This window comes from Haemorhous mexicanus, chromosome Z (genome assembly GCF_027477595.1).
Source record: "Haemorhous mexicanus isolate bHaeMex1 chromosome Z, bHaeMex1.pri, whole genome shotgun sequence".
In the NCBI taxonomy this organism is placed as follows: domain Eukaryota; kingdom Metazoa; phylum Chordata; class Aves; order Passeriformes; family Fringillidae; genus Haemorhous; species Haemorhous mexicanus.
Window position 1 is genome coordinate 32,453,486 of NC_082381.1, and position 288,358 is coordinate 32,741,843.

The following is a 288,358-nucleotide window of genomic DNA, read 5'->3' on the forward strand; positions in this document are numbered from 1 at the left end:
GTGATTCAAAGAAGGACTTAATTTTAACATGTTTATCTTCCAGCACTTCCCCATGAAGCTGTAGTAAATCTTGTGAGCTGGCATTCAATACAGAGACATTAATAAAGATTTTCTTTAAACTGGGTTAATAAATGTGACATGCTATTCTGAGCAGACTGAAGGAACATAAGTGATCCACAGGATACGTTTTAGTCATATTTAACAGAAAAATGACTGCATATATGTTTTCAAGTTAGGAGAAAATAACCACTCTTTCTTGTCACAACATCTCTGAACAAAGGATTTTCCAGATAAGAAAAGTAACTTTTATTGCCATCCTCATTTTACACATTACAAACAACATGCAAGGAAAATAGGTTTGGATTCCATAAAATTCTGCTCTACTTTTACTTCGAAAGGAGAATAAGATAGTTATAGGTGTGTGTTCAGCTACTTGGTTCCATGCCTAGATTTCTGCTTTACAAATAATCAATGGTGAACTTTGTTTACCAATATGTAAATCCTTATGAGAAGTATCTGTGGATTGAAAGGGACGACTTTCATGTTATACATATGGTATGTATGATTTTGAATCAAGGTCAAGAGCAAAATGGTGGAGAAGTGGGACAAGTAATTGGTGCAAAGGGTGATGCTGCCCCAGTGCTGACTTCCACTATATTTTTGAGCTATGTTTTGGAAATGAGCAACCTGAATTCAGAAGTATATTTTTTCAGAAGTATACTTTTTATTTTGTGAGACCTTGAGGTTTTTTAAAGGAATAACCTTTTTTTTAAAAAGTGGAAGAGTATAATGTCATTAATACGTCATATTATAATGTCATCATACCACCTCCAAAATTAGTTTGTTTTTTTTTCCCTTTAACTGAAAAGTTTTTCATCCTCTATGCCAATGAACTAGAACTCTACATTATGGAACATAAGCAGCCAGAGTGACTTTCTCATCATAACCATTAAAAATCTGTCTAAGAATTAAGAAAAGAACATAATATTCAGCTAAGTATGGAAGCATTTTGAAAAGAGATTACGATACTGTTCTTTTAGGATGAAAAGTATGAAAGATGAAAATCTGTCTTTAACAATTGAGTGGAATGCAAGTTAGTAGCATTGTACTTTATCTTAGCCCATTGTTTAATTTAACTTATGATTAATTTTGGAGATTTTGTTGAACATTTTAAATAGTATGTGTCCAACATTCAAGCCTCTGGCAATTGATTTAAGCTTTCTTCCACACAATTTCATTTGGCAAGAAAAAGACAGTTTTACTGTTTCACTGCCTCCCTAACTTGTATCTGGATAAGTGAACTATTTCCTTTAAGGACACATTCGAAAGAGAGATAGAAAATAAATTAAGGTTGTATTTTATCATTCACCAAATTAAAGTGTAAACATCTTTTTGCCTTGTAAATTATTTGCTTTTGGTTGGAAAGCTTCACAATGTTTAAAATTAATCAGAACATCCAGATCTTGTTTGACCTAAAAGGATTTATGGAACTTTTGCCTTTGATAAATAGCCCAAATTTCAAACAAAATACCTTAATCAGGCAACAGCAAATTATTTTAAAATTAATTTATCTGAAATACTAACTGGAGGAAACTGGGATGTAGTTTTACATCTATAATCTGTAAAGCGTTCCTTTGGTTTCTATTCTCATACAAGAATAACTACAAAGTTTTATGGTGCTAAAGAAGCACTTCCAAGTAGGCAAGCATCTGGGGCTGGTTTTTGTTTTTTTTTGTAAGAGAAAAGTGATCAAATTTATAAGTAATATTACTGCTGTGGCTGACTCTCATGCAAAATAATTTCTGTGATTCATGTACATTTTATGATTACTCATGATTTCCTACATAGTTTCCAAATCTTAGTGACTCCATACATAAAATAAATAGCATAAACAAAACAGCACAATAAAATCACTGCTTTGTGTGAGTGCAGTTCATTCTATTTGTAACACTTGGCTGAGATATAGGACATTTTTTTCCAGAAGGAAAAGTGCCATCTACTGAATCACCAAAACAAAACTTTGCAGCATCTTGATAGATTTTTGTGAGAGAGGTCCTTCCCAATTACTGCGAGCCTTACTCAACTTACAAACTTAATTGAGATCTCCGCTGCCACAGTGATATGATACCTCACTAATATGTATTGAATGTGTGGGGTTTTGGGTTCTTTTTTTCTTGAGTAAGTGTTCCTGGATTTCAAGTGTTAACGGAAAATCAGTGAACTGCACTTTGAATGTCGTAATATTTCTACTTTTTAAATAACTTTTGTCAGCAAGATTTCTAGGGAGACTTCTTGAGCATCTTCTCTTTCTCTTAAACACCCTAGAGAGGTCAGACTTCTGGTAAGGAATTACTCTTAGTTTGCCTGATTAGCCAGTTTGGTTTTGGTGAAGGTATAGACAGAAAGACTATGAAAACAATAAACTGACAGCACATTAATAAAGAACATTTTAAGCAGAGACAGAAGAAAACATCACCAAAATTACTATGAGATAACTTTGCTGTAGGAAAGGACTGATTAGTTAACTAAGACATGGTTTGGCAAGGTACAGAACATTTTTCAAAGACATTAAATTGCTTTAAAGACCAACAGGACAATAAACTTTATTCAGGACTTAGAAGTGCTGTCAGAGTTCTTCAGGGTTAAGCAGTAGACACTGGAATGAATATCAGCCACTGTATAATCCTGCACAGCTCTTAGAAGAATATCACTACAAAAGTGGAGGGATTGGGAAAGTGAACATGATTAATATCTTCAAAAGTCTGGAAGTCTCCAAAGATGGTCACAGGCTTACAGGAATTGGATAACTACAGGATTATGGGTAAAGTCTTGTCATGACTTAAAACTAACCGATGAGATAGAGCAAGAATCAATTCTCCCTTCTTAAAACCAAAATATTTAGCAGTGAGATGTGGCAACACTTTATACAGAGAAAATCTAGAAAATGCTCAAATTACAATGTCTGTAGCAAACCTGATAGCAATTTTGTGACAATAATTATTTGTCCAATAAGAAACTGCCCCTTATCTGTGTAAGCCATGTTGTGTATAGCCAGGTATACTGTCATACAGCAACCATAATTTCTGTCACAAAAAAAGCTTTTTTCTCTAATTATAAACTGGATGTGTGCTGGTTTCTGCATAGATAATTCCATTGATAGCTTTTCATAAATGCTTTATTTTTTTCTGTTCATACAATACCCCTGAGGAATAATATTCCTCAATAATAAAGCACATTAATTAAAACTTATTCAACATCTTGTGGGTTGCTTTCTTTCTACTAATTTAGTGGTGACTGCAGTTTGGAAATTCTGACTTAGCCAGCTTCAAAAATCATATGATGTTGTTGCTCATATAGAAACAGTTAAGTAAAAATAACCAGAGGGAATGCTTTTAAAAGTCAGTGTTGGAAGAGTTTTCACTTGGTGGGATTAAAAAGAAATCTCTCACTTAACTTGAGAAAAGTTGAGAGGAAAGAAAGGGCTTTTCTTGAACAGGACCTCCTTGAAATTTTTTGAAAGGTCTTTGAGACACTTGGGGAAAAAATTAAACTCCATGCCCACTAACATTCATAATTTCAGCCAAATATCACAAATTTTATAGTGGCAAAATGGGGAAAGATGATTACACTTTATCCTAGGCAGTAACAGGTGCTGTCAGGCCCTCTTTATTCATATCCCAGTCCCACAATCTTCCCAGAGACAAACTGTTTGTCACCAAGTGGGATTTTTACCACGTGCAGACACACTGCTCTGGGCAAGGTTGCTTTTCCTGTCCTGCTTTGGCTAGGTTAAGACATCTCAGGCTGCCAAAACTCTTAGAAACATTTACAACATCAAAGTCAGCTGCAGCCATGCAGGGTGATGTTCAAAGCAGGACTTGGCTGCATGCCCTCTTCTTGCTGTTCATAGCTAGTGGAAGACAGAAATACCTAAAACAACTCCTTTTAGCTTTTTTGCAGTAAAATGGAAAACCACCAGAGGTTAGTGATATCTTACAATCTCTTCATTTTGCTTCACAGATCGATCTTCTGAAGAGTGGTAGGGGAAGGATGTGTTCAAAAGCGGCACTGGCCGGCACTGGCCAGTACAGAGAAAGAGCCTCACAGAATATTCGTGAAAGATACTCTGGCACATGTGCCTCATTTATTTCTATATGGTGTGATACACAACCTTTACTTCCCAACTAGAACAGGGTCTACTGCTCATTGTGTTCCTGCAGCGCAGTTTATACAGGTGAGCCGGGACATATATGTGCTTTTTACCGATTTGGTGACATTTACACAACACTGACCTTCCATAGCTCATTCCTTTGTCCAGACGGAGCCATGTACACTCCAGACGCCCCAAACCAGACACTTAACAGTACAGGGGTGTGAGTGTCATCCCTCCAATAATGACTTTTATCGGCAGAAACAGGCACTGCTGTTGTCTTCTTCATTGAGCCAGCTACGAAAAGTGTTTCCTTTTGGGGGACTGTTTTGGCGGGTTTTGACCTTTTCCCCGTCAGACCTGGTCCGACCCGTCCCTCTCCCGCGGACAACAGCGGGGGGCTCCGGCGAGAGACAGCGCCGCGCACCCTCTGGGAGATACAGCACAGTGCTCTCGCCCCCACGGGCCTTCGGCAGCCGAGGAGTGAGGAAGAGCATCTCTTCCGAGGAAGCCGCCCGGCCTCCACTGTCCCTCAGCAGCGCGGGCGGCGGGCGCTCCTCCCCCGGCCGCCGCTGCCGCCCGGAGCCGGGGCCGGGCCGGGCCGGGCCGGGGCGGGCCGGGCGCGGGCGGTGGCGCGGGCGGGGCGAGGCGCAGGCGCGGCGCACGGCGGGCTGCAGCCGGCCCCCTGCGCCGCTCCGGGAGCCGATGGCAGCTGCACAGCGCGGCCGCCCGGCGGAGCGCGGCGCGGCTCGGCGCCCCCGGCGCGGGATGCGCGGGCGGGCAGGCGGCGGTGGCGGCAGCGGCTGCGGCAGCTTCGGGAGCTGGAGGGACGGGGCCGGGCGGCCGGCGGCCGCCACGCTCGCCTGACCTGCGTGCCCCGCTGGCCGCGCCGGGCTGCCCCGAAGGATGTCCGCCCAGTCCAAGGGGACCGCATCCTCCTCCTCCTCGCCGTCCGAGGGGCCGCCGGCAGCCTCCAAAGCCAAGGTGAAGGAGCAGATCAAGATCATAGTGGAGGATTTGGAATTAGTCCTGGGGGACCTGAAAGATGTCGCCAAGGAACTTAAGGAGGTGAGAACGAAGGGCTGCGCGGTCGGATCCCCCGTCTGCCTCGTATGGGGCAAGCGCCCCACCGCCCGCAGGCCGGGGTCCGTCTTCCCCCGGAGCTCTTCTGCCGCCCCCAGGCTCCTTTTACCGCTTCTTCACCGCGGGTCGAGCAACTGGTGTCCAGGCTGGGCACGGGGCAGCTCCCGGCCGTGCCGCGGGGCGGGCTGGGCATCGCTGCGCTGCCGGCGTCCCGGAACGGGCTGGAGCCCCACGTCCTGGGTGCCCCGGGACCGCCCGCGCTCCCCACGACTGTGAGGCGGCCTTACACGGGGACTTGCCACCTCAGGGCACCCCTCGGAGTTTTTATTTTTCCCGGGGGGAGCCTCTCCTGAGAAGTCTCTGCTGCACAAAGGTGTTCTGGGGAGCTGCGGGGCGCGCAGCACTGCCCGATTCCGGGCTGAGCCGCGCTGGCGTCCCGGCGCTGGGAGAGGAGTCAGAACGACCCCGCTGCCGCTCCAGCGAGTTTAAGTTTTGGGCTGCGCGGTGCAGCGCCGTGCTCGCCCCGAGCAGCAGCAGCAGCAGCAGCAGCAGCAGCCCCGCTCGCACCTGCCCGGCGCTGGGGGCTGAGCGGCCCCGGAGCCCGCGCACCCGCCGCCCTTGGCGCGGCTGCACCGGCGCGGCGAGCGCTGCTTCAGCCTCTGCAGCCTGCTTCACCGGGAGCTGAGCGCCCTGATTATCGGCTCTATCTGGCAAGATTGCCTTCGCGATCTCTCTTTTGCTGGTGGCGGGTGTCATCTCCTCTAGGTTAATCTGCAGGCAGAGTGCGATTACCGCGGGCGTGTTCATGAGCAGGGAAATGCAGTAGCTGAAGGAAAAGAATTTGGCTGTCCTTTTGGAGATTTCCTCTTTATCTTGATTTTGCTACACAACTGGTCGACAGATGGTTGGATTTTGCACCGAAATTCAAGTCCAGAATCTCTGTGTATTGCTTTATAATCCTATATTTGACATTTATAATAGGCTTCTTTTTTTGCCATCATATATTAGTTTTGTATTGTAACAACATTGTCAACAAGTTTCTTTCAACAGTCTTTTGCCATCTGAGGCAGTCTGAAATTCACCCAGTGCTTTGTATAATGTTGAAAGATGTATAAACACACGGCTCACTAATCACAGCTGTTAGGCTCTTTTTTCACCCACAATTCCAGGTTCCTTCTTTTTTTTTTTTAATATATCTATAATTTCTCTTTTTCTTAATGTCCTGCTGTCTCTGCTTTGTAATTGTTGAGGTATTTTGAAATGAAAATAAACAATATTTATAGAGCAGCTCTTTAAATGTTTCTAGAACCAATAGCGTAAACTGGCTTCTGTTGCTGCAGAAGCACATTTTCAGGACCTGGAAAGGATGTAATGTGTTCTGTCCCATGAATGTAAATCGTTCCCTGCACGTAATCAGTCCTAGCTTTCCTCTAGTGAGCAAACAGGATCGCTGTAAGTGCAGATCATATATCATCATTTACTGTTGCATGTTTTATCTAAGCAAACTTGTCCGTTCTGGTTGACTGCATCTGTAAAAGAGAACTGGATTTACCTCTGCTTGATAGGGAAACCTGTAGAGAAATAGAGCTGTAACTCTGTTAAGTACTGTGTACCTGTTGAAGGATGCAAGGATTGCCAACAGCATCTGTTTTGAGAAAATAAAAATATTTTTATAAAAAGGATAGTTAAATCTTGTTTCTGACTACATGTGAGGTTTTTAGTAATCCTTTTCACCAAATATGCCTTACAAAGATGGTAGCTCTGATACTCCAACAAATACAAGTTGCATACATATACATCTGCTGCATTGCAATATTATCATTGTATGTTTAATACACTTTTTGTGACATTTGTTATGGAAAGGCTGCAAAAGTTTGCCATCTGAGTACCTTTAGTTTGTCTGCCTTTAAAGGATGGGCTAAATCTGCACAAAAACTCTTGACATAACTTTAATGTATACTTTTTGTGTAAAAATGAGTTAATTGGTGATATTATAAGCTGATAACCAGTCTCTTTCACAGGTTGTTTGTAGGTGTTAGGAGGGAATGACAGACTCTTTGTTAAAGCTTACAGGAAGTTAGTCTATAGTCAGTTTTGGTGGATTACACATAGAAATATGACTGTGCTTCATTTAGGTTCCCTACTGTAAGACCAGTCAAAATGATGAAATAGAGGATGTAAGTTCACACTTTCCACTTTCCCTGCAAATACAGTATTTCTGGAAATGTTGTTGCTGCCTGTTTTTTTTTTTTTTTTCCCAGGGTGTTTGCTGCAGCCCAGCTGTTGAGCTGCAACCTTTTCTGTTGCTTCTTTTTTTTTTTTTTAAATGAGTAATATTGTATACTGGAAACATTATATCTTTTTTTTATTACTATTTAAAGAGTTTTCAATGCTGCTGCAGTGGTAGGACATGTAGGTTTTTTAGCCCTTTTTTTTGTGTAGTTCCAGTTATATTTATTTAGTTGTGGTATAGAAAACACCATGGTATTGTATTTTTTTTTGTGATTTACATAATTTTTAAAACACTTTCTTTTCTTTTCATGCCTACGTATTTGTTACCCTTAAATATAAATTACAATTATTCTCAATGGAGCACTTAAATTATTGTGATAGACTTCATGACTACCTTTCAGTCGTCTTTTTTAAGATTCATAGTCCAAGTACTGTCAAAATGAAATACCATTTTGTTGCTTCAAAAGGAACTGCTCTGTAGCAGTAAGTAGCATGGCTATACAGCACTTGTATGATTTACTACATTTAGCTTATTACACTTTACTTATATTAAAATATATTTGCATCTGAACCTTTTTCTGATTGGTTCTTTAACCTTTTTTTAATGTTTTTTAAAAGAGAAGATTGAGGGATGAGTAGAGGATGGCACGTCAAACCCAGGTGGGCAAACCATGAAGTTTATAAATATTCTCTAGAAGCATGTATCTAAATCATGCAGATTAAAACAAATACATTTTAAGAGTTACTGTGTCTCAGAAGTGAAACAGTCCTTTCTTCCCTTCTTCTCTCCCCCTTATTTATTGTTCTGGTCTAATTAGGCTAAGGTAACCACAGAAGATTAAGGATGAAACAGGAAGGTGACTGGGAGATATGGAAGGGTGGAGCAATGCTAAGTCCAGTGTGTGAGCTGGTGTATGGCTAGCATTTTCTAGAGTGCTGTTAATTTAGGAGAGGCTTGGATGGACCCTTTTGTCTCCTTGTGTGGGTGTGTAGCAACAACAGGATGTGGTTTTGCATTGAAAAATGGATTTGAGATGGTTTAAGTTGCTGTTATTTGATGAATATTCCAAAGAAAAATCAAAGGGGTGCCAGAGGATTGAGTAACACTTTCTGTTCCTTTACTCTAGACTATTTGAAAATTAAGTTGGTGGAGCCTTAAACTTTGGTTCTCTTCCAGAGGATTGAATAAAAGACCTTTTTCACTGGAGTTTGTATAGAAAGATTGTTGTTATTAAGTAAATTTTTGGAACTTATACTTATCTGTCTGGTACCTAAGTAATGTACTATTGGAAATCAAAAAATGTGTGCTAATTAAACTATTGTAAAATGCATGATGTAGCCCTCTGATTGGGCTACATCAGAAGGGATTGTAGGGGATGTACACGTACACCTGTGGACAGAAGGGCACAGAGATTTATATAACCTTATACTGATCATAAAACTTTTAAACCTTCCTTGCATTCACAATTTATGGTAATGTTACACATTTCTGTAGTCTTGTGTTTGTTTTCATGAAGGAAATACTTAACTAAATAATTTGATAAATACTTTTTATAATAATAAAAATTCATCTTGCAGAACAAATTCCTGGAAGTTATGTGTGAGACATTTGCATAGCTTTTAATTGGCTAACTATGCTCCAACCTTTTATCGAAAGGAAGCAGCTGTGTAACTATTGCCAGTGTTTAGAGTACTACAAAATGGAGGTGCAGGAGAAACAGAAGCCCTCACAGGCATTGCAAGTAAATCAGTGAATTTCCAGTCATTTGAATCTACCTCCTCTGCTTTAAATCCTCTGAAAACGTCTTGCTGACAGAATGAGTACATAATCTTCTGTCATCTAACTGATGTGTTTATTTTCTGTAAAGATATGATTATATATTTTGGGCATTACTTAATAAATAAATATTTTCTAAGTGATGAAGAGACTAGCAGATATCAACCCCCTCCCCCAAAACACCATGACAAAGTTCGTTATAGGATAAACAACCTGATTCCATAAGCAGGCCACTCATCACTCTCTTAAGTGAAGGGTAGTCATGTGTTCTGTGGTTTTAATTTCAGGATGAGGACTGGAGAAGTGTATTACTATTTGAACCGCCAGTTTTTTTCCATTCTGTTTCTGGTTTTGTGTTCTGGTCACTATCCAGATGGCAGAAGGTAGTTCAAGTTCTTGCCTGTTAAACCAGAAACTAGGAGGTGTCAGGTCCACCAACAGGACTGGAGCAGCAATACTCAATCATGTATGAGTATCTCTGATGTGCAGGCAGTGCAAGCACCAATATAAAAGTGTTCTGGGTTCACACTGCTGCATGAAGATGAGGCAGGGAGTTATTACAGCATAGGTATGGGAAATACTATATAGAAACCTAAGGATAGGTAGAAAAATAGCAAAACGTTTTAATCCTTTCCTTCTTCTGCTGATTCTTGCCTCTTTGGTCTCTGTTGAGGTGTCAAGGACCTGCCACTCTTTTTTTGCTAGGTAGTGGCAGTTGGAGCTTTTTGTGCATGTGCGTTCCTACCTTTAGAAATCCAATTAAATGCAGATGCCCTACTTATACCTGGATGAGGGATGCAGGCCCTCTTAACAGTGTTCCTCCTGGACTATTTTCTTCCATGCATACACTGGCTGCATATGCAGATCCTAGTCAGTAACGTGTGTGAGGGACTGAAGCTTTTTTGTAATGTTTTTTGCTCTGGCTGTGGTTGGGATCCAGCTCATGTACCAGGATCAAGGTGTTGCATGAGTAAAGTCAGTTGCCGTTCCAAAACTTGCTAATCTCTCCAGTAACAGATTGGTTTTTTCTGCTTTATTATTGCACTTATTCCTTTGTGCCTGATACAATCATGTACTGTACCTGGATGTTTGACTGCAGAGTATGATTCATTGTGTAAGAGAAGCACTGCACAACAACTTTATTGTGTTCTGCCCAGGGGTCCAAAGAGGGCTGTAAATAGATAACTGTATTGTATTTTTTTCTTTCCATTTATTTCTTGTGGTCTGTGAAGCATTTATACAGTTATAGACAATAAAATCTGCAATGAACTAAGATAAAACTCTTATGCTAGTAGTGTCAATTAAACTAATGGAGCTAAAAGGTAACTGTGAACCTTGAAAAACCCCATGTGTTGAGATGGTCAGAAACATTTATATGCTGGTGCATGACAGCATATAAATTGCTCCACATCTTGATTTGTAGCCATGTCTACCAAGAGTCAGTAATTGTATTGTGTAACCCCATGAAAATAATACCTATAGAGATTTGCTTATTAATATCAGAATACTTGACAGAGGGAAGCACACTGCTAATTTGTGCTACTTATTTTATGTTTAAACTCATGTTAGCTACTTCATTCTTTATATGTAATACTGAACTCTTGATAGCAATGTGTATTGTGCTGTCAGGAGCTAAATAGAGCATATATAAATTCAGTTTTCAAATAAAAACAGAACCACAGTGGAAATACGTATGTTTTTGTAAAATTTGAATTTCACACAGTCTGTGCACTGCTGACCATGATACAGGAAACAGAAATAGTGAGGCACAAACTTCAGTCTGTTGCAGTCAGATTTTTTCCATTGACTTTGAATGATGGAAATTAATTTTGGGTAGCATAATTTTTGTTTAAACTTCAAAATTTAAAGAATTTAGTTGCTGCTACACATGTGTATGAGTGCATTATGCCCCATCAATGACTTGGTTGAACAGCATCGTTGACGCTTTGAAGATTTTTGAAGTTTTCTTCTGGCAATGATACAATATTTCTGTTTGCATTACTCACCTTGGACAAAGTTCTGGAATACCCCTCCTACTTCCAGTAAAAAATTCTAGCCAAAATACTGCATATGTTGTACACATGTGTTGTGTACAACTAATTAGTACTGCTCTTGGGAGAACTGTGGGAGAGGTGCAGATGTTGTCCCTGAGTTTAGAGTGGTTTACCACAGTGCCTGTTTCACAATACCTTTGTGAATGAGCATGACTATTCTCTTCCAGTTTTCATTCCTTTTAGGGTTGCAAAATATTGATGGCTCATAGTCTTCTCTTAATGTTATACTTTTTCTTTGAAAGGCTGGTGAAAAAAACCTTAATGTTCAGTAACCTCGCAGGGTAGCTCATGTGTATCTTCTGAAAGTTTATGCCTTTTCTTTTTCCTGCTTTAGCAGAGGTTGCTGCTGTGAGGCAGAGAGACTAAAGGGGTCTAATTTGCAAATGGACTGCTTTCTTTCCCGCATAGCCTGTGTCTGACAGCCGTGCCGATTATCACTAACCTAGTTGACTATATGTAGACTGGGCTTTATTTTTCTTAGTAGTAGTTGGGCTTTTTGTTCGTTTGTTTGTTGTTTGTTTGGTTTTAATAGAAGCAGCAAATTGCAGTTAATATACATTGTTTTCTTGTTGTGTGAATGTGAGATAAAATACTACAGCCTATACATACCTCCTAATTACAGCTCCTGCCCATCTCTACACAAAATTGACTGGTCATTGCTGTGAACTGCAGTGCTTCAAAATGCCATTTATTACTGTACCCCGGGGAAGGAGAAAAGCAGACCCTGTGGAAAGGCTGAGAAAATCCTCTGGCAGATCTTGCACTACAGCTCCCCTCTGTCAGGTTGTGTGTGTTGGATGAGTGGCATGACAGGGCTTGGTGGCTGAGCCACTGCCATTCTGGTTTAGTTTGGAATTGTTGCAGTACAGCTGATGGGAGGCAGTGAGGAGCAATTGTCTCTGAACAGCAGTAGTACCATCAGTTGTTGGTTCTGCAAAAAAAACATGTATTGTGTTCCTGCCTCTTTAAAGGTTAACAAACCCATCCGTTGTTTCTTGCAGCATATGCCACATTGCATTATAAAGACTGAGAGCACTAATATTGAATCATTTCCAGATTTCATTGAAGATTATTTCTCAGTAATGTGAAAAATCCTTTAATTTTAAGACGCTTTTAATTTGTTCTCCTTACTTTTTTTGATAAATCCAGAGTCATTATTTCCTGTTGGACCCATGGTGGTATTATGTTCTTCTGTTTGTTTTGGTCTGTGACTTCAGTTCTTTGACTGAAGAGCTTCTGGGTAGGATCAGAGTAAGACATCCTTACTTGCAGCGCAATCATTTGCCTTGTAGGCAGGAGAAGAAGATAAGACTTAATACCCAGGAAAATAGTGCGAGAAGTTTATTATGTATTTATTAAGTTTATTAGGTGAAATGAGCTGCAGCAGGTTTCTAGACTTCAATGGGATATGAAAAACTTGATTTGAGCTTTTCATTCAGCTGCAAAACATGAGATAAGTGTACTGAAATTTTGGCATTTAGCAACATTTCATACTTTACTGGAAATGTCACTGTATTAAAGCAGGCAGCTTATCTGGCCTAAAAGATGTAGAATCTATAAACTTAACAAAGTGAAAGTATTAAGACTTGCTTGTCCATTTTAATTTCTTGGTTCATATCTATGTAACAGTGTCCTTTCTGTATAATATATATGTGAAAATATGAAGCATCAAGGTCAGTATGTTTTTTCTTTACAGCAATGTAATAAAACAAAGTGTAATTCTTTCTCTGTATGCTTTTTCATTGAGATTTTCAGCTAAATAAGTGACTGAAAGTTCAGTATTTATTGGACAAAGAGTTGAACAGATATTTTATTTCTTAATACAGAACTGCAGACTGGTTGAGATTCAAAAGGGCACCTAGAAATTGTCCAGATTGTCCATTCAAGAGTCAACTAGAGCAGGTTGCTTAGGGTATTGTTCTCGAATATCTTCAAAGATGGTGAATCCACAAGCTTTTTGGACTGCCTGTTTCAGTGCTGAATCACGCTTTTTTTTGGTCTGGTGTTTAGGCTGAATTTCCTGTAATTTCTAATTGTGCCCCTTGTTGTCTCCTTTACTCCTAATCAGGTATGTAGCCTATGCTTCAGCCCCTTCCAACCCCTTTGCTGGACTAGCTCAAGTGTGTTCAGATCTGTCTTGTGCTTGGGAGCCCAGACCTGCACTCAATATTTCAGATTTAGATTCAAAAAATCAGGTATATATATATTTTGTAAAAATGCTGAGCCACAAATATTTGCTTCCATCAATAAACATTTCTTCAGCTGAAATTTTAATATTAGCAGGAGAATATATAGTGAATTTTTTCATTAAGGTTGCAGTAATAAGTAGTTGTGTACTTCTCACTGCCTGTGAAGACAGATTTTATTAAATTTCAGACAGAATAATAAACAACAGATTTGCAGTGTAGCTCCTTATATGAATGCAACAAGTGCATACACCAAGGGCTCAGAGCTGGTGTTTGAGAATGCAGCCACTGGAACCTCTATGTCATGTTAGGCAGTGATGATTGGAAGGAAGGGCTGCAGCCCCTTCTGCTTTTATAGGAATTGCTACTGCTCTCATAACACCTCTACACTAAACTGTGATATATGCTTTTCCTCGCCTTCCAATGAAATTGTCCAGGCAAACTCAATGTAATGCAGTTAACTTTGTGAACAATTAAGATTAATTTTGCTTGTCTGCTTGATTTTCACTTTCATTTTCACTCTAGTAATCTCGTGGGAATCCTTCCATTCCTCTGAGGCTCTTTGTTTTCTTTTCCTAGCCCTTTTCCTCTTTCTCCCTCATAACAGGTTCAGATGTTAAGTGTAACTTTATTTACCTCACTGCTAGGAGCTGTCAGACGTCATCTGTGTTCTTAAACATTAGAGTGCTTGTCTCTCCACTCTTGAAAGTTGACACACAGAAGTCAATATCAGAGTTTCAAGATAGTCCTAAAATTTTCAGGTGACTCTGACATTTATCTTAGCATCTCAGTTGTCCTCCTCTTGAATTTTCTGCATGATACTAGGAGATTCTGATGTGTAGCCTCATTGTTAGTAGTTGGTTTTAGTTCAGTTTCTAATCTAATGTAGATAGAAAGTGAAAGCTGTTGTTTGGATTCAAGTTAGCTGGTTGTTATTACAGCAGGAAAAGCTATCCATGATAGATTAGGTTATCATTGTTTTCTAAAGTTTGCTTGATCTTTTCTCAAAATACTACATAACTGTTCTCTTAAATAAATGATTTTCAGTTACCAGCTAAACTGTACTTTATTCTCTGCCTGTTTTTTCTGACGATTGCAGAGATGCTTTGAATGAGGTAAGTTCATCAAAGCAGATGGCCTCTGCTAGTGCTAAGAAGTTTTATCTGTGATATCTAGGGAGGTACAGTCTAGACTTATTTGGCTTTCAATGCGTATAGGTAATTTTATGTCATGTTTTAAGGTTCAGTAAAACTATGGCATTTGGATAAAGAAATAACCTGTGTATGAACACAATGTTTAGATAGCTTATTAAGACTAGAAAACTATACAGTCTGGGGTGTTCCTGCTTAAGCAAAAGAAGGAGGATATTATGATTGTTGTTTTTTCTTGTTCCCTGTTGACAATTGATTTGCATGTGCTGTTTTTCAGTTGGTGATTATTTGATTCTGTCTGCTAAAGAAAAAACTGTAAAAAAAGAATGTTTGAATTGTAAGGACTTAAATAATATACAAACACTTATTTATTTTGTTTATATGCCTTAAATTTTAGCAGCAGAATTTTCTGTTTTCTGATGTGCTTCAGCTTTGATTTTGATAGAGCTGTGCCATCTTGTACTAGGTTGGCTGTTGTCCTTAAGCAGTGCCAGTCATTCCAGACATTTGATGTATATGTTTGTGTGTAAAGTTGGTGTCTTGGTTTCACATACCTACTTCTAGGAGAAATCAGAACCCCAGTATTTGTATAGACAGTAATGTGTATTAATTGCAATGATAAAATTCCCATTCTTTTGTTTAAGCCTGAAATTCATGTCATGCAAAATAATTGTAGTCTGAGATTGATTAAAGCTACGCATACATAGAAAGTTTGCATTTAATATCAGTTAACTTATGGAAATGCTGTTTAAAAAAAATCTGAAAATATCTTCTACATTTTAAAAGTCCTTACAGGTAGTTTTGAAACTTTCTGTTCAATAATGAATCTTTTCTGAGTGCTTATGGCAAGATTGCAAGTACGAGAGGTATGATCCTCATAGAGGAAAACAGACTGTATTTCAATGAATGACAGCTGGGTACTATTTCTAGGAGATGAGCACTTGGCAGGCGTCATGAATATCTACTTCAAGTTTCTAACGAATTAAAAAAAAAGATATCAGCTCTATCAAAGTCAGAGTTTATTCAGTGTACATCATCTTAGGAACAGAAGCTACTTTATGATAATTTCAACAGAATATTTAATTTACCTAGTTATTTTTCCCATAATCTGGTAGTCTTCTAGAAGTTTATATCTGGCTTAGAATAAAGATTGTTTCTGAATTTGTATGTTCAACAGATATTAGTCAATCAGGGCCATAAAACAGGCTACTAAGATAAAAATTTAATAAATAACCCTCTTGATTTATTCTTTCTTTGGGAAAATGTAAGTAAGCTTGATGTGATGCTTTGTATTATGGAGTCAAATGTAGTTAATAATAATCTGTAATGAAAGAAGGAAAATCTCGTAGGTCTTGTGAATAATTTGCTAAATGTGAAATGGGCTTTTGTTTAGATTTCACAGCTACTGACAGTGACATCTCATATTTTAGGAGTGATGCCCTGGTGTTGTGTGACAGCTTTTAAAATGGCTTTTGGTTTTTTTTATCACAATCTTTTGGAAGAGTGGCAAAGCCCAGAGGGATCTTGGAAAATTGTTGATGCTTAATTTTCTAAAAACCAAGTTTTCACTTAATAGCAGCTTTTTTTTTGTACAGGCAGAGTACTTCTGCCATGTTCATCTATTATTTCCCAGTTTAATTTACTAATCAAAAATGAGGCATCACTTTTGTCACTCCAAATTACAGATATGATATGTCTTCCTTATATGCATGATTTCTTGTACATAGTGAAACAAAGTTATCTGTTACATAAATGCTGATACATTGCAATTAAGTCTTGATCAAGTGGATTTTGTAATATTAAATGTCTATTTTGAACAGATTAAATTGTTTCCTTGCTTTTTGTATAGTAACTGTTGACATGCAACACTTCTATAGAATTCTTCCTTGAAGAATGTAGTATTAAACTGGTAGCCTGTGTGGCTATTTTGCTTTCTCCTGGTGTAGTGCTCTAGCAGGTGTATATGTCTTTAAGGTTTTATTCCAATGGAGGAGGTATTTTATGAGACTTCAGATGCTTCTTATTGCAGATTGATATTTAATGCAGACAGGAAGTTTGGTACTATGCTTTTGTGTCTGGAAACTGTTTAATCTAGGCCAATAATTCCATTGGAGAAATAAATAAATTATGACAAATAAATAACAATACCAAGATTGTTGCAGTTTGTTTTTGCTGATGTTGCCACTCAGCTGTGGTAGCTCTTGAATATTTCTTCATTTAGTTGTTCATGTATGTTGGTACCTTAGTAAAGAATTTGTTGGGGTTTTTTTTAAATTTCTTTGGTAGAGTCTTTCCATTTGATGAAAAAGAGCTTTTCTAGCTCTGTTTTGCTTGAGTTGTTCTTCACAGGAATGTGTACAATACTGTAGGTGAGATGTAATCAGAACTTTGCCAGAACTGTATTTCGCTTGATTCTGAAGTTTCATTTCTATTTGGTGAGAAATTGCCCTCTGGCAGCCATTTCATGATGAACCGTCTGCAAAGAGCTCTATGAATTTCTTGACTTCCAGTCTGTAGCACAAAGATATTTAGTTTCTCCTCATGGTTATGATAATGCATAAGGGGATTTTTATCCGACTTAAAAGTATCTGAGAGATTTAATTCATGCCTTGTGTATTGTCTGTTAGCTCTCCCGCATCAGCAAATTTACTGAGAGCATTTGCAACTTTTGTGACACGGTAATTAATAAAAATAGTGTGTGACATTAGCCAAAGGCTGGTTAAGGAGTTCCATTGCTGTTTCTTCATGACCCAAGTCTACTGCTTGTTGCATATCTAGAAAAAAAAATAACTATAAAGTGATCAGAAATCCATGGGGACTTCTCTTTTCAGGCAGGGTGTACTTAAATTGTAGAACATTTTGCTGCTATACAATATGAAGAAATATGAGTTTTTATCCATTGAAGATGAGAGCAGACAAAATTAAGGAGAGGGCATTCCCTAAAGCCATAGGAAAGCATCTCTGTTCTTCAGCATCTCCTTCTACCTAGACTTAGTAAAACCTTTGACACTGTCACCCACAGCATTTTCCTGGAGAAACCGGCTTATCCAGGAGTGCAGGGGGTGTACTAATTGAAGGGTAAAAAACTGGCTAGATGGCTGGGCCCAGGGAATGGTGGTGAATGGAATCACTGGAGGCCGCTCACCAGTGGAGTTCCTCAGGGCTTAGTGATGGGGCCAGTCCTGTTTAATGGCTTCTGTCAACATCTGCATTTTTTAAATGCAAGACCTCTTTATGTTTAAGGCTTTAAAATTGTTTATTTCCATCTGAATGTGTTAATCTACTGTTATTATATGCCAGGGTTTCTATGATTACTTTTTTTACAGGGTCTGAAATGGTTTGTGTTTGTATAATCTTTTATTGAAGTAGGATTTGAGAAGAATTTGTCTGCTTTCACCTCAGGAATACTTGTGTATTACCATTAGCAGTGGCAATGTTGAAGGTGTTAATGGACATATTTGGAGTTGGGAAATGCCAGTACCAGTGAATGGGTACTTTACTGGACAATGAAGTAGATTCCATGGACTAGGTTCAAAGATTTCTAATTACCACGAATTTTTATGAAACAATGATTATAGTCCTGTAGTGTTATTAAATTAATGTTCCAGCAATATATATTGGAGAAGTTGAGCTTACAAGGAGATGAGTGGAAAAAGGCAAGTAAAAAGTAAAGGAAACTGATGTTGGTCTTCAGCATCTGAGCAGTGTCTGTATGGTCTGACAAAGGAAATCTGAAATGTCAGGACTACAGCCTCAGAAAGATTTTCACTGAAGTTTATCCTCGCCATTTGTTATCCTTTCTATTCTTTTTTTTTTTCCTACTTCCTGTAAAAACTTTCTCTTCCTAATCATTAATTGCCAGTCTTTTTTTTTGTGAAGGAATATGCCCACTTTTATTCCACATTGGCAGTTGTCTGCTATTATTTATATTATTTTGGGATTCTTTTGTCAATATTTTGTTTTTTGGGTATTCAAACATCACCTTCTCTTGCATATTGCATCATTAGGAAAGCATATATTGTGGTTCTGAATTTTCTCTGTTTTTTCATACCATGATTATTTTCCAGAAGCATATTTCAAATTGCCTTTTTCTCTTTTCCCTCTCCTTTCTCTCTCCGTTTTAGAGTAAATGCAACTTACAAGACTTAAATTCTGTCCTTATTCTAAGATAAAGTAATGGTTCTAATTAACTAACATTAGGTGTCCTGGCCTGTTTTGTTTTGTGGCAACACCTTAATACTCTCATCAGGACAGTTAATTTTCACGAGGTTCCCTGTCTTCCTGGAGGGTTAGGTTTCATTTGGTCTGAGTAACACCCTGTTGGGACTAGAGTTTCCTGTTTAATGATTTTTCCCCATTTCCACTCTCTCCAGTCTTATGGCCTTTATTTCAGGCTCTGGGAAATGTTATATTAGCATACCCCATTAAAGGTAAGAGTAGTAGTAGTTGAATACAGCAATTTAAGTGGTGTTCTTCTGTGAGGGAGTGACATTAAGAATTTCTCTTTGCATGTTGGCACAAACCTACTCTATCTGTGAAGTAAAATAATGTCAGAAGGACCAAATTGCTTTATAACACTGTATGTTCATGTCAAAGAAGCTCTGTCCAGAATGGCTGGGTACATTTACAAATGCGCAAAATGCCATTCTGGAGAGTTTAATTGGTTTTATTAATTTATTTTTGCTTTGAAGACGAATGTAATGTTGTAGAAAGTGTAACACATCATTAGCTGGCAGATGCTTCCCGTTATAAGATACCACCTTCAGTTATTTTGTTAAGGTCGAATAGTTCAGACAGAATTTTTCAATGCTGAGTTCTGTATCATGCTGTTATTATCTTTTAAAAAGCCCCCTTTCTTTTAGACTAAGTAGCTGATCTACTTCAGAGCAATAAGCCTGGGAAAACGTCATGGTTTTGATCATGCTTGTCATCTTCATGCTTGAAAGCTTTCCCCCCACCCCCAGCCCCCTGCTGCTTCCTTTCTGTACTCTAGCAAAGAAGTCTAGCCTTTGCTAGAGTGTAGTTTTTTGATCACAGAAGCCTGTCTGACATGACCAGGGGATGTAAATGTTCCTTCTGAGCTGCTGTAACAAGATTCTTTTTTGTCTCTTCCTCTCCTGAGTAAGCCATGCTACTATGCTAGGCTAAGTCAGTGGAGAGATGCATACCTCCAAGGAAAGGAGAAGGTTGAGGATAAGCTGGGCTTAGGATATTGTGATGCACCTAAATTACATGTACAGTTTGCCTTTGCATAAGGAAATGTTGTCATAGAGAGGTGGAAAAATGACTGAAAATGAGATACCAATATGATAGTAAAGTTGTGACCAGAGGTGTGCATGTTAGATAGCTCTGGGATGAAGAGGAGTCTGACTGAAAGTTTTAGAGTTTTGAGTGGAATCCATGTACTAAAGTCCCTTTTTTTCAGAGTGCTGAATTAAAGGACTCCCAGTGTCCTGGATTTTCTTGGACCTTGATCTATGAGTGAGTGAAACCCTCTAGTAAAAGGTGCCTCAGTCTTTCAGATCCCTCATATCATGAATGTCAGTTCTCTTTTTTCATTCTGTGCCAGTGGTCTTATGGCAATCTATCAGTGTAGTATCAAATTATGGAGTTGGTCTTTTCCTCTATTTTGGTTTGCATTTTAAACTAGGAGATGGAACATAAACTTAGGTTATGTATTCTTTAAATGGTTTCTTAATTAGTTTTGATGGAGTTTTCAGTTGCGTTCCTATAGCTGTGTTATGTAAGACTGCCTTACTCAGTGTATTTTGTGATGATTTGTGCTTAGTAATTAGCAGTGTGATACTGTGCCACTATGATTATTTGGTGTGATAGCCCAGCCTTATACATAACGTGACATTCAGGGCTTTTCTGAACGAAGAATTAATTCTGTATTGGTGTTTTCTGTGATAAATGTCACTATGGTGCTGGAAATTCTCATAAATGTTTAATGAGTTTATTTTCATAATACATTTATGAGGTGAGGGGATTTTGTCTCCAGATATAGGACTGGAGGGTGGCAATTATGAATCAGTAAACACCTTTTTTTTCTGTGTATTAAGGACTTTATGGCTCTCCTTGCTTCAGCTGAAATAAGCTTATTTTTGACAAATCAGAAAATAAGAAACACACATCTGCAAGATAAGTACAATTTTGATGTCAGTTGTATCCTATGGTACCACCAAGCTGTGTGATAGAAGCAGGGGTAGGATCAGTGTATTTTTGAAATTTATTGAATTGGCTACTGGATCTTCTCCCACGACCTTTTAGGGATTTTTCAAAGTCTCTTTTGCTTTTGTATCTTCCAAAACAATAATTCAGAGGTCTCTTATGAAAAGATATTGCTTTAGTCTCAGGCCAGCTTGACTTTTGGTGTTTAGTCATGTTGGTCTTAGTTGAGAGTCCTAAGTCTGGACCACAAGTACATGTGTCAGGAGTTCCAGCTAAAATTCTAGGGGCAATTTTGTTTATCCAAATTTATGCCCTAATATTTAAGGTTTAGACTCCAGTGGACAGGAAACTAAAGGCATGCAAAATTTTACTAAGTGGTTCAGGAAAACTGAAACATACATAATGGAAACCAACATCTAAAACCAAGTCCCTGACTGAAACAAGGCTGCTGTAAAATGGCAATTTCTGAGATGGTTTGTGCAAAACAAATCCACAGGTAGCTGAAATTAGCTAACAGAATTGTGAAGAAGTGTAGTAGTTTGTCTATCTGTTAACTGTTTCCAGCTGAAGCACTGTTGAAATCAGTGTGCATCAGAGGAGACAGTACCACCAAAAAGGCGACTGTATTTTCGGGAGGAAATTTCACCTTTCTGTTTAAACAATCTGGTGTAATGGAAGGCGCCCTCCCTATGGCAGGGAGCGGTAGACTTATATGACCTTTAAAGCCCTTCCAACCCAAACCATTCTGAGAGTCTGTGATTGTCTTTTCATTATTCTGTATTCTCAGAACCTTCTTCAGAGAAGGATCTTGTAATGCTCATGTAATGTTCACTGGTCTCCAAGGCATCAGGTATAAGCAGGTAGCTATTTTAAAAGTATTTCAGAGTCTGAAGAGTCTGATCAGGCTATAGTAGTACATTCAATTATGGTTGAATAAAGTAACTGCAAATATTACTTTAAAATGATCTGAATTGCATAGTTTTACTAAATCAACATTTTGTCCTGCTGGTATATAATTTTTTCTTTTTAGCCTAAATTATATACGTCTCCTTGTTTAAATTTCACTTCTGTTTTGTCTTATTTATCAAAGATATTCTAAACTAATTTCATTAAAAATGTATCATGTTCTTAACAAAATGTGCTCTTGTTTTACCTTGCTAACTAGATCAATAATCACCTTCAATCATATATGACACTTAAAGAGAATATTTTATTCCTTCCTTATGGATGATCTTGGTCCCTTTCAGAAGAAAAGTTAAAGAAAAAAAAAAGTGCAATTTGCTCATGCTTCATTATAGCATGTACTGTGAAAACTGGTTACACTCTTTTATTGTAATTTTAATTAAGCAAAGCCATCAAGGAGCTAGGGGAGATGCTTTTTAAAATTTAAATTGAAATCCTTGTTAAAACTAAGCATATTGGAAAAAGGAAATACTTTCTATAGGTGAACTGTGTGACACACTCCAAGTTATTTCCATTGTACATTTGGTTTCCATGCAGCGTACTTTTCATGAAGTAAAAGAATACCAAAAATAAAAATACGAATACTTTCCATTTTTTATCTCTGGTAGTCCCTTATTTCTTTCACTGGATAATATCAGCTTTTTTTTATTTTTTTTTGGTAAAGGTGATGAAGCTTCTGGTGTAATACACCATGAGGAAAGACACTGTTTACCTCTTCCAAATTGGTTTCAGTCCTGAATTGTGTTGCAGCATAAACAAGAAGTCAGTGATGTATTATTCAGTTTCACATGTGTTGCAAGACTCTTCACAGCTTCAAAATAAGGGAAAAAGAAGGGTTTTTTTCCTAAGTTTTTGTTATATTTAGAGGTGACAAATTGCTAGCTTACAAAATTATGCCTAAGTCAGCAGTTGAAACTGAGAAACAGATTATATTGTTATTGTGTTGACTTTTATATAGCTTTTGTCTTTTTACGTTAGGGTTTTTAAGCAAAACAGAGTTTAGCACAGCTTTGATATGCGTGTACTGCTGGCTGTTCTTTGTATATACAAATGTACAAGTACACTGTCTTACCTGCTTGATTTCTTTTAAACATTTCTTTCAAACTGGCTCCTTGAGTAACCTTTCTGCGTAATCACTGTGACACTGTTCAAGGTTTGGCATGTTCAGAGCACATTTTTTAACTTTCTTGCTTGACTGTTGGTGTCCTTCCATTGCATGTGCATCTGTTCAGATGCTAGGAAGACCATCTTTGCACTTTCATTAGCTGAATGAGAATTAGTTTTAAATTCAGTGGGAAATAGGAATTGTTGTTACAGCAAACATACAAGACAAGCCCTGGCTCTGGCTCTAAACACGAACTTCAGTAAATTCTTCTCTTGAAAACTATTTTACTATCTAAATGTGATTTTAAATTTGAAACTAAGCTCTGAAGTTAATAATTTTTCCTTGGTTGACCTAGTTTTGTGTTTTATTACAAGTATGGTGCACCTGGAAATACCTCCTGAAAAAGGATTTTGTAAATTAAATGCTGTGTAACATTATAGCCTCAATGCAGCTCTGCATCTGTGCGCTTGGTTTCACTGTATTTCATGACCTCACCAGGGTGTTGTAAAAATAACTGCGGTGCAGATTGTTAAATGCCTATATATTATAGTAATAGGAGCCATGTAAGTGCCTAAGATAGATAGATAGACAGATAGCGTTAGTACATTAGAGGTTTCCTTGAGAACACGAACCAGATTAAGTGCCAGTGTTCTCCTATGTAGCAGTGTTAATTGCCAATTTTTGGCAGTTGCACAGGCACTAATTACTTCTTAATAGAACCAATGGAAGAAAATTTTCCACTAAGCTTTTATGGATAATTATTGCAATTTTTTTCCTTCCAGGAGCTTGAAACTTTGCTCTTACAGCATCCATCAGATCTGTCTTGCAGATAAATGGTAGCATTACAGCACATGCAAGATTGTGTTCTATAGCTTTATACCATTCTTGTCTCCTTTTAAATTATACCATTTAGAACCTTCTCCTCCCTATCAGAATAGTTTAAAACTCTTCAAACAGAAAGTTTGTTCAAATTACACATAAAGACATTGCTTTGTCTTGTTCAAATGCATAGTGTATTTACACAGTGTATTATGTAACAACTGCTTTTGTAGGGTCTTTCCACCGTAACCAGAGCTTTTGAAGCAAAGCTTCACAGCCATGAGGAATAAATCTAGAGGAGTGCTGGGATTTAATGTGCTGAATTTGCCTGTTTCCTTTCTATGGCTCATTCTCTTCGTATGTATTGATGTTGTATTCAAAATAAAAAAAAGAAATCATTGGATGAATGGTCTGAGAAATACAAGATACACTCAAGATGCCAAGCATTAAATCATGTCAAAGGTGAATGTGTGATTGCAGTTGGACTGAAACAGTATTGGTATTATCTTATGTCACCCTTCTGTCAATAGTCTGTCACAGTTCACTGTGATTTTGGTGTAGTACTCATGTTTCATAATTTCCAAAAACCAATATGTCATGCCTTTTCTGTGGTAAAGAGGCTAAAAACCAATATGTCATGCCTTTTCTGTGGTAAAGAGGCTAAACATTTGTGTTTTTTTGGCGTGGCTTCAGTATTCCTCATGGGTAAAGTATCCGTGTTGGGCCCAGTCCTGTTTAGTACCTTTATTAATGACCTGGATGAGGGGATTCAGCCACCATGACAGATTTGCAGATGACACCAAGCTGGGGGAAAGTGTTGATCTATTGCAGGGTAGGAGGGCTCTGCAGAGGGACCTGGACAGGCTGGGTCACTGGGCTGAGTCCAACAGCTTGAGCTTCAACAGGACCAAGTGCCGGCTGCAGTGCTGCAGGCTGGGGACGGAGCGGCTGGGCTGTGGCCAGGCAGAAGGAGACCCCTGGGCCCTGGTTATCGGCTGGCTGAGCATGAGCCAGCCGTGTGCCCAGGTGGCAGCAAGGCCAGCAGCATCCTGGCCTGTATCAGCAATAGTGTGGCCAGCAGGAGCAGGGAAGCCATTCTTCCCTTGTACTCAGCACTGGTGAGGCCCTACCTCGAGAGCTGTATCCAGTTTTGGGCCTCCTGATTCTGGAAGCACACTGAGGTGCTGGAGCTTGTCCAGAGAAGGGCAGTGGAGCTGGGGAAGGACCTGGAGCACAAGTCCAAGAAGGAGCAGGTGAGGGAAAAGATGTCTGAGTCCAAACCATGACCTAACACCACTTTGTCAACTTAGGCCGCTGAGTGCCACATCCAGGTTCTTCTTAAACACCTCCGAGGGTCAGTGACTTCACCACCTCCGTGGGCGGTCCTTTCAGTCACCCTTTCAGTGAAGTTCTTCCTAATGTCCAATGTAAATCTTTCCTGAGGCAGCTTAGGACTGTGTCTCCTTGTCCTGTAGCTGGTCGCCTGGGAGAAGACACCAACCCCCATCTGCCTACAGCTCTTTTCAGGCACTTGTAGAGAGTGATCAGCTCTCCCCCGAGTCTCCTTTTCTCCAGGCTAAACACCCCTCAGAGATCTTTTCCATCCTAGTTGATTTTCTGACCAGGTCTTCACCTTAGGAGGTTTCTTGAAGGGTGGCACCTTTAAATAGATTTAAATAAATACAAATTTAAAAGGATATTGATGTTTGTACTGGTCAAATTCTAGTACTTTATCAGAACACCACTAAGATAGAAGGTGTATATAAAAGCAAGAGTGTTTTGTTGATTTGTGGGCAAGTAGGGACAGGGTGTCCCAATCCATTTGCTCAGTGATGATTGATGTATTTGGCTCCCAAATACATCTCTGAAAAGTCTTACTGTTTGAACGATTACCAGAACTTAGACAATTTTTTTTTTCCTTTTTATTCTCACCATAATAATTTTCCAACCAGAAGGATCAGAGGAGAATTAGTGTTTATATGTGAAGTCTTAATCATAAGGATTTTGTTTTTAATGTTGTTATATGCAATAATTCCAACCTATACACCTTAAATTATAAATTACATCATGATATGAAATCATGATCGCATAGTAAGAAATCTATGTTTTAATTTCAAAAATAATTTTGATGTTAGCGAGGTTGAAGCAATGTTTGCTTAGAGACCCGTTAAAAAGATCTCTTAGTGTTTGTGTGTATATCAGGATGATGTGTTTGTAATGTAGTGTATACTCATTCTCTTTTCTAGTGCTAGTTGATTTGCATTAAATGTTCCCCACTGCTTCTTTATCCCTTTCTATATGCTTATAATTACAAAAAAAAAACCTCATCAAAACAAACAAAAACTATCACTTTCTTTTGTAATCACCTTTCAATCCCAAACCATCTTTTTTCACCGCCCTTACAACTTAATGAGTGAATATCACAAGCCTTGCTTACAGTACTTTATATGGCATTCATTTGCATATTTCAGGGGTTTTAAAACTGCAGCTGCTTATGGTTTTGATCAAGATGAAAAATGTTGTTTTCTTGAAACTTAATAAAATATATAAAAATGTAAGTTACAAAGTTTGTTTTGCTTTCTGAACTTCTTGTCAGAATACCAGTATTGTAATCAGTTTGTATTGAAGCATTTTTTAGTCTTTTATGTTAGTTATTTAGATGGAGTCAAATGAATAGGTGGGAAGGATCAGGAACAGCATGGAGAGAAATGGCTTCTAGGGAAAGGAGATGCTCTTAATGGTTGGAATGGATGGAGTGTAGCTGAAATACCTGTGTGAAGTTACCATTGGCTTTGGGTGTAACTAAGTTGACTGCTTCCCTCATCTCCTAGTGGTAGAAACAACTACATATGATTCAAAAATATGGCGTGAATATCCATATTGAATAACAATATTATGGCTTGAATAACCATATCTTGGAAAGATGTGTAAATCTAAAAAGTCCATTTTCCAAGATCAGCCAAACATAGACATGGAGCAGGAAAGCATAAACACCTATCAAAACAGACAGATACAAGAATTCATGTAAAACAGGTGACCAAGAATGATACTCCTTATAAATCACTACATCTTGTAGCAGCTTAATCCAAACTCTCATTAATATCTGCATGTTGGACTAAATGGCTACCACAGGGACCAATAATCGTATCATCCTCAGCAGCTGTGTTCCCATTACTTGTAATTCCTTAATAGAATGTTGCAGAATGCTGATACATGTAGAAGTTTATTCCTCAGAACAAAATCTTGTATGATCAGTGCCCGCAGCTGGATGTAGTCCAAGGCACTCCTTTCAGTTCCAGGCTCTCAAATCATGGAGCCTCATTAGAGCCATCCTTCTGTACAGTACCAGATCTGCTGATGCCACTGTTTTGCCACTTTTCCTGCAGTCTGTGTGTGGAACAGGGTTATATGAGGAAATTTGCTATATTTCTTGTGTAACACCTTAGATGTTTATTTGTCATTAATATACAACAGATTTTGTGATGTGTTTTTGGAAACTAGAAGGATTCCCTTCTAGTTTCAGAAACTTTGGGCGTGCAGAAGGGCTTTAATTCTGTACCAAAGCCATAACTGTTTCAGACATGAGTTTGTCATTAATTTGAAGCTAAATTCAAAGGCAGTTCATTTTTAGTTCCAAGGACGATATGAACCAGCTTATAGTTCTTAGAAGCAAGGATTTCTTACAGTAGTAAAATGCTGGAGTTTGTCACGCATGGAAATTTAAGCCTGTAGGTAGCATCAAAGTAAGGACAGGGGGTATGTTTCAATAAATGACATAGTTTTCTAAATCTGTGACTGATTTATTAGAACCCACCAGCATAGAAAAGTCTAAACTGCTGATGCCAAGTCTAAAGGAACCCTAACAGTAGTACTAGAATTGACTGTATTGCTGCTAATAGATACTACATTCTCCTTTTCTTTATAATTGTAAGTTTATGAAGTATAAATCTGCTGCATATTTTTTTTAATTATAATTTCAATGAATTTTGGGGGAAGAGAATAAAAAGTGTAAAATTTTTTTGTAGTTGGAAGTCTTCTTTGATGGTTCAAAATCTGTGTTTCTCTGGTTTTGATGTTAACTACAAATTTTGTGATGAGGCAGCCACTTGTGGGCTGTTCTTTAAAAGACCCTAATTAGATTTAGTCTTCCTAATTTTATCTCATTAAGTGCTAAATAGCTTGTCTCTAGTGACTGTTTAACAGTCTGGATGATTTAGATTGTATACTTAGTCTTTTTTGGCCCTTGCCTGAGATAAGAGAATTACAATGGCTGGAGAGGTTTCTGATTTTTTTAAATGACAGTTCAATTTTAAGGCAAGACTGAAATTACTTTATTGCAGGCCTTGTGAAATATTTTCCTTTTGAAAACACAATAATTTATTCTATAAAAGTTAATATGCTAAGAATTTATAATGCTATAAAAATATTTTCTGGGGATTTCTTACTTTATTCTTGCATTGTTCTGATGACAGTAAATCTACTTGACTGAGGAAGGATACAATCTTTGGGAGTTGACCTTGGGAGGCTGTTAGCTGCTCTGTCACTCTCCCTCTTCACCAGGACAGGTGAGAAAATAGGTGGAAAAGCTTGTGGATCAAGTTGGGAAGCAGAAGTCACTCAGCAATTAGCATCACAGACAAGATCAAAACAGACTTGGGGAAAATAATTTAATTTATTTCCAATTAAAAATGTAGAGTAGGATTGTCAGAAACAAAGGCAAAACCTAAACCATCTCTCCCTTCCCAAACTTAGCTTCACTCCCAGCTATTCTATGTCCTCCCCCCAAGTGGTGCGGGGGAATTGGTAATGGGGTTGTAGTCAATTCCTAATTTGGAGTTCCTTCTCCTGTTTCCTCATGCACTTTTCCTGCTCCTGCTTGGGTCCTCATCATGGGATGCAGACCTTCAGAAACAGACTGCTTCAGGAAGTGTCCCCCATGGGTCACAGATCCTGCCAGAAAACCTGCTCCTGTATGGGCTCCAGGATGCAGCTCTTGCTGAGACCCTTCTCTGGCATGGGGTTGCTGTGGGTTGAAGCTTCCTCCAGGGCTTATCTACCTGGGGTCCTCCTGCAGATGGATCTCTGCCATGGACCTCCATGGGCTGCAGGTTCCAGCTGCCTTACCATGGTCTTTGTCATGGGCAGTAGGAAATTCTCAGATCCAGCACATAGACCTCCTTTCAGCAGGACCCGTAGTGATAGGACAAGGGGTTATGGTTTTAAACTAAAGATGGTAAATTTTGACTAGGTATAAGGAAGGAGTTTTTCACATGAGGATAGTTAAACAATGGGACAGGTTTTTCAGAGAGGTGGTAGATGCCACGTCTCTGTAAACATTCATGGTCAGGTATGAAGAGGCTCTGAGCAATTTGTCCTAGCTGAAGATCTATCTGATCATTGCAGGGTGGTTGGACTAGCTGACCTTTAAAGGTGTCTTTTGACAATTGGTGGTCCTGTGATCTTGGCTGCTGAGCTCAGCTGTGCGATGGGGTGGGCCCCTTGGAGCTGGCTGGGGCAGCTGTGCTGGCAGTCTCTGCTCACAGGGGTCACCCACAGCTCACCTGCCCGCACCTGGGCAGCTGGCACAGCACAGAGGCTAAATCGGGTGTACAGCTGAATAGGGGGTACCTCTGATTGGTAGGACTTGCACCATATCTTGCCTTCAGTAAGGGCAAGTTCTATCAATCAGATACTGAAGGCAAGATAAGGTGCAAGTTCTTGTCAGAATTAGGAGACATGAAACTGTTCTAGACTGTAAGTTCCACTGGTGATTTTGGAATAGGTAAAGGCTGTACCCGTTTAATTTAAGGATTCCCTCTTTATGTGGGAAAAAAAAAGAAATCATGTCTTATCAATGACATGCATTATTTCAGTCACGACATTACAGTTGATATTGTTGATCTAATTCAAAACAATATGGAGGCTCTAAGATCTTTGCTTTTGCTGACTGATGGAAAGTCTGCTAGGTCAGTAGCTGAATAATGAAATTTGATGTATGTTCAGCCTGCTGGGCTAATACCTGGCAATTTTCTATTTGGAGTGATTCAAGATTTTTTTTCCCCTGTCTCCTTCAATGGCATTAGTGTTATAGCAGTCTTAGTAATTTTTCCGTAAATATTTTCTTTCCTGAAATTTAATACAATTATAATTTTGGTTTTTGATTAAACTGTTAACAAAGCTTTGACTTTTAATTCACAGTGAATTAGATATCTTCAGTGTTATTACAGTTTCATGTTATGGAGGACGTTTGGATTGAGGTTGCTGTAGGTGAGAAGCAGGTTTAGACAAATGCTTTGTTGCAGCTTCAGAGGGACATTGCAGGTTTCTCTGCAGAGGGAACTTGTACTTTGGAATGTGGCACTCAGCAATGAAGTGATGGCATTATGCGGGGAGCTAAGAGACTTTCCTAGGGCATGAAGCTCATTCTGACTTTCCTGAAATGTGATCTACTCTCCAGAGACAGAAGATTGTCATTATTAGTATAAAACTACTATTCTAATAGGTCTGATAATAATAAACTGTTAAAATCAGCAGCCTGAACAACATCAGATTCAGTCCTTTTAAGAAAAACACTGACACCTTACAGGAAAGAGAAGTAGTATTAAATTAGTTGGGTCACACTTCTTTCAAAAAAAAAAATTTTTTAAATTATTTTGTGACTGAAAGTGAATTTGCTTGATAATTGACTGATTTTAGAGTCCCCTAACATCAGCATGGTAAGGCAGAAGTATCTGGAGCAGTAGAGGTGAGGAGAATTTTCAGCTAGAAGCAAAGTCAAAAGAGTACAGTGTGTAAATTTCAGAAATAGACAAGAAATGGTAGTTATAAACCTTTATGTGTGACTCCTTGATTCCCTCACTTGAGAAGTATACACAAAGTATTTTATGTTGAACAAGTACACCATTTTTTTGTTCGTTGAATGTGTTTATCTTATGAGCAAGTGCATGCTACAGTATGTCATTCAGGGAAGCTGATCTGAAGCACTGAGTTATTCTGAGCCCTGGATGGGATGAGGAGAGAAAAACGAAATGGTCTGGACCTTTTAAAATTCTGAGATGGGAAATTTTTTGGTTCAGGAGGAAAAGGCAAAAGTGAAAACAGCAGCCAACAGCTGTGAACTGTGAACTGAATCTCGCCACCAGGCTTCTTCAGTTTTGTGTGTGTATTTACCCTGCTGCTTAGAACAAAATACTGAGGCTGGCGGGTGGAACAGACTAACACAGTTGGCTGATGAAGGGAAAGGATCCACAGGTTGCTTCCACAAGTACTCTGTGGTGCAAAATGATTTATATTTCCTGGTTATCTATCAGGACCATATTCACCAGATACTGTAGAAGAATGTCCTCACTGGTTTGCAGTGTGGTAATAAGACAAAAATCGATGGGTGAGTGCAGGAAAACAGTATTAATCAATATGATTAGTTCAGCTGTAGATTTTTGCATATTTTGTAGGAGGAGATAGAAGGAAGATGATGTTTTTCTGCAGATATATAAAGCCTTCCTCTGTGGGATAGCATTGAAGAAAGGTCATAAATTTTCATTTTAAAATTTAACTCTGAGGGATAATCATAGATATGCTACTATTGCTGTTCCTGCTGCAAGGCTGAGTGAGAGCTCACAGTGGAGGATGGGGAAGGGAAAACAAAGCAGGTAATGCTTGAAAATGTAATCCACTAGAGAGGAAATGCTTTCAAAAAGACTTTTTAGATTAGCCATCTTGCCTGCACTGTTGAGGATAGTTCTGGCTGAGGCAAGTTTATCTTCCTCAAGGCCTGGGAAAAGGATGTTGCAATAAGCTCTACAGTTGCTGTAAGATTTCTACAGTCAGATCAAAACAAGATTTTTTGTCCTGTAATGTTTATGAAAACTGTTCAGCAGGGTGTATGAGTAAGAGTGCCCAGCATAGTACACAGATGTTACAGATCATGGAAAAACTTGTACAGCTGCTTTCTCTCCATCAGGAATCACTCTGCTTTGAGGAATGGAAGCCTGTATTTCTTAGTGGCTGTCGAGCCTTTCTCTAAGAACAAGTGATTGCAGCCCAGCAAAAACTGATGCTAAAATGCTATTGATGGCTTACCTGCTCTCAATTAATTATTGCCTTCTCTAGTGAAGGCAGAAATTGTAGTGGACAGAAGACGTCATTTACTCTTTTTTTTTCCCCCCACTATTTACTCACCACAAAACAATAAACTGCTGAAGTTTTCTCTCTCAAACCTGGCCCAACTCTGTTTTTGCAAATAATGTCATCCCCAAACACTCCAGCTCCTATACTGTGTTTTTGCACTCTCAGATTCTTCAAGTTTACAAGCAATAACATGTTTTGTGATTTCTGTTTGTCTGGCTTTCCTAAAATCTCCAGCCCTCACTCTCAGTGTCAAGTGTCATTCCTGGCACCACTTTCATGGTAGGTGGATGCCAGGGATTTCAAGACCTCTAGTCATCAGTGCAGTAGTACCTTTGCTGCAAAGACCTAAGGGATATGAAGAGCTGGAAGTGCATACATTCAAATTCCCTCTTAAAAAAGAGGGAATTGGTGTGAATTTCAGAAGCTTTTTGAATTTTAATAGTTGGTTTGGTGGGTTTTATTTCAGCTCCTTATTCCAAGGTAAAGATATCCCGTATGTTAGGGCAAGTAGCACATTTTTTGCACTAATCTTACCAGTTTCTCTTCTGGTGTAGCACCACACCTCAGGTCTTTTGGTCATAGATCTCAGAAGCCCCCCTGCCTTGCCAGTAAATAATCCAAACAGGCTGTGAAGAGTTTCCCTAAGGAAGAGAGAGACTGAATGACTTCTGTCAGGATCATTTCAAGAGTTTTGAAGCATTGGTTTTTGGAGGAAGTTGTCACATAGGGCAAGAAAATATTCAGCTGTGATCATCACATATCATGGCAGTGAGTTCTGCATCATTTAAGGTTTCTAGAGGTGAAATTCGTGAGCCCCCTGAACTGTACAATTATGTGTCAGGTTGTATGCAGTATCTGTTTCAGGAAGACTGTTTTACAGATCCTAATTTTATAAAACTCTTAACAGCATACCGTTGATGTCCTGCCTGTATGAAGGCTGTTGTTTTTTTGATCTTTGTTCTCCAACTTTACAAATGTCTTGTATGTTAATCGTACATTTGATTTTTTTCCCATTTTTCAGCTAGTGGAAGAGATATATTAAAATGTGTGATGTACCGTACGTTTTCTAGGTTTGTGCGTATGCACAGATCTGTTTCTCAAATCTATTGCTTTTGCCTTATGCAGATCAGTTCTGAGACATCTCTTCTTTATCCAATGGCTTTGAAAAAAACAAAATAAAACCAAAAAGACAGCCTGAAATTTTGTTCTTGGACAAGCATTATTATAACATAAAATTAATTATGCTTAGCTCAAGTGAATAACCAGATGTATGTAGAGTTTAAACTGTCCATTAATGCTGTACCTTTTTTTTCTAGACCATGCAGGATGATTTTTCCTGTGAAATTCCTTTTAAATTCTTTATTGCTGTAAGTATGTCTTTGAGGGGGAAAGTGTTTTTCAGCATTTCAGTGTATTTGCTGCATGACTGATGCAGCCTGATATGACTTATCACAACATGACTTGTCATCAGAAAAAAGCTGAGAAAACAAAAATGAGTTCCTGGAAGCTAATGCTGAGAAAAGAAGTGCTAGGGGCAGAGCAAGAAAAATGCATGCTTTTAAAAATGGCTTCTCTTTTCATCATCTTGTTCTCTTTCCACATAAATAAAAAATGGATAGCTAATAGAAACTTGTCAAGTAGTAAACTTTTAGATCAGGTCTTGGATTTAGAGGCTGTTTTCTAGTTATCAGACAAAGGGAAAAATATAAAGGATATTTCTTTATTTCTTTTTCTTGCAGGTGGGAGAAGGGGTTAGGCATTAAATTCTTAATAAAAGAAGAAAGCTGATAATGAGCAAAATAACTGTGGAGGTTGTAGATTTTAAATATTGTTGCATTTTTAGTGATCACTTTTGGTAGTTGGAAGGTTGAAAACATTTATTTTTAGTAGCCTAATCTCTCAAGCTTGTTTTTTAGCATGCAATTTTTATTATGTTTTTTATAATTAATTTTGTAAGTTTCTGTTTTTACAGCTGTTGTTCTTCAGCTAAAGAACTTTGTGGAAGTCAAAAATAAAGCAAAAATCAGAATATTCTTTATGGTTAAATAGAAGTATTTAGTAAATTTCTACATATTTAAGAATTTGAATACACTGAGGAGCATATTCATTTTACTGGAGTTGTACTGCTAAGCTCTTGTATGGCAAGATAAGAAGACAGTGATTAAAGCATTCTTAACTGGTGTCTATAATGAATTGAATTCTGAATTTACTTTGGGTAGAGTGAGTTTATCTGAATGGTAGTTATACCAAAAACAAATTTGAAGCCTTCTTGAAGTTATTTCAAGTCCTTCAAGTGTTAAATGGGGGAAAATTTAGTGCAGCTACAACCTATCAGATCTGGTTTTGTATTTCAAAACATAGTCTGTGCCCAGGTCCCAAGTATTTAATATAATTTTTGCTGGATTTGTGCTGTTTATGTCACACACATAAGGTAGGATTCTAGTGCGAGGGACCACTAATGGGAAGTTGATGTGTAACAGCATAACTTCAGAATGAGTGCTACATTATTTTAGCCACCTGCTTTCTGTTCAGGATGGGAGAGAAAGCATGAGCAGAAGCAGGAGTCCAAGTCTACCAGAAAACTGCTGGAAAGGAGATCTAAATTGCGGTGTGAGCTCAGTAACCAACATTTATATGCTAGGTTGTATTTAGTGCATCATGCAGTTGAATGCATAAAATTTCTTTTCTTTCAGAGAGCCAGTGGGCACAGAGTACCAACTGGTGGTGGTGGGAGGGGGGGGGTTGGTCCAGTTGACTAATAGAGGTCCAGTCTCACTCATTATGTCATTTCATTAACTTTTGTTGTATTTGGATCCTGAGAAATGTGAATATTTGAAATGAAATTTTCTCAGTTTTGGAGGTTTTTTTGGGTGGTTTTAAAGATTCATGTGCTTGAACCTTATTAGAATCACTCTAAAGAGAGAAGCTAATTTTATTATGTATCATTCACCAGCATTTTCTAATTGTGTATTTTACTGTAAAGTCCTTAATCATATAATATTTCTTAGTTGCTATTCAAATACAAAGGAAGAACAGCGGGAAACTTAAGATGTAGTTTAGCTAAAGAGCCTGTGTTAGAAATATTTTTCAGTTCAGTTTCCTTTCTGTGCTGGAATTTATGTATGTTATTTTCTAGTTAAGGGAGTTTAATAAAATTGGCTTAATACTGTTTGATAATTCTTTCTGAATTAATTCAGAGTGACCTAATATCCTAAAGAGCATGTGAGTCATTGGGAAAAATTTAAAAGTTGCCTCTTTCAATGAATGTTCTTCTTGTTCTCTGATTATATCTTTTGTTAGTGAAATCTGCCAGCTGCCTAATAATTTTTAAGGAGTTCTAGTGTATCACTGGTTATTAATTGCCTTGAACCTTTCAATAGATTCAGAGCTATTAAGGATAAAATCCAGACTGATAGTACAGATGGGTCCTTATATAGTGCAAGTGCAGTATGTCAGCTCTAGAAATCTTACTGAACCATATAAATAAAACAGAATGAATTTGGGCTAATGTTTAGTCAGTGTTCTGTAAATGACACAGAAAAGGTACCTAACTCAAAATTAGGTATAAGTTGTTATTGAATTTGCATTGTGAAGATGGAACAAATTGTGCTCTGATGAAATGTGGGTTAATTTGTTCATTGAGACTCCCAGCATTTGTATTTCCAGCATTGTAGTAGAGATTTGTTGGGTTTTCTTTTGCAGCTGGGAGATGTTTTCTTTTGGCTGTGTTGCTGTTTTGTAGTTGGCAGCTCAGAAAGTTCAGGCAGCTACTTTTCCCTCTTATGAACATGTTCTTTTGTGAGCGCTCTGTGACTTCTCAGCATGGCTGTAGCCAGCTTAATTTGTTTCTGTGAAATAATCATCACCACCATGTCAAACCAGTGACTTTTGCAGACAAATATCACAAAGAACCCTAATAAAAACCAATAAACCTATAAAAATGTGTCACCTAGAAATATTTATTTTTTACAAGTATTTTAAAGTGTGATTGTTCTTTCTCAGATTTTGTCTCTGTGCAGAACATGTGTGTGGGAAATGCTTTTTTTCTCCCCAAGGTTTTCATCTAGCTTGAGGCAGGGATAGAAAAAGAAAGGGGATGTGGAAGAAAATGAATGAAATGCAAACACAGCTTTGAAAGCAGCTTTAGTGGTTTTACTTGTCCAAGTATTTTGACAGAGGTAAGCCTCCCTTTCCTTGTCTTGACTTTATATGTCTTACCATATGAGTGGTATCTTTCTTCAATTACCCTTCCTTCCATTTTCCTTGATATGGATAAGAAATGTTTGTTCAGGAAATGCTTTTCAGCTTGCTGGAGTGGTTTGACAATTTTTATGTTGTAATAAGTAGTGTTTGAAAGCTCAGTTTAGGAACCATCTGCAAATATATAATTTATTTTCAGATGTAGATAAATACTCATAGAAACTACCTGGCTTATTCATTTTAAAAGCTGTCTTAGGCTCATCACTTCCTTATTTCATCACTGCATATCAGTTGGGCAATTTGGAAAATGTAAGATCTCTTAGAAGTGCTTACAAATTATTAATTGTAACTTGTTCTTTTTTTTATTTTTTTTTTATTTTTTTTTTTTTTTTAATGTGAGTCCTGAGTAGCTGTGGTTTATGTGTCTGGTGAATCCAACCTCTGGTATGTTGAAGTGATTTAGTCCAGTCAGTTTCATGTTCCTGTAACAAGATATGGGAACCTACTGGTGATCATCAAGTTCCCTTTTCCTGGTAAAATGTCATTTTTTTATCCTGCACTAAATTTCACTTTAATACATTAAAAAGGGAAGTCTGAAAAGTTCTCTAGTTCTCTAGTATTCAAAAAAAGTCTGACTTACTGTGATAATTAAAAACATTTATCTTAAGGCAGTGATCCTTATGCAAATATCTTTAGCCCTCCAGAGCAAGATTTCCAAACTTGCAGCAAAAAAGGTGAATAATGAGGCCTAAAGAAACAGTGTTATTTGAGAGGAGGAGGAAAAGGAATCTGTTTGGAATATTTGGTGTAACCCACAAAGGCAAAATTACTGTCTTCCACAGAGCGCTGAATATGAATCCTGGCTGTTTTACTGCCCTCCTGGTGGGGCTTGCTGAGGTAGTCAGCCTTACAATGTGCTTCCTTTGCATCCCAAATGTGTTGTCTGAGCTTAACTGAGGAACTGATGAACATCAGCATGACCTGATGTTCACAGAAACAATACCAGGTTTCTTCCAGGAATTCAGTTGTTCCATCCATAGCATTGTCTACTATGAGAGACAATGATGTTGAGTCAGGATGGTGTTCCTCAGACTGTCCTCTGTCTCTTACCTGCCTGGCTTGGCAGTGCTCTTCCACAGCCCTAAATGCAATTTGTTCATCTGGAAAGGGTGTGATGACATACCCAATCTGCAGGGAGCTGCATAGGGGGTTTTCTGTGTGGAATTTCTGACTTGCGAGTCAGAAACAAGCAGGCAGACCTTGCTCAACATATTACCAGGCAGGTTTTTGGGTCTCCTGATTTACATTCATCATTCTCAATGCAACTGGAAGCATTGAAGTTTTGCATCTTCTTAGGGTAAGAGGTTTTGGCAAAAATACTCCAGATGTTACAAAATATGCACAAAGGTAGGTTCTGCTTAGCCTTCCATATGCTCCCTGGGCCAGCCAGAGCACTTTTGAGAGAGTTGCTCTCAGAACCAAAGCTGCTGTTCTTCACAAAGCTTGTGGCATTCCCAGTTTTCTGCTCAGCAACGAATGGTGTGCTGTGTTACTGTTCGTGGAGTGCTGTTTTGTGTGGTGTGGTTTGTTCGGGTTTTTTTCTGGTTCTTTCAGTAGTTGAAGTAGAATGATGTCATCTGGAATCTTTGTAATTCCTGATTTCTTAATTCATATGTTAAAGAAAATGTGCAAGCAGAAGGCAATTTTGTTTAGACATAAATTTATCATTCAGAACTATGTTTAGAGGCAGGTTAGCAGATAGAGCTGAAGGACTTCTGTCTGTGCAACCAATGTGTGTTTTACTATTCAGTCTCTTCACAGAGTACTGAAAATATTCAGTGCTTGATTTAGAAGGTTAGGGATTGAAAGGATAGAAGCCCTAATTAAAAAGGATTTACTTTCTGAACACAGTTTTTATATTTTCAGTCCTTCCATTCAGGGATGCTGGCTACCTTCAGTGTAATGTTAAGTAAAATGGATGAATCTTTCAGATGTTTGTTTTTCAAAGCTGCTAAGTGTGATTTCCCTTCCTCTCTTTTGATCTTTTATGATTTTAATATTTTTTAACATTAGTGGGTGTTTCTGAGATAGAAAGGTTGGTAGTAATTTTTTAGAATTATTTTTTCTTAGGATAATAAATATCTTAGGAGTGTTCTGGCCTCTTTGACCAAAGATGCTTAGGGAAAAAAAAGGTATTATAGTGCCTGAATACCTGGAGACTGGCTTTGTTCCAGGTTTGGTTTTTTTTAAAGGTTTTGGAAATACGACGTGACTTCCAGTAAGTTGCCTTTACATCATCATAATTTTAATCTTACTCAATAGAACTTGTTTTTTTTCTTAAAAATGGACAAGGTAAACTCGCTCTTACTTCAGAGAATCCGTTTTACCTTAATTAGACTTCAAATGGCATAAACTAGGGAAGTTAGGTAAAATAACCTTTAATTAGTTTCTTTCACTATTCTCTTTGTTGGCCATGAAAAATAAAAATACTTTTTTGCCTTAAACTTTTAAGTTTGCAGGGCTTCAGCTGTGCAGTGGATACCTAAGGTGTTCTAGTATGGGTCAATTTTATCTAAATTTCACAGATATTTAGAATACAGAACTTTTCTTCATCATTCTTTGCCTCTTTATTTTAAAATTGTATTCCAAAAGACTATGTCATTAAAAATGCTCCACAATTTCAATTTGATATCTTGTAAATGAAATAAATGAGGTGAAATTTGGTACATCCTAATTATTTGGCAGGGAGGACAGTAGGAGTGTGAAACCTGGTAGCTTAATAAATCATAATTTGTAACAATTTCAGTACTGGGTAATTAACATTTTGGTAGAGAAAAAATCTTCTGCAGATTAGTGAACTGTCAGCATATATGTTAATTCAAGTTTAAAGCCATGGTGATGTCCCTGCTTCAACAGGGAACTTGGAACAGATGAGCCACTGTGATTCTGTCCAACCTTACCAATCCTGTGATTTGCAAAATAATTTCAATTATGTTCAGGGTTTGTTTGACACTCATAATGGAGAGCAAATCTTACAGATAAATTCCAGTACTCACTATTTCTCTTCCTTTGCAGGTGTATTTGTGAGTTAATTTCATTACTATTTCTTACATTTTATGTCTTGGCATATTTTATTCTTTGAAAAATATCTGTAAACAAAAACAGTGTTTTTGTGAAAGGATGAATATCAAGCCTTTTTGGTAAAGTATACAGTCCAATTTGTTTTTCATAGGGCAAGACAGTGGGAAGCTTGGCAAAAAAGCATAACTTAATTTGCTTTCAAAGATGTGAATGCCTCTTGAAGTGAAAAGACCCACTCTGTTGCAGATCTAAAATTAGATTACATATTTTATACTCAGAGCTGACAAAACAGAATTGCTTCATGGTAAGTGCCATTTTACTGAGATGAAAATTATTTAAAAATTCTTTTTATGTGGGTTTTTGGTTAAATTTAAGCTCAGATTAAATACTTAAGACCTCACAGTCCTGTTCTCTGTTGGATGTCTATTTATTTTTTTATCTCAAAATAAAATAAAAATAAAGGCAAGTGAAGTTACTGGGAAACTTGATCCACATTCCAGTATGTGCAAATTGCTGGATTCTTGACACAGCCTTAACCCATGAGGATTTTCAAGCCCTTCAATGAATGAAAGAAATTACAGAGAGAGATCAGAGCTTTTCTACTCCTCGTCGAACCCCACGGAAAGTTTTTACTTATACTTTTATATGTAATTTCAATTCTTATATTTATACTAGACATACCTACATAACTTTCATACTTATATTTTTATTTTCACCTTGCCTTTATTTCAAGTTTCCTCAGGTGACACTAGAGACTCAGGAAAGCTTAGTCTGTTCGGACATGTTACCTGTGAGTAGGTGCCAGAGGAACGAGGTACAACCAAGGCCAGGCCAAGGCAGGTGTGGTTACAGGATGCTGCACTGCTTAGCACATCTTGTTTGCTTGCTTCTGAGCTTTCTGGGAGTTTTCCAGAGAAGATGTGGGGGGTCTGTTGGGTGGATCTCTTTGACACTGCAGCTTTAAGCAAAATATTGTGGTGTTTGGTGCAAGATAACCGTATCTTGCATTGTCTGTACTGCCGTGCAGCACAGTTTACTAAGACTGAAAGCAGTCCTCCTTCTAATCTAGATGAGAGTTTAAAAAATGATGCATCAGATGGATGTGCCCCTAATTCAGGCAAGGCTGTTCAGGTGTGATGCTTGGCCCAAGCCTGCTCTTCATGGCAAAAGAAAATGAAATACAAATATGCCGTGTAGACAATTCCACACCTGCTTGTACCGTCTTTCTAGAATCTCTTCCCCAATAATGTTTTCCCTGTTGATTCATCTTCCTGAAAATTAGTTTGTTGTTTCATAACAATTCACATTTTGGGCATTATTCCACTTAGCAATGGCAGAAGACAAAGAAATTAAAAATATACAGGTGTAGTATTTTGCAGCTTTATTGCTGCTTGTCTTCAGCAGATGCTGGTTTTGCTAGTGACTTTCTTGTTTATAGTCTGTTTTCTTTTAACCCTCACATCACTTGTCAAACACAGATTTAAACTAAGAGAGCTTATTTTCTTCAAGATGGTTCTCTTTATACCTTTTTTGATATGCTGAGGTAGATATCTAAATGGATTACTCATGCCACAGTTTGAGCATGAGAATGATTTAGGGACAGAAAGTGGGTCATGTCAGTCTTGCCTGAAAAATATAGTAAGGATTTAGATGACCTGCTTTACCCCATGGTTCAATTGTGATTTACTAAAACAATTCTTAAAATAGATAATACCTAATTTTAAATCTCCTCTAAATGATAACTTTGCCAAGGCAAGTACCAGTTTAGAGAACATTAATATGTCCCCTCCCAGTTCACTGATCAGCAAATCAGGTATCACATCTTGGAGAGACTTAATTAATTTAATGGTCTTCCATTATGCATATATATATATATATATATATATATATATATATATATATATATATATATAAAAAGGTGGGCTTAAGACTAAGGAGGTGGAAAAAAGAAGTTCCTGCCCACTAGAAATATGTGTGCATCTGGGACAGCTGTGGTGGCACAGTAGCACTACACAATCTAGCATGACAGATACTTACAGCTGTGGATTGCAGAGCAGGCATTCCTAATTTTCCCTCATAGTCCAGTTCCCAAATACTATCATTAATCACTTTTCTGTGTTTAATCTAAATACAGCAAAGTGTGAATTTCACTTATTACTTAAAAATAATCATAAACCTGTGAATTGTAATCATGAAGCCTTGGTGAACAGACTATAAAATATATGGAATATATGGTTAGTGCAATTACTCTGTATTAGTATAATAACTCCATATGTGTAGACATGGTATTGATTTATAAATGAATTAGTACAGTTCTGCAAGACTTTGTCTCAGAGATGTTGTATGAAGAGCAACCCAGTTAGATAGATGCTTGGCTTGTGTTAATCATTGACACATTTTAGGTTTGTATAAAATAATTACATAACTTTTATTCTGGTCAAATCACTATGTCATGTTACTTGACTAGAGGTGCACACTATGTGAGGCACTTAACAACAGTTAGCAAGAAGGACAGGATTTTCAAAATACTTGTTTTAGTTTGAGTGGAAGGGAGGATGTCACTGTCAGCTTGTCTGGGCTTTACCTGGGTACAAAAAAAAAAAGCATTTGAAACGCAAATGTTTTGAGAATTAAGTGTACACCAGTGCTAAATCCCTTACTTTTTCAGCTCCTCAGAATGTAATATAAACTCTATTTATATTTGAAAACAGAGAATTGTGACCTTTAGAAAAACCTGAGTTCAAGAAGTATAAAAAATTGTATTAAAAGTGTAAGGTTTGCTGCAAATACAGGAAGAAAGGCATCCACTTTGGAAGCTGATGTTTACATAAAACCTCAAAATGTTACACTGGTATTTCTATGATAATTAATTAACATCATGCCAGGGGTAATCATAATTCAAATGACTTTTATGTTTCGTTTCTAACTGCTGTATTTTGTTCTTTTTAATACTTGATGACTTTCATCTAGCCAACAGCCCTTCTGAAGATATTTTTGGTGCAGTACTTGATGAAAATAGATCACTCTTTTTTGTAGAATCCCCTTTAGATTTGTATGGGTTGTTTTCCTTTTCCACACCTCTACAAAGACTTTTCTATAAATTGTTTCCAGAACAAGTCAGTAGCATTGTAAGGTTTTTTTTTTTAAAGCATATTGTGACATACTAGATGTGATCTCAAGTGCTTGTAAGTAAAGCTGATTTGAGGCGACCCATAGCATAGAGTCAGGTCTTTCTTGACATTAGCACAATGTTGTCTTGCAAAATGGAGTGCTGTACACAGATTTCTTTCTGAAGCAGCAGAAACACTAGGTAATTATAAACATAACTTCTGTACTGTAGAAAAAACCCTTCAACCTAGACAAACTCTTCATGTAATCATAAAAAGCAGCTGCTGACATTTTCTTTTAACTTAAAACAATCAGATCATATTTTTAGAGGTGGCATGCTGTTTTTTAAAACTGGAATGGTCCTTTGATGTCACAGTGGTGTTTTTATTAAAAAGGTAAAACCAAAAAGGTCTAGACATTATGGTATCTGGGGGAAATCCATTGTCTATGAGGGAAGTAAGTAATTGGCATTGGTTCTTCCTCCTATTGCTCGTGCATGAGAAGATTTAAGTGCAGCTTCTTCCTCTTGCCATCACTGGAATAGAAATTACAAACACAGGACTACTTCATTGGGGAAGGAGGTTGGGGGTTTCTGGTGAAAGGAGCTGCTCACAGCAGAATCAGCCAGAGGGTTATACCAGAGTCCCTGAGGCTACATCCTGAGGATCCACAGTCTCTGGCACAGTGCCTGTGCCAACGCTTCTGTGTCCTCCTGGGGAAAGGTTTTCTAACAGTCAGTCCTAGCTTGTCATGTCCCAATTCTTGCAGTTGTCTATTTGGTCTATACTGTTAATGGAAAGTGTAGTCTGGAAACAATAATGAAATACAGCGTTTATATCTCAAGAACTGAGCTATTATTGATGGACCTAATAAATTTAAGATATTTAACAAATGTCTTTTTCTGTCTTGATATCCACTTCCAGGAATGCATGATCCTCTGATACTCATTAAATAATTGCAGTACTTTGAGGGTTACTGTTTCTTTCAATGAAAACATCACAGCTTGATCCAGCATTAACTACATCTAGCAACAGGAGCTGACAGTGCAAGTAGGATTCTTAAATGTGTTAAGAGGAGGTTTGAAACACTAAAGTTTCAAAGTGAAAGTGATATGTTAGAAATTACTCATTTGGAACACAGTATCCAATTTTAGGTTGCATTTCAAAGTGGAAAAAATCGAGTGACTAAGAGGATCAGCTAAGATAGAGAGCCATTAGAATGTCTAGTGTGCAGTGAAATTTGCTACATAAGAAAGTGGAGATTACAAAAAAAGTACTGATCAGGATTTGGGTGAAACATGCAAATTGTGAATGCTTATGAAAATGAATGGGTTCTTCTTCTTCTGTTATACAAAGAAGGGAAATTATTGTGGAATAAAATTACTTATCTGTATTTATGGTCTGCTAGACAGGTATTTTATTTTCAGTGCTTTATTTACTTAATTGATTTACTTATTTCGTTTTCCCATATATGACTGATTAGTTGCTGAATCCAAAAACAACTCTGTGTATCAGTTTCTATGATCCATGTCATAAATGGAGGACTGTGTTTTACTGTGAAAAGTGGAGGTGCTCCAAAGGCAGGATTTTTCTCTTCGTTTTAACATGCTTACAAACCTGTATGTGAGAGCAGAGTATCAGGTAAAATATGATCAAGTGTGGCATGTGCAATGCACTGTGGAACGGTACTGTTACAAACATTAGATCTTTTTTGTACACTTTAACAACACTGAAAGCACAACTACGGTTTTCGACCATCATGCCAGCATTGATCTACACCTCGCACATTCGCCACTTGCTAGACTTGTCAGGAAATCCACCTCTGGGTTCTTGCATGTTTTTAAAACCTGTGAAGCCTCTCTAGGTGCTGCCTGTCCTTGCTGCATCCTCTGGCTGTGCCCAAGGGCCTCTGTCTCCCACCTGCAGACTCTCAGCGGCCTCAAGGGTTGTGGGGTAACCTGTGGGCAGGTAGCTCAGGAGGGGCTGGCTGCCAGGTGCTGTCCTTGCAGCAAGGAGCAGACACAGGGGCCTCAGGGAGGGAGGGATCCTGCACAGCTTCCCAGCAGCCTGAGCCACCACTCATTTGTCCTTCATGGAGAATGTTTCCTTCAGGCAGTTCCCAGTCTCACCCGCCCCTCACCATCCTGCTGAAAAGAGTTCAGCAGGATGGTGACAATCCCTCACAGACCCTGAAGGGGTTTGGTGTCCCTGGAGCTGCCCCCCTCTTCAGGCTGAACCAGCCCTGGTCCTCCAGCCTCTCCTCACAGGGAAATGCTCCAGCCACAATCTTGTTGGTGTGCCTCCACTGAGCTGATTACTGTGATTTATCAATGTTTCCTACTGGTAAGAGGCCCCAGACTCCACTCAGTGCTCCAATGGGTATGAGTAGAAGCAAGGAAATCCTATTCTTTTTATACAAGATGTGGTTGCCTTTGCTTCATATCCAAGCCATTGGTGAGTAATGGTCTTTCCTGGAGATGCACTGAAGATACGTGGTTCAAATGTTCAAAGCGCTGGATTACAACAATAGATGTTGTACATAATTTATCACCACAGCATTGTCTGTATCTGTTAAGAAAAAAATATTACAGTGAAAAATCACATATCTTAAGCACAACACCTTTATTCAAGGTTGTTGTGTTCTTAAGAGCCTCTTAAGACTATTGGAGTTTTGTGAATATGTTGCTAGAAAGCAGATATTGTTAGAAAGCTTTCCCACAGCTTGAGTTACTGAAGGTATCAATAGAAAATAAAGAACTCAGGTTTGGTAGTCTTGCAGCTTTTTTCTGATTATCTTGGAACAGCAGCTGCAGCTCTTGAGGCAAACTTATGTAAATGTTGAGTCCTGACAAGCCAGTCTTCTCTACCAGGAGCTAAACTCTCATCTAGAGTAAACTGATTCTTTGTTAGTGAAAAGACAGTAGTTGTTTTGTAGTACAAAAAGGATGCCTTTTGATGAGATCTTGGATGTTGAGGACAACTTTTTTATCATGAGAGTAGTTATAGTTTATTTCCCTTTCTATAAAAAGAAAATATATTTTCTCTGGTGCTATGAAAATGTGATTGAAGTTGTTCACTTTTCTTTCTTACAGAATTTGTGCTAGACTTACACAAGCAAACAAACAAATTGCCAAAAAAATCCTCTCCAAACCTTAGAAATCTGTGGTTGTTATGGACTGGGGGCATATTTAGGCTGAAGTAAAAAAAAAAAAAAAAAAAAATCTCCATTTTAGTTCTCATTCTAGAAAATGACTGATAAATAGTGTAGAAATCAGTAATTTCCACAACTCTTGTACCAGTTTTCCTCATTGTGAATACTCAGTCTCTGCTTTCTGTAGCTGGAGGTTTTGTTAGTTTGTTTTCAATGCAGAAACCTGTGATTTCTGCATTGCATGCTCTGCTTTGTATTTGGTTATTCAGAAAGGTGCAGTATAAGAGAGTTACACTTACTAGTGTTAGACAGCTTTATAATAAAAAAGACTGGGAGGAGCACATGGAACTTGGAGCTGCTGTGGCACAGAGCTGATACAGAGCCAGACCTGACAATGGGCCAAACCCACACTTAAAAAGTTCTGTCTAGTGCCAAAAGTGGATGAATAAAGCATTTTGGTCAACTATGAGATTCATAAGAGCAAGCTAAGAAGTTGATATTTGATAGAATCATTAATGCTCAGAAAGACCTCCAAGGTCACTGAGCCTTTGACAGAACACCACCATGTCAACTAAGCCATAGCACTGAGTGCCATGTCCTCTCATTTCTCAAATACTCCCAAGGATATTGCCTGCACCACCTCCCTGGGCAGCCTGCTCCAGTGCCTGAAATGTCATTTCTTGACTTCAAAAGCTGTCAGTAAAAATACTAAGATAGCCTTTGATGTCTTTGTTGTTAAATTTACACTTTCTTGCTTGTTGTCGTATTTCTTCTGAATACTAAGTTCTGTGAATATCAAATGCTAATATATTCAAATTGTTGGGGTGTTTATTCTGATGGAAACTGTCTACCTTTTTTCTCTTTTTAGGTGGATAATAATACTACTTATAGGAGATTTTCAATGGTGGCAGTTTTGTAGAGTCATTAATTAAACAGACAAGAGAACCTTGGTGAAGTTGGATTCACTTTAAGTGGAAGACATGAAAAACTGAAATGCAGTGTTGTCGAGTTCTAGTATTTTCATTTTACTTCTCTTGAGAGGCTTTAGAATCATGACTAGATCACTAGCTTTGATTTAGTTTCCAGAGGTAAAACCGAAAATTTGAATAATTTAGCATGCAGAGAATCTATCTTGAATTTTGGCTGCCATAACCTCCCTCTCAAATGACCTCTTGTTACTTCTTTTATTGAGATCACCAGTGGAACATTTTTCAGAATTTTACTGTAATTTACTTTAAAGTCACACAAATATGTACTTTCTTACAATTTGGTATGCAACACAGTCACCTGTTTGATCTTGTGTTAGCATAGCCAGATATTGTGGAAAATGCAGTATTTAAATGTGGATTGATGTGTCTGGTATGAGACACATTGTCATTTCTTCAGAGGCAATGCACAACTGAGTTAGATTTTAATAAACTAGTTACAGTATTTCCATCTTCCACTGTTGTATTCAATTCCATTTCAATAAATCCATATTTTTAAACTTAACTATGAAGTTTAAACCAGGAAGTGAAGTACTTTCAATGTAGCAAAAGATACCTACATTCTTCTCTGTAAGCTGGAGAAGGCTGCTCATGACTAATTTTCAGGTAGCTCTCGTATTTGTGACTGCTGTAAGTAAAAACAAAACACTATATTGTATGTTTGAATTATTTAGTGTACATATTTATGACAGTAGCGTTCACATGGATCATTTATACTCAGTTTAGAGGGGGGCAGTGATTCATAAAATGTAATGCTAATATATGATACAGTATTAGCATTTATGAAAATGTTTCATTTACAGAATACAGCATAATAGGCATTTTGAAGGTCTGATGCTTTTCCTGTGCCAGTAATCCTGATTAAAGTAACATAAGTAGGAATTGACACAAGCTGGTGTAGTCCATAATGCCAGTAAGCCATGGTTTAAGGGTTCCTAAGATATTGTGCATGTTGGTCTGAAGGCACTGTTGAACCATCATGTTAATGGTCCACAGAAAGATTTAATTTTGCCTCTTTCTATTAAATATATCTTTTTTGTCCTTAGGGGGAAAAGTTTTACAGGGTGACTGAAAAAAATATTGTCAATAAGCAAAGACTGTATAAGTAACTAGAAAAACCCCACAGATAAATAATCTCTGGTGTATTTTGCAACCATAAAATAGAAGTATGTGGTTGATTAAGGCATGGATTTTTTTTTTTTTTTAAGAAATAAAGGCTTTGTATTGATTAATAGACTAACAGAAATAACTGGCAAACACCTATTAAGATTATCTCAAACTGTTGCAGTGCCTAATCATGACAAAATGAAGGGAAGACTGAGTGGAAATTAATTGAACTTCTTTTAGTATTTGTAACCCCTGTAGCTTTAGATGTTGAAACTATAGATGTTGATTTTCTTGGGCAGTTTTAAAGTAAAAGAAAAAATACTCAAAAATAAACCCAGATGGGTTGCTTAAAATTCAATTTATGGGCTTATCCTCACATACTTCAAGCAAAGTTTTGTGATTCTTATAAGACAAGAAACGTTGTGACTGAAATCTAGAAAACATCTGCCATGGGTGACAGAATCTGAGAATTATTTTGTTATAGCAGACACAAAGATTTAGAGGAGGTATAGTAGGAGGTGTAGAATAAACCTGTGTGATATATACTCACTAGTTATGGGAAAGTAGGAAGCTGGTATAAATGATGAGTTAGAGGTAGGATTTTGCTCTTCAGACTTCCTGGTAATGACAGCCATATCAGTTGCTGTAGCACATGTGGACAGAGGGTGGACAGATCTTTCCAGATTGAGGGAGAGCTGCTGAAAGTCAGTATAAATGATATATAAGACAAAAATGCTTGAAGGGAGCAATTCCTCTTGAGAGGCACCTGAAGGGAACAGAGGTGGTGAATGTTATTTTGGATTTATTGAGGACAAATCTACCAGTGGAGTGAACTCTGATTTGCTGAAGAAAGGGCAATTTTTTTTGAGAGATTACTAAAACTGTTGATGTCATTTAGGACTAATGATATAGATGTTTTAAAAACCCAGCCAAACAGAACTTCTGCATTTGTTTTTGCAAACGTGAATTCCTTGTTAAATATGTGAAGTTGTTGTTTTAGAATGGCTAAAGCATGAACTGCTCATAAAAGAAAAGATCAAAGTGAGAGTGAGAATGAGGAGTTTGGACTTGTTGGTGAATGAATGCAATGGACATTTAAAGAAATGTCTCCATGTTACGTCATTGCATCTTTAACTGATTATCATGAGTTTAGTATAGATTTTGTTTTAAATTGCTTCTTTCTCAAGGCAATTCTGGCTTATAGTACAAATACAGAAGGCATTACAGTGAAACCAATCATTTATTTAGTTCTACCAATCTATTACTCCTGTTCCTAAGAGCCTGCAAATCACAGGATAAGTTTTTTTGGGTTTTTTTTAAGAAATATTGTGGAAATAAAGACCAGCTTTATGCATTTTTCTGGTGGAATTAATTTGGAAGTTTTAAAAATCATACAGTAATATCACAACCAGGCCATATGCTTGCTGTGTTTTAAGAACTGTATTTCATTTCTGAGACAACTTACAGGAACTCAGCTGTTGGAACAAAGTGTTCATTGCAAAAAAAATGAGATTATTTCTTCTCAGCTATAGAGATAACTATGTGGAAGATTCAGTGTTTTTCAAAAAGAAATTTGTGCATTATATTTTACTGATGAGCTATGAATGTTGAATTGTGGTTAGCAGTCAAAATGTCTAGTATGATTCTTCAACTAGTTAGTAACTTAAAGGTAGATATATCTTTTAATCTTTACTGATATATGTGGTGATTTGATCTGCTTCATACCTTTTCAGAGCTGTTTCATTGCAAAAAAAATGAGATTATTTCTTCTCAGCTATAGAGATAACTATGTGGAAGATTCAGTGTTTTTCAAAAAGAAATTTGTGCATTATATTTTACTGATGAGCTATGAATGTTGAATTGTGGTTAGCAGTCAAAATGTCTAGTATGATTCTTCAACTAGTTAGTAACTTAAAGGTAGATATATCTTTTAATCTTTACTGATATATGTGGTGATTTGATCTGCTTCATACCTTTTCAGAGCTGTTTCAGATCACTCCTATGAAAAGTTCATGTTGAAATTATAGTAATTTGCCAGACATTTGTGGAACAATGATCACATTTTTCTAAGCAACCTAACTAGAAATTGAACAAGGGTTTGGTATCATGTGAAAAATCTCAATGTGAAACTAGAAAAGATTGTGTGGGAGAAATATGACAATGTGTGTAAGTTTCTGGGTTTTTTCTGCATGTAAATACTGCAGTTTTCTGTTAAATTTGATAAATAGAAATACCATTTATATTTAGCAGAACAAGGTGATAAATAAATAAATAAATAAATAAATAAATAAATATAAAACTATGGGAGTGCTCACTCACTTCAGGTCCCTTTTCCCATACAGCAGTGAAACATGGATAAATCCAATAAGTGAGTTTCTGGCCAAACCCAGGCCAGTGCTTCATCCCCAGCAGAAAATCAACTGACCTGCAGCTCCATCAGGTGGTCATAGGCAGCTGGTGTGGGTTTGGGAATGGGTAGACACAGTTCTGTGAACAGATGCCAAAACAGGACACCAACAAAGGGCAGGCAGAAATAGTCATTACATGGAGGAGGTGATACTAATGTAAATCATAAATTGGATCAGCAAAGTTAGAAATACATTTTGCTGCTTTCCATGGAGTTTTTGTTTTGTTTTGGTCGATTGGTTTGGTATGTTTCTTTCTTTCTTTTGTTTTTAGTGTCTTTCTTCTAGCATTCTGTTTAGTTTTTATTTTGTAAAGAGCTGTCACTTGCATCCAAAGCACTGTGGCCAGCAGGTCAGGGTATGTGATGCTGTCCAGCTCTGGGGTCTTCAGCACAAGAAGGACATGGATCTGTTAGAGCAAGTCCACCGGAGGCCACGAAGTTGTTCAGAGGGATGGAAAGCTTTCTTCCATGAGAATAGGGTGAAAGAATTGGGGTTGTTCAGCCTGGAGAAGAGAAGGTTTTAGAGTGGCGTAATTGTGGCATTCTCTTTCCTGAAGGAGCTACAAGAAAGATGGAGAGGAACCTCCTACAAGAGCATGTATTGACAGCACAAGGCACAAAGGGAGGTTTTACAATGAAAGAGAGTAGGTTTAAATTAGAACTTGGGAGGAAATTCTTTACTGTGGTGGTGAGGCACTGGAACAGGCTGCCCAGAGAAATTGTGGATGTCCCATTCCTGGAAGTGTTCAGGGCAATTTTGGATGGGGCTCTGAAGGATGTCCCTGTCCATGGCAGGTCGATTGAAACTAGGAGATCTTTTAGATCCCTTTCAGCTTGAACTACTCTGTGGCCTATATATGCTGGTAAATCAGACCTGTGCTGGAAATTCAGGCCATCTCCTTCATACTTGAAATTTTAGCTTTGCCACAAGGGAAACAAAAGTTTTTCCATCATTTTATTAATACTGTTTCCAAAGGTATCTCATGCTCTCCTACCTGCTTTCTCTGAGATTTAATGTTTCATTACAACCTTAGTTTTCCTTCTAATGCCTAGTCATTGAAATGGATAGAGTTCTCAAGAATTGAAAATTTGGAGAATAAATATTAAAGGAGAAGGAGAATGTCAGTGTGAATGTATTTGCTGACTCTTCCTAGTTCTAAAAGTGAAACACAACTAGGAAGAAAAATGAAGATAGTGCATGCGTGCATCTAGAGATGCCCAGATTAGTTATCCATACAAGTTATTTTTCCTGCTACACTGCTAATAGATATTGAAAGACCTGAAGGAAGCTTGGCAAGAAAGGGAAGTAAGCTGAAGAGAAAAACTTCTTACTTGAGTTGGGAGGGGTTTATCTTTATTTTTAGCAGAGGAGTGAAAAGTGCTGCCTGTTGTTGCCTCACTTGAACCTGATTGAGCAAACTGTCCCTTATCAGTAGCCCTCTAAACAGCTATGAATACCCTAGTGGGTTTTATTGAATAAAGTTTAAAGACGATAAATTTAAAAAGGTCTGTATTTTGCTAAAATTAACAGTGATCAGGAAGAGTCAAATTCTATTGCATTAAAGCTTGCAGGAAAAGCATAATTTAGGCTTCTGGTTTTTACAGATAGAAAATGCTTAATATTTGGAAGAATAAAGATGCTTATATTTGGTTTCTTACCTTTAAAAATGAATTATTTGTGTATATCAATGTCATGTAAAAGAAGGAGGAGCAAATTATTTGTGCACTGATTTGTATTTCTCTATGTCTGATGTCATGGTTTGCTTTTTATTGTTCTTTGGTGCTTTTGATTAACCTTTTGATTTACCTGATTCTGTTTAAAGACCACTTGTAGAGACTCATTTTCCCAAGGATGGAAAGGGAAAGATGGCTTCCCAAACTGTGATTTGAAAAGTTAGTTCAGTTAATATTTACAATTTATTTGATGCTGGCCATAAACTTCTCATTTTTTTCTTATGAAAATTGACTAATGTATTTTGTATTTGGTGGTATGTTTGTCTAAACACATATCACTGTTTGTGACTTATTAAAGTGAAAATTTAAAGTTTTTCACCTTTCATTGTGCCTCAATGTGTTTGGCCTCTGTGAACCTCTAAGTGTTGTAAGCAGGTCTTTGTAGATGTGCTGTGGATACAAAGCCACTGAGTAAAGAAACATCCACTAAAGATAATACCGATGTAAAGACTCATGTATCATGGATGCTCATTGAGGTCTTGAAACTATTTATTTGTGTTCCTCTGGCAGCTCCTGGAGTATAAGCCTTGATCTCAGCTTTTTCATGGTCTGTAGAAGAAGCAGCATTTGTATGTGTGGAAGGAGCCTCAGGACCTCTGGGGTCTGCACTGCTGCACAGAGTAGATAGGAAACTGCTGCATGAAACCACAGACCTGAATACCTGAGCTCCTTGTGTAACAATTCAGGAGATGCAGGTACATTTAAGTAGGGTTTGCAACAATCAACAGATGGGACAGGGCTGAACTCGTCAGGAGAAAATGCTTTTGGTGCTGTGTGGGTTTTAATCTTTTCTCCTGGACACAGGTAGGATGTCCAGCTCCTTCCTAGTGTGAGTTCTTTCTTTCACAAACAGCAGAGCTATCACTTATTATAGAAAATGTCAGGAAGTATATGGGAGGTGGTGTCTAAAAATAAAAGTGATAATTGCTTTCTGCTGGTGGGAGGATTTATTTTGGAACACAGCAAAAAGAGGAAAGAGTGGAAAGGCTGCAGCCAAGAGAAACTACAGCAGGCTTTAGCCTCCATTTTGGTGTTGTCTCTCAGTTATTGCAGATATTTTTGATGCTGATTGCTTATGTTTGTGCTTGGTGTAAAAATTCTTAGCACAGATACCTGATGAGCCTCTGATAAGATGCTTCTGCCATTGTTTGATTATATGAGCACTTTCCCTCTGCTGTGGATCTAGAAGCCATGTAGTACTGGTGGTTGGGGAAGCAGCAGGCTGTTGGATGCTGATCAACCTTAAGTGCAAAAATTCCAGATGGGATAGTTTCATTAGGAATATTGGGAGGGAGGAAGGTTGGTGGAAGATTGGTAGATTGGGAAATATGTGTCCCATTTTTGGTCTGCAGAATTACAGGAGAAATGGTTGAGACTAATCTGCAGTACTACAGTGCTACAAATAGCAAATAGACAACTCTTCAGCTATTTATCCAGTCTGCTGTATCTTTTATGCTTTAGTGCCTGAATCTTGAGAATTTTGGCTCAAGTGGACGCACGTAATAGTGAAATACATTTATGTATTGAGTGGCATGTCTGTTGATGTTTAAGGATCACTAAAATGGCAAAGCATTTATTTTTGTGTTGTTAAAGACAAAGTATCTGTTAATTCCTTCTTTTTCTTAATCCTTAGTTATAGTACCTTTAAGGTGATGCATGTCTGCATATTTATCAATATCAAGCTGTGTTTACCAAAACGAAATATGTTTAAGTTTGAGATACACTTGTTACAGCATGTACAGTGCATACACATGTGCACAAAATCTTAGAAGGCATAGCTCAAGTAGTAAGCAAAAATGTAGACTTTCTCATTTAAAAGAGAAATTATTTTTTGCTATACTGAACAGATTTTCTCAGATGCATTCTCTTGAAGGACTTAAATAAAATAGTTATCCAATTCTGAAATTAAAAGAGAAGGTAAGATCCTTTCCTCTTTTTATGCTCTAAGACTGGATCAAAATTATGTCTTCTATGAATTTCTGAAATTATATAGACTAAACAAAATTCTCAGTTGGTCTGGTTCAGTGTTCCATTGCCCTTACTGTTATAAAGGTTTCTTAATGGAGTCCTCTTAGCTGCACTTTAAGCAGATTACTTTTTCTCCACTTCTTGGATGTTTAGTGGCTTTATTCTCTCCAGTTTTCTTTACAGGTATGTTTGTCAGCAGCTTTGGAAAACTATTCTCAACTGTTCTGATCCCTTTTTCTATTTTTCAGTGTACTATGCTGGGTGTGTGCAAGACTGGTAGGAAAGAGAGCTGTAGAAGAGAGAAGTAAGCAGCAGAAAAGCATACAGAAGATAGTGAGGTAGAGATTATAGTTTTACTGGGCTTAGTGGCTGATCATTCAACATAAAGAATGGGTTTTTTGGATGACATTTTGATTTATACTGATAGGAAATTGTTTTATGGTGGTTTGGTAAAACAGACTAATGATTTTTGTTTGATTTATTGTGGTCAGGTGGCTGTATCTGAGAATTTCTTCCTTTTTGGAACAAATTTGTTCCCCTCTTGACAGTTTTAGTAAAGATAACAAGGAATTTAAGATTAAAGTGTGAATTGGCCTTTCTGTAAGGCAGAAGTGAAGTGCATAGGCAGTGAAATTTCTGGGGCATATCTTCTGGCTGTGTCGAACTCATATTGGGTAGAAATACAATATTGTTTCTGGATTTGTCAGTCATGCACCTTTCAGAGCTAATGAAATGCAAGAGGCTTTCTGAATGAGATCCTATTCTAATACTCATTACACTTTTGAACCTTTTTCTTCTGTGGCAGAAGTGCCATTTTTCTTTCCTAAGACGGAATACAAGATTTTTCTTCCTTGTTGCCATCCCAGACTACCGTTAGCTGTAGCTGTTCTTAAGTCTTTAACATAATATGTTAAAGATAATATACAGACAGCCACACCAGAAAGATCTATCTCAAGAGATTCTTCATTTTGATCCCTCTCAACCAGTAATTGCTTTATTTTTAACTGATGTTTGAAAAATTTTTCTTCGCAGATTTATGTGGCAGAATGTGAGAGCTGATGGCAGTCTATGAAAAGTTCATCTCACTTTATATCATTAAGTTTTCATATGTTTTACTCAATTTTCTTTAATTAAGAAAGGTCACAAACCGATAAGATACACAAGTGAGGAATAGTACACCACTGTAAACACAGTTATTGAGACAGCATGTACTTACTGACTGTATTGGAGTTTAAAAAATCATCTAGAAATTCAAAGTCATTATTTAAACATGATTTTAGTTTTTAAGTTTGATAGCAATATGTCTGTTTGGGGAAAGATCCTTGTTCCCTCTAGCTCCTTCAAAAGTTATATGGATTTATTTTTTAATGATATTAGTCTAACCTGGCTTTGAAAAGGCAGAATTCTGCTAATGTAATTGTGAAAGCTGTGTAGAGAGACATGCCAGGAAAGTGTTCTGTTTGTGAGATTCTGACATTATGGTGTACTTTTCCATCCATCCACTTCTTTTACTAGTAAAAAACTATGGTTGATGCAAATGGCAAAGTAAAATTGATGTCTGATCTACTGAAGCTCAGGTTCTCTCCTTTCCTATTCTGACTTGGGATGGACATGGAGAGAGGGCCTGCTCTGCTTCCTCCAGAATCAGTAAGCACTACACCAGCATCAAGAACAGAAAGTTAAGTTTCAAATGTCACTGGGATTTCTTGAATGCAGAACCCATGACGCAGAGCTGTTGCTGGTATATGTTAATTTTGGCATCAGATTCCTTCCTCATCTGCATGCAAAGGAGCTTGGACAGAGCACTGTCATTGTGCTGTGTGTGAGGCTACCTGGTGACAAAAATTCTTTGCTATGTCTGCTAAACTCTTGTCTCAACATGCTAGGAGTCAGGAGGTTTTTTATCACTGTGGGGCTATGCAGCTATGCAGCAGCTCATGGCACTCCCATGCTTGAAGGGAGCCTCCTGTGCCCTTCTCTTTCAACTTCAAGTCAGCCAAATCCATAGGTTTTATTTTAGTGTTTCGGTCATTGTAGCACATATGTGTCTTTTATTGTGACCTCTATAGATGTCCTGTTGTGATCCTGTACATCCTGTGACCCTCTCAGTAAGCTCTGCTACCCATGTACCCTGTTTCACATCGGGTGCTCCATCTCTTAGATCTCTGAACGTAGTCTAGAGTCTTATCAACAGTTTTTATTTTTTTCTTTTTCAGTGAATCTTCTAAAGCCTTCCACATATGGAAAATTTAAATCTGCACTTAATGAAGTCAGATAAGACAAAATGTTAATATTTCTCTTGGCTTGAATTTTGCCACAGAATTCAACAGTATGTTAGGTGTTTTACAGGAAGCAAGAATTTCCAATGATTAGCAAATAAATTGTTTTAGCACTTTAATCTGTCTGCCAGGATAGGGAAATCTTAGCAAAATACCACAGTATCCTAAGGAACTGTTTTACTTAGTATGACTTACCATGTACCAGAAATACTGAATATAAAGCAGAGAAAAATCTTTCATATAGCATGGCTATATGCAAAAACTTTTTCTTATTATTTAATACTGTGGTATCTTTAGGCATCCATCAAAGTTTGTTACACCTAAAAGCTGATTAGGCTTTAAGGTCACTGAGGTTGCTGTTCTTGTAAACATCTGCATATTTCCAGATGCATCTTTTTTATCATACTGTGGAAATAGAAATTAAATATATATATATACACACATATTTTCCATGGATAAGAACAACCCATATTCCTGCATAATTTTTCTAGGAGCTCTCACACTATATTTAGTCCTTTTTCTTTCTGTATCAAATGTAGTTTTTATTCTTTTGCTAAATATCCTGTCCATTTCAATGTATTATAATTTCTGAGGTAAATATTTTTTACAGAGAAGAGTGCTTATGAAGGTGGAGCTTCATTAGTTCAGGAACAGGTGACAAGAAGTTTATAGGCATTATTGAATCCAGGAAGCTGTTGTAGGTTTGAATTCATTGGCATTATTAGAGGCTCCTGGAAAGTTAGAGATACTGTGGAGGCACTTTCTTTTTTGTGGCCTCTTTCTGGTATAGTGGGGATCTGGGAGAGTTTTCAGTGTTCTTGGTAGTGGTTTGTTTGGATTTTTGTTTATTTTTTTGTTTTGGTTCGGGTTTTTTGTTTGTTTTTTATGTAAAAGTCTGCTTTGATGAATAATACATGATTAACTGCGGGTCCAAAGTCCTTTCTTCTGATTTAGGTGGTTCTTTCTCATCATGTGTTTGTCCAGCTGATCATATTCTTATGTAGAAGCAGGGCATTGTTGGCTTGCATCTTACCTATTTCAGTTCCCATGCTGGTGATTTAAATTCTGATCCTCTTCTACAAAACAACTAAATTGCCAGTGCCTGTGTGTCTAAAAAAAGAATAGTCTCCCTTTCTCTACCTTGTTACTTTAAATGCAGGATGGCAGCAGACCTAAGCAAACCTAAGCCACGTACCTGACCTGTCTGATTTGGTCAGTTTTTCTGGTGTGTTAATGACCCATTGGCAGGTGGTGGTTCGGTACTGTGTTCCAGGGAGTTTTGCTGAGGGTGTGGTGGGATGCATGTACAAGATGGATTGGAGTCTGTGAATACCTGCAGCAAGTTTTCCTTTGTCAGCAGGCTGTGGGAGTAATGGCAGGGTGCCAGGATCGTTGTCTCAGATTTCTGTGGTGTTCAGGGTTATCCCACACTTCAGCTTGTGGGGTGACAGGGCTGTCTGAGAATGATTTGTTAAGACACTAAACATGGCATTATTTCTGACATGGAGAAGCCTTCATATTTTAGCTTTGGGCTCCAGTGTCTGAAATTGGAAGCCTACTTCGAAAAATGGGGAGAGGTGCATTTGCATAACTCAGGTGCTCACAGCATCAATGTCACGAGGTATTTTTAACCTTGATGGCATTGTGCAGGAAAACGTTGTGCCTAAATTCTGTAGCACAATCTATTTGCAAGACATGTGACATGCAATAAATGTTATCTAGACTTTCTTTTTTTTTCCTGAGACATCCTATTCTCCTTTTTCCTTGGTTAATGAAAAGTTTATTGTTTTGTTCCTTAATTTGTCTAGTCTCAAGTAGGCACACAGGAGTGGAGGTGGGGGAGTAATAAAACTTACCTGTACCCTAAAATATACCTGTTGGACACCTGTTGTGTTTTGCAGACTGTCATTTTGAGGATGACACATGAGGAAAAGGCCACAAGTTATTGCATCTTTGTATCTTCCCTATCCATTATACTTGGTACCCTGTAACAGAAGCAAATTAGATTTGTTTTGACATGATTTGTTCCTGACCAGAATATCCAGTGTTGGCTATTACTCATCAGTCTGTTGCTTTGTCTGTGTTTACAAGTAGTCACTTTCACTGTTTCTTCCAGAATTTTTTTTAGGAATTGAGGAGTTTCCAGTACTTCCTTGGATTTACAGGGAATTTACGGGGAGAAATAGTAGTTTCTCCCCGTAAGTTTTAAAAGGTAGGTATTTTCACCCTTTTCCAGTTATCTCACATCTCAGATTTTGAAAATGGCTAACCTACCTCCTTCAGTGCTCTGTGATTCACTTTCTTTTTCTAGTAAGAACAGTTCTCCTTTCTTTCATGTTGCTTGGATTCCTATTTGTTCGCACTTCTTTGCTTCTACCAGCATGTCTGCAGTTGCAGCTTTACAGAAGGGTAACCAAAAAAAATACAACAAAGTGAAGCAGCCAACTATATGTTGTATATTATTTATTTCTAGTTAAGAATAAGATTAATGAGAAGCAGGGCATCGGAATCAGACTTTTCTCTGCAGAAATAAATTTTGCATCATGTATGGTTGTCTACCATTTTTGGCAGCAAGTGCTACTTAGTAAGCCAGCCATTATACTCTGTATTTCCTCACTTAATTCATGATGAGAATTTTTGTGAAGGTGAAATTTCTGGTGCCTTGTATCAAGGCTGTAAAAAAATCCCAAAAAACCCCCACTAAAACCTAAACCAGAATAAGAAATTACAGCCCTTACAGCTTAGAGAAATCATGGGTGCAACTGCTTGATTGCGTTTATATTCAGCCGCACGGGTCTGATGTTTCATGGTTAATCAATATTCTTACTAAGGATCCAGCTGGCTGTTAAAATACTTCGTATGCAACTGTTTCACCTGCAAGCTGAGAACATACTTGTAAAAGTAGACCTTTGGCTCTCCAGATGGAAAATACTCTTCTGTGCAGCTAGTGCCTTTGTGTCCAGATTGACACATAGCAATTCAGAAGTTATTTTAGCACAAAGTGCAACCTGGCACCAGCGTATTAAGCAACTTGATATCAAGAGTAAAAGCTCTCTGATAACTTCTGCTGTAGTGGTTTGCACAGGTTGTAACCTGTGGACTGTTAGACCACAATGCCTACAATTAAACTTAAAAGTTCCTCAACTCCCAGCCGGGTAGTTAAAAAGTCTGGCTCCAATTTTTCAGTTTCATGCCTTGGCTCTGTCTCATGTTTTGACTGTTGAAATAAAATGTCTTGATAGTCTTAGAAAAATGTATAAATTTATTTACAAGAAACTAGAAGAAACTGTAGTTTTTCTGAGATGGATTATAAAATTTTCACAATTTTAATTTCAGGAAAAGGTAAAATTACAAATTTCATTTGGCTCTGAAACCAAACATTGTTATTTACAGAACGATTTGTAATATAAAAAAAAAAAAAAAGCAAGCCTGCTTGTTACAAAAACAAAAACAAAAAAAAAAAAAGAGAAAAAGTACGTGATACATGTAGCTAGGCAGACAGTTCACTTTTGAACACTGATTTAATTTTTTTAATATATTCTCTGAACTTTTATTAGAGGCATAATTTAATACTGAATTTGTTATCAGTAGTGCAGTCAACTTGTCATGTTTTAAACAACTAATATTTGGGGGCAGGGGGTTTCTCTCCAAAATCATGGCAGTCCATGTAAGTGTCAAATGTGAGTGTTAAAATAATTTCAGATTAATGGTTTTTGAAAGCCCAGGTAACTGACAAGTTGTGTCTGTACTGATTGCTTTCAAATCTCAGTTCTTTTGCTGTAGGTTTCTTTGTTTTATCTTAAAATAAAATAACCATAACTGTAGGAAGGGATGAGGAGTAATAATTCTTAATACAAGTTTCCTTAAGAAATTATGGAAGACTGAATTAAACTCAGGGGTGTTTGAAGCAAATTGTACTGCTTTTGCTAGGCAAGAAATACTGCTCTTCTATTAAAAAAAAATAAATCTCACAAGCAGATTTTCCTTATAAAGTTATATATGTTCTCTGTGACCCTGTAGTTGCTCAGGTATGTACTATCTTTAAAGTGTTGTCTGTTTCTGTGTGTGAGTGGCACACACACTATTTTGTGAGTAGCTTAACCAGTCTTTTTCAACTAATATTTCTGTTATAATTGTTAAAATTCTGATTTATAAAATGCTATGTCCTGAAGTGAGTTTGGAAAGATGATTAAATTGCTTGTTGCAAACATACAAATTAAATAGTTGTTTCTGTTTTTTTGGTTTTTTTTTTTCCAAGAGGGTCTGTGATTTTATAAAATATCATAAAACATTACTGTTTATTAATAATAGATTTAGATGGTCATCCCAGGTACAGTATTCCTTCTTTTGCCTATTGACATGCTGGCTCATGTGAGAAGCATGTGTGTTAAGCAAATGACACAATGAGAGAGGAATCATGGTTAAAACATGTCTGGATCTAGAAAAGTGCATCTTTTGTCCTGAGTGCAGCAAAGGTTCCAGGGCAGTGAAGCGTTACACTTCCTTGCTTATTCTGTGACCTTGCTCTCCACATGGAGCTGATGCTCCTGGCTGTTGCAAGGCTGTGGTTTCTGATGTGCGGGGTCTCTGAGCATAAGGGGGAGATTAGGAGAGCTTACAAACTCCCAAAAGGTGAGAGGGGCAGCGGGATACAGGATAGTCTGGTAACATGTGTGGCTGCTGTATTGATACCAGCTGGTTACTGCTATTATGATACAGAAGAAAGAAGTTTAAGCTGGAAATGGCTGTTTGAAATAGTTGGAGACACACCAAACTTGAATTGATTTCTGATCTATCTGCAAGCAGTGGAAAACAGTGGGGCAAGACTTAAATTCTCTCCCACAGCTCCTATCTGCAGCCTCACCAATTTCACAGGACAGCAAATCTGCATGGCATGACCCCCCCAAAAAACCCCCAAACCAAAAATACATTGCCAAGTTGTTTTAAGTATGACATTGCCAGGTTTTAAATATGACCATCTTCTAAATTCTCCTGTTTTTATTCTAGTAAATGTCTGAAAAGCTCTGAGGCTTGCACTAGATTCTGCAAGCAGCATTGTCGTACCAAAGCAGAGAGCATATCAGGTGCAAAACCCACCCAAGTTTTATATAACCAATTTATTATCCATGGAGATGATTCGCAAAGGCTGAGCTTCGTGTTACTGTGGAGACCTTATTAGCAATTTTAAGCTGGATTTGGTATATCCATGTGAGCTGCCGTTGCAGCAGTAACTGCAAGAAAGAATACCCTGAGGGAGAGATGATGGGATTTTTCATTTTCCTTAATCTTAAGTGCAGTTTTGTCAAGCTTCTTAATGAATGTTTAGCTTCAGTTCTCCCTGATGCTGAGGAGGGGTGTATTTTTAGGCAGTGTTTATGTCCCCATGAATTCTGGAATTTCTCACAAACAGGTTGTTCTGCTTTTGGTGACAAGCTGCTGCTGCTGCTGCCTCACCTCTGCCTCTCTCTGTTGTGGCATGTGTTCCTGCACATTCCTGTGCTCCTGCAGCTCTGCTGATGAAGAATAATGCATATGGCACCATATTTTAGCCCCTGCCTGGTTTCATATACCTTATTTTGACACTGGCAGTGGTCGTATTGCTTATCATCACAGACATTATTTTTAGTTGCAGGAGCCTGCCCAAGAACCTCTCTGAATACGGCCTAAGATGTACATAGGGAAGAAGGTGACCTATTTTGACTCTCCAGGGATACTTGCTGCCTTTTCACTAGGACTATTTTTTGCTTCTTAAAGAGACAGTTGCCTTAGGCCGCCTTTAATATTATACTAAAGGTAATTAACGTACATAGGCAGGTATTATCTGTAAACTTTGTACATAGGCAGGTATTATCTGTAAACTCTTGATCACTTTTATTTAGAGACATGCACAGATGGTAATCAGTGTTCGAAATGTGCAGTCCCTGCCAGATTTGCATAGGGAGGGAGACAGCTCCTGCTTCACCTGTTAATTGTCCTTGTTTCCAAACAGCTTTGGATCCGGCTTTGGTGGGATATGTGTCCTCAGATAGTACCTTGGTATTACTGCTTCCTTGGTATTACTGCTTCCATAATCTGGTCTGTTGATGGCACTGAATTGTTGGTTTCTCAGGGGAGGGCTCATTTTGTATGGTTCTGTAGGCTTTGACTGGGTAGTAGCTATTCTGCATGAATCCCTCATTTGCTAGTGATTATTATATGTCTTATGGAGTAATAAAAGCAAAATAAAATCTTGCTATACCTTTTCTGGCAAGGGTGTGCTCTGCCATCTTGTAGACGTGTTTTGAGTATGCCAGATCGGGCTTTTTTTTTTTTGCATAATCTTTTCATTTTTAAAGGATCACACTTAGTTTTAGACAGTAACTGCAGAGTAGCTCCTAGCTGGCAAAGGGCCTCTTCCTTAGCTGTGCAGCTGGCAGGTGATTAGTGAAAACCTTTTACAAAATATAGCCTTAAACTTGGTGTTGACAAGCTACTGTTTAGTTTCGTGAGCTACAGCCTCAAAGTGAATTTTTGACAAGGCCCTCTTCCCCACACAATTCAACAGCTTGGGGAGAGTTTTAGCAAGATTATCTAAGAAGAGTAGTGTGTCTGCCTCAGCCCTTGCAATTTGGAAACCTGAATTCTGATTAAATTTTATGAGCTACCTTACCAGTGCCAGTTTTATTTAAAGCCTGACAAATTTACATCTTTCAGAAACACTTTTTCTCCAGCTAAGATTTTGGAACCAGATATCAAGAGACTGCCTGCACACAAAATCCGCACAAACAGTTGTTTTAGCAGTTAGGCAGTTCAAAATCAACAAAACTCAGGTTTTTTCAGTGCAGTGGGGGAAAAGAATTTCGAGGTCTGTAGCAGGTCAGCACAATTGACATACATTCTTGTTATCAAGATTGCTACAATTCTTACAGACGCCCTTCCTTCTGTCTGCCCTTTCCTTAGTGTTACGTTCAACCTCTGTCACCATGGGGTGGCTGGTCGCTACGGTGGTCAGCTGTAGTTTTGGGTGGGTGGTGTTGGTTTAAGCAAGCTGTCAGCGTGCACATAGCATGTGCCAGGACAGTCATAGTGCAGGTTTCTTTCTCCTCTTTGCCAAGGAGTCTCTGATGTTGCTGGGATCTCCTTCTACTTCCTTGAAATCTGAGGTGGGTGTGCACCATGCTTTACACCAGGCTGAATTTTACTGGTCTGTCAGAATTTGATAGATCCAATGGGTTTTCTATATGTTGGCCTTTGTTCCCTTTGCTGCCTCTAAGAAAAATGCTTTTTCTTGATCCCAGGTTTTCAATGACTTCAGGTGATGGCAAGAGGGTTGCTCATAGCTTCAGGATCTCTACTGCAATGCTGTACCCCACTGTTGTGGTACAGTGCTCTTAGTCCTTTTCACTTCATCCTGTTTCCCCACTTTTGAGGCTGCTGTTGCCACAGCATGCTGATTTTGGTTTTTTCCTTTCTCTTAAATGCAGATGACACCAATGTTACAGGGTCATAAGTGTTTACTTCTGTTCAGTCTAACTGCTTGTCACTACCAACTATTTAACTATAAAAATTACAGTTATGCCATGTGATTATTCAAAAGTAATTAAAAGAAAAAAACAAGTAGACATTAGGTATCAAGGCTTTTATAGCTAAACCAACAAAACCAAATCTCTGTGCAAGCCAAGACATACTCAGACAAAGCCTTACAAGTCCCAAGGCCTTTCAGAGTCATTAGGACATGTATTCCTAGCACTGGTGATACTGTAGTCACAAGGCTACAGAGTGACAATACGGAGCACATGCAATGCATATTTCATACGATGAGTAATTTGTTGTATAACAGTCTTAAAGAATTCTTAGCAGTCAGGAGCTCTTTTAAATAAGTATGAAAGCCAACTGTGAAGCAATTAAAGACCTGGTGGAGGTATGGTAATAAGAGAAGGGTTCAAAAACTCTGCCATTTTCCAGCTTGTGACACAACTTCAAAGGCAGAAGAGATATGCATCATCAAAGTTATGTTTTTATTAAACAGGAAGCATCACCCCCCACATTTTATGTAAAAAGAAGTAGATCTAAAAAGTGTTATTGATATTGGCTCTAAAGGAATGCACCAAAACAGGAGAACAGGAAACTGAACACAGAGAGGCTAGAAATACTTGAAGGTGGGATTGCAGAGCATGGGAAAAACGTCACTAGCTTTCAAGCTTGCTTTAGGGCAAGATTTGGGAAAAAAAAGCTTGTAGTTGTTATGCAAATAAAACCATACATAGGGTGATTGGTCCATGTCTGCTGGACCTGAGATTGCAGAAACCTAGTAGTCTTTAAGCTGCAGAAACATAGGTGATGATAGATGATGGTATTTCCATACTGATTTGTCATGCTGTTTCCAGTGTTAGAACCTCATGGGATTTCTTTGATTTTACTCTTTAGCTTGTCTGAAACTGAAAATTAATTCAAATGTGATCATTCTGGGCCCTGCTTTTTAGAGGACATGGATGCAGACCAGAAGTGTTCCATGCCTTGTTGAAAAGCTTGCTATGTGATCAGTGTTTCTAGAACTTTCAGAAGAGTGTCCTGCAATATGAGTCTTTTTTACTGTGTTCAAACAGAACAGAGAAAGCTGTGCAGTGTTAAACTAGCAGACTCTGTCCTACTCACATTAGGCCTACATCTTCTAATTCTAAGAAGCTCTATCTTTTTAATAACCTACAGGAACTGTAGGGTATTTAATACCTACAGGTATTGTTGATGGGTTTGTGTATATATCTTCATTCATGGTGATTTGCAGCATCTTGATCTTCCTCTTGTTTTTTGTAACTTGTTTTCTGCTGTAGTCTTTTCACAAGTTTCTTGAACCAAATTAAATTACTAGGTCTCTAGTGAAAGTAATCTTAAGTGTGTCCTCTATAATTGTAGGATGAATTTCTCTTTATATACTGAAATATATAGGTGCTTTTATAATTCTGTGAGAAAGAAGAACCGGAGGCCGTGGAATGAATAAATTAGAGGTGATACAGGAGTGAACAGGAAATTTCTTTAAAGTAGCTGGGAAATCTATGATTCTTACGCTGTTTGATAGGTATAAAATGGGAAAAACACCTTTATTTTAAGGATCCCTGAACTTTAAAGAACAGGAACAAAACCACTGCTCCACAGAATACCATTTCTCTTTTTTTGTATGCGTGTTTACTCTCAAATTTGCCACTTTCTCAAGCAATAGATTTGTTTTCATGATGCTGATTACAGACTTTAAGGATGTTGGGGTTTTTTCCTACTTGTCCTTCATTGCCAGGGTTTCTGCACCTGAGGTGAAACCTAAATCTTTCACCATCTGCAACATGCCGGAGTTGGGAACTATTTTACTCCTACTATTAATCTTTTTTGTTGTTGCTGAGGACAAGATTTTTCTTTCTGAAATGAATACAACCATTTAAAGATGGTGTCTGAGAGCAGGTAAGACATGTTAAAATTATTGTTCTCTGAAAGCTTTTGAATGAAACCTGCTTTCAGTAAAATAGGGCATATCTGGGCTGGGAGAAGCTTTGTAATTACGGGATAAGTTTGTGTTCAAATAAACCTGTATATTAAACTTGTATTTACAGTGCACCAATGGTTTTGCTAACAGATGCTGGAGGAAAGAGCTTATCACCAGGGGATGAAGGAAAAGTGAGCCATGTTTTTCTTCTTTACCTACAGATAAGAATCAGCTAACCAGACTGCTCAAGAGAAGTCACATTTTAGCCCAAGTGTAAATGGGGCAGATGTACTTTGACAAGACAGTTGGTACCACTTAAAAATAAAAATCACACCTGTCATATCTGAAAAAGCCTAACCCAGAACCCTGAATTTTGATGTGTCTGTTCTGTACTCTTTAGGTCAGCTGATGGCCTGTGAATTGACTCTTCATTGTCTCCCCAGAAAAATTAGACATTTGTACATGAGTTATGTAATTGTCCTCTTTTCCCCAAATATATGGATTCTTTTATGTGGGCACAGGACCTTGGGTGTGGATTTGAATATTTCAATACAGAAAACAAATTTTGGCAGTGAAATTCTGTAGTATGGTTCTCTGTAATTTTTCTTCTGGTGGAGGGAAGTCTAAAGTCTCTTGTTTCTCCCATACCAATGGGATGAATAGTTAAAGTCTTGCAGGTGATTCATCACGAACTTCTACAGACTGATCTCCTTTGTTATGAATTCTTAGTGCTTTTGAGACACCAGTTTTAAGTGTTTTTCTGTTTTGACTCATGGCTTTCTTCAGTAAAAACCAGGAAACAGAATGCTGCCTATTTTTTTAGTAGGGTTTATTTTATTTATAAATGTTTTCTTAAAATATTAATATGGGAACAATATTGGAGAATGTTTTCAAAAAAGGCAGAACAATAGTGAAACTAACATTTTATGTGTGATTAGATAAATTAGGTTTCTGAGATGCTGGCTATAAAGATGCAATTTATTTCACAGAAAGCAGACAGTAATAGCATTTAATGGTTCTTTTTCTTAGTTCAAGTGATAAAGAAATGTCTTGCTGTAAGACCAAATACTGCTTTGGAAGTTAAAGACTGATCACTGGCAGCCTTCCTCAGGAATTCCTGTGTTCTCTTCCTTTTTCTGTCATTGTTAATTTTACAAAGTTTAAGAAAAATATGACAGAACTTGGTTTTAAAACTTGGACACCAGATATTACATAAAAATGGCTATTTAAATGTGAGATCCGGGAATATGCATAGCAATTTCCCCAAAGATCTTTAAACATAATTAAAACTCAAGTAGCATTGGGTACTGGCTGTTCTGAGTGGTAGCCTTAACTGCGAGAGTTCTCCAGACTAGGGGTTGCTGGATTGAAATTTAGAGAATTCAGTGGAAGTATCAGAACCCTCAATATTACTGAAACAAATTTCAAGTCTCTCTTGCAGCTTTTAAATCTTTATGACACCAGTCTTTCTTTCTTGAGTATCTCAGTATTAATAAGTTGGGAATGGCAGAAAATGATGAGTCAGAAATGACAAATCCTGAATTTGCCAAGGCAGTCATAAACTTCCTGCCTGAAAATTGGTATCTACCAAGGGAAGTTATCAAAGGCTAAAATAGGGATAATATTTTAGCTGCCATTAAAAGCCAAAGAGTTTTGGAAGTCTAATAACCTGGAAAATTCTGCATTTCATGTTTTGGCTGAAAATGAAGTTTGTGCTTTTCAGGATGGCAGACACTGAAACAGAGAAGCATGTTGGCATGGGAGAACCTGACGTTTTATGGGAGACTCTGACAAATCACGGAATAGAGCATATTTCTTGTGGAAATTGTTAGGGAAAAAGTAGATCTTGGTTGAAATTTCAGAACTCTGAATCCTACCACACTGATAGTTATTTTTTACTGTGGTGTTTACTTGAGCTGTATATGCACAAATTCTTATTTTTAACACAGAAATTTTTGTTGCTGACCCGCTGCATTCTTTTTCATATTGAAATTACCCAATTGTGTGTATGTACCAGCATCCTGTGAAGCTGTATTAATAGAATCTGTCTGAGAACCATATGCTGTGTTTCAAACTGCCTTTTTTTTCCTTTCTTTTTTTTTTTCCTGGGTCTATAAGTGGCTAGAGACCTTACAAAATATGTCTGACAATCAGGAAAAATCTGACTATCTGGCTAAGTCTCAGGGAGCATTCTGAAGCGTATTTATTCAGAACTATTTATTTTTTGAGCCAGGAACCATAGTGTTTGGTGTTTCTTTAACATGTAAATATTAAATGTATAAAATGGAAAGATGCAGGCAGCAAAATGGGAGGCAGAAAAATGACTTTTTTTTTTTTTAATCACAAAATTGACAAATGGTAGGCCTGTCTGTGGCTTGCATGCATTCATATTTGAAATGTAAGGAAAAAACTTTTTCCACTGACATTTTTTTAATGTCAACACTGTCAATTGTTTAAAATTATAAATTATGAGCAATAAGTGTGTAAAAAATTCCCAAAGCTTTCTGAAACAGACAAATCAGGTTTCTTGAAATAAAAGATTTATTTCTATCCTTAAGTACTTTCCTTAAGTGCAAAAAGGACAGATGGCTATTGCCATGCAGTTAGAAATGCTTTGTCTATGACAGTGTAAAGCTGTCATTTGAAATTCCAGTAAGAAGTATCAACTTCTCAGGCAAGGAAGTTTTACTGTAAATTATAGAACATGAACCATTGTATCAGCAAGATTTTTTAAAAATAATACATTATTGATATAAATCATTAATAGTTTAGTTTTTGAAAATCTCAAGAACGCATTGAACCTAGAAACTATTGTAAAAAAATAAAACAAAGGAAAAAACAAACAAGCAAAACCCAAGAAACACTTTAGAAAAATGAAACATATTAAAAATAATTATAAAAACTGTGATCAGTGTACTGATGTGTCATTACAATCCAGGAATTTCTCTTTGTGAAATACTTCTGTGACTCTGCTGCCGTTAGCTTACTGCTTTGGGTTGTTCTATCTGTGCAGAGAAAATTAATACTTTGCTCTTGAGATTATTTTTTGTAGCATCACCTAAACTGCACCTGTCTGCTCAAAGCTACAGAGTTTTTTAGTTGTGCAGCATTCAAAGCATCCCAAATGCTGGCCAGACATGTTACAAACAATATCTAGTAAACCCATGAAAGCACTGAGCATCTGAAATGCTTTTTGCTTCATAATATGCCTAAAGGTCTTCTGTTCAGTCAGCAGCAGTCTCTGAGGTCTCTGCTTCCGAAAGCAATTTGAAGCCAAAGGAATTCTGCTCTTGCAATCACGTCTTTTGTACCTGAGGGAGGCTAAAGCTGACTGCCTCTGTAAATCACATTGGTTCTCCTGCACTTGGTGTTTGCTCTTGTTCTTCTTTTTTTTCCTTGACAAATGCTACTTTGATAAATTCAGTTTGGCAGGCTTGCTTGAGGAAGAGGCTTTGTATTTACCACTCCTTTATATACATGATTTATTTTTCTCAAAATCAACTGTTGGCATCATTCCCAGTCTCCTCTCTAACTCTATTAAATTACTTGTGGTAATATCCATCAATTTTAACTGCTTCTTAGAGTTAATGCTGGGTTCCAATCACAACCAGCTGTCTGAAAGGATTTTTCAAAAGGTGTTGAAACTAGAAATGGTCAGCAGTGCTGCAGTGTGTGTGTGTTGGAGCACATCTGGGCTGCCTGTGTCTGATTCTGGTGCCCCAATATGAGAAGGACATTGACAAACTGGGCAGAGCCCAGACTGCTTTCCAGGTGATTGCCTGGAGCATGAGGAGGGGTCTGGGAGAGCTGTGCTCCTTCATTCTGCAGAGGAGGCTAAAGGAGGTCACAGGCTGCCTAGTGAGCATTTTCTGTTACCTAATGGGAGATTTTGAAGAAAGTGGAACTGGACTCCTCCCAGACATGCATAACAAAAAGATCAGGGACAAGAGGCAAATTGCAAGGAGGGCAATTCCAATCAAGTGTAAGAAATTTCACAGCAAAGATGATGAGACAGCTTTCTGGGGGCCTAGAACGCAGGGCACACTTAGTGGATTTTTAAAAACTCACTCATTAGAGTAAAAAAAAAATCTCAATGATAGCTTTAATCAACCTCAAACTAGTAATTTTTCATTAACATTTAGGTCCCTTATAATTTATTTTAACTGTTAATTTTAATTGATCTGTGAGGAGCTTTAACAAAGGTATGTTGACAGCTTCTAGTTGCAGTACCTATTGTATATTTAGTGATTAAAGGTGCTTTTCCGTTCTGTGATTCATAGACCCTTTTCATTATTTTTCATGAACAAGTAGCCTTAGAGAGGCTTTTAAATTACACTGTAGAATCCATTTCCCTCTCCTTTTGTTTCGAGGAAAACGTTAGCAAGACTTTTTTAATAAAATGGTCCAGTAACTCTGGAAGAGATTATTTTTTATGGCTGTTTATTTTCACTTAGGGCTATTAAGATGTCCTTTAGAAACAAAAAGTACCATGAGAATCCAGTTGAACACTTTCAAGGAAAAAATTAAATCATACTCAAAGCAAGAGAGTATATCTGAAAATATTTTTTGTATTATCTAGTGGTAAGGATATGGCTCATGTGTTGAAAATTCATGAATATATTCCAGACATGCAGGAATTCCCATGCTGAGGAAAAATAGTGATAAGGAATTAAACTTCAGATTGAGTGAATGCAATTATGTGGAGGAATAGAAGAACAAGAACAGAGTTGAAGGAGATGTTCTAATCATTTTAAAATGCGAGCCTACAATTGTATTCCCAGACATTTTTTTTCTGTTTTAATTCTCAACACATATATGGTCTTTCAATTGACAGGACTAAGAGATAATTTATGGCCATCATATTAATGCTTCATTATGCTTAGAGGTTCCATTACATTCTTGTGTCAGACCACAAAAGACAAATTTGTACAATTAAACAACATGACATCAAGTCTCATCTCCAGTTGATGTGTACACTGTCTTGCCATTCAGCTGAATGAATCAGAACTAATGTCAGAAATGGTTGGTTTTTTTCTTAAGGTTGCTGGGTTTTTTTCTTTTTTTTCCCTTAATTCTTCAGGTGGAAAGAAATGTCAGAGTCAGATTTGTGTCCATGAAAGAATATAGACCCCTTCTTGTTTTCCTGGACCTCACTATGTCTTGGTTGTCTTTTGGGTTTTACACAGCAGTCTTAAATGAAACTAGGTTTTAGAAATAGTGTTAGGTCCAGGAAATGTATTAAGTTCAAGATTAAAAGCTTTCTAGGCAATATAAGCCTGCAAAAACAAAGAGCTTCCTCCAGTTTACCACAATAAGTCAGCCCTTTTGGTAGGTTGAAGAATGACTAGGTTTTTGAGTGCCTTTGGATGCTGAGTTCTTCAACATTTCAAAGATGCCTTTCAGGGCAACTTCAAACACCTTTTGAATCTAGAGGGTGGGGTAAGTACAGGAAGGAATAGGGCTCTTGTTACAGTCATCCTTCAATGAGTGCATCATCATCCACATTAGTAACCAATTTTATACAAATTTATCCAAAAACAAATGTTATCCAAATTTGATACTTTCTACATTGGTACATAACTGCTGTGCTGGTTAAGGCTTTGTCCCAGTGGCAGGCATCAGTGAATATCTACAGAAGTGACATTTACATACAGTTAGGTGAGAGTCATCCATTTTTGTTATGAAATTAAAAATCCTTCATATATGGTCTATTTTTGTAAAATGTTGTCAGTGTTTTCCTCTCACTTGTCCAGAAGTGAGAAGGTACTGCCCTAATACCATAATTGTTTCTGTAGCGAGGACTCAGTCATCCATGCCATAACCTCTCCAGCCTCTCTGCCGGTCACTCTGTCTCTTCTCACTGTCATATAAATGAAACCCAGGCTTGTCCCCTGCCAGCCTGACTGACCTCTCCTCTTGTGAGTATCAGGGCTGGTTAGGATCACGTGTGCAGTGGCACTGGATCTAGGTCTACCCTTCTACCCTTCTGCAATGTCCGTGAAGGAAGCATGTATGTGTAGTGCCATGGGACATCTTGCTTCTAGCAGGATTACAGTACACAAATAGAAACTTATACGGGGCCCCCAAATCTTTCCAGCCTTGCTTCTCAAATGGTTATTATTAATAATAATATTAAAACTATATTTAGAATGATGAAACATTTTACACAATTTTTAAACAGTATTTTCTTATGGCTGAAACACATAGAATCTCAGCATTTGCCAAGTTACCATTAAACAAGGCATCATCTCCTTCCAGGTTGAGGTGAACTCTTTACAAATCATTTTAAGATAAGCAAACCAAAACAAAAACTCACAGCAAGACCCACTGTCACCTACTGAGAGCCCAGCACTGTGCCTTGGGCTCTAGCTGTGGCTCATCGGTGCTGAGTGGAGGGGAATGATCATGATCAACTCCCAGGAGGCTACTGACTGTTTTTGCTGTAAAGGCACACTGCTTGGTCATGGTCAGCATGATGTCCAACAAGTCCTTCTCTGCAAACCTTCATTCCAGTCACTTGGCCACCTGATGCCAGAAGTCATGTGCTTCCCGCCCATTTCTGCATGGGACTCCTGCTTAGATAATTTTGTCTTTGCCTGCTCTGCCTTTGGTACCTCAGAGGCTGAGGTCTCTGAAGCCACAACACCTTGGAGGAGACGCAGTCCATCTCTTTCTTCTCACCTCTGATAGTGTCCAGATTGCTCAGTTCCTCGGTGGCATGAGTGGTCCACCAGCACACACATGCTGCAACTTCCCTGCTGTCTCCTAGGAGATTGGGACCCATGCTGGTATTTCTTGTGAGCTTGAAGAAATGTTAAAGATATGTATAAGACCCTGTACAGGAAATTTCAAGTGATCTCACATCCTCTTACACCTGATTTTTGACTGCATGTTGAGCTTTTTGGTTTTTTCATAAATTGTCATTGGGAATGCATCTTCATAAAATTTGGCAACTCTTTTGATTTCAGGGTGTTCTCCGTTTGTCAGTACATGAAATTTTTTAGATGCAGTGATTTTTAATTTTCTGACTTGAACTGAAATTTCACAGATGTCACCTACTGAATTTTAATCTTTTCCTGTGCAACTAGGAACACTTTTAGTCACAATGTTGGCTACTGTGCAGTTCAAGAATGTTTCTGAATTTCAACTTCTTTCTCAGGAGGGTAAGTAACTGGCAGCTGGATGAAAGGAAATGTCACTTATTCCACCATGGTACAGAAGTCCTGTAGCTATGAGCTGAGGGGAGATCTTCTATGGCTTGAAAATAAGCTTCCCCATTCATGTGTAATTAAACATCAGCAAATAGTAACCAAGCTGAATATACATTAGAGCCTCTTCTCCTGTGGCATATGGCTGAAATTAGGTTCTACTCTCTCTAAATCCATTTGCTAGGGTGGGCTTCAGGTATGAGGAAAAATTAAAGTTCTTTAATACTATTTGATGAGAAATTCATGCCTTTAATTCCAGAAGCTGGAATAGCTGATCTCTCAGTAAAGGTCAACAAATACACAAAGCCAAATAATTAATCATATCAAGGTTGATAATTGCTATCAGCTCCCATTTATAAAAATACTTGCTCACTAACATTTTTAAATTAGAAATGATTTCCAGTAAAGCGATTCATAGGGCATTTTATTTTCATGCATGAGAAATTAATTGGGTAATTTTACAATGGCATATAAAGATTGTTGATTCTAATATAAGCTGAGAAATCTTGGCTTTTGTAGCTCACTTGTATTGGTTAATATGTACAAAATTCCAACTACCTATTTTTGCACTCCTCCTAAGTCTGATAGTCCTTTATGTGAATATCCACATTTCTGAATGCACAGCCAGCTTCTGAGAAGATTCTGTACTCCTGAGAGACCCTTTAGCCTATTTTCCAGTCAGTATTATTTTGGAAACCTGAGTTCAAGTACATTCCTTTAAAAATATTGAACAAAAAAATTAAGAAATCTTGCCTTATACAACAGCATAAGGAAAGCAATGCTTTAGGCAAAGTAGGACAATAGGAAAAGACCAGCTCTTTCTTGGGAGCTTTGAGCCATGCAGTCATCACATTTGTTATCTTACAGTCAACATGATGTGAATAGAAGTCAGATGCTCATTAATTCAGTCAGTCCATCTAAGCAAAGCTTGTGCTGTTTGAACTCATCTCTTCCATCTGTTTGAATACTTTAGTACTCTTCATATTATTGAAAATGTCACGTTTTTCCAACAACAGACCATGATGGCCAACATATCAGCCTCAAGTGTATTCACTGCTGGTTTTCTTTCCATCAAACTATTGTGATATTTGCTTTCAGGCATCATTAGGGTATCAGTAATACTCATTATATGTTTCCCAAATGTGAAGGAAAGTACATGTTCAAGAAGCATAAAAATGCAAAATTTAAAAGTTTCTCCAAAATAAGAGTCAGAGGGACTGACTCTTCTAATTTATATTTAAAATCTGAATTATTGCCTTTAATTTGAATCATCTGTAGGGATAATTCCTGCATATTAGGGCCAAGGCACCCTGATCTTCCTTTCATGGAGATATTTCCCAGAAAATAGTGTTACTCAATTACAGCATTTAAAATAGAGATTTTTTTTTTTTTCTTAAAACCTGATAACCTGATCTTCAAAGTATTTAAGAATTCAGAACAAGTTAGGCAAGGAAAGGCATAGTACATAATTGGAAAAAGAATCTTTAGACTTACCAGATGAGAATCCAGGATAAAAGGAAATGGCAATCAAAATTGCTTTCTGCTTTTTCTCCTCACTAAAGGTAGATAAATAAAATTTCAGAAGTAACACAATTCTTTGCCTCTGCTGCATAAATGGAAGAAGTACAGAAATTGTGTTTATATAACTTGTTCTGTGGAAAGGGTAGCTTGAAGCTCACCAGCTGTAAGATGAAGTCTAGGAAATTATTGCCAGCTCAGCAAACACGTAGAAGAGATGTGAGACAGAAAATTAAATGTACTTGATGACTTATGAAATGTACTGACACTGACTTTATGTCTTCACATCATCAACTTATGACTCATCAAGTTTGTTTGTTGGTTTTTCTATTATTGTTTTATTGTTTCTATTTCCTCCTTTCCATTAAAAAAAAAAAAAAGAAAAGCAAGAAAATTGTATGTTTTGTGCTAGGAAGTCACGTATTCTAAAGGTAGGCAAAAATGCGTGAAAAATAAAAGCATATGTTAATGTTTATGTGTTAACCTGGAATATTTGTATTCCCTTAAGATGTGACTGAATTTACACGAGTGAATGCTACAGCTAAATGAAGCCAATATACTATAAGTAGTGTTTTTCTTAGCTGTGAATGCCTTTTCTTTCTTTTAAACAACATGTTTTCCTCAGTGTGCTGGTATTGCAGATGAACTGCAGTGACACATAGCCACATCACAATAAGCTGATTGTATCAATTTTAACATCTGAAATGTGTAGTCAAATGTTATTCCATTTATCCTGGTGGACATCTGTCTCTAGGCTGCATGTACTCAAGGGGTGTGGTGGTTAGGGGCTGCTGGACACACCACTTAAATCAGTAAGCATCCAGACATGTCTTACTTCTGGACAGTGCAATTATCTGCAGCTGTGTTCACTCTTATCTTTCCATTTGTCCTTCCTGTTTCACGTTTATTCACACAGGAGAACAGGACAACTCTCCCACTCTTAGAACAAGCTTGCACTTACATGTCCTTAATTGCCTCAGCTAAGCTGGTTTTTTCAGTAACTTGTGGTTCTGCCTTTTTGGGTGAAGAAGTCAGGGGATCGTGCACGGCTGGAAATCTAACATTTACCTTAAATCCTAGGACTTTGTGTATTTTCCCAGCTCCACTTCCCTGCAAGAAAAAAAGAGGAACTTACTGGAGGAGAACATATAATCCATTGAAAACATTCAAGTTATAGTTCAACTTTCTTAAGGGATTTCCTGAAATGAAGGAGTGTAGGAAATATAAAAGAATGGATGACTTTAGCTAAGACAAGAATTTTAGTGATGCTGTGTCTTGAAATTGCGTCTTGATAGTTTCATTTAATTCTTATGTTCTACATTATGAGAGCAAGTGATTAATCTTTTCCTTGGTAGTGGTGAATAGGAAAAAGATTAGTCACTCATACTAAGGTGTTGGTGAAAATCAGTTTGTGATTTGAATAAATCTTCCTTTCAGCTGCCACTTTTCCAAGCTGAAGAAACTTAATCTATCTGTCTAGGGTATTTTACTTTTCTTTTCTGTACAAAAGCCATTTTATTGCCATTTCAGTTGCCCTTCTAGCTACCTCTTCTAATTCCACTGTGTCATCTTTGGGATGACACACCAGAATTGAGGACACTGGTCCAAATGCAGCATATTTTGGCTATATTTACTGGCCTCCTGCCATCAGTGACTAAATTCTTGTTGGAGTTTAACTTTTTGTCTTGTTAGCTCATTTGGTTTGTAGATTTGATTACCCTGTGCTGGGACCCTTCCTGACTGAATTTCTAACATCTTCTTCTCACTGAGAGAGGAGCAAGAAAGGAAAGGAGAAAAAGAGTTAACATGCATTTCAGCTTGGTGCAGTCCTTCTGAAGTATTCAGAGAGTTTCATAATGTTACTCCCTGTCACGTGTGAGGTTATAGTTTATTTGGAAAGCAACAATTGTGGTTATGAGTCTATTCATCTCAAAGCAAAACAGGGCTGGGGGTGTTCCTCTGATTCTGATTTTTACATCTTACTGAAAGTAGAAGCAGCATGGTGCTTTTTATCACATAACAAATTTTAAAGTTTTAATTATCTTTTTCTATATCTGTTCCATGAAGATTCCGGGCATTGTTGAATATTTCTAGGGGGTAACATGAAAAAGAAAAGGAATTATGAGGAACGACACCCTGTTCAGCAAGTTTCTGCCAGGAAGACTTGCCACACCACACTAAGCAGTTTTGTGTGGAGGTCTGTCTTAATATAAACCTTAGCAATTTTCTAAGAAATTGGTGTTACAGGCTGTCATTTTAGCTGGAACGTGGCAATAGGGAACACCAAGAGAAAGTAAAAGATACGTGTGATTGTCTTTCTCATGGTGGACATTAATCTATCATTGTTTTCGAGCTGCAAAGGAATTTTCTTCTAGCTTCGTGGGATGGATGTTCAAAGGAAAATTTATGTATTGATACTCTTAGTATTTCTAGAGGTGAACTCATTGGATTTTCTTTTCATAAACTTTTATGAACAAATAGGTCATTTATAATCACAAGTATTAATGAATTAATAAATGTCTCTTTGGGAATTCAGCATACAGATGTAAGCATGGAATTGCAGTAATTTATGCTGTTACTTAAAAAGTAGTCATATAGAAGTCAACATGGAGCTCTGGCCTCAACTATGGAAATCAGGTTTATTAAGTCCTTTGTGATGATCCTGCATAAAATTTTACTGCTTAAGAACTTGGCAATGCTTTGTCAAGCTTATTTTTTACATGTCCCAAACTGCTGTGCTTTTACAAGCATTTCCCATGACTGACATCTCTGCATGCACTTTTATGATTTTCTGCGTGATAAGATGCATAGAGAGAAAGGAAAAAAAAAAGCTTTTTAATTTTGTCAGTTCTTCTCTAGAGCAGGAGACTGCCATTGCAATTTCCCTTTTTCCTGGGCTGGGTCTGTCAGCATTACTCTCATCGATTCCCAGGGCCTGATTCTTTCCACCTTACTCCCTCCCTTGCTATAAGAAATTGAAAGGCACAATGGGAATTTTTTTTTTTAAATGTATCTTGTGTTGTCTAATTAAGTTTATGATGGTATCTGCCTCAGTGTATGCATGGGGAAACCTTTGCAGGAGGTTCAGGTAGTGCACGAGAAAGCCTAGAAGTTTCCCCTGGAGCAGCTGCTGCTCCAGCCTCTTCACTGTTAACCTCACTGCCTTGTTCTCACCAAATCTGCAGGTTCTTTCCCTGGCTTATTAGCTGCCTGGGTCCTTAAAAATGAGAGCTGGGAATCAGACCTTGGGTGCCTTATATATGGAGTTTCTTAGATCTGTTTGGTGCTTTATTAATTTAAAAACTTATCAGAAGCTTTTACCTTCTAAAAACAATTTAGGTGATCTCAAGTGATCCAATATACTGCCACATTCAGACATTATATATGTATTACACTCTGAAAAGAATGTACAACTTTAAAAAAGGAGGTTTATTTTATTTTTCATTAGTGACAAAACTAATTTCCTATTAGTAGCATCAGCTAAATTTTTCCTTATAGTTCATTCTTTGTTAATTGCCATAGTTAGGCATTTTGTGGTTCTATAGACTATTATTTTGCATGTAATTGCATGAAATTAGCTGAATACTTGATGTGTTTATATATGAATCTGTGTCAATGTTCATAATGTATCATATATAATATGCATATAAATTGAAAAATAGTCCTGTTTTACAAAAAACTGCATTTGTCATACACAGGACAAATACAGTACAGATTAATGCCTTTGAGATGAGGCAGTATATTCAGTAAGGATTAAATACTCTAAATGGCTTTTTCCCACTTCTGTTAAATTTAAACGCAGTTAAAATTCCCAGCTTTCCACAATAAGCCTGGACATACATAGCCAGTCAACACTTTCTGAAATATGGGGTCTTTATTATGAAATTGGCTTTGAGCCTTGTGAATGCACCCTGATTCTCCTGTAAATTGCCTGGGCAATTATTTTCATTTTCAGTCGCCTCGCAAAGGCCATTTGACCAATGAAATGTATTAAAAAGTTAACTCGTGTTTGGTTATATCTTCTCAATGGAAATAGCAATGACTCTTCTGGGTACCCTTCAGTCTTTTTACATAAATCTTCTTTGGTATGTAAGAAGTGTTGCAGGGAAATAAACCCAGATCGTATTTCCTGCTATAGTACTAGGCCAGCATTTCTAGGAGTAGAAGCACAAAATTGTGTTGATAATTTTTCTCTCATGCTCTAAGAATAGCACCTAGTCAAACACTTACTTTGACAAATGTAATATTTTCACTGGTGTGTGAACTTGCATAATTCTATGGCTTCTGCTTGGGCAGTTACTCATCTCTTGAAGGTGAATAAAAATAGTTCAAGTAATGCAATACACAAAACCTTTCTCACAGCCCAGCCAACCTTCTACAGTCCTCTTTTTCAGCTGCAGAAAATCTCACTAAAATTTTGTTTACTAGCTTGCTTTCTGTAATGTAGTATCACTCCCAACACTCTGCAGTTCATTAAACTTGGCATAAAATTAAATAACAGTTTTACACAGCAGCAGAAAGAACTGCAAGCAGTTGCAAGCAAGATGTTTGGGGGTGTGGGAAGGTAAGGACTTGTTTCTGAAGTCCATTTAACCAGTAAAAGAAGATCTTGGGGATCTTACCACAAGTAGTGTTTGGTGTAAAAACAGACTAAGAGAAATTGGTAATGGTGTTAAATTCAGACTAAATAAAGCAAAATAATGGAAATGCATCTAATGTACTCTTCAGAACAGTAAGTAAAGTTATGCTGTATGTTAAAAGCAATAAACTGTGCTTTTTTGTCAAGTGTATATAGCTATCTTTTGATACCATGTCATTTTTAGGGCATTCAGAAAAATCAAAATAGAATACTTACCTTTCAGCACTGACTATATTTGTAGAATTTTTCTTATGCTGACAGTTCTTTCATTCAGTACAGACAAATTATTTTCTACAGTTTAAGATTCAGAAGTTAGTAAAAATTATTTCACAGAATCTTCTCTCAGAACCAATCCTGGTCAAAATCTATGGTATTGCGAGGGACAAAGAAGCTTTTTACTGACTGTTCTGTCCCCGAAACTGATAGACCAATGGTAAAAGGGAAACTTCATCCCTTACTAGTTGGTAGGGGATGCCAGATACATCTCCTAGGTATCTCAGGAGAACTAACAGAGAATGCTGGATTGTGTCCAGAGCTGTGAATTCCAGGGTTGGTGGGGAAAGTGTGTGAGCATTGCTGATTCAGCATGAGCCCTGGAGACTGGAGATTTTGCCTACTTACTTTTCAGTTCATGTGAATGGCTTTTGACATCTGAAGTAGCTCCAAAGCTACAGTAAAGTCTTCTGCCATCTTGATTGGCAAAGCCTTTTCTCTCTTCCCTTTGTCACGGGCCACTGGAGAAGGCTTTTCCACAGGCACAGCTGTGCACAAGTGCAGCACAAGGCAGCACAAGCTTCCTTTCTTTGGCATAATGCTGGCTGATCCCTGGCTTTGCTGTCAGAAGTTCTAGGCTTGGCCTCTAGGTCTACTGAATGTGGGTAGACCAGCAGAACTTCACAGCTGTTCTGAAACACAATGCCTGATGCTCAAATGTGGGCTGCAGGGCAGGCAGCACAGGGGGAGCACTTGGGCACATGCAAAGGTGATTGTGCTGCCTGGCAGCTATAAATATTGATGGTACAGGAGTGGTGAATAGGGTAAGGTGGAGGTTTTGCTCTGCCAGAGCTTCACAATATGTCTCACAGCCACTTTACATTCAGATGATGAACGGGTTTTTTTTTTCTCCCATTTCTAACAGTAATGGATTCCTAACATCCTCAGGAGAGTTTTTAAGTTAAATTAAAAGATTAGCATGCCTTTTAGAAGTTTTGCTCTTCAAAGTCTTCCTTCTATCATCTTGATAGTATTGTACTTCCAAAAGTGAGAAAGAGAAAATATGGATATATATGGATAACTGGCTGATTTTTGTAGTAGTGTTAATTTCATATGGCTGTAATCACTGTAGGGTAGTTTTCTCCCTTCAATCTCCCTATTTCAGCATTTTTAGATATCAGCCATCCAAGAGAAGCAGGTATGTTACACTTTCCCATGGAAAGAGACATTCTTGCTTGATCTCTTATGGTCTATTGGAAAAGCAGGTTTATTCAGTGATGCACTCACTACCTTGAAAGTTAAGACCTGTGCAGCTTTGAAGCATGGAACAATTTTCAGACAGCATGTTTGTTTCTTCTTAGAGTTGGTGCTACTACTGATTGCTAAGGTTTGAGGAATCTGAACAGTTCTTACATTTTAGTTGCTACATGGATGTGGCACATGCATGGTACTGCTGTGTATAAAAGCTACAGTGACTGCTTTAATGTTATCAGTGCAGTTACTGCAGACTTCTGAGTGATGCAATCTGGAGTATTGATGTCACAGCAACAATCGCAATTCGCAAATCCCCACGTTCAGATTTTAGGAACATGAACATAGTAGCTTGTGCTGATGACCAGAACAGCAGCTCAATGAAAAAAAACATTGATTTTCTTTTATTAGTGCATTTTGATAGTATGATTTTTATTCAGTAAAGCCATAGCTCCTTTAAAAGTTGTCTAGCATAAATGTCAGTTATGCTCTGAACTAACATGATTTTGCTCTTGCTTTTGGCTCAAATGTTAAATATTTTTTACCGAACCCGTAACTGCAGTAAAGTTGTTTGGCAAAAGATAACAGTGAAAGATTTGAAAAGCAAATAGGTGTCTGAAAATTCAGATACTGAAATTGTGAAAAACTGCGTTTAATTTTGATCACGTGTTTAATCAAAACACGGTGGAGGATTAAAAATAATGCGGTAGAAGTGGGCAGTGTAATGAATAGCTGCAATATTTGCATATAATAGGTTTCAAAATATTTGAGAAGGCAATGTGAGTCAACAAAAATAGAATTTAATTTGATTTTCATTGAATGGTGCTTCTTTGATCAAAACTTTTCATCACTCATGGATTAAAGACAGCTATGTCTTCATTTTCTGTGATGAAAGGAAATTATTTCTCTCTTGACGTTGGAGATCACAAGAATTAATTTTCACTTTTTTTTTTTTTTGGTAGAATTCACAAAATGAGAAGTTGGATTGTCTGGTTTTAGTAAAGAATTTTGATGAGCAAGTGTGATTTTTTCCTCTTTCAAAGTTTTCATTTTGAGAGAAGGAAGTAGATCTATATAAAGGAGTTGAACTAGTCAGAATGTTGGAAAGAAAGAAAACCTGAAATCCTTTTCCTTTTTCTCTATTTTCCTGCTCAGTAAAAATTTTGTATGTTTGAAAACCAGAGTGCTTTGTTCCAGCCATTAGCCAGGCTTACAAAGATATTATTACTGCTTGCTTCTTCTTGTAAGCAAACATCTTAATCAGGAAGTGAGATGCACTTCAGTGTCTAGACAAGCTTAGGGGTCTTTTTCAGTTAAACTCTAATGTCTAGTTTTCAGTAAAATCTCCTGTTTATTATGGATACAAAAAATAATTACAGACTCTTAAATATGTATTCTTTTGAAGATTAATTTCCACAGCCTGGAATTATTTATTTGTATGTTCATGAATTCTTGTGCTTAAACTCTGCCCTTCCAGAGAAGGATTAAAGATAACTCTATGGCTATTAATAGCAATTTAAAGAACTTTATTAATGAATTTGTCCGAAATTAGGATTCATTCTTTACTACAGTCCAGTGAAGAAAAATATAGATTCTTATGCTCTGCAGTTCCCTCTTTCACTCAATCAGTAAAAACTGTTAGCATGAATGCACATGGTCTGTGTGTCTGCAACACCTTGGCTCATGGATTCTCCTTTTTATTGCTTCATTTATATCATCAAGATGCATTCTTTATTCTCTTTCTTTTTTTGAGATAACAGTACCATCCTTTCAGATCATACTTACTGGTAGTAAGGAACCTAGTTTCATCTGCAGAATCAGAATCTGATGTCAGTGAATAGAAATAGGTTGATTTGATTAAGGAGAGAACTAAAACTTTATTTCATTATCTGCAATGTGGGTGTGCTTTCTTAAACAAATCACGCTATAGTTGTAATGCTTTAAAGATTTAATCTTTTAGATGTCAGGACTCTGTTCTGCCTGTTAACTCAGTTTATTCTAATGGGAAGCCTGTAATCTGCAACTAGATAATCTGAAAATAAGGGTGTTTTTTCCTTGCTAAGCTCCTGAAAGTCCTGAATATTTTCTGCTTCAGTAGAAATGATATCTTTACTATATGCCACAATCACTTTTCTGATTTCTTAATTATTACACACAAAAAAACCCAGACCAAAAATCCCCCCAAAACCCGCAACAAACCAGCCAACCAAAAAAAATCCACCCCAAAAAAGCAAAACAAATCCCCTCCCCCCACAAAACAAAAAAAAACGAAACAAAACAAAACAAAACAAAAAAAACAACCAAAAAAAACCCCAAAAAACCCCTGAACCAATACAACTAAATTCTCTGTCTTCTGGTCTCTGCTTATTTAATGCTACCATGACTACCTATGTGTGGTACCTTGCATCATTTTCATTCTATGATTTATATTTTTTTGTGTCAGAGATGCTGGAAATTTTGAATTCTTTAAGTACCTATGCATAAGGCAGCCCACACAATGCAATCTCATGAATAAACTGAGCAATTTTAATGCTTAATTTGCTTCATTACTTTTCTGGTGTGACTGCATATATGGATTCAACATACGGAGTTTTTTATAATATTTGATGTAATTTCTGCTTTGAAATGAATGCATGTTTGTGTAGGATATACTTGTTTTTGCTATTCATTGAGGCACCATAGTGGTGTTTATTTTTGTTCATTGTAAAAAATGCTCAATATAAGTTCAGATATTCCTCTGTGGGAAAAAGTACTATTTTCTGTAATGCATTAAACACAGCTGTTCCTGTGTGTACTACAGCTTTTATGCAGAGAAATATTTAATCTTTCAATTATTGTGCATATTTATTTTGGATTTCTTTAGAAAAAAAGGGATCCCGTTTTCTTCTTGAAGTTTGGGTTCTCAGACAAGTGGTTTATATCTTTTCTTAGGCAGATATGAGTAATGCTTGAATGTGAGTGAGATCTAAGACCCAAGCAGTGCAGGGTGTGCTGATCAGTGTCTATGAGAACATCACTTAGTGGTTGTAAATGGTTTGATGTGTTCAGAATTGCCATGGAGACTTTTAGTCTTATATAACCTAATACGTCATATACTTACACCCTGCTCTGGAAAACATGTAATTTCCGCAGTAGCTTATGGCAGGTGTTATCTAAAAAATAACTCCCCAATATGTTGCTAGATGTAGGGAGTTTTGAGTGTTTTGTTTTGTCGTTGGTTGTTTGGGGTTTTTTTTCCCCTGAATAAATGTTCCAATGCATATGTTGTGAGGAAATGTTAATGAAAAGGGTATTTGAACTTTAGAACATCTACTCTTGGTACTTGACTGTAAGTGTCTTGTTTATCCTGCTGTCGAGAGAACCTATTAGCCAACAAGATTAGCCAAAACCATTACACTCTGCAGTACTTTAACAGAATAATAGTAAAAAGTAGCACACATTTTGCAGGAAGGGTTGCATGAGAAGTGTAACCCTTGTTCCAGAGCATATAATGTAAATGGATGAAAAATAAATAGTAAAGAGAAAAATGGTGCCCCATAAATACTGAGCTCCTTTCCTGAGTTAACATAGCAGTTACATGAATAGCAGAGGTGGAAATTAGAAACCACTGGGCAGACTCCTATGTGCTGCTATCTCCTTTAGGATAACCTGTGTAGTATATGAATACGCAGCCACTACATTCAAAGCAACTGTGATTATATTTTTCTGTTAAAAAAAGAAAAGTATTATTTCTACTGCTGCAAGACCTCTGAATGGATAGGAGCATGTTGAAGGACTTAATGGCTTTGGTTTTGCAGTATGATCATGTTGTTTTTAAACTTCTTTATCTGGACAAGGGGGGAATATTTGAGCTTAAAAATACTCTAGGAGGTATCAACAAAACTACCTGCTGTAAGCATGGGGAGAAGAATCATTAGTAGATCCATGTTTTTGGTAATGGTTTTATCAGTGCAAAAAGCTACTATTGTAACTGTCAGGCTAAAAATGTAGGTTTGCCCTTGGATTTTACTAACCTAGAGGAAAGAAAAAACAAGATACAGTGGTCATCAGGTTACCTGGATATATTATAAATATCTGACAGCAGGTATAAAATAGAATATAATTGCGCATATAAGCATATAATGACACTTGGATAAAAATGTATGTAAAAGAGACAGATGAAGAAAATATGTACACTTAACAATGTCTGTGGTGTTTTGTAAAGCTGCTTTTGGTTTTATCTCGTAACATTTTCCTTAGTACTTCTGGTTAAGAAGGTAGTTGATGTATGTCACAGTCCATAGGTATTAAATACCAATATTTAGTAAGTTATGGTGCAACTAATGTTGTACCAATAAAGTATCAGCTGGCAGTAGTTCAAATGTACAAAATTATATCTCTAGAATATAAATCTAATTTATAGAGTCAGAGAATGGTTTGGGTTAGAAAAGACCCTAAAGGTCATCTAGTTCCAACTCCCTTACCACAGCAGGGACATGTCCCTCTACATGAGGTTGCTCGAAGCCACATCCAGCCTGTCCTTGAACATGACCAGAGATGGGGCATCCCCTTTTCAGGAGGGCAGCCTGTTCCAGGTTTCACTATCTTCACAGTGAAGAACTTCTTCTTAACATCTAATTTAAACCTGCTCTCTTTCAATCTGTACCTCTTTGCCCTTGTCATGCCACTGCAGTTCCTGATGAAGGGTCCCTCTCCAGCTTCCCTGCAGGCCCCTTCAGATCCTGCAAGGTTGCCGGGAGGTCTCCACACAAGCTTCCCTTCTCCAGGCTGAACAGCCCCAGCTGTCTCAGCCTGGCGTTGTAGGGGACGTGCTCCAGTCCCTTTGTCAACTTCATGTCCCTCCTCTGGACTTGCTCCTACAGTTCCATGTCCTCCTTACACTGGGGACACCAGAGCTGGACACAGCACTGCAGTGGGGTCTCAGCAGAGCAGAGCAGAGCAGAGGGGCAGAATCCCCTCCCTTGCCCTGCTAACCGTGCAGCCCAGGACACGTCTGGCTTTGTGGGCTGTGAGCACACACTGCTGGCTCATGTGGAGTTTTCCATCTGCCATTCCCGCCAAGTCCTGCCCCACAGGGCTGCTCCCAATCACTTCTCTGCCCAACCTGTGAGTGTGTCTGGGATTGCCATGACCCGGGTGTAGGACCTTGCACTTTGTTGAACTTGCTTTTCCCACAGTCCCACTTCTCAAGCCTGTCCAAGGTCCCTCTGGCTGGCATCCCTTGCCTTGGGCATGTCCTTGCCCCACACAGCGTGGTCATCAGGGAGCTTGCTGAGGGTGCTCTTGATGCCACTGTCCCTGTCACCAGCAAAGGTGTTTGAACAGTTTCAGCCCCAGATCCCACGCTGGGGATCACTGTGTGTGGACAAGGAGCTCTTTGCCAAAACTCTTTCCATGCAGCCATCCCAGGCAGCTGTTCATCCACCAAGTGGTCCATCCATCAAACCTATGTGTCTCCAATTTAGAGTCAAGGATATCCTGTGAAAGTGTCCAAAGCTTTTCATAAGTACAGGTAGGCGGTGTCAATTGCTCTGCCCTTATCCACCCGGAGCTCCATCACAGAAGGCAAGGTTTCCTGGCCCTTTCCAATCACTTCTTTGTTTTCCATGTGCCTTAGCATGGTTTCCAGGAGAACCTGCTTCATAAGCTTACCTGGCACAGAGCTAAGGCTGACAGCTCTGTATATCCCCAGGTCTCCCACTCTGCCTTTTTTAAAAATGGGGCTTATAGTTCTCTTTTTCCAGTCATCAAGAACTTCACCTGACGATCATTCAAGTATGATGGACAGGGGCATAGCAATTCGTCTACCACTTCCCTCAGAACTCACAGAATTTAATTTAATGTTAAATTTTCCCTATCCCTGAATTATCATCTTCAATATGTTACATCTAGCCCAAAAGAAATGTCTTAGCTCTGTATAAAGGGTTTTCTCTTTTAAAGGTGCCTAATGTCTCAGAACTTACAGCACTTAAGTAAATGTAGTTCTTTTGACTGAACCTAGTCAAAATATTTCTTATGCCTTTTGAAAATTAAGTGCAAGTCCACAGTATTTTTATTAATGTTCATTGGAAACTATAAAATATTTTCCAATATATACATTTCTTTAGACATTTTAGGACTGCTTAATTTTTCCAACACACATTATATTTTTCACACATTTTGCAGCACTTTCTTAAGTAAAAAAGATATGCTTTTTACCTTAGTATTCAGGTCCATTTTTTGGGCCTGAACCCCAAGTGTCTACATTCACAACTTACATTTGCTTTGCCAAAAGTGAAAATATAGGCTCTAGAATAATAGGTCTCAGTATTAAAATATGATTATGGCTTTATAGCTTACCTGTATAATTTTCTTTTCACTAATAGCTCAGAAAATGAAACAACTGTTTGTTCAATGCTATCTGAAAACATTTTAAACAGCAATGTACCTGATGAGATTTATGGTATCATTCAGTGTATACACCAGAAGTCTCATGTGCTTAACATCTCACCAACCATGTTCTTTTAATGGTGGAACTGCATTTTTCTTTGAATCAAAGCCAGCCAAGATGACCTCCATAGGATAGCAGCAGAAGGGGGCACTTGATCCGTCTTTCTAGTTTTCTTCTGTGCATCCTGCTAGCTGCACTGGAAAAATTCCCTTTTTACATCTTTACATCTAAGGACCACTTCAAAATACCAGGTACAAAACATTTCATTCCTGCTGCCACAAGTACTCCATTTATAAGAAAGGGACTGAGGTTTATAAGGACGAGATGTGAGGACTCTTCAAAGTGGATTGTTGGCATTCAAAGAAGTGCTTTAGTACTTGAGGCATTGTGTGATTGACCTGAGCAGAATTTCTGAAATACTGGGGAGAGGAGGGAGGAGAGAGGGAGGAAAGAAAGAAGGGAGGGAGAGTGAGGGGAAGAGGGAAAGGGAGCTGAAGGAAAAAGTATTCATATTTTGTAAACCCCAGAAGACATTGTGAAAGGAAGGTGAAGCAATTTAGACAGCTATTTTTTTCTTGAGGTTTGGATCAGATTTTCCATATATAGTCAAAATTACTATAGAAATAATTACTGAAATATATAAATTTAAAATAAATATTCAATATAAAAACATAATAAATATATTAGATAATGCATATTCCATATTTATATATATTCCATATTTATTATATAATATATTCCATATAATATATAATAAATATTCCATATTTTTAATAAGATGATAACTCAACTGAAAACGCTTTGCAGGAAAGCCAAAAAGCAAAACCAAGCTTCAAAGGCTAAGCATCAACAAGTCTTTTAAAGGAGTGAATCATTTTGACTTTATCTTTGGTTGGAAATTTGTGGTAGCTTTACTGAATCTTGACTGCAGTTTGTTACTTGCATGACTGAGACAGTTACTCCGCTACCCTGCTCACCACTGTGTTTTTGCAAATCTGTTTGGAAATGGTTTTCTACTCCCTGCACAATGTATTCTTCTACTGTAGTTTACTTCTGTAAGGCAATTACTGACTTACCTAGGAAAACAGAATTTCAGAATTTCACCTTCAGCCTTTCACTAATACCTCTGAAAGTCATGCCTCTCTTTTGCATTAAAACCAGCAAAACTAACTATATCCAAGGGAAACCTATGCCACAAATGCAGAAGCATCTGAGCTGAATACACAGGAGAGGGACTGGACCACCAGCAGTAAAAACACAATGTTGGGGTACTGAGTACAACACCATGCACCTTGTGGGATCCCCAAATTCTCTTTTAACAGTTCAGTATTGCTGGGAGTGCAAGTATGTTACAGGCATAAAAGGCCCTGCAGCTTTGTGGGATATGCAAAAGCAAAGAAAACTTTCTGTTTTCTTGTGTTGTTAGCTAGCTGATCTGCAACAAGAAGCAGAATTGGAGCAGCAGCTACTTGTGCCAAAAACATGAGCTAATGGTCTTATAAGGACAAAAATTTAATAGTCTTAGCTTGAAAGGACATCTGCAGTATTGTATTTTGGCACACTGAAATGATTATCTCCATCAAAAGTGCTGGAAATACCTGAGCTAGAGATTTCCTGGGGTTTGTTTTGGTTTGGTTTGGGTTTTTTTTGTTTGTTTGTTTGTTTTTTTTTGGGGGGGTTTTTTGTTATGTTTGGGTTTTTTGAAGGGTCAGTGTATATCATTGCAAACATTAGCTGTAAACTCTGCTTCTTTACCTTTGCTTCTCACGCATTCTCAATTTATGGTATTTATTAATTACTTTTTGGACTGGAAGGCAGATAGTTTCTTTGAACTTCAAAATCAGTGACTTTGATCAAATTCAGCTTTAACTGTAAAAAAACCTGACCGCCTATGTAAACATGTAACATTACATTGTTTGCTTTGGATTTTCTTAAACAGCTCTCTTGGCAAGGATCCTATTATGATAATTTGAATGTGCAATTATTAATCATTTAATTATTTATTTAAAAAATACTTAGCTACAGCTTGCTTACAGTGTCTGAAATACATTAGTCATGATCACTTGATGGGCTCAGTTTTAGATGTCTAATAAACAAACAAAAGTTTAATATATAGAACTAAAAATGAGATAAAACTATTTTTGTATATACTTCTCAGGTGCCCATGTAGCATTTTATTGAAAGGAATCTGAAAATATTGTATTTTTAAATATTAAGATAAAATATTATTTTAATTAAATTACTAAAATATGTTGTGATACACTGTGAACTGAGGTCATTTAACTTGGAGCAACAAATAATTAAAAGGCAACGATTAATTTTAAACCTTTATGGTTCACAGCAATTAGTTTCTCTGTTAACTCTGTTAATCAGAGTTTGCTGATTCATTAATTTTATTAATTAGTGGTGTAAGCTTACCATGGGCTATCTCCTGTGATGTGTTTTGCCCAGTACATCCATGTGGAAAAGGTCAGATTGAGTTCCAAGAAGCCTTCAATAGGGTCACTATTGCAAAATATTCTGTGCTCTCTCAGTCTTGGAAAAATGTTTGTAGTACTCTTACTTGCTGGTGTTAGGTGCAGCTCACCAGCAGGGTGAGGGGTAGGTGGGATCTTGTGCATTTAAGACCTCCCAGCAGAAAAAGTTGCAAACTTTCCAATAATCATCATCATTACCCATAGCATTGTTTTTATTGTTTTACCAGTAGCATTGTTTTTTTATCCAGGCAGGTAGTTCAAATAAATAGAACATCTTTCAAGCACAGGACTTATCAACAGAAGGAGTGTTGCAGGTATGTCTGAAAGAAAGTCTATTGCATTAGCAGGCTTTCAAATTTTTTGAGTGTAAAAAGCAGAGAATGCAGTCACTTCTCTCAGAACTCACAGAATTTAATATAATGTTAAATTTTCCTTATCCCTGAATTATCATCTTCAATATGTTACATCTAGCCCAAAAGAAATGTCTTAATTCCTACCAGGAAGATGCAACCTACCTAGCTCTGTATAAAGGGTTTTCTCTTTCACAGGTGCCTAATGTCTCAGAACTTACAGCACTTAAGTAAATGTAGTTCTTTTGACTGAACCTAGTCAAAATATTTCTTATGTCTTTTGAAACTTAAGTGCAAGTCCACAGTATTTTTATTAATGTTCATTGGAAGCTATAAAATATTTTCCAACACTTACCTTTCTTTATTTACTTTAAATATTGTATTTAATCCTCTAGTTCTGTTCATCTGAGTTTCAACTGTGTTTTAGTAAGTGTCCAACAGGAGTAAGTACTTCCAGGTTGATGTAAATGTCTTGCACATTTCATTTGGGCTTAAAAGTGACTTTGGAGCTGTAACCTAAATGGTGCTGAAATACTAAAATATGGAGGTCATTTAGACTCAATGTAGTATTTTACTAATAAAACCCTTTAAATCATAAAGTCCAAAGGCCTAACATGTGGTCTCAGAAAAGATATATTGGCTGTTCTTGGAGAAGGTTTTGGGTTTTTTTTGTTTGTTTTAGTACAAAAGTATGACAAAAATTTATTTCTGGAGCCTATTTTAGAGGGCCAGAGGAAAAGGAAGGATGCCAATTAATACTCTGCATAGTGTGATGGTTTATTTAAAATCAGAGAAATATACCCAGTTATTCAGACTAGCGTTAACAAAAGAATTGCAGTGGAATTGTTTCTTAGCTTCTCAGCACATTTATTTTGGGTATGCTAAATATTTAATTCAGAGCTATAATGTTACAAGGGGTTTTGTTTTTTTTTTGTTTGTTTGTTTTGTTTTGTTTTTTTTCTGTTTGTTTTTTGTTTTGGTTTGGTTTTTTTTAAGAATTGCTGTTATTAATGTATTTGAAAAGTGTACCTAGGAAAGTGTTTATGAAAATACGTGATTTTTCTAATCCTACTAAGGAACTTCTAGTCTTCACAGTTGCCATGGTTAGCATTAATTAACATACTTTTAGGAACTTCTACATTCTGTTTACTTTAATAGTTAAGAGCTTGGACAAATACTTAGCATTCATTTAAATTAATATGGTTTCTAATTAGCAAATGACTGTATTGTCATGAATGACTGTTTATGTCAAAGATTGTTATGTAGGGACTAAAATCTCCAAGATTTTGTACTATTGCATTTACAGCTAGTTTACAACATGTTTATTCAGAAAACATTAGCAATAATGGGAATGCACAGATTACCCATTCCTTGTTTTTTGTCAACATGCAGCCATTTTCAATTTTGTTACATATTTTGAAAAAGAAAAGGAGTAGTAAGCTGCAAGGAGTATTACTGAAACATGTAAACAAGGTTATAATATTAATTCTCCTAATTTTTCTACAGGGAAGACCTTTTATTTACATGCATATTTAAGCCTAGAATGCTGATTAGCAATTTGTCATTTAAATTTCCTTCCTTGTGCCAATGAATTTAAATGAATTGTATGCAGAATTATCTATCAGATGTATATCTGATATGCCCAGCTTCATCCTTTTTTTTTCTTGTCTAATAACATAAAGATAAAATTTGGATACTTTTTTCAAATAGTAAGGATGGATACATCTGCCATGTCAAATCTAAATTTTAAGAGTAAGAAAAAGAAAGGAGTATAATTGACATGAATCAATAACAGTAGAGGAAGAATTGCTTACTTCCCATTAAGTTCCAGTTTTCTTTGTGAGTCGTGAAATCAAATTTTCCTTATATTTTATAAGGTAGTCTTCATTCATTCATTTCTTTAGTACTTAAAAGCCTTTCTTTTTTTTATTTTTTCCTAGTTCTGAGTTTTTTTTCTGTGTTCAGGACAAGCTGTACCAGACCTACGTGCTGCTCTCACAATCTGCTTTTGAACAGATTCCAGGGTAGCACTGGCTTGACTCGGTTAGCCAGTTACCACTGCTGCCCATGGAGACATGCATTGTGCTTGTTTTTTCGAGTCCTTGGACTGGCTTGCTGTGCTTACACAGTGCTGAGCCTGAGCTGCAGTTTGTCCTTCAGCCTGGCTAACAAGCTACACATGAAGTCATTGCATTACTTCCCAGAGTTAAGATAAGTGTCATCATTCTGTGATGATCTAGATGTGACAAAACAGATTTAATCTGCTTTTTTTTTCATGAAATTATTTATTTTCCTACATTGCCAAATATAAGATGATGTGAGTATTTCATTTCACGCATTCCTAGTATTTCACTGGAAGTGTGAAATTCTGCTGCCGTTAAAAACGAATGAAACTGAATCGAAACTGACTTGTTCCAATTAATATTTTAGAAAGGTTATTTTTTGTTACAAATATTGGTTGAACTTGCTTTTCTCAGAAGGATTTTTTTGTTTGTTTTTTACTTTATTTTCTCAGGGTTTCTGTTTGTTTATCATAGTTTTATCAGGATTCTTCTGTGTGTGACAAGAATTGTAACTGTACTGTTCATCATGAATACATGCTGCATATCTGCCTCCATGTCTCTCTCTGTTCTTCCAAACAACATCCCTATGAGACTTCATCCAAAAGGAGAAGTGCCATGGCTATGTCAAATTCTTAAAGGGGAACATAAGGAGCAGCTTGCTGTAATTTCTTTTTTATTATTATTATTTCTCCATGGAAAAAAAAGGGTTTTAAAAAAAAAAATAGTTTGAATGTGGGCGTCCCAGTGTGCTTTCCCTGAACTGCTAATTCAGAATCATGATGCTGAGTTTTCATGGCCTCTTAAAATTCTCAGGAGCCCAACATAGTCATACATTTTCACTTACATGTTTATTTCCAGCCTAACTTGGTGTTCAGTCTACTTCAGAATGTAAGGGAACAGTTGAGTAATATCTGTCACTGAAAAATAGGCATTTTGAATTTCATTTATTTACAGAGGCTAAGATGGAATGTACTGCATCCAGCTCTGGGGTCCCCAGTACAGGATGGACATTGATCTGCTGGAACAAATCCAGAGGAGGGCCACTCAGGTCAGGGGGATGGAGCACCTCTCCTATGAGGAAAGGCTGTGAGAACTGAGATTGTTCAGCCTGGAGAAGGGAAGGCTGCGGGATGACCCCACTGCAGCCTGAAGAGAGGTGGAGAGAGGCTTTTTGCAAAGGCATGTAGTGATAATACAAGAGAAATGGCTTCGAACTGAAAGAGAGTAGGTTTAGATTAGACCTCAGGAAGAAATCCCTTTCTGCAAAGGTGGTGAGGCACTGGAACAGGCTTCCCAGGGAACCTGGGGGTGCCAGCTTCCTGGCAGTGTTCAAGGCCAGGTTGGATGGGACTTCTAGCAGTCAGATCTGGTGGAAGGTGTTCCTGCTTATGGGCAGGGGGTTGGAATTAAATGATCTTTGAGACCTTGTCCAGCCTAGGCTCTCTGTGGCTCTGTGTTAGTGTACTCTAAGGCATAAGACTAGTTTGCTGGAGTTACTAATGTATTCTTCACCCAAAACTCTGTGGTGGCAAAAGTGACTTGATATCTCTAACTTTGCTTAGGACAGGGTTGATCTCTTGGATACTCTAACACTTATGGGCTTCACCCCAGCCTTGCCCTTTCCTGCTGCTGCAGGGTGAGTGACGGAGCTGCTGAGATACTACTGTAAGAGAAAGCTGAACTAATCTGCATGAAAGTTTGCATTTACTCAAATACTGAATTAATCCCCAGTGCTTTGTTGCAGTGTTTTAGCATAGACAGACATTACTTATTAATACAGCTTCATATACAAAGATGCTGATGGATACATTGTAAAAACAAACAAGAAAACAACCCACAACCCAATTGCAAGACTGAGAGAGATTCTGTAGCTGTGGTTTCACAAAACAGCTACAGCTTGAGTATTATGCAAGTTCATTAAGCGCTTTGTCTATAAAAGCATCTGGGTTTTTTTTCTCAAGTAGAAAGAGGTGCAGGTGGCATTTCCATGTAATGAAGGTGGGTAATTGGAGGATACTTTGGCAGATGCCAAAAGCTGATGCAGGTTTAACCAGATACAAGCATGCTCACATGTTCACTGTAGATAAGTATGTCAAAATCTGCTTAATACAAAATAAGCTAGGAAGTTCTTGAGTTAGAAATTGTTTGAGAATGGAATAAGGTTCCACACAAATATTTCTGTGTGACTTTTCTAGTGTTCTTGCCTGAGCACCTGCTCAGGCAAGTAATTTTGTAATTTTTCACAATATTGTACTAAGTAGACCACTTGTCTCTCCTTATACAGCTTTTCTGTTGCTTTCTTTTGGCAATTTTTTAGCTTACACAACATTATAAACTTGTTAGGAGTCTAATTTTGGTTCTTTTTCTTCTTGACTTGGAAACTGTATTCTCTGGGGATCTGGAATACGGAAGGGGGCAGGTAGCAATGTAGAGGAGTTTGCTGTAAGAAAATACAAAAGATGTGACCATGGATTGAAGCTGAAATACAAGCACCTGTAAAAAGGTTATTATTCTGCTGTTATGCAGCTTAAACTGTAAAGAGAGATATTGATTCTCTCACTGGTAACAGGGACCTCTGTTTTATTCATTTTAGCTCTGGGATAATTTGGGATTTACAGGCATTTGGTAAGGAAGAAGCTTTGTTTGTGTCCTTAGATGTCACAGAACTAATCACAGAATATTCTGAGTTGGAAGGGACCCACAAGAATCACCAAAGCCAGCTCTTAAATGGATGGTCCATGCAGAGATCAAGCCTGGCATTATTAGCAGCATGATCTGACCAGCTGAGATAATCTCATGTTCCCCGTATATGTTGAACTCATTTTTGTCCACAAAGGTCTAATAACTGTACAGGAAATCATAAGCCTAAGTGATGGGAATGTAAATAGTTTGACAGCTTTTCTAGAAGATTCTGGTACTAACTGTAGCCAGTGAACAATTTCTTGTAGGATTAGGGATGCAATCATGAGATGTTAGAGCTGCTGATATAGCATATTCCCAGTCCTTTACTTCAAGGCAAGAGCAGATTCTTCATGGTAGAGCTGATTGCTCTTTTATTCTTAATTAGATATTTATTTTTGTGGCTTGTCAGGTAGCTAATTTTTTGCACTATTTGTCTGTGTCAAACTTTGCAAGTTTTTGGCATTTCTTTAAAAATAAAAAAAATAATACATTTTATTCTGTTTATTTTGTCCACCTAACTTTGTTCATTTCACCACAAATTTTTTATTTCAAAACAAGAACTAGTCTCATGACATGATTTGATTTTGGTTGACTTAAAATCAAATTTAGCATCTGTCCATAACTATTCATTTTCTAGTAAACTTCAGCAAACTTTTAAATCTTGTAGCTGCACATAGCTATGGTGTAGTGCAAAAGCGAAATATATGAATTATACCTATTCCATCTTAGAAGTAATATCACCTAAGTTGCATCCTGCTTATGCAGCTTTTTTGAGAACTACTAGCCTGTACAGAAGCAAGCAATAACAAAAAAAAAAATAAAAAAAAAAGGAAAAAGAAAGAAAGAAAGAAAGAAAGAAAGAAAGAAAGAAAGAAAGAAAGAAAGAAAGAAAGAAGGAAAGAAGGAAAGAAAGAAAGAAAGAAAGAAAGAAAGAAAGAAAGAAAGAAAGAAAGAAAGAAAGAAAGAAAGAAAGAAAGAAAGAAAGAAAGAAAGAAAGAAATCTAGTTTGCAAATCCATGGGAATCTTTGAAAAACATTTAAAAATGCAAATGGCTGAACATCTTAAGAAATATTATACCTTTTTACTTCTGTGAACTTTAAAAATCATGAATCTTTAAGTGTATATTAATTTCCTTCTTGAAAAGCAATTTGCTTTTTTATTTAAGTGTTGCAAAAAGAAGCTCAGCAATTGTATGTGGTGGATTGAGGGCATACAGTGGATTATATATTCACTGAGCATTGGTACCTTCCTTTAAATAGGAGGGAAAACAAACTTGAACTTGGCAAAGCACTTATTGTAAGGAGACAACAAAACTCTCCATAAATTTACTTTGGATGTGTATTAGATGATCACAGAAAAAAAAAGTGAAAAAAAGTGTTTGTGACTAATTGTAGAGACATTTTTCAGAGAAGTTTATTAATATAAGTAAGAAGTACAAGTATGTGTTACTTTCAGTGTCATGTTTTAGTCTTATGATTACAGAGTTAGATTCTTGGAATGAGATCCTGGCATCCTGTGAGAATTACAGAGTTTTGAGTGTTGGTCTAATCAAGTTAGGACATTTGCCCACAAAAGGCCTTCAACAGAGGAGCTAGAAACTAGACAAAACTTAAAAGTACAGCTCAAACAATGGAAATATTAGGTCAGCATAGGCTGCTTTTGATATTCACAAGACTTTTTCTTGGACTAGATTCTGAAGTTCTTTTAAACAGGAACTGCAATTTCCACTGAGGACATAAGTGGAAAAGCAATACATTATGCTAGCTCTGTATTTTTAAGCAAGTTTATATAAAAATTTGGTAATATTGAGGATTGGGTTAACTGTAAAATTTATTTTCATTGCAAATTATTTGCAGCTTCAGTGGGGATTTTGCAATTTTGGGGTTTTTTTGTTGTTAATTGGGATAGAATAGTATTTTTTTTCCTTTTTACCTGAATTTGACTTTACTGATTTATTCGCTATGCTCTGTTAAAAGTGCATGTTGCTAAAGGTGTAATCTTGTATTTTGGTAGAGAAATCCAACTCTGGGCACCTAATATTGTTAGAATAATTAGATAACTTAGATAAGATAAGAATAGACTGATGTCCTGGTTCATTCAGGGGTGTCACATTGGATTCTACAGAGCTTGAAGCCTCAGGATACTGCTGGCAGGGTAGAAGTGGGCATATCTGCAGAGCTCAAATCCAGTTCATGGCTAAGGGATTCCTTGGACTATAAAATTATGTATCCCCAATATTTGCACATGTGAATCAAGTTCTGATTTATTCAGAAATGAAAAAAAGGAAACATTTTAGCACAACCAGAGCACCTTAATATATATATATTTTTTTTTTTTAAATTAACATTCTCTCTCTTGCTTCCATAGAAGATACACTGTGAAACAAGGAATGTTTTTTTTTTTCTCAAAATGCTTTTTTCTTTTCAAATACAACAGTTTCACTGTATTAGTCACGGGTTCTCATGTTGCTTTTTCATCTTATTTGAATTTTACCTTCTGGGACAAAAAAGCAAGAGAAAGGAGCAGTACACAGACTCACAACTTGTGGTGGGAATGAATCTGGACAGATAAACTGTGTTGTTGTGTCAGAAGCATTTCATGCTGGATTTATGTTCTACAAACGGATAAGTGACAAAAAAAATTTTGATGTATACTACACATTTGCCCAGAAGGCATGAGATAAACTCTGTAGTCAATAACTTGAAGGGTACTTCATAACAGACTTACCTGTTACTCTTGAGTAATTTTTGCTCTGCAGTGCATAATTTTTCTGTTTCTTTGCCTGTCAAGGAATTTCTTTGGTTTATGTTGCATCAATCCATTTATCACTGTTGTAGTTTAATAAAAGATGATAGGATGCAGTAGAATGCAGTAGGATATTTAGATATCTATAGGCAGACCCTTATATTTACACAAATCCATACTTAGCTTGCAGAGGGATGTTTAAATTTCAGACTTACTGTCCAGAACTTGATTTTCTTTTCTTATTTCCTGTTTCCTTCTGAGAAGTTCTCTCTGTCTTATTTTGCTTATGTAATGGAAGGTGATAATAAGAGTTCTTTCACTTGTAAACTGTCAGTCTTGGAATGAATTTTGGTACAGATGGGATTTGTCTGCCTTTATTCTGAAATTTTCCAGACTTCTTATATATGCTGTGCCCTGGAGGGGATGTGTGGGTTCTGGCAGTTACTAGAATTCAACTGTACGTTTCAACTTCTAGAATAATTTTTTTAAATCCTTACTATTTCAGGGATTTGTGGTCTGTGTTTTAAGGGCACTTTTTTTTTTAATAGAAATTTAAATGCAACATGATACTGGAGTTAGAATATTGAATAAATTAGATTTTTGCAGTACTTTTTAGAGAAAAAGTATTGTAAAGTTTTTTCAAATATGCTTGAAAGCTCTCTGAGTGGTGCTTATTTGCATGTTTGCTGATTTTAGGAGAAGAAATGCACTAAACTGAATTGCTGCATATGAATTTTTATGAATTTTGTATTGCGCAACTCAGTAGCAGTGAAAGCTCGAGTGCTTTTTCCTTTTATGGAGGTTTTGCTTTTATTATTTACCTTTTACTACTGGGCACATAAGTGGGGTATTGATTTGACTGAATAAAGAGTCACTGCCTTCAGTAGTGGCTTTCACTTTTTTTGCAGTTATTGCATGGCTCATATGCCAAAAAATAGTCTTAGTTTGAAATCAGTAGTATCAGCACCAAATTATTGAAAGCAGGAAATAGAAATGAAAGTTTATGTGGCACAATGGCCACATCTGGTTTTATTTCAGATGTATTGGGTCGCCTTCTCCAGAATATCACAGATGTCCCAGAAGGACCCAAAGCAATGGCACAGGTTTTTACACATGCACCAAAGTTAGTTAGCAACTTTTTAGCTACTGATTACTTTATGTATGCCCTGGGAGGCTGTGAAGGACAGAGATCAGTTTTTAAATGTGTCCCAGTGCTACTTCCTGTGGTATCTGTTGTACTTATGTGTAGCTCATAACTACAGTTGTTCACCTGGGTACTGAGTTTTCAGGAAGGGCTTTTAATTGGCATATGAAAAACTTCTCAACCAAGTAAACACACTGATGGTTTCATGCCACATAGAAAAGGGAGATGTGAAGACTAGAAAAGATCTAACAATGGGGTATCTAAAAACAGCATTCTGGGAGGTAGAGGAAAACTTCAGATAAAGTGCATGAGTTATTAAACACTTGTGAGTGGAAACCAAGCAACATTTTCTCTTTCAGCAAGTGCTATTTCAGGATTGTTTTGGAGGATTTCAGATGTTATGGAAAATGCTCATAAAGGGAGATACGAAAGAGAGAATTTGTTTCTCAGAGCCTTTTTTATGTTAAATAATGTCAGAAAATTGTGTATCAAACTTATAATTCTACGTGTATAATATCACCTATACAGAGAATGAATATTTAAATCTAGAGTGTTTGAAAGGTCAGAGCTAAAAGATACCCTGCAGAACTTTTGGGTTCAGAAGCTGTCATGTAGAAGCTAAAGCTGAACAATTTTGTCTGCTCCTGCACTGGAAGGCAAAGCATAATACTGAAGAATTACACTTCACTCCCTATGATATTACCAAGTAAACCCTGGAGGGAAAGAAAGGGAATTTCATTCTAGACTGTTTCAAGTTATGTTTCTATTGTATTCAGGTGATGAGCTGGCAAACTAGCCATCCTTATCATTATTGTTGTCGTCATTTTTATTATGATTATTTTATTACGTTGACAAGAACAAAAAGAAGTAATGGTCAAAAAAAATTGGATGCTTCAGTTCCAGGGAAGAGAAGCTGGTAGTGGAGAATGGTTTTGTTTTTCTGTGCCTTCCCTGAGTTATGCTTTTCTCACTGTTTTCACTCTGGCTGTCGTGCAGGTGGTTGACCAGATTGACACACTGACATGTGATCTGCAGCTGGAGGATGAGATGACAGACAGTTCCAAAACAGACACGCTGAACAGCAGCTCCAGCAGCACAACAGCCTCCAGCCTGGAGAAGGTCAAGGTGCGGGGCAGCGCGCCCCTCATCAAGCCGCCCGCGCACCCCTCTGCCATCCTGACCGTGCTGCGGAAGCCCAACCCGCCGCCTCCTCCCCCTCGGCTGACGCCCGTCAGGTGTGATGAGCCTCCCCGGCTGCCTCCTTTGGCCAACCCAGTCAAGACCAACGGCACCCTGCTGCGGAACGGGGGCCTGCCCGCGGGGCCCGGCCGCATCCCGAATGGAGATGTGTGCTGCGTGCCCAGCAGCCCCCTGGAGAAGGCGGTGATGCCGCCGCTGGCGCACAGAGCCGAGAAGGAGCGCTGTGCCCAGGCGGGAGCGAGGGAGCGCGTCCGGTTCAGCGAGAAGGTGCAGTACCACGGCTACTGCCCCGACTGTGACGTTCGCTACAACATCAAAAACAGGGAGGTGCACTTGCACAGCGAGCCGGCCCGGGCTGCGGGAAAGCTGCCACACCAGTGCCCTCCTCTGCCACCTCCTCCACCTCCACTGCCTCCATTTCTTCTGGAAAATGGAGGGTTGGGGATAAGTCCCAGTAATAGCTTTCCTCCTCCAAGACCTGCAACTGTGCCTCCACAAACTGCGCCAAAACCCCAGAAGACCATCTTGAGGAAATCAACCACTACAACAGTGTGAAGTATGCCCCTTGTAATAACTCTTTGTTTTTTCCTATATATAAACATAAATAGGTAATGAGCACTTTCTACTTGAGCAATAAAAAGACCCAATGTATTACACCCTGTGTCCAGTGAAGTGGCATAAAAATCACATGGTAAGTACAAAGAGGAATACTTGTTGGTCTTATTTGTATTCACCAAAAATACCCTTATGGCAAAGGGTGCTGAAAAAATACTCATTCTTTAGCACCAATGTTGTAAACATCTGTAGCGGTTTCTTATTTGTAGCGTGGTTTAAAAGGCAAAGAAAAGACAGTTCAGAGTGAAAGTACTGCGTAGTGATATCTGATAGGTTTAAATCTGACACAAGGGAATAACCATTTATCTCCAGGGTTTTGGGACTTTTCAAGTGTCTTTTGATGAAGGCAAATGGAGTACCAGGTAACAGCCTTTGACTGAATTCTAGCAAATGATTTTTTTCTCTTCATGAGTGCTTGAGCAAACTCACTGTGTGTGGGGTGGTTGCAATAGGGGGTAATCACTGGACTCTCAGCAGGTCTTTGGGGGGGAAGTAACTAATTGCAATGTGTGTTGGTGTGGCTATGGAGTTGCATTTTGTTTCTCACTGTCTCAGTGCATCCCTACTGATGTGAAGTACTGAGTTTGAGATGAGCAGGGACGGTCCCATTAAGTTCCCCTTTTTTCTCCATCTGCAAAATGGTAGTGATATTTGATCTCACTGTGCAATGGCAGTAGGCTGAAAAAACAAAGCCCAGTCCTGTGTTTTTCACAAATCTTTTGTCTGGTGCAAATCTTCTTTTTTGAAGGCAAAGAAAATGTTGCTTAAGGCCTCCGGGGACATCCACTTAATTCATGTAAAGAGCTTTGAAGTTGAAAAGCTCTGTGCAATTATGGAGCATTAACAATGCAAAACAAGATATTTTACATGTTATCACATTTTGATGGTGAACCCAATTAATATTCTTACTAGTTGAAAAAAAGTCCTCAGTGTTTTTAATTATTTTGTGACAGAATATCCTTTTATTCTCACAAAGAGAATTGCAGGAACTTAGAAAAAAAAAAATCAGTCAATGAATAAATCTGATAATAATCTGTCACTTACAAAACTTGTACCAAAGTAATCTCAGTGGCCAAGAGCAAATGCTATATTTTTAAAAGTATGCTTATTTCAGCTGAAATATACATGGTACATTATGACAAAACAGGAAAAAAACAGACAAAACAGATTTTGAATTTTAATTTATATTTACATCTAGTAATAGGTATTAAACAGTTTTTATGGTTCCCTGTATCAGTATTCTATATTCTATTCTAGTATTTAAACCAAAGTAATAAGAATAATTGCAACAAAAATCCCATCAGATGACTACTGTTTGTAAACCTTGCAGTAAGCAAACTTTTTATTTTGTGCAAATACACATCCAGGGTCTAAATGCCTCCAGCCTCATGAAGTATTCCCAGCATAAAAGGCAAAGGAAGGAAATAATCCTAAATTCTTAATCATGCTTTCCCCTCATGCCTCCCATGTGTTTTTCATGATGCACTTTACATTTGGTATTGTTTGACTGTACTTACTCCCACGAGAGCTGCTGCCGAGTGCAGTGAGTCCAGGCGCTCGCAGCAGGAGACAGTAACTCATCCTGCATCTGTGCAAGATCTTTGCTGCCCAGATCAGGATTGTGGCAGGTGGATTCTGCTCACGTGCTGGAACTCCACAGCACCTCTCTTGCTCATACATTGAAAACTGCTTTCAAAATCACTGGAACAATGTGGGGACATATCCACATTGCATAGCTGCAGGTTTTTCTTTCAAAAACAAAATTACTGCTGTCCTTACTATATCAGTGCTATACAGATCCTACACCTGTTATGAGCTAGTTTAGTAGTTTTTTTCATTCTTAAATGAGCTACTGTTTACAAGAAAAAATGCAAATCAAATATAGCACGTAAAATACTAAAGGAAATAACACTGAGTAATTTTAGAGGGTTATGGTTTGTTGCATGTGTGTTACCTCTCTTGGCTTAGTTTTTTCAGTATGAACTCAACTCTGATAGCAGAGTGCTGCATTTCTCCTCTGGGCTTGTTAGAGTCTCATGAACATGTTAGCACCTCCAGACTGGATGCTGCACTCAGTGGATGTGGACTGATGTACATGTAAATTTCAGTTTTGTTACAGTTATCAGAAAGCTTAAACAGCATCCGTGTTTCAGCAGTTAATGTTCAGTTTTGGTACCCAACATCTTGCATCTCATACTTTGTCTTCTCCTTCAGAAGTGCTTTCTTATCTCTTTCTCTTTCTTATCATATCTTCATATGATGTGGCTGTGCCATGAAAAGATGCAGGTTTTCAAATGCAATGCTATCTTTGAACAGCAATGCAGCTTAAAAATGTGATGGAAAAGCATTGTTTTTCGGCAAAGTTTGACAACCCAGGCTTTCTTTAATACAACATGTTACAAGGTCTCTGTTAAATCATAGTACAAACACTGAATCAGTTATGCTTTAATGAGAATGTCTCTGGCCTGTGTCCTATTGTAAGGTATTTTTGTCAGAGTAATAATTTCACATTAATAACGTGTCAGAATAAAATTAAGGTTAAAACAGGCAAACTTGCAAAATGTGGGAAACAGTTAACTTTAAATTTTGCAGCACTGTTTGGAAACTGCTAATAGAAATGGTGTAGCAACAAATGCAGTAGTGTATTCAGCTAGCAGTATTTTTTACTTTTATATTAGGAACGTAAAGACTGTGAAGCATTTTTTGAACACCTACAAAACAGTATGCTTCACACTTTACTGAGGAAAACCCAATAAGCCTACCAGAACTGGACAGGAGTTGTCTGCATTTGTAATGTAAATGTAATATTCTCTGAGATTACATTTAGTGTTTTGCAAATATGTTTATACCTGAAAAAAATGGAAGTCCAGTAACAGTACTCAGAGCATTATTCAGTGTTTGCCATCCCATCAACCTGCTGTCTAACTTTAATTCCCCAAGGTATTTTAAAATCTCAGCTGTCCAGATCTAGAATTCCTAAATGCAGATAGGAGAAGGTTGATTCTATCAATTTAATGAAGGGGACAAGTTTAGGAAAATTAGTATAAAAAAATGAAAATTACCTAATTTGTAATAATGGCATTCATTAAAAAAGTTAACCCACTAATTCATTGCAAGAAAGGAAAACTAGGAGAGTAAAATCCAATACAATCCTTTTGAAGGACATAAGGTATGAATCGTCAAAAAGATAATGGATCTTTCTGCCACCTGGTAAAAGTGACTGTTCTTCATTCTCTCTTGTTGTCTGGAGTTGTTACACCTTTCATCACATTGTCAATTTTTTTAAAAACAAGAAAAAATCCCAAATCTCCAGTGATGGTTTTTTATTATTAAATCAATATCTTATTTAAAATGCAACATGAAATAAGTCACGTACACTACAGCTCTTGTTATTAGCTTTCTTCAGATAATTTGTTTATCGGTTTTGAAGCAGAGAGCAGTATGACTTCTTTAATTACCAGAGACATTTTTATGTGGATATTTGCTCAGATCTCTTCCTTTCCATGTTCTAATTATGGCTTTCCTTTCAGTAATGCTACTAACAGTAATCTAACATGTGGATGTAAAATCATAGTGTGGTTGCTTTGTCACTTGTCTGAAAGTAGGCATGAGTATTGGCATATATTTTTGCAGAGGCAGCATTGCTCACACCCTACTTGTATACGTGCTGTGAGCTGTGCTTTTTCAGGGGCAGTATGTGTGTGTTTAGAAGCAAAATACCTGTCCACTGCTCAAACTAGTAATAGTATTGAAGGCATAATGCTCACAGGTGCAGAAAGGTCTGGCAGTGACGTGTGCAGAAAGGCATGTAGTAGAAATGTATATGGTTAACCTTGCTAAGCACAATTGCTAGAATACTCAATCTGAAAAAATATTTGGCATCCGTTACATAAACATATGTTTTGTAGGCATATTTATGATCTATCCCATGCAATATTTACATGCTGCAGCCTAAAATTTCTGTATCTGTATTAGCAGAGACCACAACTGAAACAGCAGCAGTAGCACTGGTGTTACTGGGTCAGTGTCCTGTGGAGCAGTGCCTGCAAACTGCTCTACAGCTTCAGCTTTGGTAGCAGTTACATGTTGATGGTTATTAGTTGGCAAAAAGTAGCAGGGATTTTATCTCAATCACCTGTTTTGTGGTGGCTAATAGTCCAACAGAGCAAGTTTCTCCACCAGTCATAATTTGGAAAGGGATTGTAGTAATCCATCTTGGGATAGCTCTTGGGAGCACAACCAAGCTGACTTTCATTTCTGATCTTAAATGCTTTGACATGTCTCTAACTCATGCTGGTCAAAGAGCTCTCCTGTCAGCTGAGACTGGAGCTGCTGGGATGAATGGACCTAACCATGTATCCTGCTGCAGGAGCTTCCCGGGCTTGAGTCACCAGTGCAAGTCTGCTCCTGTTCTCTGAGCCTTCCCATTTTTTCATGTGTGGCAATGTTCTTGCTGCTACACGGTGGGAGAGTTTTGTTGAAGAATTACACCTGCACCGTGTCCATCAGCTGAGCTGTGTTGTTTCAGTGGTGAAGCATGGCTGTATTCAAGTTCCCTGGTCTTTTGTAATGTTGAATCTTTAGAAGTTTTGAAGGAAGGGTTTTCTTACTTTTGAGGTAGTCGTTCTTCTCTCAGGTTATACAAATAAGATGAGAATCATCATGCAATTATGATGAAGGTGGAATGGTTGAGGGATTGGGTTTGTTATTGAAGGGCTATGTATCTTTTGTTGCATGAAAATGGTTTTTATAGACAGCTGAGAAAAAAGCAGAACATAAATTGCATCTGCTAGCCAGCCAAGAGCAGTACTTTGAGAAACGAGTTAAACCAGAATCATTCTGCTGCCTTTCTTGGGAAAGATAAGGAAGGTCCAGGAATTGCTGTATCTTCTCCTCATGGCAAGTGGTTTTCTCTTTAATTCCTGAAATATTGGATGTGTATACTATGATTCTTTAAGGAATTCAGCACAATCTCATTGTTGTTTAAAAATTATATTCATGAAGAAAAAAAGTTTTCCAATATCACAGCTGTCTCTAGATGATGTTTGTCTGATATTTTGAATAGCTTCTCATGCAATCTTGCAAGCAATAATGGGTAAAACTACATAAGAAGGGAAAATAATAGACAAATTATGAAAAAAAAAAACTTTCAACAGATGTGTTTAAGTGTGTTCCTCAGTGGTGTTTACTTAATGATAACAACATCAATATGAGAGCTTGTTTTTCTTTGTGTAGGGTTCTTATCATTACTTGAAAATCTTGAATTATAAAATTAATATGATTATATTAAGTGGTAAGGAAAAAGCCAGTCAGTGACAGAAATTCTCATAGAAGTGTTTGTTTCTTTCCCGTTCAGCATTGATTTTCCTAAGTAAAAGTTGTGTGTGTTGGTCTCCTTCTTGGATAAATTAGCATGTGAAAACCAGAACATTATGATAGTGTCTTTTTGTATAAATCTCTAATGCCTACAGGATATTTCGGTTTTCCTTTTTTGCAAATACAGTGATGATTTGGATGATTTGATGATACAGTCATATACTGGAATTAAAAGGTTGTCTGTGTCCCTATATCCCTTCAAGTAGAGTTTAAAGCTCTCTCAACAAGTCCTGGTAACTCCTGAGCTAAGATCCTTTTTCCCTGTTTGTTGACAGTAGTCTTGGTGTTGTATAAACTGACCCGTGATCAAAACCCCTAAAATTCTGCTGGTCACACCAGTCTCTAAGCCAGGTATTACTCTTCATGATTTTCCTGTTTCTAACCCCTTGATTCCCTGCAAATGGAAGGACAGAGAGTACACAGCTGGTGATCCAGACCGCTTGACCAGTTGTCTCAAGGTCCTGAGGACCTGCTTGACTCTCTGAAGCCCTTGATGAGATTTCATTGCTGCCTACCTGAAAAGCCAATGGAGGCTGATAATCAGGGGGCTGTACCAAGCTGGCTTGTTTCTTGGTGATGTTTCTTACATGGGCCTCAGGGAGGCAACACACCTCCCTGTGGGTCAGCATATTGGGCCCTCCCTTCCTCTCAAAAGGGAGTCACCAGTGACTATGACCCTTCTTTTATTTAATTCAGGAAGTCATGATGAAGGTAGGCTTCCCTGCCTTAGGCAACCCGTTCATCTGAGAAGAACTTCAATCCCCATTCTCATTTCCCTGGTCCCTAGATTCCAGGGCCTCATATCAGTTGTATAAGGACAACTGTGAAGGTGGGGCAGGTTGGATGGGAATTCAGTACCAATCATCAGTCAGGAGAAGAGTGGAGTCAGCACCTTGAATTTTAGGAAAGCAACATTTCAGCTCTTTCAGAAATTAACCAATGGGCAAACGTAGGAAACTGGGACAAGGGAGCAGAACAGGACTCCATGGAGTACAGGAGCTCTCATTCCCCACATTTAAGAAATTGGAAAGCAGAGCAAGGGATCAGCATAGATTAATCAAAAGCTGCTGGTTAAGCAAAAAGGAAAGAAGGAAATGCATGGATAATGGAAGCAGAGACAGGTATCCTCAGAAGATTTTAAGGAGAGATTGCCTAGTTGTGTACATGTGAGGCCAGGAAGACCAAGGCATAGAGAGAGCTGAACTTGGCAAGGGATGCAAAGAATTATAAGGACAACATGTTAATCAGACAGAAAAGGAAGGTCAAAGAAAGTATACAGCCCCTGATGAACACAGACTGGCTAACAGGTAACAGCAGACAAGAAGGCTGAGGCATTAACCTTTTCCACTTCAGTCAATGGCTACCTCTCTTCCCACTTTCAAGTGGATGGAAGCTAAGTCCATCCCACTGTAAATGAGGATCAGGTCTATGAGCACCCAAAGAACCTGAATGTAGTAAGTCTGTGGGACTCAGTGAGATGCATCCCAGAGTACTGAGGGAATTGCCTGCTGTAGTTGCCAACCCACTCTCCATGACACTCAAAAAGTTGTGGCAGTAAGGGGAAGTCCCAGGTGACAGGAAAAAGGGAAACATTGAACCAACCCTTCTTAGAAAAGGGTAGAAAGGAGAAGCCTGGGAGCTACCAGCCTGTCAGTCTCACCTTGGTGCCTGGGAAGGTCATGGAACAGATCCTCCTAGAATGCACATGGAGGACAGGAACATGATTTCAGACAGTCAAGCACAGTGCAGAAACTACAACAGTGGGCAGGGGAAGGACTACAGACTTTATCTATCTGACTCCTCCAGGGCAGAGGAGTCAGATAGATAAAGTCTCCAAGATCCTTCTTTCTGAATTGGAGAGAAATGGATAGACTATTCAGTGGAGTAGGAATTATTTGGATGGTCACATCCAAATAAGAGGGAGCTTGTGAACATCTTGATGTACAGATGGAGATCAGTGGCAAGTGGTGCCTTCAGGGGTCTGTACTGGGACCCTTGTTATTGATCATCTTCATCAGTGACATAGATGAAGGGGTCAAGTGCACCCTCAGCAGGTTTGCAGATGACACAAAGCTGAGCAGTGCAGCGACCGTCCTGAAGGACAAGATGCCATCCAGAGGGACCTGTACAAGTTTGGGAAGTGAGTCAGTCCACGGGAAACTCATAAGGGTCAATAAAGCCAAGTGGAAAATGCTGCACCTGAGTTATGTCAACCACCAGTTTCCATGTAGGCTGCAGGATGAGCAGATCTAGATCTGCCCTGCTGAGGACTTACTGGGTACTGTGGGACCAGAGTTTGGACATGAGCTGGTGATGTGTGTACACAGCCCAGAAAGCCAATTGTATCCTGGTCACATCAAAAGTGCAACCTGCAGGTTAAGGGAAGTGATTCGCCTCCTCTGCACTGGTGGGACCCCAGCTGGAGTACTGCATCTGCCTCTGAGTCCTCAGAATGAAAAAACTCAGATCTATTGGGGCGGGTCCAGAGAAGGGCCTCAAACTGAGCAGAGTCTACAGAGCAGTCCCTATGAGGAAAGACTGATGAACTTTGCATTATTTAGCCTGGAGAAGAGGTAGAGAAGTCTAGACAGATGTTGAACCCAGGAAGAAGGGAGGAGTGGAAGGTGATTTAAGATTTTATTTTTATCTGTTATTTTCCTACTCTTATTTGAGTGGTAAGAGATTAATTTCTTCAAATCCAGTCTGTGGTTGCCTGTGATGGTAATTGGTGAGGGGTCTCTTCCTTTACCTGATTTTACTCTTGAGCCTTTTGTTATATTTTCTCTACCCTGTCCAGCTGAGGAGAGGGAGCAATAGAACATCTTTCATGGGCTTTCATCTAGCCAGGGTCAGCCCCCTCACAAGCAGTGTCTAAGAGTGCCAAGATCTAGTGAGCTGTTACTGGAAAATATATTTTCCTTATCATTGATCTTCAGAAAAAGTGCAAATTAGAAATTCAGAAAAGGAACATAATTTCATATTAAAACTTAAAAATTTCTGGATATTATTTGCTTTAACTTAAATGATTAAATGTTTAGAGGGGGCTTATTCATTAATTCAGTGGAAATAATGTTTCTGAAAGCAGAGGATCCATTAATATTGCAAAAAACCACCTAGGCATTGCTTCTGAGTTAATAAAATCTGACAAGAAATAAGATTAAAGTTCTTCACAGTGAGAAGAATTTTTTTGGAAAAGTTGTCAGTAATCCACAGTATGAAGTCTTTAAATTAATTCTGCATTTCTCTAAAAAGGAGACGCACTAAGTCCAAGGAAAATACTACAGTCAAAAGCAGGAAGGCAAAGTAATTTACTCTAATGCTCACTGTTAGCCATTAAAAGAACTGATACACCTTTCATTAAAAGACAGATGAAAAATATACTTTTCTGATGTAGCCAGCAGGTGCAGTTTTGTACTTGACAGAGAGGAGAGATGAAAAGAATCAGTTAAGCATGCCAGAAGCAATGAAAAAATTAAAATGTCAAACTTTATTTTTTATAGACAGGCACAACTCAGTACAAATTGTTCAGAGTGTTAATGAATTGCTTCTACTTATATGGTGACTTGAAAGGAATGTGTTGGATGGCTTTTATGAATATATATGTGAGTGCTTCTCTGCCATCCAGAATTACGATTTCAGAACAAACCGTCTTTATATATCTGTGTGGAAAATCTACAGCAGAACAGCATACTCTAGATCAACTGTAAAGACAAATCCTTTGGCAGCCAAAGTGCTTCTCAGCTGTGCAGGTATCAATCTCAGGGTCAGTCAGTAGATGCAGCCATAGACAAACACTCTTAAAATTCCAGTGCTGATGTAACTAAACATCCTAACCCACCTTTGCTGATCATTCCTGCATCCTATATGTATTATAAATATATATTTATAATATCTTCAAATACACACACACACCACATACACACACACACACACACACACACACCCACCCCTATATATTCCTCCTCCTATAATAAATCATCTACAACATTTTTGCAGTTGAGTGGCCCAGGCTGTCTGAAACAATGTTCATCCCCAAAATCGGTCAGTCAGTCAGACTGTGAAAGAGGAGAGTGGAAAAAGGATCAATGTTGTCACAGAGATGTAGGCTTCTCCTTGACCTGGCTTGTTTCTATAAAGTGTGAAAAGAATGCAGGAGAAATGTTTTCATGTATACACACCTAGAAATGTTTCAAATATGTTGGGCTTCACCAAAATAACTAAGTACAAAGTATAATCAAAATAAGATTTTGAGTTTTGTTATGATGTGATGTAATGAATCCTTCTAGTAAAATAGACCTTTTTATAAGAATTAAGGAAATCTAGCATCGTACTTCTGAGACATTTATAATATATTTCGGCACCAAGTTGTCATAATACCAGTAAAGTAAGAAATGTATAAGGAGGAGCTTCTGGTGGATGTTTATTTTCTAAAGCATAATCCTTGAAGATATGAATGAAACACAAATGGATTTTTTACAACAGGAAAAAAACACCACTCTCATTTGCATTAGTAAGATAGTAGTCGAGCTTTTTTTCTACTAAGGACTTTTTTTATTTCTGTGAGGTGTTTTTTTTTTTTTTTGTCCAAGCAAGTATGACATGGAAGTTGTGTATTCTTATTTTTCTTTTCTCTTTTCAGTCGCCCATTTTGTGTTCCTTCAAAAACAAAAACAAAACAAAACAAAAAAACCCCAAAAAGCTGAATCAAAACAGAAGCCCACAAAACCCAACCAAGCAACCAGAAAAAAAAGGAAAGAAGAGAAAGGAAAAAAAAGAAAATTCTTTGTGATATAAAACACAACATGTTTTAGCTGTTTTAAATTCATTATTAATGCTCACATTTTCGCCTTCTGAGAAACTCTGACAGTTTAAATAGTAGTTAGTGAAAAACTGACATACAAAAAAAATGACAATAACAATCAGCAGAACAATAAATTCAGTGGAATTTTATTAAACCTATATCAACAATTACTGAACAGGCTGAAAAAGAGACTCATCTGATAAAGATTCAGGGCTCTCATGAGTTCTGACAAAAAGAGTTCAAGGTTTACAAAAAGAACTTGTGACTCCTCCAACAGCCTATGTAGAATATCATATCTATGTACCTGCATTGACCTAGTGACTGATTCATAACAGTGGTTATGAGTGTCTGCAGGAAAGCTTGGGTAACCCAATGGCCAGATCTTTGTGGTGCATTTGTTTTCATAACCCAAAATTTTTCTTTCATAATAAATTCAGAATTGTTATTAATGTATTTAAAATAATTATGTAAGCTCAGTCATAATATGCTGCTGATAAAGTATATCACTCTGTGATAGATGTCTTTAACACTTCCAGTAATCACACCTATTGAAGAAATGAGGAAGTACAGCTATGATAATACATAATTTGTCATCTATGTATTTGGAATCTGTATATACAACTGAATATGATCCTGAGTACTTTAGAGACTGATGGGTTTTTTTTCCCTGTCATGGCCTGATTTTTAAGTACAAGAGTTGTATTTTGAGCTCCTGTCTAAATCACAGACTTCTTGTTGGACATTGCTTGGAGACCAGCTGTGCTATTTGAAAATAGTTTAAACTTGGAGTTTGCCAAGACTTGCAAAAGAGCTGTAAATACTGAAGTAGTCCTCATTTTATGATAGCAAAATACATTGTTCTAATTAGCAAAATCTTTTGTTACAATTTGTTGAGCAAATTATTATTTATTTGCATGAAAAGGTTATCATGTCTTTGTAGCCTGAAGAGATGAGAAAATAATTTTAAAAAAATAAGCAGTGTCTACATCTGAAAGCCAGCAGACAACACTGACTTTGTCTTGTTAGAGGTCTTAAAATACATCTATTCTGGTTTATTGTCATTAAGGTTTGAACTTGTCCCAGTGATATGCCGAGCAATTCGGCCAGTGTTCAGTGCAAAAGTACAGAAAATGGAGAACTTTGTTCCAAGTATTTTAAATCTTTGGTATAATCTGAGATTGATTCTGGTCACACTCAGACTTAAGAGTAAGTCTCCAAGTGGGAAACAGCATTTAAAGCCTGAATTATATTATTTAGGTAGAAGAAGAATTAAATAAGGAAAGTGTTGCAGAAGAACAGTAACTACATATAAACCTAAGGCTCAACATTTAAATTTTCTCATACTAATGTGTTTTTTACATACACTGCTTATTTTCATCCACTTCTTTTTTTGGTACTCAGCTCCAGCTGTAAGAAGACATGGTGTTCAGTCATTTCTTTTAAGGCTAGGGAGATAAGAAATAAGGTTGTAAATAAATCAAGCCTTTGATTTCTAGAAAGAGAATGGCCAGTGTAGCAAGCTTCACTGTTGATCTTGTCTGAATTCACAGACTGATGCAGGAAAACTATTAGAAAACCATTTGTATATACTAGTATGTTTTTAACAATTTTCTTTTGCTTTCACTCATTAACCATGCATACAGGACATTAATTATTTGTCTCTCAGACATGCAGTGAATCTTTCAAATTGTGTTTAAATGAATATTTCATGAGCTTTCAGCACCTGTGCTTTGTGGTGTGTTTTCAAGGAAAATTTGGTCAATGAGTGGAAGTTTAAATGTCGGAAACACAAAGCAGGGAGCTTTATCATAGTGCCATAAGATTCTAGGAAAAAAAGGTATGTATTATTAATTATTAAGAGCAGAAAGCTATGGTATTAGCTTTCTGTTTAACAGGGAATTGTCTGTTTGGTAAGACAAACTCTGCTTCATCGATGTTGCTTGGAAAAACTATGAACTGTACCATCAGTTCTTCACAAGGAAAAGGCTGAAGTGCTCAACAACTTTTTTTCCTCTTTCTTCACTGGCAGCCCCTCTTCCCACAAGTCTGGACTGGATGGCCTTTAGGTTGGGGATTGGGAGAACAAAGTCCCTCCCACTCTAGGTGAAGAACAGGTTCATGACCACCTGAACAACCCAAATATATATACATCTCTGAGACCCAATTAGATGCATTCCAGAGTACCGAGGGAATTGTCTGATGGTGTTCCCAAGCCACTCTTGATGATATTAAAAAATTCATAGCAGACAGGTGAAGTCCCAGGTTACAGGAGAAATGGTTGCTATAGCCATCACTAATGAGGGTATAAAGGAGGACCCTGGGAAGTACCAACCTGTCAGTGTTACCTCCATGCCTGGGAAGACCACTGGGGTGACGTTTATGGCAAGATGCCAGAAGTTGTCCCCATGTCAGATAAAGCCATTTTCTCAAAGATGGAAAGCTGTGCTTCCAGTCATGTTGGTGCACATCTGTGATAATGTATTATCCTTATTTCCCATTATTCCACACTGGCCTTTGACTGGCAGTCGGTCAAATTTTTCAAGTTGAGTCTGTGATGGTAATAGATGGAGTATCTCCCTGTCCTTACCTCTCTGTGCCATTAGCATTTTGTCATATTTTGTCCCTCCATCCAGTTGAGGACGAGAGCAATAGCTCTCTTGGTGGGCAGCTGAGTCCAACCTACCAAGTGACTCATGTTCACATGCCTGGCACTACCTTGGCGGAGTTGATCTGTTGCCCAGCACTGGCCCAGGTGAAAGTCACAGCAGCTGGAGTGCAATGCATGTTCAGCATTTCTTTCCACAGAGATTTGCTTAGGTACTTGTGTGACACCAAAGAAGGGCACTGTCATTAACATGAGCCTGGTGCCATCTTGATGGCTTGGTGCAGCATGGAAATTGGAAGGGGCTGGCCTACCTTGTCTACCTGGCTTTTCTTCTCATGGCCCAAGCCCTCAAATTTATCCACAGCATGAAGCTTGAAGGCAGTGGCCCATGCTGTGGTCTGTGTTCATAATGCATTACATGAAAAAAATCAAAGGAAAATTTTCTTCACATTTCAATTTCACGTTTATTTCATTCTGTGTTAAAAGAACAATTCCAATTTCTTTTATGATGAAAGGACTAAATAGAATCTTTCTAATCTTCCTCACTCTTTTTTTTTTTTTTTTTTTTTTTTTTTTTTTTTTTTTTTTTTTGACAACGGGCAATAAATTACAGCAGGAACCCAGAAGAATTAATTTCTGGGCAAGTTGAATCCACCTAAAGGCAGGCAGCAGTGAAGTGTAAAGAGATGATGAAGAGTGCAGGGGAAGGATGATTAGAAGACATTATTTTCCTGGAGGAACTGAAAGGGAGAGAAATCTAGTGCACATAGTGGGTGAACAAAACATGTGCCACAGGGGCATGGGATTTAGTGGTTCACTTTACTCCCTGGTTTCTTGGTATGGGTCCAATTTATTGTGGTAACTTGTTTATCACTTACCATCTGTTTCTTGTGATGCACAACAGTGAAAAGTTTGTTTGGCCTCTTTCCTTTGGAGAAGGGTTTTGGTCATTTCTCATTACTTATTAATGATTTTCCAAACCCAAGAGCTTAAAGTGACATGAGGTATTAAAACCCAGAAATTTTACATACTCACTTTTCATCATTTTTGCTTAATGTCAGAGAGCTTTTTGGGCTGTCCAAACTATACAGGCGCCACATTCATTTTGCATTAGAAGCTTTTCAACACAGTCAGTAGCAAGTATTTTGGTTTAGCTTTAAAATTTTAAACTTATTTTATTTCCCTCAGTTATTATAGCATGCCCATATTTGTATGGAAGCAAATACTAAAGTGTTGCTAACAAGAACAGTGGAAAAACTAGAAAAAAATGTTCCTCTGGTCAAGCTTTCAAAATATGAAACTTCTTTCTGGGCACATAATTTTAGAATGATGCTTTAATAATTTATTTAAAAAAGCCAAAGCCCCAACTTGAATGGAGAAGTTTGCTACTGTTTCAAACATGAAAAATTTAAAAACATTTATAAGCATTTCTCTGTGTGCATATCTGTACATAACAGTGCTGTACCAAACAACTGCAATGTTATGCTGTTATTTTTTGCCCTTTTTAAGACATAAAATTTTATTGGGCAATTATGATTTGAGTCCCTTTAATAGCTGTCAAAGGTTATTAAGCATCAGATGTTGGAACCTGGGGCATTGTTGGGAGTTACGTTTGTTAAGGGGCTGCTGATTGCAGCAAGTACTGTGGACAGCAATAGGAAGTTATTACCTACTCCCCTCTCTAAAGGCCCAAACCTTAATTTACGGCTCAGAAACAGCATTGCATGGCCAAATGCCATTGTCAAAGCCATGCCATGCCATTGCAGGGCTGAAAAGGGGAGAACTTTGGAGAAGATGGATAAACAGGATTAAGAGGCAGTTAAAGGAAGGACCACACTGAAATGGAAAGCAGAGGGTGAAGTAGAGGTGAAGAAAAAAGAATGAAAGAAGAATGCAAGAACAACAAGCTAACCCAGAAAATATTCTAACTTCATCATCACTGTCTGACATCCCATCTTAGATTGGGTTTAAATGTAATCTCTAAGTGATCTCTTCACAAAATTTCTTTCCTGAAAGGCACGTGACATGAAATGATAAAACATTTAACATTTGTTAGTTTTCTATTGAAAACACAAGGAATGGGCAGAGGACATTTCCTTTAGTTCTGTATCTTATTGTGTGTGCTATTTTTAAAATTTTTTTTTGAATTCTCATAATGGATGGAAGTCCTTTGACTAAATAGGAAGTTTTCTTTTGAACTTATATTACTAACATAACCACCAGAAAGCTAAGAGCGTATCTGGGATTTCAAATAGAAGAAGTGCAGCATGAAGTAGATAACATTTTATAAAAGGCATAGAAGTGGTCCTGGGAGTAAATGAAATTACAGAAGTACAGATGCATCTTATATAGAACATGACAGTTAAAAGGGAGTTGCATTGAAATATCATTTTAACTAGCTTAGACAGAAATTAACCCTCTGAACAGACAAGACTAAAATCATCCCTAGAGCCAGTGCCTAGGTTTTTGCATCAGGGGTGAATTGAGCCCCATGTACTGATGATAGGATATGGAGCTTGAAAAGGGCATGAACAAAGATGAATTGGAAACAGATGTCAGAAGGGATTTTTAGAATCATGCATTTGTGTAGTAGCTACTGGGCAAGGCGGTTGATGAAAAACACAAAGGGACAAGAAGAAGGAAAAGAGAGATTGGCATATCTTCCTGCTTCAGCTAAAACAATCTGTGCAGGTGACGTCTAATGTCCCTAGCATTTCTTCTTCTACTCACTACCACGTTAAGGTGTAAAATGGCAATATTGAAACAAGTGGAATCTGTCTCAATATTTTGCAGTGTATCAGTCGTATTATCAAACCATAGAATGGTTTGGGCTAGAAGGAACCTTTAAAGATCATCTATTCCAAGACCCTGCCATGAGCAGGGGTCAATTCGGCTACATCTGGTTGCTCAAATAGTTGTTCCATTTTTTCACTACCCTCATCATAAAAAGGCTTCCTTATATGTAGCCTGAATCTATGCTCTTTTTGTTTAAAACCAAAAATTTAAAAAATTACTTCTTACAGCTGCAGGCCTTATAAAAAGTCTGTCCTCATTTGTTTTTGTAAGCCCCCTTTTAAAGTATTCAAATGCTGCAATGAAGTCTCCCTTTACTCTTTTGTCCAGGCTGAACAATCCCTAATCTCTCAGGCTTTCTTCATAGGAAAGGTTCTCCAGTTCTCCAACAATTTTTGTGTCCCTCCTCTGGACTCTCTCCAACAGGTAGGTCCATGTCTTTCCTGTGCTGGGAGCCCAAAGTTGGATGCAGGGTTTCAGGTGGGGTCTCACCAGAGCAGAGGGGCAGAATCCCCTCCCTTGCCCTGCTGCCCACCCTGCCTTGTGTGCAGGCCAGGATAACTGGCTTTCTGGGCAGCACCTGTCTAACCTGTCATCCACCAGCACCCAAAATATCTCTTGGTAGGGCTGTTCTCCCTCTGTTCACTCCCCAGGCTGTGTTGATGCCAGGGGTTGCCCCAGCTCAGGTGCAGAAGCCCCCTGCACTTGGCCTTGTTTGAAGCTTGTGAGGTTGATGAGGGCCTGCTTCACAGCACTTGTATGCCTCATTCAGCACGTGCCAGGTTATTAGAGTTATGGAAGTAATTTTATAGCTGCTTTTCATAACTCCAGATTGAAAAAGACTGTTTTCACAGAACTTCAGAGAAGCTAGCTGCTTCACAGTGTAGTGAGGCAGAGCCAGCCTCTGGCGCGGGGACACTTATTTCAGGATTGATTACTTCTAGGAAGGTCTTACCAATGGCTGCAATAAATAATGTATTTAATACTGATACTTACTAACAGATGTCATCAGGTGGCCATCAGATGTATTCGAGGCCATGAACCCAACTGCCTAAGCGAAAAGACATGAAGCGATTTTTCCTAGATAATATTTCTGATTAGACTTAAAGCAGCCCTTGCTGTATCCAAGTCTTTTGCCATTTAAATCACACTGTAATAATTTAGCACAGAGATAAGCACTCAAAAAAAGTCACGTATCTACTGTAGAGATAAAAACTTCAGCTTGAGGCATTGATTCAAGGATTCTCTGCGGTGGCAGTGACCAGTTGCATAAAAGCATTATATGGATTCTGAGGTTCATACATAGGCACAGATCTGTGCATTATTAGCAGTAAAAATCCCAGGTAAAATGAAACCTGGACCGTTCCATGAGAGTTCAAAAACTCTTTAATAGAAGGTGTACATTATATGAGCTTAGCTGGAGCTACTTGCCTGCTTTGCTGTTTAGACCTGGTCCCTCTCACCTGTAAAAGTTTTGAAGGCCCCACGGACTTTGATAATTTCCCATTGTTATTATATCCCTTTATGCTTTAATTGCTCAAAATTGCATACCATTAATTTTATTTTTCAATCAATCAATACTTCTAAAAATTCAAAGCATTTTCTACATAAAACTATTCATGATACATTTGGATGGTATATATCAAATTTCATTTAATATAGGCACATTCTGTTATCATTGTTTGCTTCAAAGAGAATAAAATCATCATACTGGTTTTCCAGAAATAAAAAAATTTTATCCTGGAAATTTATTCTTGGGATACCATTCACTGCTTCATTTGTTCCCCCAAAATCACCTCTTGAAAGAAAAGAATATGAAGTATTAGTGTTTCCTTTTGTACTCTGGGTTTATGATTTCATGGTGAAAATACTCATAGGTAGTGACAGCTTCTATATTTTAGATGTAGTTGAAACCTAATGATAAATCAGCTGCAAACACTACAAACACAATATTATTATTTAGTTTGGTGTTTGCTTGTTGGGTTTTGGTGGGGGTGAGGGTGATGTTATTGTTTTTGTTGCGTTTCATTTAATTGGTGGAAGGGAAGTTTTGTTTTGCTGGAATTTGTTATGTAGCAATCTGTAAAAGTACCGGACTGATCTGGAGGCTGATAAATGAATCCACAGTTTCACACATTTTCACCAAAATATTTCACGCTTCAGTTAAGTGTCCAACAAAGTGGAATTGCAATTGATCCACCCCAAATCCCATAAAAATGTAATTTAATTTTCTAGTATTTTCAGCTTGAAATCCATGCGCTCATCTGTGACACGATAATATTTCATATTCACGGTGATCTGCTGTAAATGTTTTTGAAGGCTTAAAGCCACAAATAGCTGTGCTTCTCTGTTCTGTAATCTCACACTGCACTTCAAAAAGAGAAGTTAGTGCTCTGTTTTCTGTGAAAACCCCAGCAAGCAGTAGGTTTCTGCTTGTTGCTTTCCTGTGTTAAATAGTCTGTGGCTGTGGAGCCTGGTTGGTTATTGACCCATACCCACATTCAGCACCTGCAGAAACAGACAGATTTCACCAGTGTAAGTATAGCCATTTATACAAATAGGGTGTTTGGTCCAAATTACAGCTTTGAAATTATCATTCAGCTTTCCCACAATGTAAGTAATCCCTAGATGTCTTATGCTACAATGAAAAAGTTTCTCTGAGCTCTGGAGCATTAATTACTGCAGATTTCCTCAAGTTTGGATACCACCTCTCAATTAGTCACCTGGAAAAGTTTAAAAGGGCATTGCATTTAAGCACATTTTAATCCATGTTTTTTCTGAAATTTTAAAAGTTTTACATAAACACAGCATCTCTAGAAAAACAATGAATCCTATTAAATATTAAAATTTATGCAAAATGATGTTGTTAAGTAGAATTTCACATTGACTTGGGCAAGATAATGAAAATTGCATTTCTAAAGCTAAGGTGAGGATTAATGACAATTTAGGTATACACTCACAAAAATTAAAAAAGAAATCTGCTTCTTTAAAAGAAAATAAAAATTTTATTTTCTTTAAAAAGGTTAATTCCCTGGAGAACAAAAAGGGTTTTTTACTGTCTTTGTTGCAGAAGTCTTAGCTCTGTGCAGAGTTATAAAACATTGTTTCTTGAGAACTGTTATTACATTTGGTTAACTCTTGAAAGTTGTAGTGTTCATATTATAGGGTCTGTCTGGAACAGCTTATGTTATAGTTAGGAAAAGAGGGCCTAATCGTGTAATTGAGGAACAGGGTAATAAGATTTTTAAAGAATTTAGTAATAAGTAAGTATTTATTGAAACTAGCTACATTCAAATGACAGATATTTCAAAATACTTGAAACAACGTTTGAAATGGGCATAATAAAATTTCAACTGTTTGACTCTTTAAACAGAGAGACCTCCTAGACAGAGCTGGCAGAGCAAATCAGATATTCCACTTCAGAGAAAAATTTTCAAGCCTGCAGCATAGTTCCTGAGTTTGAAACATGTAAGCTTGCCAGCTTCTTGAAGAATCACAGAAAGGTGCTTCACTTCTGTGTTCTGCTGCAGTCTCTGGGCAGTGGTGGAGAGCTCTTCCAGGGTCTGGCCTTTGGCAGCAGGTGCATGAGGTGCCCCGCTGCTCTTTCCTGACAAAATGTGCTGTGACAAGTCTGTAACGGGTTATCCTCCAGAATTAAACCAGGCTCTGTCACTTTACAGGAGTACACACAGATTTGTAGTGATCAAGAGGGCAGATTTGCACCGCAGAAATTCCTAGGATTAATCCCAAGGATAAATTAATGAAATTCATTCTAGCCCACCTGGAAAGATGAAGTAATTTTTGGTAAATTAATAAACTTTATTGTATTGCTGTATGAAAATACTTTTCTTGGAAAGTAAATTTGCATATACTTATATATGCTGTTCGGGACCATACTCATTTTTTCAGGACATGCAATTCTCCAAGCAGTGTAGTGCTCATGCAGATTTTAAATTAACAAGGCCTGTACTATTCTGGATACTAAAACTTAATTTCTACTAGTGGAATTACCCTTGATATTCATACGTTTTGAGTATGTTTTATTATGGTAATTAATTAGTTATATTTATTTTTAGTTTTTTTCTGGGTTAGAAGGGTTTTTTTAATATATTTTCCTATCATATTAAAATAAACAGGGGAGGAGATACCATCTAACTGGTATTGGTTCCTAATGCAGACTGGTAGATATTTCTTAGATATTTTAATTCTATAGATTAAATTCCTGTGTACCTGAAAAATTTAACTTCCATTAGATCAGATTGCTTGAAGCCTCATTTAACCCAGCCTTGAACACTCTCAGAATCTGAGATTTTTTTTACAGCTATTCATTCAAGCATCAGAAAACAGAGTTGTTTATGAAGATTTCTTATGCTGAAAGCCAGTAAGTGCCGAAGGCAGAGGCTGAGCATGCCATAGAAACATGCAGAGTCCCTGAAAAGATTCCAATTTCTTTGGGACAAGGCCTAAAGCAACCTGGCCTAATTCTAAAGTCTGCTTTGATATGGATTGGACTCCACCTATTCCTTCCCGTTTTTCTCTGATCATTTTATCTCAAGGAGCTGATTGGAGATGACTAAAATGATCTAATAAAAATTGGCTCAGAAATTTGTTGCCTGTTTCAGCATCCCTCAACATGTGCAGCTTCACTAATAGGCAGATATTAATAATAATGTCTCGTTTAATAGTGAAATTCTCTCCAGAAGATATTTTTGAAATTATTGCTATATATTTTCTAACCCATGTATTAAAACTGCTTTTGCTCAGAGGTTAATGTACTGTGAAAGGTAGGTTTTAATGCATGTGTATGCCATGGGCTATTTCAGACTTAGCAAGCTGTAGAAAGCTATATTAGAATTCTTTCATGTATGCAGTGTTTCTGGGTAGTTTGGTCTTAATTTTCTTGAATTAGTTGAAAAGTGGCAAAAAAATGAAGTGTATGTTTCTGTGAATCTGAATTTTCCTCATAAATTTGCAAACTGTGCTTCAGTCTTACTGTCTTAACACTGAGTATTGTCTGAAGTCATGTTTAACACCATTTTTCTCCTCCTCTAGGGATATCTGCTCTACGTGAGTCTGTCCATTCAGGCTGTTCACTGAGCACTTTCCACAGTTTTTATTCAGTCTTTCCTCCACTACATATATTCTTAATTGTGTTGCTTTGTGAACTGAAATGAAAACACCGTGTTGCTGTGTCATTAGTACTATATATCATGGTTGTTTATAGTTGGAGAGAATAAAGGCATTTAAGATTTTCATTGATTTTAATTAGTGACACTATTAGCTTCCTTCCTAGAGTTTTCCCATACTAATGTCTTTGAGCTCAGACATTCCTGCCTTTCCAGTCCTGAACCCAAGAATGTGTCTTCTGTTGCTCCAATATTCATTGATATTGTCAGTGTACTGTCCAAAGATGCTCTGGCCCTCTGAATTAATTTAGTATGCAGAGTTAATGACTGGATGTGGTGGTCCTTGAGAAACAAGTGCCATATAGAAAAAACCTTGGTCAAAAAAGGGTGCTTTAATCTGGGCTATTTTTTTTTGCCTAAGAGATGTATTTCCTTTTTTGAACTTACTAACAAAAGTTACTCAAAGGATAACTTTGTCATATTACTACAAAAAGTTTGAGCAAGATGTTGCTTAAAAAAAAAAACAAAAAACCAAAAAAACCCGAAACTTGAGTTTCGCTTGCATCTTGGTTGGAAACTTTTGGAACAGATAAAGTTACCTCACTGTTAGTCACCTCTGAGTCCATTTTTCTCAATAGCAACCCAACATTTCTCAAAAGTGTTTCACACCTAGAATCGCTTTGCAAATATTACCACTATATTCCAGCAGCAGCGTTAGACATTGTTGTCTTGAATATCACCTGCGATAAAGCGACCCATGATGCAGTTTGTTCTTTTGAGAGATGAAAATTACTGCAATTTCTGAAATAGCAGCAGATCTTGCAGAATAGTTTTTCATGAAAGTATTCATTTACTTTGCACTTTCATTTGCCTTGCAGAGAGAGAAAATCACAACTGCATAAAATAATCCCATAGCTAGCTCATAAAATGTTCAGGCTAGATGAAAGGTTGGGAATGGTGGTGATTGAATTACTATGGACAGCAGCTCAGGCACTTTACATGTACAGATGAAAGCAAATAGGTGGAAATTATGTGGAATTGGAGCACTCAATTGCTTCCCTAGTCTCTTGCTGCAGTAACTTGATTGACATTAAACCTCATCTAGATTGCTTCCCTAATTTAGATTCTCTCTTCAGGCATTTCCAGTTACCTGGAAAATTTATCCAGAGAAGCACCTGAGGAAAACATTATCCAGCCTTTTCTGTTGCTCCTGTCTAGCTGGCTAGCTCTATAGGTATTTATAATAATATGTAGTTATAATATCTATAATAACTATAGTAGTAGTTATGATAACTAGTTAGCTAGCTAGTTACTTATTAGTCATCAGTAGATGCTAGTCATCAGGAGACGCTACCTGCTTTCTTATATTGCTGTATAACAAAAAGGCATTTACAGGAAATACCAGCCTTACTTGCAAGCCTTACAGCCTTGCAAATATTCAGGAAATTACCAGCTGAAACAGTCAAAAAGAATACAAACTGTGGGGTCAGTGATATGATGAGACTACAGTTGTTTGCTCTTTTGTTTCATGACGTAAATGTCAGTAACTCTGTTAGGACAGCATATGTGTCTGTGTGACAGCTGACATAACTACTCTGTCTGTCCTTTCATATACTTTTGGGCATATATTTTTTTATATATTTTGTATTATATTAGGTCCTGCAGGTACAGCAGGTTATGGGGGAAGATTGTGCCTCTTGGGGGAAGAGCAAAGTGCAATGCAGATCAAGATGTTTGGGCATGTGGAATGAAAATTTTTGAACATTTAGCATTGTGGCACTGGCAGCCTTCAAGTAAGAGACTCTTATTTAGTAAAAGCAAAGGTGAAGAAATTATTTTTTGAGGATTGCCGACTTTTAGGAAGCTAGCAAATAATGCTGAGTGTAGAAGAGGCCTTGAGGTACATTCTGATGAGGGGCAGACTTGTTCAAAATCATTTGCATTTTGATCTGAACTTCAGGAGCCTTTTTCAAATGTTACCATAGTATAGGATCTCTACTGAAACCCAGCATTGAAAATTGAAAGAGTTTTTGGGTCTGAAGCATATTCTGCTTAGGAAGTATACTGGCAAATCCATCTGAAAACTGCATCCCTTGTCAGGTCCTGAGAAAGCATTTTTGCTTATAATTTCTCTTCTTAGTGCCCTCAGGTAGCTGTCAAAATCCTTTTGGATAGCACAGTATTAGGACAGAAATGGGAGAACAAGACTGTTTCAGTGTAAAATGTGTTTCTTTGTTTATAATCCTTTTTCATCAGGATCCTCCCTGTGTCTGTAGTGAGTAATTAACTCCAGTCATGCTGGCTCTTTGTCAATGATATGTGCATTATTTTCTGAAAAAGTTGTATAGTTTTACCAAAAGCAATCAGGGAAAATCTCATACTCCTAGTAATTTGGAATCATGTTTGTCTTCTAAGTAGAAGATGGGGCTAAAATCCAATCACAGGAGGGAAAGAAACATTGCTTTTCTCACTGCTAGAAGGATATTTTGACATTTAAAATCTACTTTCATCTCTGAGGTCACTCCCTTTCTCTTCCACGTGCATTCTCTAGATGGATTAAAGAAATAAAAAAGGGCAAGCTCTTCAAGGGGATTTGATCTGGTCAGTTTTTACTATGAAAATCTATGTTCACAGAGATATTATTTACAGGAATGCTTGCTTCTGAATCACAGCCAACAGCGAATGTCAGCAAGGCAAAGTGGCTCAGCCCTGAAAATTCTTTTGCCTATCTACAAAGGCCAAAACACATTAGGTCGTAAACTGCAGCTTTTATTGAGTAAAGGCATCTCTGGTACTCAGTAGTCACTACAAATAGACATTTAAAGGTAGTAAGTTACAGTTTGGTACTTGTGTTTTTTTTCTAAGCATCTGTGTTACCAGGTTTATTTGTGGCATGTAACAGAGGGCTAGGTGAACTTCAAATGAGCCTTCTAAAATAAATTAGTGGGTTTGTCCCATATCACTACCTGAGATTTTAATAACTATTGGCAAACTTCAGATATGTCTAGGAACAAAACCAAAGTTATTATTTCCTATTTCATTTTGCCATATTTCACTTTGAATGGGTGGTGTTCTTGCTGTTCAGTTTTAGTGGAAGTGATTGCTTTTCTTGAATATTTGGAATAGTCTAGTTGAAATTACTTTGCATGGAATATACATAATAGAGATCATACTTTCAGTTGGCTGATGATACTTACCTATAAATGCAAAGTAAAATCCTGATAAATATGGTATTTTCTGTGTATTATCTTGTGTCTTAGGAACTTTTGTTTGGTATGTGTAACGGTTTTTCTTTAGAAATACTCACCTATGAGAACTCTTGTTCTGAATTGCTTTAAATGGTTTACACTTAGATTTTTATATGTACAATGAGATTAAATTCTGTTGTATTTGCATCCTTTATAATGCAAATCAAAATAAGTTTGGCCCAAGTAGGCTTTTTCTCCATCTTCTGTTATGTTTTAGTTTCCCAGTAGTTACCATTTCCCCCACTCCACAAAATGCAGCTTTAATTTGTGCATTTGAATGTGCAAAATTTTTCACTTTTCACTTTGCTGTGGAGGGCATTCTATTTTTTCCCTGATAGTAATACTACAGACTACAGTTCTAGTATCATGTATATGATTTAATAGTAATAGTTCTATTCTGATCACCTCACTCTGTGTATGTCTCTGCTTCTTTGCTGTCCTGTCTCACTGGGACTCTGAGATTTGGGGAAGATGGTGCTCAGAGGAACATCACTTCCTACAGTTGATGTCACAGTGAAATGAGGGTATATAAAGTTTACAGATTATCAAAATCCAGTCTGCTCCCAGAAGGTCCTCCAAGCAGACAGGGTAAATCGGTACCACTGGGGCTGGTTCTGCAGCTCATATCTCCAGTGAATGCTCTTAAAATCAAAAGGGTATTTGAGATTTCTCTCCACAGGCTGTGTTGGAAATTTCAACAGAGAATTTTGCCATAAATACTTTTTATTAGAAATCACTGTGAAAATAGTAGTGGAACATCTAAATGGCTGTGGCATTCAACTCTTTGAGGCTCAGAAACCTCTAAGACTGTACTCACATCCTGAACAAGAAGTTTGTCTTGCAGTTTCCTTCAGAATAAGTTGTAGGATGTATTTTTTGCATTTCTGAGATATGGGGGATTGTTGGAAAATAATTTAGCATTTTTCTCATTTCAGGATCTCCAAAAGGGATGGGAAAAGTACCCAGGTTTTCCTTCTCTTGGGAACCACATGGGCCAGATAGAAAACAGTAGAAGTAGTTTGGGGTTTTAATGATGATGAATTTAAGAGCAAGTCTGGTCACAAGAGGAAATTAATTCTGGAGCAGAAATGAACTTCAGACAGTATACATTTCTGAGTTCATCATTATGGAGATGTTTGTTGGAGGAGAAACTTCTAGAATTTCAATTACTGAGAAAATAGTTTAAAATTAAGTATTCATCTTCAGCTGAGGGCTGGTTAAAAATGACATGTTATCTGTCCTCTGTGTGTCTCTAATGAAGACAGAAATTTGTGATTTGAAAGCCAGAACATCTTTCAGAGTTCATAGTCTGTTATGTCACCAGCTGTATAAAAAGCAGGCATTTGGGATAAGTACATACCAATTTCAGCCCTGTGGTCATGATCAGAATTGGACAACAATGCTTAAATAAATTAAATTATTTTAAGAAAATACCTGTTATGAAAATGTGAATGGTTAAGGCCAAACATGAAGAAAACCACTTTTTTTTTTGCAGTTTCTATACTGATGGTCACGCATGATAACACTTAAAGATGACTACAGATATGTTTGTATGATAATGTATTTTTTCTGATAGTACAAATCTTGAGTGATCTACAAATTCTTATGCTTACACATGTTGGTTGCACCTTCAGATTGTTGAAATTTCAGACATTTCAGACACTTCATGAGGAAAAAAGCTTAGTGTCTAGACAGAAATAAGATTACCAGAAAGTGTCAAGATGACTATTGGATTTTTTTGGCATTCAATCAGGTGGACAGCTTAAGCAAATATAATGATTTCACTAATTGCTTTGAAGAGTCTTACATTATCTTCATATTATCTTTAATATGCATCAATGTAACAGTTAGCTGTGTATTGAACAGGTTTTGTTGAAATTAAGTAGGAGATAAAGAAAATATGCCTCCTAATAGTTACTGTGAAATATTACAATTAATCCTTGTAGGTTAGATGAAGCTATAGAATGTAAGTTTAAAACATTGAAATTGTAAGTAGTGTACTCATTTCCTAACTAAACCCTGGGTTATGAGAGCACTTTTTTCAATCCTTTGCAGCTATTTGCATTTAGATATCCTATAAATAATTAAATACATTATTTAGAAAGTTCTGGCCCGCTATGTGATTTCTGCCGTGGTTACAAAATGAGACAGCTTTATAATTTTGAAATACACCCTAAAGTAGTTAATGATGTAAAGACATTAAAATCTCATCTTAGTTTTTATGTTCAACCTAGGCTTCCTTGCTAAACCTTCTTAAAATTAATGAATAACTCTCCTGTGCATTAGGATTTGTGTATCATTGTTTTATGTATTTTCTGTAATAATTAATGCTGTGACTTCTGACAGCAGGGCCAAATTACATTGTTACTGTTAATTAACCTTGGAGTTCAGAAGAGAAACAGGGAAAAAAACCACTAAGACTAGGAAATACAATTTTAAAGTACTTTTATTAGTGCATTAGTTTTAAGTGTGAAATATGTCTGTAAATTCCATATTCTATAGGAATGTTACTTGGACGTGGCTATATCTCTTTTTCTTTCTATTATTTAAATTGAAGCAGGGCATTTAATTTATCAAAGAGGAAAACAAACTCTTTAACTAATTTTCTTCCACAAATCTATTATTGCTTTGAGGTTGAACTGAGCCATGAGAAACTCTGTAAATTCATTGTATTCCAATGCTTGTGCTTTAGAAATCCATAGTTTTTTCAGCAACTCTTGTAGATGTTACATGGTTAAATAAAAGATGTTTCTCAGTGCAAATCAGCTGACCCCACACTGGGTCAACATTGGCTGAGGAATTCATCAGGAACTGCAGAAAGAAGCTAGATGAGAGTCTCAATGAGTTTTCCAAAGATCCGTGAGAATTCGTAACAAAGGGGAAATAAGACAGAAAAGAGAGGTGAATTTTTTCCTGTGTAACCAGTGAATGTTTTAATTTTGTAAGTCATTAGTGATGTAAACTTGTGGGAAGAAGGTAACAGGTAGGGAGCGTGCTCTCCTCTTTGAAGCTTTGTCAGAACAGCCAACAGGCATTGAGCAGTGCAAGAGCAAAGGGCTGGGCAGCCATGCAGAAAGCACAATTAGTATGGATGAGAAACTGAACAGGGGACTGCTAGCAACTCAGATGTCTCACAAAATAAAATGAAAAATTTCCGTATGTTGAGAGAAATTTAGTCTACTTTTAGCATTACGTAAATTTACATAAGTTTGCTTAACTGGAACAATCCATTCTGAAGTTATCACCTCCTTCACGTGTGACAAGTTCATATGTATTATAGGTCAGTGAAGAGAAAAATACCTAACTTTAGATTAAGAGTTAGAATTTTGGGACCATAAATGCTTATGGAAGTATTAAATTCCAGAGAGATTGGATGGATCGGCCCATTTGTACATGAATGTTTTATGACAGTGTCACTCTTTAGGAAAAGGTCAGAAATATTGGAGTGTCTTCTAGTCTTTCAAAGTAGTCATGTAACAGTAAAGATCAACATGTTGAGAAGGTTTCAAGACTATGAATATACATTTCCATGGAGAGGACATTTGCATTTTTTTTCAAGAAGCAAATTCCACCTTCATTAAGTAATGCCTTGATAGAAGTATTCCAGAAAATACCAGAAGAAATAAAATGACAATACTAATTTTCAGTTCCGTGAATTTTTCAGAATGTGACTTTCCCAAGTAAAAGTGTGTACCACATTGCATTGCTGCACCTTGGCTGTAAGCCTGCCTGCCCTCAGAGGGGTGGAGACTTGCCAGGCAGGTGGGATACAGGAAAATGTTGGGGAACAGCAAACGGTTGTGTCTGCACCCTGTGGTGGTGGTGTAGACACACTCTGGGGAGCCTGCAAAGAGGCAGTACAGCTCATCCCTATCCCTGCCATAGGGCTGTGTCTGCAGCTCTCGTAGATTGTTTCTTCCTGGTGCAGATCTCTCACCTGTGTCCAGGCTGTTCTGTCAGCCCAGGTGCACAGCTTATGGAGGTGGGGAGGCATCAATCTACTCTGAGGCATCACCACAATGAAGAGAGTAGAACAACCCAAAGATAGGTGCAGTGTTCCTTTCATGTAGCTTCTGTTTTAAAGGCTTGTTTGAAAGGTGAAAATCAATCTGCACTAGATCACATGGAGCATAAATGATTCAGCACAAAATAGTTAATACAAATTTTATTTCCATATCTTTCATCAAAAACCCATCAATTTATCACTAGTAAGGTATGCCAGAAGGAATGAAATAAAAAAATCTATTGTAAAAGCATTAAATCAAACAATGATTACTTTAGCCAATGTTTTAAAATTAGCTTTTTAAGTACCCATGCATTTTTGTAAGTACTGAAAGGTACCCGTATATTTATGAATAAGAGCAATTTCTGGGTATGACACATTTTAAATTCACTAAGAATATGTCACCTTAGGGTACTTTTAAGCATAGATTTTGTAATTGCTGGAAAATTATATGAGAAATTAAAATTCTATTAATCATCATTATTGTGCAGGTTTCTATAGGAATCAACAGTAGGAATTACATTTTTGTAAATACAGAAAATATAAATAACCTCCTTGGATTTTCCTTGTAATTCTATCTCAGTTAACAGGCCTTTATTTAAAAATCCTATTAAACAAAGGGAGTTAATCTGTTTAATCCTGTGATTTTCTGAGAGAGAACTTTCTGGTACTTTCTTAAACCAGATCAAGAGCATATTGATCCTTCTACAAAAGTCTTTATGTTACTTTTTCCTGATTGCTTATTTTTTAAAGGGAAAAAAACTTATCTGAGATACCATAATCCAACCTAGTTTTTGTAGTGCCACTATTTGACAGCTGCAATAAAAATGAAATCATTTGTCATTGCTTCTATACATAGATTTATAAAAGAATTACTATCTCAACAGCAGACGACTTGTTTTTCAATTAAAGCTTCTATAGCACAATATGCATTTTAGTGACTTCTGATGCATCCTTATCAGTTAGTACAGTGTTCAGCTAACTTAAACAGTTTGCAGTTTTTGAACTTTCTTATTTGTAGGAGCTATTTTTGGGGTAAATGAAGGAGAATAATGGAAGGAATTATTCACCTCTAATCTCGACTGTAGAAAATCCTTGCATGCCATGTAATTCTCTTTTTTAAGGAGTGTATAATTTGACTTCAGCCCACAGGCAAAACAGTTGCTATCTGTCACTGTTTTGGTTGCTATCTGTAGCTCTACGGTGACATTTCTCTTGAAATTATAACGTGAGAAATATAGTTAACATAGTACTGGTCTCAGAGTCCAAGTGAACAAAAAGAAAAAGAGAAGAGGCAATTTTAGTTTTCCAATATTTTCTCGACCTGAAGTGGCATTGTTTCGAGTAATGCAAGCCAGCAGGACCAAAGGGTTTGTTTTTATCCATCCGTTTAATTATAACTCTAAGGAAAGACAGTGGATTTTGACTCGTAGTGAAAGTAAACATGAACTGTGTATTTGTATGGCCAAAATGAAAAACCAAAATCTGTCATTCCTTTCAGCATTTAGATATTCTATCTGACACAAATCCAATTTTTTTCATTCACTCATAAATAAAGCATGGGACAGATGTGCTAGGTTTACAAATTGCTGGAGAAGGAGATGGTGTTTATAGACTGCCTTTCTTTTGCCCTCTGTTGCTAGAGATAAGAGAAATCCAAATTGACTTGCTTCCTCTGCCTGAGGCATTTTAAACTCACAGCTCCCTGTGTCTGAAACATGCTCTGTGTTTCTCTATGTAGTGGTATGGCTTCAGCTGCTCATGGCTGCTCTGAGATTTTGGTAGAGGAAAGTGCAGCAAAAAAAGAGAGAGTACTGAGATGATCGTTGGATTTTGGAAAAGCAATGCAAGTGTCATGCTGAAAGGACAGAGTATCCGTTTTTTCATATGCTGTACCCTATGCCTGAGGGATAGGGTGAATTTCTCTTTTGTAGCCTCCACAAACACACCGTCTTCAGTGTGTCTAGCAGTTATGTACACACTTCCAAGGGCATTTATTTGGGGCATCACCCCTCAAGCCTCTCCATTAGCCACAGTTCCCCATTAGATTTCCTTCAGACCCTGAGCTGCTGCTTCTGCAAATGTGATCACCAGACAGGTCATGCTTTGTGCCAGCTGTTCTTCTTTCTCAACAGCCGTAAACAGCAAGTGAAAACCTCAGCAAATTCTGTCTTCCTTCTCAGGTCCTACACCAGAAGCTGACTTCTCACAAGCTACAGAGGAGGTGAAGTGTTCTGACTCTTTAACTTCTCTTCCCCCAGTCCTTTGAGTAAAGCCATATTCTCTTCTGGATGAGTGGAGTTACCTGACACTCATTGCAGCAACAAAGGCAGATGAGCCAACCATTCTATCCTGGAGTAAGTTTAGACATTCCTTAAAATAGCCTAAAATTTTGTTCTCAAATTAAAGTAATTTTGGTTATCCTGAGACTTTATTAGAAAATTTCAAAAGGATGTAGCTAGCAATTTACTGTTCAGCACACACTCTATGTTGGTGGGAGGAGTGGTAAGACTTCACTCAAAATGGAGTCTGGTGGAGCTGTGGAAAAAGGCTTTTCAGAAATGAGCTGTCAGCTTGTCATTTGTACTTTATAGATTTTGCAGTTTTGATAACGTACATGAAAATTTTGTTACATCATCACTGAGCTTTCAGCTGATTGCTGACTTACAGTCGAGGTTTGTTCAGTGATTTATGTGTTCACATGCTAAGAATTTCCTATATTTCTTCCTGTTCTTCTGTTTCTTTGTTTTCTTATTGGAAAATTACTGTGGCACAGGTAAAACAGTTTAAAGAAGTAAATTAAGCATCTTTACTCTCAGCGATACTTATATATTGATGCCTTTTTTGTTATATAGAGAACGTATTTTGTAAGTTCAGTATTTCTTTGCAAGCAGTAACTATGCTGTTCCAATTCTTGATACAGATGATTCAGGTTATATCCAGGACATGTTTGTGGCTACAAAATACAAGAATTGGACATAAAAGCAGCTGTTCTAGTTTTCATCACTAAAAAATTATTGTATTGCCCTTACTTAGATGCTCTTTGAGGCATTAAGAGTTAAGAGGCTCTTAGATAACTTCAAAGGGAAGTGATAGTGAGGAATAATATATTTTTCAATATTAATTGTGAAGAAAGTTTCATCAGGCCAAAGCTACACTTTCTCTCCTTGAGTTTGCAGGGGAAACATGAAACCATTTTATTTTTCATTACTACTTTAACCAGGTTAGAATTTCCAGTAAATACTTCCCCTCTCCATTGTGCTGTCCAAAACACAATTCTTTGCACACTTCCATGCTGTGATTGGGTGGGTGGGAAGTCTTCCAACAGGCTGTTGAAGCATGTAATAAATGCCATTCATTGGCCTCAGGACCTCTACTGGATTTAGAGATTTCTGCCCAAGATTCAGTTGTGAGCTACTCAGTAATTTTGAGTAGCTAAAACTTCCTCGAAACGAATACAGAACATCCCAGTGTCCAGCAACCTCACAGAAACCCATTTTAAATTAAAGAATTGAATTTGAGTATTTTGACTAACCAGAATATTAATGAATAGTAATAATAATGAATCATTGTGTGCCTTTAGTCACATTGTCATGTTTAGGGAGAACAGGATAATGTAATTTCCGTAATCTCCATATATCTACTGTCAGTGAAATTAATACTTTTTTCTTGTGTGGCAAAATATTTGTGCCAAATGATAAAGGAAAAAAAAGAAATCCTCTACAGCACATGGTAATGAACAGTGAGTGGTTAGCTGGAATCACAAATTATTTCATCCCTCAACAGGCAAACTGCAGAAAAAAATGCATCAGAGAATTCATGGATATTTTTCTGATGTCTTTTAAGTCCTTTTGGCTTGCAAAATAGGCCTAATCCTACAAGGCTGATGGATTGCTTGAGTAATTGAAATAGATGAAAGATCCGTAAATGTCAAGAAAAAAAAGGGGGGGAATGACAGAAATATTGATAGTTACATTGTGTCCTACATGTCTCTTTTCGCCCATATAGTTATTTTTTTAAAAAAATAAGGAGGTGGAGGGCTGCCGGCTCACTTATCATCTATCCTTCCTAGCTTCAGGCTGAATAAGAAAAGGTTACACCTGTCAACTGGAAGATGTACTCTGGGGAGAATGATTTTCAAACCATTTACAGGTCACTTTAAGACATGTAATTATACAAAAACCTCTAAACTCTAAAAATTGAAACATAAATTTTTTTAAATAATAGCAGAGGCAAATCTTTTAAAGCATTTAACTAGTCTGTGTGAACTTTCAGTTGTAATGATTTTAATATCCCTTTCCCTGACTGATAAGAGGCACTTTCTTTTGTCAAGTAGATTATGCTGTATACCAGAGTAATTTATTTTTATTCATTGAGTGTAGGTTCACAGGGGTTTTTATTATCATCCTTTTTTCTGTTATATAATCAGCTTCAGGAACTGACTGTTTTAAAAGTATGCCACAGGATATCTGGATTTTTACAGAAAAAATACTGACTTACATGTGGTACAGGGTGCTGGTATATTTTCTTACATATCAGATCTTCCATATTTTTACTTTCTGCCAAGAACTGGAAGGCAGAGATGGCGAGGTCCTCAGATTAATTAAAGAGGTATTAGGTGCACCACTGATAAGGAACTTCCCAGCCATAGATACTGGATGTGACATACTTTGGCAGTAATTCCAAATGCAAACTTCCTTCATCCTTGATATTTTGTGTTTCAATATTTACTTACTCTGATATTGCCCATGTTAAACTACGTAAGACAAACTTTGTAACCAACTTCCCAAGTGTTTTAGTAGCTGTATTTCACTAACGATTAGAAATAAAATGTTGCATCTTTCCTTTACTAATCTTTGTTCTACCTCTAGTTGACACAGATATGCATTCCAACTAATTACGGAAATTTGCTTTGACTCAGCATGAAAAGGCGGGCAAAAATAAGGGCATCTGGAAGTAGTATCCAATATTACCTTGTTCTTATATTAAAAGAAATGCACTAAGAATGAATAGGTGGGTTCCCTGGACCATAGGAGATTCCCTTGGAGCATTTCAGATACACAGCCTTAATTCGGAAAAACATCAGTAGGCCTGAGATTTAGGTAGACATTGATCTGCATCCCTCCATACTCAGGGAAGGATGCTGAAGAAACAAGTTGTTGTTCACCACTAGCAGTGTAGGGTTTTTTGTTTCACAAGTGTAGCCAAACCTCAACAAGCATCAAAATTCTTTTTTGGTGTTTTGGATTGTATGCTGAATATTTCAGATTATTCACTTCTGAAAACAAACAGAATCTGTAGAGCCTGAAAAGGACAGAGTGAAATAAAATGCTAGCTTGTAATGTGTTGATTAAAATTATTTCTTGGATCTCAAAAAAAATCAACCAAACCTGAAATGCAGCCAAATTTTCTTTTACAGAGTGAAGTGCCTCATATGCAAGACTGGCTTTATGGTTTGATTATCATGTACTGAGCACATGGTATAAATTATTTCATAACCCCTCATGAGGCAATGCTCAAGTACTTTTCTTTTTAAATGAACTTATAAACAATTGATAAGGTAAACAATTGATATCTCCTGTTGAAGAACCACTGCAGACATTAAAGTGTTTGTCAGTTCAGTAATTTCCATAGTATCATTAGGATGTATCTCCTAGGGATGGAACTAAGCTGAATGTTGAGTGCTAATGTATAAAGAGACCCACCCAGTGTAATTCTCACATGGGTTGCTGCTGTTGGCACAACTCTAGTGGCCACTTGAGCTTGTGGATGTGACCTTGCAGACTACAGTCTAAGTGGCTGCAGTCTTCTGGGTGTTGTCCAAGATTTGTCAACCCTCTAGCCCAAAGGAGTAGAAGAAAAAGCCAATTCATATGTCTATATGTACATTATATGTATACACATACATAAGACATGAATAATGAATAAATATACATATAAATGTTTATATCTAACATATCAACTTGTATGTTCTATTACTACAATTGATAATGTAATTTCAGTAAATCTCACAGAAACCCATTTATGTGTAATTAGACTTACTTTTTAAGCAAATCTACATCAGAAGCCTGTCTGTCAATAAATATTGGGACAAGCTATAGCTTCTTGATTTGAAATGAAAGGGATAGCTCAAATTTTATACTCTAGAAAAAGAAAAAGCTGTTTTAATCTTATTGATAACTTCTTGATTTTTTATGCATGGTAGTTAAGTACAAGATAATTTTTTGAGAAAAAAATTTTCTGGGAGCTGGTAAACATGTATCTGAGAAACAAAATGAATCAAATCCACCCTCCCAGAAATATTTGTGAGTACTTTTCTCATGAAAGATGTATCATGACATATCCCAAAAAGTCATGAGAAAATAAATAAGCTTCCCAGGACTGTGTTCACACTTGGCATAACCAATTCTTCCTTAAAATATACATTATGATACCACCAAAACAGTTTTCTAACACCTAATGAACCAAAAAGGCAAATGAAAATAAAGTCATGTAAAGAAAAATTACCTGATGAAAATGTTTTCTAAAATTTGAAATGGTATACAGAAATGTACCATCACTGCCAAAAATATGTCTGAGAAATTCTAAAAATCTAATTTAGATATACTTTCTGTGCATCCTGTATATACTACTCTACTTAAAATTTATGTGTTCTTCTTTTAAAAGGTGACATGCTTCTGACCAGTGAACAAGACTGCCAGGTTTTCCCAGGATACATCATTAGGACTTTTTCCAGTGCCATTCTTTTCCCTATTAGCAATTTTTTAGGTGGAGTTTAATAATTTTTTTACATTTATCATAGCAAGCCGTATTGTATGTTACTGACTCCTACGATGTCAAGATGCCTGAAACCTGTCACCTTGGAGCTTTGGCTGATTAGATATCAGCTACATTGGAAACTAGTGGAATCAACAAAAATACCCCAAAAACACAACAAAAATCACCAAATAAACAAAGAAAAGGCTTAATTGCATGTTGTGGGTCCTACGATATTACTTCTCTCAAATCTAAACTGTTTGGTCCTTGACTGGGACAAGCACTACATAAATTTGGCCAGTGGTACATCAGTAACAAGCAGGAGATTTTATGAGTTTCATATATTGACAAGCACATTGCCTCTGGCATTGATTGTGTGCTTCTCACTATAAAAAATTACAGTAGCTCTCAGAGGCAGTGTTCTGGTGGTCTTCATTTCGTTGTGCAAGCAGACAAAGATAGTAAATATCTACAAATACACTACTTAAACAGAGTTCAGTTGGATTACTGTATTTAGTAAATACTCTCATCATATGCATTCTGACATAATTTACGGTTTTCTATACGGGATTATATTTATAGAACTTTGTATTGGGAAATCTCTGGAAATAGCAAAACTGGAATGACAAAGAACTTTATAATCTCATTAAGGAAATGTTGCTAGGAGAGGCTAGTGAGATCACAAGAATACCATTGTAGAAGCTAATACACTCTGTCAATGCATAATTGTCGTGTGTAAAGAAAGAAAAGGGAAATGTGTACATTTCATTTGTAATGTGTAAATATTTTCATTTTTCATGCCATTTTCAATCTCTTCCTAAGATTGGAAGATAAACTTCCAATAAGCAAGTGAGATTTCTTATTTGCTCATTGACAAATAAATTATTAATGGATTGAAACAGTAGGATGGACAATCACATATAAATATGTTTTCAAAAGCTTCTGATGAAAAAAGTAGAAATAACTACAAAAAAAGTTTGGTGGTGGATTTGTTAGCATCCTGTGTTATTTAGACTTAGATGTTTTAGTTTTTACAGAAAAAGGTGTTTCAACAGGTATCATGATGAGGATTTCTTGGACAGTACAAACTAGCAAAAATCCCCAAATTTTTAGAGAAGCATTCCCTTTGCTTTTAGTAATTCTTCAAATGAGGGAATTACCATAGTCATTAAGCTTACCTAAAACACTAAAAAACTTAAGACAAAATAAATAAAATAGTCTATGTCTGAATCTAAATATTTCTGTATCTTTCAGGAATAAGTAAGTAATTTATACAACAGACAACAAGCAGTGGTGGTTTTGCATTGGAGCCACCCACAAAAGTGATTTTTTCTGAGAAGAGCTGCTGTGAGCTTCCTCTGTGCCTAGCAAACCCAATTGCTGCCTAGCTTTGAGAATAGGCATGTTTATAGCCAATTAAAAACTAGATCCGCCTCTTTGAGATTTGCATTTTAAAAAGAACAAACCCCAGGAATGCTGTCTTTTCCTCCCAGCCTGGGAACAGGTAGCAAGGCTGGCCTTGCCCTGCCTGTCTCGGATGGGCTGGGCCGGGTGGGCTCTGCCATGTGGCCGAGCCTTTTCCAGGGAGCCCAGCAGGCCCTGTCCCGGCTGGGCCGGGCCCCAGAGGCTGCTGGGCAGAGTGGAGGCCATGGGCTCTGTACTAGCCAGACCAGGCCCCAGAGGCTGCTGGGCAGAGTGGAGGCCATGGGCTCTGTACTAGCCAGACCAGGCCCCAGAGGCTGCTGGGCAGAGTGGAGGCCATGGGCTCTGTACCAGCCAGACCAGGCCCCAGAGGCTGCTGGGCAGAGTGGAGGCCATGGGCTCTGTACCAGCTGGGCGGGGCCCCTGTGGCTGCTGGGCAGACAGAGGGGAGGCCATGGGCTCTGTACCAGCCAGGCCGGGCCCCAGAGGCTGCCGGGCAGACAGAGTGGAGGCCATGGGCTCTGTATCAGCCAGGCCGGGCCCCAGAGGCTGCCGGGCAGACAGAGGGGAGGCCATGGGGCCCAGGCCCAGCAGAGCCAGCCCCAGTGGCTGCTGAGCAGACAGAGGGGAGGCCATGGGGCCCAGGCCCAGCAGAGCCAGCCCCAGTGGCTGCTGAGCAGACAGAGGGGAGGCCATGGGGCCCTGGCCCAGGCAGGGCTGGTCCTTGGCTGATAACATCTTGTCACCAGGTCCCCTTCCCCAGCACAGCCGCTTCCCGAGATCAGGTGGCTGAGGCCAGAGGTGTCCCTGCAGTAGGAATTGAACACAGCAAAAACCAAAGACCAGCCATGGACTTTGACCGTGGTCTTTGACCGATCCTGACACAGCCCCCGGTGCGGGCTGAAATACCTCACTGTAAGCACTCCAGCCACAGCCCAGCAGGGATCACAGGGTGACTCACCCCCCTGGGCGACATTTACTCTTTCACTGCACTGATGAGTCTTGCAAAGCATTGATGCTTTCTCAAGTGAAAGAGGGTAAAGACGTGTAGAAGGCCACATGACACACTGAGATCAGTAAAGAAGAAGTCAAATTCCACATGGGAAGGAGAATGAGGAGATGCCTTTAGTTTTGGGCTGAAATCCTCTTGTAAAGCTATGGAGAAGAATATAATAGATAAATCAGACACTTCTTCCTTGTAATTCATTGAAAAGTATGGGGGATGAAGTGTTCAAATTGTAGCAAAGGCATCTATGCTAAAGCAAGCAGATGTTGAAGTAGCTGTGATCCCATGAGAAGTTTGAACAGAGAGCAAGAGGAGTGATGAAGACCCTTTGCCCTCAGGGAAAGGAGAAGAAGACCTCTGTTCCCAGAGATGAAGATGATCTTAGATAAAGAGAACCTTTGCTCTTGAATAGCTCATCCTTAAAATAGTACACCATAAGTTGACATGGCCCACAAATGCAGCTGTGGGAAGGTTGTGAAAAGATGGGAGGGACTTCATGATTGCAGATTCCTGGGGAGCTGCTCTTTGTGGAATTTAAAAGCCACGAGAAATCTCCACTAAATGACAAGAGGGACTCCTCTCCCTTAGTGAATTAAAAAAGAGTATTCTAGAGGTGAAAAACTGACTGAATTGTTTCTGTACATTGGTAATGGGAAAGAAAAGGTTGTAGGGGAAGAAGTGTTCTGAAGGTTTTAGTCTGATTCTTATTATTTTTTAGTTCTGTTAATAAACTTTTCTTTATATCCTTTTGAAGTTTTGAGCCTGCTTTGCCTTCCTCCTAATCGTATATCACAGCAGCAAATGAGTAAGTATATTCTAGAGGGTGCAGTGGTGTTTAGCCAGTGCTAGACCCACCACATTAAGTGTGTAGGCCAGGAAATCTCAAATTGGCCGACCAAAACCACTACAACAACTTAACAGATGCCATTAGTGTTTAAACAATATCTAGAAGATATCTGCACTATATTAAGGAAGATTTATTACTATGTCATTTTTTGTAATTTTTTTTTGGTTTGTTTTCAAAAAGCATGAACTCTTTTTGAACTCCTAAATATGTGAGTACAACTAACATGGGCATGTGCTCTGACTTGCAGTGTACTTAAGACAGATAATAACATATGTCCAAATTATACTGTCTGGGCTAAAATAGCCCAAATAATGAAGCTTTTCTTTTGGCTAGTCTTTCATGTGCTTCTACCAGACTTAAAATGGTGCAGAAATTACACGGCTTAGTAAAAATCAAGTAAATCTCCCTTTCTCAATTGAATATTTCCTAGTTGCTTTCTCCTTTTTTTCTTGATAAAGAGCATGAGGCCCAGTATAGAAACTATCACTAAAAGTATTCCTTTCTGTGATCATTGGCATCCTCACTGCACATATCCCTTCCAAGTTGATGATGTCTTCTCTATAATTTTCTTGGTGTCTTCCAATCATGTCAGTGGATTTATTGGTTTTTATTTAGAGACCAAAAATGCAGTGGTTTCTCTGTATCTGAGAAAGAGGTAGCCATTCTGTGGGTCTGAGGCTGAAAGGAGGCTTCCCTTAGTTGCCTTGTCCCTTAACATTTTTCATCCACAGGCTTCTGCATAGCAATTTGTCCAGAGTCAATATGGTCATGGCCATGATGAGAAAGAGGATGTCCTTGTAGATGGGACTAGACTCACTGACTCACTCTCAGTTTTTCAAGAAGACTGACAAACTGAACAAAGCAGAAGGACATAGATAGCTTTCAGGTAATATGTGCAGCAAAGTAAAATTTATTTTTTAGTACAGAAGAGTGGTTATCTGGTTTTGCATAATGGGGAGAAGAGCAACATTGGTTTCTTTGATTCTCTAGCTTTTGGAACTAAATAATGAGGCTGTAGAAAGAAGAGAATGACATGGTGGTGTTGCGCAAGTGCTTAAAAGGAGAAGGGATGTGAGTGAATAAAATGGTTTCCTGTAAATTGTCTGAGCCCTAACTCCCTAATAATGACTTTATTAGGGTCAGGGTTTTATTACAACGAGTTTACTGACAAGGTATGCTGTAACAAAATTATTTTGCAATGATGAAATAAATATACAGATCTGTATGTACAGCCTTGCTATCAAAAACAGTACAGACTATAGGATTAAAAACTAGACAGGTCAGGATAGGAGTCTGTAATTAGTAGGCAGCTTTTTTTTTCAGTGACTGGCCCTTTTTCTCTTGCTGCTTGCTTCTTCATGTGTACAATAATGGTTTGCAAATATAGATTTTTGGGGGAGGTAGCAAGAGGAACAGCTGATTTTTTGATGCAGGCATTGCTACCTAATGAATTTTCCGCTGAGCAAGTTTAACCATAATTTTTAATTTGAACATATCCTTTATTAATGTGGAAAGGTGCAAAATATTTTCATAGTGTTTACTCTAGCACAGTAAGTTTAAAGAAAAAAAAGGCAGTCTTTTCTTCCTTGGTAGAATGTTGGTGAAATGAGGGTGGATGTCACGTGGTTGTAGGACTTGGAATGAATTGAATTGCGTGGGTTGACAACTAAATGACAGAAATGGTGGAAAAATTCAAGTATACTTGATAAATCACTTCCTGGTTTTGTAAGCAGTCATCCCAGGTTTGGTTGGGATAGAGTTAATTTTCTTCTTAGTAGTGTTTTGGATTTAGAATAAGAATAATGATGATTAACACACTGGTGTTTCTGTTGTTGCTAGGTATTGTGTACCCTAAATCAAGGACTTTTCAGCTTCCTCTGCTTTGCTAATGAGGAAGTGGATAAGAAGCAAAGGAGGGAGCAAAACCAGGAGAGATGGCCCAAACTGCCTAAAGGGATATTCCATACCACAAACTCATGTCCAGTAAACTAGGGGGAGTTGGGTGGGAGCTGGTCATACAGCTTGAGGGCAGGCTGGACATCAGTCAGTAGGTGGTGAGCCATATTGAATTGTCTATCACTTTTCTTTCTTGGGGTTTAATTATCTCTATTTTTTTTTTTTGTAGTCTCACTTTTGTACTTTTGTGACAGCTGTTTTTTGATCATTTTTATTACAGTATTTAAATTTTATTCTGATTTATCAAATTTTTCCTCTGTTCTCCTCCCCAGCCCACTGTGTGGTAGGGAGTGATTAAGCAACTGCATGTTACTTAGTTGCTGACTGGGATTAAACTATGACAGCATGATATTGTCCATGTTTATGAATTGCAACTCATGAGGAAAAGAAAAAATCATATTGCTCTTCATTTCTACAGTGCTCAGCATTGTATTTTACTTTATTCAGAATCTAATTTTGAGGAACAACTGTTTTCTGACAACAAATACTATTTGCATTATCTCTTTTATGAGTATTATTATCATGATTTTAAATGTATGTTAGTTGTACCATATTCATCTTGTTCCTGAGAATTAAGCTGCATTTAAGGATAATACTATCTTTTTTGGTGATTGTAATGAGGTAATAATATTCAGGAATCCTTAGCCCAAATGTAATTGAAGCCTGAAACTGTGACAGCTGAGAAAGTGGTGTGTGTTTTTATTGATATGAAGACTACTTCAGTTTAAAAGTAAGCTGCTAACTGATGTTTAGAACACTCTTCTTTTTCATTAACAATGTGAGTCAAACCCTGAATACTTGACTAGGAAAACAACTTCCTGCTAAGCCAGTGGTATCAAATATACCATGTTTGCTAGGCTATTGGGTTACACCAGGCCACTGTAACAATTCTGAGTGTTAAATAAGTTTCACTAAAAATTTTATCTTTTCATTTAGTGCTGGGAAAAAAAATGAACATAATTTACGTTACACTGAATTCAGATTTTTTTTTTTTTTTGTCTGACAGTGAAATTGTGTCCTACCCCATGACAATCTTTATAAATTTAAATGGTTTGAGTAAGAAATGTGAGGAAATGTGAATGAGGGGCTAGATTCACAAAGCTTATGGCAAAGAAGTGATCTTCCTCCTCACTGAAGTATGTACCTTCAGGTGTAAGTCACCGAAAGTGCATGAGGAAGTTGTTATTCTTTTACTCAGGAACTGTCAATTTAATCCTTTAATCCACCCAAATCAGTGTCCTAGCTACCAACAAGAGTATGTATTCTACCAATAAGAGTAAGTATTCTAAGGTCTCTTTTTTAGGTACTGATTCTTTATGTTCCCTAAGAAATAAAGCTAGGAAAACTCAGTCAGTCAGTGAACCTCAGTATTAGATTGCAGCATTATTAGTGTTTTATAAAAACTAAAATGATTTCACAAAAATGAATATGAAAGACCCAAATCAGAATTATATATAATATTTTAGTGGCTAGAAAACTTATTGGTCAGATGAGAACCTTCTGCTGAGTTCACTTTCTATTTAATTTATGAACAAGTATTAGAGTCCAGATTTGACAGGGGATGCAAATAATGTGGTTTTAAAGACACCATTGACGTTAAACCCATTTACCCCAGAAAAAAAAAAAAGGCTTGTATACATAATAAAGTGCAACTATAAAAGATGGTTTCAAAATTCCATTATTTTTTGAACTCCTGCTTATATGAAAACTGAAATGATAATCCAAAATTATATTTTGTTTATTAACTTGTATATTTAAAGTAACATTTTTTTTATAACTTTGCCCTTCTTTTCTTTTTAACAGCACCTTCAGGCTTGAAGGAGTGTCTATATTTGGAGGCACGTCAATTAAGTTGCGTATCAGATTCATCATTGTGACTTCTTGCAGGCCAGATCTGAGAAGTAACCAGGAAACCTGACCCTTAGTGGAGAATGGAAGAACCCTTGGAGTCAGAGCACAACTGAGCACTAGTGTAATCTGCATTGAATCATCTTTCTCAGATCTGACAGCTACAAGCTGAGTCCTGGCAAAAGCCACAGCCTTAAATTCCATTCAGTGCGAAAGCAAGATAAGAGAACTCAATGTTTTGCCCCGTTGCAGAAACTGCTGTCTCCAAGCCTGACACCTGAGTTCCATGCTGAGCAACCAGAGTACCAAACAAGGAGTTTTTAATGGGTACCGCCAGCATCAACAAATATTTCAATATGTAGCCAAAAGGAAAAAGGAAGCACTAAGTAATTTCAGAAAATGGATACATTTATTATAACAGAGGAATGTTACTTTCTGTGGGGAAGAAGACCTCTGTCGTCCCTTGTATATATTCAAAGCCATACAGGAACAGGGCATAAGTGAAGTTAAGTCACTTAAAAGAATGCTGTCTCCTGTCCTCCACCCAACTTTGAGGAAGTTCTGCTCTTAGAGATTGCATCTTGATGCACTTCTATTATTTGCACTGTCACTTCCATTCAGGGTAATGATGTGTGCCACCATTTGCACAGATGGCCCCAGGAGATTTTTGACCACAACAAGCTATACTTTGCCAGGGCTCCAAATGGAATTAAAAAGTTAGAACTGAAGAAAGACATTTATGCTCTCTTTCACTATGGGGATCTCTTCACAGAAAGGATTACAGTCCTTTCTTAGGATGAAATAAATACATGCATATACATACATATATACATATGTATATATATGAAAAAGAAGCAACATGATAAGGTGTATTTAAAAAGGGGATATAATCTTTTTTAATAGCATCCATTTTTTTTTATCATATTAGCAGCCGAGAAATTTAATCTATTGAATTATACATCAAAAAATGTTCCTGTTGAACATTGACATTTAGTCCCAGTTACTGCTAAAGAAATCATTTGTAATATGTACTTGACATAAAATTTTTCTAGCCATTTGTCTATACTTCATGGAGAAATCTAACAGACAAGCAACATTTTCAGTTTATTTTTCTAAATAAATGTGTTGTTTGTATTATTTGCAGTCACTCATTTTGGCTGGTTTTCATTATCTCCAAAAGTGATTTAAAGACAGAACCAAAACACAGGGATTGTTTGTTCTTGTTAAGCTGTAATGATTTGCTGAATGAAAGCTTTAATATAAATACTGTAATTTGTAAAATGATGAAGTATATTTATATAGGCAAATATGTATGGAAAACAAAAGGAGGTATTTTAACTCTTAATTTCAGAACATAGTTTATTTTAATATCCACAGGAAGAAATTAAATATATAATGGGATAGGGTTTTTATTATCAATGAGTTTTAGTAAGTGAAAATTTGGATGTTTAAGAATGAAACGAATGTAGTCAAATAATGGTGGTTTCCCAAATAGAGACCTTTTGCCAGCTGTCTCATTTTACTCAAAAACTGGTTTAGTCATTTGGGGGGTTGGGTTTTTCTGGGATGTGTGTGCTAAAGTCTTTGTTTGGTGTTTTGTTTGTTTTGGCATACCGACAAGACCATGAATTTGATACTATTTGCTCATCATTTGAAAAGCTACAGAATAAAAGGTTGTTTCTTAGAACAATCTACAGTTTGCAGTTAAGAACAGTCATTTTTCTCCAACTAATGCAGTGTTTTGTTGTGGAGTTATTGAACATTTCAATGCTAGAGCTGTTTTGAATAAATTTTTTTTTCCTTTTTTTTCTTAGTCCATTAGCCTATGTGTAATTCAAAGAGAAAAGTAATGCATTTGGTTCCCAGTCCACTTAAATAATTCGTCTTAAGTCCAGTTATATGTATCTGATTTTTAAAGCTGAATAGCTTTTCTTTCAGTTCATTGCTTTATGGAAGCATTTAAGTGCTCACTAACAGAAAAAATACCTTTCAACAACAAAAATTAAGTTAAAATAATCTGTGGGTTAACTTTGTGAAGGGCAGATATCTTAAAAACGTGTTGCTCTGCTCCAACGTGCTAACAAGTGTTATGCGTGTATGTTCGTGTGTGTGTGCACGCATGGCACCCTTACCTGCTCATGAATGAAATGCCAGCTCTGCTGAAGTAAGTGCCACAAGTCCTGTTACTGCAAAAGATGCTCATGTTGCTGTATTTTTTGGTGAAAGACCTGATCTCTGTCTTTGCTTGTGACTCTGAAGCCATAAACAGCTTTTGAAGTTTGTCAGGAAATTGTAAAATTAAGTAAGTTTATGATAGGCTCTCCCTCATTTGGCAAAAATTGGGATGATCTTATGATTTGACTCTTTTTATGAAAGTTAGTGGTCAATTTCCTTTGGTGCAATGGATAAATGAAACCTTTGTATTTGTTAAAGAATGATGGCTGTGTTTTGTTCACACACAATTCAGCTTTTGGCTTATAGTGTTCTTACCTTGATGTCATTTCTGTGTCATTAGAGTACGTTATTTGGACACATAACTGGCATGGGCTTGGTTTTCCTCCCTTTTCAGATAATATTTTAAAATTGGAGATCTTCTTCTTTGAGATGAGTATTCAGTTGTTTAAGAAGAGGACAACATTATTGAAACAATAGTAAAATTTCAGAATGATAATTTGAACACTTCCATCATTGCCTAATAATTTCACTTGAAAAAGCTCTTATTTTTGTGAACAAAATGCATTCATCTGTATTTGAAAATAGCCCAATAAAAATCCAGTGGAATAATTTGTTACTACTTGCAAATACTTTTCTGCTATGCTGAGTTCTAGATCAGCTTGTGTGTAAAATTTTTATTGCACAAAACCCACCTAAAACAATGAACAGTTTTCTTCAGAAAAATACATGAGATATGAAAAATAATTACTTCGTCCCAGGAGTGGTTTTATATAATTTCTGCTGTGCAAAAATGATGAACATATACCAACATGTAGGCCTAATTTAAGTGACAAATGTAATTGGAAGAAAGCTGTGAACCACAGGTCTCATTAATCACGTGCTGTTAACATGTTATTTGCACCTCTGCTTAACTGGGACTTCATGCTGGAAAGTAAATTTCAGTATGTGTGCACACTCATGCAGTGTCCTATATCATGTCTTATTTTACTAGCAGTGTCATTGGGAGAAATTCAGATTGCTTGATTTTCATAGATTTAAATTAAATCATTAGATAAGTATTCAATATTGGATATAAATTGAGATGATGTCTGTATATTGTGCAGATACTCCCATAAGATAGCATTTTAACACACAATTTCAGAAATTGTTGGCAAAAAATTATCACTGAAATGCTTTTTCGTAGTTTAAAACCAGAGATATTTAGATTATCTTATTGAACAGCAAAAGAATTGTGGTATTTCTGTTATGTTCATCCAAGCATACTGACAAGACCAGCAGAACTTTTTCAACTCAGATGACTTTACCGGAAGTGATGGGTCCTTTTGTAGGTCTTTTGTCATGCATATAAGAAATGCCTACAGAAATAGTTCTAGAGTAATAGAACTATTACTGTAGTAATAGTTCTATTGTTTCATTAGCTGGCATCTGAAAAGCCACCTGGAGCAGCCGAGAGGCTTGAAAGGATAAGGTGTGCAAAACAAAATGCTGACAGTTCTGGACTTGTGTACAAGACAGAATTTCAGCACTTGAATTTTTTAAAAGACAAGGATCACCATAATTTATGAGAAAAATTGGGATATGTTAAAATAGCTCTTTTGCGGAGTGGAAGACAAAGATTACGAAAACCTGGTGATCAGCAGGGTAATATAAAAGTGTCCCTCTCCTGACAGAGCTGCCCCAAGTGTCATATGTTTTTTTTTTACCCCTCTGATCAGTGGTGTGCTGGGTACATACCTCATTATCAGTGATGTTGTCAATAAAAGCTGACCACAAAATAGTGGTAAGCTATTGTCTAAGGAGGGGTGGAGGAAGGACAGCCACCACTCTGCCCTGGAGTTTCCTGCTAGGGAGGAGACTGTTACTGAGACTGGATCTTAAAAGGAATCTTAGAGGACTGCTGAGACTAAATCAATGATTTTCATGGACTGGACTGTTGAAGATGCCATGAGAGAGGAAACAACAGCCAAGTGGATGTTGTTCAAAATACTTCTCTCTCTAGATTCAATATCTTTGCAGATCTGCAAGGAAGCCATGAAATCTCCCCACAGCTGGGCTGAACTTCAGAAAAGACAATTATAAACAAGGCCTCCTGTTCAGGAGAATCTGGAAGGAATACTAAGAGGGTAAAGTCATGGCAGATGGCACAGAGACTATTTAAGGTATTCTTGAAGGCAGAGAGTAAATACATTCTGCTTAGCTAGAAAGGCTTGAGAAAGGGTAAAAGGGAAACCACACGGCTAATCAGCAGGGTGTGAGAGGCTACTGAGGGCAAGATGTCCTTCAGATAGCTAAAGATTTTTAAAGAAAGTGTAAGGACTAAATATAAGACTAAATACAAATTAAAAAAAAAAAAAAAAAAACTGAAACAAAAACCAAACAACAAGCCCATAGCAACATTAAACAAATCGATTCCAAGATACTTAAGAGATTTCTCAACTAAAATATTTGAAAGAAACAAGAATTAAGAAATTCTGTTTCTAGAACAGAGCAGAGGGAAGACTGGGAGACCACCTATAATGCTGAAAGATAGTCAAGGAAAACAGAAGCACTTAGAAGAAGCTATAGGAACAAAATCGTCAGAACACTTTAATTCTGCTTCTGCTATGGAAGGACTTTTGTAAATTCATTTTTTTGTGGAGGAGCTCATATGAAGTTATGGTTTGCCAGTTTGAGGTGGTACAAAACAAAATGAAGAGATATACACCTAAGATTTTTAAAGACACTCAGGGATGAAATAGCCAAATGGTACCTGTGGTGTGAAATTCTTTGTTTAAAGTTATTTTGATAGCTTTTAAGATGTGAGGTTGCAACTATGTTGCCAGTTTTAGATTGAAAGAGTATAGTCCATTAAATCAGTATGGGGTAAAAGTGTTCAAAATTTAATAATATCCTTCTAAAAAGAGCTAGAACTCATCTTAAGGTGTCAATATTACCCAACTCCGCAGGAAATGGCACAGAGGGCTAAGGGAAAGCACAAAGGAAACTGGAGCTGGCTAAGAGGGAAGTTCCTGCATTCATAAAAATATGTAAAATATTGGAGAAAATAGTGATTTTTGTGTCAGTTTTTACAGGCACCAGAGGCCAAGAGTGAAGTTCCAAGGGACATATTCTGTGATTCATGCGTCTCAAAATATATTTGAACATGTGAATATGCTGGAAAAGTAGTGTATAATGACATGAAAAATTTGGTGATCATACTAAGTTATTAAAGGTGTTAAATAGGAGTGGCTCTGAATGACTGACTAAATTAATTTTAATTTATTAAAATTAAAAATTAAATTCAATGAAGATAAATGTAAACTGATAGGAAAGCAATTTTATATTTAACACATTTCACTTAGCTTTAATTTAGCAGTTAAATGTTTCTGTGAAAATGTTGGTCTTGTGCTTAGGAGGTCAGAAAAAATGCAAGTATGCAGTTAACATTTATTAGGAAAGCCGCAGAGAAAATAAGTAAACACTACATACATGATTATATCAATCAATAGATATGCAATAGCCTAATATGATATTTAACTTTTTAAATACTATGCTCAGTTCCTTGACAGGAAAACAATCAATCAAACAAAAAATGTGATCAAACTGAAAAAGCAGGTAGAAAAAGGTAGAAAAATAAGATGGTACAATTAGATTCTGTCTGTGAAGTGACAGCAGATAATAATTCTTCTGCTCAACAGAGGTGTGGAAGAGAAGTAGAGTGACAAGTTCATGAATGGCCTAAGTGTGCAGTAGCAGGGGCCATGAAACAAATCCAGCCACTGGGAAGCTCAAAAATTACACAAAAGTGTTTATTTAAGCAATGTGAGGGAAGCTGTGGAACTCTTTCACTCAAAACATATTGCATTTGCTAAAAGTTTATGGGAATTAGGAGCTGTGAGAAGAAAAGGAAAAATAGTAATTGAGAGTTGCTAAATGAAGGGATCCTGGTTTTGCTTCTAGTGGAAGACACATTGGTGTCAGGGTGAGTATAATGAAGATGATTTTCTACATGTGTGTTCTCAATCAATGTCAGCTACTTTTGTGGCTCATATATTCCATTTACATAAACTGAAATCAGGGGGCAGAAAATTCTACTTTTGCAGGGTGTACTATGTACTTTACAGAAGCACAAACAAATTAGTAAGACCAGCCAAGAGCTTTCATATGGAAAGCATAAGAAAAAAAAATCTTTATGACAAGGATGATGTTCAGGAGGTTATGTCATTATTAAAAATTCACCTGTTCAGTAATGTGGTACGTTGAGGTTTATCTACTGAGATTTAAATAGACATGTGTAGTTATTAAGAAGACTAATGTCAAGCAAGAGATTAATGTTTCAGGAAGTGAAACAATCCCAAATTTTAAAAAAAACCTGCAGTCTTTTGATTAGTGCTGATTACATATTTCTTTAAAATAAGCATACGTGTCTCTTTAATTATTTCCTTAACTTGTTCACTGAAATAAATATCCCTTACCAATAAATATAGTTGCATTGTAAGTCGTGAGTGGAAACCACCTGGATAATGAGATTGAGAAGCTGAGGTTTTGAGAATCTGAGCCTCACGCTGATCAGACGAACTCCCTTTGAATTACCTACATTTGAACAACTGGGGAGTTTTCACACATTTCCACCAAACTGACAGTACTTGGGCATATGACAAATCCATTATTTGCAGTGGAGACTTTGACACTTTATTTGGTTAGAGAGAATAATACCTAAAATATATTACTAGAAGACCCAGTCAATAGGATTTAAAACTTTTGAAAATTAAATTGCTAGACCGTCTAAGATAGTAAATGAACCAAAATATACATGTAAAGTGGAATGCAATGAAATTTATTTGATTTAGCCTATTATTTGTTTCCATTTAAAAAGATTTTCCAACAGCAATAAATATGTTGTGGAAAAATAATTGTACAATAAGATCTTTTTCCTAGAGATAAATGTTTTAAGTTGTTGTATCTGCAAAAGTGCATAAATTTCTAATTATTGTAATTCAGTGAGCAAAATATTTATTACTGTTGTGACTGTCACTCTTACAGTTGAGGTACTATTGATGAACTAAGACAGTACATTTGGTTTGAAGTTGTTTTTCATCTATCTGTTTTTAGAACAAATGCTTGCTTTTTTTCCAGCTTCTCTATAATACTCTCTGCTTTTATGTTGCTAAAAGAGACTTCTGCTTAGCTCATTCCTCTGTTTTCAAACCACAGTTGTCACTGTGACATTAAAAAACTAAATCTGCTGGGAATTAATTTCTGTTGATCAGAGTCCCCTATTCTTTTTGCTGAGCAGGAGATATTGCAGGATGGTTAACAGGCTTATTTCAGTTCACCTATTTGTACTGATTTTTTCTTTTGTTAAAGCAAATGCATGGTATTTGTGTGCAAAAGCTAGCTAAGGACACCGTCTTTACTATAGTTTGTTTAAACAGAGATTTCTAAGTTAATTTAGAATATCTTGAAAATGGATGAGAAGTATTTCTATCTGACTAGTTATGGCTTTGTTCTTTTTGAACTACCCATCTGTTGTTTTGAGTGGCATGAATTTAACTGAATGAAATCACTATATAACTGTCTATTTTTACTTTGCAAAATTATTACTTTTTTGACATTATAGAGTATCCTACCTGACACTTAAACAAGTCTTTAATTAGGATTTAAAATTTCTTCATTTTTTATTGTATGCAAAGAATCCAGTAAACAAACAATGATAAAATGTAGAGTAGCAAAAGGGAGATATTTTCAAAAATAAAACCAAAAAGGTGAGCAAATTCAAATTTGTTTGGGAAAGATGCAGCCACAAATGAACTGAAAATGCATTATAAGACATAGCTAAAAGATCTAAGTTGTGACATGAAAAAGGAGAGGAAACACTGAACATTAGGCTCCAGGAACTGATGCCTGTGGAATATGAATTAATAAAGGGTAAAATTTATACCTTTATCTTTTCTTCAAACTTTCAGATTTTGCAGTTAGGGCAGATGAAGTTAACCAATGCTGAAAAGTCTGGTTAGGACATCTTTCTGGTTAAAAAGTGTTCTGGTTTTGCTTTGGAGTTGATCAACCAAAGCTTTGACTTTATAACCTTCTCTGATGGTGCATCCACACTTTCTATGGATCCTGGTATTTCATCATGAAAATATTTTTCCATACATACAACCTGATCTAGCCACTGTCCCTTCTATAATCCCTTTATATTATTTTCTACTGCTGCAAGGCCTTTATCTCTGCTTCTTCAAATATGGCTCTTAGCTTTAACTTTGCCAAACTAGGAGCAGCTCATCTCATTCAACCTCCCCATGCCAGTCATGTTCTTTAGGTCCTCTGTAGCCTGTGCTGCAGGTTCTGCACAGTTCATCCAGCTCAGGGCAAGAGCACATTGTTGGCCTTCCGGTCAGCTCTCACCCTCAAGTCCTTTCAGCCTGGGTCCTTGCAGCTCATCCAGTCACCCTCCACCACCCACATCTAATCTACCCCAGGTGCAGAGCTTGGCCCTTCTGCCTCCTAAGTGTAATGAGTCTTCCCTAGGCAAAATCCATAAATTTCCTCGAACCTGCTGACATTAATTTTTTGTCATTCGTTATGTCAATCACTTTTTTTTTTTTTCTCCCTAACATCATGCAGAAATTTGTCATGTTTGTATTCTATGTCATAATCCAGATCCCTGATGCCATGTAGCATCATGGCAGTCATTAAGACTGTTAGAGCATGATTTGCCATTGGTAAATCTCTGTGTGTTCCTGACTGCCTAGTTTTCTGTGTGTGCTCAGAAATTAATTCCAAATGAATGCTATTTGTGAACTTTCTGGTGTAAAACGTATGGCTGCTTTTTTTAGTGTTTCCTTGATCTCCCTTATCTCCCTTCTGTCTTAATGTGAACATAATATTTGTCTTTTTTCAGTTTTATGACCTTTCTTGATTACCATGATTTTTAATAGATGATAGTAGCCATATGCTCTCTGCAGCCAGCACCTCTGATACCTTGAGGTCAGTTTGATCCAGCATCCTGTACTTAAGTTCAACATTTTTAAGTTGCTCCAAGCTTCTTGGTCTCTTGTAAGCCTGCTTCCAAAATAAGACAGGTATGTGCCGAATTTAAAACGTAGCTTTGACTGAGGTGAAAATGTCATTAAATAATTCAACCTTTTCCATATAATCTATCAGTCAATTGGTTCCCCCATTCAGCAGTTTGTATTTTCTGTGAATTTCTTTCTGATATTAGAATACTTGTAAGAACTCTTCCTATTACATTTTTGTACCTAACTAGTTTTAGCTCTAATCAGGTTTTGGCCTTTTTATCCTTAACAGAATGAGCAATACTTTTATAGTCCTCCTTTGATTTCTGTCCTTGTTTTCACTTGCTATGTGATTTCTAGCATGTAAATTCTCTGTGTAATGGCTCACGCCTTTGACAGAAATTTCTGGTCTACCTGCACGAAGGGGTCCTTTTCTCCTGAGCTCCAAATAATTTTTCTTTAAAAGTCAGCTAAATATTCTGGACGCTCCTTGTACAAGGCTCCAAGGGTATTAATAAGCAATTATTCTAAATATGTAAAAATCTGCTGTCCTGAAGACAAAATCTTCTGTCCAGAAGGCTGTTCTTTGCCTTTCTCAAAGTCTTGATCTCATCTTCTCCTGATCACTGCAACCCAAGCTAACACTCACAAGTGTTTTTTTCCTCATTGAGCAGCTGCTCAGAGTATTTCCTTGCCTGGGCCCAAGGTTCACATTAGAAATTCAAACACAGCACACTGAAGACCCTTCCACAATGCTCAAGGTTTGTATTTCTTGTTCAGTAGATGTCCATATGGTCAAAATCCCTACAATGGACCAAGGGCTCTGATCAAGAGATTCCTCTTAGTTGTCTATAGTCAGCTCCAGAGATGTCATTTTAGTCAGGCAAGCTGTAACAATCTCCATCAAATCATCCTGTTGCATCCTCTTGGACCTAGACCTGGAGGGTCTCCACAGACACCTCCTTGGTTTCGCACCAGATCTTTCTTCAGTCAGGAATTTTCATCACAAAGCATACATCTCTGCTTCCTCTGCACCACCTACCTTCCCGTATCAGGCTTGTGGAACAGCCTTGTGATGGCAGTCAGTTCTCTCTACTGGAATCAGCAGGGCTGTGGAACTGAAGAGGACAAGAAGTGAATTCCATATGTCCCACAGTCTTCATCTTTAGAGGTCTTGATGTACACGGTAACCTGACAGGAAGGATTTATGCCTGGTTTTCAAATAGACAGGCAGGAGCATGACCTGGGTAACATTTCTCTAAGTGGGAGAGAAGTTTTCAACTGGGATATGAAGCTGGGAATGTGGATATTATTAGCTTAGTAATCCACTGGGAGCAAGGAACATTGGAAAAGAAGGTGAGTGACATGCCAAGAATACATGTGAAAGTTACACTTGTGATGTACTGTCAGGTTTCAGAGAGCTGTGTTCTGCTCATTATGATGCACATGAATAATGTCAAAGAGGCCCCCTGAAACAACTGGATAACTCAGCAGGAAATACTTGGTTGTCAGAGTTTTGAGGGGTATAAATTTTTGATCAAGTAACTGCAGAAAGGTTTAAAAAATCTAAAATTTGAATATATTGAATATTACCTGTTTTGCTGAATGAAACTTTGAGATTAAAATACTCTGTCATTCAGGCAAGCATAGAAATTCTTTTAATATATTATCTAAATTTGCTTTTAATTAATTTTTGCTTAACCAATATGCATATGAAAATAGATTACTATCTGTGTGGACAAAATCAATACTAAGGGCAGAAAGAAGTTAAATTGCTTGAGACTTGACTTCCACTTAATCTGGATACTTAACAGGATGAAAATATGTATGTCCTGCCACAGGTATAAAGATGATTTATTCTCCCTTTATTTTTTAATTTCTGTTGACAGTATAATGCTAAAGGATTCACTTACATTAAAATGAGACCTTCCCTCTTTTCCACTACTGTTTTTCCTAGTCAACAATCCAAGCAGATTGAGTCATTCATGTGTGTTTGGGTACTTGTAGGATAGCTTCTGAATTTAAAAATATTGAATTTTTTTTCCTGTGAGGATCTCAGTAAAGTGTAGGTGGAAAAAGAGCTGAGAAAAAATTGCATTTCTTTCTCATTGTTTGAGATCTATTATGTGAGAAATAGAGTTATCTTTTGGATATACATCATTCTGCTAGCATGAAGCATGAGCAGATGGGAAGCTGATTTAGATTAGCCACTTACTTTAACTAAAGCTACTTAAGATGAATCCTTCATTATTCCCGATCATTGAGATAAGTTTTGACCAAACATGGTCAAGTTTAAAAAAGTTTAGCAATTTAGGGCAATGTTCATGGATGGAGCATAAATTTTAAAAGTAACAGATATACTGAATTTTTCTAAGAGTCTTGTAACACATATAGGAAAAACCAATTTTTTGGCCTTGTCACATTTGCCATAATCAGAAACCATACTGATACTAGAAGGAAAGGTTTGCCTAGATAAATAGAAGATGAAAATTTCTTAGCTTTTAATATTTTTTTGATTCAAACAAGTATTACTATGTTACCATCTCTACTTGCCTGCATTAATATTTAGCAGTTCTTCTTTTTAGAACCTACTCTAGCAAGTAGCATATTTTTCTTTTGGGGGAATCCTATTGACAAAGCAGAGACATGGGCAGATGTATTTACTCAGAATATATAATTTAAACATGAACCTTTCTAAGCTAAAACATGTCTTTTAAATTTTTTCCGACCCCCATTAATAGGAAATGGGCATGAGTATAATCCTTGAGGGATGATATTTTAGTTTTGATTGAAACAGGAAATGCAATTTAATGACATCTCTAAGGACAGAAGGATTAGGGCTGCAGGCAAAAATATGAAGAACACAAGGATTTTCAAATGCTTGAACTGTAGGGGTAATAATTGTGTTCTTCTACCCGCTGGACTCATGTATCTGATAAAAGTGTACTTACTACACAGATACAGAAGGATAAAGATTACAGTCACCACCTGCTGTTCTTCCTGCTGGGTTTTCATGTACTGCTGCATCTTCATAGAAACAATCAGTTTACCAGGGGGATGTCTTGTGGGGTTTTTGGCTACTATTATTATTATTATTATAATTATTATTATTTAAATTTAAATTTTACCCATTAGGGATTTAAATATTATGATGACTTTTTTTTACAATATTATTCATTCTGGTGTCTGAAAGCTCTTCTAATTTGATGGTAAAAGTATTTTGAATGTGTTTTATTTTCGCTGTGAAGTTTTGGATACCAAGAATATTTTGGAGTTTTTGGATAACAAGAATGTGCGCAACCAGATTCATCCACTTAAAATCTTGTCTGTTATTTTTGTTTCAGTGTTAATCAAACCTCATGTCTTTTTTGCATTCATCTATTTTTTAGTATAATTTTCCAAAATAAGCTTTTTTTTTTTTTTTTGCTGAAACAAGGCACCATAATGCAAGCTTTTGTAACAATTATGTTTAATTCTTTTATATATAGATCTATATTTATAGGGACATATTTTGTGTTGGAGAAAATTGCAAAAAATTACAATTCTGATATTTGAATTTTTTAGATAGTACATTATTTAGTGCCATAAAGATTGCACACACTGATCTTGCATGCTTAGATATTTTTCATTTAGTTTTGGATGAAGCAGTTTTGATATTTATCTTCATTGTCATTATGCCAAGGGCAATTCATTTTATTTAATATCTTGCTGAAGAATGGAATGACAACAAGTATTGGAGTCAAGTATTAGACATGATACATACTGTGGTAGAGAGTGTTCCTGAGGCAACATTACCGAATCAATAATATTGTACCATGCAAAAAGCAGGATGACTTTCCTTTAGAATACATATGACAATTTTTGTCTGTTTCCAATATCCAATAGAGAAAGGATGCTAAGGTTGTTTTCTGGGTGCTCATAAGACTGCATTTCCAGAAATAAATATTTCTCAGGGAGTGCTTATGTAAATCATGATCATCTGAAGGCAGAATATGTTTACTGACAGTTAGAACTGAGGGTCTCAGTCTAACTGTGAAGCACCGAATCCCTGGCTATTTACTCCTTGGCATCCATAATAGTTATTTCTTTGATTAGAGTATTTTTTGGAAAAATAATGGTTAGTGAGCTAATAACATAAGCAAACCACTCAGAAAGAAGCATTTTTAGCACCGCTAAAGCACTGCTGAAGTGCTCTAAATGGCAAATTAAATAAATGTATTTATGAATGAATGAAAATTTATTTTTTGAACACACGAAGAAAACTGCACTGTCACCATGAATGGAAATATGCTCGTCTCATGCCAGTGTCAGCCTTTAAAGCAAGTACAGGGACTGACAACTTATTTGAGAGAAAGGAAAAGAAAAAAGGGAAAGGGAAAGAAAAAAGGGGAGGGTGAAGGGGAAGGGGAAGGGGGAGGGGGAGGGGGAGGGGGAGGGAAGGGAAGGGAAGGGAAGGGAAGGGAAGGGAAGGGAAGGGAAGGGAAGGGAAGGGAAGGGAAGGGAAGGGAAGGGAAGGGAAGGGAAGGGAAGGGAAGGGAAGGGAAGGGAAGGGAAGGGAAGGGAAGGGAAGGGAAGGGAAGGGAAGGGAAGGGAAGGGAAGGGAAGGGAAGGGAAGGGAAGGGAAGGGAAGGGAAGGGAAGGGAAGGGAAGGGAAGGGAAGGGAAGGGAAGGGAAGGGAAGGGAAGGGAAGGGAAGGGAAGGGAAGGGAAGGGAAGGGAAGGGAAGGGAAGGGAAGGGAAGGGAAGGGAAGGGAAGGGAAGGGAAGGGAAGGGAAGGGAAGGGAAGGGAAGGGAAGGGAAGGGAAGGGAAGGGAAGGGAAGGGAAGGGAAGGGAAGGGAAGGGAAGGGAAGGGAAAAGGCAATAGGCAAGGTGAGGAATCATTGGAATGGAAGACTGGATGTCTTGCTAAAGATCAGAGTTCCAGCCACTTGCAGGGAAAAAAAAAAATCAGTCCAAAAACTGTGACTTTCTGGTAGCTACCAATTGTGCTTATAGACAGGACTGTATAGCTTTAGTAGCATTTTTAGTAACTTTTCAGAGGCTAATAAAAGTATAAATACACAAATAGGCCTCCTATTTGTATAAAAAGAATTCCTGTGCCTCAAAGTCCACGTCCACATTTTCCAGAGCATATTTTCTTATGTCTTACAAACTGCTGGAATCCAGGAACCTCAGAGAAACCCATAAATCATTTGGGAGAAACTAAGCTCTAGGCAAAGGCAAATTATTTAACAGTATTCCAGAAAGATAAATATAAGGACATTATTGAAAATGACATATATAATAACTAGGGTCTTCTGTAGACATAGAGAGAAAACTCTCTGGTTGAGTCTGAGAAATAATACGTCTTAATGGATAAATGCAGGATAAAATGAAGCCAAAAATTAAAAAGTGTGTGGCTTCAAATAGTCTGGATATAAAGGCTTTGACTCAATGCACACGGGAGTGCATTTAGGAGGAGCTAAATGGAAGAGCAGTAACAGCACCCAGAAACAGAACAAGAAGACTGTCTTTGCCAGCACTGATGGATGGACAAGTGGGAAAAGTAATTAAATTAATAAATTTCAGTTAGGATGGTAATTAAAAGGCAGATGGGGACCACAAGCCTGTCTGAAGAAATAGAATTTTTCTTGAATCTCAGTTCCACCAGAAAAAAAACCCAAAAACTGATAACACCACATTTTCTTCCAATCGAAAAGCTCTTTGAGACCCCAGTGTTTATTTACAGGTTTGAATTATTTGTCTATGTTGATAGCTTTTGCACAATTTATTTTTATATTTGGCCTAAGTATACTTATCTGTTCTCACACTGCATGTTCCATATAGGAACCAGAGTATTAAATATCATTTTTTAATATGGTTGTACTATTAGTTTTTTGAAATAAATCATTCCTATTTACTTTCTCATATCCAGCTTTCCTACAGTGTCAGCTAGGTGCTGTTCTTTATTTGTTCTTTTGATTTGCTACTGTGATATAACTCTAAAGCTGCATTTTTCATGCAAGGTTAGAGTGAATTATCAGAGGAATAACAATCAGCATCACTATTTTTGCAAGACAGTAGGACTGATCACTACTACTTTCTCAACCTTCAAAAAAAAAAAAAAAAACCCAAAAAAAGCCCCACAGGATGTTTAACTGTCCTGCAACATAGGAGATGGCATTCAGGAAGTAGTAACTCCATCCATCTGTCTTAATTCTAGAAACTTAAATAAGATAAACTATACATCTTGAGTACCTAGAGATAAGGAAATACTAAAATATATGTTCCTGAATAAGGAAATGCAGGTCAAAGAAAAATCCTCTGGCTTTATCTCAGTTGCATTTATACCATTTAATCTTACTTTACTTTAAAAAGTGTTCAATATTTTATCACATCTGTAAAAAGTAATTAAACATCAGCTATTCCAAATACACACAAAAGCCTTTTAGCAGTATAGCAGCACTAAGTAGTTCATCACTCTATATGTTTCAGCTCCAAGAAAAGATTTGGGTTTTTGGGTAGCAGTTTAAAATTGATCGAAGGCTGTACTCCTAAGCATCAGGTCCTTTATGTAAGTATGAAGAAAGTCTTACAGTTCTAGAGCTTGTGGGTCTACCACCAAAACAAATTCTTGGTATGTAAAAGTATTTGGAGAATAATTTTATCGAGATTAATTTTATTAAGTCATACTGGAATTGGACTAAAATACCAAGCAAGACACTTTTCTGGTATATGTTTTGACAAATTTAAAGTACATAACAGTCTCTATCAGTTATTTTACAAATCTACTCTCTTTTGAGAATTCAGACCTATTACATATTACAAATTTACCTATTTACAAATTACCCACCATAAAAGAAAATAATTCTTTTGCTCTATTCCTTTTGATTTTATCTAATTACTTCTTTGTAAAAAATAGCTTTTTAATTTTCCAGGTCCTGTTGGGGAAAAAGGTTTCCAAAGCAATAAAATTCGAGTCCTGGGTTGTTGCTGAAGTTTAATCAAAAACACATTTTGCTCACATTTATCAAGATAGCAGCTACATACTGGGTGAAAAATTACAACATGTATGACACCACCTATGACATGTAGGCATTTGAGTCAGGATGGGAATTTAATGAACCTAGGCAGAAAGAGGTTCTTTTTTGTCTGTCCCTAAATGAGTGTTGGCTCTCTTGTGACTGTTTTTGTCTCTGGAAGATTTTCAAAATCATTTCAATTTTACTTATTTTAAAAAATATTCCAACATATTCTGTCAATAAGGAACAGCTAAAAAGCCATGTATAGATTGAATGTGAGAGTAAAGAACTTGCACTATTTTGGACCAGTGAGATTCCACACTTATTAGGAGATTTCAAATCAGGAGTCCACTAGAACCCAAAATAATGCACCATTTTGGTGATTAAAGGCATGCATATCTATTTTGCTGAATTATTACAAGGGACTTCAATAATTCTCAACAGGATAAATCTCAGGTGTTTTTCTTTTATGCTACAGAAAAAAAGCCCTTTAATAAAAATTTCTTCAACGACGTGAATGTCACTGATATTTTGATGATAGTGGACACTAAAGCATCTTGCTCCTATACTGAATAAAGTAAGAAAAGGCATATTCAGACGAGCATATGTACTGGCTCCCTGTGCATCACAAATAACTATTTACAGACAGCTCTGAAAGGCTCATGCACCTCTTGTCTCAGTCAAACACATGTCTTACTGTTTAAAAGGTATTTTTCATTTTCTTTCCTCTTTATTTTTAAGTGTTTTTAAACAATCCAACATTGATAATAATACTAAACTTACTTTAAATGCAATTGCAAGTTATTTTTAAAATACACTATACCACAAACCTAAGACATCACCATCCTTTTATTAAGAAGTTTATTTCATGCTAAAACCTCACTGTGTCCTTACCTAAATCTTTTTGTGTACTAACAACAGTAATCTTTTTCTTGGCTTTGAGCCCTTAATTTCACTAACAGATTAGTACTAGAACTGTAATATAGTTTCCCTCTACAGAGAACAAGACTGAAAGCATATGTATTGGGGACTTTGCAGTGAGTGTGCAATAGAGCCATAATAAAATCTGTCAGTTCAGTGTGCAGCCAAGATACTTAGTTTTTCCAATGTAAGCAGAAAAGAGGCAGAGGCAGTTGCTGCGGTGTGACAGCATGGAAGCTGTGTGTTCCACTCTTGTTTCAGACACTTTACTATTTCTTAAGCATCATCTCAAACTTGTGATCCATAGAGCATTTTCTGGTGGCCTGTGCAATGTTATCTCATTAAAGGATGCTGGTATGGTTCCTGGATTTCCGCTGCTGAACCACCTCTTAAAATAGCTTAAACCACATAGCAAACTTGCTTAATATTCTTTTTTCATGCTGAAAACTGCTTGGTCATTTTGAAGATGTGAATAGCATCAAGCAGACCCCCTTTTTGAATGCGAATTGTCAGCCAAAACATTTTGCAGTTCCTCACTACCATTTCTACAGCAGAAGAATTTTTACTTTCTTAAGTAAAGTTCTTAGGTTAAGCACATCCATTTTGGTGTGTTCTTTATGAAATGGCCTATTTCACCAAGATTAAAATGTTTAAGATGCTTCTTTTCTCACTGAGAGAAGAAGGCTCAGAAGAGGCTGTTGACTAAATGCTTAAAGAAACAAATCACCTGGTTCACTGTGGTATAGCCATGAGACTTGCTTAAAAGGATAAATGTTTCATCCCCAATATGTGATATTTTGGTCAGGTTATTAGTATGCTTCGGAAAGAGTTCTCATTGACCTCTAATCCTGTAGCTGAAGTTTACCCAGATACAGCATCAACTATTATTCTTGAGTGTAAGGAACTTTTTTACCCCAATTTTAGTTCTGCAAGTGGTTCTGCTTTTTATTTTTAAAGTCAACATGCAAGAGCTTAGCTGGCAATATTCAATATGACTGCAGCTCTTCAGACACTGAGCACTACTCACAGACATTTTCAATGCAACAGGTTTTTTTCTTTTTTTTGCATTCTGTGTGGTCACTCTGTGCTCTGGAGTAATGTTATCCCAAAATTCAAGTATCTGCAATTGTTCCTTGTGTCAAGGAACCCTGCACCTAAATTCAGTTTTCCCCAGTGTTCTGCTGTTTCCAAGCCAGGATGAAATACAAATTCATCCATTTATAAGGAAATGGAACCAAAAATATTGGAAGTTTCCTGTTTCAGTTCTTTCTATTAAAATAGAGAGCGAAAATTACAATGATACCATAGGTTTTAAAATAATGCTAAGGGCTAAAAAGAGGGCAAGGTTGCTTCCTTATTGATGATTAAGTGTATTTCAGTGAAGAATATTGCTTTTGAGACCATTCTATGTCTTAATACAACTTAAAACATGTAACTATGGAATGAAATGTTTAGCAGGGCTGAAGCAAAAGTAATGTAGCTGTATCTGCTGTGATTTAGCGCCAAGCACATTGCTCATAAATCAATTAAATGATGTTAGTCATCCCGCTGAGAGCTCAGACTAACTCTCTTTATATACTAGATGATATAATAGATTCCAGGAGGGAATGGGATGTGGCACAGTAAAAGAGAGGGCATGGAAAGAAAAACTTGACATCCACATGCTGTCACAGTGAATCTGATAGCTAGTCCTGACTTTGTAATCAAAGGTCCTCCATTCTCAAAATTGTTGTGCTTCGCAACTGACGAAGCAGAACAGGCATTAGTTCAGATCATTTTATTTTGCATTTGATCTTTTTAGTCCAGATATGTTTATTTCAGATTTTGGGTTGTTTTCTGTGTAGCAGCCAGCCATAACAGCTCAGATAAAATCCAACCCGTCTGTTAAACCTCTTTCTAAAACACCACAAATTAAAAAGCTGCTAGCAGTAATTTTTAAAAGCACAGGTCTGGCCCTGACATGCTAATCTGTGCAGGTTTAGATGAGTATAGGTTTTAGGTTTTTATTGAAACCTTGGGAGAAAAACACACATACTGTTCAAATTCTTCACCTTTTGCTTAACCTTTTTGCTTCTTTTCTGAATCAGCTGACACATATGGATTTTAAGTTTCCACTGATTCTTTTCTTTTAATTTAAATTCATGTTCTTCTCTTGCTTTCCTGCATAGTTCCCTGAGGAAACAAGGCCTACAGAATTGTGTCATCTGTTTCCATGTTTCACTTTTGGAATTCTTGGCCATAACCAGCCACATCTGGCTTAAGACAAAGGGCTCAAGGAGTGAAGTTTCCAATTTCCATAGAGACAGACAGTGTGTGCTGCAGCCACCTCCATAGGCAGGTAGGGAAGGAGGTGAGGGTAAGGATTAAAAAGGCAGGCATCCCCAAATTTTGAAGTTTGCAATATGACTGTGGTTAGATGTTGCATCCAAGTGGAAATTAAACTGGAAAAATACCAGTATGTTATTTTCAATTCAAATCAACCTATGCCACATTTTTTGTTAATTACATTAGCCTCCTTTTATTCACTGATGTCATTGCAGTTTCCACATTAAGAGTAAGTAGAGAAAATACTGACATGCAAATCAAATTCTTTTGTCTCCTTAGGGAACAAAACAATTGTTAGAATTATGTGATACTATTGCACACTTCTTAAACTTCCAGCTCAAAACACTGTAGTGCTCAGATAGAAACAAATTCACTTCAGTTAAGATGTCCTTGCTAGCCCATTTCATTACCTGTTTCTGTTATTTTAGCCAAGTGTCATAAAATCAGTTCACATAAAAATAATAATAAATATATTTAAATTTTGTATGATTTCTTGTATAAAAATGTCATAAGAAAAAGCCCAGGTGGGTTGGAAATAACAATGTAGATGAAGACTGGAAGTTATTTATATGGTAATTTTCCTTTATCTGAAGTATATTTCAATATAATGAACATTTGTAAACAGTGACTCGAGAAGCATACGGAGATATTGAATTGAATTGAATTGAAGAAGCATGCCCGAAATTATCCTAAATTATGCTTGGAGTAGTCCTGAGGACCACAGAGATAAACTGACAGGTTTTTGTGTAACTTAGGGCACAATTTAATGTATTTTTCTCTAGCAGGTCTATTCATTATGAACAAAACTTGAACTTGAAGGCTACATTTATCTGATAAATAGACAGATACATAATCCCTAAGAAAATGGTCTGTATCCTCAGCATCACAACTGAGCTGCAGTGGTGCAGCAAAAGAAGATATACCACATTCCACAAAAGCTTTTCACACAAGTGATAAAAATGTGTGAGGCATGAAAAGCCATTCTGACCAAACAAGCAGGGTCATAAAGCACCTAGACTTCTAGCTGCAACCTGTGTGAGGCTACAGGCAGCTCCAGGTGGGGAGAGAAAAAGAATATATATTGCATTAAATTTGTGAAGGCATGTAATCACAATGTTGCAATACAAACAGTGTATTGAGGAATCCTTTGCCACCTCGAAGTCTTTGCAGCTCTAGGAAACCACAGATGTGCCAAATATCAGAAATATTTCCCACGTGTTGAATTGAGTCACACTGCTTAGTATAAAATGCGCTGCCGACAGTGTTCCAAAGGAAACTTGTGCCTGAGTTACTTTGTTGCCAAAGTTTAACTGAAAACCCTTTGATCAATGTTATTAAAATACCTGAGATGAAGGCTTAGTATCTTGCAGTGGTCTGTGAGAAAATAAAATTTTGCAGCAAGAAATAGACATGATGAAGAAAACTGTGCATTGTGAAGTGCAGCTTCCAGCAGTACAAATCGTAAAAAGTAAGCTCAGAAGTGCATTTCTCCACAGTGTTAAACAGAGGGTTTGAGCTCACCAAATGCAGCTGAGCTGAAGAATGCTAAGGATTGCCTGTCCTGTGCAGCCGCAGCTGGCAAGTCTGCACGTACCAGCACTCAGAAGAAATGCTGCTGCCTCAGGAGGCCAGCATGATGCTGTTTTTCAAATGAGCGACACATTCTGTTACATGAAACCCTGCTACAGTTTCTGTCATGACTGACATCTGCATCAGCTTCCCTCAGTGAGAAAGGTGGAAAAAATGGAAAAAAAGAAATCGGCCTCTAAAAGCTGTTGGCTCTTAACCACAAATGTGAATTTAATCAATGGGAAGACATCAGGATGGTGACTTTGGTGACATCATGATGAAAATGTTGACTTTGAAATTGTGACAGGATGCCATCAGTTTTAGTTTAATTAACACCATGCCTGCTTCTGTGTGCATATTTGTTTTGGTGGGTTATTTTCTACTCAGGTGATCATTAAAGGAGATACACAGGCACTGTATGGGAATAAAAGAATATATTAAGCTTAATTGAACAGAAGCGGACCTCTAAGCGGAAATAGAGGAAGACTTGTGAAAAATAGAGAAACTGACAGTGTTATGTCAGTGTAGACATGTGTGGGCTATGGACTTCATCCATCCTAACCCTACCCTGAAAAGTACACGGCAAAATAAAGCAGAAGCCCTGAGCTGTCAGGTGTAATCTAGGTTAGGTCCAGATATGGTGCAGAGATGTAACAGTTCTGGAGCGCTGTTGAGACTTGGGGATTATTAGTTCAGATGTAATTCTTGAGTCAATGTGCATTTCCTGACTCTAGATCCGATCTGACATGGCATTGCTTTGATCAGGGTGGTTCTGCAAGATCAAGCAGTGAACACACAGAAAGTAATCCTTCACTTGGCTTGTGAAATAGTCAAGGACATAAATACCAATGCATGTTTGCTTTAAAAAAGTGGGATAAAACAGTAAGCATAGGTAAGGTGGTTTACATATAAAACTCACCTGTTTAAAATCTTTTCTCAGAACAGTGTGCACCTTTTGGCTGATAACACTTTCCATTTTGTAAAAATATTGTTACTCTGCCTTTAAAGTCCAACTGTCTTCCACTGCATTTTTAGGGAAAACTTTTAGAAAAATCAGAAATCCTTCCTGGGGACTGCAATGTATTGCAGCTAAAATTCAGGTAAAAACAATCCAGAGACACAGGTGAGGACACTCCTGGAGAAAACTTATTTTCTGTTTTCTCCCAAAGAAATGGAAAAACAGATCAGTCACTCACAAAAGTGTGTACTCTGGAGTCTGGACAAACAACTCAGAAAGATCATTCTCAATTTTAGGCAGAGACATATCCAAGATCAATTGTTTTGTTAACACACAGCAGATTTTTTTACTGACACCACTTCAAGCAGATTAAGGCACCTGGGGGAAAACAATGAACTCGGTAAGAGGAACAATGTTCCAAAATATAAAGTCAAGTGTTTCCAGTAGCTGCATAATTTTTTACTATGAAGACATGTATTTCTTAGTTCTTAGTAAGATTCTCATTCTGCGGAGTATTTGAAAGTATTAATGCAATTGTACAGCTCTTAAAAAATTAACAAGTTTACAAATTGTGACAGAAACTAACAAAGAAAGACAAGCTTTATCTGCTTAGAAAACTTAGGAAAAGGAAATTCCAGTACAGAATTTGCAAACTTTTACACTTAAAAATTTTAAAAATTGCTACCTTCTAAAAAGGTTTGTAAAAATATAAATTATTTCAGTAGAAGTTGTTTCATGTTTTTAACTATTCAAATTGTGAATAGAGCCCCTTTAAATTCTATTTCAATACTTCAAAATTTACAAGAAAGAAACTAAGATTTATATGAAGTGTTGTCTCATTCAAATGAAATAACAACTGTCACATAACAGCCAAGACAGCAATACAACATTGAAAAGTAATGGTGTAAAATCAGACAAAAAAATAAATAGTTTACTCTTGTTCTAGAAAATATTTTAAATAAATCCTGGAATGGTAGATGAAAATAATCTCCTGTTCAGCTCTCAGATTCTCCTTGTTTTGCATGCTTTCCACTTTTCCAGGCTTTGTGAGGATTTTCTTTGTCCCCACAGCAGCTTGACCTCTGCTCTCAGCAGTCAGAAGAAGCCCTCTTACATCTCTTAGATCTGTGCTCCAGTCAAAGACATTGCTGGATTACAGGGAATTTTTTATGTTAAACATAAACTGTGGGACTTACTAGCTCAGACTATTCTGAGAATGTCTTAAGTAAAGCTGGGCCAGGAAGAGCCCTGGAGTTTGTAAAGACTGAAAGTAGAAGACTCTTTAGAGATCAGAGCATACACCCTGCTAACACACAGTTTTATGGTTTCAGGTGTGAAACCATAAAACTGTTATTAAAATATTCTGAATCTGTTTTCCCAGCTCCTAGTGAGTACTATAATAATGAATAAAAGTAGTGATAATATTTATGAAATCTTTAAATTTGACACAGGTGATTTTTCTTGTAGCAGTCTTTGGCAGCAAATACACAATACAGACGGCTTTGTTCCACTTAAAGAATAAAAATGTTAATAGAAAACTGTACTAGCTCTCTATTTTTCTGTCACAGGTTGTTTTCAGAAAACTCTTTTGCCACTATCAAAAGAAAGAACTGCAGGATATAAAATTCTGCAGCTTTTACTGTTCAAACCCACAAATGGTTGTGCAAATCCCACCCTTCATTGGTCTAGGCATATCAGGAGAAAGTCAGCTCTTCTGAGAAGAGGTTTTGCAAGCAAACCCCTGAGGGTGTACTTCCATCAGATGACTTGGCTAAATTAATATCTCTTCTCCACTGGGGTGCATTCCTGTTTCCTTCTCTCTTGCCTGACAACCTCACCTTACCCTCTCCATGGTACTTATCTGATCACGTAATAATTTGATTCAGCTCAGAAGGATAGAAAACTGACTTGGCAAGCAAGAAAGAAAATTAAATATTAACTGTAGGGCTGGTTGTTTTAGTTTACTCAGCAATCACAACAGTAACAGAGGCAGTTTCCTCCCATGAGCCCCTCAAATATCTGGAGAAACCCCCAGCTTTCTTCTGGTGAAAACTGGTTGTGTTCTCATATTTGTTGTTGCATATATCATCAGTTCTTGTTCTCCACTTATGCCAGCACTGAATTAGTTTTCTCTCCTTTCCCAGCTGATACTGTGGCACATGATTCTTCTCTCACACACTGTGTTCTTTATTTATTTAGCATACTGCTGTCCCAGCAAATTCTTGTCAGTGCTTTCCTTATGTTTGGTTTTCAACCATTTTATATCTTGATATTATTTAAAACATTAATATTTAGTCTGAAGTGATGGAAAAATGTGTCTGAGCATATATTATGAATAAATCCATTGAAGGTTTACACAACTTCTGGCTACAAAACAGGTTTAGATTAATATTAAATAAATCAAAGACTGATCCATTTTTAAAGAAGATAACTGCTGAACTGACAGAAGAGATTGCATTAGAAGTTGTGCAAGGCTTTGAGAAAAAAAAAGAGTAAAATGTGATAAAATTTGCTGCTATGATACCAAGCAGACTTCCAAATAAAAAAAAAACAAGGCAGCAGCAGCTGAGCAATGGGTTACTGGGTTACTAAGATTTCCAAAAACTCCAGCTTATGTTTCCTCATTGTACTAACACATATTGTCACAGTAGTGTCTAGAAAATAACATCTAATTTATTCTAAAGCTCTGAACAATCTTTTGTTCACTTTTGATACAGGAGAACTTTATTTTTGAAAGCCAGATGTTGGTTGTTTGTGCCTGGTAGAGGTGAACAGGAATTGTCACGTGCACGGTGAGTGCTGCTGAGGGTGAGCAGCAGGGAGGTGATCCCAGCTGGGACCCAGCACATTCCCAGTTTGCTGTTTACCAGGACGTGGATCACACTGGCATACCCAGTGCCAACCCCAGGGGATCCTGTCTGTCCTGGGAAGATGGCACACAGCCAGGACTTGTTATAAACCTTCCCTCAGCTGGGAGTGAGGAGACTTGTAATGCACAAACAGTTTCCCAACAGCTGTCGGACTCTCCAGGTGTTGCCAGGATTGCACAGCCTTTTTTCCTGCCTTGCTTCCCATGGGCAGGGACCTGTAAAGCACTGCCACAGTGTTTTGGAGAGCTGACTTCAAGGGGATGGCATCGACAGGTCTCCAGATTGCAGGGATTTTGGGCAGGTAATCTTTCTCAGAAGCCTGTCTCTGTCTACGTTTTTTGCAGTGAGAAGGGAAGCACAGCCCAGTACTGTAAGTGACTGAAAAAACCTCAGGCAGATAAAAACCAGGAAACCACATGCCCACATAAATTTTTATGTCCTTATTAATCGGTATGTGATACCACAGAGCAACCAAAGCTGTGAAATCTAGGCAGCTTCATTTGTTTAAAATCCCATATGTGAAAGAAAACCTCACACTATTTCAAGGAACACATTCAAGAAATGAAGCAATAGACAATTTGGTGGTTTTTGCAACCTGAAAAAGCAATATGTGGACCACAAACTGAAGTTGGTCTTGCAGAAATTTTAACCTCCAATTTTAACACTTTGGGGAATATACCTGTTTTTGCCTTAGCTGTTGCAGGACAACAGCAGGCAAAATGCTGGACAAATATGCAGGACTTTTTAACAGAGTTGCACAGGTGTATTTTGCTTGTGGGTGAAAAAAACAGAGGTATAAGATTTTTTTTCTTATCCTGAAAAAAAAAAAAATCCTGAAGGCTGTGTATTCACTGTGTATTCAGTTTTCCTAGAAACAAAAAATAAGTTCTCATCACACACAGGGAATGGAGAGCTAATCCACTGTAGCAAACTGCATTGTGCCAAACTAAAAACAATTATTTGAGCTGAATCATTGACCAAATGTGTTTCCTTGAGCTTTGTGAATAACTAAGCTTGCAGCTCATTAGCCAAATCAAGCCCAACAATAATTGCAAAGTATATTTCTGATTGACTTGATTTGTTCCAAATATTTATTGGGGATCAAGAAAAACATTTGCAGATAATCAGCATTTTAAACAAGTTCAATTGTAAAGTGTATGTTACAAATGTATATATATCCTAGAAGCTTAGTGAAAATTCAACTTGCCATTTGAGTTTTTTGCATATTTTAGCTATGGAATATTAGCTTAGTAATCTTATTGATCAGATTTGGCTTTTGTATACAAACTTTTTGTAGTTCTGACTGTTCATTCTTGACCAATGCTACATGTCCTTCCCAAGATATCTTGTTCTAGGTATGTTGGCACTCTCTTGCTTTCATGCTGAGAGATTAGCATTTTAAATACTTTTTAAGTGAAAGTTTCTCATACCTAGAGATCATCACTTCTTTAAATTTTTGCAATAATTTCCATGCACCAAAGCATGCCCATTTTCGCATTAAAATAGGTTAAATAATGGCAATTCCTTATTAAAACAGAACTGTAAGGGTGAATATTAATCTGGAATTTAACTTGCTTGACATCCTTTGGCTTCATGCTTCTTAAAAATTTTGTTGGTCTCCACACTACCTTTAGAGAATCCACTTTCCTCTTATTGACTACATGCTATAGGAATTCAGATTAAAATAAAATTATGCATAAAAAAGCTGGAATAGCCTAAGACTGTGTGCTCATATACCAAGATAATGGATAACAATTTGCAAGCCGACTATATGTCACAACACCCTATCAGGAGACTGATTCTAATGGTCCAGAAAGCTGCCTTCCCTTTTATATATTAGAACTCTTCTGAACTTCTGCCTCTGATTTTCCTTTCTGTTATTCCTTTGCAAGTGTTTATTTAGTTTTGTTTTCTTGTTGTTGTTCTCCTTCATACTTAAAAATCTGCTCAGCTCAGAAACATCTACATTTTTCGTTGAAGCAGCTTTCTGCATCCAAGTTTCTTCAACATCTTCATTAATGCTCTGCAAGGGGATTAAATTGTTTCAATCAAATCTGTGACACTCAGCATTCTGGCTTTAGTCTTTATCCTCATTTATCGTGTTTTCTGGCCATAACAAATGTTATAGGGGATCAAATATTTCATGCAGTCAGAATAATAGATTAAAAAGCAGAGCCTATTTCCCTCATGACTGAGTAAATTATATGAGAATTAAAATTAAAAAAAAAAACTAAAAATTATTTTAACCAGGCAAGGAGGATCAGCTCCCACAAAAGAATAGGACAAAAACACACCATAGGGAAAACAAACAAACAAGCAGTCCTGAAAAGCAGAGTTAGTTCTAGAAAAGTGCCCCTTCCCTCTCATATGGAGACACTGCAACTTCTAAAACTCCTATTTTTTAGACATCTTGGGGTAAATATTGCTGTAGAACCTCATGTTATCTAAGCAAAAATGTAATTCATCTCAGCACTGCCATATCATCTGTAGAACTACAAGCACTGTGAGCCACATTATTCATGACACTCTACTGGGGTTGGTTCTAAAATGTTTTTAAATGGAGTAATTTACAAAATCTATTGCAACATAACTGTGATCTCAGCCAATATATCCAAAAAGACACTCCCAAAGTCAACAAGCCCTGTTAAACAGCTTATCTAGTTTATCATGAGGTGACATAATGATTGAGAATATGGTGTGTTCCCCTAACTCCCAAAAAGATATTACTAAGATGAGTACAATTTCATGAGCTGAATTTGAGGAAAACACATTCATTTTCAAAACACACATTACCTACGTGAGACAGCTTTATCCAAGGAAACAAAAATGATGATGTCTGCAGTAATATCATCTTTGCTCACAGGGAACTCTCTTCGTGCAAGGTAATGGAAGAAGTTACAAGAGGCTTTCAGCGACGATTCTTACCTACATAAAATAGTAGTGCTGATTTGGACTTTGCACAGAAGGGCTCAAGTGAGTGTGTGATATCTCACATTCTTTAGATGTACTAAAACCCTCTGAAAGCAATGGATTAAATTGCGTATGTTTGTAAATTAATTTTGCTGTAAGAACATGTCATTGGCTCTAAACAGCAGAAATCTGAAAGAAGTCAGACCATTAGGGGCATTTCCTGAGTCTGTCAAGAGTAAGGTTCTCTTCTGTCTAAATTCTGTCTAAACAACACACAGAGGAAAATTCATTTTGGTTATCATATCTTTTAAAGCCATACACCACAGCAGCACAACAAACCCCTTATTTTTTTTTCCCCTCACAGCTAGCTCTAGTAGTAGCATCATCAAGACAAAGATGAATTAAAATCCTGGAGTAAAATTAAATAAGCTGAGAAACCAGCCTTGATATTTGGCTATACTATTTACTCCGCATGCAAATCATCTCCCAATCATTTATTCCAAGAAAATTGCCATTTAAAACAGTTAAAGTTTGAAGAAAGAAAAAAATATTTTGAAACCCTCTTACATTTCTACCAAATACAGAGTGAAAACTGAGTCACTGAATAATGTGGTCACAATGATTTAGACAGTGAAGGGAAAGAGTAGCCCAACCCTGCTCTATTGGCCTGTTTACCTTCTCTTTCTCACACATGCAGGCGCATGTCTTGGGCACGGCATATGAAGACTCCTTCTCACATCTGGTCTGCTCTCCTTGCAAAGGCACAGCTTCTCTTAGCCTGTTTCATTATCTGATTAGCTGTGAATAGCCGAGGTATATTAAATTCACAGCCTGATGGACACTCTATGACCTTGTATGACAGAAAGGCATATAATTTTAGGTGTAAGTCCCCAAAATAAATAAAAATAAAAATCAGGGGGCAGATATATTACGGCCCCAAGGGTCAAATCTTCATTTGGGCCTAATTTTCACTGAAATAATGAAAGTGAATTGTGTGACTCAAAACAAATCTATGCAGTATGTCTACAAAAGCATTACACTATCAGGTAAGGTCTGGTGAAACCTGAAAAGTTGCAGAAAAATGTTTAATACTCATAGCCATCCCTTAACTGAGAACTGGCAAAAGTACTTTGGGTGTGAAGTTCTCTCATCCAAAAATAACTCAAACAATAGGAGAATTTTTTATGTTGGTCATCAGTATGGGACATAAATTGAATTTACTAAACTGTCTTTTTTCTGCCCTTTAGTCTTCTTGCCCTCTCAGGAAGACTAAGCTCAGAAACTACAAACCAGAACCTGAAATAAGTGAATTGGCAAAGACTTGACTCACAATATAACATGGCTGTGTGTATTTTTACATATTCTGTTTTATGGTGATAGGAAGGAGAGTAACTGCTTGTATTTTCAGGGTCAGTTAAGAAGAAGAGCTTCCTAAGAGAGAATCTAGTGTATTCCAGTCCATTTATTGTGATTTAGCCTTTTATGTAAGGAAAGAGGATATAATTTCAGTAGATTCAACACATTAATTCAGAATCTTTGCTTAATCTCCTGAAATATAGTCTACCATCCTCTGGATGTTCATCTTTTTTGGTAAGGAAAAAAGTCTCATTTCTCAGAGTGTGGAATGGACAGAAGTAATCCCCCTTGTTTCAGTGTGAGTTTGGATTATACATTATAATAATGATGAAAGAAAGTCTGTAAACTAAGTAAATCACTAAGTGTAACTTAGTAAGTCTAAAATGTTCAGGTCTCCACAGTACTACTTACATTGCAAAACAAAAATTGGCACATCATAGTCTACTCACCATAACAGGGACAGTAGAATTCAGAACAGTTTTGTTATCTTTACAACAGACATGAAAACTTCATCGTTAATATAAGTAAAAATTAAAGTGAAAATAACTTCATTGTGTGCAACTTGTGCTGTGTACTACCAGTGGCCATAGTAAAGAGGCTAAAGAGAAAAACATAATTAAATAAGTACAACACAAAAACCAGGTTAATTTTCCTGTTATTACCATGTGATTTTGCTGGGGCTGAGGTACCTGGCTGGATAAGGGTGCAGTTGTAATTCAGTGCCTGCAGGTGTGGAAAGGTTTGAGCAGAGAAGGTGAAAAGGCACAGATCATACAGGTGGGCCACAGGACTGTGCAGACACTCAGCTGCTGGGTGAGTGGAGAGCCTGGTGATGTCTGTGCTGAGATCAGCCTGGCCATGTTTATCCTCCAGGAGGAAACAGCTCCCACGTGCCCAGAGTAAGACACTAGCAGGAAAACACACTAAGTGAGCCAAATAGGGCAGATTAAGACTCACAACGTCAATTGGCTCAGTTAAATTGGTGTCTGCAAACTGAAGTGGGCCTATGCTCTTCACACTTCAGTAAAACATCTATTCCTTCCCACTATCCCAGAGGCTGAATAAAAGCTGCTTATTCAGAGAGGCCCTGGGGCTGACTTTAGTTTTTTACACTTGCAAAGCACCGTCAAAAAGGCCAATGGCTCCTTAGAGGCATATTTCAAAAAAAATCAGGATTTATGCATATGCAATCTATTATTTAAAGTGCAAGATCTGGTCTAAAAGTCATTGCACAAGAACAGCACAGAGTAAGAGGAGTTAATATTTTTTATTTCAAATTTTATTTGAAATAATATTTGAAATTTATTTAATTTCAATATTTATTATTTCATACTGTATGTCGGATATCACCTGCATCTAAGCATCCAAAACATCTTCCCATAACCATACAAGATGCTTTCTTCCTTCTTGTCTTGGTAAGAAATGTGCAGCTGGACCTAATTAAAAAAAATCACTGATGACATATATGCCAAGAAAATACTCAAGCAAGCTCTTCCTACATTTCATTTACAAAGTTGAACAAAAAGCCTAGAAAAGCAATGTCTTCCTATTTCTTCTACCCCTGATAAAGAGCAAGTGTGAACCTGCATATTTATCAACAACAAATTAATGCAACACTTCAAGGTTTGTTTTTTAATATAGATCTGATTTGGTTTAGTTTTATTTACATTTTCTTCCTTTTGTGTGCTGATCAACAGTTCAGACTCTTAACATCCCTAGGCCGTTCACAGAGAGGAAAAGGAGCGCAAACTTTGGGTTAGGGAGCATGCCTTCAGTGTTCAAGATGCTTAGTAAGGACCAGTTGTAGGCTGTGCAATTGCACTGATGGTAGGTAAACAAAGAACCTTCACCCATGGGTGTAAAGGACTGATGTCATAGGAACAGCATGCCTGCAGCTTTTTGAGAGGAGATATCTAAAAATCAGAAGTGACATAATTTGATTTTAATTTGCTTCAGGCATGCATGAGACCACACTGAAATGTTAAATATGTGACAGCAAATTTGCACTGACATAGATCTTTCTTTTCAGAGAGAAGCTTTTTTTATTATTTTTTTTTTTTTTTAGAGATGCACCAAACAAAAGTATGAGACTTGCATGATGAGTCATGCATCAATGTATATTTGGGAATCAAAGACAAAAATGATGGTGAGACTAGCTTAATTTGCATGACCCATATATAATATGATGTCTCATGAGATTTACACTAACAAACAGCATAAAGGCTTGTCTGCAGGGAGATATCATTTCCTTCACCTCTTCTGCTTGGAGTTTATATTATGAAAAATAGACCTATGAAGAGAAATTTCGCAGTTTAAAAGCTCATGAATTTGTGTGAAAATGCAGATACCCTATGCTCTCTGACATCTTTGGTCAACTTGCACCAATTGTAAGAACACTTTTCTGTTAAGAAAAAAGTCAAAAAATAAATCTGCATTGGCAAATACAGAAATGGCTGATGGAAGCGGTAATAGCTACCTTGGCTGATGCAGAGCAGTAAGGTACAATACTGTTTGCCAATTTTTGTTCCATTAGTTTTCTCCAAAGAACCCTTAGTAACATAACTTTTGATCTCGATTAAAAAAAAAAAAAAATTTTCTCAATTTTTTTTTCTATTTGCCTTTTTGTTTGTTTTCCAGTAGCATCAGGCTTTGCAGAGTGGCTGCAACAATTTGGCTGTAGAATTAAGGTGGCTTATTTGCTTAAATACAGCAGCAGGATGTTAGAGCTCACTAGTTCTATTTCGAAAAAATACCACTTTCACTCTCTAGCTGTGTCCTGTGCCACACCAATCAAAGATTAATTAGTAGTGGACAATGTTAATCATCAGTGTTCTTTTGATATTAGGCAGATGCGGTGCCTGCATCGTGAAGACAAGTAAATAAAGCTTAGTCCAAAACCCAATGAGGTTGACTAAAACATTCTAACGGAATATGGTGAATTTCATCTGATGCAATACACCTGCTGAATAATCTTTCTTTTTCTGTTTTTTTTTTTTTTTGGGGGGGATAATGTTTATCAATGAAAAATAATGATAAGGAAGAGTTATTGAGCTGCTTTGTCTGAATGTGAATCTTGCAAAAGCACAAGCATAGAAAAAAGAACATGTGGTTATCCTGGATTCCACAACCACTGCATAAGCAGTAGTGAAAGTGCTTTAAAATTTGCCTGTGTGTTTCTTCGTAAATATCTGAAACTAATTCTAAAATTAATCATTGAAAATACCATATGTGTTTAAGTAACTAAAATAATTTTATTTGTGGTACAAATATGGTTATATATAACATATATATAGGTACATAAAATAACATTTTATGGCAGCGATGTTAATAAAGTCATAAAAGTGAACCAGAGTTAGTTTGAGATGGCTATTTTTTGTCTTTTTTCTTCTCATAAAAAGCCAAAAATATCTGTGGAAAGCAAGAACTATTATTATTCAGTGGAACTACCCATTATTATAACCCTCAAAAATTTATTTCTAACTAGGGTAATACAGTTTAGCAATTTTTTCTCTGCAACCTTTTTAAAATTTCTTATAATGGCTGTAAAGTAGCTTCATGTAGAAGATACTTAAGAATTTTGCCTCATTCTACTTTAGGAGTTGTAAGCTTCCCATAAATCATTATCCTTATAAACACCCACATCATTACCACTCTGAGAAACACAGTGTTTTTCACATCAGGAATGAGTTCTCCATATTATACATCTGCATATATCCTGTCAGTAAATAACAAGGAAGGAAAATTATACATTTCTGCTATTGTGATTATAGAGGAAAATCCTTTTACTCCTTCATGAAGTTGCTAGGATTTTTCTGGGAGCAGGGAAATCCTTTCCTGTTTCCTGAAATCATCAAGTAGAAACAAGGAAAGAGTGTTAGTCTGATATGAATAAAAATAGCCATCGAAACTTGAGAGAAAAATTGGAACCTATAAATGTGTAGATAAAATGAGAAAAAGAAATGAAAGTGATAATTGAACAAAAATAAAACTATGCAAAATTCACAGAAAATTATCACTGGTAGCTTTAAACTCCCCATGGACTCCCATGATGAGAGAGTAGGAAGAAGATCTGCAGTGCAGCAGCAGAAATTATATAAGAGTTAAACATTGGGATTGCTATTAGTAAGAATACTGAAACTTCATGCAAATATTATTACATTTTTATTAAAGAAAATGATAAGTCTCTAATCAATTTTTGAGTTCCTTCTTTTTCCAGTGACAGGTCTAGCTGTTAAGGGACAAGGCACGGCTCACAAAATAGGTCATGTATCAAGATACACTACATAAGCATATAATGAATGTTTTGTCGAGCAATTCACTATCTTTTTACATGTTTTCAATTATTTTTCCTTGAAGGTGACATAGATAATGAAGATAAATAACATTTTTATTTTTAGACATTAGCACTTAAAAACTTTTAATTAGTTTTAATAGGTCATACATAAAGGTTAAATCAAGTCAAGATTTCAGATACAATTCTTGACTTCAAAGAGACTGGACTAGTTATTTTATAATGGATCCTATCCTTACCAAATATTTCCTACATCTAATCAAAAGTTGAAGACCAGAACCGTACAAACACACACACACAAAAGGAAAATAATAGAGACGGTGATGTGTTCCTTGCAACTTTGCTCTCACCTCAGAATAGATCCCTTTGCCCTGCCCTTATGCCCAACTTTATAATTTGTTCTCAGGAAACTTGCTATATCCATATCAAGCTCTAGCTGTTCACTGTTGTGCTTAAAATTAAACACAACACTGAAGCAGGCCTGATGATTAGGAATTTGGAGTCCAGTCAAGTCTGGAACTCATCTTTTAGTTCCTCAAAACAATGGAGACATTTTAATTTAGACTGCATAAAATTCTCTTTTAATTAATATATTTTAAAATGACAACCATGAAAAATTTTGATAGACTTGTTTGCCTTTATTTGCATGCATCATCAGTCAGTAAAGGATTTGTATGACATGACTTGCAGAATATAAAACCATTTATTTGAAGAATATTTACAAGGTTAGAAATTACTTATTTTTTTTCTTTCAACAGTCTTGTTACTTGTGGGTTGTTTAACACATTGTGGGATTAATTCTCACTAATTGCTTTATAAGCACAGAACAATTACCTAATAGTTTTGCTTGTGGAGCATATGGTTTTAACTGCTTTTGAATTAAAAAGAAATAGAAAAGGATTATGGCACTGAATAAGTCTGGAAGTCTAAGAAGTATTTTCTGATACTTGTTCATAGAATCACAGGACACGCCAGGTGAGAAGGGACCTCCAAAGGTCATCCAGCCAGGCTTTTACGGGAAAGGGAACCGATATGAAAATATCTACCACTTTCTTAAATTGTGTCTTGAAAATCTTCAGGAAGAGGGACTCTACCATGTCCCAGAGGAGGTGGCTTCAGTGAATAAATGCTCTCACACTAAAAAGAAAATGCTTTTTTTCTGTCAGTATGAAACCTCTCCCACTTCAGTTTATACCCATTTCCCCTTGTCCTCTCTCTGTGGCACTTTTGAAGAGGGAGCCTCCATCCTCTTTGAAGCTGTCATTTAAGTACTGGAGTACTGTGATTATGTCCCCTGCAGCCCCATCTTCTCCAGGTAGTGGAGACATAACTGCTTCAGTCTTTCCACAGGACAGGTTCTGTTTCCTCTTACCCCTCTTCTGGATCCTTTCCAGACAGCCCACAACCTTGGAACTGCAGGAACCCTGGCACAGTGCCCCAGATCTGGCCTGACTGGCACTGAGTGGCATGACCATGTCTCTGTCTCTGCCACTAATGATCCTGCAGATGCCCCCCAAGACAGATTTGTCTTTGCTGCTGCAACAGCACAAGGCTCACGTGTGGGTTGTATCCACCAGGACCATTACAGCAAGGCAGCTTCCCACCCACACTGATCATAATAAATGTTAAAAACATCAATTGGTGTTGGAATCTGTAAATTATTAAGGGCTCCTCTTATGGAGTCATGGAATCATTTAGGTTGGAAAAGCAGTTATAATAAAATAATTGACTCCACTAACTTCACACTGTTAAGTACACCACTAAACAAAGTCCCCAACTGCCACGTCTACATGCCTTTCAATCCAGGCATGGTGATTTAACCTCTTCCCCGGGTGTTACAGCCCACCCCTGAGGTGGCATCACTGAGGTTGTTGCTAGTAGATGTGTTTGAGCAGATTACAGTGAAATAGCACTGACTGGTGTGTGTTGCATATATATATATATATATATATATATATATATATATATATATATATATATATATAAAATCCTTATATATATATATATATATATATACACACCATATATACACACACACACACACCCCCCCATATATATACATATTAAAAAATATATAAAAACCATATATATATATAAACCTTATATATATATATATATATATATAAAAACCATATATATATATATATATATATATATATATATATAAGGTTTATTTTAGAGCAATTTGATTGCAATGGAAAGGGGGTATTGAGCCATTTTTTATTATCGGTAAAAATACAGCAATATAAAAAAATAAATATACCTTCAAGAATAAATTTCCTTAAGGAAATACATAAGTTAAAGAAAATAAAATGAAAACACAAGAGCAAATAGTGGGGAGGAAAAATATTGTTACCTGTGAGCCCACCGACAAGACTCAGTTACTGTAATTTCAAATGTTCATTGATTAAAGTGATGGTTTCAGTCCTCACCTGTCAGGAGTGGGGGAGCACCCAAAACAAAATTTTCAATTGTTTAATACATATTCAGGTTCAGGTGGGAATGCCAAGCACCTTCCCTGTGGGAAGAGTTTCATGCTGTCTGTTGCAACACAATGGAGCATGCACAGTCCTCTGGTGATGCCAGAGGACCTGGGGGGTGCTTCAGGGGTTGGTTTATGACCCTTTCTAGGACATAACTACTGTTTCTCATGCCTGCATAGCTGAGCCAGCTGTGCCTTACCAGAGGGGATAAATATCCTCTGGCTGACATGTGAATGTCCCAATACTTTTCCCCCACTCTATAAAGTAATGTGCTGAAAAACAATAACTCAGCCACTTTGTACAGCAGAGCTTCAGAATAAATTGTTGTAAGGTGGTCAGAGATTTATTTTAAAAATCTTGTTACCTGGTGTTAATTAAAATTAACATAGGAATCGGTATTGGCATTCAAAATTATTTTTTCTTGGTTGGCATTTTTCAGTGTTTTTAATTTATATAGAAAAAAAATCCTTAAAGATATTTTATGAGTAACCAGTCTCTGTGTACTAGAAATTCTAGGCTTTTTGTTGTCTGCAAATAATCTTCCTTTCCCTCATACATTGCCTGATTAAAAATCCTCTGTAATCAGCTTTAAAAATGCCATTGTCCTGAGCCTTCTCTTTAAAAAAATAACTTTGAATACACTTACTTAAGGGAATAACAAACAACCAAAGCAGGAATCAATCAATCCCCACAGGGGGATTACAGTGTACACTGCTTTGTAATTTTTTTTCAGTCACACAAAAGACAATAACGTAATCATGAACAGTCACCAAGGCTTTACAAAGGACCATGTGTGACCAGCCTGGTTGTGCTCTGCGGCTGCTTACACAGGCAGGAAGACAGGAGACACCATAAGCTTAGTCGGGCTTTTGACACCATTCTCACAGCCCTCTCACTGGAGAAAACAGAGGCTGGAGGAATGGACTGCTGTTAGGCGGGAATGTAACTGGTCACTAGGCTCAAAGGGTCATTATTAACTCAGTTATTACTGGACTGGTTAGTGCCCAAATGCACATGGAAATTTATGGACAACCTCCTAACAGGGATAGGGCAGACTGAAAGTTATAAATATTTTTCTTGGCAAAACCATGGCTTATTTGATCTGTTAGTCTTCAGGTGGGAGTTTGGGCTCGGTGATCTCCAGAAGAACCAAAGAGCATTTTTATGATCTAATAATTCTATTATCTATGACTACTACACAGTGAAGCTTTCAGCATTATGAGTTAGATGCACTTCCTCTATTATTCCTTTATTACAATCAATATAAAGTACAATCTCAAAATCACAAACTTCAAAGATAACTGTGCTGCTTGCAAAATATCGAGAAACACCTATCATTTCTTCTTTGTGAAAAATAAATCAACTATCCCATGAATTAACTTATTTCATCCTAAAACTCTAGATCTACCATTTTAAAGTAAAATGGTTTAAAGTAAAACTTTATTATAAGGTTTGCTTGATTTGCTTTTTTATAAGGTTTCTTTTCAGCCACTTTAGCCACAAAAACTCACCCCTGTATTCAGTATAAACAACAGACTGTCTGATAAGGAGGAGAATGTGATGAAGGAGCAACACAGGCTGAATCACTAGAGGGTTCTTCAGTGTACTAACTTACATCACAGAAAAGGTTCAAATGAGAACCCTTAAAAAAATTACATCCTGCCTATCATCAGAAATAATGGAAAGGTCTTCTCTGGGGTTTGTAGAGGGCAGTTTCCATTGATCTTGTGGGGGTTTTAGTTTTGAGGGTTTTTATTTGGGGCTTTTTTGTGGGTTTTGTTGTTGTTGCTGGTTTTGGTTTGTCTGGTTGTGAGGTTTTTTTGTGGGGCTTGGGTATTTTTAGAAAGAAAATTATTTATAAGAATCAACAGACGATACTGCCTAGAACTCATTGTACAGATATAAAGAGTAATTTTTCACCAAGTGTCTCTCAGAAGCTTTCTGATGATTTTGTGTCCTCACTGAAAACAATGACAAAGGGTATTCTTTCAGAAAGTAATTTTCAGGAGTAGGACAGACTCAAACTCTCTGTCAATGGAAGCATCAAGTGTATGGCTTGGTAACCAACAGCATTGTTTTGAATACAATACTATTAGCTTCAAAACCATTGTCCCTTATTTTTCAGTTTGGTTCTGCTACTGAATAAACAGCAGAAGGATCTGTCCCTCACCCTAGATATGAAATGGTGCTTTGCATTGGTCCCTTAGGCATTTGCATTTATGAAGAAGTGCAGAGGAAAGCCTAAAATGAAAACCTTCAACAGCTTAAAGATTAAACTGAGATTTGCTGTTCAAATTACCAATAAGGAATATTGCAGAAAAAAGATTAATACGTGTTAAACATAGGACATTCCCTGTTCTCATGGAAATATTGCCTGCTTCAGCAGTGGGTAATCTAACTATTATTCGTATCTCATGTACTTATAAAAGAAGAAATAAATGAAAAAATATGGCAAAGCTTTTGTAAAAGTATGTAATTCTGCTGATTAAGGGGGATAGCTATAGCTAATTTGTGTTTATCAGAACAAACAGCTGCAGGTATCAACACAGGCACCATGAATTTCACAATAATACCAAAATTATGTTTGGAAGGAAATGTAATATCTTATTATACTAATTTATTTTTAATTAATTTTTGACAGAATAAGGTCACCAATATATTTTATAGTTTTCTATTATTTTCTGCTTGTCTGACTGCCTCTACGTTAGGAGAATTCAGTTTACCTTAACAGAGACTGTGTGATGTCTAGAATACAATAATTGAGCATTGGGTTGTATTTCAGCAGTTGAAATGGAGAGAAGTTATCTATCTCTGTGCCACATTTTTCTTGTCAAGAAACCCTCTAATTTTTACCTCCTAGTTCCATTATTATTTAGTTATTTTATTTATTTTTTATTTATTTAACTTAGGCAGTGATTAGATTGTAAAAGACAACTCATACTGAGAATTAGGATTTTAGGGTGGATTTTGTTAGGATACTGTAGTAAATGAAACACACTGTAGTAATTGAAAATTTGAAGCAATATATTAAGAGGAAGGATCTGTTGAGTCTAGATCCAAAGTAAATCAAGTAACATTTTTCTTAAACATTTGATTAACCATTGATTTTGTCAGGCTTTAGATTTAAAACCAGCAAGTTATTACTTGCCAGAAGCAATTACAAGAAGTTATTCCAAGAAAGTGACAGAGCTGAAGTGTTAGTTTCAGCCCTGTAACACTACTGATATTCAGCAGCCTGTTTTTAAAAATGTTATAATGCTACTAGCACCTATCTTAAACTTCCCCCAGCTGCTCTTTGACTTAACACTTCCTGTGAAAATCACAGCTTCACACTACTTCAACACTTGTTGCACTTATAGAGAAAATTCATAATCTTTAATTATTTCATGCTCTGGAATAAAATAGACGGAGTTTGTTTTTTAGATTTTGGTTTTGGTTTTTCTTTTTTTCTTTTTTTGGGGGGTGTTAAGTTATTTAGGTTTATTTCAGGGTCAGGGGTTTGTTTTGCATTTTTGTGTTTGTGTGGTTATTTGGGGGCTATGTGTGGGTTCTTTTTTCTTTTTTTCTTTTTTGTTTTTCTTCTTCTTTTTTTTCTTTTTTTTCAGAAGGCACCAAAGAGCAGACCTTCCTGATTTGGTTCAGTGCTCCCCCAGCCATAATGGATTATGGTAAGACTAAAACTGACATCCTCTTTCAATCAGTGTTACAAGGTTCTTCTGAATTGATTCTAACATTAAGATTACAATTATTACTACTGCTGCTACTGACTTGCTGTATTGAAAGTCACTAAAAATGGAACCATTCCTATCTCTTTCAGATACAATTTTGAATTTGCAAGTCTTTGACTTGACTGACCAAAACCTACCTGAAGCCTTTTTTTCCCTTCCATTATTAAAATATATACAAAGCATATGCTTTGGGGAAATGATAATTTCACTTTCAAAGCTTTTGTTCCTTTTTGTTAAGTGTAATGCTGACAAGCAAACATGGGTTATAAAATTTGAACACTATTTTGTTGTCTATTCCTTAATTTCAATCATACTTGTAAGGTCACTATGTGATAGAAAAAAGGCCTTGGCTAAGTATACTCACAAAAACATTGGTGTGTTTTTTCTCCACACAGTGATAACACCAAACTCTCTTGAGCAATCTGAGAGGTCTTCACTGATTACAGTAAACACCATTAAAGACACACATTATGAGACATTAAAAAAAATATTTAAGGGCATAGTGGAAGTAAAAACTACACCTGATTTTATCACAACTATTTTTGTCAGCAAGAATAATAAAGCATCAAATATGAAAAAATTATGGCAAAGCTTGAGCCATAATAAGAATTTGATTTTGTAGAATATTGGAATTCATTACTGCATGAGAATTGGCATCCTCGGAGGTGAAGGGAGGAAGCAAATTCACACTAACAATAAAGGAGTTAAATCAATGGTTTATGCAGATGTGTGCATGGATGTGTTTGCAGTAGTGTACAAATGCACACACAAATGTAAATTTCCAAGGCTGAATGTGCTTAGGTTGTTGCAAACCTACCAAGCTAATGTGGTAAGGAATTTTATGAGAACAATTAATTTTCTCGTTTCTGTCTAATGCTTGCAGTTTCAATAAGCTAATGAGAGGCATATGGAGTTCTTATGATTGAGAATAAATATGGTATCATTAGGAATTTAAAAAGTTGATTTTATATGTTGTGTATCAGGTATCTGTTCATATCTCCATTTGGACAGAATGACTGGAGACAGTAGCAACCCAGTTGCTATGCAAGAAACTTATATTTAACTGTGTTGATAATTTTAGCATCAAAGGATATCAAATAAGTGTGCATTCAAGTGAGTGGCAGCAATGTCAAGTGCTTCATTTAAAACATCCTGCTAATTAGAAAACTGATTGATTAAAAAATTGATTATTATTTCTTTACCAATTTAAAAGAGCTTTACTGTTACAAGAAAGTTCATCAAGAAAAGAAAAACATATTGTATAGCAATAGGAAATAATTATTAAAATGCTAACAGTTTCTGTATTCTACCTAACAAGAACTTACTATATGTGATATATTGATGATTATAACAACACAAGATTACTGATTTAACAAACTGAGAGTTGAGTGTTGCTTCAAATGTGGATGGGCAAAGAAGGAGTGATATACATACACACCTACACAAAGGAAAATACATCTTTGATATTACACAACAATTAATTACATTTTAAAAGTAGTAAAATTACATTAAAACATGGCTGAGAATTTACAGTGTGGAAAGAAAAGCAGAAAATTACAGCTGAAACCTTGAAAATCTTCAACTTCTTGCATGAACAGGTAGCCATGATTTAACAAAAACCAAGAAAGAAAGATGTCTAAAACCTCATTCTAGTTAACTAGTAATTTCCCCATGAGAAAATAAGTTTATGAAGCTAATTGGAAAAGCAACCAAGATATGTAAAGCTGTTATAAAATTTATTGGTGTTGGTGAGAAATTTCATTAGCTGTTATAAAGACATCAGGGAACAGCTGGCTGTAGTTGCTGCTGTGTTGCTATTAAGGCTGCTTTAAATTATATTGTGATAAAAACATTTACCATGCCACTACCATGAACATGTTTAAGGTAAAAAAGACTAAATTAAACAAGAAAAAGAAAGTATTATTCTTCTGATCAGGATGTTAACTTTATCTGGAAAATTGTGAACTCATAGGAGCCCTAAGTTTTAAAAGTTTAGAGGATCTTGCTGGGATGGAGTTAACTTTCCCCTTAGCAAACCTTACAGCACTGTCATTTGTATCTGCAGCAAGAATGCTGCGAATGACACACCAGTATCTGAGCAACTACTGAGCTGCGCCTGCACAGCATCCATTCTGTCTGTTGAAACCCCACCAAAGCTGGGAGGCTGGGTGTGGGAAAGAGACTTGGGGGGCACCAAAAGGATGTTCTTTTGTGTCATATGGTTTTGAGGTAAGAAGATACAAGAAGAGACAAGGAGAGAGGGAAGTGTTTTTTCTTAAGGTGATTATCTTCAGAAGCAACTGCTACATGTATTGGAGCCCTACCTCCCAGGCTGGACATTACCAGTGGAATGGAAATATTTGGTTTGCTTTGTTTCCATGAATATCCTTTGCTTTTTCTCATGACACTGCCCTCACTGGAATCCATGTGTTTTTCACCTTATTTTCTTCCCCATGTCGTGCTTAGGAGGGGGAGCTTGAAATTGTCTTGGTGGATACCTGGTGGCCTTCCAAGGTGAATCCACCACAGTCCTTTCCTGGCACTCAATGCAAGGCAGTTTTGAATTTGTAAGTATAATAGTTATTAATCGGCAGACATGTGTGAGGGTCACAGAGTTTAACTGTTGCACTGCTCAGCTCTTTATTTTGCTGAGTTTGGAAACAATTAATAGAAACAATGGCCATGTTCTTTGCCCTGTCACTGATGCCTAGCTGTGCTGGGGTAGCTTTTTTGTGGGCAAGATGAGAGAACATATCCTGCTCCTAATTCAGGATTGGTGTGGGTATTTTTGAAGCTCAGGCTCCTGCGGCCCTTGATCACTTTTGGGTGAGTTGTTTAATATTATTAACACTGTCAGCTTTCTGTCAGGTTCCTGAATCTAGTGCCATCCTGGTAGAAGTGGGCAGAGTTACAGGGAAAGATGAAAGCAAAGCATGCCATTAGGCAGGTGGGCCCTGTGTGGCAGGGTGTGTGGAAGTATTTGGGTGGGTGGCACCTTACATAGACTGGGATTTGATATCTGAACCAAGAAAATAATCTCAATTAATTAATGCGCTGCCTGGTAGAAGGGTATTTTGCCTTCCCCAACAAAACCCAGCAGCTTCTAGCACCATTTTGAGGCTTGGCCCAGGTCTATTGAGCAACAGTTCAGTATTATTGGAGTGGATAGTTAAGACAGAGACCCAGACTGCCTCTGAAGATGTCTAGACTGAGAAAGGGATCCAAACTACAACTCAGAACATCAGTTGAGACAGGGACCCAAACCTGAACTACAGTACTCATATGAGTAGTGGAAAAGAACCAGTGGACATGGAGGTTGATGGATCCATAAAATTTTTGTCTTTTCCTGGGGACTATGAAATTGACAGAGAAAATAAAAAAGAGGCAACCATTTGCAGTCTCTGGAGGCTGTTCCTGTCAAGCATGAAGGCAAGATGAAATAATCTGCAGGACTTGCTCAGTCTTCAGTAGTCCCATATGGCCAATGAAAAATTCCAGCGCAGGCTGAGGTTAACAGTGGACTATTGTGGCCTCTCTGAAGTCTTGCTATGGTGCCACGTTCCAGCGTGGGGAACAAAGATCAGTTCTTTCAATAATGGATGGTCAGGAATGAAATCAAGCCGAATGCAGTATCTGAGAACTGTTTATTGGTAACAAAAACAAGAAGGAGAAGGAGTTGCCCAGAAGAAAGAGGGCTCGAAGAGCCAGAAATCAATGAAAGAAATTGGAAAAGGACTGGGGGAGAGGGGAGGCAGAGACAGAGGGCAGAGGAGGGCGTTACCTCCAGCGGCCAGGGACCGCTGCCGGTGCCCGGGCCGGGGCCCGAGAGGCCTGCGCAGCTCCTGGAGGGCCGCGGCTCCTCAGGCGGACAAGCGGACAGTGGGTGACCGGATGGGCGGCCCGGGACCCTGGACAGAGCCGCCGCGACCCGCTGGACCGGGGCGGCGGGGTTGAATGCGGGCAGCCCAGGCAAGGACGCGGGGGAGAAGGGGCAGGGCGGTGGGCAGGGCAGTGGGCAGGGACTCAGGGAGGCAGGAGAGACGCAAGGGCGGTCAAGAGCCAGCAGGGCAGGAGAGCCAGGAGGCGGGCTGGGGCCAGGGAAAGGACGGAGCGAGTCAGCCAAGGAACAGAAGCGAGCCCCAGCGAGCAGCGCTGAGCCCTGATACGGTTAGATTTTATACCCCCGGACCCTCCCAGAGGAGACCTTTGGTCCAGTCAAAACTTTGTCACCCTTCGGTGGAGACCTTTCAGCGACCTGGTTGGAGAAGCCTCTACAGTGGCTCCTACTGCCGCCCCAGGTGAGGTGTTGCCCGGCAAAATCGCCCCTGAAATGAGTCTTCCCCAGTCCTGGCTGCCCCCTGCAAGTGGCACCGGCACAGGCCCTGTCCCCTCAGACAGCCCTGACAGCCAGGACTGAGGCAAACTAAAACACTGAGTCAAAACTAGATTGGCTCCACACGTATGGCTAAGTGCTGTTGTGCCACACACACCAGAGCTCTAACAGGAGGTCTGCCAAGCTGTATGCTACAATTGATGCTGTCTATGTGTTTTTCCAAATTCCTTCGGCAGCTGAGTGCAGGCCGGTCTTTGCTTTCACACGGAGCGGTATCAGATACACCTGGACCCAGCTGTCAGAAGGGTTGAAGCACAATCCCACCACTTGCCATGAAACAATTCAACCTGCACTGGAACAGAAGAGTCAAAACAGCTAGCAAAAGGAAAACAGCCAACAAAATCCACCCGTGTTAATCAGTTTATAAATCTGCTCTTACTTCTTTATGATCTGGCTTCAAAAATGTCATAGATTTCAGACTTTGGTCATGATCTTAGATGTTACAACCATTAATCCAAAAAGGATATCCGTATGTTGTGCTGGTCTTAGCTGGGATAGTATTGACTTTCTTCACAGAAGCTGGTATGGGTCTCTGTTCTGGATTTCAGCTGGAGACAGTGTTGATAGTTCAGGGTTTTCATTACTGCTGAGCATTGCTTATATGACAACACACGGCTTTTCTCGCTTTTACTCTTTTGATTCTCTTGCCATCCCACTGGGGGTGAGTGAGCATCTGTGTGGGGCTTGGTTGCTGGCCTGGTTTAAACCATGACAGATGTACCTACAGAAAAGCTCAGTGTCATGGGAGAAGCAGCAGAGAGATCTGAGCAAGGTTGCTACACTGCTTTCTCATAGCCTGAGATAGCACAATTTTTATTTCACAGCCCTTCAAAAAGCAGGTAGCCATGATGGATAATTCAATAGTGTGGGTTTCAGTTATGCCTGTTTCTTCATTTAATCTCAGTAATATAGTTGTTATAAATGTATTGACATGTTGCCAATGATTTATAGAAACTAAGATATGACAGATGAAACTATCATATGTGGGAGAAAATCTGTGTGTATAAACAATGCACCAAGTGAAATCATGCAGTTTGAAGTAAGAATTTGGCTTACGAGAACATACTAAAAAAGTGCATGTAAAAGTAAACATCTTTTCATGTTACCTTTCCTACACCCAAGTTTTAATCTTCTATAGAAGTTTCTTATACAGTAGCTCCTAGCTACTCTGGGAGGCAGAACTAAGTCCAGTGGGAAAGGAATAAAATTTATTTCAAAATTTTCTGGTTTAAGAGTCTAGTATTCATATATGTCTGGAGTTCAAGCAGTCCAGGAGAGCACCTATTAGATGCATTCTTTATAGGTACATTGGGTTTGCATGGCCTGGGTTTTGGTATCGGGGGTTCACAGACCTGGCTTCTGTGAGAAGCTGCTGGAAGCTTCCACCATGTCTGGCAAGCCAATCCTTGGTGCCTCCAAAAATGGATATGCTGCCGGCCAAGGCTGTGCCAGTTAGAGATGGTGAAAACAGATTTAAGAAGAAATCAAAACAAAAGTTTTATTGCAGTTTTAATATCGGCCAGAAAAGATCAGAGTGAGAACATGTGAGGCGGACAGCTCTGCAGACACCAAGGTCAAGGAAGAAGGAGAGGCAGGAGGTGCTCCAGGTGCTAGAGCAGGGTTTCCTCTGCAGCCCATGGTGAAGCAGCTATGCCCCTGTAGCCCATGGAAAAACATAGGGATGCAGAGATCCACCTGCAGACCACGGGGGAGCCCCACATTGGAGAGGTGGATAACTGGAGGAGGCTGTGATCCTGTGGGAGACCTGTGGAGAGAGAGGGGTTGCAGCCTGTACTTGGAGGACTGCACCCCATGGAAGAGTGACCCATGCTGCAGCAGTTTTGGGAAGGCTGTTGTCCATGGGATGGATTCACGTTGCAGCAGTTCTCAGCTGCTGCTCATGAGATGGACTCACATTGGAGAAGTTCATGGAGAACTGTCTCCCAAGGGAGGGACCCCACAGAGCACCAGGGGAAGGACTCCTCTCCCTGAGCAGCAGGAGAAGCCACAGGTAATGAACTGACCCCATTCACACTCTCCCTGTGCTGCTGGGGTAGGAGGTACAGCTGGAAGGAGGAAGGGGTGGAGGGAAGGCCCTTTTGAGGGTTTGTTTTACTGCTCATTATCCTGCTCTGATTTTGTTAGTAATAGATTCACTTCATATCTCTAAGTTGACCTTGTTCTCCCCTTAATGGTATTTGGTGAGTGATCTTTCCCAGTCCTTATCTCAACCCATGAACTCTTCATTAAATTTTCTCGCCTCTGTTTAGATGGAAATGAGAGAGCAGCTCTTGTGAGTGCCTGGCATCCAGCCAGTGTCAACCCATGACAACAGGGTCGAGAATCACCCTGTTGTTGCACTGTCTTAGAGCATACTTATCTGGACTGTACCAGAGGAGTATCTGGCCACTCTTGCAGGGGTTTCTTCTTTATCAGTACATGAAGTTATTTCAGAGGTACACAGCAGTGTATGACTTTGCATGGCAAGGTTTTGATAGTGGGGGGACTATAGGGTTGGATTCTCTGGGAAGATGCTGGAAGCTTTCCCATGTCTGATGGAGCCAGTGACAGCTCTCCAAGATGGACCTGCTGCTGGCCGAGGCTGAGCCCATCAGTTATAGTGGCAGGGCTTCTGGAATAGAATATGAAGTGGAAAAAATTATTGCACAGAAGTTTTCTCAGCCAGCGAATAGTGGAGTGAGCAGATGTGAGACAAACAGCCCTATGGACACCAAGGGCAATGAAGAAAGAGGGGGAGAATGTGCTCCAGGCACCAGAGCAGATGTCCCACTGCAGTCCATAGAAAAGACTATGGGGATCCATTGTTGTCTCCCTTCTGCCCATGGAGCTCCATGGTAGTGCAGAGATCCACCTGCAGCCTATGGAACACCCCCATGGAAGGGACCCAAGAGGGAGCAGTTGGTGAAGAGCTGCAGCCCATGGGAAGTACTCACATTGGAGAAGTTAATGGAGGATTGTCTCCTATGGGAGAAACTCAGTGCTGGAATAGGGGAGGAGTGAAGGGAGTCCTACACAAGATGGGGAGAGAGAGGCAGGGACAGCGTCTGAAGAAATGACTGCAGCCCCCATTTCCCATTCCTTCACGGAACTGGGAGGAGGAAGTAAATCAGGAATAAAGTTGAGCCCAGGAAGAAGAGAGGGGTTGAGAGAAAGTGTTTCTAAGATTTTTTTTCCTCATTATCCTCTTCTGATCTGATTGAAAATAAATTTATTTCCACAACTTGGGTCTGTTTTCCCCATGATATTATTTGTGACTGATGTCTCTCTGTCTTTATCTTAGCCCATGAGCATTTTGTTGTATTTTTTCTCACCTGTCCACTGAGGAGGGGAGGGTTAGGGCACATTTTTAGGGCATCAGGCATCCAGACAAAGTCAAATCAGCACAAAATTAAAGAAGACTAATGTATACTAAGAATTAGTTTTTTCAAAAATCTATTTTCTTGATGTCAGTCAACTAATCAAGCACATAATTTTATTTTCAGAAAATCCACCAAAAATTCTGCCTATTAATGTGTCTGGGTCATGACTATTAATGTGTCATGATTGTAGGGGTGCTACTAAGCTGAAGTAGAAGAGATTCTGCCTTAGATTATTTATTCAACATTCTAGTATTTATTTATTTTGACATTCACTCCAAATTTAAATAAATTCGTATGTCTTTAAAATGTAAATGTTAGAGTCTCAATGTTGTATGACTAAAACAGGAAAGTTTGACATAACTTTGGAAAGGATTAAATATTGATGTACCCATTATTTCTCTGGAGGTAACATTTTAGGATTTCTTAATAAGCACATATTTAGGATTTTCTTTTTTGTGTATGTGCAAGTAGATTTCTTTACAGTCCTAACAACTTTGACACATTGGATGTGGAGGATTTTCCACGTAACTGCTTCCTGGAAAAGCAATTCACTTATTACTGAGTCTGAGAGCTAAGAAACCAGCCTCAGCATGATAGTGATGGTTTGGTGAGACTCTGAGTCAAATTTTGAGAGTTTTCTTGGAGAGGAGGAATATCTTGGATGACTAAGGGAACAAAGAAGCGGCTTGGGACAGTATAGAGTTGTGTCTAGACTTGCATTCACAAACTGGCAATATTGTAATGCAACATTTGCATGATATGTCTTTTTAAAAATATTATAATAATATAGATCATTTATGTCACATTCACAAACTTGGAAAGAAGTAAAGAAAACTCACCTGAATATAATTTATTTCTGGGATTCTAACTCATTAGCATTGCAACTACATATTAGGAAATTATGACCTAGAGATATACTAACAATAATATCAATCTTGGCTTCTTGAAACAAGAGTTTGAAACAGTCCTTTTTCTGAACAAGTTTAGTTCAGTGTCTGTGTCTTTTCCTTTGGGAGTTCATTTTTTCTTCTTGAGCATTCTATTACTACAATCTGTTATGTCCCTGAGAGGGAAAAAACACAGAATTTCAAAATATGTAAGTAATAACTAACAAAAGAAATTATCAGCCATGAAATATTGAGAGTATAATGAATCAGTCATATAGAGATTACTGTATAAAATGGTTTTTAAAAGTTATAGAACAAAATAAGTAAATGCTGTGCCATGAAGTACTGCATGATCTCTCCAGACATGCATAAACACATTATCCCTGGTCATAGCCAAGCATGATTCATGACAAAAGTCTTCATCCAAATTTCCAGGGAGTGGTTATTTAACTCATGCTCCAGTAAACAAAAAAAATATACAAACGGAAAAAAAAGTAAGAAATAATTCAAAGTGCTAAAAAAGAACCTCAGTTCATATTACCATCATTCTTTAAGCCTATATTTTGCTATATTCAAATGGTTTATAAAAATGCATGTTTTGAGGAAGCAAGTCATACAGATTTTCTTATGAGCTGAATCATAAAAGAGCATGTGCATTTGAAATATTTTGTTCTTATATGTGCATTGTTTTCATTCTTGCAGGAAATCAACTGGATTTAAGTATATTTTTCAGGAGATCAACATATTTTAAGATTTGTCCTCTCAAAGCATTCCCTTTTTTGGTCAATATAAACATTATGAATTGGCTGTAACTTTTAAAGTTGTACATAAATGTACACAAATCACTCTTTTTCACCAAGTCTTATTCTATTTAAATCTATGGGAGATCAAGCAGAAGAAAGAATGATCAATGAGAGAGAAAATAAAATGAAAAAATCTTCCATCTTCCACAATTTCAATTGAAAAATTTACAACTTAAGTAACAAAGTGATGAATATCTAAATAAAATGTACATCACCTAAAAATAATTATTTCAGAAGTAAAATTTTCAAGACACACGTTCTTAAGCAGAAGTTTCACTTACTGAGAAGGTTTAATCATATAATGTTATTCACTGAGCTTATATGTCTTATAAGTTATTCTTCTACAAGATTTTCCAGCTGATTAAGATCTGCAACTTTGGATACCTAAGTATGATCTCACATTTTTAATGTCTGCTCATTTGTCAGTGGAGCTGTTACACAGTATTCTTTTCTTAAGAGCAAGTAAATATTATATACAATAGATAACACTCATGTCACTTGCAAATGTCAATATTATTAGTTTACTAACAGCTCAGGAGGTTTTCCAAACATAGGCACAGAGCATGATGAATCACTGTTTATCCATTCATGCAGAAGGTAGCTTTTCTAGAGAAGACTCTTATTGCTCTATAGTGCTTGAAATATTAATAAGGGCTGATCTGTAAACAGTCCTGTGTCTAAAATTATGAATGGAAAATTATTAAAAGCTTTTAAAAGCTGAAAAAATTACTGATATTAATAAGGAAAGATAATCTAATTGGAAAATGAAAAAGAAATCTTCTTGAAAGGCATGGGAAGAGATCTAGAAATTTAGGGACTCAGAGTTACCGAAATAGTGCCTAGTGTTTAAGGATTACAATTTACATTGCACATTACATGGGACTACACACACAAGTTTACACTATCTTGAGAGGTGAGATATCTTTAAAATAAAAAGAAAGTGGAAGAGCCTGGCTGACCAGACTTCCCAGACAAAAGATGTGTAATCTTCAGTCTTTCTCATACATCCTGACAGGAGACATTGTCCTAAAAACCTTTACATCAGTATCTGAAGATACTGTTCATGTCTTCTAGATGGCTGAAGGTGAGCAAGTTACCTCTCAGAAAAAATGAAGAAATTTGGAGAGTTTTATAATATGGGAGGAAAAAAAAAATTGTGCAAGAACTCTATGGCTTTTGGGAGATGTTAGTTTTAACATTAAAAAATAATCAACAACCTAAACATAAAATTTTCATACAAACATATAAAAATAAACTGGAGTCAGAAACAGTTGTGCAGTCCTTCTGAATCTCTAATGTGGCATCAGAGCTGAGTCTCTGAGCCTGAAAAGGAAGATTTTGAGAATTCTGGGATGACAGAGCACAGACCAATCTATGTGGCTCTGGAACTGGCCTTAGTTAGAATAGATGAAGAAAAGAAAAGACAATATTAAAGCAAGCTCATTTTTATGATTTGTCTCTTGAAAACCCTTAAGTCTAGGTTCTGTCCTAGAATTCTTCTTTTTAAACATTTAATACATGATCTAGTATCCATTACAAAATAAATCCTTTTGTATTTCACATAACAAATTAACCTTTCTAAGGCATATCTGAAAGAGCATCCTAGAGAGATATATCCTTCTACATCTCTTTTTTCCCCCATTTGTGCTGGAGAACCCTAAAAGAACATGAAAATATTTATGCTAAAAAGCATGCAGATTTGGGTATACTGGGAGGATTAGAATCCTTTGGATCTCAAGTTTCTGCATTTGGAAATGTTTGCCATGTAATTTTTTTTTCCAGCATGTACATACACTTAACTCAGTTAAACTGAACCCTGTTCACTCAGATTTAAAAAAAAAATCATTTTTCTTTAGGATTTTTGCAAAAAGGTTTCGATATCATCTAGCAGGAGAGTGTCGGGGCTGTAAATAATTCTGTTTAGGTTTCATTCTATTTTCTAAGTACATTTACTAAATTTTCAAGTTCACTGGTTGTCTGAGATAAAAAAGATTTTTAGCTAGCAGAACTTTAGTATACAAATGTTTCTCATAACTTTTTTTCCTTTCTTTTTTATTTTATTTTACTTTCAGATATGTTTTCAAAGTATCTTGTTTTGTGAACCAAACTACCACCTTTTGTATACTGAACCAGTCTCATTTAATTTTTGGATACAGACAGATTAGGGACAAGACTTTAGTGCAAAAAGTCATAGTATTGTGACACTAATTGCAGCCAGTGATATCTGATTTGCCACTAATTCAGCTGAATATCCATGTATCATTTTATACTTGAGTCTTACATTATTTCCAGAATATTTGGAAACTGCATTAAAAAAACTGGGGGAAAAATAAAATAAAATAAAATAAAATAAAATAAAATAAAATAAAATAATTGATTGTGCGTCAAAATTTATCATTACAAATACGTTTTTAAATAGCATTTCTTTAAATATATTAAGTAATGTCTTACTATCAGATTTTATCAGTTTATAAAATGTCACAGCATATGTACTGCATTCAAGTTATTTTTCTTTAAGTACAATACTTCTATTCACAATATAGTTCCTTCCCCACTGTAATCCCTGTGTGCACATGATTATTCCTTATACGTATTTTGTTTGTTATTCTCTTGAGAACTCACATAATAATAAAATTCCATATGAGAAATCTTGAAGGTAGAAATCATTGTGTGTATGGGTGTTTGGTTACTACTTTGTGTAATTTTTTGACCTTCATTTTTTTGATTTTATGTATGGAAATTCACATAATCAGGCTATCATTTTTGCCAATAGACTTTCTCATTCTCATTTTTTCAAAAATAAATGTGACTCTGAATAAATTTTGCCTGCAGGCATGACATTTTTTGCTTTTCTTTTAGCTTTATTTGATCTTTGTTTTCTCCTCATTGTTCTGGTGAGTCAGACTTTAATATTTTAAAATGTTAGATTTTCTTGTAAGAAGCAAGTATATTATAGTAATTTTAAATGTCATTACAAAACATGAACATGTTTGGACCCTAATCAAGTGGGTTTATTTTCATGTTTATGCGGCACTGCCTCAAGTAAGGAGAAGAACAATGGCCAAAACAAATGTTTGTGCTCACTACGTTTTAGCAGCAGTAAGATGAAAGGATTTAGGGTGATGTTACCATTTGTGAAGGTAATGTCAGAGACCAGTAAGAGAATTAAAAGTAATGGCTGTTCACAATATATTTAGAAAGTGTGGTTCTGACTTGAGGACTCATCAGTTCTGTGGAATAGTTTGCTGTGTTGTTCTTTCCTACCATCCTATGTTGGCAGTGTTTAGTGACTCAGATGATTTTGAGAGAACTTTGAATCACCAGCAAAGAAAGTAAGGGCTGAACTGAAAAACTGGGAGTTGAGGAAAGATTTTTCAGTCCAACTCTCATGAACCCAACTCCATTTCTCTTAAAGAAAAAAAAGAATAATTTTAAGAATTTGTTCCTTATGAAAGTGGAATTTTTATTTTCTCACATTATTTCTAGTGAGAAAATTTTAACAAATTCAAAAGCAGGAAGAAAAAAAGTAAAAAGAAAATGGGAATAATCAGCCGATTTTTGACATTTGTCAGAAACATGTTCAAGGAGAAGGATTTGCCTATGGGTTTAGACAGCTGCTCAGTGTACAGAAGACCTGTATTTACACCACATCTCTGTCCACACACACAGGAAGAGGACTGTAATCATCAGACTAGCTGGTATTTAGGGCTGGATTACTCCATCTATTTTATTAACATTGTTTTATTCTGGATACATTGTTCTATTCAATTTTTTATATAGTACTTTAATATTTATTGGGCCAGAGATTTGCACACAAGTATCTTAGATCTTATCTGACATTCCTGCAAAAGAAAGAGGCTTTTCTTGTTTGGAGTTTTGTGTGTTTTTTTGTAGTCCATCATATTTTGAAATCAAATTCAATGTCTTAAAACAGAAGAAGCAGAAGCAACAGCAGGTCAAGCTACTTTCTCAACGTCACTGAAGCATGCTAATCCCAGTGAACAGCCTGTCGGAATGCCAACACCTCCAAAGAGACTTTGGCCTAATGCAGCTGATTTGATTCCAGAAGGTACTGGGCAAACCTCAAGAGGTAACATGGTTTGAGAGATACTTAACAGGAAACCCAAGATCATGCATACTGTCAAAAGCAGTACACAGAATAAAGACAGAATGCTACACAAGCTGAATGTTAGTCTGCTCTACCTTTTATTTCCACCCCCCGCCCCCAGTGTTGTATTACGTCTAATGAACAATTTCAATTCTGATTTGTTTTAAATTAGTAACTTGCTCTTATCTTGCCAGGGCAGAAAAGCCTCTGTTTCAGTGAAACCACTAAGGGTGCAAGTATATGATTACTTTACACCATGTATTTAGTTCAATTCCTTTCCAAATCATTAGAACGTCCCCACTAACTCCTGATCCTGGTGCTTTTTTTCTGTCTTCCCTTTTAGGAGGTCAGCTATTATGAACATGTGGCTTAACCTTCTCCTGCTCCATGCAAGAATGTTTAGTCTAAATTCAACATCAGGATCATTTGTTTCTTCTCCTCAACTCCTAATGAAGCCTCCAATGAGGCAGCAAGGGGTGGATAGTACCAGTGTGGGTAGTCATTCACCAATGTACAAATACCAGGTTTCTCTCTTATTTTCTCTTAGCTGTATGTGGAGATTGTATCTTAATAAGAAACATTCTCAAGTCAGCCAATAGATGGGGCTGCAGATTCTAGGTTTTTAATGGCATTTTCAGCTTTGCTCTTATTTTGTTTCCCAAGCTTAATAAAAATTATGATCATTGCTCCTCATTTCTATCAGATATATTTCCTTCTGGCTAGTGAGTATTAGTTCAAGGGTTTATTTTGTCTAGCTTCTGGGTTTTTTTAATAATAAGACATCCTTCATATATTTTTTGTATTGAATCTCCTTGACCAGATCTGCACCCTAGAATAAAATTGACTTCTGAAACCACCCACAATATTATTTTTTAACTTGGTATAATCATCTCTTCTGTTAGCTCTATGAATACCATACTATTTTTTGTTGCTTTGTAACTATATCCCATCACATATCTGATACATAAGGAAAAATAACTTTCCCATCTGCTGCTACAGTATTTTAAATAAATGTATCCTTATGTGCAAAGCTTTTCAAACCTTCTTGATTTCTCCAGTCTGCACATTCTGCTTTTCCTTTATTTTAAGATTGAAGTTATGGAGCTCATGGTCCCTCTTTATGTCTTCAACATGATGATGAAACCTTTCACAGCCTGTCAAATTTAGGTAAATAAAATACTGTCAAACGTAGCTTGTGGTATCAAACCATATCACTTGTGGTAAATAATTGCAAATGGTGCTCCTCTCTTAAAGGGATAAAATTATGTAATTAAAGGTCGCATTATGTTCCTATGCAAGGTAATTGTTATTTTCTCTTTGGACAGTTCATTTGCTAACTACGAATAGGAATTATGTATCCAAAATTTTTAGTCTTGAAAGTCTAAGTACTAGAGAGTCCTCTTAGTTAATAGGCTGCAAAAATCAAGTAACTACAAAATTCTTTAAAGGTCAGATTTTTAAAATAAATAATACTAGGTTATGGTCAAGGCCACTTAAACTTATTTTTAACAGTTCCCTACACTTTGATAAAAGGCTTGAATTATTAATATTTTCTTCTACACAGTTAGTTTTTCTGTAGATTGTTGAAGCACAATGTCTTTGTCTTTTACTGCTCTTTACAGGGATGAAACAATGGATTTGAAAATAATTTATAGGAATTAAAAAGCATGATTTTAGGCACCTGCAGAGATACATTTTGTACATAGGCCCCTACTTCTCACAAAAATTCTTTGAAATGGAATTATAAATAAGAGTACTCAACTGAATATAAAATTCAAAAATACGTGCTAAAGAAAAGTTATCCAATCAGGTAACGGAAGAATAAAAGCTGAGTTTTTTAATCAAACATGGGTTTCTGAAACATTTGCAGAGAAATTCAATATGAAAAATAGTTTTGAGGATCAATTTATATATGGAATTCAGTTGTAAAATGAACTTCCAGCTAATAATTAATCTCTATCTCTTTTCATTTCTTTATGACACTCAATACCACTAAAACCACTGTATTGGAGCTGGTGCTACAAATGGCTCAAAAAAACCCAAATGAGCATTTAAGTAATTTACATGTCAGGTTCAAGGAAATATAAAAGGAAATATTTCATCTGTCAAGGAAATATCTATATTGCCAGTAAATACAAGAAATGAGATTCACCACATTTTCTTCAAAGAGTTCTTAATAATATTTTCTGCCCAAAGGAAGTTTCTATTTTTTGCCCATGGTGTGAGATTAATGGCTTATTTTCTTGCAGGTTCTCAGAGAGGGAGGGTGGAAGCTCAAGCATTTAAAAAATAGAATTAAATATTTGCAATTATGACCTACTGCCAGACTTTTTTTGTTTATCCTCACAAGCATACTATAATGAACTTTTTTCTTCCCCCAAAAATTATGGTTGAAAATTGCTGAAGCACTAAGCATCAGAAATTATAATTTAATTTCTGTATTATAGATAAGGCTCCTCAGACTTTTTTATATCCATTTGGAAGTACTTTAGGCATTAATTAGGGAAACTTCCACAAATTCTGTCTCTTCTGCAAGACCGGTAAGATTTCAACATACAAGTAGAAATAATAAAATATAACAAGAACAAGCCCCTTGAGGATAAACAGAAGATTTTCCCTGAACATACTTATCCACTGACTATATAAGGAAAGATAAACATAAACACAGTACTGCTGGCTCATGCTGATATTTTTTGTGACAAAATAATTTGAAAATATGCATACAAGTCATCAGGAAAACTCTTGCAAATAGTTTGGAAACATTTCTACACCTTCTCTCTATGAAATTCCATGTAGAAATTCCCTTTTATACAATATGAACAAAAATAATCTTTGAAATGTGAAAGTACTAGAAATGCATGTGGTAATACAAAGGCAAAAAATCGTATATTTATGGCTCCCTTTGTGACTTTTCATTTCAAAATTACCTTAGATAATTGCCAGAATATTCACTAAAGAAGCACTCTAAGAAAAGAAATTCTGCCCCCAAATTCAAAACTCTCAAATAGGTAATTCATTTTTTTGTTGGAAGAAGCTCCTAGAAAGAATTTGCCACTACTGAAATTTTACACTGTAACTCTTTGGGAGGAAAGGAGGAAAGTTTGGGTAACTTAAAAATTATATCAAGTTTTGTAAAAATTGCAAAGAGTAATGCCGAATCACTCTCCTGAATGCACAGTAACTACCATCTTCATCTGAATAAACAGCACTGGTGAATTTCAACTGCACAATTGCTGAAGCTACTTGTCCAAATAAAAAAATAAAAAACAAAACAAAAAAAAAACCCTCAAAAACAAACTAACAAAACAGAACAAAACAAAAAACCAAAAACAAACAAAAACCCCAAAAAATCAAACCAAAACAAACTCAAAACCAAACAAAAGACAAAGCCAAAACAAACAAAAAACCAACCAACCAACAAAAAAAAAAAACCACAACAGAAAAAAGAAAAGTTGAAGGCTGTGTTCAAATAACTTATTTCATCTCACCGTCCAAAATATTTGACTTTACATCAAAATCATATTTGGCCTGGCAGTAGCTGCTGTTTTCAGCATAACAGCTTCACCTCATCACTGCTGTAAAGATTATCCTTTGATCTAGCTGTAACGAAACTTCAAGGCTTTCCTCATCAAGAGCATTAGAACATATCTTGTTCTTGATCCAGATAAACACTATGAATTACTGAAACAATATATCACCTTAGATATTTTATTTCCTGGGAGGCCAGTGCATCTGGATTGTTTCTCTGTTTTATCTGCAGTATGTAAGGTGACTTGGAGAACAAATGTACTAAAATCAACATTCTCAGCTCCAAAGAAATTAGAATCCATCTGAGACTAGATTGAAGGCTGACACTTGCTGCTTTCTTTCTAGCAATTTAAAGACCTGAGAGATAGATTTTGAAACAAAAATGCTATGAATTAAGAATTTTTTTTTTCAAAACCATAAAATCTTCTACAAAACCAAACATAAAAAATGGACAGATGGGACCAGTTTATAAGAGTTTAGTTCCACAATATATACCACGTTGAATAAAGTCATAATTGTGTAAAAAGCAAAAGCTACCTGAACCAAGGAGATCAGATTCTGAAAAGGAACAGGAATGTAATCCAGATAATTTCTGGATTTGTTTTTCTGCAAATTGTTAATAACAACAATTATAATAATTTCTGCAATTGTTTTCCACTATGTGGACTAGAAAGAGTGGTGAGATACTTCTTGACTCTAATATAGAAAGTGTTTACTCAGAATATTTAAAAAATAGAAGCGAATATATAAAAGACATCATTCAAGACTGGGGAATAAATGAAACTCCTTCGTAAAATAAAATCATCTTAAACAACTTTCATGATAGAACTTGGAATTATGCCTTCTAGCTATTTTGTATTTCTGATGTAAAATTCACTTGGGAAGCTAGGTTCTACTCATTCTATTAAAATGCTCAGGATTGTGTGAGGGATAAAGTTGCACACAGCTGCCAACTTCAGTCATATGTAAAACTAATACTGAGTTTTCTGGGGCTTCTAAATATTAAAAAACTACAACCCAGCAAAAAATATCTAAATTATTTACAAGAAGAGTTGTTATTCTTTCTCATATTTAGAAACATGGATGGTTTGTGTAACTTATCTCTATAAGTTATGTAATGCACAAGAGAAATTCTTACATGACTGTTTCATGATGCAGTGAAGCATTAAAAAGGATCTAGTACATTAGATTTCCTGAAAGGTTTATGTAAAGTTTGATATATTTTGTGAAAAAATGCATTTTAAAGGTTGATTTGATTTATTAAATATACACCTTTCTAATAAAAGGCATACCCTGTTATCCAGAAAGTTCACTTTATTGGTGCATTGACACATTTTAGTCTATTAGAAACAGGAACAGTGAAGTTAATATGCTAAAAAAAACTTGTAAAATATGTGAAAATTACATCTAGTTTCTGTGCTTCATGAAGCTTATGCAATGATTCCTTCATTTTCATCAAGCTGTAGCACAACAGAGCAGCAATCTGTACCAGCAAAATCGAGCAAGCTAAATGGAGTGACCACTTCCCAAACCCTTTCCCAATAAAGTGTAACTGTGTCTGCTAAAATGATATTTACAGATACATTTATCTTCAATTTTGTTTCTTAAGGGTAATGAAAAAACCATTGTTTATAAAGAAAAATTTGGATTCATATAGGTACAAGTAACATTTACCACAATTTGACATCCTAATTGTATGCAATAAATATTATAATGTTCACATATAATTTTCAGACTGTAAAACTTTAATATTACTGTAATGCTTCTTAAAATAATTTACTTCAAAAGGGATCACCGGGTTTTTTGCAGATGGGAAGGTTTTCCATTTTTCCTAAGCATCAAGATTGCACTACTACTCAGGAAGTAATCTATGTCACCACAGAATGAACATCAAAATCCTTTATCCTTCTTCAAAAGTGATTTCATACATTACTTTTATCACAATAATCCACAACAGAGCACTCTTTTGCTGTTTTGGTCCTGTTATTTCTTTTTAAACTTTAAAACCATATGAAATCCTGTGTGGATGCAAAAACTAATTACATAAGTTATTTCAATAACTCCTATATATACTCCTCTTCTGTACCTCAGTTATATTTTTGAAGCTCTTATTATTGGTTTTTTTCTTAACACAGGTTTCTTTTTTTTTTAATTACAATAATTTTTTTCCCCACTTGTGTTTTTATTGAAGAGATTCCTTTAGTACTTCCTGGTGTGTGACAAACCAGAAAATATCTCCCAGGTTAAAAGATGACAATATTTAGTAAGTAAAGTAAAAACAGTTGTCTATTTTGGCAAAGAATAGAAGGAATTCAACTTTTTAACTTAATCTTTCAAAACATTTCATTTTCAATGTATTTGAGCTTCTATTTGATTGAAGTCAGAATAATGAGGCTTTTTTTGAAAATTAAAGAAAAATAATTTTACTCAACCTGATAAAGTTCTGAAGTACAGATGACTATAAAATTATATTGCAGTTTCTTGAAGAAAAAATGTGATGTGAAAACTCAATTTTTCCAAAAGGACTTTTTTCACTACGCATTTAATTGCCTGAAGAGAAGACAGAAAGCTAACTCAAAGTGTCTCCAAATAGCATCAGAAGTCCAGTTAATGTCTAATAACTGTTATGATTTTAAGATTAGAACAGGTGATCCAAAGTAATACGCATATATAACTTCAATATTTGCATGGAAGATACTCTTAATAATTAATTGTGAATAAAACAGGGTAACATAGGGGCTGCTGAACATCTACCCCAACATCTCTGACCTGTTTAACATCCAGGGAGGACTAACATATCAGAACCCTGAGAAATGAGGAGATTAGAGTGGCTGATTCTGGGTGAATTTTCTGGAGAGAAGAGAGAGACCAGATAAATGCAACTAACCAGAAACACCTAAACAACATCAACGCTATAGAAAGATACCTTCAATTATAGGAGAAAGAGTAGTTCAATTATAGACTGATAAATACTCTAAGTTAGTGCTACTACTTTCTTCATAAATATAATTTATTTCAAGAATTTTACCACTTGATGTTTATTCCTGTGAGGGTGAAAACTGCCTAATGAATGTGTTCATCTGTATTATTTGTCAAAGATCTTGACAACAAACACAGTGGATGAATGAGAAGGGCACTGACAGGCAATAGAAGGAAAAACTACTGCTTTTAATTTCAGCCATATTGGTATATGCCTTTTCATTTTATTTCTAGGAGCAAAGTATCCTACCATTGTCAACTTGGTCCCTTTCTCCAGTCTTTTCACACAGGGAAAAAGCATCACTAAAAGCCAGCATTGAAAGCTGTGTCTGTGTCAAGGATGATGTCTGCCTGCTTTCTTCAAAGTTTGCCCATCACTGTTCATCCTGCACATCAGTTTTAGTTCAGACAACCATTTGGTCTCCATTTAAAGAAAATTTTGGCTAGCTGACAGGTAGTGACCTGCTACTAGCTAGAATATTTACAGTCCCAACACATACACATAGCACACATCTCTGAATCTTTCCTTCTAAATTACACAGACCAATACCAGTCTTGGTTTCCTGATAAATGATCATTGTTATCATTGACCACAATCAGCTCTGCTCTTCTGCATGTTTTATAACTTCATTTTCTATTTCAGCTTCCTTTCTGTGAACACACTGCTGTCTGTTGCTGAATTTCCAAAATGTTGTGGAAATACATTCCTTTGTGGGAAAGAAACATGCTAACAGCCTAAGCTGCATCACAAAAGGTGAGAACATAGGTTTGACATGATTTACTTTCTATATTTTCTCTCAGGTCTAAAATATTTCAAAACAAAATTTCCCAAATTATATTGTTAGGAAGTGAGGCACTGGCACCAGCTGTCAGAAGAAATGCACTAGTCCTATCAGTTGACTCTAAATCCTGGCATGACATTCCTATCGCTGTAGTATATTCTCTTCTACTTGAGTGACCATATTCAATTGCTCCAGGCTCTTCCCAGCTCTCTTGTGAGTCTAGTGTTCAATTTGCTGGATGAAGATTTGAAAAGGGCTTCCCACAGGAGGGAGAGGAAAACCATATAAAAAATTCCAGTAGAGAAAATGAGAAGGACAACACTAAGAAACAGAAATAAGACATAAATTATTCTCAAACCAAAGTACTGATAAGTCAGGTACCACCATAAAGGAATGGAAACAAATCTCATTGAAATTAAAACTAAAGTGATACAAAGAACTTTCACAATTACTGCTGGTTTACAGTCTGCTTTTCTATAAAATATCATTATTCTGTCTCAGTTTCTAAAAATGTTCTGATTCATGCAGTAGAGAGAAAAGCATACCTCAGCCAACCAAACTGTCACTTGGGAGACGATGGGCACGATACACCTTGTCACTATTCCATTTCAGACACAGGCGAAGAGCGAATATCTGAGGAACTTTAACAGTAAGTTAAAGTTGATATCCAGTGAGAGCATCTAGCTTTGTATATTCGACTGTCTGTTTTCTCAATCTGATACTGCTAGTGACAATACTGGAATCAAATTACTCATGACTGCCCCCAAAACACTACCAAGTGATTTAGAATCAATTCCTCATTTGCACTGGAAATACTCTTCAAAACTTCCAGCCTTCAGACCAACATTTCTTATTGTATGGCTTTTGCTGTTCATAAGACTTTGAGTAATTTCCAGAAAACAAAAATTAACAACATCACAATCTTCATGGCTAGTGGATTTACTACAGTGGAAGGTAACTAGTAATGCCCATACAGAAACCAGTAATTCTGGGGTCTTCCCCAGCAAATTTTCTACTGAATCCCAAGCTCCAAGCTTATAAATCTGAATATCTGTGAAACTGTCATATGAACCAATCCAAATGTACCCTGATGAATTTTCCAAATCAGCAGAAATCTCCTTCTATTCATTCCTGTTCCCAAGGGCTGGGTCTGAGAATACTTCTCTAGTTAAGAAAGACTGAAGATACAACAACTTACTGTATCATTATCCAGTCTTGGAAACATAGTTCCAAAATCTACCATTAAAAAAATTATTAAAACATTTATTAATTTGAGGATCTTGGAAATTAAGATATCCATCCATTTCTTGACTATATATATATATATATATAAATATATATATAAAACACTCCAGCTTTGCCTCAATTGAGACCTATCAAGATGATTGAGTTCCACTTAGTCTACAGATAAAATGATTTCTTGAACTTTTGAGTCATCAAATGCACTATTTGAAATTTTAATTTGCATATGGAGACAAATCTGTTACCTCATTTCATAAATCATATTGTTTCATTTTTCTTCCTTGTTTCTCCAAAGTAATTTCCAGTAAACCATTATTATGCAATTTCTCACACATAAAGACTTTTAAAAACATAGGTGATGTTTATCTTCTTCATTTCTCTTTCTGACACAATACAGAGGATTTGGTCTTTATTGGATAAAAGAAAGAGTGAAATGATAAAAAAATCTGAAGTGTAAATTTGGAGAAACATTTAAGATTTGAATTCTGAGAATGGAAGTAAAAATAAAGGAAGGGTATGCTACAGTTCACTGACAAGAAAGACTGTGAGAAGAAGGTCATGTGGTTGTTCTTTCCCCCGAAATTGTCAGTCTATGAGTTTGAAGCTTCATTAGATTCCTTGTACTAAGTTTAGTGTTAGCTGTCCCCTAAGTGATGAAAGCATGTAAAAACTGACAAATGACAAAATCATCATCATTATGTGAATTCTTAAAAAGTCTAGATATTACATCTTTGATCTTTTTTACCTTCTTTCAAACACAGCATGAATCCATCATGAACTATGTCTGTCATTTGAAATAGTATCTATGAATTGCGTAATTAGAAGTGGGAGAAAATGAAAGTTAAAAGATTTCTTCACCTACCTGACTGAATTTCAAACTTACCTATTTAAAATGACAGCATATTTTTCTCAAATTTAGATCTTCTAAATTAAATTTATTTATTTAGTATTAGTAGATCACAAAAAACTTTTTAAAAAGAAATTTAACAGATGTGCTATTTTCATTTCAGAAAAAAATATAGATGAAATGCAGACCACCATGGGCCCAGGTGGCCAAGAACACCAAGGGTATCTTGGCTTGTATCAGTAATAGAGTGGCCAGCAGGACCAGGGCAAGGACTGTCCCCTGTACTGAGCACTGGTGTGGCCGTGCCTCACACACCATGTTCAGTTTTGGCCCATTCTCACTCAGAGTGAACAGGCTGTCTGAGGGAGCTGGGGTGTTTAGCCTGCAGTAAAGGAGCCTTGGGGGAGACCTCGTTACTCTCTACCACTACTGGAAAGGAGGGTTGCTGAGGAAGATCCAGTGCTTTTCTCCAAAGTGACAGGATGGCAGCCTCAAGTTGTAGCAGGGGAGGATTAGATGAGACATGAAATAAAAATTTCTTCACTGAAGGTTGTCAAGCATTGAAACAGACTGCTCAAGGAACTGTGGACTCAGCATCTCTGTAAGGGATGTGTGTGCAAAAAGTGCATAAATGTGGCACTTGGAAACATGGTTTAGTGGTAGACCTGGCAGTGCTGGGTTAAATTTTGATGATCTTAGAGGTCTTTTCCAATCTCCATGATTTTATGATTCTATAAGTTTTCTCATTTTCTACATGTCAGGCTCAGCCTAAATCTTCCTTTCATTCTATGAGTGCCGTGAAATTGATGAAATAACTTTGAAAGAGAATGAAGGGAACTTCGAAAGCTCCTAATAGAAGGTGGCACCACCAACTTTAGTACTATAAAGTGAACAGAGTCAATGGATGTTTGGCATCTCTAAAAGCCAGGCTAAAACTGAAAAAGAAGACGCATGAAACAAAATAGTTGTAAAAAGTAAAATAAGCATCATTATTGTGGCTTATTCTGCTCTGATTTTGGAATTCAGATACTTATTACACCTGTATTGCCATAAAAGTTACCAAAAGAATACAGTGAGTCTGAAGAAAACCATCTGGTTTATAATTTAATACAGCACTCCTCCAACTGAAGTGACAGACAAATGGAAGAAACTGGAAAGAAGTATTAATGGCATACATCTTATCACATACACATGGCATGTAAAAAATTGGTGGAAATAAAGTTGCAATTTCATAATTATAGCTGATAAAAATAATATTTAGAAAAACTTACGTTATGAAGATGTTTTGAGAATTCTAATCTTGATACAGCTAATTTAGGTCACTGCTACTGTTTATGAAGTAGAAGAACAAGTATATACACCATCTTTAGACCATTTGTGGCACCAGTAGGGAACTAGTAATGGTCTAAAAAATCTAAATGAGTAATTAAGGAATGAGAGATACAGGACACAATAACAGCATGAATCAACCATGTATTCAGACTAAAATTCGTGATAATAAATCAGTGGTAATCAAAGTACTCAGACTACAAAATATGTTGAAGTACAAAGTAGTTACTTTAAAGACTTGTTATGTTTCCTGTGGTTTCCTTCACTGTTTTCAAATTTCTGATAAATTCTTACTACTGTAACCATTGTTATTCTCCTCCTTTTGCTATTGAAGACTTTAGTCTGAGCCCCTTTCTTTGCCACTGTCCCCTTTGTTGTGCTGGGGTTAAGCCCTAAAAATATTATAAAGCCATTAATTTTTGTTCAACTTTCTATCATGCCCATTTCAACAGCTCAGGCTATTTTGCTACACTGGCATATAGGAGAAGATTTCAAACCCAGTAATAATTTTGTAGCTCGAAGTTATTAAGACTCATATGAAGCTGAAGATTTGCACTCTATTTACATGTCTGCATTCCTGTAAGTGTTGAGAGAACAATAAAAAAGGAGTGTCATCACAATAAGGCAGAAATCACTGCCATGGCAGTGATCAATAAGAGTTATCAGACATCCTGACACCTCCCTTTCCATCTGTCCCCCTCAGCAGACAGGTAGGAGCCATGAACCACCTGTGGCTTGGTGCCTGAGGGGCAGCTGCTGGTGGTGCCGCAGAAGGGCAGACTGGTGTGAGGAGCACAGCAGGGAGAGGAAGATCAAGCCTAAATACAAGTCACAAAGGTAGGAAATAGCAGGAAATTTAAATGGAGAGGAATTGTAGGGAGGACCTGGGAAGATAACTAGCTTGGTTTGCTTTCTTCCTCTGTTGGAATTAAACAGATAAAGAACTATCCTATTTTAAATGCCAGTAAGCACTGAATGTGAAAGCTGCTGGGCTTCAGTTTTTCTCCTTTTTTTTTCTGATAACTTAAAATCTTCCAGGAATCAGAAGAGATCTGCTGTGTCAAGCTCCCATGAGACATTCTGTAGATGCTAACATTGTTCTTTGATGTTACTTAGTTGGGAATATGCTGGTATTGTCTGAAACATGGCAAGAGAAGTTATTAACATAGCAGCAGCACATGTATTGTCTGTAATATAAAGGCAATTTTTTGGCTGTGGAGGATAGGGGCTCTAGATCTAAGGAGCTTTGGAGAACACTTGAACACCCACTCTGAGTGAAGAAAGAGGACAGCAATTCGCAACAGCTGTAGAAGTAAAGGTTTAACATTGAACTGTAAAAAAAACAAACACCTCTCATGTAAAATGTACTGAACATGCTCACTTTACTTGAGTATGTAATACACATCTACAGGGAAAAGTATTTTTTTATACAGAAGAATTATTTCTATACAGATTTTTTCTAAACAAACAAAAAAACTTCCTAATCAATATGACCTAGAGTTTGAACTTAAAATCTTTCAGACTCAGCAGTACTGATTCTAGGGTTTACATATTCTGTTCCAAAGTCATAAAACCTTCACCTTCCCAATCTCGGAATGAGCTGAATGATAGCTGCATGAATTTTGACTTCCAAACTGATGAGAAGAATTTCATTGTAAATCTATTAATCTTTGACCATCTATGGCAGATTGGGTCCCTCATTAAGAATTTCTGGAAGATGTTCCTACCTCTGCAGTTCTAAGCATGGATGTCCTTTCCAAGTCCATACCTCCTATTGTTACAGGTAACCAGGAAGTAGGGTCTCAGTTGCTCATTTTAAGTATGGGTATGAAAGGATACCTAGTGGTAGGTATGAGAAACCAGCTTGGATAGCTCCTGGGTAATGCCATGGTTTGGGCTTACCATTTCTCTTAAAGTGTCCTAATAACTACACTGTAGGTTCAGGCTGAATGAAGGCAAGCTACAGGGCTCTGTATTGTGCCATAAAATAGAAATTGCCAGTGATTTAAGATGTGTGGTTTCTCTTGAGAAACTCTGGTAATAGGGACAGAGAGAATTTGGGCAGGACAGAGAGTTTTTTCCAGCTGCTCTCAGGGTTGTTTATGGCCTAACTTAAACCCATAATATACTAATTTTAGGAGAAAAAAATAGAAATAGTTCAGTGAGCAGAACTCCCTTGCTACCAGTTTAGTGCCCAAACTACTCATCTGCTTCTTCTGTATGTTTTTGCTGTGTCTCCCTCTGGTCCTAAGCATCTTGAGTAATTTATTGTATGATGGATTTTCTCCTTCCCCTTCTTCCTCCTTCATGATAAGGACAAATTGAGATGGAATTAACTTTTTCTGATGACAGATATATCCTTATTATTTGAATCAGTTTTTACTAACTACTTATTTCTATGTACGATATATGTTATTCTGTCAAAGTGCATGTGACATAATTCCAGTCATATGCTCTCTTTATCTTGACAGGTATATACAATCCATTTAGGGCATTGATAAGAAATAGAACACTGCAAAAATACAGCTGGGATAGAAAACACAATAGATTTTCGTTTGGAGTTCCTTAATACAGTATAAATACTATTTGGCAAAACCAGAGACCTTGGCTTCATTAGCATACTGTTTAGAGGGTTTAAGGGAGAAAAAGGGGAACAGACTACAGAGGAACAGCAAATCTCAATATAAAATCTTTTTTGCTACCTGCTCTGTGCTGTGTTACACTTCAAATTTCATGGTGGAAGGCTGCACTTGTCCTTCACCCTGTATTTCTCTTGTGTTTTTCCCTTCTTTTACACCATGCAAATCACAGAAGAAGGGAGAAGTGTGTGTATGTATTTGGATGTCAGTTCAAAGAAAAAGAGCTGCAATATGTAAAATTAGCACTTTTGGGAGAAAGCTTCCCTTAACAGACTGTTTTACATCTCATCATTTCCACAGTACTGCCATTCACTGTCATACTTGCTGTCATTTTCATGATCAGCAGTGACTTGAAATTGATGTGAGATATAACTGGCAATGATATAGATTTCTCCACTGCATTTGTTTGTGTGAGCGTGCATCTGGGGTTCATAATTTTTCTCCCTTGACAGAATTTTTTACAGGCAGAAAACAGAGCCAAACATTATTTTGAACTTTATTCACAACCTTATTATTAATGAACCTTACTCAAACTGAGGATATGAAGTCCTCAGTGATATAGGGTAAAAATTATAACAAATTATTTTAATTTATTAGAATTTGTGGGATATAGGTGTTTAATAAATTATTGGATGCTAAGATCAGAGCACAATGCATATCCTATCTTTAAACCTATTAGAACATCAAATATATTTGCTTGGGCAATCTTCAAACCAAATTCTTAGTGTTTGACTTAGCACTATTTTAAAATATATTTTACATATATTTTAAATATGTTCATTTTAATAAAATCAAAAACGATGGAACTGCTGTTGCCCCATCTTTAATATTTTATACCTTATTTGTTTAAGATGTTCTGGCTTAAGATGAAGACGGTTTAAAATTAAAATCGAACTTATAAGCAAGATCATGTGGAAGATACCAGTTTTACTTTCATTAAGACACCACTGCATTCAGAAGTGGACTCATTATAGCCTTTAAAAGCAGTAGGGCACCTCATCTAGTGCAATGGAGCAGAGATAAGCCTTTTGTATTATTAGAGCAGTGGGGAAGAGGAGAAGAACAGCAGTGATGAATACAATTTTCTCCTTTTTTTAGTGTACTTCATACTCTGAAATAGCACCTTTTTTATGAAGGATGCAGGCATTAAACAGAAGAAAAGATGATGTGGTGATGTCTTTATAAATTGCAGATTTGCTCACAAATTGACCTAAAAATTTGAATAGGAGAGTATTCTTGTGCTGTAAATTCTAACTTTCTGACTTAAAAACACACTTAAAAAGATTAATCCTACCTATTAAAAAAGGATAAATTGTTACAGGAATTTCTTCCTTCTAATCTAAGGTGTCTGGCCATTTTCAGGACCTTGATTTCTGTGAAATGTGAGCTTTGTCTTAACTGTACAGCTCCTTTTTTGATCCCACATGTGATGCAATCTCCTGAATAACAGTCTTGCTCAGGGTACAGGTTCATGTGCCTTCTAAAGGAGGGTTCATGTGTCCCTGGAGACAGCTGCACATTCCCAGTGCTTTCTTTATGGAGCTGCTGGTGCTCAACCAGGAGGTTTTAAGTAGCTAAACTGGTATTGAATGAGTCAGTGGTTTAGATGGGGTTAATTTTCTTCTAGTTTAGCTCCTTAACTAACATCCATGCAGTTTCAGATGAGCATGGCAACGGCAGAAAGAAGGAGAAAGCTTGTTCAAAGGGTCAGAGACTGAGGATTTGGATAACTCCAAGGAAGGGATGGAACAGATCATTGCATAATTTTCTGTGTGAAGCTATTTACAATCTGAATTCAACCACAAAAGCTGTCCACGTGTTGTACTAGACTGCAGGCAGGGGGCCTTCTGAGCTCTAACCTCTCTCCTTCCTGAGGATGGAAGAAGAAATTGAGAAGTCATCAATATTGTACTTGTGGTTCAAGCTACATGTCAGCAGCAATCTTGTCATCAAAAACCTAAGGTATTCCAATTAGTTTTTCTGAGTGAAATACTTAAGCAGGAGATCACTGAAGTATTTGCTGAATTTGCTAAAACTGAGAAGAAAGAAAATAGATTTTAAAAAATTAATTTCAAAGAATAATTATTTGTTAATCAACACACTGGAATTATGAAAAGACATAATCTATTCTCTTGCTACACTTACTCTGCTTTCAGTACACCAAAACACACCTACACATGTTTAGGAAGATTTGATACTGAAATTTTTATTTTTTTTCTCTGTGAAACCTATAGAGTCTTTATCTGAAAATGTGCAACTTCTTTAAATTCCTTTTTGAATTAATTTGAAGATATTAGATTTTTTTTTTTTGGTATATATTCCAAACATATTGTCCCCTGTATATTTGTTCTGCATTTACTGACTTTTCATGAATTTATCCACGTAAGTAAAGACTTTCCTTCTCACCACTCCTTCCTTTCTGACTCTGATAATGGACCAATATTGACTTTTATGGCTATAAAGATCAACAGGTATAAAATACCAAGAATTTATCAACCCATTTATTATTTTTAAATTATATTAACAAGTAAACAAAAAGAAAAGGTTGAGTAAGAGTGGAATGAATCTGTACTCAAGAACCAGCTAAAGAAAGAAACACGTTGGACTCGAGATCTTTAAATTAGGAGAACTCATGAGAACCTTCCTTTCTCTGATTGTTTATTTCCTATGTAAAATACGTGAATACAGTGATAGTACAGAATATGGTAGAGACAACATTCTTGTCTCTAAAGATTTTTTCTTCTAAACTTCTACACTCTGAGTAATAACAGTTTTTTGAGAACCTCTGAAGCAGTACATTTTTTGTATGTGAAAACATCTTGATGTCTTTTAACTAGAAAGAAACACAAAGGAAAATGTGAGAGAGTAATTTATCCTCACATCAATTCTGACAAGCTGAAGAGGCAGGGACTGAAGCAAATATTTACAAATAGGCAGCATCCTTCATAATTTATATACAATTTCTGTGGTTTTAAATGTTTTAGCCTAAGCTTTTGAACTTCATTTCTGTCTTCTTATGAAATTAGTTAAATTTATTTTAACTTAAAATTCACATTATTATTACTCTTTGTGAAATTACATGATTATTACTCTTTGTGAAATTGATGGTTCCGAATAAAGGGACAGGAACAACATGTTTACTTTGAAAGCTTTTGCATCTTCAGCTCTACCTGTCCAGACATTCTAAATATGCTTTAAAATTATTCTGGGGAGAATTAATTTATTTGAGGTTATTTTTTGAGAGCTTTATTCCATTTGCAGGTATTCCTGCATTAAAATCACAGAAAAGTGCAACCTGGCCAGGAAAATATCCTCACAAGGATCTGAAGCCAAAGGAGATTTAATCTGAAGTTGTATCTTTAAGTGGTCTTGGTTTACATGTGAAAGTACTGGAGAAAGACCTGATGTGTATCATGAATCCAGTTCCTTATTTTATGCTGTTCCTTATTTGATAATTCAAATAATGTGAAAGATGTCCAAGATAGTAAAAATGACACCACTTGAACTCCTTAAATACAAGCTGCATTTTTTTGTCAATTGTATGAAGTGCAACTAAAAAATAACAGTTTCAGAGAAATAATAACTAAACCAGGTTTGAATACAATAATAAAAGATTGCTCATTGAGGAGCTAACCTACAATATACTGCAAAGAAGTTGCATAGTGTGCATGCTCTAATCCCAAGTTAGGCAACATGGTGGATTTTTTTTATATAAATGCAGAAATAATTAGATAATTTTAAAAAAGCAAAATTGGAGGACTGAAAGGAAAGAGATTTTCTGGTGTTTTACAGTTTGAAGTTTAGTTTTCATTCACTGTTTTTCTCCATTGGTTTTCTATAACTAATGAAGAAATTTTATTGCAACTAATGCCATAACAATGAGATTTTTCTCATTAATTAACTGGAAATTTATTAAATATTTACTTCTGTGTTTAGGGATCCAGCTCTGAATCTTCTGATGAAGTGGATGGAAATTGAAAGGGTAGTATTGGCATCAAAAACATCATCTGATGCTTGGTGATTAAGCTAAAGTTGGGGAAAGAGAAAAAGTATTGGCCCCAACTACAGCATGAGCTACAGCATGAGTAATGACGAAAGAAATTTCCTCAGCTATGACGTACATTAGTGGTATTTACCTCTGATAATTTCAATACTGGTAGTTCACAGCAGAGTTTGGTATGTTCTTGTTAAAGCTGTTTACTTTTGGAACTTTTCAATTCCCTCTACCCCAACCAATATGACCAATTTAAAAAGAAAAAACCCAAAGCATTTTAATATACGCTCCTTTCAGAAAAGTGAACAAGCACTAAGATTAATGTTTAAAAGACAGACCTTAAATAGTTATAGAATATCAGACTACCTTCCTCTTATATTTTCAGTTTCTTTCATGTGGCTTTTAACTGGAATAATTTCAGTTAGCTATTAGGTAGCTTTTCTCTTTTGTCAACTGAACTTCAAAAATAACTACTATTTGAAATCAAATTATACTCTTCAGTCTTATGGCTTTTCTCAAGATATTTTTTTTTATTATTGAAGTTCTTATTCTAGTTTTTAATTCTGTTTTGTTGCAAAACAGGGATTTTTAAATTAGTTTATTCTTGTACAATAGGAAAAAATGTAGTAGCCACATCTCAAAGGTATGTAAAGCAAGGGAAATGTAGATATCATTAGGTGAAAATTAGTTTTATTTAGTTAACCAGAAAACATCAATGATTATATCTCTGCCTAGATATTTACAGAATTTCTTTAATAAGCCATGTTTAAGTGTTTTACACTAGAAAACTTTTCACTTTAACATTTCTGAAATATGGGAAGTAGGAAAAGTTTACTTTTGATTATTTTGGGTGAAAAGTGGAGGAAAAGTCTGTCCTCATCACATTCCTATTTTAAAATGAAGTCTTGATATAGAGATATTTCATTGAATTATACAATCATTAAGGTAGGGAAAGAGCCCTAAGTTAATTGACTTCAACCACTAACCTACCATTGCCACGTTCACTGCTAAAATGTGTTCCCAGAAGCCACATCCACAGGTTTTTATTGAACATTTCCAGGGATAGTGACACAACCATTACCCTGAGCATCCTGTTCCAATGCCTGACAACCCCTGGGGTGCAGAATTCTTTCCTTTCATCTAAACTAAATCTCCCCTGGTAAAATTCAAGGCCATTTCCTCTGCTTCCATCACCCGCAGGCTAAACATCCCCAGCTCCATCAGAGAGAAACATAATTTGCTGGAGATCTCTATTGTTTACAATAATTCTGTATTGTATTCATACTGTAACAAACATTCTCTTATTTAGTTTGGTTCTCTTTGCTTACTGCAGAGGCTCTTGGCTAAACACAAATCACTAATTGTAAAGACAACAGTGTGAAGGGTTTGCAGTTCTTAAGATAATCTAATGCTTAAACTAAAATCCCAGTGCAAACTTGCACGTTGTGAATTTTTTTTCTGTACAAGGTCTCAGTGTTTATCTCAAGCTCGTGAAAAGACATTTCATGACCTGCTCAGGGTTTCAGTGCACTAGACAGGTTTTTTGTGCTTTTTTTTTGTGCTTCTGTTATCAAAGATGGCTTTGAAAACCTTATAGACTTTTTTGTAATTTGAGACCAGAGTAATGTCACACTTTTTCATTGTCACCCTTGCTGAGCTGCTCCTAATGCTTTTTTATCATTATTAATTTCTGTCCCACAGAAATTACATGGAACAGCATGAAAAATCTCAGATCTCCTAAAATAGAGATTGTTTTATTTTGATTGGATTCCGGACAAAAACCCCAACCAATCGACCAACCAACCAACCAACCACATTCACACATGCCCACACACTCATTCCAGAAGCCAGGAAAACAACCCCAAACACCCCAAACTGTGACATTCAGGTGAAATATTTAGTGTCCTCTTTCAACTATTCTGCTAGAGTACTTTTATTGTATTATATATATTAGGTTATACGTTATTATCATATATGTATGTTATTATATCATCTATATCATCATTATTATATTTTGCCCAATTACATATGTTGAATCATTATTTTAATTTGCAAATCTGCATTCTTAAATAATTTATAAACATTTTAAAGTTTCTAACACATAACTACAATCACTCTGCAGTGTGTGAGTAATTTCTATCCATGACTTCTCACAGGAATAGCAATGAAACTCTCCACACAGGTAAGAGCTGTAAAGTACTGTAATGGAGGCAAAAATTTCTTTCCTTGCTCATTAAGGTTTCAGATAAATACACTCTTAAAGGACCTGAAACTTATGTCCTTGTCCTGTAGTGGAGGGAAATAAAAAGATAATGAACAAAGAGACAGTGTCATGGAAATGGGGAAAGTCTGGGAAGTGTCAAGGGAATACATTATTTGCTTTGCCTTGCCAGGAAAGATCTGTTACCCCCTGTATATATTCTGTCCTCGTGCTGTGATAACAGGAGAAGAAAATAACAAAACCAAACTAGTATGGTCAGAAAATTTAACAAAGGGAATTTTCTATGAATTAATAGTTAATGCTTCTGGTATGTGTTTTTACGTTCAGTGATTCAGTTAACATGCCATTATTTGGAGGATGAGCTGTTTTGAGAAGTGCTTTCTTAGCCCCAGACTGCAATGTGAGCAGTGGAGTATATGCTGAAAATGTCCTTGTCTGCAACTTTTCTCTGCAACTTAGGAAATGAACTTCAGTATTAAATGACAGATTATACCCTATGGTACTGACCATAGTCAGCATAGAGAGCAGGTGGTAAATGCATGCTTTGCTAACTGATCATGCAGTTGGGACACAGCAGCCAGGAATTTTTCACAACAGGTAAAAACTTAGGTCTTTTATGAGAAATCCTAATTAATCAATAAGCTAAAAAAATTATTTCATTACAGATCACTTTCTCCCGGTCCCTAACAGCCAACTTTTGGAGGTTTCTTTAAGTAACCTTCTTTTTCATACACCTAAACTGAGAGAAATCTTTGGTCTGATAAAGGGATCTACAGCTCTTACAGTGTGATAATATCCTGCAGTTAAATTTTCTTACACAAGGCTGCATAAGACAATAAACTTGCATGTTCCATACTTTTAGCAAAATCATGATCTTATCTTGTGAGAAGTCAGATATTTTACTGAGAGGTAATTTCCAAACCACTGCACACTCATTTCTGTTAAAAACATGAAGCATTTAGGAATCTTTTTTTTGTCTTGAATGGAAGGTTGTTGTGAGACTCTTTGTTCTCAAGGCTGAGGATTCATAGTGCGTCAACCTCTGAATCACTCTGAAAGTAATTCTAGATAATAATGAAGAAGAATATTTGGAGAGGGAACAAATTCTTTGTCTGGTGTGAAGTATTTTTGTACGGGGAAATATGATCTCTCCTGGGTTCACCACCCTTTCCAGTAAGTATTACCCCATGAGCTGTTGCCTGCTTTCAGTAAAAGAGTAAACTTTTCTCACTCAGAGTCTGATAACTTCACTACTCTCCTAGTTTCTGTGATGATTAGACAGTCCATCTTGAGAACAGAATGCTCTTTTCTTTTCCTTATTTCCTGGGTTTTGTATTTCTGACTGTTTGAAAGAGTTGAGGAGTGTCCACGTGTTACATGATGCTGTCTTTAGCTCATTTGTGCACAATAAAGCAGGGGTTATAATCTTCTCTTTATGCTAATATTCCTCTTAAGGTTTTAAAAATTCTTCTGTTAAGTTTCCATTCAGGCTAACTTAATTTAGTTTGAAAAGGCAGCTGATCCAACATTTTTTCTTTCAGGTATAAGAAATATTTATGTTTTCAAGGATCTCCATCTCCCCTTAAATTTTTCGTTGGCTTTGATTAGTCACAAGTTTACTGCAAGAGCAATCCCAGCAGTAGATTCCATAAAGGGGATAAGGATATAAACATAATATTGCTATTAAACTGGAAAAAACCCCCAAGATAAAGTTGGAGAGCAAAATTCTAACAAATAACATTTATCTGAAAGAAATGTACCGACTTGACTTTCATAAAGAACTAAAGAATTTCTTCTTCATCCCACCTTTTTTTCCTAAAAATGAAGTGTATCCTTAAGAATATAGAAAAGGAATGTACAGCTTATCTTTGATTAAAAGGCTATTGGGGCCTACATTTATCTTGACAACTTGAATTTAACAGAGGATGATAAAAAATTTACTCAATTAATTGCAAATTTAAACTGGTCAAAAGAGAAAAAAATTATTTCTTCTTCTGTATAATTTTAAAAAACCCAACCAATATTTTAAAGGAATGTGCACATTATTTAAAAAAAAGTCTCACAAGAAAATTTTGTTGAGTAAATAATCCCAAAAATTCTATGGGCTTTTAAAAGAACAACTGACTGTTTTCTGCCTGTCATATTCTCTGTAATCAGAAAATCAGAGTTGTGCCACACATTTCAGTATATGAAATATAAGATGCACCAGCAAGGCCATGGGTTTGGAGAATCTGTGAATGTAGAAATACGCAGGTTCTTACTGATTCTATAGGCCCAGAATTTCATTACATTTCCAGAAACATGAATAAATAGGGGTTTTGGGCTCTATGTTATACTTGAAAATTCTGTCCTCTTGCAATGGAACTGGATATTCTTTGTAAAATATTTTAAAATTTGATGTGCCATTTATGTGTCTGATTCTTGATGTCAAAGTAATTTATTGGAAATATCTGAGTTTGCTTTCTGGCATCCTGTATTAGATTTCACTGTTATTTTTGTCATTATTTTAATATATATATTTGTGCCTTTCATGTATGGAGTAGAAGAATTTTAATACCACTTGTTGTGTACAATATGCAATTCTAAGCATCCATCCAATATGTCTAAATTAATAAGCTGTTCATTCTGAGGTCTGTCTTTGGAGTATTATCTACACCTGCTCTGACAATCTACAGTAAGAAGGTGCATGAAAAGAGACCTTAGGCAAAGTAAATTTTCAAGTAATGAGTTGATTCTTCTATGACAATAATTGCAGAAAAAGGCTATTTATTCCTAGGGTGTTTTTATTTTTCAGGTAGCTTGACTTGTACCTTTACAGCAGTTTACATCAACTTCATGTATACTGACTGAGGTTTTTAATTTCTTTCATTTCCTCCTTGATAAATGTCATTATCTACCACAAGCTCTGTTCTCGCAACAGTCATCACACTGACATGTCAAAATATACAAAATAAAAGCTGCATTGTCAGCTCTATTAGAGTGCAGAGAAAATAAAGATGTGTTCTCTCTTTTAAAAGTGATGCAATGAATATGTTACATAGGTATCTAGTGTATTGTACTAAAAAAGGGCGATTTTCACTTTTTTTCCTTTTTAAAAAAAGGGTTGAAAAAAATCTGTGCAAGGATGTGTTAGCTCCACCGACATCTCTCAATTTGTTTTCACAGTGAACAGAATAATGGCATAAACCATTCTGATTACAAACCATTAATCACAAATCTATGAGCTTCGTGCATATGAATAAATACTTGTTAAATTTCCAAAATGAGTTTTCATAAAGAGAAAAATGAAATGTAGATGGCTTTTGAGTGACAGTGCTTTCATTGGGGACAGGAAAAGGCAAATTTTCAGAAGAGACCAGATTAAAATTGGAGGCCAAACAGAATTTTTAAAAGTTAGGTTTTATAGTGGATCTGGTTCCAAGGAGTTGTAAGTGGAATATTTAGCAGCTCAAATTATGTTGTTGCAATACCTAACAGTGAAGACAGCACTTTCCTCTTAATTGTGTATAAATTTTCCTTTTGCAGAGGTACTGCAAAGGAACCTTTTTGATGCCATATGTACTTTACAAGCGGTTGCGTATCAAAGTATTGTTAGTGATGGAATTTCTAAAGCTGTGTTTTAAAAGAGTGCATACATCCCTAGAGTACTCTTTCACAGTATCAGGGTGAAGCTCAAAATATATCAAATGCCTGATATACATGCTGAGATTCAACAGCACCACACCTACTTGGTTTACTCTGCAAGTGGTCTTGTTATAAATTATGTGGAACTCCTACTGTTATTTGTATATATGAGATAAACATTTTGGGGTTTTTTTTATTTTACTTTAAGTCTCTTGTGTTTCTCAGTGAGAAATGACTATTTATTGGTGTTGCTTCTGTGATAGATATGGTTTGATAAAAAGTCAGCCTTACATTGTAATACTGAAAATCATTATGATGATGCTGAAAATCATTATGATGATGCTGAAAATCATTATGTTGTAAAGAAAATTTAAAGACTGAGCACGTGTTTAAAAATTTTTAAAACTTTTTAAAAAAAATTTATTTTATAATTTTTCAAAATGCAGTAACTTTTTATTTTTCAATGCAAATGTAAACCAGTTCCTTTCAGGAGAAAACACTAGAAAAGCCTCTACATGCCTCAAAGCTTTCATATAAATTAATGAATTTTTTAGAAAGCAGAATTTTGTTAATAATGGTTATTACTTCAGATGGTCTAATGTCTGAATATGAATTTCCCGAAAGATCGTGCTTATAGAGAAGCTGCTCAGTGTATTTACGGGGAGTTTTAAAATTTGTCATAGTTGTATAAAGGCTTTCAAATACATCTGAAAAATATTAATTTCAGGTTCTTTTAGTTGTGTGATGACTAACTATTGCCTAATCATGCTGTTGCTCTTGTCTATCTGGCCCTTGGTAGGGAATCTTCTGAACAACGATGGCATGATGTTATATTTTCTACAAAATTGTTTCAAAATATAAATGCTTTATGAACTGATTTAAGCTAAATTTCATATTGTTTTAGGAGTAAGTTCAAATCCTCAAGTTGTTCAGGGATTTTTCTAATAGAATGGATTTTTGTTAGTACTGTTTTTATTCTGTACAGAAGAATAGTAGATATTGTCCATGTAAGAAATAGATATAGTTAGATACCTCTATGTAACAAGTCATACCCAAATATAAATCTTAAACTGCAATACTTATGATGCAGTCAAAAGAAATACAGATTTTCTGCTTGCCTTTTAGTTTTGTGCATAGAATTACCAAATGAAATCAATATAAAGTCAAATAATATGGAATTTTCACAGCTAGTAAGTGAGAGTCCAGTGCCGTAACTCCTGTTATTCAAATGGGTAATCTGACTTTCTGCAGTAGGACTATCAATGGAACAAGGTGTTACTCAGCTGAAGGCATCTATGGATATAGACATCTAACCATGAATCATTAACAATGCCAGTTGTTTTCACAACTACATGAGTGTGTAATGTGTGATTTTAAGGGACAACACACTGTGTAAGGGAATGTGCATATAAGGGAATATTTATTCCCCCAATAACTTCAGACAGAAACACTGAATTTTTCTTTCCATTCATTCAAGTGCTGTCTGTTTTTTCTCCTACTGTTTCTGAAAACAGCTAATGTGGGCCTTCCTGCAGTGAATCAGACACTATTCACTTTCTGCATATTTCACAAAGTTCTGCATAAGGCAATTAGTAATCAGATAAGACTCAGTTAAACTTTTTCCACTCAACATTGTATTAAACTGGGTGAATCATAGAATGTTTTGGGTTGTTGAGGAGCCAAGCTGTCTGAGGATATCAGTCTCAGGCCTTGGGAAACAGGCCTAATGCTCATATTAGAGTGAGCAAGGCTCCTGCATCACTGATTCATGGGAGAAGAAATGCTAATCGAGGTCCCTTTAAAAGGTGGCAGTTCTGGAAAGTTCATGGTTCTCTTTGTTCCTATTGGTTGTATTTTTCTGCAATAATTTACATATTCTTAATCCTCACCTCTTATTGGACCCTCAGATTTAAACTCCACCTTTTAGCTAACCTTATAAATACAGTTTGAGGTCCCTTGGTTTTATCTCATACTGTGGTTGTTCATTTGCTGTTCACCTTCTGGTGTTTGTTATTTTTGTTGTTATTAAACCTTTTGCTTTTTGGATAAAGCTGTCGATCAGCTGTCCTTTATTATTGCTAACCTAATTTCTGCTCCTGACAGCTTCCAAAGCGTGGCAGGTCAGACTGCAGCAAACTGGGACCTAGACAGGGACCTTCTGATACTCCAAAAGACCTGTCAGGATCTGTCAGGGAGTTCCTCTAGCTGACTAGGCCACATCTTTCCCCCGAAGATTTCTGGATTTTTGCTGTGCCAGGCTTGGCAGAAGTTTGGTTGACAGCGTGGGTGTCAAGAAAGCGACAGCCCCAGCAGAAGTTCTGACGGCCCAGGTGTCCTGGGGAAAAGAGCCTGTGGCATTTGGCAGTCCACACAATCTGTGGAGAAGAAATCCTGCAGCAGCAGGTAGGGAAAGGTCAACATCCACCCCATCCTCCTACCCTAACCAGGGAGACATATCCTACCCTTATCCAAGTTTTGCTTGTTGCAGGATGGGTGCCCAGATATCCCACAGAGAAAAGGACCTATATAATCAATTTAAGTTGAAATTGGCTACCCAGGGGAAATCATTTGATAAAAAGGAGCTCAAAACCATCACTAAATGGGTTTCTAAAAATTTCCCTGGTGTTACAGCACCAGAAATCATTAAGGTAGAATTTTGGAAGTCGGTCGGAGTCAAACTGTATGACCTAACAACAAAGAGAGACCCTGACTTGCTGAAATTGCTTCCCATTTTTCGACTGATCTTAGAGACATTGAAAATGGAAGGAGAATTTCAAGAGCTCAGTGCCATCAATAATCCTAAACCTGGGACTGCCTCCACATTCTCTAATCTAGGGAGTGGGACGAGGGAAGGAACCTGCAATAGTTACAAGCAGAAGAGCTACCGACCTTCTGCCTTTTGCCATCCTCCTCCTGCTTGCTCTTCAGACTTTCCAGCAGGGATACCCAGAGCTGCTGATACCGAGGTGGTGTCCGGGAGTGAAGTTAACACTGCTCCTGCCACCCTGCGTCTTCCTCCAATCCCTCCTTATGAGACCCAAGATGGCGAAGGCCACATCACCTTGGATCTTCACAACTCCTTGCACCCTGTTCCTCCGTATTCTCCTCGTCCCTCCTTCTCCACCTTTTTCCCAACCACCATGAATGGCGTGGGAAACACAGCCAGCTGCCACCTTGAAGTTTCTGCTAATCCAAATGACTCTGCTGTCAATCACCCCCGAGTTGCCGCCCCTGGCCCCACTCACTCCAGCTCAGGCCACACCCCTCTCAGGGAGACCGGAACTCCGCCCACCTGGGTCCCGGAAGCGCCCGCCCCCAACATGGCGGCACCCAGGGAGTCAGCCCTGAAGGCCGCTCTAAAACATCACCATGCTAATCACACAGTTAAACACCGTTCTAATAAAAACATATTAATGATGTCCAGTCATTCTTCCTTCTCCTCCTTCTCTTCAACTGTGTCATCACAAGAGGACCTGAGATTGACTAAATCTGGAGATGACCACTGGGAGAAAATCCACAGGTCTGCAGTAAAGGAGGGGGATTGGGATTTGGTGTCAAAAATCACTGTGATGCCTGTGCAGTGTGGAAGGAAGGATGTCAACACTAGATGGGAGCCCATAGCCTGTGGAGAGGGCAAAGAACTATGGAAGGCAGCACAAGAACATGGGAGGGAGTCATCATGCTTTAGAAGCCTTATGTTAGCCACCTTTTCAGCCCATGTGTTAACACCACATGACATAAAATACATCATGACCATGTTGTTGTCCCCATCAGAGTATGCCCTATGGGAAATGAGATGGAAAAGACTGTTAAATCAATTGCTAAAAGATTATGCAGGGGACCAAACACGAGTAGCCACACGAGCAGCTTTAACTATAGATCATTTAGCTGGGGAAGGGGCTCACACAAACCAGAATGATCAGGCAGAAAATCTTCCTCAAACAGTCCTCAATGATATCAAGGATGCAGCTAGAAAGGCTCTTTTACAAGTGCCTGATGGCAACAAACCTAGTTTAAATTTTGCTGCTATAAAGCAGGGGCCTACTGAGCCCTACATGAAATTTCTGGACAGGCTGAAGCTCACCCTAGATCGGCAGTTTGCCTTGGACAGGGCAAGAGAGGAGCAGTTCAAGAGCCTGGCAGTTGCCAATGCTAATGCTGAGTGCAAACAGATCCTGTGCTCTTTACCTTCAGAGCCAGAGCCCACCATGGCACAAGTGATCGAAGCCTGCAGCAGATTTGCCACCCCAGAGCCCTCAGCTCAGTTGCAAGAACAAGCGCTTGCTCAAGCACTCACTGCCATTCAGGCAGATTCCAAAAAACTGCAAAACCAGGGATACTCCAAAGCCTGTTATAGGTGTGGGGAGGAAGGACATTTTGCAAGAGATTGTTCTCAGCACAAGCCCAGACCACCATTAAAGACTCGTTGCTGTGGGGAACAGTTTTACTGTAATAATAGATTTTATCCAAAGCAGGGAGGCTACAACCACCAACAGGGAAACTGCAGGCAGCAGAGTGTGGGACAGCAGCGTATGAGGACACAAGGAGCCCTGTCACCCGTGTTGGAAACCATCCCTGGCCAGGAAGTGCAGAGCTGCAGCATATCCTCTCCAGTCTCCAGCCATCATGCCTCCAGGTACCAGCTGGGAGCTGGCCACAGCGGAATCAGTGATGCTTCCAAACTCCAAAACCTAGTTCATCATGACAAGTCAGCAAGGACCAGAACAACAGCCATGTGAGTTTTTAGTTCTTGGTAAAAGCAAACTTACAACTGAATGATTTTTTGTTTTACTTTCTGTCTTCACTCTCACTTCATCACAGAAGATCACTGCTTTTGTTACAAGCCCTGTTCCCCCTTGATTTATGCCTAAAAGATGATAATATCATCTTTTTCAATCATATGATTATTGCTCAGGCATTTTTGTTACCACAGCCAAATCATACAGGTGCCTTTGCCATGTGGACTAAGGTAATGATGTAATCGAAGACATGGGCACTCCCCAACCCAGTCTTCCATCTCCAGTTATGTTATCCAGAGAACTGGAAATTAGTCATTATTGATTTAAAAGACTGCTTTTTAGAATTCTTTTAGCACCCAAACGATGCCCCATGGTTTGCCTTTTCCATATCGTCCTACAGTAGACAAGCCCTTTTACAGAGATACTCCTAGACTGCCTCAGGACATGAAAGATTCTCCCACAACTGGTCAGTGATATGTTGCCAGGATTCTTATCCCCATCAGAAAGAGATATTCTGAAACATTGGTGTATGACTACATGGATGACATCCTTGTGGCCGTGGAAGATGATGATAGATATCACTTCAAATCCAGTAACTGCAGCCATTCAAGATGCAGGATTCACCATCGCAGAAGCAAAAATCCAACAAGCTTCACCATGGAAATATTTAGGATTCCAAATAACAGAACAAACTACTCAACCACAACATACTCAACTGAGAGACAATCCCAAGACACTCCACGATATGCAGAAGCTTTTAGGTACCGTCAATTGGTTTAGACCATTATTAGGAATTACAGGTGAAGATCTTACACCGTTGAGTTGTTAGAAGGGGACACAGCTTTAAACTCACCAACACATTTAACAGCAGAAGCTCCATGTGCACTTAGTAAAGTTTTGCAGACTATCCAGACACGTCAAACCCATCAGATTAACCCAGATTTATCTTATTTGTTTGCTGTTTTAGGAGAAAGCCCCTGACTTTATGGTTTAATTTTCCAGTGGGACCCTAGTGTTTATGATCCTTTGTTAATTTTAAAACAGGGGTTTTTTTTACCCGTTAGGAAAAGCAATACTACCCCACCTGAAATTATGTCTCAATTAATTCTGAAAGATGGGAAACTAGACTTTGTTTAATTTCCCTTTCTCAAAAAGATTTCTTAGTGATCCTTTTACCTATAACTTCTACTTACTTAAATTGGTTAATACAACAATCTGATAACATACAGTATGCCTTAGTTAATTTCATGTAACAAATTTTGGTTCATTATCCAAAGCATAGATTGTTACATTCATGTTTTGAATTATTCCCAAAACCACTTAGAAGTTTTGTTCCTCTTAACCTTTTTTTACAGAAGGCTCAGAGAAAGTCTGCAATAACCTGGCAGAATCCCAAGACCAAAGAATGGGAGTCTGACATCAAAATTGTAGAAGGCTCGCTGCAAATCATTGAATTGGCTGCTGTAGTCCAAGTATTTTCCAAGTTTACAGTTCCTTTTAATTTGGTTACAGTTTCCTTTTATGTTGTAGGTGTTGTGGAGAGAGGAGGAAATTCTCTTTTAAAGGCTGTATCTAGTTATAAAATGTATGGTTTACTTAAAGTAATTTTCATCCTTTCTTTTACGCAGCAGCCTGATTTTATAATGCATGTTTGTTCCCATACTTCCTTACCTGCAGAAGGTAACACATGTGAAGACCACCTCACAATGTCCATTCAAACTACACTGCCAGACATTTTCGAACAAGCTAGTCCAAGCCACCCACTTTTTCATCAGAATACCCATGTGCTAATGCCTATGTTTACCATCACCAAAGACCTACAAAAGATGATAGTAAACTCCTGCCCAGATTGCCAGAAATACTCCTTTCCTGCAGTGGGAGGAGGAGTGAACCCTGGAGGACTAAACAGCTTGAAACTATGGCAAGCAGATGTTACACACTATCCATGTTTCAGGTGCTTTAAATACATAGATGTATCCATGGATACATTTTCGGGAACAATCTTTGCTTCAGCTTATAGTGGAGAAAAGGTCAGAGATGTAACAAAACACTTTCTACAAGCCTTCTCCACATTCAGTGTTCCCCATGAAATAAAAATAGATAATGGCCCTACTTGTACCTCACAGAGATTACAACCATTTCTTAATATATTGGGTATCAAACATTTTGCTGGAATTCCACATTTCTCTGCGAGCCAATCCATCATTGAAAGAACACACAAGTCTCTTGAAACACTTTTAGAAAAACTAAAAAGGGGAATGGAAACCTTAGCTATATCTGTAAGGCTCAGTAAGGCAGTTTATGTCTTCAGTTTTCTAAATAATTCATTAATGGAGCCCAATCTGCTAATTATGAGGCATTTTTAAAATACCACATAAGCAAAATTAAAAGAGAGACCACCTGTGTTAATTACAGGTCCAGAAACTAATAAAATCCTAGGAGCTTTCCCACTTACCACTTGGGGAAGGGGGTTTGCTTGTTTCTCCACAAATAAAGGACCCAGATGGATTCCAGCTGAAAACATCGAGCCTCATCTCCCTGTGCTAAGGGAATCCTCTATGCCTCCAGAAGTCAGTTCTGAAGACAATATACGGGAATAACACCAGACAAGGACCTGACATGTTCAAAAGTTCTTTGCTTGTTTTTTGTAGTTTCTTAAGTGCTGTCATGCTAAGAAGTTGTTGGGTTGTCCCACAACCAAAACAAAACATCTTTGTCACACTAGCAAACCAGGAAATGATGTGCCTTTCAATAGCCAGCCCAGGGAACCCTTTTTCTACCTACTTAGTTGGGTTACCTATGGATGTGTGACCAATACCTGAGGATGCCATCTGTACCCTACAGAAAAATAGTCTTAAAACCAAAAAAATACATAATCCTGTAGATACCTGGGACTATTGGACCTGGAAACTCCCACATGTCCTACAGGAGCTGCAAGAATTGGAACTACTAGTCTCAAAAAAATGGATTATTGTATGAAATTTTACTGTATGAAAGATGCAAAACCAATTAGAAAAGAAAAGAGACCTAAAAATTTAATGGATGAAAAAATAGTTGAGAGGGGATGTTTCCCTATGCAATCATCTGTACAAAAATCAAAGTTTGTGGTGTAATAGCACTTCATCCATATTGTCCTGGTTGCCCCAGTAGTCGCCCCATCCAGCTTCCACCTGGCATCTTCTTAGTCTGCAGGGATAGGGCTAGGTCAGCTATCCCATTGCACATCAAAGGTCAACCATGCAGTTTGGTGTGATTTACAGTGATAACACCCAACATAACCGTGGCACATAAAGGAAAATTGGCTGGATTAAAAAGATCTACTCACCAATTCAAAAAGGATTGTGATATTAAAATTACTTGTTGGACCAGGTCAACTAAAATTGTAATGTCTGCCCTGGATAGCTGCAGCCAAAGCATTAAAACAATGAGAGGGAATTGGGTGTTAGCTGAGTAGGCAAGCTAGTGCTACATCAATTGCCCTCAGTGAGCTGCTCACAGATGTTGACAGCATCAGGCATGTGACCTTGCAGAATGGAGCAGCCATTGATTTCCTATTGCTAGCAAGTGGCCATGGTTGTGAAGAATTCAAAGGCCTGTGTTGTATCAATCTCTTTGATCATAGTGAGTCCATTCATCACAGCATAAGCATGCCAAAGGAAGGGGTTAAGAAACCCACAAATAGTTTGAGGAAAAGTCTGGATCAACGCATTGTTAAAAAACTGGAAACTCCCAAGTTACACGCTTTCCATAATCAAGAGCAAACTGTTATTGTTAATACTTGTAGTTACTATACTAATTTTATTACCTTGTTTGTTTGGTTACATGCTGAAAATGTTTAAGAATTTGTTAAGTGCTATGCTCATAGAAAAAACAAATGGGGGAGATGTAGGATTCATGCTGCCTGAGGATATCAGTCTCAGGCCTTGGGAAATGGGCCTGTAGTCCACAAAACTGGTGTTCATGTTAAGGCAAGCAAGGCTCCTGCATCACTGAGTCATGGGAGAACAAATGCTAATCGAGGTCTCTTTAAAAGTTCTGGAAAGTTCACAGTTCTCTTTGTTCCATTTGGTTGTGTTCTTTCTGCAATGTTTTACATATTCTTAATCCTCACCTCTTATTGGACCCTCAGATTTAAACTCCACCTTTTAGCTAACCTTATGAATATACCCTGCCTACCCCAGTTTGAGGTTCCTTCGTTTTATCCCATACTGTCATTGTTCATCTGCTGTTCATCTTCTGGTGTTTGTTATTTTTGTTGTTATTAAACCTTTTGCTTTTTTGATGAAGCTGTCGATCGGTCCTTTATTATTGCTAACCTAACTTCTGCTGACAGATTCCACAGTGGTGGCAGGTCAGACTGCCACAGAGTTGGAAAGAACCTTAAAGATCATCTAGTTCCAACTCACCTGCCATGGACAGGGATGCCTTTTACAAGATCAAGTTGCTCAGATTGACATCCTGCTTGGCCTTGAGCACTTGCAGGGATGAACCATCCACAAGATCTCTTTGTAATCTGCCCCAGTGTCCCTCCACCCTCACAGTCAAAAATTTCTGTCTTACATTTAATTTAAACCTACTCTGTTTCAGTTTGAAGCTTTTCCCCTTATTCTCTCACTACATGCCCTTGGAAAACATCCCTCTTCAGCTTTCATGCAGGCCACCTTTGGGTACTAGAGAGCTGTTCTAAGGTCTCCCTGAAGACTTCTTCTTCAACCATCTTCTCATCTCCAACAACCCCATCTCTCTCAGCCTGTTTTTGTAGGGGAGTTGGTCCAGGCCTCCAAGCATCCCTGTGGCCTTCTCTGGACTTGCTCCATAGATCCAAGTTCTTCTTATGTTGGGGGTGTTGGGGCTGGGTGTGTTACTACAAGTGTGGTCTCTAGAGAGCAGAGCAGATAAGGAGAATGCCCACTTTCAACCTTCTGGTCACATTTCTGTTGATGAAGTTGGCTTTCTGTAGGTGTACTTGATTGAGCTTCTCAAACAACAATATTGCTGGGTCCTTTCCAGGGATCTGTTTCTCAACCCATTTTTCTATTCTCCTGACAGCCTGATTTGGGCTTTAGATTGCCCTCACCCAGGTGTAGGACCTCTTGTCCTTGAAGTTCATGAGGTTCACACAGGCCCACCTCTCAAACCTGTCAAGGTCCTTCTGATTGGAACTGCTTCTTTTGAGGTTGTTGACTGCACCATGTAACTTGGTGTTACTTACAAATTTGTTGATGATGGGTTCTTTCTTCTTTTTAGAGATTTTTTGTGTCAGGTTGAAATGGATTGCTTCCTGTGCGTGTGTTTGTGTAGTACTTAGACCAGTTCTCTGGATTAGTCTGGGGTGAGATCTAGAGGATTTCATTAGCAGAAAACTGTTAACCTAGACTGAGGTAGTCCTGTGATAGACTAAGTAAAGGGTATAACACTAATGGATTTAAAATTTATATGTAAGGATGTTGTGTTACTTGTCTTTTTTTTTTTTTTTCCCCACAAGTACAATACACTTTTTATATAAAAGCAGTTTGGCACAACTGCTAAAAGATTTGGAAAATCTGAAAGAGTGCCAAAATCCTCTATCTACATGGACTTAGCTCTAGAAGGTCTAGTCTTCCTAGAAAATTTTATGTCAAGGAGGGAAGAAATATTGGGAGAATTATCTTTGTTTGCAAAATAAAGACTGATAAAGTTATCTGAAAATTCCTTGAAGCAGCTCAAGCAATGGTTACATATTTTTTTTCAGAAGAAAAGAAAATAATATCTGCTTAACTTAACCTTGTAGATAAAAGATAGACTGGGAAAATCCATGCCAGGGTTTTTTGACAGAATTTATTAGGAGGAGAGAACAAACAGGCATCTTTTAAAGACATCATCATACCAAATTAAAATATCATTACTGAGGAAATGTTTTTAGGCTCTAAACAGAGTAAGGAACAGCTGTAAACTTTTTATTGTTTACTAATTCTTATAATTTAAAAATAAGATCCCACACAGATAAAGTAGAAATGAAATAGTGGTGTGATCAGTGCTTACCTCTTTTAAAGTCAACCACTTAGAGTCCAAAAGAGAGGGAGAGATGTTTATATATGTATAGAGAGAGAGACTCACTCATGCAGTCTATAAGAGGGGATCCATTTTAGGAGTTTGGGCTATTTTCCATGACTGTAGTCTGCAGAGAGATGCCAGCTCTTCATTGGTGCTCCTTTTCTTCAGTTATAAAGGGGGATTAGTCCTATGAGGCTCTGCAGTTGCTTTATGCTGGCATAATTGTACGTTGCAATTAAAAGGAGCTGCTGGGTGAGCTTGGTAGGAAATTGATTTGGTCATAAACTAAGCTGGTGAAAGAAAAAAAGCCAAGACCTTTCAGTCATATTAATCCTCAAATCTGTCTCTTTGTTTGGATGCATGAATACTGTCAGCTGGCAAACACAACGATGTGGGAATGCATGGGTAGAGTTCAAGGAAAAGCAACTGTGTTGGCTTAAAGTGAACTGAGCCCTCAGGTAATGTGAGCACTCTGCTAGGAAATATTTTTTCTGATATTCTGTATGAATTCGTCTGCTTTTCTGACATATCTTTTTGCATATGCTGTGTGTCTGGGACTAAAGCCACCTTTCACTGGCACAGAAATTAATTTTCTGTGTGGGCTGGTTATTTCTAATTGCAGTCAGTAACTTACACTCATCTTCTTTTGAAACATCTTACCTATGTAATTGTTGCAGCGGGGAAATTATATTAGAAAGAACAGCAATAAAAAGTAACATGGGAATCTAACTCAAAATAGAAAACCAGTATATCACTGCTGCAAGGAGCAAATAGAGATGTTTCTCTTGCAGAAATAACTACTCGTTCTCTCGCGCTCTGAAGCAGTATTGGTGAACACTGATTTGGTTATGTCTGTCATGCTCACTCACTGCTGAGGTCTTCAACTTACCCAAATTACCTCAAAGTGTTTTTTCAGCTTACAATCACAGGAGAGTCTATCTTCCAAATGCTGAGATCCCCTTGACTACCAGATGGTTTCCATGCTAGCAATTTCTTTAAAGCTAGGTGTTTCGGTTTAACCCCAGCCAGCAGCCAAAGCCCACACAGATGCTCTCTCACTCAGTGGGATCAGGGAACAAACTGGCAGGGTAAAAGCCAGAAAAAGTGTGGGTTGAGATACAGACAGTTTAATAGGGAAAGCAGGTTGCACACACAAGAAAAGCAAAGGAAGGAATTAAGTTACCACTTTATGCACTGACCATGATGTCAGATGGTCTGGAATATCCCTTTGGTCAGTTGGGTCGCCTGTCCTGGCTGTGTCTCGTCCACCTCCCAGGTACCCCCAGATCCCTTGCCAGGGTGGAAACACAAAAGCAGAACAGGCCTTGATTCTGTGTAAGATCTTCTCAGCAATAACAAAAACATCTCTGTATTATCAACCCTGTGTTCACCACAAATTCAAAACCCAGCCCTATACCAGCCACTGTGGAAGAAATTAACTCTACTCCAGCTGATACCAGCACACTGGCTTTTGTAGTGGTATACTGAAAAAATGCTAGATAAATTAATTAGAGGGGTGCATTACTTATCCCAGTGGGTAGTATCACAGTTATATGGCAAACTTGTTTTCACTGGTTCTAGCTTAACTTTTAAATTTTCTTACTCTGTGAAGTCATCGGTTGGATCCAGAGGCAAAGTTCTGTTAACCTTCTTCCCTCTGCGTTTCTGCTCAGGCTTCATAGGAATTGTCAGACTAGATGACATAGAGTTAGTTGCAATGTTAGCCTTCCTAAATGAGGTGAAATTTACACTTTAGGGTACTATAATTTTTTATTTAAAAACTTATTTAAATAGCTGGACTGAAGGGGCAGAAAACTGATAATACTGTTTATAATATCATCATGGTTTCATTCTCTCATAATACAATATCATCATCCTCTTTGAAAATAAATTCTTAAATGAAATTTTAAAAACTATGGCATATATTTTAAACTAGAGATTATATGTTTAAATAACTATTTTTCCTATTGTACCTGGTCATTTACAGTTTTAGATAATAAAAAACTAGTTTTGTGATTCTAATTAGATTTAGTATTTTAATTTTTTTTTCCCTGACATCTTTTGATTATGCTACTGATTTTTGAATTATGCTACTGATTTTTTTTTGTGCTTAGAAATTCTAGGGCCTTCTGTCTTCTTGTGAAAATGGGCAATGTAACTCCAGACATTCGTGGCACACTCATCTGTTTGATGCCTTGGAGTCTTTCCGTGACTTGCAGTTTGAAGCTACAGTTAATAAAAAACACCCCTAACAAGCAACAAACACTCACACATGCACACACACACACACAGAGGCATGCACAAAACACTCCCACCAAAAACCCAAACAAACAAAAAAAGTGACTACATTAAAAAAAAGTCTAAGTCTCAGAGGCAGATCTGACCAGAATTTGTTTCTATAAATGTTTTCATTCTAAGGACAAAACAACTTAGCATTCATTGCTTCTCATGCTGTTACCTCCTCTCCTAGTTTCCTCCTGCGCAATCACTTACTCAGCACAGTGAAGTGATAATAAAACTGTACTTCCATTTTGAGCTTGTTGCAAGCCCTCTCTTTTTGAGCACCCTGACTGAGTACCATTTTGAGCTGAAGATTGGGAATAATTTTCTCTCAGTGAATGTATAAGCTGTCATTCGATTGTGTTAAACACATCTTCTTCTGTTGGGATTGTTTTTGCATTGCTACTTATCTGTGGCTCATTCTTGCAAGTAAATCTAGTCTTGGTGATGTAAAACTTGTGGCATTTCCTGATCTTTTTATGGATGTGTTTTATAATTTTAAGTCACCAATAGTTTTACTTACTGTCACAGGCATAGAGCAGGTGGAATTAGTGGTTATGTTTTGATGAAAGGAGCTATTGCTAACTAGTATATAGCTATCCTAAGGTTGGCCTCTGAGGATATTATCCAAGATTAGTGTGTATTTATGTGTTCTTTCAAATAGGGTACAGTTTGCTCTCTTTTCAGGCTTGACAGACTTTCTGACATTACAGTTTCAAATATCTATCTGTAAAATCTGACTCAGATGGGTTTTTTTCTTATATTTTATGTGAATGTACTGTGGTACTTTTGTATATACATATAGAGTAAAACCCTTTTTTCACTACATTCCTTTTCAATATTTTTTTGTTTTTTAAATGCAAAATAATGCCTCTAGTGCTTCAGTACTATATGCAAATAGAAAATCTCTTTATTTTTTAATTTATTTTTGTGTTCCCTCTATAAAACATGCAGAAACATGCTGAAGCCATGTAAGAATTTTGTTATCAGTGTTTACCTTTTTTTAAGATCAATTAGAAAATTTAAATTAAAAATACAGATAAAAAAAGAAAAAGCTCTGTACATCTTCCATTAAAATAATGAAGTAATGAATGATGATAACCATTTGTTACTCAGTTTTGATAGAATGTATTACTTCTTTATACTTGCTAAATTCCTCGCTGTTTTGCAGAAAGGAGAAAAATCGCACTAGAATTCTTTCCAGAATTAATGGATGTCAGCACAACCTTTTCAGCTACCTTTGCTTGTGGTTCTGCAAAGCCAAAATCTAAGTGGGCAAGAATACTGGCCAAGAATGGCCCAAGAATACATAAAAGAGAGAAAATTTTTCCATATAGCTTAGTGTATTCACTCCTTGGCCATTTTTTTTTTTTTTTTATCTGAGGCTATCAGTATGTCCAAAATCATTAAATTTATGTTTCACATCCCTGAAAAATTAAAGTGTGAATCATCGTATCATTGCCAGATGTATCAATTCCTTTCTGTGGTAATTAGCCTGGATCTCTGTAAATGCTGCAAATCAGCACAGCTTTAAAATATACAGGTGGATTAAAAAAATTGTAAAAGTGTATGTTTATCCATTGGTTTCTGACTGGTACAAATATCTAGAAGATGCTTTTTTCTCCCTGCATGCTTTGTGCTTCACGCCCAGAGAAATGTCCTTGTGTAAGTAATATAAATTTATTTCAACCTTCAGTAACAAATCACAAAACTAGCAGGAGATAAGAGAAGTGGGACAGGAGAAGGAGGAGGGAGGGGTGGAGGAGGGAAGAGGTAGAACAAAAAACTTAAACATGGAGTAAAGGAGGAGATAGATTTTAAAAAACATTCTCCTATTATTGCAACATGCTGACTCTTCACGGCTGCCTGAAACTGCTTTCAATTCTTATTTTAAAAGTCATCATTAAGCAAATAAAAAGTCAAGACGTAATATCTCTGAAGTATATTTTCTCATAAAAAAACTCTCAATTCAAGAAAATTTCCATGAGTTCATTATTTTCTTGTGAAATAAGCTTTGTTTTAAAGGCCTGCAAAACAGTGTTAGAAACTGACAGGAAAATTTGTAAATTAATGTAATGGAAGATACCTTGATATTGTAACTTAGTTCTTGCAAAAAATATTCATGGAACTCATGAGACAATTATGAGAATTAATGTTTGCACAATCTTGTGTTCTTCAAGGGCCGAGTTCCCTTTTTCATACTAATTTTCATGTCATTCCTGGGCATTGAGTAGCTGGGGTTCATTTAAGCTTCATTTCATACTTCATTCATAAGGGAAGAATGTGTGCAGGAACCACTACTGAGAGAATTTCCTCTTTCTGAAGAAGCAATACTAAAGATGGTATATTTAAAGAGATTCATAATTTAAAGTCATTAGTTCAGTTTCATATTGAGTATATTCCATCCAAACCACTGAACTGTGTGCTGGTTGTATCTACCTGAACATCTTAATTTCTGGGTTTCAGTAGCACTACATCGACATGTAAAAAATTGAGAAAACATAAGTGGAGTTAGGTGCATTGTACAGGGGACATCTCTCACTGATTTTGTTTCTACAGATGTGATTATAAAACCTATAGCTTTCATTTACAAGCAAATATTTAAAATATGTTGACATATACTACTAGCCTTTTTTCTTGTCACAGAGATGGAGTTGTTTGGTCTTAGCTGATAATACAACCAACTTGCAGGACAATGAAATAAAGTTAACTTCTACCAAATAGCTTTGTACAAGTACTTTTACACCTTGAAGCTTTGATCTTCTCTATATCCAGTTTAGTGCCTGTGATGGTTGGCCTTTGTTTTCATAACAATAAAATTTGCTGATATATATGTGGTTTATAACTACAGAGTGGTGTCAACACAAATCAGCATGTCTGTTTAACAGATACTGCAAGCCCTTTCTTCTCTGCTGTGGCTTAACAACAGTAGCGACCCTTGGAAAACATAAATCTTTTCTTGAGGGCATACAATAAATCCTGAATTGCAGTCCAGTGGGGCAGACTGGTTATGAGCAATAATCTTAAATACAGAACTGAAAGCCGCATGTTCAGACTAACATGATGAAATGCAGGTCTGCTCTAGCCTCCCTGCTTTAGCTTAAGTGATAATTAATAGATCTATCTAATATATTGATGTGACTTTGGGGTTAATGGTGTTCAGAAATCTCCACATGGGGTAGAGAGTGAACTACAGTAAAAAATGAAAACTGTATTTATGTATTATTCTATAATTAAATGTCAAGGTTATCTATCATAGTAATTGGCTTTCTAAAAAGCTTGTTGCTTGAATACTTTGTTGTCATCATAGCTTCGCCTAAACTCTTCATTATTATTAAATACAAAATTACTTTTTCAGCCTATTTTGTGTTTGCCAGTAACAGTAAGCATAGCATACGGAGAACGAAGAGGAAAGAATGGGAAAGGAACAAAATACTTGCACTTTAACCTTCTACTTGATAATAATTGCAAAGTGTGTAGAAAACTCTCCCTTTCACCAAGTAAAAGTCGTTAAAATGTAGGATGAGAACGCAGCTTTGCTTCAGCTGAAGGGGTCCACAGTAATCCACTGGTACCTTTATCCACTGGTACCTTTATACCTAAGCATTAGCCCTACAAATAACTGCTGACATTCAAGCACAGATTGGCACAGACACTGAATTTTTTAAATGGCACTGATAAGTACTGCACATATATAAAAGTCTAGCTTGATTGCTATAGTTCTGAAGTCAGCCATCATTTACAACTAGATTGAGAAAATTATGTTCTACATTCAAGTGGTAGGGAACAGGTGCTGGGACTTGTGACCATATCTGCCTGACCTATTTAGAGCAGGCAGTTGGTTCACAAAATGGAACTTTGTTTGCTGCTTTTGATTCCTTCATGGAACATACTGGTTCTGCAAAATTGCTTCTTACTTGCAATTTGAGGGCGGGGGTTTTGGTTGTGTTTTTTTTCTTTTTCAATTTTCTTTTTTAAATTATTTTTTCTGGTTGGTTATTTTTTGTTAGGGTTTTCTATTGCCCAAATCATAAGGGCAAAACCACCTTAAAAACTTGTTAAAATCTATTTGCTGTAATTATTTACATAATTTTTATGTTAGGTCTGCTGAAAGTGGCTATAAGGATAACATGATGCATTTCTTTCCTGTTTCAATAACTTATAGAATCAAATTTTCAGTATTTTGCAAATATTTTAAATAAAATTTTCTTCTAGGTGAATTTTCTAAAATATCTGCTTAATGTTTTGGTACTCACTGAAAAATGCAGTGCAGGTATCTTCAGCTTCAGCTTAGGACCTGAACAAATAAATGTTGTGGTTATGGCTGGGGCAATATTCCCCTACTCACTTAAATGGCAGTGAACTTGGCTGATATTATTGTTATAACTCTGATTATTTCTTTTACAAGTTTTTAATTAATTAAAAAAACCCTCCCTGTTTTTGTCTTCAGTAGTTAAAATGCTATTGTATTTGTTCATGCATGGCACTAGGGCTTTCAGGAAGACAAAGTTGTGAATGGATGAAGTTGTGGAATGTTTCTGACTTTTTTTTTTAAAGAATAGGAGAGATTTGTATACAGCAGAGGTTGAAAAAAAACAGACTTTCTTGTAGTAAAACATTTTCTTTGTGCTCTCCACATTATTTTTGATAATTTTTTTGTGGAATTTCTTCAAAAGCAAAACTAAAGCATCTCTTGCAAATAAATGCATCTATAAGTAAGCTATTGCTGTAACATAATAAAAATAGACAACAGAGAGTTTTGGTTATTGTTTAAAATCATAAGAAATTTTTCATGCACCGTGCATAAGATATAACAAGTCCAAACTGGATATTTAACTGTGCACTTTTAGGTATATATTTAGCTTGTGCTAAGAGGTACCATCCCCACAGGTTTCTCTGTAGCATCAATTAATGTTTATATTTTATTTTCCCATTGTTGGGGTGTGCATATCTTGTTTGGAGGGAAAATTCACTCCAGGCACAGCTAGGATGTTGTCACAGCCATGCCTTTCTAAGTGGGATTTTTTCCCTCCAAAGCAATGCAAGAGGCACATAAAGTGTTAATACTTTTAAGATGCAGATTATCCCTCCCTCCCTCTCTCCTCCTTTAGTCTCATCTCCTACAGAGTCTTAACCTAGAGTACTTCAACATGGGTTAATACAGTGGAGCCTATGAGTCATTTTCAGATAAATTGATTTCATTTCAACAGTTGTGTGGTATCCTAGAACCAGAAAGAAATGTTTTGACAAAGATCTATTTTTTTTAAAGTAGTATTGATTCTATTGCATACCAGAGAAATCTTGATCTCTCATTTGAGGTCCACAAATTAATTGACATACAGAGAATAAACTGACTGCAGGGTTTCAAAAGAAGTATTAAGTGCCTTAATGAAGCTTTTCTAAGATTCAATGCACAATTATATGGACAGAGCTAATTATATGGACAATGTTCCATTCTTCCTTTGAGCATTCAATACAGTTCATTAACAGAAAGTGTTATTGTCCTATCTAGCACACAGTTAAGTTGTAAGGTCTGTGAAAAGCATCAGATTTTAAACGAAAAAAAAAATTATTTCAAAGAGATTAGCCTGTGCAGAAATACTATTTTCAAATACAGACCTTTAGTGGAATTTCCAAAATGTATATTCTTTTGCAATTGCTTTTTATTTTATGCCTTAAGTCTCTGAACACTGGGTGTTAAGTTTTACTGCACTGGCGGAAGATGCTCAATTGCATATGGTCAAACCAACTCCTGTTTGTTGCAAGTTTTCCTATTTACCTGCAGAAGTTACTGCCCTTGTGTTGTATGTAGGCATGGTAAAAAATTATCATGGAGAGAAAAAAAGTCTTCTTGAATTTTGTACTGTCACGTGAGAGTTGAGGGGATGAGTTTGCCAGGTATCAGAGATTACAAGGAGGAGAGAGTATTTTGTGGAATGCAGCAGAGGAAAGAGGGAATTTAAAATGAAAGGAAAGTGGAAGATGGGTTTACTATACCCATACTTAGCATAAATACTGTAATTTCCTTTCCCAATTTTTATTGCTGATGCATACTACTTACATGAGTGTAAGTAGATTGCTGAGGCACTCTACTTACACACACCAGCTGGATTTTCTACAGGGAAAATGGCAAAAAGTCAGGAGGCTGATGCCTAAGGGATAATCACAAAATATTAAAGTAATTAAGTTACAGAGCCTATAACAACTGCAACATACAGTTGCATACAGTCTGTACAAAGCATATATATTCTTTTACTACAATGCTTTTTTTTTTTTGTATTTGTGCCATTATAATTCAATGGCTAAGGAAAACAGGGAAGTATGAAAAAAACATAAGAATATGGAGCTTCATATTCAATACTGAAGCACAAGAAGCAGGCTCAGTCCTGAGGGGATAGGCTTACCCTTCTGTAACTGAGAGTTTTTTTCAGTACAGCTGAGTAACCTACTGGATTGGTCATGTTCTTGTCACTGAAAATACCCAGCAGTACTTGTAGATGCTGCCTAAGCACAGTCACCTGTTAATTTCCTTTTTAAGTTGTTCAATTTTATTTTCCTTGTTTAGATTTTTCTACCTGATGATATTGATTATAAGCACCAGTATAATGAGCAACATGATACGTTAAGTGTTCTAATGGTGCTTACTGTGAGTTAAAAGTTCTCTTTATAGCTCATGCATGTTTACAACTGTGATGTGAATTCTTAACAGTGAAAATTCAGTACAGCTCTACCAAAGGAATGAGTACCTAAATATTTCATAAACTAAAAATAAGCAAAAATTTCTGATAATCAAAGGGTGACTGGAAAATATTAAAATAGTAAGAAATAATTGTTCTTTTTGTTAAACCTGGCTGTTATACTGCAGACACATTTCTCTTGCATCTTTGTGTGAACATCTGCTTCCATCTTAGTAAAGAAAGAAAAGGATAACATAGGTATTTTTGTTGATCTGACTAGTATTTATGTTAAAAGAAAGTATTCCCTTCGGTTTCACTGCTTGTACTTCTTCCAGAGTTCTCTCATGCTTTCTGCCTAAAACACCCACCATTTCATAGGAGGACTCATACAGCTGGAAGTACTGCCTCTTTTGAAGGCATCACCTGCAGAGTGGCAAAATCCATCAGACTTTATTAACATGGAATTCAATTTATACTTCAGATTTTCAATTTTTTGCATGTCTTATACATGGATTCTTTGAATGGTGTGGGGTAATTGAGTAATTCTTGAAGTCCCATTCATATCCATGATTTCTCTACTGAACTTCATCTTAAACCTGGAACTTTATTAACTGGAAAGGCTGTGTGGTTTCCAGTTTATTTTTCAGCAATCTAAACAATGCAAAACTTGGTATGTTAAGAGGACAGTAACATGACAGGTGACAGGCCTGTATACATTCCAGTATGGTAGAAATTTTAATTGTTCAACCCAGAGTAACTCCTTCACTCAACTGAGGTGAAATCATATTTTGCTACATGAAATAACACTGTTAAGCCTGTTAGAAAAAGCACTGCTGACCTTGTTACTCCCAAAACTTCACCAGCCAATAGGAAATAGGACAGACAATACCAAGTTAGAGTTCGGGAATGACAGTACTCAAACTGAGTAAGCGCTTTAAGAAACCCCGTCCAAGAATTCTACTCAGCTACATGCCTACAGAATCAGAGAATATCCTGAAGTGGGAGGTACACACAAGAATCACTCAAAGTCCAACTACTGGCCCTGCACAGTCTCAAGAGTCACGTCATGTGATGGGAACGTTGCCCACACATTTCTTGAACTCTGGAAAGCATTCACTTCTCCAATATTTTATAGCTTGAGGTTTGACATTTGCATTTCTTTTTTTAATAAATATTAATTTAATAACATATTCGTGTGCTTTTTCTCTAATTCAATTTATCAATTGCATTTGCTTTTTCCACTGTAATTATTCTGGGACAGAGGTACCTATTTTTAAACTAATATAATGAAACCATAAACTTCTCAATTATGTACCATACTGTAATCAATAGCAAAAGATTCAACTATACCATGAAATCTATGAATAATTCAAATTGGGGTAAAAAATATTTCAGATGAACACTTGCCCCCTGAAATGTATTTTCTCTATGATATTGGCAAGAGATACAGAAGCACCAGCTTAGAAAATATTCATGTAACACTTTACATCTCTAAAAACGTGCAGTGAAATATCAGAAGGGATGGAAATCAAAGCAAAAAAAATACCTGAGGGCAAAAAGCTTATGTATCATTTGGCTAGGTTGCACTACCCCCACCAGCAGAAGTTAGTACGCTAAAGAGGCATGTGGTTGATTTTTTAAAGCCTTTGCCAAAGAAAACTTACAACTGGAAGTACCCATCAGACTTCTAGAAATCTGCTGACATCAGATTACAGGCTACTGCTATATTTATAGACAGCTGAGAAATATTTTTTTGGAAGACAGCTGCTAGGAGACAAAATGTGCAGGAATACCTACCTTCTCTGGAAAATTTGTGTGGGTAATTTGAACTTAGGATAGAAACTCTTAAAAATGGCAAAATTTTCTTCCATGCAATAACGTCTCTTGTACAAGCCAGTATCCACCATTCCTGTCCATAGGATTCAGTCTGTTCTGTTAATGATTTCTTTTTTCATGAGTGAGACTAGAGATGGCTCTCTTCTTCTGTCCTGTTGTCATGCATTCTCTTAATTTAAGACTGTACATCTCATATTGCTCAGCCTTCCACACAATGGAAGAGAATCTACATCACTTTTCAATAATTGTCAGTAATATCTGCTAACGGATTTTCTGGAGCCCCAACCCTTACTCATCTAAACTTAGATATGTAGAACAAGACTTCCCTATTAATCTATTTTATATTTTTATATTTTATCTGGGGTAAGAGAGCTGCTTTTTTGCTTTTTTTTTTTTTTTTTTTTTTTTTTTTAAGAATGAAGTAAAATAGTTTATTGATTTCTTTTGCAATAGGGTAGCTCTCCCAAGAGGAACAAAATCTATCAAACAGGATGTGAGTAATTTCCTTGATGGTGATAACAGTATCCATAATAAGAATCCTTGCAGATTTGGCTTTAGGTTGATTCAATGAGTATCTCCATCTGATTTTACTTTCCACACAAATAAAGACTGGGATCTGTATTTCCAATATCTAAAAAATGTCTTTGTATCTAACCATGAGAAAATTATTTTTAAGCTATTTTTTTCCCAGTAAAAAACTTGGTGTTGTTAAAAATTTATAAGTAGCTAATTTTTTCTCCTCTTCCTGTCCATGTGATGCTGCCCAATGTAATCCCTTCTGGATAAAATGGTCAGGCAACTGTTTCTGCTGGCATTGTTTCAGGTAGATGGGAGAAATTCTGTGGTATCTTTGATTTATTTCTTCTCCAGTCCTTTTCAGCTTCCTGCAATTCAGGCTTAAGTTTTGACTTTTATTGAGCATCTGGTAACAATAGTGTTTATTCATAGCCCCTTTATTTTGTCATGTTGCACCTTATTTTACCTCAACTGATTAGATGAAAATGCATCTAAACGGCACATTTTGTTCAATAGTGAATTGATGCCTTGGTTGTCCTGCTTAGAAGAACTTTAATTTATTCAGTGTCACTTTCTTCTACACCGATTTGTAAATGGCTATCAGTGTTCCAAAGACCTATTTTTTACAAGGCGCTTCTGGATTAGCTGGATTTTACCTCAGTTACTGCCATGCTAGGTGTTTTTTGCCTTCTCTTTTCTTCGTTTTACTTTTTTTCTCAAATACATCCACATTTTTGTTCCTATCCTTCTGGCACCTATTTTTATTGAACACTTGATACTGTTTAGCAAAAAACTCTCTGTTGTAACTATTTAGAAAACTTTATCTTTGATTTGGTACCTAGAAGGGCTCCAATTCCCTCATCAGTTCATTCTTTCTGCAACACTCTAATGTCAAAGTAATTTAACTTAAATTTAAACAACAATGACAACAACAAAAAATTTTAAATTGTTAATTTAAAAATCAAACCAAAACAAAAATAAATCATCACTAACAGAGAACCCCCAAAAAAACCCAACAGCAACAACAACAAAAAAAAAACCCAACCAAAACAAAACTGTTGCTACTAACTTACTTTTGACTGACAAAACAAAAAATTCTTCCTCAGTGGAGGACTCTTTGCCTGTTGTCCTAAAGCAGTATGGTTTATTCAGTCATATTCTCTCATTTTGATAACAAAATAAAAAATTCTCACTGAGAGGAAATTATTTTCCTCTTTTGTAGAAGTCAAAAGATTAATGCAAAGAACTCATAGAAGTTGCTCCCATCAAGACTGACTCTCATGTCATCGCCTGAAAAAGGCAGCACCACATGCAGTAGTTGGCAAACAAACTGATAAATTCAAACCAGTCACAGGACACACTGCCACTTACTCATCCAAAAAAGGAGACAGATGGGAGTCAGGGTGTGAGGAGGTGTGTAAAAGGCTGTTAAAGAGTTGTTCTCAGAAAAGGGAGAAGACATGTATGTGTTGGGAAAATGTGGGAGGCACAGCTCTGTAGCTGGATAGACTTGGCTTCTGTGGAGTAATTTGGGATTTAGCTGTGAAGTTTATTATCCATGTCAAGTGTTTCACTTCCTCTTCTTCATAATTTTTCTGTATTCTTCAGTAAGACAGCAGGTAAGTTTGAGAACAGCATGAGGTGAGGTACTGTGTAGTCCTCATCATGGAAGTAAAAACAAATCAAATGTGAAGTGAGCATAAGAAAAGAGAAAGGATAGGGGAGAAAGGTTAATTTAAAAGTAGTAGAGAATATATAAATATGATATAAGATAACCAGCTGATCTACCATACTTTAGAAAGTTGACTTTTATGAGCTTGGCAGAAATTCCTCATCAGGAATGTACTCTTTTCTATCTGCAAGAGTAAAGGGATGACAACCAAACAATTAAAATTCCCCTCAGGAATAGTTCTATATTTTTTAAAAGTGATTTCTTTCAAGTTTATTAGTAGAAGTGACCTTTCAAAAGAAATTTGTAAGACAAGAATAGTGTCGGTAACATAAATTATATAATGAGCTTTTAAGTAAATATTATTTTTTCTGAATTTATATCTATTATATAAAAAAATCATTATAAGAATTTTTCATCTAATAGGAAAGTAACAGCTGAGAAAATGAAATTAATTTTTTAACTCAAGGCATTACACGAGAAAAAATCTTGAAGTGAATATTTGTTGTGTTGGATGAACAAAACATTGAAATTTTTTACAGTATGCAATTCAACAGATAAAAATCTTTTCTCTCGAAATGTAAAACAAAATTTTAGAGATCTATTGATACAAACCATGGACCAGCTAACCAAAATGTTGGTTTTGTGCAGAAAGGTTTGAGTATATAGTTATAATTAATTGCTGTGGACTTGAAAATAGACACTGAAAAGCTCAAAGGCTAGAAACACCAGTGTTACTTAGAAGCTTATGTTTCACTGACTTTCAAAATTATGCAGGATAGCTTTTCATCGGTTTGGTTTAAAAAGCAGAAGATGCAAATTTCTGCTTGGTGTGGTTTCTACCATCGTGTGATGTATTCTAGTAATTGCTAGAATATTAATCTGAATAATCTCATTTTGCTTCTCTTATACATACACTTACAAAAGAGTAAAGGATATGTGAACATGGTGATCTGACTTCAGATGCAAAATCTTGAGTGTCTTGTTTTCATCTCTCTTCCAAGCCCCCACTGGCGTGGCTTTCACATTCACAATCAGATGCCAAGGTAAGGATTCATGTTGAAGATGTCACTGCAATTGCATGGGTAAAGGATAGCCTCAGTAAAACTACAGAGACACTTTTTACCTCAGAAATAGGCAGGACAGAACTGAAGGGCAAAGAGGTGGGAATGACACATGCTTGTACACTTATCTCGTGTTCTGACATGCAGTAGCTTGTAACCCTGAAAACAATGAAACAATCTAATGCTCCTAATGTGTCTTTTTAACTTGCAAATTTCAGCCAAGGTAAGAGATCAATAAGCCTGATTTCTCCCTGATGTATCATGGGCTACATTTCAGGCAATTTCACATCTTAGTAAAGGAACAACTCTTTGTCACCCCTGGCTATTTCTGCTATTTCAAGACATCTACCAGAGCAACTTCACCTGTAATTTCTCGACATAAGCTTTTTCAAACGCAAGCAAAACCAGCTGAGTAATTCAGCTCAATGAAGAACAAAACTTTCCTAGTCATAATGTGTCTAGACATTTCAGACATTTCCTCATTGGTTTCAGACTTCTTGTATTCTTCTGAGGTAGTAATTCTAAGCCCACCACCCAGGAAATACCATTATACCAACTATTTTTGCATGGTTGTATTTGCATGACACCTGCTGATCTATTGTTTTCCTCAATGGCTTGTGCTTTCTTCTACACTTTTGAAGTATTTTAAGCACGAAAACATAAAATGTTTGTGAGAAACACATAAAGGTTAAACATTGGCTTTGCTTCTCCATTTCTAATAAAAGTTATCAGCAGATTTTCTTGTGATTGAATTCTAATTTTATGGCAACTTCTCAGAGTTTTTTCAATGATTTCTCAAATACATATTCATTGTTGGGTGCTTTGTGATGCTTTCAGAGCAAGATGTTATGTTGTCATGTGAGAAAACATTGATGGACTTTGGTTTTTGGGGCTGCATTTAATAAAACTTGATGGCTTGGCGACTTTGCTTCAGTTATTTCAGCTGAAAAGATTCCTGTCCTGTCATAAATGATCAGTAACAACAGCCTCTAAAAACATTTCATTTCTATATATAGGTTTTTTTTTCTTTTCAGTAGCTTTTTTTAGGAATTATAATTCAATTTAAATATACTCAATGTTTTGATATCCCCATCTTTATATCTTCTTATGTGGCAACCACAAAATGGTGTAGGATTCAAAGATAGAATTTATTGATCTGAATGATTTTTTAAATGACTTTCTACATAACAGGCACTTGTCCACTCAATTTATTTGTAAGGAAAAGCTCAAAAGATGAGTTAAAAAAACTCACGAGTTTTTTAACTCATAAAATGAGTTAAAAATATATTAAGTCTAATTTCCTTAAAAGATTCATTCGTGTGTTAAAACAGTTTATCAATATTATTCCAACTCTGGGTGATTCAAAGGTCTGTCTTATGCAAACTGCTCTTCCAATTAACAAAAAATTTGAGATTTTCTCTTTAGAAATATTTTGCTATAAAAATAATCCTTCCATTTTTATAAATGCAATTGTTATTTAAGGGTGCATAAATAAATTTATTAGTTGAAGACAATCTATTCCAGCACAATATTTGTTCTCAATTTCCAGATGTGATGAAAAGATCACAAAAATAAAAGTTTTCCAAAATCATGCAATTTTCTCCAATCTTACCTCAAGCCTGTGTTGATACCCTCTTTAACACAACAGAGTATATAATTTCCTTCTAGAATTGTATGATTATTATTACTGAAAATAAAGCATGTATTTTTATCCTTAAACTTCAGTTTTAAAAAATAATAACCATTTTGGATTCAGCTATAGACATGCATAGGAAAAGAGGATAACACAACTATTATTATGACATCCAGTACTATACCTGAACCAAGCAAAATGTGCCACATTATTCAATTTTAATACATTTCTGATCCTCTCATGAAATGTATGTCATTCCCCTATCATATTCAGACAGAAATATTCGTACACAAAAGAAGACACCTGCTTCATAAAAGGTCTGTTCTAGTCCTTTGTTAATTTGAGAATACAGAGATATCCTACTATAGATCTAAATATTCCCCATGGAAATTTCAGATTTTTTTTTTCATTTTTCAATAATTTCTAAAGTAAATCCTACTAGCTAATGAATTTCAGAAAAATTTAAATTTTTTCATCACTTTGGCATTGTACTGCTCTAAGTATGAAAGGTCATGGTAAAAACCTAAGTGATGTCTTCTTTTACTCAGATTATATGAGGAATATCTGTGTCCTTTTCATTTTAATGAAATATAAATAAATAGAAATAAAAAATGGAGTATTATAGTAAAAGTACTGTTCACTAAAATGACAAAAACCATATCACTCCAATATGCTAAAACTGAGTTTGGACTACTGCAGTTCATCAAACAGTGAAAAGAAATAATTATTTTTGTTATATTGACAGTATCGTAAAGATTTTTGCAATTACCTTCAGAGGCATTTTAGCCCAGGAACTGAAGAGAGTATATTTTTTTCTTTACTGAGGCAAGTGCTGCATATTAAAATTCATAGAGAAAAAAAAAGTGTTTTCAGAATAGTGTGGATGTCAAGTTAATTTTGCTAATAGTAGAGAATTCCTAGGACTGCTGTTTAGGAGCAGTCTGATAGCTTTAAAGAAGGCATCGTTACCCCATATTTTCAAGCACTACTGACTTAGGAAGAGACAAGTGTGAGAGGAATTTTAGTATGAGGGCAAGGGAATAAATATTATTTATAAGCAGCTAAATCTCCTGCTGTGCTGAAGAGATGGCAGCTCCAGACACTAATGCAGACCTAATGTTGCTGTGGGCATCAGTATTTTCCAGAGCTATTGTCCATCTGTTTACAGTCATAATCTAAATAGAATGGTTGCCCAAATTTATTTAAAATGTATGAGTGATGAATTTTACAGAATTCTGTGAAAGACTAAAAAAGTAATATTTGTGAAGTGCCAAAGCATTTCAAGGTCTGAAGAAAAAGTGTGCATTTTAAAATCTGCCAGTTTAGGCAGTTATTTGAAAGTTAGGCAGAGGTCCTTCAGCAGAAACAGCATTTAGTTAATTAAAGACCAGCGCTACACACACACCCCCAAACTGACAAGGATACTCAAAATACTTTTTTTTTCCCTTCCCATATTGCCTTGTATTCTGTTTGGCAACAAAGCTGATAATGTTATTTTATAACTGTATCTTTTCTAGGATAACTACTTTTAAATGGAAACATTTAACATCAGCTTCAAAGTCATAGTAAGACTTTTAAACTGTTTTTCTTTTGTAATAACCTTTAAATTATAGCGTGTTAATGGGACATTTTGCTTCAAAGCATGAGTTAGCAGGAGTGAAAATAAGAAATGCATGGTTTACTTAAAAGAGATGATCATTTGGCTCAGCATGTCATTTAGCTGAATGGTGTATCTTCTGGCTACTGTACTGAGTGTTTTCTTTCCCAAGGAATCCTCCTTTTTGGATTTTTCCCATTGCCAGTACAAAGGTTCAGATCTGAACAAGTGGACATTTGCATGTGAAGTAGAAGCTAAGAATTAAAGTGGTATTAAAGCACTCGGTGTCTTCATCCTACAACCTCCCTCTTCCAAGGAGCCACTGCAGTCCTCACTTGCTCAGAGTCTCTTTAGCTACAAATGTTTGTCATTTCTTCATCATACAGAAAAAGTTTGCATCAAAGTTTCAATGATGAGTAGAAAGGACAAAAAAAACCAACCCAAGGTTGAATATATAGACATTGAAAATTTGCTGTTGTCCTAATTTTAAACTTACTACCATTTGATATGTTCAGCAGAGCCAAAAACTGCTATTAAAGTAGAAGCAAACGTGTTTTAAATGTTGCATCAGAACAATATATCTCTTGAATGTCACCCATTTCTAAATTACAACAAATTTGGCTAGAGAAGACAAGTTCAGAGAAGAAAAATGCACTGCTTTTCCCCATCTGACTTTTTCTGATCTTTACAGGACATTTAGCACATGATGGTTTACCAAAGGTCTTTATAGATCAAACTTTCTGTGATTTAACCTAAGCTATCAACTCAGCTCCACAAAGCCACTCATTCCCTCACTCACTCCCCTCAGCCACTCACTCCCCTCAGCAGGCAGAGAAACTCCTTGAAAGTTAAAAGTGAGAAGAGTTTTATAGGTAAAACAGAAGGTGTGTGCACAAGCTAAACAAAATAATAAATTAATTGACTACTTCCCATAGATAAGCAGGTATTCAGCCACCTCCAGGAAAGATGGGCTCCATCACTTTGAGGAGGGACTTGGGAAGACAAGCATCACAATTCCAAACTTACCTCCTCCCTCCTTCTGCTCACAGCTCTTGATTTTCAGCAGTTTTTCATGGGGAGGATATTCCTTTGGTCGCTTGGGGTCACTTGTCCAGCTGTGTCCCTCCCAGCCTCTTGTGTACCCCCTTTGCTCCCTGGTGGGGCAGCCTGTGCATGGGCTAAACATGTGAGAAGCAGAAAAGGTCTGGGTGCTGTGCAAGCACTGCCCATCAATAATGAAACCATCCCTGACCTGCCAATACTCTTTTCAGCAGATACCAAGCATGGAGCTATATGAGCTACTAGGAATAAATTTAACTTTCTTCCCAACAAAACCACTACAAAACCACCCCATTTCTTTCACTGTAGAGAAAAATCACTGAAGGATGTTCTTTAGGATGCTTATGCTGAAAGTCCATAGGAACCAAGTATATGACTTGATCCCTCTATTGAGAGGTTATTAATAAAAGTCAACCTGGCCCTGTAAACTATTGGTGGAACAGTTTTACACTGTTTTCCATGATGTCTGATCAGTATTTTTTTTTAATTTGACTGATAAGATCATTGAAATTGTTTAAATGTAAAGGATTTTGAGCAGTATCTTGATTCATTTTACTGTGAATATATATTTGCAGAATATATGTGTATGTGAAAGGCATGCAATATTTTTACAGAGAAGTATTTGAATTTGTTGGAGGGCATGAGTGAATGCAACTAATAATTTGTATATGAGATTATATTATAACAATACTTGAACCTCTACTATATTTAAGGAAGCAATCTGTGAATATACTGTGAGGTGCTTTAGAAATTTTGTTGTATTTGAAATGCATTAGGCTTAGTCTCTACTTGCTTGCTTACATGATAAATGGCCTGATATTAGTGAGTTTTAAAATAAATCAATCTAATATGTTCCCTTTGCAGTGTACTTCAATATTAACTTATTTTTATGTCACCTCTATGATTTCACGGTGCGTTATCTTCTATTCAGGCTTGCAACCAATAAATGCCTCTCTGAAAAACCCTGCAGCTTTTTCCATAAAACTGTAATAGTACTGCTTGAAAGGGTCTTCTGGAGGTCACCATGTCCCATCTCAAACTTCAAACAAGACTGCTAATATTTGAGTAGGTAATTTATACCTTTTTTGTAGCTGAATCTAGTAAAACTTCCAAAGAGAGATGTGTGGCTTTTTTAGAAAACCAATTCCAGTGCTACTCTGTCTTCCCTGTAGTCATAAACTACTTACTTTTTCATATTCTTAAAAGACACAACTGCTGATATGCTGCCCAAACCCTTTCTCTCATTATCCTGTTAATTCAAAGTCTGTAGATTTTTATTCAAACAGCATTCCTCAACAGAAATGGCAAAACTCCATAATGTTGATGTTTTGCTGTATGATTACTGAAACCACAGAGCACATCAGTTCTGACTTAAGATTATTTCAGGAAGTTCATAAACATTCTTTATGGAATCCTAAAGTTAATTGCCAGAATCATTACGTATAGGAGTCACCAACACAATCTGATTCTTGTACAAGTATTGACTTTGATGATTAACAGTTGCACATATCAAACAGAATTGACATATTATTAACTTTTTAGCCTACCCTGTTAAGTACATTTCAGTGGATGGATTTCTATCAGGAGATTCTTCTTTATTCAAAATAAATCATGCAGAGAGTCATCTCAGCAAGTTACATAGCAGAGAAAAATTAAGGAAAGTTCTCCTCTTCAACCATCTCCTGTATCTGGGCCTTCTTGCCTCCTCTGCCAGATCATCCCTCCCTCACAGATTATTGCTGCTGAACAGTTGCAATTAGAATTTTACTTCCAACCAATAGTGGTTTTATAGCACTGTCATAAGCCATTGACATTACAACAAAGAACAGAACACAATTAGTAAGATCTCAGCAGGTTCTTGCCATCTGTTTATGGACATATGTATCTCTTCCTAATGGACATTAAGTTGAAGACACTGCCAGTATTTCCTCAATAATGAAAAGGAGATTAGGGAGTTGGTCATACAAGTTTATTAACATATTCTTTTGACTCTTAGCACTTCTGTGTATAAGGTAAACTTACTTTAAATCTGTTGTTTTACTTCTCATTTAGTTATGTGCTGATGTCAATAATTCTAAATCTGTAAACTCGGTGCCCTAAATTGTAGGTAAAACCCCATATTTCTACTATTGAAAATAAAGAAAGAATCCCTTTCAAAGACAACATTTGAGTTTATAATTCAGGTTGTACCTTTTTTTATCTGTGCTACTGATCTAGAATTAAAGTTTTATTTAGTAGACTGAAAAATGTTTGCACATCCTAGGAAAATTAATCTTCTCTACTTTCAGGAGAGCATCATGCTGTGCTTTGTAAGTGGGATGGACAAAGAGTTGGCACTTACAGTATTTCCTACAAAAATAGGAAAAATTGATAAATACTTGAAATATAGGACTGGTGAGACCAGAAATGGCACTGAAATTCTGTATTATTAGCTGAAATGCTAATGAGCAGCCAAACTAAAAAGTAATTTATGAGTCTGCTTCATGTTTTTCTGTTGAACTTTTCAAAATTTCTTGTAAAATGAAAACTGTCGAAATGGAAATATCACTGTTCCCCAGTCTGTGAAGAGACATAGGCTGAGGTTTGGTAATAATACACTGAGTACTTCTCACAGGGAGAGAAATTACAGAACGGGTTCTCCATTAAACCTTACCAGAATCACTACAGAAAATAAGACAATTGGTTTTCAGAGGGTATTAAAGACTGATCAATAAAAAAAAATTACAAAATCAGGAAAAAAGGCTGGTAACTTTATATTTTCACTTTCAATTTTCTTTATTTTCTTTGTTTTAGAAGTAAACCAAGTTCCATCCATAATTCTTTTTCTTCAGAGCAAATCACCAAATTTTTTTTTATAAACTTGGTATGGGTACCATATGGCATCCTTATTGGTTTTTTTGTGAATTCAAAATTTGCAAGAGAAACGAGCAACATGAGAAGGTATTAGCTTATTATTCAGTGCATACAAGGTAATATAAGGTAACAAACTGTTCTGTTTTGTTCAGGTTTGAAGCAGATATTGATTCTTTCAATATAGGTTTGCCTTGAGTGGTTCTTCAGAGTCCTTAGCCTTCAAATGTTGAAGCATGTAGATTCTGACATGAAACTTGCAGAGAATATGCTACCTGGTGCTCTGAAACTTCTTGTGAGCCCTGAAAATGTTCTGGAATTTTCTACATAGCAAGCAACACAGTGAACAATAATCCAAAAACCCCATAAAGGGTGGAAACTGTAGAAAAAAAATGTTAAAGTTAATTTTAATTAATGTAATAGTGGCAATTACTAATTACTATTAATTACTTATTGTAGTAATAAAGTGGTATTTTTCCACTAGAAAGATTATGAGACAGGGGGGACTGAATATGTCACAGACAGTATTTCTCATTATAAGTATTCACTGAAAGTTTCCCCTGATTAGTTATTTTATTTGTAACAGAAGATTATCATGTTCTTATCTTATATTGTTAATAAAATGAATTTGAAAATACAAATAATAAAAAAATTATAAATTCTTTTCCATAAAAGATTTTTTTAAAGTGTGGAGATAATTACATTTCAGAAGAAAAGTGTCAGTTTTACTTATCTTTGTTTCATAGCATATTTTACTTTTTTAAAAAAAGTCAAGTTACATTTTTAAAACATAAACCAAACATAATAACTTACAGTGTTGAAGTTCTAATTTAGAGATCACAGTGAAATATAACACTCGGAAATCCTAAGTTACTACTCTTACAAGGTGTTTGACGTGGAAATGCAGAAGACATGCTCTGGGAGTAAACTTTTAAACACTGGCATAAAAATAGATTTTCTGTGAGTTTTTGCATGTTGATAGTAAACACACACACTACTGAGACAGTAATTACAGCTGATATATGCACTGAAGATATTTGCACAAAGAGCATGCAATATAAGCCAGCAGGTAACAAGAAAGGTTTTATGAACTTGATTTCCCTTGAAGGCTATTGATGCACATATCTTCAGCACATTCTAGAGTTTAAAAATAAATTTGTCAGAGCATTTTTTACCTGAATAATTCAAAATTGTTATGAAATGCTGCTTTGTATTGCATGTGAGTGATGTGTCAAGAGTACCACCATAGAGGACTTTCCTTTGCCTTTGATTTCAGTGGCTGTCTGTCAAAATACACTTCCTCAGTCATTATATTCCTTCTACATTGTCATTTTACTGGAGAAAGGTTATTTACTCCTTGAGTCTGTTCTTTTAGAAACTATCACATCAAGCAGATCTCTCTGCCTTGTGAGACTAGAAATTTGAATTTAAATTTCTGTTGGAGATTCCTTAAACCTTGGGTTAAATTTTGTACAACTAGTGTAGAGTTCATTTCATAAAAGTGGCTTTATGATATTAGAGTCTTGCAGAATACATTGGGATCTGAATCTGCTTCATGGGCTGCAGGGTTGGTATCTGTTCCAGCGTGGTCCTTAATGGGCTTCAGTGGGACAACCTGCTTCACCATGGACTTCTCCAAGGCTTTCAGGGCAACCTCAGCTCTACACCTGGAGCACCTGCTCCTCCTCCTTCATCGTGATCTTGGTGTCTGAATGAATGTGGCCCTCATGTTTTCCCCACTTCTCTCTCCCACAGCTGATGTACATTTTTTATCCTTTCTTACATATATTAACACAGAGGCACCACCAGCGCTGCTGATGGGGTTGTGTTTGGCCATCATGGGGCACGTTTTGGAGCCAGCTGGTGCTGGGTTTGTTCAAGACAGGGGCAGGTCATCATGTGTTCAACACCTCCTGCACAGGTCATCCCTGCAACCCTCCTAGCCATCCACCTCATAGCAAAAGCTTGCTACATAAACTCGGTTGAGAACCTGCCCTTGCCTTCTCTCTCCACCATCTCTTGAAGATTAAGAGGATGGATGTAGGTCACAAAGATGTGACCTCTCTGGTCAGTAAACAGGTCAGACCAGTGTAAGTTTGAGCTGCCCCTCAGGAAAACCATCATCACAGAAGCACAGAGATATCCTGTGGGTGACGGTGGGTCGGGCAGTTGTGATCAGCACTGCTGCCTTGTGACACCAGTAACATCCATGCCAGGCTGGTAGCTGAGACAGAGGTATTGATGCTATGTGGAGTTCCAGCTGGGAAGAGATTGCTCCTGTTCAGCTTTGAAGTCATCAGCTTTGATGACTCTGGAGGGGCAGTGGATTAGAGGCCATAGCACTGCACTACTACAAGTAGAGAGTTGTGAGTGAGCAAGTAGTTTGGAATAGTTTCCTGTCCTGTCTCAAGGTGGGAACCAGATTTGTTTCAATGTAGTATCATCCCCACTGCTCCACTCCTTTCTATATTTATGTAGCTGCAATCTCTTCTACTCGCAGGTTTTTGAGTGGCAGAGTATGTTTGAGCTGTAGTAGGAATGAGAAGTAATACATTATTAATATGGAAAGTGAGAAAACAGGTGATATCATCAGAAAAATGAACAAGAATGGTCTTAGAGCTAACTGGTTGATAGAGGCAATTTTATGATGACTTAGTGATTCTTTTCTTTTCTACTTTAGAGTCCTTCAGACAGTATCTGTTGAATTCCATCATCTTTATTTAAATTACTTTTGTAAAATAATCTTAAACCAGGCTAAATCTTGGTTGTAAGGGAAACCTATGGCACAAAACGTAGATCCTTTCTTCAGATTAATCACATTTTCATTTACAAATCCTGCGACTGAAGTTCACTGAGAATATGGGGAGAAAATAGCAATAAATGTTTTAGGTTTTTTTTATTCTCAGTAGTATTTATTACACAAATAAAACTCAGTGGATTTAAATAGTAAGATAGAGATGAATGTTAAAACAGCTGCATATTGTAAAAATAAGTACTTGAATATAAAATGGCATATAATCTATTCCAGTAAATTATATCTATAAATTTTAAAATGTACTGCTTTAAATTTAATATGTAACCATTGCTTTCGTGTCATTACTTTTTTCATACATTTTACCATTCACATTAAACATTTATACAGCTACATTAACACTAATTTGTATTCAGTGGCTTAAACCAGCTTCAAAATATAGGTTAAGATGCCTTTTTCCAATGAGCTAACAATTGAATCTTGTTTTAAATTATTTTAAGTTCCTTAAGTGGTAGATGGCCAATGTTTGTTACAACTGAATCACTAGGGAAACTTACCGTATGCAACCATGTTCTAAAACTTTACAAAGAAGTACAGAAAGAATTAATCAGCTGAGAACCCGGAGCTACTCCTGCCTAGTAACTGCTGTCTTTAAAAAAAGTGAGTGGTGCCTTAAGGACCTTCTATGCCATGTTTTGTAATGTACAAAAAAGGCATGGAAAGTTTAGGCTTCTTTATTCTTCCCAAGGAGGAGATTCTGGAAACAACAAAGGTAAAGGAAATGGCATCTAAACCACTCTTACTTTACATTACGACTAAGAATAGAATTGTTCTGTAAATGTCAGTGACTTGAATTTAACTGTACTTTAGTACTTTGGTGTAACAAGGAAAAATCTGTCATTCCTAACAACTTTCAGCAGCTTTCTTGCCAGTAAATGACTGCAGGAATAGGGTTATTTTCTAATACCTGGTTGTTACAACACTGGGCAGAAAAGCCGAAGTATTGCTGACCTTCCTGAGGTTACTCTTGCTTTATCCAAAAAACATGGAGCAAAATGCTGGACTTGAAAGGATTTGTCTGAGCCATTAATTTAACTATGAAATTCTGTAGTTTCTTGGCACTTAATCCCATTGTGCTTCAGTTCCCATCTAGAGAGAATATTGGTAGCTTATTGACTTTCTATTAAGAAGTTGAAAGAGTCGTTTTCAAAAGTGTCAGAAAAAGAGTATGTGAACCATAAAACCACATACATAAAGAAAGTAATGGGATTAATTTAAGGAATTACTTTCCTGGATCAGCTTGATTGGCCAATGAAAGCATCAAGTTGGGGGATTTTTTTCAATTTGTCAAGGCCTCAGCTTTTTGATTTTACTGTGTTGTGTCAGCTGTCATGTAGAACATCTGTATTTCAGTTAGGTTCCTTTTGATAGCATGGATTTATTCTTATATATCTTATTGCTTTAGAAGTGCTAATCCACTTCTTCTTTGTTTTAATATAATTTATGTGAAAATGATTCTTCCTTTCAAGTCTTTTCGTTTTTGGAGGTTTTGGTTTGGTTTTTTTTCTGCTTATTCTTTGTACCCCTACCTCATTATTCTCACTACAAAAGGGAGATTTGATAGATGAATTGCAATATATTATTTGCTTGGATTTCAGGAAAATTTTATTTTTCCTTTTTGCTGGTGCATTCTGTCCTGAATGTATGCTTTGGTAGTTGCAATTATTTGCTTAAGAGAAGAACAAGAACAAAAAAGACCTCAGGGTGTGCTGTTTTGTCCAGAATTATCATCTCAGTGTGACATTTGATGTAATACAGATGGTGCTGGAGACCTATATGGTCACAAATATGGCTATATAATATTTGATATAGTTTTGGCTATTTATTTATTTATTAATTTCTATTAGGAGCTGTAGAGAGATACAGTTTTATGCTAGCATATTTTACTACCCAATTTTAACTACTGTTTCCATGGAGACTCCTTCCACTCCAGCCCTTTCACAATTGTTGGTTTTAATACACTACCAAGAAGTCAGCATCTACTAATACAGAATAACTGGGAGGGAAGATAAAGACAAATTGAATGGTGTCCAAAGGAAAGCAGGGATGTGATTTGTTTCTCAGCAGAGGGTTATAAATTTGTGCTTCAGAATTCGGATTTCTGTGTTTTGCTGAATAAATAAATAAAGAAATAAATCACATTTTACCCCTTGTGAAGTTTCCTTTAAAGAACTGTAAGTATTTTGAATCGACAGCTGCTTGACATCTTATTTCATTATCTTGTTTCATGATCTGCAATTTAATTGGGTCCCTTTGCTTTGCTCTGTGTTATTACTGAAATTGAAATAAGTCACAAAAGGCAAGGGAGATCTATAGTCCTTTTTTATAAGACAATAACAAAAATGAAGTTAGTGTGTTCTTTCTATAGAAAAATAGGAGGCAGCTTTGCCAACATTAATGCTGAAAGACATTTTCTTGAACAATGACAGTCAGTCATGTGTCTAAGATATTTATTTAATCTTTCTAAGATGAAAGTCACATTTAATGATTGACCCTACTTTCTGTCACTGCTTTATGGTGTGATCTCACAGATTATGTTTGAATAAGCAGGTTTTTTGGGTTTTTTTACAGTTTAGCCTCTCAGGGGATTTTTGTTTGTTTCATTTTCATCTCGCCTGTTATGAAGAAATATTAACTTTACTAAAATACCAATAGTACAATTTTTTTTTACATTTGGGGCAGTAGGAAAGAACATGGTATGTACAGCACATATCTGTTTTCTATGAAACTGTCCCCCTTTTCAAAAATCCTTCAACATCCTTTATTTTGTTAAACACATCTTAAAAAAAGAGGTGGGTTTTATGTGCATATTTTACCTGCACCTACTTTATATTCTTTAACTCACATTTTTGATGGGTTTTATTTTCCTTGTCACACAAAGGAAGATTGTCTGAAAATTATGCTCTTGAGAAAAGTCACTACAAATACTTTCAAACTTAGTTGAATCAGATTAGCATGCTGTTGTTGCTTGTGATTGCTCACTGGTGCCTATAAGATGTAAGCTGCAAACTGCAAGACAAAATTAGCAACCATTAGCATCTTCAGTTTTGCTGCTTTAGCACAAATTATGCACAATTTATCTATATGCAGATAAAGATCAGATAAATGCTGATTTAATTTTAAATAGCTATTAAAATAAAAACTTGAGCAGTGAGACACTAAATCTTCTGTTGTTTAAGTTAGTTAATTACATTATTTTTTAAAATATTTGATTATTTCATATATATTATGCCGCATAAAAATATAAATTATTTACTGAGTTTTTGGGGTTCAAGCTAGAAAATTATTATGTGTACATCTCAAAATAGTAAAATAAATAATCCACCCTGTTTTGAAACTCCATACAATGTAACAGAACTTACTCAGTTATCTTTTCTCCGAGTGATAATTTAATCTTTTAAAATGATACAGACTCTTAGTTTAGGAAGAAAACCTTTCTCTTTGGTATTGTTTTAATGAAATCATTAGAATAATGAAGGTAGCAGGTAGGTCAATGCTCCTTTACACTTTTCTGCAGAAACTATTTGTAAGATTAAAATTATCTTTTTAAGTGTTCTGAAAAAGAAGTTAAAACATATATTCTGCTTTAATATTTTGTATCTGATTTTAAAAACAACACAAAAAACCTTTTTTATTAGAATAAAGCATACATAGAAAAGAAGATGAAAATTGCATGAGAATAGCAGGGTTTTGGTGGGGGACACTGCTGGGACAATCTTTGGGGGACATAGCCAGGAGATGCCCTGGGGTGGCCAGTAGCAATGAATCCACCACAGAATGCAGCTTAGCCCTTCGTTGTGAATAAAATACTGTATTTTTGGGAGTTTATATTTTTATTTTTGTGGAACAATCAGGCAAGCTCAGGAAACAGGTTCAGGGTATGAGTGAGTGGCTGTGTGAGTGTTCAACTGTAGATCAAAGCCAACCCATCACACCACAGAAACATTTCTGTCTCTTGAAATAAAGCAAACAAACAAAATTCTTTCCTTGAAAACTGAAAAAAATAATGAATCTGGAAAGCACATTGTCAAAATATTGGATGTGGAAGTAAGACATGAGTAAGGAGTAAGTGATTTCTCTCATCTCTACTCAGAAGCTGCTCTACTTTGAAGAAAGCTTTATCAGACTGAATCATTTGTATTCACAAATAGGACATCCATTAGGTCCTGCAGTGTCCAAATAATTAATGACAGGAGGTTTTGGTCCCTTTCACGGTGCTGTGACTACCAGGGGGACGTGGGGTTTGCATTACACATGCAGGTGGGTGTGTGGGAGGTTGACTATTCTCTTTATGGCTGTACAGGTTAAAGTGCAGGAGCTCAGGATTTTTCTGAATAAATTATTTGTGTACCCCAAACATGCAGGTCATTAAATTAAAGAACAAACACTGTCTGTTTCACATAGCATTTTATTCACTTCAGAAAAAAATATCCATAGATCCATTCATGCCCTGTTTGAGTCAATTGTTTTATATACAGTTTCATTTTTGGTTTTCATTTCTTGGATGAATGTTATTGATGCTTGGGAAACATTAGCAGGATACAAAAAAAAAAAAAAAACTAATTTTTAATACTGGCTTTACATTTTGATTTAAATTATGGTGGTTTTAATACTTATTTTAATTTTCTCTATGTCCTCGGCAATAATAACATTTTCAAAAGTTTTCAAGTGCATGAAGAGAATATTTTTTTGTCATTCTAAGGATTTTGATGTGGTACACCTACAATTTTGGTAGCAATTCTTCTTCTTACTTCAAACCTTGTAAAACACTAAAAATTTGGAAACACCTATGTACTGTTCTATCATTCCAATCCAAAGCTGCTTTGACTTTAAGTCATTCTATTTTGATGAAGAATGAATAAAAGTTTTTTGTCCTTCTACATGGAAACAGTATGGATACAGTTTTGTAGTTGGAATTGACTTCTTTCTTCAGCATATATCTACAATGTTTTCAAACCAGGTTGGTGTAAATGTGCAACACCCTTTTAAATAAGATTTCAGAATTTACTGGAAAGAGGAAATTTGTATCCCATCAGTAACACAATCTTCCAATATCCTTTGCATATTTGGAGAATGGAGAATAATAATTAAAAAAAAGAAATGCAGAGAATGACTGGAGTGAAAAAAGAGGTGATAAGTATTGTCTTGTGCAAACTGGTCCGCAATATTTCCTTTATTTCTAGCTAACATAGCCCAGAATAAGCAAGGAACTTGCATTCACATTCCTTTAAAGAAGGTGTTTTGCAGGATAGAGAGATAATTCTATTCTTTGGGACAGAATTAAAAATACTATGATTCTGTGCTGTATTCTAATTCATGGGCCAAATGCATATTTGGTCCCAACTTTCTGACCCACAGAGATGATACAATAATAGAAAACTCAATTAGGCAGTTTCCCACCCATCTCAGAGACTTATATTCAGTCCATATTTGGTAACTTTGTTCACATGAAGCCATGGGAAATGGTGTTGAACACTTTGATAAAGGCTAGGCAAACAGTATTCACTGCTCCTCTCATGTGCACAGAACGTGTTACTGTGTTACACAGTAAACAGTGACCAGGTCAGTCTGGAATGACTTTCCTTTGGTAAACCTGCTTTAGCTCTTCCTAATCCTGTTTTGTTTGACTTGCAGTATTTTCTAAGAGGACTCTCTCATTATTTTCCCAAGGACTGAGGTGAGACTAATGGGTCTCAAGTTTTGGTGGGGTTTTTTTTCTGAGTTCTCTTTTGTGCCCTTTTCAGGCACACAGATGTTCCCTGATTTCCACAACTTTGCAGATATCAAGACAGTGGCCTGGCAACAAAGTCAGCCACTTGCCTTAACACCCTGGAGTGGATTCACCCAGGCCCATAAACGTGTGTGGGCTGAGCACTTGCAAAAGGCTGCAGAGCAGCCCTTCCTCCAATACTGCTGGGTCAGCACAGAATTACTGTGGCTGCTTAATGCTATGGTGTGGATACAGCTATGTCAGTGAAAACAGTCAAAGAAAGCACTGAGAGCCTCTGCCTGGCCGGCATTCCCAGTGAATATTTTGGAAGAGCTGTTTTGTATTGAGTCAGTGTCTTTCCTGCACTTCTGCCTATTGCTTGCCTACCTTAAGGACCCTTTCTGACTCTTGAAATCCTTGGCCAGTTTTTTCCTAGCTGAACTCATTCCTAAAAATGAGTTTTGTCTTATTCTCAGAAAAAGTTCTAATGTTTTTGTTTGTTAGCTCAAATGCTAGTCTTTCAGCTAGTAATGGAATTTAAAAGGTCATTTCTTTTCTGTTTTTTTCTACTGAAAAAATAGCTTCTTTTTGTTTGTGCATTACAAAGAATTTATTTTCATGTTTTTCCTTCAAGTTTTCATTAATTGACAGTTTTGAACTCTAGTCAATGTTCATTGTAAATTTATAATATATGTCTTGTTGTACGTACTGTATGCTATCACAAGATGACTAATTTCACTATGAAAGTGTCACAGGTGTGATAAAGGGTATTTCTAATACATTATAACTTTCTACTCCACTCTGTTGCTTTTTTTTTTTTGTGTCATATTTGTTTTTCCTAGTAATAGAAAAATTGAAAAATTAAATTAATTCCTCTGCTACTCTATTGGAGATCTATAGGGTTTCAAAAACTTTAAATAGGTCATGTCTATACAAGAAGAAAATTATTTAATTACTAAAGTACTGTGCCATTACCCAGTTATTGAGAGGACTTGACTTTCAATTTTCAGTACTCCTAAAGCAAGGCTTTTATGAGAGATACATCTTGTCAAGAATTTTTATTTTATTTTTTGATTTTTATTATTGCTACAGTAGTAGTACATTATAATGATCTAAATAAGGCATAGAGTACTGAACAAGAACTCTGTTTCACAAACACTGTGTTTTACTGAAGCTAATCCTACCCATTAGAAATAAACTTGATATATTTAATATATTTTTATGTTCCCTTACCAGTGTAAGTATTGGGAAAATTAATCTAAATTAATCTAAATTTTGAAGCAAAATGAATAAAGATGGAAAGATAATTTTAGTTAAATTCAGCTTTTTTGTTAGGAAACTTAAATTAACTTTGTAGTTAAAGCAGTAGTTCTACAGTTAAAACAATATCTTTGTATAATTTGCTTAGATCCAAGGTGTGCAATGAATAAATATAAAGTTGCATATATGATTGTTTACTTACTGATATTTTACTAAGCTTACTGGTGAATAGGACTAAGAAAGACTGAGTTTCAAACCAATTTTATTTATATTTTTTTAAAAAACATTTTTTTAGGAGCTTTTAGTTATTTTAACTCTTTTATATATATTAAGCATACCATGTTTAAAATGCTATAATTGGACATAACAAAACATTTTCAAAGAAATGAAATATCATCAAGATAAGTGCTTGGTACTTCAAATATTACAGAATATTGATTTTGACTCCAAGATAAAATAGCATAGAGATATTTAAAAAATCTCTTTGCTTCTTTGTGAAACGTGCTGCTCAGAGACATAAATGTAGGAAGAATTCCCGGTGAAGTCTCTTGAATTTTTTTAGCTGTACATAGAGACAGAGCCATTTTTAAAGAAAATTGCTATGTTCCAGTTTTTTAATATCCTGTTCATGAATTAGGCAACATTAATTCATATTTCTTCTTGTTCTTTTCTTGCTTTACACTTTCTTCTTAGCTTTTCATGTATTATTTTCATCAAATCTGTTTCATAAAATACGACAACTTCTTTCTGATGGCAGAGTGCAGCTCAATGACAGAATCATCACAATAAGCAGAATTGAATAAAAATAGTGTATGTACATCAAAAATGTTAGCTCAGAAATTTAAAAGCAATTCACCTTTTAGCCAGTTTGTTAAAATACAGTTATTTTTTGAATAAGGCATGGCAAAATTTGAAAGATTTTAGCAGACAGCATTTGTGTAAAAGAAAGATTTGCAGATTAGGGTCCCTTTAGATGAAAAAGTAATTCACTCTGTATCTGGGAAAGTGAACCATTCAGTTTCTGATGGAAGAATTTACTGTCTGGGTCATTAACACATACTGATGAATTTGGGGGGTTAACACTTTTACACTACTACAGTGAAACTTCCATGTATCAATATGATTAAATTTCTAATTATACATGATTTCTAACTGAGCATTCCCTTCCAGAAACTTGTTATTTAAGAAAGAGCAGCAGGATTTTCTTTGAAATTATGTTCTGTGGCCCACTGTAATTTCCTGCCACCTTTTGCTGTTTAATTCCTGATCTGAGGTCCCAGGAAATATTTTATATGGTAATTTCTTTCTTCAGATGACTAAAGTTTTAGCTTTTATATTTTTTCAGATTCTGTGCTGCTTTAGTGTGCAGTTCTGAGTTTTGTATTAAGGGCTGGCAAGCTCTCTTCACAGAGTATGTAGACAAAACAATTCCTTTCCTAGCTTGGGACCAAGGACAACCGATCCCAAGAGCATAAACAGCTGTGTACTGAAGAGAGAAAAACAAGAAGGAATTCATAACCTAAAACAAGATGGGACTTCATAAGCTAAAGCTGTAATTGGACAATTAACTCCAATATGCAAATGGACCAAAACTTATAAAAGTGAGAGACCTCGTGACTGGTCATCCATTTTGTGACCATTTTGGGCTCATCTCGGGTGTAGCCCTGGCTGGGCTCTTGTACTGCCCAAGGTGTATCCATTAAGGCCTTTCAGTAAATACCTACTTTACTCTCTTTAACTCTGTCTAGCCTCTGTTCTAGGTTAGCCTTCTCAAGGCATCACTTCAGTGAATGACATTTAGTTTACAAAACAGTTCAGGCTTATGAAGTTTTTCCAAATTTGCTTATTACCCTAAAATATTTCCCTTTTCTTTTAATTACCATCAAATTATTTATGGCACATGTTGGAAATTTTAAAAATACAGAACAGTAACATGGATTTCTTATGTATTGAGGAAGGACAAGTATATAACAGAGTTGCTCATGCAGTCAATAAGAGCAGCAGAGTTCTGTTAGAGGGGGCCTTCAGATCTGATGCATGTGCTGCTGTTTAATTTAAGAATTATATTCATTTAAGAATATAATTTATTTTGAATAAATATTTGTTCGTGGTATTAAGAGGCTTTGCCAAGCACAGAATCTCTGTGTAAAGGACACCAAAGGACAGCCTCAGCCATAACTATACCACAAGTGAAATGCTTCACAGCTGGCATTTCAGAGCAGTCCGTCTCTGGAATGCTGCATCCAAAACCACCTGAATGAGGCAGTTCCTCTTCTCACTGCTGTGGCTCTTGTGACTCCTTTTAGGCCTGCTAAATACAGAGTGCACTCTCCTCGTTGTGTCTCCTGTTCTCTCATTTCCATTCTGCCTTTTTGGATATATAGAAAAAAATCTGGAGGGAGTACCTTGAGAGTTTTCATTCATGTTTAGAGTCCCTATGTGTCTGTCAAGCAAATACTATTTACATTTGTGTCAAAAAGCTGGTTAAAAATCAACTTTCCTAATTTGTAACTGCCATAGTGATTCATAAAAAAGCTCAAAATTTGATGCTGCTAATGCATTGGGGAAGTTTCAGTTGTGTATAAGGCATTAAAATGTTCCTCATTTGAATAGTACACTCTTAAGCTTCAGTGTCACTGTCTTCTGAAAACTGATTTCCTTGTAACCTGAGCATGTGAGATCAAGAATTAATATGCGTGGTGTTTTTTTTTTTGGTAAAGATAGTAACATCTTGTGTCTGTATGAGGATCAGAAAACTCCAGTAGGAATTCTGCTAGAGAATCAAGAGGCATTTCTGATCCAAAATCCTGAAGGCTTCATTATAAAATTTCCCATCTAATTTAAATGTGCCCTCATAATCATAATTTCTATCATCCTTGGCCACAATGCTTTTCTCTTTTTAATTACTCATGTTTTATGAATTATTTTTAGCTATGGTAACAAGTTGTGGTTTTCTATTATGTAAAATCTTACAAAACATCAGGAATCTTCTGTCTCAGTGTGTCAGGGAAAACCTTTCTTGAAAAGGCGTCATTTAGAGTTTATGATACTAACAAGGCAACCAAAGAGAAAAACATTTTCTGAGTATATTTGCTTCTGGGCAACTGATAAGCTAGTTTCTCACAATCAGTTTTAAAAAATGGCTGTTAAAACATATTAAATGTTCTAACACGAGCTAGATATTAGGCCAAAGAGAAAGGTCAACATGGTGAACCTATGTCAGAACCTAGGAAATTCCTCTGGCTGCCCTGGAGGACTCCAGCCCCTGCCCAGTGGGCTCAGAGACCTTGGCACAGAGCCCAACACCCCTGTGTCTTTGATTTAGCCCTTGGAAAAAACAACTACCAACCTTACATGAAGAATTACAAGCCACAAAACTTTAATTCGAATGATAGTGAATTTATGACAGGGTGGAAAAATAGATTTTTTGGGGTTTTTAGAATGGGGGTTCAGGGGGCAAGATGGAGGAATCTGGGCATGTCCAGCCTTTCTCCTTCTTCTTCTTCTTGGCCTCCATCTTCTGCTGTGATGTTGGCACTTTTAGATTGGTTTAGAGTAGAAGCTCACTGTCTAACACAGGTGGTAGGTATTGGAAAGTAATTGTAAACTTTGTATACATAGTTTTTAGTATAAAAAGATAACACTGCCCGGGGGCAGGCAGAGAGTGCCTCTGACTGTCGTGCTGAGTGGACCTCGGCAGGGCAGGAGAAAGAATTTTATGGATAAGGAACAATAAATAACCTTGAGACCAAGAACTGAAGAGTTCTGACTCCTTCTTTGTCTGCTGGGCTGGTAAAAGAGACATTTTAATGTATCTCGAGGTCACTCTGACCAGTAGAGATCCCGAGAGACCTAAGTATGTCTCTTTTGTTCACTGGATTTTCTCAGAAGGCTGAGTCATTTCCTTTGTCCCAATGACTGATTTATTGGCTGTTCCTTCCCTGTTAGAATCACACAGATGGTGTGATTCTTCTACTGCATTTCTAGGGCTTCTTTTTGAATTGCTTCTTTTTGACTTGCTTTAATTTTTTAAACAGCCTGTTCCTCAAGCCTTTTTGCTCATTACATTGTGGTACAAGTCGAGTAATGTATGGTCTTTCCCCTAACTCTTGATATTTTCTTTTTTTTAACTATCATCCCAGAATGACTTTACTATGTAAAAACATTCTTCCTCTTATATTATTAACATTGTAAAGGTTATTATTTCCTTTGACAGATCAAAATAATTCTGTAGTGTCCCAAGATGACCATGTGTGATTTATTGACTAAGATTTTTACTGGTTTTTTCAGTGTCCTCTTTTATTCCTTTTTGCAATGTTTAGATCAGAGCTATTGCAAAATTAAGATAATTAAGAATATGTAGTTTTCCTTTTAGCTTTTTGCAGACAAAACAAAATAAAACAAAACAAAGCAAAATTGTACACAGCAAAAACAAAACAAAAAAAATTTAAAAAACAAAAGAAGTTGAATATCAGATGGAAATGGAAATGTTCTGTGTTATAAAGGCTGGGTATCTTAGAATGGGAAGCTAATGGATGCTTTCAGGGAGCAACACATCCAAAGTTTTCCAAAGATTTGTTTCACCAAACCCAAAGTTTTTCTCTGCAGAGCTGCTCTCCAGGAAGCCAGCCTGTGCTGGTACTTGGGGTTACTCCTCCCCAGGGTTACTCCTCCCCAGGTGCACTTGCCCTTGGTGTACCTCGTATGGTTTCTCTCTGCACAGCTCTCCAGCCCATCAGGGTCCTGCTGAAGGTCAGCACAGCCTTCAGGTGGATCAGCCACTCCCCTTAGTTTTGTATCATCACCAAACTTGCTCAGGATGCATTCTATCTCTTTGTCCAGGTCCCTGATAGACAAGCTGAACAGGACTGAAACCAGCATGGATCCCAGGGGAATGCCACTGACTACAGGCCTCCAGCTGGATTCTACTCCACTGATGACCACCCTCTGAGCTCTGCAATTCAGCCAGTTCTTGATCCATCTCACTGTCCAGTCATTTAACCCACACTGCCTGAGCTTACCTACAGGGATGCTGTGGGAGAGTTTCAGAAGCCTGAACCCAAGGTAGACAACATCCTCTGCCCTCCCCTCGTCAATCCATCCTGCCGTGCTGTCACTGAAGGCCTTCAGATTGGTCAAGCAAGTTTTCCCCTTTGTGAGTCCTGGTGAAGCTGACTACCCTTGGTCACCTTCTTTTCTTTCCCATGCTCAGTGGTGACATCCAGAACGACCTCCTACATCACCTTTCCAGGGGTGGAGGTGGTGTTTACTGTTTCCTGGTAGTTTCCTGAGTCCTCCTTTCTCTTTTTGAAGATGAGCAACACTGGCTTTTTTCCATCCATCAGGAAACTCTCCTGTTCTCCATGATTTCTCAAAGATGATGGAGAGTGACCTAGCAACAACATCTGTCCACTCCCTCAGCACCTGTGGGTTCATCCCATCAGGTACCATGTGTTTATGAGTGTTAAGTCCATCTAACCATTCTCTCACCCAACTCTCTGTGACCAAGGGCACATTTTCCTTTCCCCAGCCTTCCTCTCTCAGCAGTCTGAGAAGCTCCTGAGGGCCACTAGTGAAGACTGAGACAAAGAAGGCATTCAGTGGTTCTGCCTTCCCTGTGTCTTCCATCACCAGAACACCCATCTGGTTCAGCAGCGGCCCCAACTGGAAAAATGTACACTTATGCTGTAATATCTATCAGATCTTTACACATTCTCCATTACTATCTACTCCTCAGCACATTTTATTGAAAACTGGAAAACACAGAACAGAAAGTATGTTTGAGTTTTTTCCAAGTCTATAAATAGATTGATTAGGCAGTGAAGAGGAAATTGAGCAATTTTATTTTTTTCCTGAAAAGACTTACAGAGAAAAACGCTTGAGAAATGCTTCATTTGACAAACCTTAGAGTAACAACACTTTCAGAAAGTGCAGTCTGGTAACACCTGATCCATTTCAACTACAGTTATTGCATTAACTATTCAGAAATATGCATCAAAAGATCATTAAATCTTTAGTACCTTATGTTGGTTTTTTTGGTTTTGGTTTTGGTTTTGGTTTTGGTCAGAAAATTAATGGTAAGCTAAAAAATGTCAACTTCCAGACACTAGTTAAGACATTCAATTGTCTTGCACTTACACAAGAACATTAGACTCATTAGATTTTTTAGAGGGCTTAGGAATCCTAAACGACATTATTAAATAATGCCAACTTTTGAAAGATAAGCCGTACGTAGGAAAAAGCAAAAGAATAAAAGTGAATAAATGGATCTTCTGTTGACAGAAAATTTATGTGAGTTAAATTAATAATGACTCTTCAGGTATATGTGAAGATGAGTTTTCTGCCAAAAAGAAAAAAATATATCTGTGGGTTATTTTGTTGTTTTGAAGGGAGTAAGGACTTTAGCTTTTATTACTAGCAGTTTTTGAAGATCCCCTTGCTACGACACTTGTTTTAAAATACATTTCTCACAGACAAATTCAGACCTTTAAACTCCAATGTCAAGCTTTCTGGTGCACAGTTTATGACGCCATTTAATCAAAGATGCCTTAAGATTTTTTTTTCCATAGTGTTTACTACTGCTGAATTTTCTTGAAAACTTTTCTCAATGAACCACTGTTTAAAATTAATATAAATCACTGTATAAGCATGTAATCACAGTCAGGAATATGCCAAACAACTATGGAAGTATTCAGGCGGTGTACCCTAATACTCTAGAGGAATTTATGACATATTTCTTATATGGTGTTCTTTTTTAATGCATATATTGTAACTTATCTTAAAATGGTGCAACCCAATGTTTATAGCCAGATGTAAACACTTTGGATCATTTTCACACTTCAAAAACTGACCTCTGTAAGTATTTACTATTTATGTATTTATTTAAAAACTTACCATTGTAATACTTTTTACATGAAGCAGGTGGTCTTGTGTAAGTGATTGGCCTGACACATAATTTGAATTTGCTACTCATTAGTTTTCTATCAGCATATAAGAAGGCAAGCTCGCCAAAGTGGTAAAGGAGGCAGAAGCCCCAGTTTATTTACTGCATCTGAATTGCACATGAGGCTTGTAGCAATGCCTTTCAAACATCTGTTTGTAGAAGTTTATAACCCTTCTGATTTATTTTCAGTGGGTAGTTTATGATTATGATTTGGAAATCTTTGTTCAATAAGTAAGGAAGTGAAGAGCAGGGAACTAACATTTCTGCAAGTGAGAGATCTGCTGGTATGTACTGTCTCCCAGGTGTGCTGTAAGAGAGGGATGCACACAAAAAAAAAAGATGGAGGGAGAGAGAGAGAAATGTTGTGATAAATGTCTTGCAGTTAGAGCAACAGCTGGGAAGAAAATTAATGAGAGTAAGATTTTTATTTATCTTAACAGTGCAAGCATATCCTAGGAAATTTTCTAATCATTAATTTATCTGCACTGCATAAAATATATATTAAGTAGTGGTTTAGGTGCCAGTTCTCATGCCACATACAGTTGTTTTCTTGTTAGGTTTGTGATTCTCCCTAACAAAGAATTCTTTGTACTCTGACATGAGTCTTCTTAACATGCCAAAAAAATTACTACTTTAAGCAGCAGAAAGTGAGCTTGAGTTTACTCATTTTTTTCTGCCTGAATTTAGCAAGTAAGAACTTTCTTTGGGAAATCATCTTAAAATATTTAATTAATTAGGAAATTTTTTCCCTTTTGCAATGATAAAAAATAATTATCAAATATGTAATTTTTATGCAAATTCTATAACATATAGCATACATACATCTGACTACAATGTACACGGGTTTGAAATTTAAATTGAACATGATGACCTCCGTGGAAAACAGGCATTTCAGAGGTTTGATTAAGTTTTCATAAGAAATCTGATTTTGTTTTAAAATCTAGATACTAATACAAACTATATATTAAAATTCTTGCATCGAATAAAGTTATGACACTAAAACAAAATATTATTCTCAACTAAAATATCCATGGATCTTTCTTTACATATGCTCAAAGTAACAAATGAAACTAGGCTTCTACAAAATAATAGCAACAGAGATTTTAAATGCACAAGGCAATGGGAAAAAAAAAGTCTTGGGAAAAGATGATGCATTCAGTTTTGCCTCAAAACAATGTCTTGCAAGTAGAGAATTCTGTTGCAGAAAAAACTCTGATGATTTATCCATGGCTATGACCTGCAAGTTAGAAAATCTTTAGATGGCTGCAGAGAGTCTGGCATCTTTGTATCAACTCCAGTGACAATAGAGTGGTAAACAACAGGAGAGATTGATTGCAGAAAGAGCTCATTATGCTCAGTGTGCTGCATCTCTTATTTTATATGTGAGTTTTGTTCAATTTCTTCTACAGAGGACAGTTGTGGATTTATCTTACAACCACCCAGAAACTGAAAAAACACCCAAAATAACAAACAAGAATAATTTTACTTGTTGCACCTGAAATGCCCTATTTAATAAATATATTAAAGTCCCTGCAGGTAGATTCAGAAGCCATGAGTATAATTCATAAATGCATCTGAGTTGGAAAAAGATTAGTCAAGAATGATTTTTCTATGGCTCTAAAAAGATTTTTGAGTAATTTAATACATCCTATTTATTCAATAAGTTGTGAAGAAGTCATGTGAAAAGAAATGGAGAATTCATTGCAGTTGGAATAAAAAAAAGAAAGTGAAAGGCCAAACCTACCAAATATATAGTCTAGTATGCTTCTTTCCAGAGGAAAAAAATATTTCCATTTTTCTATGAGGAGATAGTTTAATGACCATGCAGGTTTTCACAATTAATACCTAAAATACCCTATCCTGTATGTTTGAGCCTTTAGCCTGGCTTTTCTGTGTGTAATAATGTTTCTGAAAGTACATTTAAATATTTTAATGAAGCATCTAAATTCATAAGCTGATCCACCACCATACCACGACATTCCTGTATTGCAGAGACAGAATGGCTGAGGTTGGCAGGGACCTCCCAAGATCTCCTGGTCCAAACCTTTTGCTCAGGCAGGGTTAGTCTGAGCAAGCTGCTGCTCCCTCCAAGATGCCCTTCTTTTTCTAGAAAAATTTTAAATGAATGCTTGGGGATAGAATGGCTACTCCTTTGGGCTAGATAAGTTTGCAATATATTCTACCTCCAGTCATCACTTATGCCAGTTTCCTGGCAGTTAAACTAATGGCCTGGTAGAGAGATCTTTCAGGCTGCTCTACAGAGATTTATGTGGACCATACTGCACTGGGAAGTTTAAACAGTAAATCTACCACAGAGTGATAACTGAAGAAACAACAGAAACTGGGAAAATGGGAAAATAAAGGAACCATGTAGCAGTATACCCAGAGAGGGTAGGAATTCCTCTAGTGAGGAGAAAGCAGAATGAAGAAGTATCAAAAATTAACAGCATCATTACTGACTCTGAACTTTCCCACCTTCCCCTTAATTTTGTTCTTTCTGCTCAGTTCCTCCCAGTGTTCTGGGATTGCAAACAATACTTTATAATAGTGCATACAAGTGATGTGTCTCTAACAGAGATATCTATAGCAACCCTTAATTGTAGTAACCTGCATTCGAACTGGCCTATAAAATACCAGTTTAATTCACCATTAATGTTGCTTTCAGTACACTATTTTCTTTATTTGAGTGTGTTTCGTATCTCTGGAAAAGGCCTGCAAAAATTTCCTGAATTAATGAAAATGAAGAAATTTTGTGAGAAAAAGCTGAGACCTTCTTAATTACTGCATGTTTAGCATAAGACATTCTTAAAGGACTGCTGGCACTTTGAATAAATTTTGAGTCTTAACGGCATCTTCATGAATATAAATGTACAAGCACTGCAGGGAACTTTATCACAGCTTCAAATCAAGTTGTTCTTTCCATCCATTTTACCATAGTGGTCACAAAATGCAAGTTTTCTCAAAATCAATTCTGGGTCACTTTTGATTTGATTTTGAGTTAAGAAAATTAATTCTAGGTGCCTTTTTAAATGATTGTTTGTTCTATTGTGAAACCATGACAATGATGAAATGTTTTCTAATTTGCAAATACAATAACATCCCCTCTTCCATAGAACTGATGGTAATGAACACTTTCCAAGTGTTTTACTGAGAACACGTGTTTTTAAACTGATAACTGTCATTTTTTTCAGCATCTCAGAGGGTAGAGTTAGATTAGGTCTTGTTAAAATATTCTTTACTGTGAGAATGGTGAGACACTGAAACAGGTTACCCAGAGAATTTGTGTATCCCATATCCTTAGTATTGTTTAAGGCAAGGTTCTATGGGGATTTTGATTAACCAGGTCTTCTGGAAGATGTCTCTGTCCATGGCACAGGGGTTGGAACTAGATGATTTTTAATGTCCTTTCCAACATGAAACAGTCTATTTTCACAATAGAGCACGACACGGTACAAAAGTACACGACTCCATCAAAAGGTGCAAGAGAGAGATTTATTTTTTGCAACGTTGCTTTTATACTTTTCAAGACACTTACACCCATCCAGCATACATATTCAATGCCCATTGGTCATATAAGAGAAACAAAGTTCCCAGTAGGTTATTGGGGAGCCACATCACTCTGTGAGCTAGCCAGAGTCCGTATCTCCTAACTTTCTCTCCTTCATCCTGTCTCCATGGTGACAACCTTGGTGTCTTCCTTCAGGAGAGATATAGGGCTTCCTTATCTTCTGGAGGCCTTTGCTAGCTCACAAAAACAGCACAGAATGTCTTTCCTACAGTCTATCATTCCACGATTTGCATTTCTTGATGTTGTACCTAAAAATTTTACACTAAATTGAAAACCATGTCTCACTTGTAATGCTCTCTATTTTGTATGAAAATTTGAAACCTTGATGGTCAGCCTTGAAAGCGAAGTGCACAAGGAGTGGTAGTAACAGTTTTTTGTGCCAAATCATAAATCATCCTAGAATAGACTATGATTAAAAAGTTCTTTACCAAAGAGCTCATGCCAATGCCAATTATGCATTTATTAAGTCCATGTGATTTGGAATTTCCATCCTGCCAATGCAATTAAATATCCAAACCAAAGCCTCCAGTGCTCTTACAAATGTGATTTTGTTAACTATGACATCTTCTATACTTATAATGGTATTGCAACTAATTTTGTCTCAACTGTTCCTGAATGATGTGGGTGTTTTGCAAATATCCTGCCCAGTTACTATAAGCAGAAGCCATTACTAGACAAACATATTTGTTCCTTACATATCCACCATATGATACAAAAGAACATTGCCACTACTTTTGTAAGTTGTCATTATTTAATCCACAGAAGCCTGTAAATATTTACAGGCCCTTATTGTGCTGGCATGAACTAAATTTATTGCAGACTGAGTTATCAAACTGAGACTTTCAGATGCTGTGTCACAAAGTTGAAGGATCCTGGGGAGAAGTCCTGGTACAAAAAGAACTAACTATCCTCAGGCATTTTCTTGTCAAAAAAGGAGTTAACAGCTAAGTTAAAATGCTAGTGAACAGAGAACAGCAGAAAAAAAGAGATGTAGGTATCTACATCCATATTCTAAAACTTTGGATCTCATTTTAGTTTGTCATTTTTAAATCTGATTTTTTGTTTTTTATTCATGGCCAATACCATGGAAAAATCAGGAGATCTGAGTTCTGTAACTATCAGAATTGCAATTCAGCATTTAATCTATTCTCATTACAGCTTTATAGCATAATTTATTTATTAAAAATTTAGACAAATTTAATTTCTGGGAAGTTTAACGGTCGAAACATGTACAATCTAGATCACTACCCAATTTCTATCGCTAAATTTAGGTCATAAATTAGTAATATCTAAGTGCCAGCACTTCAGATAAATTCCTGCCCTTATGACTGGTTTGGTAACCTCAGTAAATTTTATGTAAATTGAAATAATCAATAAGGAATTTTGTTTTATTGTGAGAAAAACTGGATTGTCTTGTAAAACTGATTCTTAGATACGGGTGTTTTGCTGTTATTGCAAATTGAGTTTTCCTTTGCAGTGCAAAGACCAAAACCCAGTGTCTCGATATTTAACATCTTAGCTCCTCTCAGAATAATCAGTATTTGTGGAATCTAAGTATTTTGAATATCTAGCCACAAAGGATTTGTTTTGTACCTTCCTTGTTACAGCTGGTAAACACAACTGCTCCATTCAGTTACTGTGATTCTAGGAATTAGTTTTGTGTGACTAAATTTGTGCGATGTCCATAATAGCAAGTTTTTTTTTCAGCAATGTATATGACTAAATACTTTTTCCTAGAGCACAAGACTTGAGTACTTACACTACCTTCAGTGAACCCCTCAGAATGTTTTATATTTACGCATTCCAGGAAGTCATGGCAAAGTTCTCACTGACTTAAAATCAGAGTGAGCCTGAGAAATCTGTTGCTATTCTGAATTTCATACCTGTGCAGTGGGTAGCACATATGTGGTAAATATATTCCAGCAGCCATAAATATTTTATATTGTGTGCTAGAAGAAAGATAGATAAGTACTTTATTTTTTTCTTGTTTTATTTTGGTTTGAAAACTCTTCACCTCTATCTGCTGCTTTCCGTCTCTTAGTGTACCGTTAGGCAGAAGGTCAAAAGGAGCAATGATCTAGGAGACAAACTGTGAAAGAAAAAGACGAGTTTGCTTGATTTTCAAAATGATCAAGAATTTCCTAATAGATTTTTCTAAGAAGTGATGTGCTGGATTTCTGAGCTTACAGGAGAGTATTTAACAGGTGTAGCATGAAAAGTAGTTATGATTCTGCCTTTGAGGATAATGCAGAAAAGGATGTCCTTCTATAGCCATTCCTGACATAGACTCTGCAATGTTATTAAATGTGGATTGTAGGGTGCAGCTTTACTTCAACATGAGAAAAGTCTGTGTTTTAATATATTTATTTTATTGTACCTTTCGTCACGATGTTTAAATCACTGGTTATGGCCCTCTTTTCTTTGGGTAGTTGTCTTCCAAACTGTGCCCCTGTTTCATGGGTGTGAGGAAAGAGTAAGAACGCTGTCAGATGGATAGTGCAATACTAAGACATTTTGACTGCATTTCAGCTGTGTTTCAGCGACAGCAGACTGTGCTAATTTGGTACTAGGCTCTGCCTGTACATAGCAGCTGTAGCAAAGAAGACTTGGCTTGCTGCACAGAAAGTGCAGTTAGAAACACACTTGGAAATCATGTGACCTCAGCAGCTGTATTAGTTTCAGAGGCCTGACCCAGACAAAAATTTCAGCAAGACATTTAGAATGAGAATATAAACATTCTAAATGTTTATATTTGTTTATCTTTATAAATAAAGATAAATGTTTATCTTTTAAAAATTCAAGCAGAAAGCTGCCCTTGAAGGTTAGAAGGACCAAATGGTTGCCTGTTGCAGGGCAGAGAATTCAGTAAAACTCAAAAAAATTGAATTAAAATACATATAAGCAAAAAACCAGCAGGACTTGTCGTCACATAGTCTCTAAGAAGCTTAAGCAAACACCCTGAAGTATCAAATTTCTTCACACCACAAGCAGTGAAATGAAACACTTGAAAGAACACTTACACCATTCATCTTTCACATTAATTTAGACTGCAGGGAAACAATTGATGAAGGAACTAAGCCTAGACATAATTGCAGCTGATCCTGGCTGCTGTTGTGAAGTCCTTATGAAGGCAAGGAATCAATAGGACCTACTTTAGGACTTTCAGTCTCCAACTGACTCTTGCAAAAAAAGGGGAAATTAACATCCATTATCTTCTAATAAAAAATATCTCCTTTGCTCTTAATCTATTATTATTGAAGAGGGATCTCCCAGGCTCTGTTTTGTACGTAACTGATACCTGTGATTTCCCCTTAGTTTTCAGACTCCTTAGGGCTGGGGGTTTTTTACCCATATTAGGAAGGTGCACAAATGAGCCCAGGCATACAGGAATGTTATGTCCTAGCCCTCAAACCATCTTTGACATTGCAAAGTTGTCAGTATCAAGTAGATGAATGACTGCTCATGCCTGGTGGCAGAGGATAACATTTGAAGTATGGGGCCACTATGTAAGGTGTCACTTTGTTCAGATGAAAAGCCCTACACTATTAAGAAAATTGTCACTATTTTCATAAGACTAAAAATGCTTGTAGCCACTTTGGCACTTCTTCAGGTCTCAAAGGCTGGCTGTTATGATATGCCTTTCACAAATAATATATTTTCCATATTCAAGAAGATCATTGAGCCTTTGAGAAAAGTAGATAGAGGATTTTAGCATCTCTATCCACATCTGATGTTTTCTACCTCTATCCAACTTATGTATAAGTAAAATTGTACTTATTTTCTCTCACAGTTTATAGTATATACAATAACAGAGATCCTGCCAGTTTTTTTAGACAGGACTGAAAAACTGTGAGACACAGTGAGTAGGATTATAGGTCTTAATTTCTCATCTGAGGCATTAAAAAAGAATTTTGCTGAATTATGAACAAACCTCTATCATTCTGGTGCTAATCAGTCTTTGTTATAGGAGTTTAATTTTCCAATATTATTTCACATTTTAAAAATTAGACTGAAAAAGAATGTGTGAAATCTTTGTGGTTCTAAAAAAGCTGGTAGATGCCATGACCTCAGTCTGCACCCTAAAAACTGCTTTTGGCCACTAGAATCCCCCAATTTTTTTGACTTTACAGCACCAAAGAATTAGCTTCCTACCTCTCGAGCAAAGTTTTTTGAGCACTATAAAATAGGTATCTCCCATGCCTGTCTCAAGCTCACAGACTATTAATTTTTCTCTCTGAATGTCTGCTGTGTTGAGCTTTGGAAAGGCACAATGGGAATAAGTGCTGAGCCCAACAGCCTTTCTGCTAAATAGATTATATGGATCGTAGGAGATAGGTTAAAAATATTGCCTTGCTCACAGATGCTTGAATGAACTACTATCTCTCAGGAATGTATCTTATCCATGACTACAAGAAGACTTTCTGTGATGCGCTTAAACATGATATCATTTAATATTTATGAATACGTTAATTGTGAGTGCTCTTGTCTGTCTGGGTTTACTGTAATTCCTAGTTTAAAAAATATCTCAGTAATCCAAAGCTTAGGTGTGTAGGTTTTAAGTTTTTACTTATAATATAATGCTCACATTTATTATTCAAGCACTACATTAGGACAGAACTCCATAAATCAGACCTGAAAACCATTCTTGCTTCAGAGCACGTACCTGAAAAGAAAGTGAAAAACTGACTGTGTACCAAAATACTTTTCCTAGAGTTTAGTCTTGCAGCATCCCAATTCTACATTACAGCTGAAGAAACTGGCTTAGTTAACCTAAAGGTAAACTGCTCAATTAAACCTGCTTGAAATTTAAACCTTCATAATTGCTGTTCTGCCCCCTGTCCATTTTACATATAAAATCATTACTTAATATAGAAATATTTCAAAATACCTTATTTTCAAGTATTTTATAAAGTAGGTAGAAAATTGAGGCCTCTAAAAGAATGAGTAGCAATGTTTCTTCTACATGAGTCTTATTCCAACTGATGATGACAAGTATTCATCCAAAGGACTTTTTTCCTTTCAAAAGTTGTGGTGCTTCCTAAAGCAAATCTCAAAGTAAATCAATTTTGGTTCCTTGGCCAAAAATATTTATTTCTTGAGGTGTGATAGCGGTTTTTGGGGAGCCATAATTCAGAATCCTGCTCTCCATTGCGAATTAGCCAATCTTTCCAAAGATGAGTTTTAGACAGTCTCACCTCTCTGTAGATGTTTACAAAACCATGTATTCCTTGATGTCCAGAGAAAATGTCCTTTTTTAGTGTAAAGGTATGTTTTAACAAACCACAGCACCTACAGGACCTAGGATAATGCAGCTTTCACACAGATATCACCAGATATATCAGATTTGCTTCATTACAAACATTTGATATTTTTTGCACTATTTTTCAGTAGCTATTTTTCACTTTTCATCTAATAGTACACATCAGTAAAACAAGCATATGCTGATTTTGTGTAGGTTTGCTGGAAGGCTAAACTTTTATGATAAGTGAAAGGTTATCTCCAAAGGCTATATCAGATTTTGAAATGCAAGACTAAGAAAAGCAAAATACAAAAGGTAATTACAACACGGTTAATGTTGAGGTGGTATTTATAGACTAGACAAAAAACCTCCAGGGACTAATTTGCATTCTGTGGCCTGCAGTTAGTGAGATCTCAAGCTGCTTGTTCAATTCCATCCCTAGCTACCCTATCCTGTAGAAAATTGCTTTTTTTAATACTCACAAGATTCTCCAGAAATTGCGAGTGTTCTCTTCTTTTATTACCATAATGAAGGAAAATATAATGTTCAAGAGAAAGAATTTATTGCTAATCATTTGTTAAAATTAAAAATACCTTATTGTAAAATAATTCTCTTTTTGAAGTTTTTGAGCAAAATGTCCTTGTAATCAAAGTTGATTTTTCCCTTTTTAGATATATTAGAATCCATAGAGACATTTTTTCCAGCTGTTCTAGGATTAAATGTCCTGAGAGTAACAGATGCTCAAAGTGATCAGGGGAGGTGTCTCACCTTTCCCTGGTGGGAAGAGCCCTGTCTCAGCTGGAGGAGCAGTGCCTTGTGCAGTACCACGGCATCTTGTGTGGTCTGCTCTTTTACAGACTGCAGACTGCAAGGAAATGTTGAGATCTTTCACAGATACACAAATACTTGTTCTGAAAGCAGCTGTATGGTCAGATCTGCTGTCCTTTTAAAAAGGAGCAAGGTCAACAAGGAATTCACAGGAAAATCATCTCTGGAGGTGCACTTCCACCAGAGTCTTCTGAACTACCTTCCCTTGGATTTTTCCTTAGAGTTAGCCAAACTTGAGGGAAAGCAGCTAAACTTCGAGACATTCAAGTACCACAGTTTACAGAGCTGCAGAAATTATATTAGCTACACAGCACAGCTAATATACTTCCTAAAATATTTGTAATAAATATTTATGAGCTTCCTGTTTGACATTTGGATTGCCTTGGAAAAAAATTCTGAATTAATCTATATTCATTCTACCAAAGGTTATAAAATTTAAAACTATGTTAGTTATAATTAGCAGGATATCCAAATATCATTTTGAATTTCAACATCTGTCAGATTCCTTTGCAAATGCTATTGCAAAACATTAATAAAACAAATTTCTAAAGGCTTCCTTTCAACAGCAATTCATAAGATAAACTGAATGGCTACTTCTGGCTGACCCAAATCAATCCATGCAAATAGCACAATCTAGCCCAAGAAATGGGTGACTGAATTTTCCTCTGTGTCACTTCAGACCCTAGAACTGGATTTAAACCACGATTTGCTAGAGATATGACACACTTGTGTATATAGCAGGAGTCAGGCCAGGCAAGTACTAACATTATGGAAAAACTAGTATCAAAGCTCTTTCCAAACTAGTTTTTAAAACAAGCTATTTCTTACTGAGTAAATTTATGAACACAGTTAAATTATGACTCTCTAGATATGAGACCACTGGAGAAGTTCTGTATTACATAATTTTTAAAAATGAATCAATTTTGACAGCCGTGACAGCACTGCTGTGCTGCAAAGTTGGAAGAGGAAGTGCAAATATCTGAGATGGTTTTGAAACAAAGCAGATATATAAAGATTTAATGGAAATTAGAAGAGATCAAAACTCTCAAAAATGTGTGCACAAAAGGGGCAGTCCCTGGCTGGAGGTTTTCTGATGGTGGATTTGTTTGTTTTATCATACATCTTGCTGTCTGTTTATTCCATCTTTCTATCCTATCTTTCAATTTGTGAAGTTGAAATACATACTTCTACATAGTTTTGTTAAACGGCTTTGCACAGCCCTTAGACCTATGGAAGTGCTAGATATCTGCTATCTTTTTGTCCATAGATCCACAGATCATATCAGAATAGATACACCTTCTTTTTACATGGCAGAGCTTTATAAATAACATTCAAAAACACTCTTTCAATAAGTATTCATGTCACAAGATTTATGAGGACTTCAGCTGAAAGCAAAGTTACATTTGCAATCCTAGGGAACCTAAGAAAGACCTACACACCTAAGTCTATTCTGAATAAGTAATATACAGTGATGTATTACATGTTTTATTCTCTAGACCTCTCAAATGTACAAGCCCTTTTTTTCTCTCTATAAAGAAGTACCAGCAATGTATATGGATATTCCAACTATTTTTGTTCGAAAGCTGTCATTTTACCCTTCAGAAATTTGTGTTGAAAACCAAATCATGGCCGAGAAGTTCAATAATTTTGTTAAAAAATCAGCAGTTTTCCTTTAGAAATTTACTGTACTGTTACACAAATGGTTATTCATTGTCCCCCTGCATTTAGAACAACTCAGTCCAAGGGCATTTTTTGAGGTGTTGCTGTCTCTCAAATGATAGTCTGCAGAATGCTCACTAATGGTCAGGGAAGACCTGGTATGTCCTGTGGTCTTAGTCATAATTAAAAATCACTTAAATCATCGTTAAAAAGTCACCTAAAGTGGGAAATTCCGTATTTTGAAAAATCAGATATCTGCAGAAGTAATTCTGCCCACGGACTTCTTGTAAAACATGGGACAATTATTTTACCTGGTTTTATGACTACCAATCCACTGGATAATAAGATTTACACTAGTTTCAGCAAAAGTTCTAATAAAGAGTCTTCTTTTGTCTACTTCTCAGAACAAGATATCTTTTTGTATTTATTTGTTTTAAACATGTTAGTTTGTTTCAGAGTTAATCTGAAGCTTTGTGCAACACATACACTAGTTTTGAAAGTACTCTTTTCAGCTTTGGGCTTGTCCCTACTGTGCTATACTGTGTGAAAAACCTAGATATAAAAAGTCAAGATTTAAAATTTTACATTATACAGAGGAAAGACTATAATTTGCTGTTCATGCATAAAAATGGGTGTGGCCTAATTATTGGACAGCTGTTTTATTCTAGTTAAATATTCTGTCTGAACATATTCACTCATTTGTGTTGTTTTAAATACACATATTAAGTTTTCCAATATAAAAACTTTGCTTTAAAAAAAAATAAAAGTTTTTTAAAAACTTCTATAATTTGTATAGAAGCAATACAACTAATTATAAGATCTTTCTATCCCTTTATTGCATTTTTACAAAAGTTCTGGTTAAAAAGAAAATACATGTATACATACAATCCACAGGCAATGTGAAACCATGGAACTGCTAATTTCAGTGTTGTCTACTAACTTTTATCCAAGAATCCCATTAGCTTTATTTGTATTGACAGAGGAGATTTGCACCATAGGTTGTGGTTCTGGTGAAAGAATATTTACAGTCACTGTGCTTTTCCTCATCATCAGTGTGAACAATTAGCCACAGGTCACACAAAGGCATGGAGATGCAAAAGGACAAGACTGATCATAGGTAAATTCATGTGAACAGCAGCTTGCAGCTCATTAGAGAAACTTAATGGGATTTATCAAGAGACAGTGCCAGCAAAGCGCTTTAGGATTCATACACAATGCTAAGTGAAAGCTGCTGAGTAAAAGTTAATGATTTCCTACATGGCAATTAAAAGAGATAGTGACTATGTTCTGGATTTTCAAAGTCTCTGTCTTTATATATTTTTTTTCACCTTTTTTTTTTACTGTGCAGATTGTGAAAATTTGACTTTGAAAGCCTTCCTTGTAATTTTAAGATCTCCTGTAACTTCATTATATTATTTTTGTCCTACCTCCTATCTACAAACTGAGAAAATTTGGTTTTGTAGGGGAAAGCCCAGAAAAATCCTTCTGTGATGCGATATGACTAAAAGATATATGCTTCACTGATATCTTTTCCAAATTAATGATTAGTGATATATATTATCCTTGTGTAATGGGTAAATGGTGTTATATTTTTCACTTCTACTGCTCATTATGTTAAATGCATATTTCAGTCTAAAAGAGAAAGGAGTATGTGCTGTTATTTAAAGTTGTTGCTTTAAATGCATTATTTTCTTTTGCAAGGCTCTTTGCTACCTGTTGCATTCTGAAAAATGGGATTCATCTTCCATTTCAACTAATTCTATCTTACAGTATGATACTTAACAAAGAAAATGTAGTTGTCTAAAATATCTCCTAAAATATGAACTGTATCTTGGGGATTTATTTGTTTGGCTAGTTTCTGGTAGGTTTAGTGTGGGAGGGAGCTGGTAGGATTTTATCATTTGTTTGAGTTTGTTTGTTTGTTCATTTGTTTGTTCATTTGTTTGTTTGCTTGCCTCTTCTAAGGGCAGGGATAGATATTCAACCCATTTGATCAGATAATTTAGTCTGGACTGTAAAAGGAGAGGTAAATTGAATGATAAATTGAGTGATAAATCCACAAAATCTAAGGTAGTACGCTATTTATTTTAAACAGCAGAGAACATTGAGAAAAAACAAGATCTCTTACCAAAACGAAATTTCCCATGTGCCTGAGAATGGCTCTAAAGCATGGGAGTTAACTAGACTGAAAACAGTGCCAAGTTTTTACAAATTTTTAAATTATTATTTTTTCATAAGGCAATGCACCTATATTTTGAATACTGTAACTACCTACATAAATTTACAAAAAATTAACACAATGAGCATAACTAATTTTTAACCAGCATAACTAATTTTTAACAAAGTCTAACATATGGATAAGTCAAAATTAAGTCATTTCTATTACCGTCATCCTTTACAATCACTGAGGAGTGCCTACGTGACCTGGTTTTAATTTCCTTAGCTCAAAGGTGTTTGTTCTTCAGTCAGTCAGACCCATCTTCTCTTACAAGACAGCACCATCCAATCCAAACATTGGTGACAATCCTAAAATTCATTTCATCTTCTTCATTTTCAAAGTTACATCCAACACCAAAAATACAGCTTTAGACTATTTCTACCTATGAGAATAATAGGGTCAATAGATTTATCTCTGTGTCTGCTCCCTTGCATCCTTTTCTAGCACAGCACAAGAGCATAAAACAGCTGGAGACAGACACATAACTAAGCAGCCATCCACTTAATATCTAGACTTATCCCTTCCTCTCTGTGCAGAGTAAACCCTAAAAATTTTTAAAATGCTCATTTGAACTGATTTAACCTTAGAAATAAAGGGGCATCCAAAGTCCACATAAAATTGATATGATTATGGCTTAAACAATTCTCCCTTTCAAATGTTCTGAAGCTCTCATGATTAAATCAGAATCAATGGTTCTTCAGATGTTAATCTTATAAATCAGATTTATATTTGGACGGATCTAAACACTGACTATTTATAAAGAGCTATTTATTGAACTTGCATTTGAGGCCTGAAGTTCTATCAGAACAATCCTTCAACTTCATCAACAATAAACCTTTCTCAAACTTTTAATGGAATTCTGACTGTCATTATGATAGAGCACCAATATATTGGCTAAAGCAAAATTCTGAAATACAATTGTCAGAAGGTATATAAGATTATTTTTATCAAGCATTCTATGTCTCAGTGTTTTGACATTTAATACTTCAAAATTAGAACTGTCAGTTGCGTTAATCATTTTGGAAGTAGCTCATCCTGCCATATAAATCTTTAAAAATTAATTCCCAATACTCTTAAAAAAGACTGGTCCTTCTATATTAAAATATGTTCTTAAAATGTGTGTACTAAAATTGTTTTGATTAATTGTTTTGATGAATTCAAAAGTCTATTTGTTCCTACTCCAAGCCCAGAAAAGACTCTTTTTTGAACAGGTTACACAAAGACAACATCAACCACACCACCTCCCTTTAGCAGTTATCCTCTATTGCCTCTGCCTCAGCTATCATGTGTATCAAATAGAATGTTTCATTTTTTATACCCTGATGATCATTTATTAACATCATAGGAGCATTTGAGTATGCTGGTGTAACTATAAACGTGAAGAAAAACACAGTCTCTTTCTTTAAAAACTCTTAAAAACCAAAATATCTCACGTAGGAAACAGCATCAACAGCAACAGTAATTATAAAGACAATAAATATAAAAAAGTAAATAAATGAGGAAGCTAAAACGTCAGTATAATTAGCCAACTTCACTGCACACTTCTAGTAATAGTTGCTTAGTTCTCCTTTTCTGTGCTAAGCCCCGTACAGATTATATTCTCAGCCAAGTCTTATATGAGTTGATAAATTCCTGGAGCCTCAAGATGGAGTTTTTCACCAGAGATGAGAAAATGCATGATCTGATGAGCTGCCTTCTGCATGAATTTAGGAATAAGGTTTATGTCATTTTCTTTTCAGTATCCTTTGCTGTTATCAGGCATTTTTGACAACCTGTTGCAAATTTTTATCCTGCTTGTATAAAGAACATATATTTGCTAGTGGTAGACAAAAATAAGTGGTTCTTACCTTACATAGTGTTCCAATAAAACCAGTAAAATTTTTCTTATTTCGTATGATTGTCCAAAATACTACCACCGATCTTGAAATAACTTGAAATACAAATAGTAATAGGTTGCCAGTTTTTCTCAACATCAGTGATTGAAAAAATAATACTGTAATGAAAAGTGACCTCAAGCAATGGCGTAGAGGCAGTATTTCATAACAGTAGGAAACAACAGTTTCTTTCTGCTCAGCTCTCCTAATCAAAGGATAATAATTTTAATACAGAGAATCTGGGTCTCAGATGGAAAGATTTTTCTGTCTTTGAAAAGAACCAACAGAAAAGTACAGAGCAGAGAACAAGAATCAGCCTAATTTGCTTCAGCAAAGACCTCCAGACAGAGTCACTGATTTCCAATTCACCTAAGTATCAAAAAATATAAAAGCCAGACTCAGAGCAGATGAGGGAGTCTCAGAGTCCTCTTCTTTAATTCCGAGTTACAATCCATTAAATCTTAACTTTTCCAAAGAAGCCCAGTAAGAACTTTTCAACCTGTACAAGTAAGTATTACTAAAGTGAGTGACTCCAATATTTTAGTATTAATTGAAGATGTAATCCCTCATGCTATAACTCGATTATTTTAAAAACCCTGAATATCAGTTTATCTTTCCTGTCTATTTGGATGGCATATGGATAGATGCTTTCTTCTTATCATAACTTTTCTTGTACATGCACTGCAAACAGAAAATACAGCAAACTCTCCCACATGCACTGACAGGCCAAAATTAATAATAAAAGAATAAAACGAAATAACTACACTGAGACTTAGAAATTCTGAAGTGAGTCGGTTTTGAATATTCAGATGTTTTCTGTACCCTTAAGTTATGGAAAACAGACAGTTTGCCTGTAGTTCATTCATTATGTCTCTAAGCAAATAATTAGTTAACTATTCAAATGAAAATATATGGAAAAATATGAAAGAAAATACTGTCTTAATAAAATGGGTAAATGCTCAACTTTGAAATTTGATGTTGCAAAAAGTGGTAGAAGAAGATGTTTCAGAGATGTATTTTCTTCCCCTGAAAATTGTAGTGGTAATGTGATGATCTACTACTACTACTACTACTGCTATTATTATTATTATTATTATTATTATTATTGTATTATTGGACAGACAGATTTTTCAGGTCTTTGCAGGGCCAGTCTATAACCACAGTCAATGTTGCTGCTGCAATTCTTATGTCAGAAGAGGGGAGTGAAGTCTTTGATTAGGGAATAGGCCAGACAATTAACAACACCAGCTTTATATAATGGGCTGTACAAGGTTGGAATGTTAAGTTTCTGTAATTTGAAAGAACCTTAATCAAAAGGTATGTTTTGCTTGCAGTGTGAAGAAGGTAAATTATCTGAATGAGAAGAATATGAATGTTTCATTTTCATGTTACTTCTACTGGTTTATTTTTATTGAAGTACATGACAGTTATAATTAGAATTAGAATTAAAATTCTAATTAAAATTAGAATTAAAAATTACTCAGATAAAAGTAACCCTTTTCTAGCTGTTTTTTCATTGAACTATTATTTAAAATAAATCACTTCTAGTATTTGGAGAATGAGTAGTAACTTGCAGTTATAAATGATTTTTAATAAATTTGGGGGTGTTCTTATATTTTCTCCTGCCCAAAAACTAAAACAGATTTTTCTTACATGTAATAGAAAAAGAGAATAAAGATGGAGAAAATTTTACTTTATTCTAAGAAAGTAATTTCAGGTTTTTCCCCTTCATTTCCTCAGAGGATTTCTGGGAGGTCTAAGGATGAATTAAAGTGCTCCTCATTCCATATAAATAATTCCGCAGAACTTAAAAGGAGGTTTAGGTTGTCTAGACGGGAGGATATATTCTACATGTTATTATTTAAATCCTGCATTATAAAGTGGTTTACATTTATAACCATGAATACATATTCATTTCTGGCATCTTTATTAAAACTAGTAAGAACCAACTGACTAAATACTAACTTGTGCAGTGGTTGTAACATTTCATGTATAAAAATATTCAGCAGTTAATTATACTTGGCTAATTAATAGAGGCAGAAAAAAACAAAACCTTTCTTTTTTCTCAATTTTTGTGATATTGCCATTTCACTGTTCTTTCAGTCTGGTGAGTTCACTATTATAAAAAGGCCACTCCACACACTTCAAACATTTAGAAGGTGTGTATACTAAAGAAGCATAAGAAGTATAAAATTAATTCTGATTTTCCAAGAATCCACTTGAATCAAATATTTGGTTTAGGGATATAAGAATATGGGTATAAGCAAGGAGAGGCAAACAAAAATATTGCAAGACTACTAATACTGCCCCCAAATCAACCTCCACTTGGTGTCTCCTAAGAACATGGATTATTCGGGGATGCCCCTTGTACTGGGGACTAATATTGGGTAAGCTGCTTACATTGGGGACTAATATTGGGGATTAAGGTCTTTCATTTCAGGCACTGTTCAAAATTATTCATTCTTTAAATTATGCCATAAAAATAGTTTTGCACTGTAAAAATATTTATTACAGTTCAGTCCAGTGGAAGCTAGATATTAAGTTGGCTTATTCTTCCCACCCCCTTGTCACCTTCCTTAGTAGAGCATGAGGTAATGGTGATTTTTAAATTAGCATGCATCCTGAGCTATGATACTGTGGCATTGATGAGGCCATTGCTTTCAAAATTTTTTGAACTGCTTCCAGAGGATCTTTTGTCACCAAAAGAATCTCAGCTACCATTAACTTGAATAATTCTTTTTTATAATATCAAATACCACTGTCATGGCAAAATACATAAACAAATAATCAAAAGAAAAGCCTACCTCCAAAAATATCTCTTTTTTTACAGGTTTGAAACTGTTTCTAGTAAAGGTTATGAATTCCTTTTTCCGGTCAGAACAGTGGTATGTTGACAGAGATATTATTTCTTCCTACCTAATACATTCCACAGAACATGCAGGTATCTTTGTGATTTGTTTATCATCTTTAGTGCTACAACACGAAATTACAGCTCTGATAGCATGACAGGAAAAGTGGAGGAGTAGACTAATATGGCCAAACAGAGCTGTTCAAAGTTTCTTCATTATTTGGAGGCAAACTGAGAATATCCAGTGGCATTTGCTTAGCTGTATTTCAGGGTAATGTTGGGAGTTTTGGGTGTTGTTTTTGTTTTTCGGGGTTTTTGTTTTGTTTTGTTTTTTGTTGGTGGGTTTTTCTTTTTGGTTTTGTTTTGGTTTGGTTTGGGGTTTTTTTGTTTTGGTTTATGTTTGTTTGGTTTGGTTTGATTTGGCTTTTGTTTTGTTTAGCTTGGTTTGGTTTGGGGTTTTTTTAATTATGATTATTATTTATATTGACCTAATTCTGGCTTTAAATTTTTGGGGCACTTGAGCATCAGTAATTTGTAATTTGTAAATTTGTAATTTAGTAACTCTGGTGTCATGTGATGAGAGGGCTAAGACTTATCCCATTTGACTGCTATTTGGCTTAAGCCTAAATCTACTTAAAATCAATTATAAATAAAACTTGTTGAGGTTGTTTGGGGCAGAGCAGACCTGAGGCTAAAAGCATTGTAAAAACCCACTCATTTTGTCATAGCTTATTTTTGATATATTTTATGCTGCTTTATTTTACTGTACAAGGCTCATGAAGACCATGAACTAAGAGTATTTAGCTACAGAAAAGCACTCGTGTTAACCTGGCATTAATGCATTTTAAGATAAGTGTATACAGCATTAGGGAAGCAGACAAGAACAAAATAGCTAATTTGACAACCCAGTAACAGTAAGAAACTATTCAGTATTCTTTACAGTTCTGTCAGCTACCTTGGGTCAATAATTAAACATCTAACAGTCGCTAATGCTGCATTATTGCTTACAAATGTCCTAAGTTTTATATAATTGCAATTGCTGAGTGGTTTTAATTTTATTGATTTGACAGTTTGCAAGCTTTCTAACAGCACTACTAACAAGGACTTTACACTTGAAACTTCTGGTTTACCATTTCCCTTGTTGTATCATTTAGCACAACTATACCTTGTCTTTAAATCAAATATCCTTTTCCAGTTATTCATTCAGTGCCTTGCTGGCAAAGGAATAATTTCTGTCACAACTGCAAAAAGTTTGATTTCTGTGCAATATTACAGCAATCTGTCCAGGTTCTGCACATATACTTCAAATTCTGTCAAGCCTGCATTACTCTTGGAAATAAATCTTTCTTCTGAAGATAAATCTTCAGTACTCTTGAAACAAGTGGTTGATGTGTTTATTTAAAGGTGTCTCTTAAACTCTGAGAAGTTAACATTCATATAGTCTGAAATACTAACTGAGCATTATGACACTGAATTCCTGCACACCTGAACAGATGTCTGTTAAGCAGAGCATACAGAGAAAATTTACATTCACAAACCACATAAATGTCAGCTAACTGAAAATCTGTAAAATAGGGCATTGATTATATTGAGTTAATCTAGATTTCTCTTGTTCTAGTTGTTCATAGAAGACTGTTCAGCATTATGATGAATCTTCTACGCAGTACAAGCTTACGAGTAAGTTGTGTCCTTGCTACTTGCTATCCTGCTCTATTACTAATTAGAAATAAATTAAAATAATTTTACACAAGTGAAGTCTATTTTGCCTGTGGCAGCAATTCATAAGCAATCTTGGGTCAATATCTCAACCCACAAGTCTTTTCATTGCATTTTCTAACTTTGTCCTGCAGAGGAGAGGGAGTGAAAGAGCAGCTTGGTAAGCACCTGAAAACCAGCTGAGTTCAATGCCCCACTCATGTCAAAACTTGTGGGCCAATTTTTCCATTTGCAAAAACAGATAAAAGTGCTTGTTTGCCAATGAACCACTGAGACCAATGCCTGCTTTTTGGTATTGTTGTCTTTGCTAAAGATTGAAAAAAGTCAGTAAACTCTCTACTGCCTCAAAGAGGAAATTATGAATTGCTTCCTTTTGTTTGTTCTTAATGGCATTCCTGAGACGACTTTGTTAAAATCTTGCTTTGTTTTTGGCTCTAATTCAGATTAAGTAATGAGCAATGGCTAAAGTGGTGTGGCCCAGGAGTTCTAGAAAAAATTGGGTTTCCCATTTTCCTTTGTTTTTTAATTCAAATTTTCATCTATACTAAGGTATTCTAATATTTCCCTAATGAGTGAGTAAATTCTGAATTGTCTGATTTACGCTCTGTGGGTCAAGTGCAGAGAGATTTTTAACTTGTCTGATTATCTTAGTGACAGAAATTACACCAAGACTGGTTTACCTTCAGCAGAGGCTGAGCCACTTATTCTGCTTGTAATTCAGCTCCTTGGCTGAAAAACTGAGAAAACCTTCACTGTTCCAAAAGATATTTAATAGTTATATGTGAAGAGGTGTAAACTAAACAACTTTATGGATATAGTTTGTGACAGTGACTATATGGACTAGCAGTGAACAGTGAATTGGTAATCGTTTGCTGTAAGGAAGGTTCTGATCATCCTGTGTGATCTGTAGATGGTTTAAGAACCAGATTAATCTAATATGTCACCTTCACAGAGTTAAAGTGGCATGCGGATTTTTGCAGAAGCATACAGTGTGTGAAACTGAAACCTCTCAGTTTGAGCCTTAAAGTCTGGCATTTTGTGAAGGATCTGCGCTCATTCATTGTGTATAGATTATTCTGAGCTGTGCAACAAGAAATAAATTTTTGGTAAACATGGCTTCATTAATCATAATTAAATCCTCCATCTTTTCTTCTAATTTGAGAAGGACTACTCTTCTAGACTTTTAAGAAGATTATGAATTTCATAAAGTAAGATTTAAACAGATGAATCACAAGGAAGGAATAGGGCACAGTCATTTCCATGTCACATTTTTCTTTTAGAAGGTTTATTAGAAATAAAAAACATTTCACTCTGTTTTATTCCTTAAAAACATATTGAATATTATGCAGTATTTTCTCTTTGGTTCAATGTTGTAAGGAAAAAAGATATCTTTAATTTGCTTATGATTAGGGGAAAAAAGGAAATTAAAACAAATGTTTTTTCTTGCATGTGGAAAGAAAATAAACAAATTTTTAACTACCGGGGTTTATTTTTAAAATACAGAGTACAGCAAAGGAAGGCTGTTTCAAAAGTAAGGGTTACAAAATCAACAACCAAAAGAGAGAGTCAAAATACAATTTTACAAAGCTGATACCTAATACCTACATATTATCTGCTTTAAAATGCTTTAGAAATATTTTATTGGTTGAGGTTTATTACAACAATAATTCAAACTAAGGTATTCCAGTCTCTGGCAGTCTCTGAATCCATCTTTACATGAATTCTCACTCACTTAAATCAGGCTATATTCAGCAAGGCCATTTGCCACAACAGAAAT

At 36.7% G+C, this 288,358-nt stretch overlaps 1 protein-coding gene across 4 annotated transcripts; it reads left to right on the plus strand.

Annotated features, from left to right (window-relative positions):
* Positions 1-4,948: 4,948 nt before the first annotated feature.
* On the plus strand, positions 4,949-144,531 carry PRR16 (proline rich 16). 4 transcript variants are annotated; one of them, XR_009490354.1, is made up of 4 exons: positions 4,949-5,218; positions 99,007-99,766; positions 129,961-130,134; positions 141,568-144,531. XR_009490354.1 is itself a non-coding variant. In XM_059874077.1 (3 exons), exons 1-2 carry the CDS (start codon positions 5,057-5,059, stop codon positions 99,763-99,765), a joined length of 921 nt encoding a protein of 306 aa, XP_059730060.1. In that variant the 5' UTR covers positions 4,950-5,056; the 3' UTR covers position 99,766; positions 141,568-144,531. The 4 variants fall into 4 exon arrangements, 1 of the variants encoding a protein (XP_059730060.1); XR_009490353.1 differs by having other exon boundaries at positions 4,951-5,218; positions 99,007-99,901; XM_059874077.1 differs by lacking the exon at positions 129,961-130,134 and having other exon boundaries at positions 4,950-5,218.
* Positions 144,532-288,358: the final 143,827 nt, after the last annotated feature.

Excerpts from the sequence above, each read along its gene's own strand:
- PRR16 (XM_059874077.1), top strand. The coding sequence starts at position 5,057 with ATGTCCGCCCAGTCCAAGGGGACCGCATCCTCCTCCTCCTCGCCGTCC. Across the intron at positions 5,219-99,006 it reads TCGCCAAGGAACTTAAGGAG|GTGGTTGACCAGATTGACAC; the intron begins GTGAGAACGAAG and ends GCTGTCGTGCAG.